General features: G+C 41.2%; 3 protein-coding genes across 8 annotated transcripts; all 3 read left to right on the top strand.

Annotated features, from left to right (window-relative positions):
* Positions 1–74,165: 74,165 nt before the first annotated feature.
* LOC126191098 (sorting nexin-24-like) lies at positions 74,166–170,762 on the top strand. 6 transcript variants are annotated; one of them, XM_049931831.1, is made up of 5 exons: positions 74,166–74,241; positions 92,287–92,329; positions 130,329–130,495; positions 149,488–149,669; positions 170,612–170,762. In XM_049931831.1, the coding sequence occupies exons 3-5, from the start codon at positions 130,349–130,351 to the stop codon at positions 170,760–170,762; spliced, it is 480 nt and encodes a 159-aa protein (XP_049787788.1). In that variant the 5' UTR covers positions 74,166–74,241; positions 92,287–92,329; positions 130,329–130,348. The 6 variants fall into 6 exon arrangements, with proteins under 6 accessions (XP_049787788.1, XP_049787787.1, XP_049787786.1 ...); XM_049931830.1 differs by having other exon boundaries at positions 74,176–74,352; positions 92,290–92,329; XM_049931829.1 differs by having other exon boundaries at positions 74,176–74,352; positions 92,287–92,310.
* On the top strand, positions 96,903–98,909 carry LOC126088315 (uncharacterized). The gene has a single exon (XM_049906445.1). It carries the CDS (start codon positions 96,903–96,905, stop codon positions 98,907–98,909), a length of 2,007 nt encoding a protein of 668 aa, XP_049762402.1.
* Positions 170,763–170,768: 6 nt separating the features above from the next.
* Positions 170,769–223,878, top strand: LOC126191097 (uncharacterized). Its single transcript, XM_049931827.1, has 4 exons — positions 170,769–170,905; positions 193,186–193,463; positions 199,704–200,103; positions 223,254–223,878. The coding sequence occupies exons 1-4, from the start codon at positions 170,807–170,809 to the stop codon at positions 223,746–223,748; spliced, it is 1,272 nt and encodes a 423-aa protein (XP_049787784.1). The 5' UTR covers positions 170,769–170,806; the 3' UTR covers positions 223,749–223,878.
* Positions 223,879–288,358: the final 64,480 nt, after the last annotated feature.

Raw genomic sequence — 288,358 nt, 5'->3', positions numbered from 1 at the left:
ATAGTATAAGACTTGAAGAGAATTTGGTGCGTGAAAATGAATAAGGAAGTAATACTAAACCCAACTCAGGATCCAACAGTCGTCATTCCGCCCATTAATACAGAATGTTAACGTCCCTGGGGAACAGATGTGACACTGCCCGGATCCTGTGGATCTGGTATTAACCTCACTTGATTATTCACAGACCAATATTTCTCATTAACTTTCATGGGGAAGTCTCCCCACAATGAAACAATTACCCTTTTATTACATAACCCAACATTAGGTAAAGTTATTTTGTTTTCCAGTCTGTCATGTGCAAGTCTGAATTCGTCGTCCATAGCCTTGCTAGCATCATTAGTTTTGTAAAAAGAAACAGTCTAAACTTCTCGATCTATAATTAGCTCAAAAGGTTCCACCAGATTACTTACATTTATAGTATTGAAGTCGACTATCTTTTCATTAAAATTTCTCTCTACCTCATCTACATGAGTGTGGACCCCTGCATTTTGCGATTGGACAATAGGGATCAGTTTGTCCTATCTTTCAATGGAATCATTTAAAGTATGTAACCTTTGTTTCACTGCGTCGAATGTAACATTACACACATTTTGAAGTGATCCCAATTTTTCATTTAACTCTGACTCTACACTACTACACTTGTGTTCAATATCAAATTCTAGTTTCTTGGTCAAATTCTGTAATTGCTCCTCCTGTCTTTGGTTAAAGTCCGTAAACATTCGATTCATTTGTACTGTTAAAGAATTATCACACTTATCTCTAAAATAACATGTGTTTGAGACAGTGAAAATATGAGTGTCTCTAGAATTTACTCCAAAATTCTCGAGGCACTACAAAGTCTGTGTTTCAATAAGGTCTTTTGGAGCCTGCAATTTGCTCAACGTGTTCCACCATGAGCATGATTCTACTCTTGATCAAAGTGTGCTTAATGCACTTTATGCAAATCTCACAGAAATTACAATTATCCTGCCAGCAGTGCAAGCTATTGAACTCGACTAGTCTGAATAATGCATGCAAATGAATAACTGTTGCTCCCCTGTAACCTCTGTTAATTGAATAGCATGCAGATATTTCTAGGAATTGTTGTGTGTCTGTGTCATGAGGCAATTGTAAACTGCTACCCCTTTAGATCTATTTTAGAAAAGTTGTGAGCCCTGATCCAGTTTATAATCGGTATGCATTTGACAGCATGCTGACCAATTTGTTCTAAAACACTGTGCATAAAACTCGTATTTTCCAGGGCTCACACCTAAAGTTCTATTGGTGATAAAAGGTTGGGTCAAGTGTCCTGGATAGTCCTTTCAAGGACCCAGCAGATGGGATTGTTTGGTGTCACTATCCTACAGTACAGTCATAGTAGGATGACTATTACACACTTTCTCCTGCTTACACAAATGGAGCAAATCAGTTAGTTCTTTTTGCATCTGATATGGTGTATGGTGGGCTTGATGGGACTTACGGAGCATCATTAGTTTATGGGCAGTTCCTCAGTAAACCACCAAAAAAGAGTTTCAGCCATCACCAGCAAACTGAAACCCAGCCAAAGATTCCAAGATTGCTACTCACAGCAAGATGGCTGACACTTTTAAGGTATATACCTAAGATCCCGATGTCACACTACCTTGAAAATTTTCTTGATATCATTATCTATATCAGAGATTCAAAGTTACACTACTTGATAAGTTAAATATGCACATAAAAATTATCAAATAAATTGATTGATATCTGTAATGTCCCCTGATTTAAATTGATGGGTGTACCCATGATGGTGCGTGTTTGTACATTTTGTGCACACAATTTGTCAAGTCTTAAAAAATTGTTGAAAATGTAACTTTTTGTTATCAAACTCCAGCCAAGGATTCAAAGATGGCTATGCACAGCAAATGGCTGTACTTTTTCACAATATATTCCTAAGATCCCAATCTCGAATAACATTGAAAATTTTCTTCATATCTTGATCCATTTCTGAGATACAGAGATTCAAAGTTACCCTACTTGTACCTGTAAAATATGGTGTAAGGTGAAAACATAGTCCATAAAGTGATGTAGCATAGAGAAATATGATGTATAGTGTCTTCATTATCAGGAGAGTACTGGAAACTCCATGTTGTAGTACTGAAGCACGTGCAAAATTTTTGTGCATATTAATTCCAATCTGAGGTGTAAAACTAGTTTTGCATTATTTCAATTTCACATTTGTAAACTATCAATCTTTTACTGACCCATCAATTTCTTTTCTGCATTTCTAATAAGATACTGTTTGAAAAATTCAAGTCTTGTGGTGCAAAGGGTATCATTTTTGAGACTCTGTTATCTCACCTGCGAGACAGGCAGCATAGCATTTGTATCCAGGGAGCAACGTCCTGTGAAATGGTCCTTGAATGCAGTGCACTGCAGTGCTCTCTTCTCTTTCTACTATTTGTCAATGGTTTAAGGTGTGATGGTCATACCCTGCTCTTCGCAGGTGATATACAGCATTAATGACTAAGAGTAGAAAATCAGCTGAGGCACTAAAGGAAGCTGATTTTTTGTTTGAAGGAACCAAAATGTGGTTCAAAGCAAACAAAATGAAATTAAATGATGATAAAACCAAGAAAATAATATGCAGCCTTGGTGACTGTGGACCCGTAGCAAATGTTAATAATGTCAAACTCCTGGTAATCATAATTGATAATAAGCTGACATGGACCAAACACACTGCACATGTGTGTTCTAAGCTCTCAAGAGTAATTTATCTTCTCAGGAAGCTCAAATGTGTGATAACATACCAGAACTTAATCACTGTATATTATGAACTGTTTTACAGCCACATCATATGTGGATTGCTGGTATGGAGACACTCTGCTGGAAGTAAACATATTGCTCCCACAGAAGTTGCCCCTATCTGAAGTTGAGACATTTGGAGGTCTGTCAGAGACTTACAGCAAGATTTGCAAAAGAAGGTGATGCATTTTTGAGTCGGATCATTACTTGCGATGAAACATGGGTTCATCACTACACTCCAGAATCCAAACAAGCCAGTAAGGAATGGCGGAGGAAAGGGGAGGCAGTACCAGTGAAAGCCAAGACTTGACTGTCAGCTGGCAAGGTTCTTTCAACCATTTTTTTTTATCAGCGAGACATTTTCCCGATTGATTTTTTTGCATGAGCAATGCATGATCAATGCTGCTTACTACTGCAAACTGTTGAAAAAGGCGAGAGTTGCACATCGCCACAAAAGACGAGACCAATCGATTCGACAGGTAATCCTCCTACATGACAATGTGCAACCCCATGCTGCAGTTCTGTCTCCAAGGTACAGGAAATGCACTGGACAACACTTGGTCATGCTCTTACAGTCCAGACTTGTCTCCCTACGATTTCCATTTATTCGGACCGCTTACAGAAGCTCTAGGATGGCGACAATCTGAAGATGACGAGAGTGTGTAAGACTTCATGAGCAACTGGCTGGTGACACAGCCCAGTTCTTTTTATGATAAGGGCATTAAAAAGCTGTCCATATGACCCGCCAAGGTAGTCGAGAGCGCTAACACACTGGTTCCTGGACTCAGGTAGGCGCGCCGGCCCCGGATCGAATCCACCCAGTGGATTAATGATGAGGGCCGGTGTGCCAGCTTGCCTGGATGTGGTATTTAGGCAGTTTTCCACAACTCACTAGGTGAATACTGGGCAGGTCCTCACGTTCCGCCTCAGTTACACGCCTCGCAGACATTTGAAATACGTCAGCACTATTTCACGATTTACACTAGACGCAGACAGTTGGGGTACCCTGATTCCGTCCTGGGGGGGGGGAGGGGGGGGTGGCAGCAGGAAGGGCATCCGGCCATCCCTAAAGCTAACATTGCCAAATCTGTTGTAACCACGCCAACCCTGTGATCGCTGTGGGACTATGGCATAAGTGAAAGAAAGAATCAAAAAGCTGTCCATATGCTGCAGCAAATGCATTTCCAAAGCAGGAGACTATGTGGAAAAATAAATTATAATTGCCTTGAGTTTTTCAATAAATGAATTTAAATAAAAAACAAAATCTATTTGATCCACCCTCGTACTATCACATGTGAAGCCACAAACTGGAAACATTTAAGTGCTGTAAAGTGTTGTTTATAACCATTGTTTATAACATCAGTGTTGTGTAATGCTTCTTGTCTGTTATCATAGTTTTAGCAGTTGTTTTAATATATAACTGCTAAGATGTAACACAATCTGTCCAGCCACGGCTGTTGAACGATTTTGATTCAGTAATAGTAATAGCTTACATATGAGTGACTTGCCCTACTTTGACAATGAAAAGAAAGGAACCAGCAGAAAAATGCACCTGTTGGAGCACAAAAAAGGTGAATATGTTCCTCTTTATTAAAAAAATCATGCTGAAATGTGGGGTACCAGGTGTCCCATTGTACCTTTATCACCACCTTTAAAAATATTTGCAAAAATATTGGCATGCAAACATATTCATGCTTTTTTATGATGAGGGAGCAGAAGAGAGTGACGACAGGAGATATGTAATAAAATTGAAAGATTGTAGGGAATGGTTGTGGTACAGAAAGAGCGAAGGAGATAATGACAGTGTGACAGAAAGAGAGGGACACAGTGGCAGTGGAACATAGTAAACAGTGGGAGAACAGTGCTAGGAAAAGAGTGAAGGAGACGGTGCCAGTGGGAGACAAATAAAGAGAAGGAGAAAGCAGAAGTGGGTGAGAGCTAGTGGTAATGAGACACAGTTTTTGACAATGACAGTGAGGAAGAGAGAGACAGTGGACAGTGAGAAGAGACAGCAGCAGTGGGAAGGGATGAGATAGTAGTAGTAAGAGAGAATAAGGGCGAGAAAATGACAGCAAGAGGAGACAATAGTAATAGGACAGATTGAAGGTGACTGTGGCTGTAAGACAGGAGACAGTGACAGGTAGAGAGGTACAAAGATATAATGACAATGAGTTGAGCCAAATGAGTGAGCGATATGAACAGCTGGGAGTGCATGCGTATGAGAAACTTACAGTGATGGACTGGGTGTGAGCAAGTTACAGTGAGAGCAGCTTGTGGGGGTGAGAGGTGATTTTTGCGATAATTTTTAAAGGTTCTGAGGAAGGTAGAATAAGGCAGCTGGTGCCCCACTTTTCAGTCAGATTATTTTAATGAAGAGGAGCATACTCATCTGTTTTGTGCTCTGATATGAGTATTTTTCCACTGGTTGATCCATTGGTTGAGGAGTGGGGATAAATCTACATTGAATTGGGTGTTCATTGCATCTTTAAAATTACCACAAATAAGAGTTGCCCCATTTTGTTTTTTATAATAATCACACAATTCACCCTTTGACTTGATGACACCGACATGATTACTCAGAAATAATGTAATCTGTCTAACTCAATCCATGCAGATTCCATCAACCACAAAATGCTGCATCTACAGAATGGCAGTAGTGAAATCACTTAAAGTGTAAGTGATATATGGCTCTTAAACATTTTTTCCTTTATTGTTATTTCATCCCCCTTGCTTCATATGAATGAGAGTGTGTTGTCAGCAGTACAACATCCTACTATTCAGGGAAAAGCTCTAAAAATATATTAAGACATTACAAACATGATTAAAGTCTGCAACAAGTTTACAATAATTTTTAAAATCTATAAGACGATGAATGTTTGATACTAGTTACTTAAAATTACACTGTTTATTTTCTTTGCTTTTTTATTTAAAATCAGGAAGACTAAAAGGATAAAAGAAAAATAGATATTTAAAATGCGAGCACTTGTCTATTTGTATTATGTAATTAGGAATCAAACCCGAATTTCCTTAATGTAAGCAGATGCCTTAACTGCCTCAGCCATCCCTACACACTTCTGTCCAAGCTACATTCTTAACTTCCCACAAACTAATAGTGGCCAATATTCATTCACCTACTTGCTCACAGCAAAACCCATATTTCTGCAAGAATATATGTGTCTTTGTGTGTTCTGTCAGGCATGTGACTGCCTTGGTAACTTCAGTGTGGATGCACAACTGGGTGCAAGCCACTTGTAAGAGAACAGGATTTGCTGTGAGTAAGTAGGTGAATGGACAATGGATGCTACAAGTGTGTGACAAGTTGAGAATTTGGGTCAGATGGGAAGTATGTCCAGATGGCCAAGGCAGATAAGACAACTGTTTGTATTATTTGTATTATGCAGGAGGTCTAGGTTCATGTTCCAGTCCGGCACATGTATATAGCTACACAGTTATGTGATTTAACAAACATGACAGCCGTGTCTTGGTTGTGAACAAATTCAAGCAATTATACAACTTGGTCTTGAAGGAAGACATACTTTAATATGCTTACATTGGTGAATATTTTCAGCTACACATTTTGTGGAAAAACACTTTCTTTTAATCCAGAGGACCCTAAACCGGATACCTAATCAGTAGAATCCAGCAAGATATGGAGTTGTGATCAGCCACCAAAAGCACACTCTTGTTCTTAAAAACCTGAAGGACTTACACTGAGGAGAAAATGATTTTGTGGTAAGAAAGTGGGTGTTGTGTGGGGCTGAAGCATGTGGGTATAAATGTAGGAGCCATTGGTTGGTATCTATGGAAATGAAGGTCTGTGGTGGGGTTGGATAATGGGAAGATGGAAAGAGAGGAGTTTGATGTATGGGCAGGGCCTAGTGTAAAGAGGAGATGGGATGGGGAAAGACGGAGAGGAAAATTATAGTTTGTTATTTTGTCCATAGATCATATTTTACAATGGTATTAGATATGTCATTTATCAGTTTCATAAAAAAAATTCTTTGAAGTTTGTCATTGATATCAAATAAATTTTGTTTTGTACAATGTTAACAAAATCAATAGCAATGTAATTTAATGATATATGCTAATTGCCTGAATCAATTTATGTAAGAATATTGGATATGTAAGAAAAGTAAACAAAGTTCATTGTTTGGTTTCACCATATTGCCAAAAAAACTAAAATACATTTACAAAAACTGAAAACTTTTTCAAACAATGAAAAATCCAGAATGGAAAAATAACACTATAATGAAAAACGATAGATTGCTACTCACCATGCAGTGGAGATACTAAATAGCAGACAGGCACAACAAAAAGACTTCTAAACACATAGCTCACACACACACATGGCCACTGTGTCTGGCTGCTGAGGCCAGACTGCAAGCAACTGTGCATGATGGGAGAAGCAATCTGGGTGGTGGGAGTAAGGAGGAGACTGGGGCAGAGAGGCAGAGGTTGGTTGGCTGATTCGGGGGAGGGGACCAAACAGTGAGGTCATTGGTCCCATTGGATTAGGAAAGGATGCGGATGGAAGTTAGCCGTGCTCTTCCAAAGGAACCATCCTGGCATTTGCCTGAATCAATTTAGGGAAATCACAGAAAACCTAAATCAGGATGGCCTGATGGAGGTTTGAATTGCCATCCTCCTTAATGCGATTCCAGTGCGCTAACCACTGTACCACTCGCACGGTCAGAGGGGGAGGGAGAGCAGGGTATGCATGAGAGACGGTAAAGTGCTGTTTGTGGGAGCATACAGGGGCAAGGTAGGAGAGAGGGTAGGGCAGCTAAGTTCAGTTAGGAGGTTAGATGGGGAGTGGAGGGGGCAAGGAGACAGGAGAGTAGAGAAGTAAAAAGAATGTGGACGTGCTTGTGTAATGACGGAGAGGGGGAGGGAGAGCAGGGTATGCATGAGAGACGGTAAAGTGCTGTTTGTGGGAGCATACAGGGGCAAGGTAGGAGAGAGGGTAGGGCAGCTAAGTTCAGTTAGGAGGTTAGATGGGGAGTGGAGGGGGCAAGGAGACAGGAGAGTAGAGAAGTAAAAAGAATGTGGACGTGCTTGTGTAATGACGGCTGTGTAGTGCTGGAGTGGGAACAGGGAAGGGGATAGATGGGTGACGGACTATGACTAATGAAGGTTGAGGTGAGGAGAATTACAAGAATGTAGGATATATGCTAGACTCTTGCTTCTCACTAATCTGGCCCTAAGTAGTCTGGCCTCTCAGTAATCCAGTACGCATCCAAAAACACGTGCACAATGAATTATTGTGCACAACAATGCTCAGTTAAGCCATGCTTTATATACTGTATTTGAAATTGTAGCTTTCTTTATAGTTCAGAATCATATCTTCTGAAAGCAAACACATTATGGTAGACATTAAGCAGAAACTCAAAATTTTAGATAAGTTAAATCGAGGTTCTTCGCAGAAAGCCGTTGCTGCTGGGTTCAATGTTGGATGAGCAGCTATTTATGACATCAAAAAAGGAAGAAGATGTTATTCAACAGAACTCAACACAGATGGATAGTGAGTTGAGAAAACTGAAGGTTATGCAAAAGAGTACAAAAAAAGAACTAGACGTAGTTGTTTATAGATGGTTCATACATCAATGCAGTAAAGGAATTCCAGTCAGTGGCCTGATTATAAAGAAAAAAGCAGCTGCATTTAATAAACAACTTGGTGGTAGTAACGTGTTTGCAGCAAGCGAAGGTTGGCTATCAAGCTGGAAAAACAACATGGCATTCAGCAGCTGACAGTCACTGGGGAAAGTTGCTCAGCTAACAATAAGGATGCTGATGAGTTTATAAGCAAGATATGGAAGATAATAGAGGAAGAAGATTTAACTGCTTGTATAATGCTGATGAAACAGAATTCTTTTACAAGATGATTCCTTCAAAAACATTATCTGCCAAGAACGAGAAGGAATCTTGCAGATACAAGTAACAGAAACAGTGTGTAACATTTATGGCATGTTGTAATGCAAATGGGAGTCATAAACTACCACTTACGGTGACTGGAAAATCCCAACATCCATGTTGTTTTCAACATACTGACATAAAAACTCTACCAGTGCAGTATTGTACTCAGAAGAAAGTGTGGATGGACAGACAAAAATTCTCTTGGTGGTTCCATGAAACGTTTGCACCAGCAGTGAGAAAAGAGCTAAAGAAGAAAAAGCTTCCACTGAAAGCTATCCTTATAATTGACAATGCTCCCAGTCAACCTTCAGATGTTCCTCTAAAGTCTGATGGCATACAAGCACTCTTTCTCCCACCTAATGTGACAGCCCAATTTCAGCCTATGGACCAGGGAATTTTGGAATCAATTAAACATCATTATCGACATTCACTTCTCATCGCCTTGCTGAACAAAAGTCAAAACGACTCTATTGAGACTATGCTGAAGGCATGGAAAGCAATTAACACACATGATGTTTTCAAAGCAGCTGAAGCATGGGATAAAGTGGAGAGTGCTACCATAATGAAGAGCTGGAGAAAATTGTGGCCATCCACTGATGCTGAGTTGGAGGCAGTACTGAGTGACAGTGATGAGTCAGTCAATTCGGATTATCAATTACTTTGTACACTGACATGTTCCACAACCTTCCAGGAGGAGAAGAAATAGATGATGAAGATGTTACTAAGTGGCTGAGTGAGGAAAACTGTGATACGGACCAAACTTTAACAGATGAAGAAATAATCAAAAGCGTGCAAGAAAGTAATGATGAAAGTGATGAAGTAGAGGACACAGGAGGAGAGAGAGCATGCAGATTTCTCACACTGCTGGTGCTGAAGCTGCTGAGGACTTCCTGGAGTACATTATACAACAGCCAGATACATACAATACTGACGTAATGCTTGTAAAGAAGTTACATGATAAAGCATGCCACCGTCGCATATCATCATTGCGACAGTTAAAAATTAGAGACAAGTTTCGTAGTGAATGATATGACTGTATAATTATGTACAGTATATCATACACTCAAGATATAAGTTTTCTTTGAAAATTAATGTATTTTTGGATTTAATAAAGTATATCCACCATGTTTTAAAATTGTATCCTTCGGTTTAATAAAGTACAGTACAAAATATCCCCTGTGTTTTCAAAATAAATAAAAAAACAAAATAAATGAATAAAATAAATTTCAGACACTCAATAATCCGGCACTTCTTCTAATCCGGCACCCATATGTGCCAGGAATGGCCGGATTAGCGAGAGTCTAGTGTATTGCAGGGGGAGGTCCCACTTGCGCAATTCACAAAAAGTCTTGTTGGTAGAAAGGAAGGTGAAACTAGTTTTTTTGGATTATGTATGTTTATACATACTGCAGAAAATGTAGGCATTTATACATAGTGAAAACTAAATCATATTTGCACCAAATACACTTGTTATGTGTCCTCTTCTGTATTTTCACCATTGCACTTTGTTTTTCTTTCTTTCTTTCAGTAAATTTGCTTCCGCAAGAAAAAGAAAGTATTTTATTCCATATTAACTTTATATTTGTCCTATGGATTTGCCTATAAGTACTGCTTCAACATTCAAAGCAATATGTCAGAAAAAAACTGTAAAAACGAATCCCCAGGCTTGCAAAATGAAACTCTGGATTACAAAACGAGTAAAAATTTCATGTAACACAAAAGAGAGTTATATGCATCACAAAGATATTCTGATGAGCCTATTGTAAAAGAACATTGTAGATAATATTGTAAAATACTGAAAAGCATTACAAGGTGCTCTAAAATATTAAATCTGAAATAGACAACTCAAACAATAAAATGAAAACCATGAAGGACACTATAAAAGGGAGCTGGGGAACAAAATGATAGTTTTTCTAACATAGAAATAAGACATTTTGGTAGTTTGATTAAAGAAATTGATGCAGTTGCAAGTGTCCTTAATGAGCACTTTCTAACAGCTTTTGAGAAAACTGGTTGTAAGGGCTCAGTCAAAGAAGCTATGGACCTTCTGAAAGAATCTGTATTGTGCAAAATAAGTCAAATGCATATAGCCCCAGTTACTGTTTGCAAGGCGAAAAGGACCTTCACTAAAATTAAACCAAAAATTCATCTGGCTTTTGATAATATTTCCTCTAAGGTGCTTAAACATTCTCATAATGCTATTTCTGTAGTACTTTGCCATATATTTAATGAATCCCTTTAACAAGGTATTGCCCCACACAGAATAAAGTATGCAGATGTGAAACCACTATTCAAGAAAGGGGATGAAACTGATGCTTCTAACTACTGTCCGATTTCCCTTTCAACAAGTTTTTCCAAAGTTCTTGAGAAACTTATACATAAAAGAATTGTGGAGCACCTGAACATCCACAAGGCTCTTAGCCATTGTCAGTTCAGATCCCAAGCAGGCCTTTCAACTGATGATGCTATATTTTCTTTTACCAATAATGTTTTAGAAGCACTGAACAAGAGATTAGCTTCAGTTGGTATATTCTGTGATTTAACCAAGGCCTTCAACTGTGTGAGCCATGAAATCCTCCTTTCAAAACCTGTCTATTATAGTTTAAGTGGCACAATGGGAATGTCACTTTGATCGTACTTAACTGATTGAAAACAGAGGGTATCGCTTAACCATGGAGATGGCATAATAGCCTCATATGGTTGGGGAACAGTAGGTACAGTAGTTCTGCAAGGTTTCTGTGCTGGGCCCCTTGCTCTTTCTTATCTTTATTACAGACCTTCCACACTGTACAAAAGCTACTACCAACTTCACTCTCTTTGCTATGAACTTAACTCTCTTAGGAGATGATACATCTCTTTTAGCTGAAAAAACACTTGACAGTGCAATTGCAATATCTGCCAACTTTTTGTTCAGTGATCTCTATAAATGTATCACATGCAATGGCCTGACGTTTGAAAAAAAAAAAATAAATAAATAAATATCATTTCCATAGGTCTCAGAAAGTGCGGGAGGACACAAGTCTAAGCAGTAATGATCATGATATATGTCAAGTATACTCTTTACGCCTCCACATCGACAATAAATGAAGTTGGCTGTGTCATATTCTGGACTTGAGAAAAAGACTTTGTTCAGCAACTTACGCTCTACATATTATAGCAGTGACTGCAAATATTGGCACTGTTAAGGCTGCTTATTTTGGCTACTTTCATTCATTGTTGCCAAATGGCATAATGTTTTGGGAAGATCAGCCATTGGCAAATAAAGTATTTGTCACTCAGAAAAGAGCAAACCGAAATCTAAGTGGAATGAGTAGAAATCATTCACGCAGAAATCTTTTTAAAACACATAAAATATTAACAGTGACCTCACAGTATATCCTATCCTTTATGTCCTTTTTTAGTTAAGAACTTACAGTACAGAGCCTTGATCTACATATTTTACCTGTAGAAAATCAGAGTAGACATTTTTCTCTGTATTTCCAGATTTATGTTTTATTTCAGCACACTGTCTGTTTTCAACAAATGTTTTACAACATCCACAGCTTCTTCCCCTTATGCCACAGCAGTCCCATTTTTCTAGAAGAATTTTATGACAGAGACAATCAATAGCTTATGAAAGATCTAGCTATGCACTAAATACTTTCCTTTCATGATCCAGGGCCTCAGAGATGTGTATTATGAAGTTTTCCACTGCAGTCTTAATGGATCTCTCTTTTTTAAACCCAAGTTGTGCTTTGTGTCGGATTTTTGTCTTTCTGTGAAGTTTATAATTATTTCTTTAATCACTGCTCCTACTATTTTAGACAGAACAGTTTTGATTGTTATGGGTCTATAGTTTCCTGGATCTCCTTCTTCCCCTCTTTTAAATACTGGCACTACCTGTTTCTTTATAAACATTTTGAGAACAGTCCTTCATTCATTATTAAATTTTCCAAGAATGTAAGATAACTAGCATAGTGTTTTATCATTTTGCTGATATGCCAACCAGTCCCTCTGTATTTTTATTTCTTAGAGCAGCAGTTATTTTTGAAACTGCAGATTCATCTGTAGGGAGTAAGTATAAAGTATCAGCCACCATTTTGGAACTTTCCAGTTCTTTCGTACTGTTATGTTTTGTTTTAGAAGTTTTTCCACTATAGCTATACAGCACTGATTGAAAAACACTTGATGTGGCTCTGTCGCTTCTTTCCCACCTCTTTCTGGTGTTATGTTTGTATCTTTTAAGACATATGAGACTTTCCTGTTCTCATTTATATGATTTCAGATTGTTTTAGAAATGTCAGAAGAAATTTGTATTACAAGTTTTTGAGGGCTAGCCTTTGTTTCTCTTATCATCCTAGTGTGTGCTTTCTTCTTGCATCTGCAAGCCTCAAGACTGTTCTGTATCTTTCTGATAATTTTCATGGCTCAGTCAGTTTATCTCTTGCTTTTTTAATTTCTATAGTGTACCATTTTTTGTTTTGCTCACCCCTAATAGTTCTGATATTTTAGGACCAGCTGTGTCTATGTGGTGTCTTAATACATGACAGAAAGATTCCCATCTCATTTCTACACTGGCCTCTATGCACACACAATCCCACTTCTCAGCCATAGCAGAATTTCTAGCATACTCAAATTTCCAAGTTCTGTTTGTCTAAATTCAGCCATGATGTTGTCCTCACTTTGTTATCATCTCCCAGTTTAATTGTTTGCCCAAAATGGTCTGCCACAACGGTATTCACAACCTGAACTTTTTGTCTGTCTCTAGGTATGTTTGAGAGCACATGGTCTATTGAAGTGCTTGATGTTTCAGGATATCTTCTTGAATTTTTTACATGATGCTGGTAACGGAATGTCCTCACAATGTCATGAAAACTGCTTGTGTAACCACTGTCTTTCAGCATATCTGGGAAAGAGAAGCAATTATGGATGATGGGATGAGTAAATATCCAGGCGGATATTATCATCTGGGACAGTTATCTGAAGTTGTGTAAGGATACAATATGGAGTGTGGGTAAGTGTAGGGATGATGGATTGTGTTGGCAATGGTGTAACAGTATGCCTGGATATGTAATGGGGAAACTGGTTATTGTAATCTAGTTTCCCAATAGTGTAAGATACACATAATTGTTTAGTGTAGATGAGGAGGAGTGCGAGATTGATGAGATGGTAGAGGATTCATGTAGGGGGAAAGTAAATGGATGCAGAAAGGCAGTTGGAACACATGGCACTCAAGGATTTGGAGGTAGTGATAGAACTTGGGTGGAACAGATATCCAGGCAACACTGACCTAGGTGAGGACAGGGTGAATCAACATTTTTGTAGGTGTGGAGTATGGTGGAGGGTCATAGTCCACATATTCGTCTTACTAGCTTTAGGCTATTGTTGGCTTTCTGTTGGAATGTTAGTAGGTGAGGTTTCCACGTTAGTTGCCAGTCGGGTCAAAACAAACTGAGATAATTTTCTTTCATCTATTCTGCAACTTTCTACAGCAATGTAATTTCTTTTACTGCCAACATGTTTGGAATAGTGTAATTAGAATTGTTGTTGGCATTATTCTTTCACATTAAATTACTATTATAGTCTGACCCAGCACGAGTGGTGGCCTCCTCCTGTTATGTCATTTATTCCTCCACTTAGGTGTAAGGAAGATGAGAAGGGGCTTCTTTTTTGTTGGCGTGAAATGCTTAAAAATTACTTTGCAACAGTGAAGATGAATTTATGCCATGTTTCTCTGAGCTTGGACATGATGTTAAAGAAAGTGAACACGATTTCAATTCAGATATTACTGGTACTCCTGATGTTGAAACAGTCACTGTGAACAATAGCTCGTTTTATCTAACAATACCTCCTTGTATCTGTTCTTAAGTCAAAACCAAATGAAATACACAGCCATTCAGCTAAAGCAGTCCCACTAAGAAAACAACAATATTATAATATTATCACATATATATACCTGTAGCTAGGGTGACCAGGGATCAGAAGTGAAAAGCTGGACCTCGTCATAGAAATGGTATAGCATAAAACCAGAGCTTTATTCGCTATAGCTACCAGTACAAAATATTATATTGTATAGGGTAGCAACAAGATACTGAAAATTACAAGAAAATATAAATAGGTTAATTAGATAATGCAACTGTGACATTGGTGGTATCACTTGCTATCTACTTATTATGTATGTGGTTGTGAGATGAAGAAATCTGTCAGTTTTTTACTCTTCGGGAATTTCTGACCCTACACATTAAAATATATGAAAGGATACATTTATTTATTTTTTATTTATTTATTTACTTAACATCTGTGTATCTCATCATTATAAAAATGATATAGGATTTGACATACATTGCCTTACATAGAAAATAGGATATGAAAAGATTTACAATTAGATGTCCATAAATAAAATACTATTACATATAATATGAAACCATACACATAACAACATTCATAATATGCTAAATTAGAATAATAAATGAATACAATTTAGTTTTCAGTGAGCATTTTGAGTCATTATAATGAAGGAAATAAGCTACTGTATATTGAATGCTGGTGATTTAAGTATTACTTGACACTATAAAAACTCTTGCTAATTAAATTTTTTAAAATTCTTTTTTGAATATGTGGAATTTTGGTATACTTTTTATTTCCTTTGGCTGACAAAGACAACTTTTTTGATACATAGCTTTTGTGTGACTTTCTCTATGAAAGTTGTCTCTATTTCTCGTTTTGTAGCTACCAACTTGACTGTTTAACAAAGAATGTCCCTGGTGTGCCTTTATAAAACATATACTTTCATAAATATAGATAAATGGCAGAGTCATGATTTGTAGTTCCTTGAAAGATTCTCTGTGTGTCATACCACTGATTATCCTTATTGCCCTCTTTTGAAGCACAAATGAGTGTTTAGCCAAACTGGTATTCCCCCAAAATATGATACCATATCTTAGGGTGCTTTGTATGAGTGCAAAGTACGAACATAATACTGCATCAACACTACAGCAATTTTTTAGTATTCTAAGAATAAAACATTACTGACTTAATTTTTTGTTTAACATTTTGTGTGTTTCTATCATATTAAATATTCATCTAGCCGTAGTCCTAAAAATTTAGTATGCGGGGTTTGCTCTATCTTACACAGACGAAGTTCTACAGTTAGGTCAGATTTTATTTCGTTTGTTATATGTATGAAGTTCAAACAAACTGTTTTTTTTTCATTCACAATTAATTTGTTGTTTGTAAACCACATGTTTGCTTCTTCTGTGGCTTCTGGGACTCTCTCCAGTAAGTCAGTTTCAATGATAGCTTTGACAGACAGACTGGTGTCATCAGCAAACAATACTGTATCTGCTGTTGATATATGGCTTGGCATATCGTTTATAAATATTAAGAACAGCAATGGCCCCAGTACAGAGCCCTGTAGCACGTCATACCTCACTCTTTGGTATGCTGATGAGTAGACTTTACCCACATGCTGTATCTCTACCTTCTGATACCTATTAGAAAGATGGGATTTGAACCAATCATGTGCTATTCCACAAACCCTGTACCAATATAGTTTCCTGAGCAATAAATTAAGGTCAATGACATCGAATGCCTTAGACAGATCCAAAAACAGGCCACAGTTTAATTCATTTTGTCTACAGAATTTATGATCAGTTTGAATAAGTTATAAACTGCTGTGTCAGTTGACCTATTTTTCCTAAAACCGTTTTCCCCGTTAACTAGAATATGATTTTTATTAAGAAAATAAGACAGTGTTTCATGCATTACCCTTTCAATTACTTTTAAAAGTCCGGATAACAATGATATAGGCCGGTAATTGATTACATCAGACTGATCACCCTTCTTGTAAATAGACTAGAACATCGATTTCTTTAGTTTTTCTGGGAAGACTCGTGTGCTAAATGACACGTTAATCATGTCAGCAAGTGCGAAATCTATGTATCTTGCACTGTTCTTATTACTTTGTCTGGAATCACATAATAGCCACATGTCATTTTATTTTTAACTGATTTAAGGCATTTTGTACCTGTACTTCGGTAACAGGGTACAAAAACATGGTTCTGTCATTCATTGGTAGTTGCACTCTGAAGCTGGAATCATATCTTCCTTGAATTAGTTTTGTTGCGATATTTGTGTAATGTGTGTTGAATATGTTGGCTATCTGTAGTTGGTCCTCAACTGTTTTCCCTTCACTTTTAATTACAAGAATGCTGTTTTTACTTTTTTGTTTACCTATGCCTCTATTTGATACCTCCCAGGTTGATTTCATTTTGTTAGTACCTTTCCTGATATATGAGCTTCTTACCCGCTATTATAACTTTTTTACAAACTTTTCTGCAAATATCTGATTGGTGAGAAACTCATTCAGTTTCCAGGTTGCTCATTTAAGCAGTATTTGCCGAAATATCCAAAGAAATTTTGAGTAAAGGCTGGATGCTGTAGTACACTCGATATTTCTGTTAGCACACATTTGTGGCCCATGCAGTATGGTGGTTCCTACAGGCAGTCTAATCGTCCTTTTCAAGATTGTTTAAAAAAAAAAAACAAAAAAAACAAAAAAAAACTCTACCGTTGATAACTGGCAACTGGCAAGTCCGTATTAGAAGACGCCAGAGCTCTACCGCCACAAAACACACGTTATTGCGCACACGCAGCTGTGATGACGTAGAAAAACCCATGGAGGTAGAACAACATATTTTTACCTCCGTGAGAAAACCCGTTCTCGTTGTTTTCCTCTGCATAACAACTTTGTTTGTCTGGTGCGGTCGCAATTATACTTCGATTTTACTGCGTAGTGCGTGCTAGAGTATCAGGAGACCACGTGGAACCTGAAAGATACTGCTCATATGTTAAAGCAGCAAACTTACATTTCTTCCATTATACAACATGTGGGAATTTCATGTTAACCTTCCCCTTCTGTGTATTCCATATGCCAATTAATTAACGACAATTCCACAATACTGTGAATTTGTCTCAATGTTGTATGAATCTGTTTATGACTATTTCAAACTGGGTACAAAATTATAAAGTTTACCTGTGAAGCCAATAAACTACAACTGGCAGTTAACATTTGTTCTCAGAGCAGAATAGTCATATGGGAAGTTACAGTGATAAAAGAGGTGGCAATCTATAATTTATCAAAGAAAGACGTTCTGCAAATTTAAGACGTAAACACAAATAAAAAAATAACGTGAAACGTAGGGGGCACCAGACAGGTGTCGAAACATGTCTTGTGACAGAAAATCTGTGTTTTGAGGAAAGTAAATTCATAAGAGAAATATTTTATCCTGCTACAGCTGTCAATACATTTGAAACAAAATGCTTTATTCCGCGTTACTGGCCAAATTCGACTGTTCAGTCATCTTCCAGTGATTATTTACGTATGTTCGTACATTATGTTAAAAAAGAAAAACATCAACGAATAGCATTGGAATTTCGTAAAAAAAAAGCATAATTCGACTTAAAGTGCACATTAGTATGTCCATCTTTTTTGCCTTTATTGCATTTCGAGACCCACCCAGAGCGGGAGGGGGAGGGGGGGGGGTTGGCAGCAGCGTAAAAGGCCGCTCTACAGCCTACAGAAGAGTAAAAAAAAAAAAAAAAACAGAATGAGAATATAACAAACAATAAAAACAAGCGATAAAATGGTGACTTTAAATAACTGTAAAATGGCGGAAAGCTGTGGAAGTTAAAATATAAAAACATGGGGTTGTCGATGCGAATGAAGACGCACAGTAAGTAGACCTTCACAATTAAAAAACACGGCGTCAGTCTGGTCTCTGATCGCAAGAGTTAAAATACACACCTAGTGACAGTATGGCGTCTGTTCGCAAAACTGAAAGGGGACGCAGAACACTGAACACTCACTGAAAACTGCACTGTAGAGGAGACGCGAAAGCAGATGGGGAGGGGGGGGGGGAGAGGAGGACCCGGATCGATGAGGGGAAAAAGGGGAGGAGGAGAGGAAAAGAAAAAAGGGGCGAACCGAGGGAGGGAGATGACACATAAAAGGGGGGGGGCAGGGCAGATGTGTGAAGGAGTGGGGAAGGCAGAGGAGGGGAAAGAAAAAGGACTCGGGGGAGAGAATGGAATCAAAGAGAGGGTAGGTGGCGAAAAAACAGGATAGAAGAGGGGGAGAGGGAGGCCGGGAAAAGGACAGGGGGAGGGAGGGGGAGGTGAGAATAGGAGGGATAAATGGAGGGAGAGAGGGCATCATCTGGGAGGGGGAGTTGATGGAAGCCACCTTCGGAAAGGAGATGGAGGGTGTAGAGGTGGAGGGTAGGGGGGACACCACAGTGAAGGGGCAGCAGTGAAAGGGCATTGGAGAGGAGTGGAGCAACCAGGGAATGGGGGGAGGGGGAATCAAATTGGTGGGAGGTGTAGAGGATGTGGATATGTTCGAGGAAAAGGAGTAGATGGGTGAAAGGAATCAGGTCATAGTGGATCTGCATGGGGGATGGGAGGTGTAGTATACATAAGGCGGGGCAGAGTGCATGACACTCAATATCTGGAGGGACTTATAGAGTCTGGGGGGGGGGGGGCAGATATTCAGGCAGCACTGGCATAACAGAGGATGGGATGGATTAAGAATTTGGAAGTGTGGAGGATGGTAGGGGGGTTCAACCACCAAGTCAAGCCATTGGATCTTAAGGAGATGGAGGTGGTATACGGACTTTGGATTGGATATAGCGGAGATGAGGGATCTAGGTGAGGTGACAGTTGATGGTGAGTCCAAGGTAAGTGGTTCAACCACCATGTCCAGCCATTGGATCTTAAGGAGATGGAGGTGGTATTGGGCTTTGGATTGGATAGAGCAGAGATGAGGGATCTAGGTGAGGTGACAGTCGATGGTGAGTCCAAGGTAAGTGAGGATCAGGAAGAGGCATACAGGATGGGTGCAGATGGTAAGGGAAAAATCAAGGAGCTGGAAGGAGTGAGTGGTATGACCTATGATGATTGTCTGGGTCTTGGAAGGATAAATTTTGAGGAGCCACTGGTTACACCATGTGGCAAAACGTCAAGGTGATTCTGGAGTAGGCACTGGGACCATTGAATGGTAGGAGCAAGGGCAAGGAAGGCTGCATCATCAGCATACTTCAGGAGGTGGCCTGGAGGGGGGGGGGGTGAGGTTGGGGCAGATCTGCTATGTACTGTACAGGGGGTAGAGAAAAGAAGAGGACAAAGCCCTGGGGCACACGTGTGGAAGGGTAGAAGGTGCATGGTAACCTAGGAGGGGCAGCGGGAGAGGAAGGAGGTAATCAGACGGACATAGTTGATAGGAAGGGCGTAGGTCTGGAGTTTAAACAGGAGACCAGGTTGTCACACGTGGTTGTAGGCTTTTTCGAGTTCTAGGGAGACAAAAATAGCGGAGTGACGGGAGTTAAGCTGGAGGGAGAGGAGATGGGTGAGACGTAGGAGTTGATTGTCGGCAGAGAAGGAAGGTCGAAAGCCACATTGGGTGTTGGGGAGGAGTTGGCATCGGTGGAGTTGGTCATTGATGCGCCAGGTAAGGATGGATTCCAAGAGCTTGTCATATGCCTGAATTCACGGTTCATTTTATCTGATTAACAACTGCCTTAGCACACCTATGAAATTCACTACAGTGTTCTGCAACATGATTAACACTTGATCTGCGAACAACATGGAAAGAAAAGACATCAAAAACTGAAACTAATAATATAGTGTTTTAGTCTTCCATGATTATTAAATGTATTTTTATTCACTTCATAGCTCCCAGCCGCAGAAATTTGTTTTATTCTCATTTGAAGTGAGAGTCGTACACGAAGTACATACAGAAAAGAACAAAATCATGAAATGTAAACATGTGTGACGTGCATAAAGTGGAAATATCTCTGGAGTGAAATTTGCGTTCTGTTCATGTTGTCGGCATTAAACTGTGAGAGGACGTGACCTCGGGACAGTGGTGTTTGTTTGAGTTTACGATAGTGCGAACATATAATATTACATGTATTTGCTGTGTTTTCTCTGTTTTTTTTATTCCTAATAGCAATGGGGAATTACTGTAGATGCTACAAGTGCAAAGAGAAATACAAGAAAGGAGAAAAGTTGTTGTATAAAGACTTTGATGAACTGATACTGTACTATGCTGTTTTGGTTGCATTTTGAATAAATGTTTTAAATCTATTACTATGCATGCAAAATGTGTAGGATGTTTTAACGAAGTCATTTCTTGGTATTCATACACATAAAAGGCAAGAAACCTGCAGCTCCGAAAATAGTTTTTCTTTTGACTGTGGTGAATCTCAAAAAATACTGGTAGAAGTTCTTCTTTGCTTTTTACACTTTTCTGATGCTCACATCTGCGTAATTTATGGAGAGTTTGTTTGTTTTAAACTGAAATATGCTTCCCATATGGTACCAGTAAAAGGGGAATTCAATAAATACTAATAGCAATATGGAATGAAGATCTGTGAAGTACATGAAAGCTGGAAAATGTGACATGTTGTACTGATTGAAATTTCAGCATTTATCTAAACACATTTTCTGCAATGGTCTGGTACAGAACACTTCATTTATTTATTTTTATCACAACACTGCAATCCTCACACCTCAGATGTATATTCTGCTTTGCAAGTAAGTCAATAAAAAGTCAACAGACTGAATGTGAACCACGATAATAGGGAACAAATATGACACACACACACACACACACACACACACACACACACACACACCTGCTTATTCCAGGTGTCAAATGCAGATTGTTATGATGTTTATGAAGCCCCTATACCAAATCAAAGTTAAAATTGAGTTACCTTTTAAGAGTTATCCTCAAGTTATTGTCTTTACCATTTGATTAACACACATAAAATATCAGTACATCATCAAACTCCTCCATGTGTGTCACTGTCCACTTCCCTTCATGCTGTTACGTGGTCTATACCTCAACAGATGACACAGAGGACCTAAAATAAATTTCATGGAGGGAACTGTATTGTAAGTTCATGCAATTTTCAGTGTGTTGGAGAGGGGGGTTGTTGGTGAGAGGAGAGTGAAATGTGGCATATAAATTTTTAATATTTGGGTTACAATTGGCTTTTAGTACATTTAATGAGCAATCCGAATTTTTTTCAGTTGTACTTAGTTTGTAATGTAGTGGGAGTATGCACATTAAATGCACTAAATAAATATGTCAAAAATCGTTAAGCAAAACTGTGCTCTAGCCTACAGAAAAACTGGAGAAGTAAGACGAAAAAACAGTTGTTCTAATCGATAATGTGTGGCAAATTCAGTATTTTTTGGGGCACTTTCAAAGGCACTGGCTTGGTATTAAGCCATTTTGCAATGCTTGTGATAGGAAAAATTTACCGTAACAGACATGGCAACACGAAAAAGTCTCGTATAAAACATTAAAAAATCTGGTGAGTAACTAAGATATCAATAAACGAGTGCCTCTGGACTGTGACACTTGTCACAAAGAAACAAAAATGCCACTTCATTTTTCTCTTCAAAGATAAGGAGTCCTGCTTATTCTAGGTGTCAAATGCGATTGTTATGATGTTTATGAAGCCCCTATACTAAATCCACAACACATACGAAGACTATCCGTTTGTGCTAGCAATGTAATGACATTCTAAGTGTACAAGGCACATTATGGACAAATGTACTGTGTCCCAGGATCATGTGACCAGTGTGGCTATGTATGTTGATAACACAAAATCTGTTCAGCATACCCGAATGCTCACTTCAAAGATATTTCTACCCTATGGTCATGTGTTATCATGCTGTTGTCACAGCATGTTACATATGTGTATTAGATTTCTGTGCAGAGACAGAAATATCTCTCAAAAGATTTCAAACAATTTTCGAACGAAACATCGACCTCAGCGGATAACTCTGATGTTAACACATGGATATGGATAAAATCAAAACAAATTGGTGTTCCCAAACGATTCCTACAAATGTCCGTTCCCATACCCAACATTTGTGTCACTGATTTTTGTTCATCAACGTCGCTATATGCTTTTCGGCCAATAGCAGCTAAACACCTGTAAAAGTAATTTCACTTGTCGCCATCTTGAAAGTCGCGTAAGTAGGATTTCCATCGTCGACATGTGGGAATACTAAGGTGCATGTAAGCGTTGTGATGGGGGGTTGCACGTGTAAGAAATTCATGCATGCAGAAAGCCAGCTATATATATATGTTCCACGGTTTGGCAACGTTTATCGATTTCTTTTAGAAACCTGTTATATCTCTTTAACATTGAGCCTCTCAGTTCCTGGTGCAAAATCAGCATTTCGTCTGCAGCTTTCTCTTTAGGCATCATTTTCTTCTTGTTGGTGGTTTTAATTTTTTATGCACAACTATCAGTCTTGTCACATGTTTCCTTCACAAATCGAATTGTTTCATCAATCTCTTCTCATTCAAAAAGAGCATTACACTTCTTATCTTAGTAATACACAGTCTAGAGCTACTCCAAGAATCTGTAAATGCTTTTGAGCTTCGTTGATCTCTTCTAAGAAAGAACTCTAAAAACGAGCAAAACTGGTTGTATACTGTATGCACAAAATGGAACATTGAAATTTTTCATGTAAACGAACGATAATGAATTACTGAGAACTATATGAGATACTATTTTGAAAGATATCTGTTTTGTGTAAATTAATCTTTAAAGACATGTGTGCAAGGCCATGATGCAATTTCAGTTCTGAACTGTAACTGTGCTTAAACTTCAAAGCAGTGAAAAGAAACAGTGAAAATCAATAAGACTTGAAAGGAATATGCAGTGTCATTAAAGTTTAAATTTCGTACACTAAACGTGTGAGATACTCAAGTTAATCGGAATAATTCAAACGTATAGACAGTGGCATGAAGGGCAAGATCCCACAGTCGATACTATTAGAATGGACAGAAGTTGCTGCGAGTTTCTCACATGTGACTGGCGTTAAAATAGAAACAGTACACGATCACTGTGGAGGGTATTTGCAGGACAGAATACATGAGCAGTCAGCCACCTCTAGCTGGGCACTAATGTTGTTCATATGTGTGATGTAACCACCGGTATTGACAAAAAAGAGATGATCTGCAAACCATGTGACGACAAACCATGTGACGAACTGTGCAGATAAAGTAATGAAAGCAACAATGCTGTGTGATGCTATGAATACCCTACAGAACTGGCTGTCTGCACTGTAAGCTCTTTGGCCAAAAGCTGCTAAATCCCATACAAATAATTTCACTTGTCGCCATCTCCAAAGTCGCATAAGTAGCATTTCGAACTTCGACGTGTAGAAATGCTAACGTGCATGTAAGTGTAGCTGTGGGAGGATACAAGTGAAAGAAATTCATGCATGAGGAAAATGGTTTTACATTGAAATATCTAGGATCCGGAGTCACTGCAATGTATGCATTGCATTCCGAAAAGCCATATTTCTTAATTTTTATGTTATCTACAATACACTGAAGGTGCTATTATACCCAAAAGTATCCGAACAACCTGAAATGTGTTTCGCTTACATTGCATGCAACCCACATAACATATCTCTCTTGCAGGTCCTCTAATCTCTTTGCAGTAGAGTCATTAATGCTTGTTTTAAGTCCGCAGCTCGTTTTCGTGCGGTAGCTTTCTCGCTTCCCGCGCCCGGGCTCGATTCCCGGCGGGGTCAGGGATTTTCTCTGCCTCGTGATGACTGGGTGTTGTGTGATGTCCTTAGGTTAGTTAGGTTTAAGTAGTTCTAAGTTCTAGGGGACTCATGACCATAGATGTGAAGTCCCATAGTGCTCAGAGCCATTTGAACCATTTTGCTTGTAAACTCAGTTTCATTACAGTAAGTGACATTTCAAAATCCCTACCATACTCATTAGAATTTGAGTTAACTAACTCTATCACACAAGTCACTCCAGCAATCTTTAGGCAAAATTAAATATTTTTATTAACAAGAGATTTTGGGACAATATCTGGACTCCTGAAGTTCTATGACAATTCGAAGTATTTTTGACCATTAAAAGGTTTTTCCACAGCTGTGAAACGTCGTTCCTGATATGTGTGGTTTGTCATAAACTGGATGTTGTACTAACCAGTTAAAACTAACGCGATTAACAGCGGCAAGCTCTCTATGGGACCCTCAAAATTAACATTGTTATCACCAGTAATTTCTCTGTATTCATGATTGAGCAGTTATCTGGGCAAATGTTTGAACTTTAAACGACATAACAAACTTTTTTGTTTTGTATCTGGATTGCAACCTTTAGGCATTGTAAAAGCTTTCATGTGTGACTCAGACTTGATCACAACAACGTTCATCATTGGTGACTAGACACATAGAGTCGTGAAATACCGAAATTTTCACCAGTATCAGTTCGCAAATCTAAACTTGAGCATTTTTGTACTCTGCCAGGAATCCTTTTAAGACACTTATCTTACTGTCAACTAACCACGAAAAATGTTTAATGTAATTTCAAGTTACAAAGTTTGCACATGTTTAAAATTAAGTGCCATGGTGTAGGGTTTTGTGACAGGGACTTGAACCCAGCACTTAATCAGTCTGTTAACTGAGTAAAATAAGATTTATGCATCGAATGATGTCCGAATCTGAAATGAAGATGCAACGTTTTTACCTGACCATGGGTCGAACCTGGCACCTACCGCTGTTGTTTTCCACCCACCACCAGTAGTGAGATAAGTATTAGAAATAATGGCACCCGTTGTTATTGTTCCCCCATGAACCCCGGACCTTGCCGTCTAAGGGGTGGCTTTTGGGTTTCAGCAAACAGATAGCCATACTGTATGGGCAACCACAACAGAGAGGTATCTGCTGAGAGCCCAGACAAACGTGTCGTTCCTGATGAGGAGCAGCAGCCTTTTTCAGTAGTTGCAGGGGATGATTGACTGAACTGGTCTACTAACACCAACGAAAACAGCCTTGCTGTGCTGCTACCGCGAATCGTCGTATGAACGTCGAAATGGCAGATATTGAGATAACCAATCGCAGAACTGAAAAGCAGCTACACTCGAATTAGTAGTGGAAAGACGTCAGGAGCAGATAAGATACCTATAAGATTCTATAAAGATTATGCAAAAGAACTTGCTCCCCTTCTAGCAATAATTTATTGTAGACGGCTTGAGCAACAAAAGGTGCCTAACAACTGGAAAAAAGCGCTGGTCATTCCTGTTTTTAAGAAAGGCCGTAAGACAAATAGCTCTGAGCACTATGGGACTTAACATCTGAGGTCATCAGTCCCCTAGAACTTAGAACTTCTTAAACCTAACCAACCTAAGGACATCACACACATCCATGCCCGAGGCAGGATTCGAACCTGCGACCGTAGCGGTCGCGCCGTTCCAGACTGAAGCGCCTAGAACCGCTCGGCCATACCGGCCGGCGCCGTAAGACAGATCCACGCAATTATAGTCCTATATCGTTGACGTCAATCTGTTGCAGAATTATGGAACGTGTTTTATGCTCAAGTATGATGACAATTTTGAAAATGAACATGTCTTCTGTAAAATCAATATGGATTTCGCAAACACAGAGCCTGCGAAACTCAGCTCGCTCTGTTCCTCCATGAAATCCACAGCGCAGTGGACAACAGCGCTTAGGTTGAAGCCGTGTTCCTTTATTTCAGTAAGGCATTTGACACCGTCCCTCATTCCCTTTTAATGAAGAAAACACAAGCTTACGGGGTATCGCATCAGATTTGCGATTGGATTCAATACTTTCTTGCAGATAGAACTCAACACGTCGCTTTTAATGGAACAAAAGCGACAGATGTAAAGGTAATATCCACAGGGAAGTGTGATAGGACCGTGTCTGCTAACAATATATCTAAATGATCTAGTAGAAAGCGTTGGATGCTCTTTAAGATTGTTCGCTACCAAAGTAGCACCGCCAGAAGGTAGCAAGAAATTGCAGAACGACCCGCAGAGAATTGATAAATGGTGCAGGCTCTGGCAGTTGACCCCAAATATATTGCGCATACCCCCATGAACCATGGGCTTGCCGTTGGTGGGGAGGCTTGCGTGCCTCAGCGATACAGATGGCCGTACCGTAGGTGCAACCACAACGGAGGGGTATCTGTTGAGAGGCCAGACAAACTTGTGGTTCCTGAAGAGGGGCAGCATCCTTTTCAGTAGTTGCAGGGGCAACAGTCTGGATGATTGACTAATCTGGCCTTGCAACACTAACCAAAACGGCCATGCTATGTTGGTACTGCGAACGGCTGAAAGCAAGGGGAAACTACAGCCGTAATTTTTCCCGAGGACATGCAGCTTTGCTGTATGGTTAAATGATGATGGCGTCCTCTTGGGTAAAATATTCCGGAGGTAAAATAGTCCCCCATTCGGATGTCCGGGCAGGGACTACTCAAGAGGACGACGTTATCAGGAGAAAGAAAACTGGCGTTCTACGGATCGGAGCGTGGAATGTCAGATCCCTTAATCGGGCAGGTAGGTTAGAAAATTTAAAAAGGGAAATGGATAGGCTAAAGTTAGATATAGTGGGAAATTGTGAAGTTCGATGGCAGGAGGAACAAGACTTTTGGTCAGGTGAATACAGTGTTATAAATACAAAATCAAATAGGGGTAATGCAGGAGTAGGATTAACAATGAATAAAAAAAATGGGAGTGCGGGTAAGCTACTACCAACAGCATAGTGAACGCATTATTGTGGCCAAGATAGACACAAAGCCCATGCCTGCTACAGTAGTACAAGTTTATATGCCAACTAGCTCGGCAGATGAAGAAGAAATTGATGAAATGTATGATGAGATAAAAGAAATTATTTACGCAGTGAAGGGGGACGAAAATTTAATAGTCATGGGTGACTGGAATTCGAGAGTAGGAAAAGGGAGAGAAGGAAACATAGTGGGTGAATAAGGATTGGGGGAGAGAAATGAAAGAGGAAGCTGTCTGATAGAATTTTGCACAGAGCTTAACTTAATCGTAGCTAACACTTGGTTCAAGAATCATAAAAGAAGGTTGTATACATGGAAGAATCCTGGAGATACTAAAAGGTTTCAGATAGATTATATAATGGTAAGAAAGAGATTTAGGAACCAGGTTTTAAATTGTAAGACATTTCCAGGGGCAGATGTTCTAGTATGATAAAAAAATTTAATAGGTTAAATATATTTCAGTTCTTTCAATTTAAATCTGTTTCATACTAGAATGTCGTGTTCCCAGTTTGGCACAGCTTTGCCACAGGAGACACGAAAGCGGTCGAAGAAGTCCGTCTTCTGGTCGGCTCCTGATGTTCTAGTATGATAAAAAAAATTTAATAGGTTAAATATATTTCAATTCTTTCAATTTAAATCTGTGTTTCATACTAGAATGTAGTGTTCCCAGTTTGGCACAGCTTTGCCACAGGAGACACGAAAGCGGTCGAAGACGTCCGTCTTCTGGTCGGCTCCTGATCGTTGTCAGAAGGAGGCTAGTTTTTGATTACGCAAAGACTTCTATTATTTGGAAAAGAACAACCCGGATTTCTTTACGTAATCAGTATGAATTTGATAATTACCTAAGGGACCTTTAGCAATGAACAGTAAAAAAAATTGCATTTGCAAATGAAATCATTAATAAATGGGGCAGCTATGAGTTGTATAGAAGACAAGGGGCGGCCTTCTGTACACGACCAGGATGCCGCAGTATTCTCTGCTTTAGTAAAGGCTGTTTGACATTTATAAAAATAATATGGCATGGAGGTTAAAAAAGTATAAAGGAAAAGAATATAATAAGAAATCTGGTAAACACTAAATATATTCAAACAATTCTCACAAGCAATTAGGGCTTATTTATAGACAGTATAACTTACATAAGTACTTTTTTAACTGTATGGTGCGATCAGATTTCAGCCTGCCCTGTGCTGTCTCCTTGGTTTACGTTTTTGTCACAAATTACAGTCATTACTTTTCTCCTTCGTTAAAGACAATTCTTGCACTGTTCAACACCTTCATAACAATAACTTGCCGATTTACAGTTTCGAACATAAATTACTTGAATTTTATTAATTAATAATGTTGCCTGCACGCTGGCAAGACCGCTCACTTTTCTAGCTTAAAGTCGACCTTCTTTACGTTTTCACATTACAAGCAGAAGTACATTAAAATCTGAAGATCTACCAAAGCTTTTTTTTTTGCTGTAATCTTTTATTTAGATCGAAGCGGAACGTCAGTTCAGCTTCTGTTAAAATGTTTCTTTGACTACGCAATCGATGTATTAGCGTCCGCGCTAGATGCGCATCTTTACAGTTACGTAAATTGTATAAAACAAATGTCTTTCAAAGAATGGGTCTCGTCTCATAAGTTGATCATTTAATATACAGATAGGTGAATGCCTTTCCAAGGGTACTCTCACAGCTTTCATATTACGGAAATCCCAATAATATTACATCGCTTCCCGTGTTAGGAGTAATGATTCTGAAAGATCGTTACGACTCACGCGCAGTCGTAATATTATTGGATTCACGTACTTAGTGAATGAAGTATTTAAGGATCTCTCATTGTAGGGAGCAAAACAAAACATAACATAAGGCATATAGAATTATATACGTTTCACACTAAGTCGTCAAAGCTACTCACAGTTGCTTGATCGTTAACAAACTTGATTGTAGCATGATGCCATCATAAGTATTCAAGGATTTAACATAGGTTCCTTTTTTTGCGTGTTCTCAAGAATTACTCTCATTCAATCAATAGAAACATTGAAATACTAACATAGATACAAGTACAAATCAAATACACATACAGATACTTACATACATAAATGTTGACAAGAAGAAAAAAATTCGATTACAGTATTAGTGCATTTTCACCAATTTTGAACAGAACATAAAATTATCAGTCTTTCTCGTAGCGACGTCACTCTTCACTTTATAGTTGAGAGTATTTCCCATGAACTCGGGTGATTTTCACAGGGGAATTCTTTCATCACATTTCACTTTTCACTGCACTAAAACTGTTGATCACCTTTTCACATTCTGGTGGAAAACACTGGGAATTTCACTATGTGAAGGGGGAAGTGAGATTTCTTGACTCGACGATCCATTGGGTCATGCCAGGAAACAGGAAAGTTGATGACTGGTTCAATGACGAATGAGTTAGTTGGGTGGCTGTCTTGATCTCATTCCAATTCATGTTTCAGCACATGAAAATACAGAAAAAATCTGTATTAGGACTTGCTCATTAACTAGCATCTTAATCTAAGGGAATATAGAGTAAGAATTTAAGACAATAAAAATCCGTACATAGACTATGTATACATACATTATATATTATTCATATTTTGTGTCTAGGTTTTATATTCTTTCGTTAGCAAATATTAGCAAAACACGTTTCGTCTTGTACAGGTCTTTCTTAAGCAATGTATTTAGCAATATTGCCGTAGCAATTTTCATAGTTAATGAAAAGTCATCATTAGTGTCCTTTTCATGTAAATATAGTAAAACCGTGCGTAGTTTATCAACGTTTTATTATTTTTATGTCCATTTTCATCTCAAATCTGGAGCACGCTCGCGCCCGTTATGGAGAGGAATGCTTATTGTTGAGTGCCGGCCGGCGAGCAGTCATTGAATGTTGCCACAGTGCGTCACAGTTACGTGGTAACGAACTGGCGGTTTAACAGCGTTGGCAGTCCGTGTCCTGCACGAGGCAGATAGTTCAGTGGCTATTTTTAAAACTTGTGCATTTTGTTGAATCATGGGTACTGGAGCAGCTCGTCAAGGCGACATGGTGAACCTGGACGGTAAATTGACTGCACCAGCGACGAAGAACAGTCATCGATGAAAATGACTACTGTCACCTATTGCAGTGAGTACAATAGCTTGTTTATCCTTTGACTGATAGTCACTGTATCGTCGTTGCAACGTGAGAATACTTGTAATGCTACTTCTCACGCGGAACATCACACGTTTCCATAAGTTTATTACAGTTTTGATTCACGTAAGAGATAACTAGTTTTTCGTGTCCATTCATGTGTCAGATTACGATTTTACACGCGCCAATAATATATATATATATATATATATATATATATATATATATATATATATATATATATATATATATATATATATCTGTCCATATAGGTGTCTTTATACTACAGAGTAGCACAGGTAATGCTAAAATTACTTATCATAAAAGGATCATTCAAAAAACATACATAGTTTTTTTTAAAACTACTGTCCGAGACCTAACGAAAGTCGTGTTTGCTATTCTGAATGGTGCGTCTGAAGCACGTTAGATTTTATATGTATTTTAAATCTGATTCTTTTCCTTTTCTTATTATTCTATAACAGCCTTTTTTTGTTCTTTTTTTTTTATTTCCTCAGTTACATCAATAATCAGTAAAATATACCCACTTTGGCGTGCCGAACAGTTCACGTTCAAAACTTCATCTAACAGAAATCGGGAAAATTATTCATATTTCCTAGGATGCTTTTGCTCACAGCAAATCAGATTTACATCACGTTTCGATAAGTAACTGCAGATACGCATTAACCAACGAGCCACGATCGTCAATACACACAATATACACACGTCAAGTCTTTTGAACCAATTTCCTAATTTCTTCCCCTACCGGGTAGGGTAGAAAGGTAAGAATGCTAAAGAAGAAAACTACAATAGGATAGTGCAAGGAAATGAAAGATACGAAGATAGATAATAGGTGAAATAATCAGCTGAGCAAATTCATTCTTCGGCTGCACCGTTTTTAGTGTCATCCATGTGGCATAACTTGATTTCAGTATTAAAATGTCGCACAAATCCGCTTCCAAAGCATCTTCAAATACATCTCAAAATCACGGCATGCGGACATGGCAGAAGAATATAAGCAGATTATCTCAGTCCTCAACTAGGTATCTTAATATCGAAGGTTTCTGTATAATACTCGTGACATAGGAATAGTCTCTCTTAAGTTTCTCCAATACAGGACCTAATTATTATTATAAATGCAAATTTCTTAACTGGTTGACTCATAGTAATAAATAAATTAAACTCGCTCTCCAGTTGCGGGTACCATTCTTCATTTCTTTGTACATTAACTATATGTTGCTGCTTATACTCGGTGTAATCTACAGATTCCAATGTATCAGTTTTGCATCGTACATGGTTCTATCTAGCGACTTAAAATATCAATCCTTTGAAAGCTTAACTTAGGTTAATACTTCACATATACGGACATTCTGGTCTGAATGAAGGATTTAAAGAAAACCTTTACTACTTGGTAAAAAGGAGATTTGCCATAACTTAAAACTAAAGCAGCAGGTGACACTTTGGCACATCCCTTACTCAATTCAACGACTGCAGTCTTCTATTGCTCAAGAAACTTAAAACTACCTTAAAACTAAAGCAAATCTTATTTTCCAAATACGTAGAGTACCTTCTTCAATCACTTCATATCTTTCAAGCTCCATCATTACTTTGTGTCCACCTCACTCAAATGATTACGTCACCTGCAGAATACATGTACATGCTGTTGACTCACATACTTTCTAAACAGATCACACTCTTGTTTCAAGTTGCAGCTTAACATAATAAATGATATATTTTTTAATGTTTTTCATGGTACTTCTTTAGGTCTACATGGTGGTAAAGTCCTTTTATTCGTCCACTAACTGGATCTGCCAAAACGTAACAACCAATATGTGGCTTCCTGACTATAACAAACGGTCCTTCGTATAGGTGTTGCCACTTACGATTTTTACGTAAGATGAGAGATGGTTTGAAGTGTGTCCTCAGAAGAACACGCTCGTTCAAGCGATACGACAGAACTTTATTGATATGCCTGTCATGCCTTTTTTCTTAAATTGGCATGAGTTGTGAGAGAGACCAGAGCTTGTCTTAACTTATTATCTAGGTTGACTTCTGGACCTTGTATCTTGGGGATAGGATCAGTCCATTCATTGCTTTCCTTTTGCCTGGAGATTAGTTCTGAAGGTGTGAAACCGGTCGAAGTTAGTTTGCCCAGGTTCATTAGATTGAATTTCGCTCACATTTACATTTGAAGTACCGGGCGGTACGCTCGGTATGAAGTTTGCTTCCGTATTTCACTTAAATTGCGAGCTATTTGCCGGAATTTCAGCCGAGATGGTGTGTGTTGGCTGGTTTTCTTGGGCATAATAGATGCGAGAATTTTGAGGTTCATGATTTTGAACTTGATTGTTAGTAAAAGGTGGTTGACTATTCCTAAACTTTGGCGCATACCGTTGTTTGCATTGCTTGGAAAGATCGAGCATTTCTCCATTGAGAACAGTGCTGGAATCTAGCCTGGTTACCATACTGCTGTTGACTGTTGGTGTTAATCTAACGTCCTTTTCCATTGAAATTACAATTGCCTTGGTGACCGTTATTGTAGTGATAGCGATCATTGTAATTTACTGGTGAATTACCGTATTGCTGTTGTGTTATCTGGTATATGGGGTGGTAGCTGTTTTGATCCTGGAATTTATGTTCCTGCTTCCCGTTACGGCGACAGTAGTTGTTATTATCACACGGAACGTCGTGTCCTTTGCTGTTGTTGGGTTGGTATGAGATACCTGAGTCTGCGCCAACGCCGTGCGGCTGTGTAGTGTGCGGGCCAAGATTACAATTACTCCGCGCACTAGAACGCACGTCTTGTTGAATCATGTCAAGGTTGTCAAGTACTGACAGAAAAGCCTCCGTGTCGTCGTCACTGACATTTACTAACTTCTCCCTGATTGATACCAGTAGCTTTGACTTAAGGATCATAATTACGTCCTTCGTGGAAATGGGCGTGTCCCAATATTGTATTTTTCGCAGGTATTTCTCAAAGTACCTACGGAGACCAGCACTTCTCGTATTAAACGATTCAGCATTATATACTTCCTTTCTAAGGCGTTGTTGTGTGCCTGAACTCCAGAATTTGTTCAGAAATTGCTTTTCGAAGTCAGCGTAATTATTACATCTGTCAATTACTTCTATTCCCCAGACAGAAGCCTCTCCTTGAATGTAACCTACTATAAAGCGCATACGTTGCTTGTCATCCCAGCTCTCAGGAAAAACACCATTAAATGACTTCAGAAAAACCATTGGGTGGATGTCGCGTTTCTCTGGCAGAAAAGGCTGGAATACGCGGTGCTTGAGAACGCTTTAGTCTTTCATGAGCTCGACAAGAGTTACCTCATCATTCTGGTTGCGTACTGACGGATTCTTACTGCTGTGACCATGTGCAAGTGGAGAGAATTGTACACGAGACACGGGATTATTATTGTATTCATGTTCTGAAGAAAGCAAGTGTGAATACTCACTTCTATTGTCATTAGGAAAATCATTCACTTGTTGTTTCAACTGCTCGATTTCCTCAGTGAGGTGTCGTTTCCACTCGGGAAGATCTCGGTGAAAAACTCTACGAATCTCTCCTAATTCAGTGAGAAGCATATCTCCTGATGTACCTGGAGCAGCTAAAACTTCAACTGTGGTTGACTTAACGGCTTCTTTTAAGTCGTTTTCTATGTACTGTTCCTTAGTCTCGACCCATTCTACAAATTCTTTTCCTATCGTGGAACGTACGTTTGCTGCAGCATCATTCACCCTCTTTTCAATGTTAATTTCGGATAGCGCCTGTGTCAGGTCATTGACCTGGCCTTGCAGAGTGATGACATTGTCTGCAAGCTTGTTTACTTTAGCTCCGACCTCAACGGACTTCTTTGAAACTTCCGTTGTAACTGCCTGGCAACTTTCGATTTGTACCTTAATGTCTTTGTGCACGTTGCCTACTGTGCTCTGACATGCATCTAGCTTCTGCAGAATACCTTCTATCCTTTAATTAACTTTACTACTTAATTCCGCGATATATTCCACCGTGACTGTCTTTATTCTTGCCTCTAAGTTGGCATCAATATTATCTAACCTATTTTTCATTGTACCAATCATGGTATTTAGGTCAAACCATTTTCGCTCTGTCTCCCGTTCCTTTTCCCTTTCTTTTTGTCCCCTTTCTTGTCTATCTCGTTGTTTTTATAATTTATAAGCTTCCCTTTCCCGTTTCTCCTCTTCTCTTTCTTGAAAAAAAAAATGCTCATCGTTTCAACCCCCGAATTTTCTCCCGCTTGCTGTGACGATACGTCACGCACACCATCATCGTCTGCCGTTCTCTCCATTCGCGAATCGGGTCTGCCTGTTCCCGTTCGCGAATGTAGTGGGTATGACTTGACAACTGTGTCATCACCGTCATCCACACTGTTTGTCGGCTTGCCTCTGTCATCTCCCATGTTTATTTTCAAGTTTGTGACGTAACTGCTCAAAGAAATCTTTCGCAGCACGCCGATCGTCAACTCTCAGATGCGCACGCTACGACGCTTCCTGATAGTCAAACGTCACACCGCGGCAGCTGACAATTGCAGAGCTATACCGGGTAGAAGACAAGATTGCACCTAACTTTGAAAATAAGTAACAAACACCTACTAGACACTTAATCCTGCTATTATGGCATCCATCTTGTGTTCTTAACCGTAGCAACAATGAAGATACTAATAATGCTAACAAATAAACTTTGCATGAAGAGATGATCAGAAATGAATTCTAACTACGTAAATAAGCAACTCTGCAAGGAAATAACAGCGATAGGATAAAATGAAGCAGTAAGGAAAGAAATTCCGGAAATCAGTTTTTTTTATACAAGACGCGAGATTTTATGCGTAATGAAAACCGTACTTACATCAGTCGTTTTGCGCACTGCTGTTATTTTTCGATTTTTTTTTTTTACTTCCACGGTTTTGTTCAGTACGATGTCCACCGGATGATGTCATGAAACAATAAGAGAACAGATAAAATTTTTTTTATCAAGTCCCTGTTCGGGCGCCACATCTAGTTGATATAAAAAAATTAATAGGTTACATATATTTCAATTCTTTCAATTTAAATCTGTGTTTTATACCAGAATGTCGTGTTCCCAGTTTGGCACAGCTTTGCCACAGGAGACACGAAAGCGGTCGAAGACGTCCGTCTTCTGGTCGGCTCCTGATCGTTGTCATAAGGAGGCTAGTTTTTGATTACGCAAAGACTTCTATTATTTGGAAAAGAACAACCCGGATTTCTTTACGTAATCAGTATGAATTTTATAATTACCTAAGGGACCTTTAACAATGAACAGTAAAAAAATTGCATTTGCAAATGAAATCATTAATAAATGGGGCAGCTATGAGTTGTGTAGAAGACAAGGGGCGGCCTTCTGTACACGACCAGGATGCCGCAGTATTCTCTGCTGTAGTAAAGGCTGTCTGACATTTATAAAAAATGGTTCAAATGGCTCTGAGCACTATGGGACTTAACATCTATGGTCATCAGTCCCCTAGAACTTAGAACTACTTAAACCTAACTAACCTAAGGACAGCACACAACACCCAGCCATCACGAGGCAGAGAAACCCCTGACCCCGCCGGGAATCGAACCCTGGAACCCGGGCGTGGGAAGCGAGAACGCTACCGCACGACCACGAGATGCGGGCCCTGACATTTATAAAAATAATATGGCATGGAGGTTAAAAAAGTACAAAGGAAAAGAATATAATAAGAAATCTGGTAAACACTAAATATATTCAAACAATTCTCACAAGCAATTAGGGCTTATTTATAGACAGTATAACTTACACAAGTACTTTTTTAACTGTATGGTGCGATCAGATTTCAGCCTGCCCTGTGCTGTCTCCTTGGTTTACGTTTTTGACACAAATTACAGTCATTACTTTTCTCCTTCGTTGAAGACAATTCTTGGGTTTAGTGCAGCAGGGGATACAACCCGTCGGCTTTGAACAATGACGTCATTCCTTAGTCATAGATCGTAATGTCTTCACTTCGAGGCATAGATAATGAAGCAGTTCTGTGTTCTAATAAGCACTATCATTAAAATAATTGAATGTTAATCTAAAAGCGATCGCTTGATATTCGTTACATCATTAAACGTGTGATTTAATTAACTTAATTGTTTGTTTTTTATTTGGCTGGTACTTAATATTTTTCGTAATGATATTGAGGTAATGTGATCATTAAAATAATTGAATGTCAATCTATAAGCGATCGCTTGATATTCGGTACATCATTAAACGTGTGATTTAATTAACTTAATTGTTTGTTTTTTATTCGGCCGGTACTTAATATTTTTCGTAATGATTTTGAGGTAATGTGGATTATTAATTTTTTATTATAGAACAATTTGTAGTGTCTTATTTTCCTTTGTAGGAATGGATTTGTCTACCGCTATGAATCTGGACGATTTAAGGGAAGTTATGGGCCAAGATATGTTGACCACAATTTGCTTCCAGCAAATGTATGGTCTCATAGCGGAATACGTTCAAAGTACGTAACAGAAATATGGGAACTGGCGATCTTTTTTTGTTTTCCAGCTCTAGTATCAGCATGACCTTTTCGAATGTGTACTTCCGAAACCCCCATCACAACAATATCCTTCACTTCGCCTTTACACTGACGACACAACTATAATTTGTATCCTGTACTTCACTTCGCCTTCACACTGACACTATATATGTCAATTCGCGAGCAAGATAAAAATGTTGCGTATAGCTATATAGCTCAAGTAACGAATGGGATACTATTAGCGGCCAAGGCAGAGTAGCTGATAAGTGTTTTTTGGCTTTTTTTAAAAAAAATCTCACGAGATAGAATAAAGTGATCCTACTTAATTAAGCAATCAATAAAAAACTAAACGAAAACATAACAGCTTTTGCTGTTATGTTTCAGTTTCGGTTTTTTTAGTGTTTTTTGGCTTTAAAAAAAATCTCACGAGATAGAATAAAGTGATCCTACTTTATTAAGCAGTCAATAAAAAAAGTAAACGAAAACATAACAGCTTTTGCTGTTACGTTTCAGTTTCGTTTTTCTACTGATTGCTTAATAAAGTAGGATCACTTTATTCTATCTCGTGAGATTTTTTTTTTAAAGCCAAAAAACACTTATCAGCTACTGAAGGGAGCTACAACACTAAGAAGAATCGCTTCTTGGCTTTTGACAAGATATTGCTTAATAAAGTAGGATCAGTTAACTCTATCTCGTGAGATGTTTTTTTTAAAAAGCCAAAAAACACTATTGCTTAATAAAGTAGGATCAGTTTATTCTATCTCGTGAGATTTAAAAAAAAAAGCCAAAAAAACACTTATCAGCTACTGAAGGGAGCTACAACACTAAGAAGAATCGCTTCTCGGCTTTTGACAAGATCAATGTTTATCTCTCTCGCATTCCTTTGTTTCTCAACATTCTCCTCAGCTCTTTCAGCTTTGTAATACATGGTCTCTGGCGACTTGTGACGTCATTGTTCAAAGCCAACGGGTTGTATCACCACCACCTAAAGAGAAGGCCGCGACGCGCTCTTGTGACGTCACGCAAAGCGGGCCAGGGTTGGCTTGGCGCTGCGCTTAAAGAATCGAGACGCATGGCCTGCAAATCTCTGTCAAGCGGTTTTACAGAACCTATTCCGTAAAAAATAATTAATTTCTTTATATGGCAGCTTCATGATGAAGTGCCAATCATTTCGATAATGGTCATAACTATTGTGGTATTTCACAGATGAGTATCAAATTTGAGAACGTTGCCATCAAAAATAGGGGTCGCTATGAATTTGTGTTTGATGCATATTACACATTCTATTGCTGAGTATGAAATACAGATGAGGTTTTGAAATTTTCGTAAAACTTTGGATCAATATCTGCTTCCAATCTCGAAAAAATTGAGCGTCTGCAGCAACTTCACTTCCGATCGCAACGCGCGGGAATGAAATATTCATAACGCCTATCATATCTCGTAAACCGCTGGAGATAACGATACGAGATCTTGGCAAATGATACCACGCAAAGAGGAGAGTACTTTGCCGAATGGTTAAAATAAGTAACTTTATCAATCGCGATATAGCAGAAACTATAGTTTATAATTTTTTTTATCGGTAATGTAATTGCATAAGACTTATCAACAGCCAGTGAAAATGTACGAGTGCGGGATGTAAATAATATTGCGATATACATGATAAAACAAGGTACATTTGTGAAAAATGCACTGTGATAAAGTACATTCTTTCTGTACCAGACAACTATTATTTACACTTGAAAAATTCTGCACTAATACAGTGTATAATATTAAATTCCTCCACCTTTAGTATCCTAAATAAATATTGTGTAGCTGTTTTTGTAGAGCTTCCTCAGGAAAGCTGAGTACATTCCCCAAGCAAACAATCACTTTTAACTCACCTCACATAAACAATTATGCGTTGTTATTGTAATGTAAATTTTCTTTCCTGTAAAAATATGGCAGATTTTGAGCATAAGTCAACAGTGAAAATCTACAAACCTTCAGCAGACATTTGCAGCAGTTGGAATGAGACAATGTGTCAAGCTAAAAACGTCAATAATAAATTTAATCTATTTCTAGATTAATTTGTTCCATTGTTTGACACATCGAAAAATAAAACAGATATGCTTCATACAGAGAGATCGCTTTTTAAACATGAAAACAGCTGCTTCAACATTCGTTAGCACTCATGCTAACTAATGCAAGAGTGAAAAACAACACCCACTCACAAATAGAGAATAAAACGTAACGGTAATGCGTAACAAAATACGAACTGCAGAGAAATTTAAACACGAATAAAAAGTAACACGAGCCACAAATTTATATTTCCTTTTCAAAATCAAAATAAAGCCACTTGATAACGAATACTAGGCCTATTTACTGCGAACTTTTGCTCACAATTTTAGTCAAATGTATCCAAAATGCAAGATATTCCACCAGAAAAAAATAATAATTGTACTAGGTATATAGTTTTTACATACCTTCGTGTGCTCAGTGGGTTGGAAATTGACCCGATGAATCGCTGAAAGACATTTCCAACGCAGATTCGCATCTTTCGGAAAGGAAAATAACATTACTTTCGGTCGAGTTCCGTAATTCCCACGACACCTTGGCACACAACACTTGTAAACCATGTTCACAGTAGCTTCACTACACGTAAACACTGTAATCGCTAGTTTTAAGCACGAATATAGCATTCGATCCAACAAACGTGTAGATAAACAAACGCTTCGAAACACAACATGGTGGCCCGCTTGGAGTGACGTCACGACCTGCTATGAATTTCGCGCCGCGGCCTTGTCTCTAGGTGGTGGTGGTTGTATCCCCTGCTGTACTAGACCCCAATTCTTGCACTGTTCGACACCTTCATAACAATAACTTGCCGATTTACAGTTTCGAACATAAATTACCTGAATTTTATTAATTAATAATGTTGTCTGCACGCTGGCAAGACCGCTCATTTTTCTAGCTTAAAGTCGACCTTCTTTACGTTTTCACATTACAAGCAGAAGTACATTAAAATCTGAAGGTCTACAAAAGTTTTTTTTTTACTGTCATCTTTTATTTAGATCGAAGCGGAACATCAGTTCGGCTTCTGTTAAAATGTTTCTTTGACTACGCAATCGATGTATTAGCGCCCGCGCAAGATGCGCATCTTTACAGTTACGTAAATTATATAAAACAAATGTCTTTCAAAGAATAGGTCTCATCTCATAAGTTGATCATTTAATATACAGATAGGTGAATGCCTTTCCAAGGGTACTCACAGCTTTCATACTACGGAAATCCCAATAATATTACAATGTGGACTCTGACCACAATCTATTGGTTATGAACTGTAGATTAAAACTGAAGAAACTGCAAAAAGGTGGGAATTTAAGGAGATGGGACCTGGATAAACTGACTAAACCAGAGGTTGTACAGAGTTTCAGGGAGAGCATAAGGGAACAATTGACAGGAATGGGGGAAAGAAATACAGTAGAAGAAGAATGGGTAGCTCTGAGGGATGAAGTAGTGAAGGCAGCAGAGGATCAAGTAGGTAAAAAGACGAGGGCTAGTAGAAATCCTTGGGTAACAGAAGAAATATTGAATTTAATTGATGAAAGGAGAAAATATAAAAACACAGTAAATGAAGCAGGCAAAAGGGAATACAAACGTCTCAAAAATGAGATCGACAGGAAGTGCAAAATGGCTAAGCAGGGATGGCTAGAGGATAAATGTAAGGATGTAGAGGCTTATTTTTCACTAGGGGTAAGATAGTTACTGCCTACAGGAAAATTAAAGGGACCGTTGGAGAAAGAAAACCACTTGTATGAACATCAAGAGCTCAGATGGAAACCCAGTTCTAAGCAAAGAAAGGAAAGCAGAAAGGTGGAAGGAGTATATAGAGGTTCTATACGAGGGCGATGTACTTGAGGACAATATTATGGAAATGGAAGAGGATGTAGATAAAGATGAAATGGGAGATACGATACTGCGTGAAGAGTTTGACAGAGCACTGAAAGACCTGAGTCGAAACAAGGCCCCGGGAGTAGACAACATTCCATTGGAACTACTGACGGCCTTGGGAAAACCAGTCCTGACAAAACTCTACCATCTGGTGAGCAAGATGTATGAGACAGGCGAAATACCCTCAGACTTCAAGAAGAATATAATAATTCCAATCCCAAAGAAAGCAGATGTTGACAGATGTGAAAATTACGGAACTATCAGTTTAATAAGTCACAGCTACGTCCTTACAGACGAATGGAAAAACTGGTAAAAGCCGACCTCGGCGAAGATCTGTTTGGATACAGCAGAAATGTTGGAACACGTGAGGCAATACTGACCCTACGACTTATCTTAGAAAATAGATTAAGGAAAGGCAGACCTACATTTCTAGCATTTGTGGACTTAGAGAAAGCTTCTGACAATGTTGACTGGAATACTCTCTTTCAAATTCTAAACGTGGCAGAGGTAAAATACAGGGAGCGAAAGGCTATTTACACTTTGTACAGAAACCAGATGGCAGTTATAAGAGTCGAGGGACATGAAAGGGAAGCAGTGGTTGGGAAGGGAGTGAGACAGGGTTGTATCCTCTCCTCGATGTTATTCAATCCGCATATTGAGCAAGCAGCAAAGGAAACAAAAGAAAAATTCGGAGTAGGTATTAAAGTCCATGGAGAAGAAATAAAAACGTTGAGGTTCGCCGATGACATTGTAGTTATTTCAGAGACAGCAAAGGACTTGGAAGAGCAGTTGAACGGAATGGACAGTGTCTTGAAAGGAGGATATAAGATGAAAATCAACAAAAGCAAAACGAGGATAATGGAATGTAGTCGAATTAAGTCGGGCGGTGCTGAGGGAATTAGATTAGGAAATGAGACAATTAGAGTAGTAAAGGTGTTTTGCTATTTGGGGAGCAAAATAACTGATGATGGTCGAAGTAGAGAGGATATAAAATGTAGACTGGCAATGGCAAGGAAAGCGTTTCTGAGAAAGAGAAATTTGTTACCATCGAATATAGGTTTAAGTCATTTCTGAAAGTATTTGTATGGAGTGTAGCCATGTATGGAAGTGAAACATTGATGATTAGTAGTTTGGATAAGAAGAGAATAGAAGCTTTCGAAATGTGGTGCTACAGAAGAATGCTGAAGATTAGATGGGTAGATCACTTAACTAATGAGGAGGTATTGAATAGAATTGGGGAGAAGAGCAGTTTGTGGCACAACTTGACCAGAAGAAGGGATCGGTTGGTAGGACATGTTCTGAGGCATCAAGGGATCACCAATTTAGTATTGGAGGGCAGCGTGGAGGGTAAAAATCGTAGAGGGAGACCAAGAGATGAATACACTAAGCAGATTCAGAAGGATGTAGGTTGCAGTAAGTACTGGGAGATGAAGAAGCTTGCACAGGATAGAGTAGCATGGAGAGCTGCATCAAACCAGTCTCAGGACTGAAGACAACAACAACAACAATACAGGAAAAGAAATCCACTACTGTACAGCTACGCTATTGATGACAAACAGTTGGAGACAGCGTCTGCTGTAAAATATCTGGGCGTAACAATCCAGAGCGACCTTAAGCATGTCCGAAAGAACAGATACCATCTTAGTACATATATAGTTAAGGCTCACCGGCCACTTGACCATCTTCTTCTTCTGTGCGAATGCACATACAGTGCCCGAACTGTTACGGAATCAGCGACGCGCCGCGAGTATGAGTATATTGGGCGGGGGCACTACGAATGTAGTGCGGGACAATACGTTGAGAATGTGAGTTTCGCAGGAGGCATGCCAGAGATAAATCCCTGCAGTCGCGCTCTCCTCTGTGTCCTCGGTGGCTCAGATGGACAGCCGGCACGGTAACTCAGCATGTTCGGTCAGCGGGGTTAGCTGCCCTCTGTAATAATTAAACTGAGTTAACCGATCAACAACGAACTTAAACGGATGTCTTACGACGTCCACCCCTAGCAGATGCAACGAACAAAAGAGAACAAAATGAGATTTAACAAAAAAAAAAAAAAAATGGACAGAGCGTCTGCCATGTAAGCAGGCGATCCCGGGTTCGAGTCCCGGTCGGGGCACGCATTTTCATCTGTCCCCTTGACGTATGTCAACGCCTGTAAGCAGCTAAGGGTGTTTATTTCATTGTAAATTCTGATTTACACACATTGTTTACACTTTACTATTGTCAAACACACGCACACACCTTACACATTTTTAAAAATTCTATTGAGCAGAAGGAGTTACCAATCACATATGATGATTATGGTTTGTGCTTCAAGTTGTTTTTGTTGTGTATTAAAATTTTACTTATAATACAGTTCAAATCGCAGTAAAGGGTCTAATTATTGGAAGCAGTTTCAATGACCTTGTTTTTAGACAATTGTCATTTTTAGAAAAATTTTACTTCACGTCTTCACAGCTGTATGTCAGCTGTTATCGCCTTCTGACGTCAGTCAGAGTAAATCTGTGGAGCAGTGGACACAACGTCATCAAGATGCGAATTAATATTTCTCTCATGACGATTGATCGAAATTGGTTATTATTTTTATTATTCCCCTCATAAATTAGAATGTAGAATAAAAAGTATCGTAAGCAAATGAGGCTGACTGCTGTCCGCAGCAACACAGTTCAACAACAGGGACTTGTGTTCCTGCTCTCTGTTGCCACGCATGCGCAGTTCTCACCCTCCCCCCCCCCCCCCCCCGACCCCCACCGCTTCCTTTCCACTCCAGCTCTATGAATCCTGGGTGATGCAGACTATAGTAGTAACGTCATGGTTACTGCATTAAGCGAGCATTTAAATGTGACCTGTCCTGCACCTGTGCTCCTTGCCTATGCTTCACTCCTAACGTTAAGAATTCCCATTTTGACTTTCTCTCTAGTGCTGGCTGTTTAGATGAAATAATACTAGCTGATGTCTTTCAAGCTCGCTGACGAAAGTGCATGAAGGTTTATTGAATAAATAATTGTTGTTATTACTACTACTACTACCATCACTAATACTTCAGAAGAATGAGGAGGCCCAGTCTCCATTACCTCCTCTGATCAGCCTACACTGTCCTCTAGACCTCCACAAAAGGCATATATGTGGTTTTGGAACCTGGCCCAGCACAAAAATATTCATGGTTTCATTTCAAGCGCTAATGACGCTCACCGTACTACTGGCGATAAATAACATTCATTTTAATGTCTATTCAACAATAACGATGTTGTTGTTGTTGTGATCTTCATTCCTAAGACTGGTGGTGATTCAGCTCTCCATGCTACACTATTCTGTGCAAGCCTCTTCATCTCCAAATAACTAGTACAACCTAAATCCTTTTTAATCTGCTTACTGTATTTATCTCTTGATCTCTTCCCACAAGCACACACACACTTCCCTCCAATACTATTTTGGTGATTCCTTGATATCTCAAAATGTGTCCTAATAACCGATCCGTTCTTTTGGTCAAGTTGTGCCACAAATTTCTTGTCTCCCCAATTCTCTTTAGCACCTCCTCATTAGTTGCATGATCTACACATCTAATCTTTAACATTGTTCTGTAGCACCACATTTTAAAGCTTCTGTTCACTTTTTGTCTAAATTATTTATCGTCGACATTTCATTTCCATACAGGGCTACACTCCAGACAAATACTTTCAGAAAGGGCTTCCTAACACTTAAATCCATATTCGATGTTAACAATTTTCTCCTCTTCAGAAATGTTATTCTTGCCATTACCAGTCCACATTTTACAGCCTCTCTACTTTGGCCATCATCTGATACTTTACTGCCCAAATAGTAAAACTTATCTACCACCTTAAGTGTCTCGTTTTGTTATCTAATTCCCTTAGCATCACCTGATTTCATTCCATTATCCTTTTTTTGTTTTTGTTGATGTTCACCATATATGCTCCTTCCTAGACAATGTCCATTCTCTACAAGTGTTCTTCCAGATCTTTTGCTGTCTCTGACAGAATTACAATGTCAATGGCAAACCTCAAGGTTTTTGTATCCTTTTCTGAACTTTTAATTCCTGCTCCAAATTATTCTTTGGTCACCTCTGCTGCTTTTGTTCGATGTACAGACTCCATAACAGTGGGGATAGGCTACAACCCTGTCTCATTCCCTCCTCAACCACTGCTTCCCCTTCATGCCCCTTGAATCTTATAACTGCCATCTGGTTTCTGTACAAGCTGTGAATAGCTTTTCGCTCCATGTATTTCACCCCTGTTACCCTCAGAATTTCAAAGAGAGTATTCCAGTCAACATTGTCAAAAGCTTTCTCTAAGTCTACAAATGCTTTAAATGTAGATTTGCCTTTCCTTAACCTAACTTCTATGATAAATCACAGGATCAGTATTGTCTTGCATGTTCTACATTTCTTCAGAATCCAAACTGAAACTTATCTTCCCTGAGGTAGACTTCTACCATTTTATTCTATTCTTCTGTAAAGAGATTTGTGTTAGTTTTTTGCAGCTATGACTTACTAAACTGATAGTTCGGTAATTTTCACACCTGTCATCACTTGTTTTCTTTAGAATTGGAATTATTACATTTTTCTTAAAGTCTGAGGGTACTTCGCCTGTCTTATACATCTTGCACACCAGATGGAAGAGTTTTGTCTTGGCTGGCTCTCCCAAGATTATCAGTAGTTCTGACAGAATACTGTCTACTCCTGGGGTCTTGTTTCGACATAGACCTTAAAGAGTTCCCTCAAATTCTGGCAGTATCATATCTCCCATCTCTCCTTCATCTACGTCCACTTCTCTTACTATAATCTTGTCTTCTAGTTTATGTCCCTCAATGTACTCCTTCCACATTTCAACTTTCCCTTCTTTTGTTAGTACCAGTGCCTGCTTCACGAAAGAACGCGCTTCCGCGCATAAAGGCGGAGCGATAGGGAGATGTGGAGGGGATGAGCTGTGTGCATGTGTGGCGGGAGGAGCGGCCAAGTCCGTGTCTCCGAACTGTGTTGCTGCGGACAACAATCATGTTCATTTGCCTTCCATAACTAATGAGGAGGTATTGAATAGGATTGGGGAGAAGAGAAGTTTGTGGCACAACTTGACTAGAAGAAGGGATCGGTTGGTAGGACATGTTTTGAGGCATCAAGGGATCACAAATTTAGCATTGGAGGGCAGTGTGGAGGGTAAAAATCGTAGAGGGAGACCAAGAGATGAATACACTAAGCAGATTCAGAAGGATGTAGGTTGCAGTAGATACTGGGAGATGAAGAAGCTTGCACAGGATAGAGTAGCATGGAGAGCTGCATCAAACCAGTCTCAGGACTGAAGACCACAACAACAACAACATCGTATTATATGTTCAAATCTGTGAGGGAATAATACATTTTAAAACCGATTTCGATCATTCGTCTACATGAGAGAAAACTTGCTTGTGAGTCTTGAGGTTGTGTCCACTGCTCCACAGCAATTGTCTGCGTGATGTCAGAAGGCGAGAACAGCTGATACAGCTTTGTGAAGACGTGAAGAACAATTTTTATAAAAAAAGACGATTGTCTAACGAGAAGATCATCGAAATTAGTTGCAATAATTTCCATTTATTCCGACTTGGACTGTTTTATAAGTAAAAATGTAATATGTAACAAAATAAACTTCAAACTCAAACCGAAATCATTATATTTGTTTGACAACTGCTTCTACTCTATATAATTTGTTAAATGTTTATAATGCGCGTATGTGGATGTGTTTCACAGCAATTCATTGTAAATCACTATGCGTAAAAAACAATTACTAGTAACAAAAACTAGTGCAAAAGATTATCGTGAAAATTGTCAGTATGTTACCATATCTTTCGGTGTCAACAGACATTATGAGTTTCAACTAATACGTTCGACATTGCAGTGGGAGAACGCATTTGTGATCCTTTGAACAAGCTAACAATTAGCCATCTTCTGCAAATAACTCGACGGAATGCTGATCGATAACGTCGAAAACCACCGATATCTCGACAGGTAACCCTCCCTTTCATTTTAAGGCATTTTATAATTCGTGCCGTGAAAATGACAGGGGTTTATATGTCGAAATACTGGAGTTAGCAGCATTCTCGCAAGTAATACAACTGACTGGGAAAAGCTTAAATACTCCTTGGACATTGTGTTGAACATTTTAGTCTGAATACTTCATAGGCTACATATTCCTAATGAATAAAAGCTAGAAAGTTCTCATGTACAGTGTGCGCAGTTTACATGTGGACAAAAACGTTTTTAAACCACGAGTCTTTATAACAAAGAAAGATCATTACTTTGTTTCAAAGTCTACGTCGTAATACCATGTACTATCTGAATCACCCCAGTTCCCAGAAGTCCTGAAGATAGACGTCGACTGTGAATATTGTATCGCAGACCCAGTCCCTCTGACTGTTCAGAGATGTCACTAAACCCGCCCACAGATGTAAACAACCATGCATGAGCAGCGCCTATTAGTCAGAGGAGTCCAACAGCCGATCAGTTCCAGTCATTCCACCGGGAAGGAGGTACGCGCCTCGTGTTGTCTGTAGTTCAAACATGCCTAGACGGTCAATACCGCGGTTCGATAGTGTCCGCATTGTTACTTTGTGACAGGGAGGGCTTCCTACAAGGGAAGTGTCCAGGTGTCTCAGAGTGAACCAAAGCGATGTCGTTTGGATATGGCGGAGATACAGAGAGACAGGAATTGTCGATGACATGTCTCGCTCAGGCCGCCCAAGGGTTAATACTGCAGTGGATGACCGCTACCTGCGGATTATGGATCGGAGGATCCCTGACAGCAACGGCACCATGTTGAATAATGCTTTTCGTGTAGCCACATGACGTCGTGTTACGACTCAGGCTGTGCGAAATAGGCTGCATGATGTGCAACTTCACTCCCACTGCCCTTGGTGAGGTCCATCTTTGCAACCACGACACCATGCAGTGCAGTACAGATGGACCCAAAACATGCCAAACGGACCGCTCGGGATTGGCATCACGTTCTGTTCACCGATGTGTGGCGCTTATGCCTTCAACCAGACAGTCCTGGGAGATGTGTTTGGAGGCAACCCGGTCAGGCTGGATGCCTTAGACGCACTGTCCAGCGAGTGCACAAGTGGAGGTTCCCTGCTGTTTTGGGGTGGCATTATGTGGGGCTGACGTACGCTGCTGGTGATCATGGAAGGCGCTGTAACAGCTGTACGATACGTGAATGCCATCCTACAACCGATAGTGCAACCATTTCGGCAGCATATTGGCGAGGCACCCGTCTTCATGGACGACAATTCGCGCCCCCAATTGTGCACATCTTGTGAATGACTTCCTTCAGGATAACGACATCGCTGGACTAGTGTGGCCAGCTTGTTCTCCAGACATAAGCCCTATCGAACATGCCTGGGATAGATTGAAAAGGGCTGCTTATGGACGACGTTACCCACCAACCACTCTGAGGGATCTACGCCGAATCGCAGTTGAGGAGTGGGACGATCTGGACCAACAGTGCCTTGAATAACTTCTGGATAGAATGCCACGACGAATACAGGCATACATCAATGCAAGAAGACGTGCTACTGGGTATTAGGGGTACCGGTGTGTACAGCATTCTGGACCACCACCTCTGAAGGTCTCGCTGTATGTTGATACAACATACAATGTGTGGTTTTCATGAGTAATAAAAAGGGCAGAAATGATGTTTATGTTGATTTCTATTCCAATTTTCTGTACAGGTTCCGGAACTCCCGGAACTGAGGTAATGCAAAACTTTTTTTGATATGTGTGCAAAACGAGCTGCCCTTCTTTGAACTTTTTCGAACGATTCTATCTGCTGAGGATCCCACACCTGAAAGCAATACTCAAGAAGAAGGCGGAAAAGCATAGTGTAAGTAGTCTCTTTAGAGAACATGTTGCATTTTTTAAATGTTTTACCAGTAAACTGCAGTCTTCTGCATGCTTTCTACACAGCGCTATTCAATTGATAGTTGCATTTTAAGTTATTTGTACTTTTAATCCTTAAATGTTTAGTTGAGTTTGCAGCCTTTAGAATCATGTGTTTTACCCTGTAAACAGAATTTAGCAGCTTCCTTTTAGTAATCATACGGATGACTTCAGACTTTTCATTATTTAGAGTCAATTGCCACTTTTATCAACATACAGATATCTTGTCTAAGTCGTTTTCTAATTAGTTTTCATCTCTGATGTCTTTATAAGACGGTAACTCACAGCATCATCTGCAAACAGTCCACGAGAGCTGCTCAGATTGTCTCCCAAAACATTTATTAGATCAGGGACAGGAGCGCATATAACACTTACTTGCAAACTCCAGATATCACTTCCATCACTTCTGTTTTACTCGATGAGATTCGATAGTGATCTTTCTGACAGGTAATCACGAAACCAGTCACACGACTATGGCTATAATCCATAGGTACGTAATTTAATTGAAGTTGCTTGTGAGGAACTTCATATTTATTGGCGTCACATGACATTTTCATTTGGAAATCACACTGAAACGTTTACAACTACACATTCACAGCTATACTGCTACAAGGAAGTAACATCGACATCTGAATGAATACTTCAGTTTGCATTGTCGCAAAATACGGCAACAGTGTTGCACGTGAAAGAGAGATTCTCGCAGTCCAGTTGGTAACTCATGGCTAACCGCTCGGGAAGAGAATGAATCTTATTGGCTACTGGCAGTTAATGGTGGGGGATGTGCAGAAAATAGGGCCGCCTTCCAAGACGACACGAGCTATAGCTGTGAGACAATGTGGTCGCCTGCAATGTGGGCCTGCCTTGGTTCCCAATTTCAGTCATGTTGAAGGATATTTTTTTAGCCATTTAGTGACTGAGCTGTAAGCAGTCAGATTGAAAATCAATAAGGAAATTTTATTTATGAAATACCAATTTCCATACTACTTCATTGTGATACAGGACAGCAAGTTAACACAAGACTGTTTTGAAGTCCAGAATGAGTAACATCTGAATAATCTGTGCTGATACAGGTACGCTCCTGCTACAGGTACTTAACGTTTTATTAAAATACTTACCTCATAAGGAATCTTGGTAATCTGAATTTCATTTGAATTGGTACATTGTATATTTTAATAGCTTAGTCTGTTATTTCGTTGAACGCCAAAGTAAATATCAAGGAGAAATCAATTACCAACAGTATAATATTATCACGCATTATCCTAAGCTGTCTGACAATGCTCAGTTAGTTTACTGGTTCCACACCTGTAAAAACCCACTAGTACTAGGTAAATGATATCATCAAACCAGGTTAGAAATGCATTTTCGTCCAGAGAGGAATATTCTTGACTAGTTTTCGGTAAGGCGCTTGAGGGCATAAGATCAGAAGAATAAATTCATGAGACGTGACTTTTCAGACACCTGGATAGTTTTGTTAGTGAAATCGGCAGTGTGTGTTATCGTGTGGGATCAATGCATGATGAAGTTTTGTAGGTCATTTTTCTTATACTGCAACTGATACATGTCTTAGTTGTTGGCAAAAAGGTATCAGCTGTGGTATATTCTTCCCTGAGGAGGTTTTCGTAATGCACAACACCTTCGCTTGCAACAGTGAGGTGTAAGGAATGGATCTCTAGATCCACATACCTCCTATTTGTTCCACACAAGTACCATATGTTATGACTCTAGTGTTCCATTTGGGAAGTTTTGACTCTTGAATTCCTTTGTTGTATGATAGTTCACAGCTGTTTATATGTTGTTTTCATTTCAGTGAGAGGTCTATGCAACATTTAGCCTGCTCTCCTATTCATCACACTTACGTGGGACAGTAATATATTCTCACCACAACTCATTCTATAAACAACGTATAGTATGACAATTGACAAGAATACAAAAGGAAAACAGACATGTCAATACCGAACGGACAGATAATAATTTTGTGAAAATTTGGATAATTCACGACTCTTTATGCCTAGTCACCAATGACGAGAGCTGCTATGATTGAGTCTCGATCTGAAAAGAATCAAAGAAAGTTCGTCATCTCATTTAAAGTTCAAACACGTGCAGAAATTATTACTCAGTCATGAGACAGAGGAATTACTGGTGATACCATTTTAATTTTGAGATTTCCAAATAGCACTTACTGCTGTTAATCACATTGCTTGTAACTGGTTAGTTCAACATCCAGTTTATGACAAACCACTCGTATCAAGAACGACGTTTCACAACTCTGGGAAATCTTTTAAGGAACAAAAATACTTCGAATTGTCTTAGAACTTCAGAGTCTACATACTGTCTCAAAATTTCTTGCTCACAAAAATATTTCATTTTTCCTAAAGACTGCTGTAATGACACATCTGACAGAGTTAGTTAAATCTAATTCCAAATAACGAGGTAGTAATTTTGAAATGTCACTCGCTGCAATGAAATTAAGTTTACAAGCGTTAAGAAGTGTTTCATCTCTGATGACGTGTTTCATAGTATTTGCAATATCGTGGTGCTGATATATATCTGGACTGATTGTCTTAAAGAAAAGTATTGTGTAGTGATCTCATGTGGCATCCGTTTAGCATAGTCGAACGACTGTACTGCAAAGAGATTAGAGCATGTGCAGGACAGCTATGTTATATGGGCTGCATACAAATCAGACGAAATGCAATTCAGGTCGTTCGGATACTTTCCGGTATGATAATACATCGGAAAGTAAGAGGGATCACAACAGTTCAGTTTTGTTTTTATTCGCAGGATTAGTCATAGTTCTGTTAGGTCATAGGTGATGTAAATAAACGTTTGTTTCACTGGTGCAGTACTTATTTTGTAACCAATCTTTTACTGTGCAGAACAGTCATTACTGGTACTCAATGATAGTGCCAAGAGGAACACTGTTACATTACTATAGGATTTTAATGAGGTTCAACTATAGTTTTAAGTCTCTAAAGCCACCAATAAATTTCCATTTCACTATAATATTTACACTCAATGACTAAAGCAGAAGTTATTACCATTATACTGAAATAAAAAACCTTAACAGTATTGACTGTTTTGCAGTAATATGGACCTCAGCGAGGGCACACTCTCTGTTTCAATACTATTTAATCCATTTTGTCACTTCAAACGACGGTATATTACTCGAAACAAAACATGCTTATATGGAATTGCTGAATACTATAATGATATTCCGACCACACTGCTTAAGAACATTTTGTCACATTAGGAAGTATTTATTTACTTAGTTGAAGACTAAGATTATTATTTTGGCATAACTCTAACTTTTCATGTTACAAACAAACGAATCCAGATCTGTACTGTAGAACGAATCAGAGCAGATCCACCTATTGGCAGTTGCTGAAGCTTGTGTGTCATTGTGGGAGAAGCAACACCTTGCAAGAAAGTAGAACGCCTTTCAATGTTCGTAACTTATACAAAAGTGGGCTTGGCAGTGTATAAGTGGACTGTATCCACATATAAGATGGTGGTTTGAAAAGTTCTTGGAAAGGAATAGGAAAAAAGGACATCACTGAAACTTTTTTTATTTTTCAATGTAGTCGCCTTGTAGATTAATGCACTTGGTCCAACGATGTGCCAGTGCCTTGATCCTATCTCGAAAATGGGTTTCCCCCAGGCCTGCAAAATAGTTGTCAACTCCAACTATCAGTTCTTTGTTTGAAGTGAATCGTCATCCAAAAAGAAAAATTTTCAGTTTTGTGAAAAGATGGAAGTCTGACGGAGCCATATCAGGTGAATAAGGTGCGTATGGCAACACAACGAAGGGATTATTATTATGTTTATAACACGGATTCTGAACTACGGTGCAGCCTGACGTCTTCACTTGGTATTACTAGAGGTGAAGGAGATATTTCGTGTATGTTTAAAATATGTGCCGCAAGTGGAAATCGAACCGAAACTTCGCAGCTAACAAGGGAAACTCTTCATCGCTCCCCTCTCGGATTTAGTTGTAAGATAGCACAATGAATAGCCCAAAAAAGAAGGAAAAGAGAAAACGGCACATGTGTGCTGGAGCACATAGTCTTGATGGAAGATGTCTTTCTTCCTTGCTCAACCTGGCCTTTTTTCGTGTATCTTTTGTTGCAATTTGTCCATGAGGTTACCACAATATTCTCCAGTAATTGTTTGCCCAGTGGGGATATAATCTACAAACAGAATCTCATTCGCATCCCAGAACACTGATGTCATGACCTTTCCTGCCAAAGGAATTGTCTTTGCTTTCTTTGGTGGCGAAGAGTCTCCACTGGTGGCATGTCTCCACTGCTTTGACTGTTGTTTTGTCTCTAGGGTGTAGTGGTGCATCTGTGATCTCAAACCAGCGCAAAAAATTTAGTTCGTTTCTCTTAAAACGGGCCAAACCTTGTTCAGATACGTCCATTCTAATGCGTTTTTCATCCAGCATCAATAGTCGTGGCACACATCTTGCAGATAATTTTTTCATTTATAATTCTTCAGATAAAATGTGATATACCCTTTCAGATGACACTTGGCAAGCGTGAGCAATTTCACACACTTCCAATCGACGATCCTCCACGACCATTTTGTGCACTTTCGCAATGATTTCTGGAGTAGTGACACATCTTGGCCGATCACTGCGCCAGTCATCATCTAAGCTCCCCCGACCAATTTTAAATTCATTTGTCCATTTGGCAACAGTTGAATATGAAGGAGCAGGTCCTTCAGTGTTTTCTGGAAATCGGCATGAATATCCTTTGCTTTCATACCTTTCTTTATGAAATACTTAATCACTGCTCGAATCTCGATTTTTTACATCTTCGCAAATCATTACGCGGGAGCAACAACAGTGCCACGTCAGCGCCACAGCTCTTCCAAGAGCACTGACGTGGCACATGTTTCCAAGCAACAGTCCAATGAATACCACTTGAACAACTTGTTGCGCTAGCACTGACCTCTCATGGTGATTCCGAGAACTTTTCAAACCACCCTTGTCAATAGACTTATGTGAAGGGTGGTAGGGGAATGCACATGTACGAAATTCATACCTGTGGAAAGCTGGTTTAAGATCATTTTGCTGTTATAGAAACCCAGTGATCTGAACTTCACACGATTGTAAAACGTTTGGTTAATTATGTTGGGGTTCCTTGCAGAAATTCCACTTCTAAGAAGACTTCTATACTTCTATAAGTTGCCAAAATCAAAAAGAAGAATCTTTTCGTTGGTCATATTTAAGAGTCTTACAGTTTGTGACTGAATATGAATTTCCTGAATTTCTCTAAACTTTGTGTGTTTTGGTAGCAATGTAAGAGGAATTTTCAAAACGCAAACTAATGTAGATTATCTTTGGTCCACTACAAGTGAAGGGTGTATACGACCTGGGACAACTGGGAGATCTGGGAAAAACCCGGGAATTTTTTCATCCGGGAGAAAAACGGGAAAAACCTGGGAATTCTTTAGAATTCTGGGAATTTTTCATTGTTTTAGTTTTCAGTTAAATTTTTGTGATTTTAATTGGTAAACACAAATTCTCTAACAAAGAATATTACTGTATCCCGCATATGCAGAATAATACTGCAGCAACAAAACATGAACGAGAGAAAAAAAACGAAAATAAAATTTAAGTCTCAAAGGAAGTGCGCCATATACAACAACAAAAAGACAGTGCTCATACAAGCCTCTGCCAACAGCAAAGTGTGTCAAAGGCTGTAGGAAGACTATGCAATGCTTCTTAACAAAAAATTGCCTCCGATGAGCGTGACGTGACAGCTGTATACATTAGATTCGTTTTAATGCAAGATCTTTTAATGTTTTACACGTACGAACACACGGACATCCTGCATCATCGCAAGCGCAGTGACGCCTGTTATCTGGCGCCCTCTGGCAACTGCTGAAAAGAAACTATTTCTAACAGCTGACGTGAAAATATTGCGAATGGTGGCTTGAAAAGCGTTACTTTCAAAGTAAATTTCCTTTTATGCAAGATGAACTATGTGCAAGAATGTACGGGGTATTTCTTAAATCACAGAGCATTTGACTCTCATTTAAAAATTAACTCCTTGGGGACGACCATCTAGAAGAATTTCGAGCCTAGAAGATCACATATTTAGGTCGTTGTTAAAAATTTTACTGGCACATTCGTGTTATGTATCTTAAAGTGTAACTCGCGCAAAAAATCAATATTATATGTGGAAGCTTAGCTTCTCTTGCAGCTTATTAATCTTCGATACCAATATTACAGTGCAAGCTTTGCTTTTCTTGTAGCAACAATATGTATATTAATTTAAACCATTAACTTTTCTTATAGTGTGTTCGCGCTACTTAACGAGTGATCTTGCCATTGGCTGACTACATCACGTGTCCAATCATGTCATCAGCTGGTGAGATCACGTGACATGAGCCATGTGACTGGCTTACAAAAGCGCATCGCAATCTCGATTTCAATGGTTCGGAAAGTAACATGTGGTGTTTGGTGGAATTCGAATTTATACCTTCGTAACACGAAAATATGCGGCATAGCTGTGTGTTGCTGGACATCAAATGTCTTTCCAAAACGTGTTTTTTCCCCTGAGTTTCATTTTCTAAAGTGCCAGTGTATAAAACCATAAACCATCAAAGGACTGGTAAGTTTTACAGTGCCTAGGAAAAGTATACTGTCACTTAACACCGAAAAAGTGTATTTTTAACTGGGAGAAAGTGTATTTTCAACTGGGAAATCCGGGAAAAATCCGGGAATTTTTTTCCTTCTCCACGTATACACCCTGATGACTGTTTTGGCACTTTTGTCAATCAAAAGTAGTGTAGCTAAACGTATCTATTTTGATAATGCAATATTAGAATTTTTCCAGAGAAAGCTACATATTAAAGTTACGTATCACTGACAACATCATTGGTTATTTCTATTTCTTCATTAAAAATCAATTAACTATGCTATTTGTAAAACGCATTTTGCTTATTTGTTTCCCTCCAGAAAAACTATTTACAAAACAGTTAACTTTATATTTTGCTTGCGTAAACACTCGTTTTTAATAAATGCTTTCCTTAAAAAATTATTTGATTCTCTCTTGTGGGGTGGGGGGGGGGTTGCTGGAGAGGAGGGTGACAAGTTAAAACTCCGCCCAAGGTGCCACTACCTAGTTAAGCATTGGTCAGGGAAAGGAATTATCTGTGTAGTGTTAGATATGAGAAGAGATTTGGAGGGTGTAAAAGTGTTGGAGGAGGGTGACAAGTTAAAACTCCGCCCAAGGTGCCACTACCTGGTTAAGCATTGGTCAGGGAAAGGATTATCTGTGGAGTGATAGATACGAGAAGAGATTTGGAGGGTGTAATAGTGTTGGAGGAAAGTTTCATTCAAAATGAGGGCAGAATTTTGTGTTAGGACAAGGTATGCATAAATAGAGGATTATTTATCATCCCATGATAAGGGGTTGGGAATGTTTAGTGAGGGTGAACACTATAAAGGGTTTACACTAGATTTTGATACAGTTGAAAATGAAGTGTGCTTGGTTATGAGAGTTGGTTTGGGTGTTTAGATGGAATTTGGAGTGGGCAGGGAGGGAATTTCTTGGAGGTTGCTGAACTGAGTGGGTCTTATGGAATATGACTGTCATGGATTTTGTAATATCTTCAGTATGGGAGGTGAATGGAGGAATTTGTTGGAATGAATAGGATTATCAATGGGAGGGAAGGCCATGGTTCGTTAATGGTTGGAAGGTTGGGGCGTGCTTTGCATTTTTCAGAATAGGTGGCGTTGGTGTTGTTGCATCTAGGAGCGGAAGTGAGGTCAGGGCATTGTTTAAGAGATGAGAAACTTTACAATGGGGACAGGTGGGTGAGTTCTTGCAATTGGCTGTGAGGGGATCATTATAGCAGAGACACTTTTGGCGGCGATAAAACTGAGAATGGTATTTCGAAGGTTCAATTTTGTTGTGGCAGTTCTCTCATTACGAATATGATATGTTGTGGAGGCAGATTCTGTAAAACCACGACAGTGTAAGTGAGGCCAAGGTCAACATTGGTGTGGAGGACCTTAAAATTGTTATTACACTGTCTTATCAGTTCAAGTAGCTACTAATAATTTCTACACCTACATCCATACTCCGCAAGCCACTCATTCGTTAGTATGAAGCGCAAAGACAGCAAATGTGTTTGGCACGAAAATGTTATAGTGCAGTAACCACAGTTAGCTCTGCTCCTTTCAAATATTTGATTTGGTAATCTCAGAGACACTGACAGATGACTGTTGTCGAAGTATCATTGAAATTTTATTTCAATCTACTACCAGCCCAAGTCAGCTACGAACTAAATTTCAGTGGTAAGCAGCTACTTGACTTGAGCAAAGGCTATTTCAGTTCAGAACAGCAACTTGTGATGGAGGCATTTCTTCTGTGGTCTTCTGCAACTTGAAAAAGATAATAAAAATAAAAAATGTTGCCAATAAACACTCAAAGCTAGAACAACAATCTCAATGGTGCCAGTTTTCACATATTAATATTAATTAACTTCACTAGTTACAGGGCGAACCTAACGACAGGAGAAATTATTTTCAAAACACAGGGAGATGTGCAAATACATATTCTCCCTTATAGCTCCTCATATAAAATGACAAAATATATACATGAGGAAAGTAAATTCACTCCATTACCAGCTGACAGCGTCGTTACATTTCCCAACAACAGTATAAAGGTTTACAATTTTCGACCACATTGTCTAAGCAATCATTGATGGAAGTAATATCTAACACACACAAATCTATTCTGAAGATGGATTTAGTGAAGGCAAGTAAAATAACAGAGTTACATAATATATTAATTGTAACAAGTTGCAGCAAAGTTTTTAGATTTGTTTGGAGATCCAAATATTTTAATAAATTAAAAGAGTGGCCAGTGAAGTGTCTTTTACTTTGTTTCCAATAATATGGAGATTTTCAATTCCCTATCTAAGATCTACCAGCTACCTTTAAAGACCTTATTATTTTCATTAGCTTCCTTCTTATCCTGGTCAGTGTATTCCTTGTTCTTAATTTTCAACAAATACTTGAGACCACTATATATTTTGATAAATTCAGCAACAAGCATCTGTCTAGAGCATTGATATATACCAACTATTTTAGAATTCAGTGTGTACAGAGCGGCGAGAAACACTAGACTGAATAATAGCAGACTCAAACGCATTTCGTGCACCATCTTTGCGGTGATCTCCTATTCACACACTTTGATTCGTCTTCACAAGTGTGATTTGTGCCCACAGATTTGGACAAGTTTGCTCAAACCTCCAACTCCAACTTCCAGATCTGCACACATCTCGTATCTGCACAAATGACAGGATAACACTCTATGATCTGTCTGTGGTCTGCACTTTCTGACCAGCCAGGAAGTAACGACAGTCAGCAAGAACAGGATTGAGAATGAAGTTGGAGAGGTACTGTCAGAGCAAATAGAGTATGAGGAGTTACGAGTGACAGTAGATACATATACCTCTCCGTGTCTATTTGCAAATAATTTCGCCAGTTGTGTTGTTCATCTGATAAATCATTAAGTAAAGCATGTAAAAACTACCTTCACATAAGGAGCATTGTCTTGATTTATTTCTCCACTTCCCTAAAAAGAAGACTGCTTACAAACACAGATCAGAGAAGAATTTCGTACATTACAAGTCCGTGTTGTAACATGAACTGGTTTATTGTTACATGGAATACATAATACTAGAAAAATACATTTATCTTATTGGCCAGAATATAAGTACAGTCATGGCACATGTTATGGGTTACACCTCGCCTCTTTAAAAAAATAGAAAATTTTAACTAACAGCTGTTACATTGGCAAAACTAAAAAAATAGTGATGTAACTCTTAAAGATTCAGTCTATTTTGCTTTTTAATAACTGGGCCATATCTAGATTTTTTTCTTCAGTCCTCACAGGTTTCCTCATTATCATTAGGTGACACACTCTTCTCTCGCATAGCTCTTTGATGACCACCTTTTGGAGACAGTGATCTGATGACAAACCTCACTGCTGCTTCCACGCCATTAGACTTCTTCAGGGATAATGACCAGTTCCAGTTTGATGATCCCTACTGTTGGTTGAACAAGCTGAGTATTACGTCTGTATAGCTTATCATGATATGTTTTAACCACTACTACCTTTGCTCAGCCTAGAACGTCTCCTCCTTTCCAGTTTCTATGATCAAACTGTATTCCAACTTTGTCCCCTGTCTGTGGAGTATTTGCAACTTTTGTATGTCTATGTGAATAGCTTTTTAGCTGGTGTCTTAAATCTTTCAGTTCTTGGATAGTTTGTTGTGGTTTAACAGCATGTAGATGGAGAGCTTCTACTGCAGTGGATACCAGTGTTCTTGTTTCCCTTGAGAATGCTCGCTGATTAGGTGACTCTAACTCTTTTTTTGGCAATTAAAGAGGATTTTGGTAATTAAAGAGGACTAAATATATGTTTGTTTTACCAGATGAACACTTGAAAGTAAACTTTTGCCTGCCAGTACATAACATTCAGCAAAGCTTTTGCTTCTAGAAAATCTAGAGATTAGATTAGATTAGATTAGATTAGTACTTGTTTCATAGATCATGAATCCGACACTTCGTAATGATGTGGAACGTGTTAGGTTAATAAAAGGTGTCTATACAGTATATTACATTACACAAAATATTACATGACACTTAATATTTTTAATTTTTTGTAGGGGTTCGGGAAATTACCCACTTACTATATCCAAAACTTCATCTAATGAGTAGCAGGAGTTGCCATTAAGAAATTCTTTTAATTTCCTTTTAAATGCTATATGGCTATCTGTCAGACTTTTGATGCTATTAGGTAAGTGACCAAACACTTTCGGGCAGCATAATTTACCCCCTTCTGAGCCAAAGTTAGATTTAACCTTGAGTATTGAAGTTCATCCTTTCTCCTAGTGTTGTAGCCATGTACACTGCTATTACTTTTGAATTAGTTTGGATTGTTAATAACAAATTTCATAAGTGAATATATATTTTGTGAGGCTACAGTGGAGATCTCTAGCTCTTTAAATAAGTGTCTGCAGGATGATCTTGGATGAGCTCCAGCAATTATTCTGATTGCACGCTTTTGTCCAATGAACACTCTTTTACTCAATGGTGAGTTACCCCATAATATGATGCTATACGAAAGTAGAGAATGAAAATAGGCGTGGTAAGCTAATTTACTCAGATGTATATCATCAAAATTTGCAATGACCCTAATAGCATAAGTAACTGAACTCAAACGTTTCAGTAGATCCTCAGTGTTTTTTCCAGTTCAACCCTTCATCAACACATACACATAGAAATTTTGAATATTCTACCTTAGCTACCGATTTCTGATCGAAGTCTATATTTATTAATGATGTCATTTTATTTACTGTGTGGAACTGTATAAACTGTGTTTTCTCAAAGTTTGATGAGAGCCAATTTGCAGAGAACCACTTAATGATTTTCTGAAAAAATTCCTTTACAATTTCACCAGTTAATTCTTGTCTGTTGGATGTGATAGCTATACTTGTATCATCAGCAAAAATTACTAGCTTTGCATCTTCGTGAATATAGAATGGCAAGACGTCAATATATATTAAGAACAGCAGAGGACCTACGACCAAACCTTGAGGCACCCTATTCTTCATTGTCCCCCAGTTTGAGAAATCACCAGTTTTTTGCATATTATGTGAACTGCTTATTTCAACTTTCTGCACTCTTCCAGTTATGTATGATTTAAACCATTGGAGCACTGTCCCATTCATACCACAGTACTTGAGCTTATCTATAAGTATTCCTTGATTTACACAATCAAAAGCCTTTGATAGGTCACAAAAAATCCCAATGGATGACTTCCGGTTACTCAGAGCATTTAATATTTCATTAGTGAGAGTGTATATAGCATTTTCCGTTGAAAAACCCTTCTGGAAACCAAACTGACATTTTGTTAAAACTTTATTTTTACAAAGGTGTGAAGCTACTCTACTAGGACATTAAGTCTGGTGATGAATGATACAACCAGTTAGCTGAAACTTAAATTTCCTAGAGTGGAAGGGTGATCCATTGTCTGTATCTAGTACTTCAATTATTCCAAACAAACTGATCTAGTTACCTAATTTTTCTTAAAACTTCTTTAGTTGTATTGTTTGGCATTTCATGAAATTAAAAAGTCCACTGTCAGCAAATATTCTTGTTTTCCAAAATAAAATAAATCTGGGGCAATTATGTGTCCTGGATAGTTTGGTAATGGTTTCACTTTAATGGACTCATGTGTCTCATTTATTGAATGCTGTTGACAGATGTTCATCTCCATATGTCGTTCTTGATGTGCCGTCTCATATATTTGCAGTACACATATTCTCTAGCTCTCTTGCAACAACTTTCTATGCCAAGGTGTCCATCGGTTAACTGTGATTATATAATTACCTTTTGTCCTGTGAGGAAAATTCCTTCAGTATAACTAATACTTTCTTTAGAGGTCAAAAAATATGACAATTCTTGTGACATTTTCTTAATTGTTTCTGGAAATCTTTGTATTATATATGGTAGAGGTAACTGTGGCTCTTTATCCTTAAATGCAACTTCTTTCAATTCAAACAGGAACTCTTCACTGACATGAAAAACCATCAGTACTTTAGTTCTTACATTTATGCTTTATCTTTTTGTTCTGTGCAGTCTACTTAGAATGTTCGGTATTGGTATATTCGACCCTCTAGTACAAATTACTTTAGAAGAGTTTCAGGCATTACACATTTTAGTCTTGCAGGTGCTCCTTCCTATGATTTTTTAAAAAATTGTCTCCAGTGCTTTGTGATCAGTTTCTGTAATCAACTTTTTGCCTTAAATATGCTCATCGAATTTTTTGACAGCAACTTTAATATCCATAGCCTCTTTTCCCATATTTTGGGGTTGTCCTGGTGACAATGACTTTGTGGCATATGTAACTGGTTTTTCTTCTTGTAATAGGATTGCTCCTGTAGCTCTTTGGCTGGTGTCAAATGCCAATTTTGCACTCTCACTTATATGATACGAAACACTGGAGGTGTTGTGAGACATTCTTTTATTTTGGTAAGTGCTTGCTCCTGAGCTACATTCCATTTCCATTCAGCTACTTTCCTTAGCAACTGTTGCAATGGGTCTGTCAGTTCGTAAAGATTTGGCAGATACAAGTAATTCACCATCCCTAATACACATTGGGCCTTTTTTATTTTAAGGAGTCTGAATTCAGTAATGGCACTTACTTTATCAGGATCTGGATGAAGTCTATTCTCTGCTGAAAGTGTCCTAAGAATTATGTTTCCTTCGCACCCAGTTATATTTGTCTTTGTTCAGTTTAATACCGGCATTTTCTGATCTTTGTACAACTTTCTTTATTGTTTCATTAAGTTCTTTTATTGTTTTTGCGAAAATCAGTGTATCATTCATAAAGCATTCTATGTTCTTGATTCCGTTTAGGACTTAAGATATGACTTGTCGAAAAACTTCTGGGGCTGAGACTAAGCCAAATGGTAAACTTGTGCAACTATATCATCCACACAGTGTGCAGAACGTTAAATACATAGAAGTTCTTTCACGAAACATGTGACATATTTTGCTCTTCTCACCTTTGTACTAACTTCTTCCAGAGTCTTCATGTATAGTGACATCAAAGTTTTTAGTAACTTCTCTTGGATCCAAGCAATTCAGCTTTGAGCTATTTATTTCCACTTTATTATGATGAAAAATCCTATATTATTGCGAAAACGTCCATGGATGAATAAATAAATCAAATCATACTTGACATGTTCCCATGGGGGTGAAACTCATGCAGGAACTTCTGGTAGTATGACCTTCGTTTGCAGCCAGGGCACCTTAAGTGTTATAAGTTATCAATCCTTAATCGTCTCGTTTTCTTTCTGGTTGATTTAAATTATTTCCGTATTTGTTTTTGTTTTGTAAAAAACGAAAGTTCGTTGCCTTACATTATGTTTCTGACTTCAACTTCTTGTGTATTTTGCACTCTGCATTGTGTTGTAAATACAAGGGGATTCAATAAATAATGTAACACTTTTTTTCTGTAAGCAGTTCCATTTTATTCAGGATTCCAATACACTATACTATTCCCCCACATTTGGGTGCAAAGCCCTATTTTTCGACATAAACTCCATTCAATGCGATGGCCTAATGCCATCTTACTGAGAGGGTTGTATGCCTGCGTGGTACCATTCTACTAGTCGATGTTCGAATGAACGTCTTGCCATATCAATAACTTTCCCATCATCCACATATTCCTTCCATTGGAGTTCATCCTTCATTGGACCAAACAGATTGGAGTCGGAAGTGCGAGATCTGAGCCATACGGTGGATGAAGAAGAATAGTCCACTGAAAGCCCCTCTTTAGTGCACAGACTTGTCTGAGGCCTTCCGATGTCATAGAGAAGAAGTCTATTTGCATTTTTGTGGCGTTTCTTCAATTTCCTGGGGTAGTACAATACACTTCAGAGTCGATCGTTGCACCGTGAGGGAGGACATCAAACAGAATTATCCCTTCAGAGTCCCAGTAGATCGTCGCCATGTCTTTACCGACAAAGGGTGCGACTTTGAACTTTTTCTGTGCAGGTGAGATGGTTTGGCGCCACTCCATATATGACCGTTTTGTTTCCGGTTCGAAGTGATGAGATCATGTTTCGTCATCTGTTACTATGTTCGACAAAAAATTGTCATGCTCAGAGCAAGCAATTCCGCATGTACGATCCTTTGTTGCTCTTTCTGGTCTTCTGTTAGGCTGTGAGGAATCCAGTGGACACATACATTTGAGTACCCCAACTGGTGGTATGATCACTACCAATAGAGACCTGCAGTTGAGCAGTAAGATGTTTGAGTGTGATCCATTGATTATCTCAAATTAGTGTGTCCACACGCTCCAACACTTCAAGAATCACAGCTGTATTTTGTTGGTCGAGACACAGGAGATCCGACAGGTTTGCGCGGTCCGTTGTGATGATGACTCATGCCTCACCCAACGCCTCACAGTGTTTTTGTTCACTGTCAGGTCTCCAAAGACATTCTGCAAGCGCGTATGAATGTCTGTGATGCTCTGGTTTTCCACCGAAAGAAGCTCAGTGTTAGCTCCCTGCTTGAAACCCACCTCTGTTACAGATGCCATTTCGAATACCTCATTTACGCCGCCATCTAGCGGAACTTCATGATACTATAGGGGCTGAAGCTGGAACATTTCACGATGTCCCACAACAAATTCAGCATTTTTTTCAACCGAAATGGTCGAAAAAATGTGTTGCTTTACTAACTGAATGTCTGTCATATGTTACTCTTATTCTACTTGATTTCTCCTTGCACCCTTGATATTGGGCAGAATAGGTAATTTCATATTTGTTTTGCTTCATATGAAACAGAAGATGGTTTCGTCGAATGGTCTTATGTGGACTATATACATTTGTTACTCCTTACAAATCTGTGTGTGAAGCGCTCAATTTAATTTGTAAGTACACTGCTGGCCACCCAAAGTTCAAAGTCCTGAAGGAAGTATCCAAATCAGGTGAAATTTGCACCATGCGTTTGCGGCGACGAAAGATGCACTTGATTAGCATTTCAGTGCAGGCGCACGTCTTGTACGCCATTAACGCCACCTGAAAGCGCCATATAAAGGGGAAACAGACCACCATGTGGACGTACTGGAATTGTTCTTTCGAGTGGTTGTTTTGCGTAAGCAACTTCAGTATGCCTTCTGGAAGACAGCGAGCGTCTTTCGAGCATGTTTCGACCGAGGAAAAATTGTTTTCTACAGGAATTGTGGATTATTCTTCAGAGAAGTTGTTGATTGTGTTAGACTGAACCAAGCAACTGTGATGCGAATTTGTAATCACTGGGTGCAGAAGGATCAACAGGCCCGATTGCACCCCCCTCGTTATACCACTACAAGTGCTGACAGTCATATTGTGCACATGACACTGATGGATCCCTCTGCCACATCACAAACAATATTACAATAAATTTGGTCTGTTGTGCAACAAGCAGGTCTGCGCATACCATTCGACGTCGTTTGCAGGCGAGTGGGCTGTCCGCAAGGCATCCATTGCTGCGTTTACCACTAAGTCAATGCCACAGGCGTTTGCGCGGGAAACTACGCGATGAACGACGGACATGGAGCAACCAATTTGAACGACGTTGTTTTTACTGACAAATCTTGATTCTGCCTTCACCAACATGATGGTAAAATTAGAGTGTAGTGGCACTGTTGTTAGAGATTATTGAACTGATGCCTTATGCACCGCCACACTGGTCCTACACGTGGTATTGTGGTTTAGGATAGAATTGTATTTCACTGGCGAACCCCATTAGTATGCATTACTGGCACATTAATCAGCCAGCGTTACATCTCTGAAGTGTTGGAGTCTGTTGTCCTTCCATACCTTCAGAGCTTGCTGACAGCCACATTGCGACAGGAAAATGTGCGACCACAAGTGGAACACAATGTTCAAGATTTCTTCATCGTCCTTTGCATTGCACTGATGCCTTGGTATCACAGTTCTCCCGATCTTTCGCCTATCGAAAACGTCTAGTCGATGACTGAAGAATGCCTGGCCTGGGATACACCACCCAATGCTACACCAGATCAACTTTGGCAGCATATGGAAGTAGCATGAACTGCTGTATCCCAACAACACATACAGAGCCTCTTTGATCCAATGTCAAGGTGTGTAGCAGCAGCTATAACCAGTAATGCTAGCAACACTCAGTACTGATTTCATCATCTTCCTCACTTCACATGGATATGTCATCTTTGGACAGCATATTGTCTCCAAAATCAATGTGTCTGTGATATCTCTGATGTTGAATTTTGGGTGGCTAGCATTGTATGTTGCTTTTATGATACTTTATTTTAGTTTTGGCACCAGCCTTGCTGCAGTGGATACACCGGTTCCCGTCAGATCTCCGAAGTTAAGAGCTGTCGGCATGACCGGCACTTGGCTGGGTGACCATCCAGGCTGCCATGCACTGTCGGAGTGCACTCAGCCTCGTGATGCCAATTACTCGACCGTATTGTAGCGACTCTGGTCAAAGAAAACCATCATAACGACTCGGAGAGCGGTGTGCTGACCACATGCCCCTCCTATCTGCATCATAGCTGAGGATGACACGGTGGTCGGATGGTCCCGATGGGCCATTTGTGGCCTGAAAACGGAGTGCTTTTTTATTTTAGTTTGCATCTGTTTTCCGTACTTTCTCGCATTTAATGGAGAACTCCATGTTAGCAGCTTTTGACAGAATTGGTATTCAGCTTTATTACATCTTGTCATGTAATGAGTATGTAATTCTGCTCTGAATGGTGTTGGTTCTTGTCACTGATTGCATGCATTTGATGGTGATTTGCAGAGTATGAATGCAGATGCAGATGAGTATGATTTGCATGACTAAAGGATTTGTTCTTGCAAATGCTAAACATGCTACAGTAGCTATACAAAAGTTTCACATGTCATTTACATGTATTACAAACAATATATTTTAGCAGAAGTTAATGTGCTAGAATCATCCTCTGACTCCAATGAAAATGTTGGAAGCCACCATAATATCTGAGAAAGTACGAAAAAAGGATGCAAACAAAAATAAATTTGAGTAGGAGCGGTATACATACACAGCATTTAAATTGAGGAGGTAACACATGAATTCGTAAGCAGTAATAAATGGACATGAATCCACCAAATGCCATGTGGTGAAAGTTGCTTCTGTATTATATGAAATAAAATCAAATGTGGAGTTATTTATGTTATCCACTATCGCATTATGAATGTGCTGAGCAAGGCAGAATGCAAGCGACGTATTTACAAAGCAATTCTAACAGTGAAATACACACAAGAAGTTCATAATTAGAAACAGAATGCGATGAAACCAGTCACCGTGTCATATCATGTCAGATGATTTTTAGGTTTTGACAAGTGCTAAAGCGCAATTGTTTTCAGTTGATAGTAGCCACATAGTCGAAGTCGCAATACTGGGTTTCACAAATAAATCATTTTACTGTCAAAAGACGACTACTATATCATTTACAAAATTTTACACAACTGTGAAACACAGCTATGAGAAGTTAATTTTAGTTTTTGATAGAGACTGCTGTAATATATTACTTTGAAAGGTCTCAAAAACGTTTTTAAACATACGCTTTATCAACAGACTACAAGGTCCATCCCTGAAAAATATTGTCACCTAATACTCGTATACTTCAGAACCATCATCACTGCATCAAACTGAGCAATACATTGGCTGGCTGAAAAACAACAGAGCACCTGTTGAAGATGGCATATTAAATGTGATGTGGAAACTGGGAGGGAAGCAGACAGCTGAAACCATTTATGAGGTTTTTAATTATTACTGGGAGAAAAAAAGAATACTGGACAACTGGAAAGAAGCTATAATCCGTCTGCTGCATAACAAGGGTGACAGGACAGACACCAACAATCAGTGAGGCATATCTCTATTTCCAGTCACTTACAAAATTATGTCCAAAGCTCTACTGAATAAGACAGAAGATCAAGCAGACCACACAACTGGCAAGTCCCAAGCAGAGTTCAGTAAACACAGACCATGGCCAGAGCAAACTTTTAACCTCGAAAGTATCCTCAAGATCAGAACATTGTAGAACCTTAACACAGTCGTTATATTCATTGATTTAAAAAAAAGCATGTGATTCTATAGACAGACAGACAGTATTCTTTCCTAACACTAGAGACACAACTTCAAACATTAAATTTCTAGGAGAAGTTTCCGAATCCTTCAGAATTAACACAGGTGTTCGGCAGGTCGATGGGCTCTCGCCAATTCTCTTCAATCTGTCTCAGACAAGGTTATAAGACAGTGGGATAAGGAACTACAAGAGAAAAATGTCAAAAGAATCCATCTAGGACAATGACGAGGGAGACCTGAAGTGAAATGTCCCACTTTTGCTGACGACTTGGCAGTAATTTCTAAGAAAAAAAAGCTGCAAATATGATGATAGAAACATTTCACAGCACTGCAACTAAAACCGGATTACTAACATATATGAGAAAATAGAATCCATTTAACATAAACACGACAGAGAAAAGTATATACAAACACAACACAGAAACACCAGAAGGGTTGATAAGCTTAAGTATTTGAGCGAATGGATACAATCAAATGGGTCAGATAACACCATAAGTAAGGAAGGATCGAAGAAAATGGGATTAGCAAACAAACTCACACAAAACCGATAGAATAAAAGATAAGTATCATTCCAGGCTAAAATTAAACACTCTGCAACAGTAATTAAACTGGAAGCACTTTACAGAAGCCTAACACTGGATAAAAGAGGTGAACAAGAAGAACTGGAAAAGAAAGAAAGGAAAATCTTCAGAAAAATTATAGGACCGAAAAAGAACAAAGGTAACAACTGGACAAAGAGGAGAAATGATGATCAATATACAAGTATAGAAACACCCAAAGAAAGACCAGATTAAACTTTACGGTCATATATATAGAATGAATAACAATGAAGAAATTTTTTAACTTCATTTCTAAATTTAAAAAAAAAAAAACCATGGGATGACTGGGACAGTCAAGAAAGGACTTGAGAAAACTTAACATCGGAGAAAAAATCATACACAACAGGGAAAGCTTCGGGGTACTGATCAATACAGCGAAATTTCCTGTGCAACAACGAAATTCAAAACATGGAAGGGTGATATCAAATAAACAGATGCAGGCCATCAGGAGGAAGTTCTGAAAAGATAATAAGAAAAAGATTATACCTTTGTCTTACATTCTAAATGCTCTGTAATTGACCAAATTCTGCAATTAAAAAAATACTCGTACTAGCAGAGCAACAATACAAATTTTCACGCCATATTTTCCCACATTCGAAGTTGACTGCTAGGCCACTATGAGAACTAATGTAGTTCTCCATTTTCATGTTGTAACATAATACTTTAATTTCAACCACAGAGTATTTTTATCTGTGGAATGAGCACAGTCTAGCGAGAATGGAAACAACACAGGGCTTTGCACTATCCCCACCATGCCTTCCCATCTCTAACCAAGCGACCAATGAGAAATCAGAAGCCGGCCATAGTGGCCGAGCGGTTCTAGGCGCTACAGTCTGGAACCGCGCGACCGCTACGGTCGCAGGTTCGAATCCTGCCTCGGGCATGGATGTGTGTGATGTCCTTTGGTTAGTTAGGTTTAATTAGTTCTAAGTTCTAGGGGACTGATGACCTCAACAGTTAAGTTCCATAGTGCTCAGAGCCATTTGAACCATTTGAGAAATCAGAACTGAAAGGCCAATGGGAAAGCGCTATGTTCTACCCATGTGTGTGTAAACTTAATTAACTTCCAAAATGGAAACAGCTGATTCTTTTTGACCATTTAAAGTGTTGTCACTTCTTTAAAAATTATCCTATTTATGTGTGAAAAACATTTCCTCTGATAATTTTATTTATTTGTGGTAATCGTACTTGTTTGTGAAAATTGTGATAAGCGTTTTTTTCGTTTTGCTGTTTTATAAAGTGAAATAACATATGGTTAACTACGCGTGTATGAAGTGAAGTCTGCAGCTTCTGGAATAATTTGTGCCAGAAATGTTTGGTGTATGTCAGAGTTGAATATGCACTAGCACAGTGCCAAAAAAAAGCCCTGTATATTGAATACTGTAGAATGGGCGCGAAATAAATTATCTGAAGTGAAGTTGTTTACACACCATGTAAATGCACAGAACTATATGGAAAATTGGTATTTCTCGTAGTAATGTCTGATACAGTATTCACACACATCATATCTATTGTACTTTGATGCATCTGTTGTATCAAATATTGCCACATTTTGATTTAGCGATTTGGTTAAAAAATTATTCTTTTACAAAATGTAGGGTTTAGTCATGTAAATAAGAACTCCTGAAGTTGCTTCAACAGGGCCCCTTACATTTTATGTTTAAAGAGTTCCTGTGTTAGTACTCACTCTTATTCTCTTGGAATTCTCTTGATGATTCCAAGAGGGCAATAGCGAGGGTTGATCAAAGAAAGTGGAGTCTGCAAAAATGACTAAAGCTATTGATGTAGTTCAAATACAGTTGAGTTAGCAGCAAAAAGAAAAAGAGGTATACCTACCCTTTTGGGTAAACTTCTTGAAGAAAACTGGTTTTGTGTTGTATTCCTATGGAAGCTTCTTTCTTCATGCTTACTCTCAATGACTTTTGAAGAATGGCTATACAGGGTGAACCACTAACTATTCCCACCTAGAATTATTCCGAAATTATGACAGCAGCTGAAAATTTTGTGGGACAAATGTTGCATGGGACAACGGGAACCATAATATGACGTTGGTTTTTTGTGGCTTGGTGTGGTCAGGGTCAGAGATATGAAGGTCAACTTCGTTTTCTTAAATGGGATGCTGTAGTGTGGTACTTATTTTCTGATAGCGGCTATCAAGACGAATCCAATGATGTGTAACAGTAAGGTCTTTGAAGCTCATTGAAGGTCAGAAAGGTGGCATGAACGTCCATTTACAGAAGGAGTTCGAAGTGATGACCATTGGTATTAATGCAGCGCTGCAATCTTCTTATCATGGATTGATTGATATTACTTATCATTTCGGCACTTATCGAAGCACATACTCTGACAATTCTCTCTCATATATCGTGAAAATAGTAAATACGACTATTCGCTGAATAGCTCGCCATTTATATGTAAACAGCCTTCGACCGTTTCGCAATACCACACTAATAGGAACGGTAAGGCTACCATCGTCGAATCAAGCAAATGTGAATGATGTATTCCTTCGAGGAGCCAGTCAATATGCTTCTGATTCATGGAGAACGCTAACGAAATTTAGTGAGAGTCAGAGACTTATACGCTGAACGACATCCTCAACAAACTCACCCTACATGTCGTACATTTAAATATGTGTATGATGGATTGCGAATTTCTGGATCTGTAACGCAATGGAAACATATCTGGCACATGAAAATTACCAACGAGGAAACGGAAATTGGTACTCTTGCCACTGTGGTTCGAGATCCTTGTGTTATTTCGCGTCAAATCCCTAGGGAATCTGGCATGAGCCAGGGTAGTGTTGTTCGTGTTCTGCATCGCCGTAAATATCATCCTTACCATATCAGTCTCTACCAAGAATTAACTGCTATGGATTGTATGTGTAGCACTGAATTCTGCCGGTGGGCTCAACTTCAGATTCAGAGGGATGACACATTTATTAATTTGATTTTATTTACTGATGAGGCTACATTATCGAACCATGGAAATGTTAATTTGCATAACATGCATTATTGGACAACTGAAAATCCATGTTGTCTGTGGCAAGTTGCATGCCAAAACCCTTGGTCAGTGAATGTATGGTGCAGGATTCTGCAGAACAGAATTATAGGACCCTATTTCATCAAAGGAAATCTTAATGGTAGGAAGTACACCGCATTCCTGTAAGAAATCAAGTCCGTTATTGAAAGAAGTACCTTTAGGAACAAGGAACAGAATGTGGTATCAACATGATGGGTGTCTGGCACATTTTTCGCTGATGGCTAGAAATGAGCTGCAGAGGCAATTCCCAAATCGTTGGACTGGATGCGGAGAAAATGTGTCGTGGCCAGCTTGTCCGCCAGACTTAACGCCTCTGGATGCGTAAAAGACATTGTTTATAAAGACATTCCAACTACACCTGAAGATATGCTAGAGAGAATTGTCACAACTTGTGCTTCAATAAGTGTTGATGTGATAAAGAATACCACTCAACCCATGATAAGACGGTTGCAGCACTGCATTGATACCAGTGGTCATTACTTCGAACACCTTCTTTAAATGGATGTTCATGTCACCTTTGTGACCTTCGTTGACCTTCAAAGACGTTACTGTTACAAATCATTGGATTAGTCTCGATAGTCGCTATCAAAAAATAAGTACCAAACTATAGCATCCCATTTAACAAAACAAAGTTAACCTTCATATCGCTGAAGCGACCCCACCTGGCAACAAAAAACTAATGTCAAATTATGGCCCCCATTGTCCCATGCAACTTTTGTCCCAAAAACTTTTCAGCTCCTAATCATACTTTCAGAGTTATTCTTGGTGGCAATAGTTATTGACTCACCCTGTATAAACTAGCAAAGAGAAATAACACTGAACATCCATTCAAAGACGAAATTCTTGGGAAAATGTGTTCTTGGGTTCAGCAAAGAAAACAGAAATTCTATAACTTTATGGAAGATGGTTATATTCTACTTACTTTAAAACCAGCTTTTTTTTCTCCAATTTAATATCGTCTTTTAATTTTGTTTAGCGATATTTTGATTAGTTGTACATGGAGCCCGATTTTGACAGCAATTTTTGGAATGCTAAGTGCAAGTTTTCATTTATTTTCTATGACTAAAATGTAAACCATGCATAAGATTATAAAATAAGTATTACATGCTTTTAAAACATATTTTGTTACTATTTTCCACTTTTTTAAAAATAAAAAACTAAATGATAGTCATTTCCTTTCTAAATGTCATTGCTGCTTCACCTCTCACAGGAACTTAACCAGTAGTGTTAGGTTCCTGCCTAACCACACTCATGGAAATAGCAACATAGTTAAAAAAAAACGGTCAGATATTTCTGACAAGTAAGATTACTAATATCATTGATGATCTCACAATCCGTCACTAACCTGAAGATGATAAAAACATAATTTTTGCATACAACAAGCCGCAAACCTGTGAACTTTGAAACAGTAATATGATACCTCTACCCACACAGACAAAGCAATCGTTGAATTCGAGAAATAAAGTTATCTTTAATTAATTTTCATGTTAAAATCTGCTGATGACTTTTTCGGTCAATGTTTCATTAACTGATATTTAATTATAAGCAATCCTACAAAAAGTGACATGTTTGTGATAAATCTTCTATGCGGTAAAAAGAACTTTAGTAAGAAAACGAAAATAAAGCTATACGTGGGTGGAACGAAGTGCTTTCCGACCTGCTCTTTCCAGTTCTGACTTTTCATTGGTCACTTTGTTGTAGCTGGTGGGTATAGCGCAAATCTCTGTGACGTTTCCGTCCTCGCGCATAGCCTACTGCTCATATTCTCAACGTCAAACAGGGCTAGTCACGTGATTTTGGGACGATGTTCCTTATCTACAGTCTGCAGTAATAGTGAAAGTTGAATATTGGACGTATTCGCCCAGTTTTCTACACGTTTCTGCATGTGAGTTTTAGGAACAGCTGTGGGGCAATATTGTCATTGATACGGATGTCAAGCGAAGTGAGTGAAAGGAGGACCAGTTACCTCTCTTTGATGTGGACTATAAATGTATAATTGTAAATGTCATTTTGATATGAGGCACTTTCTATGTTGAAAAATATTGAGACATGTGTTACAAAATCTTGTATTGTAGAGATAATTTCTGCTATTTTATGGTCATTTGTTTACGAGACAAGTGCTAGATAAATTTCCAAGAATACTGACAGTCAGTGTACACATATTTGTACTATTTTAATATGCATATAAAATTTATAGATGAGAGTCTGATTAATTCCCTCCAATCTGTGCAGGTTCTCACACCCCTGTGTGTGTCTAAGTATTTCTGTATGAGACAGTTTTCTACACCATATGTACAGTAATTACAACATGTAATTAATTAGAACAGGGTCGACAATCTGAATCAGTGCAGTAGAAAACAACAAAAATATTGTTGGCTGTCAGTTCTTTTATTACGCCAAAATTCGAACACTGATCTTGTATTTTTTGTGTGTAGTGTATGGTTTTATTTTTCTGATGTGATCGAGAAAAAATGTTCTGCATATTTTATTTGTCTACAAAAAGAAGAAAATTTGAAAATAATAGTAGACAAGGAGATGGTTTATATCTTATGTTATTTACAACAACAGTTTCATAGTTCCAAATGGTTTTTTTTTCTTGGTACTTCGGCATCGTGTACAGTGTCACCGCGACGTAATTAATAACAGAGATTCGACAATACGAGCAAATACAATAGGAAACTTAAAAAAAAATACTGTTGGCTGTCACTTCTTATCCCGTTACCAAAAAATTGCAAATGAATTGAATCTGAGCTATGATACTGAGGTGAAAAAGCACAATACTATTGATCTTCACATCTTTAAGCCCACTTCAAGTCCTGGTATAAAATTATCAAGACGTCTGTAAAACGTTTCATTGTACTTCTGAAGGTGATCTATGTGTAGCAGTGATGTAATAACAATCAAAATAGGGTAAGCGCATTACGGGCTAAACTGCGCCGCCCCAAAATCAGTTCACTTGAGCTGCAGGAGATATTGGGGACAGTATTCTCGTTCTGCGCATCCGAATGCTCACGCCACAGATATTTATAGTCTACGGTCGAAACGTCAATCACTGTGCGTCAGATTTTGTGTAAAATCTTTGGTATCTTCTTGTGTAATGTGTATAGTTGTCAATGTGTGGGGGGGAGAAAAAGTGGTAGGTTAGTGTTTGTAGCATGTTTTGTTAGTTTTCACATGTGTTGCGGCAACAGTTACGGCAAGACGACGTAGCCAACTGGCATTTTTCTCTACACAGTTCCCGCCAGCCTTCGGTTCGTATGTTTGTCTTTTGAGAGCTAGCGTAATCACTCTGTCAATATTTGGTGTTTCAGACAGTGGAATTGGCCCATGTTACAAAACCGTTACATGTATGTTTACATGGAAAACCTGTCGATGGACACGAAGTGATGGAGGACGTCAGTAAATCAGTTGAAAGGGAGTGAGTGAAAGGAACTAAATTGGAGTAAAGGAATGTGAAAAACTGTCATATGCGGAAACGTCCAGCGTTGCAAGAAGCACACAGCAGAAAATAGCATGGTTTCTGTCCTTATTTTGTTAATCGCCCGTAAAAAATTTGGCGTAGAATTCGCTGTAGTAACAGAGTTGGTTCAAAATTCACGACACTGTCTTCGTATTCTTATTCAGATCCGTATCCTGATAATACATTGAATGTTTTAAAGATGCTAAGCAAGTGACTTAAAGGGAAATGTGTGCTTGATGCCTGTAAAGTGGTCGCATCCGAAAACTCATTCTCTCCAGCTAGGCCTCGGATCTTTATCTTCCTTCCTCCCTCGAAACCCACAAAAATGATCATTAAATCAGATTATTATGGATGGCACAAATGCGGGATTGCGAGACAGTTTTACCTAGGCGTATGCCCATAAAAATGATGATGATTGTTACACTACTTTGAATGACATAGAAGGAAAACAGAGTAGTTGCACACGAGGATGTCAAGAGTAATTTTTTGTTGCGTTATAAAAAAATACCTCCTGCGTCAGAATATACAAGACTGTTTTTTGGTTTTGTGTTGGTGAATCACCTTAAGACCTCAAAGTTTCTCTAGATAGACAGAAAAGGTTATGGAATATGTACGAATTTGGGGTAGTTGATCGTTCTGGTGTGTACTAAAATACCAATAGGTGGTTTTTCCGTTGTGGAACTTAATGTTGTTGAATGTACTATGTGATTTCGTTATTGCTAGAGAAAAGTGTATTTAATAAGAAGTGAATGTTGGCCACTAGCAACCTAGAACTAAGATTACGCTGCAGATCAGTCTGTCAACATCAATATTTTGTATTCAGTTTTGTTGGCTTCAGGAAACTATCACTATCCAGCCTAATCATCACCTTGGTCTGTGCTACAGATAAGATTATTACTTTTCGGAATAATTAATCACTCATATGTCAGTTGAGTCAACTGAACCTGCAGATACCAGATTTCGGCTGTGTTGCCTTAGTATAATGATTGTGGTGTGTTGCTTCATAAGTGTGCAAACACAAAGGGGGTGGAATGTTGACAATATTTCTTTTGCATCAATATTACATTTATAAATGTATGTTGTGGTGACAGATTGAGCTGCACAAGAGCCCAGGATCTAGGTTAGATTGGAAAATGTGAGTTTGATTGAGTTGTCAAAGCCAACGAACATGAATACAAATTCGTATGAGATGCGGACTTACTGATCTGTAGTATAACCTGAGTGCTAGGTTGGGTGGTGACATGTTTTGCTGTAAGTTGGTGAAGTGGTGTAGACTGCTTCTGTTAATCTGTAGATTCTAGCTGCCACTTATGTTTACGTCATAGATGTTTTTACTTTGACAGAGCACAAACTGCTAATAGTGCCTGAAATCAGTAATGCTAAATGTTTAGTATAAAGTACTAGGTAAAAACATCAGCTGGGTGGTTCAAATGGCTCTGAGCACTATGGGACTCAACTTCTGAGGTCATCAGTCCCCTAGAACTTAGAACTACTTAAACCTAACCAACCTAAGGACATCACACACATCCATTCCGAGGCAGGATTCGAACTTGTGACCGTAGTGGTCGCGCAGTTCCAGGCTGTGGCGCCTAGATCCACTCGGCCACCCCGGCTGGCTCAGCTGGGTGGAATAACAGGAAAAGCAGTGGCTTCTGGAAAGTAGCAACTGTGCATCTGATTTATACTTATTTATCTAGGTGTAATTTTCATAAATATCAATGTGAGTAGATTAGTGCTAGTCATAACTGTTGTTCATATGCTTTACGGTTGTAGGCTGCTGTGGCTGCTTCTGCTTATTAATGTTCTTCCTTAACCTGTACCAATCCATATAGACATCTCTTTAGAGATTGGATTCATGGAAAGGTGTAAATGAGTGAAAGCCAAGATTTCCAACAGGAAATGACAGTCAGACAGGTCAATTAGATTGGAGCCTCTGCATTGTTTGTGTAGTCTCCCATTATTTTGTTGAAAGAAACAGGATTGCTACTCCTTCATTGTTGCTTTGCACATTCATAGATGTTGTTTGCAGACTTGCTGGTCACACCACTCACCCTCATCACTGAGAATCTTGGCACATGCTTGAGAGGTGGCATTCAATTTGCATAATGCTGTTCAAATTGTGATGAAGGAATAAATTCACATCTCTAGATTTTAGCAGCAAGATATCGAAGCAATCTGGTATACCAACTAGAAACAGGCCTACATGGTCTTTACATTCTGATAGGCAAATGACAGTGGACGGGTAGCAGCACAACTGTATTGAGAAAAGCATCTGTATCGATAGGAGCTGCACTGTAAAGTGTTTATTATAATGTTTCATCATTTTGTGTGAGGCAGGCTTGTTTACAAAAATTGGTAACCATGAAAGATGGGTCCGCCCCATACATTAACAGGCATTGAACACTGTTGAATATGACCCCAGTATCAGCACCAGGCATGTGGACCACCAGCATGGAGTAAACAAGATTAAATTGTGGAACATTCTCCATGCCAGGTGCCACTATCTATGTATCACTTAAAATATTTGCAGGCTTTATTATGTATGGACTTGGCTCTATGGTGATGTTTTTGCCACTGGATTGTTGTGCAGGTCACCATGGTGCTGGGATTTCTTATCCACCATATTTACGGATGAGGTAACCTTTCTGATGGGTGGTATTGCCAGTCTTCACAACACCCATATCTGGGCTACAGAGAATTCCCATGTTATGGCGGACAGGGATTTTTGGCAACTTCCTCATGGTGGGACAATAGCCTTTCCACAACACCTCACAGGTCTGGCATCTCAGTGCTTATGTGGGAGGCCCTGGTCCTTTGCCTTCAGCAGTATGAAGGGTATTATTGTTGCTACTACATGTTGGTGCTCCAGCTCACTTCCACATATCTGTGCAGTAGCATGTCAACTACAGAACACTGTGTGGGCCCCCCAGGAGGCTTAAAATTCCTGTGTGTGTGTGTGTGTGTGTGTGTGTGTGTGTGTGTGTCAATTGCAGTGCTTACTTCCCTGTGCTGCAATTTTACTTTTTTCTATTATTTATTCTTTGACATATTCCCTGCTGACAACCTAGCTCGCTGGAAATACGGAAGCGTCCGATCCCGCCCGTCTGCTTTGACCCATGATGTCACAAATATGGCGGAAACAAAAACAAACACACACACTTTCCACAAGAAGCCTAATGACACTAACGGGACAAGCGCGGGAAATGGGGTGTTTTGGGTGGGGGGCAAACTAAATATAAACAAATTTAGACGCCTTGTGTAGCTACAACGTGTAAGTGAAGACAGCCATGCATGAATATCCGCCCACCTCCGCAGGGGTCGTAACCCCTGCAACCCATAGAAGATATAAAGATGCTTCAGTAGCTGATTAGTGTTTTTTGTCTTTTTTAAAAAAAATCTCACGGGATAGAACGAACAGATCAGAAAGATAAATATAATAAACTAAAACAGAAATTGGAGGAAACAGATAATTAAAATAAGTAATAAGTGTTTTTAAATTAAAAAAAAAAATCTCAAGAGATAGAACGAACAGATCAGAAAAGTAAATAAAATAAGATAAAACAGAACTGGAGACAGCCACAATCAAACCAAACTCCGCGCCGTCATGACGTCACACACGACAACACCCTTACGTCACGGGTCAAAGCCGACGCGTGGGATCGGACGCTTCTGTCGACCCTAGCTCGCTTATAGGGTGTAGAGTATGGCTTTTCTTACTTTGTTCCCTTTATTTCACTCCACATATTTTAATGAACTTTTGTTTAGTCTGCACATCTGTATTCTGCCCCCACCTTTTCAATTTTTTTTTTGCCAGTTGTGTGGGGGATGTTGGCCTATACCCAAATGGTAACCAGTCCACATGGGGCGAGGGGTTGTCAGGTACCTGTATGGTTTTAGTTCCATGACCACACACGGATTTGTATCCAATCTGTCACCTCCATGTGCATCCCAAGGAGCAGCGGCTGCCTTTGGTGGTACCAGGACGTGGCACTGGCTGTCATGCCAGGTGACCTTTGCTCTTGCTGGGTGGCATGAATTGGGAGAACCCTCACTCAGAATAGGCTCCATTGTGTCAGACGTATTCTGTCCTGAAGGTACCAGAGTTATCAGCAGGTGGCTGTGAGGCCCTAGCAGTCTCTTTGGACAGACTCCAGTTCAATGCCATACATGGCTACATCCTGCCAGGAAAACAAAACAAAGTAGCATGCAGACAGTTATTCCCCCTCAGTTCATTTTTTTAAACCTAAATAGATAGTGTACTTTCTCTCTGCTAGACCTATGTTTTTTTATGGAGAATAATTTAAACTTGTATTGTTAATTCCCTTTCCTTAGCAAGTTATGAGGTGGTTCCATCTTAATTAAGACACCAAATCCTACCCAGTGACAGGTGTTACTATCCTGTAAACAACTTGGTGATATATACCTGTTGCCATCACACACCATGAGGACTTCGTCATATGAGAATTAATGTTTCACTGGGACCTAGTGCTGTAGGCAGACAAAAAATGACACAAACAGAGGTGAGGGAGCTGTTTCATATGCCGTGTACTTTCAGACTTGCAAGATAGAATTGGCATATTCATCCTTGCTTTTGACGAGGATTCATTTGCATAAGAGGTCAAAATCACATTACTGCTGTGATGTGAAGTGTATTTTTCACCCCTAATTTGGTATTTTAAATGCGAGCACTTCAGTCAGATGTCTTCTTGATGTACCTGTGACCCAGATTGTGGGGACTTTGGCTAGCCACTTCACAAACATCCACCATGGGTGCTAGATCACTGCAAGTGTGTACCTAATTTGTGTGGTGTTCTCAGCTACTGTATGTGACAGAGAGGATGAATAAACTGCGCAGAAAAGTTAGTGAAGATGACCAACACCATCTCACTTGATGACAGCGCACAAATCAGATGGGTGTGCAAAGGCCTAGAAATTCCATTGATTGAAGTCTTGATGCTCTTTCACATGTCTAACACTCAGTTATGACATTCCTTACCCAGTTGGGTGGAATTGGCCCATTACTCGTTCTCTCAGTGCTCACTCACTAGTGACTGAGACTGAGCCATGTGGGTAGCGAGTGATGAGGACGACTGCCATTCAGTTGACTCTCCATGCAGATGGAGTGCCCTGGTGTTTGCTGTAACCTGTCTGTGTCAATTGTGGAAGTGACTACCCTCTCCTCCCCAATCCCATAAATGTGCTAACCTATTTGAGAAATGCAAAATTCAGGAACTGAAGGTCACTTGAAGGTTGGAAAAAAATGATTGATTGATTGATTGAGTTCAATCTGTGACAATGACCTTCATCTCTACTGTTTCCAGGTCATCAGCATTATCTGGCATGTTTACTCCCTCAGCACAAAGATCTGATAGTCACGCCTATTAACTTGACCATGGGGGCCACTTGTCACATGGTTCCTGTGGCACTATCCTCCGTAATCATTTCCTTCAACCAGCTGGAGAAACGTCTGCTTGTCATAGCCCTTCCCCCACCCCTCTCTCCATAGGAACTTCTCCCTGGAAATCCACAGATCAGAGACCCTACACCATCCAGTGGCTGCAGGAGCGACGGACAGTGGATCTCAAGGCTGCCTGCTCTTCTTCTGTTCGTACCCCACCACCGCAGATAAGCTCTCACAAGAAACCTGACATCCATCATTGTGAAAGAGGAGGAGGAGGAGGAGAAGAAGAAGAAGAAGAAGAAGAAGAAGAAGAAGAAATCTTGGGAGATGGCTACCCCATTGACACTGGAGGTGAATTCCCCCACATTGTTGGATGCCGAATTGATGATGATCCACCCCTCACTAGTAGCACAGTGATCCTGGCCCCTTCAAATCTAACCGGGACTTCCTCAGTGTGATGATCCAATGGAGCTACAATGAATATTACTGTCACAAGCTGGAACTACACCACCTTATTTTCTTCTCATTTGCAATTTACATTACTGTTCAAGAAACATGCTTCACTGATAACCATTACACAACACACTGTGATTATTTTGCATCCTTTCAGTACCATGCTGGTGCAGAGGGGGCATCTGGAAGGGTTGTACATTGGTTTGTACAAATTTCATCTGTGATTGGATTACTCTTCATTGCATGTTGGAAGCGCTAGTGGTGCAGGTGCAAAACACCTCAATGATCACCATGTGCAATATTTATGTACCTCCAGGCAAGCTACTTACGTATACTGAATTGTCGACATTAATCCAAGTACTTTCTCCTCTATTCTCCTTTTTTTGGGGATTTCAGTTCACACCACTCTATAGGGAAGCACCACCTTCGTCTGGCAAGGGCTTTCTGATTGATCAACTTCTTTCCAATCTTGGTCTGTCTCCCCTCAATGACGGTACTCTATCTACTTCAGAATGCCTGTGGTACCTTTTTGGCTATTGACTTTACAATCTCTTACCTCAATTGCATGGCTTCCCTACTTTGGTCACACCGACAATGGTCTTGCAACAGTGATCACTTTCCAGTGACCCTGTCACTTCCATGTCACTGCCCAATGGACCAATTGTCACATTGGGCATTTCAAAGGCCCAACTGGCCTTTTATACCTCTGCTGTCACCTTTGCCCTCTGTCTGTCACATTGCATTGATGATATTGTGAAATATCTCTCTGAGGTGATTACTTGCACCACTGGAACTGCAATTCATCTTTCTACAGGCCCCTACCGCCACCCTCTGATGCCATGATGAACCAAAGATATTCTGAGAGCTATAGAGGATCATTGAAAGGTCTTGCAACATCTTAAACAACATCCTTCACAACCACCATCCTTGCTTTTAAGCTTCTTTGTAATAAGGCTCGTTACCTAATTAAACACTGTGAGACAGAACATTTCCTTGTCCTTCACTGACTGGGAACTGCTTCAGGCTCTTGAGCTGTCATGAATGTGGCCCCTGGTCCTGGTTCGGTACCTGCATAATCGTGTGAGCTGCCACTGACTGGGAACTGCTTCAGGCTCTTGAGCTGTCATGAATACAGCCATCAGCCTTGATTAGGTACCTGCATAATTAAGTGATCCAACATCCGACTGTTGCAGGTTCCATCTGCTCAGGGTCTTCAACAATATTTGGCTAGTAGGCACTTCCCCTTTGCAGTGGCAGACATTATCATGGTCCCAATCCTTAAACCAGGCAAAAGACCAACATTCATGAAAGCTACCAATCAGTTATCACTGAACTGCTTGAAAGGATTGTAGCCCAACAACTATGCTGGGTCTTTGAATCAAGGGACTTTTTTTCCCCCCACATCAGTGTCGTTTCTGGGAGGGATGGTCCACAACCATCAGCTTAGGTTGTAAACAGCAATGTTTTTAAATGCCAGTACTTCATTGCAATCTCTTTTTAGCTGTGTCAGGCATGCAACACTGCTTGGCCCCATCACTTTTTTGCCCGCATCTCGTGGTCGTGCGGTAGCATTCTTGCTTCCCACGCCCGGGTTCCCGGGTTCGATTCCCGGCGGGGTCGGGGATTTTCTCTGCCTCGTGATGGCTGTGTTTTGTGTGCTGTCCTTAGGTTAGTTAGGTTTAAGTAGTTCTAAGTTCTAGGGGACTGATGACCATAGCAGTTAAGTCCCATAGTGCTCAGAGCCATTTGAACCATTTGAACCCCATCACTTTTACTTACTCTCCATAATAGCGGCTTTTGAGGGTCCTTACTGATTTTTATTCATAAATTTTAATCCCACCGCTTGTTTTGGGTTAAAGTTGGTACATCACTCAGCTCTTATTGAGTCCAAAAGAACGGTGTCCTGCAGGACTCCATGCTGAGTGTTAAACTCATCCTTATCACTATCAATGGGCTAGTGACCTCCATCAGACCACTTCTAACCACCATGTTGTATGTAGACTACTTCTGTGTTTGGTACAGCTCCCAGTCTGTAACCATGGCTGAATGCCAGCTAGAGTGCCACCTGAAAGGCTTCTGCTTGGACACTTTCCTGTAACTTCCATTTGTCTCTTGTGTGTGTGGGGGGGAAACAAGTCTTCCATTTCTACCATCACACTACAGTCCGTCCTCACTCGGAATTCTGGGTACCCGGCAATTGGGCATTGCTGCAGTGTTTGAACTTTTAGGGTTGCTCTTTGATAAAAGGCTGACATGGCTGCCGGTATTCATCAACTGAAGTCTAGCTGCATGCGAAAACATAAGTCTCTCCACAGCCTTGCCCACACCTCTTGGGGTGCAGATATTTACGGGCCCGGGTCTTATCCCAGTCAAACTTTGGTTTCCAGGTTTATGACTCAGTAGCTTCTACAGCTTTGAAATTGCTGGATCCAGTCCACCATTGGTGGCTTCTGGACTAGTCCTGTAGATAGTCATCTTGCCAAAGCACAGATAATCCCTCTTCATTTCTGATGGTACTGACTCTTGCTGACTTATGCAATTACCAACCGGACAATTTCCTAATAATCCAACTTATAATTTTTTATGTGAGGGGCATTGACCCCTGACACCCACCCTCAGGCAGGATTACTGGTTAGAATGCAGTTTGAGGGCCTCTGCCGTGATCTGTCTATCATCCTAAGAATGTGCTCCTTTTGTTTCGTTCATACCCCCCTCAGTTAGCAAACAGACCATGAGTTAGGACCAATCTATTTCAAGTACCTAAAGTTGTTCCCATGACCTTTCGGCATGCCACCCCTATGCCCCATCCCCTAACCTTGTGGGTTCTGGGACTGGAATAGACCTGAGATATTCCTGCCTGTCATAAGAGTCAACTGAGAGGAGTCTTCTGCTTTTTGGCCTGATCAGTAATGGTCCCCTTTTAGGGTTTGACTTCCACCCTTTCCAAATTCTACAGAAGTGCATGTCATTTGGGGAAGGACACCGTACGTGGTGCATCATTTATCCATTGTGTGCTGAGATCATTTGCACCTAATGTTGTCATGACTCTCCATTTCCATCTGTAATCCAGCTGTTTGTGTGAGGACATTTTACAGGGTGCGTAATCTACATCCCTTGATCACTGTCATCTTCTGCGCACATGATGAAAATGGATCTTTTCACACCCAGTATCCAGCGTAGTAGCCAGTCCGCCAGTCCATTGTGGAGGAGTCGTCATGTACCCTGTTGGTTGTAGCCCTCTTAACAACACAGGGATCGCACTGCTGATGCCTGAGCTGCAAACTCCCACGTATGCCAAGGAGTAGATGTCTGTCCTCTTGGAGCATCAGGACTCCTGACAACGGACATTGTGCCAAGTGGCCTTTGCTGTGGCTGGGTGGCATCCTTGGGGAGAGCACCTGATTAGAGTGGATGGCATCAGGGCGAATGACCCGAAATGAAGCCAACCGGGTCATTTTTTGTTGGTGGCTGATTGGCCCCAGCAGTCTCTAAGAAGAGAGGCTAAAGTTCAGTGCTGAGAAGTATGACCCCCAATTGTTTCCCCCCATAGCTACACCATGGGAGCAACATAGGGCTACAGAAACAAGAGGGCCTTATTTGCCTCAATATTTAGTTTTCTCCTTTCTAGCTACAAAGCCTCTATTTTTTATTGAAAATCTGGAGGATAAGTTTGGGATTGTGGCAGCATTACCCAGAATGAGAAATGGGTCAGTCCTGATGAAGGCGGCATCCAAAGCCCAGTCATGGGTGCTGCTTGTGTGTGACAAGCTGGGTGATATTCCCATTTAGGCACTCCCCATAAAAGCCTAAACCTGGTCCAGGGGCTTATGTTTCATGGAGACCTCCTATTGCAGTCGAACGAGGAGTTACACACCAATTTATAATGATGGGGTATTCACTTCATCTGCTGTGTCTGTAGGGGACCGAAAGGTAATAAGAATTGCTACCACTGCCTTCATCTTTGCCTTTGAGGATGATTTGTTGCCAGAAAAGGTGAAGGTGATGGTGTACCGATGTGACATAAAACCATATGTCCTCCCCCTATGCGGTGCTTTAAGTGCTGTAAATTTGGGCACATGTCTTCCCGGTGCAATTCCAGTGCCATATGTGGAGATTGTGGATGTATGGAGTACAGGACCCTGGACCGGCTGACTTACCAAAAGGTCAAAAAGAAATATGACTAGTTGAACCCCATTCGATTGACATCCTCCTATGCTGCAGCTATGACGATGTCGCCCTTGCTGGTGATGGTAGTTCGCTCGTCTCTGCCTTGTTCAGTGAGCCCTCAGGGCAACCTGACTACATCCCCCCCCCCTCCCCATTGGTGGTTGGAGGCACTTCTTCTTTCGTTACTTCAAAGCACTTACTTTGGGAGCTGTGCCGTCCCCCCCCCCCCCTCCCTCCAAATGCCAAGGACATCAGTCCCCTCCCCTCAGTTGGAGAAGTAGCTGCCTCCTGCTCCTCTCGCATGGAAGGGGTTTCTTGGGACTGTACCTTCCAAGGTCGTCATCCCCCCCCTCCCGCCATGCAATAGTGGACATCAGCCACTGGCTGAAGGAGCCACAAGCTACTGGTCAAAGGGCCTCACACTATTCATCAGTTCATGAAGCTACTTCAGAGAAGCCCTCCCAACAAGCCCCTAAAGAGAAGCGAGAGGGCAAAAAAATGGAGTAGTAGCCTGGTAAGAAACAAGAAACTCGGGTGGCCTCTACATCACCACCACCACCACCACCACCACTTGGTACTAGTTCTGTGTCTAAGGACAAGGTGGAGAGCTTCCCCCAAGGACCTAGATCTCGCTGACACCTCAGCAGTGATTGTCATAGATACAAGCACTGAACCAGTGGCCGCAGATGACCCTGAGGCATAAACTGCCCTCTTGGTCCCTTCATGCCTTTCCATACTATAGAAAGCGTCATCCTCCAGTGGAATTGTGCTGGTTTTCTTCCCCCACCTGGCTGAGTTACAACAGCTCTTAAGGAGAGACATTGATAAAAAAACACACACTATTTCAAAAATGCAACAAATGCACAGTTTTGGAGATAGGGCAATGAAATTTTGTACCACGCTTTACTTGACAGTTACACATTTACATATAAAATCCTTTGATTATATATATCCAACTTTTTTTTTAATGAAATTTGAAGTTTGATCAAAAAAAAAATGTATGTTCCATTTTCTCAAAGTATCCAAGAGATTTCTACAAAAATTTCTCTGTTTAATCTCTTTATATGTTGTAAGCTTCTCTCATGAGGTTTTTGGAATAGGTCAAATAGAATTTTCATATTTTTTAAAATTATAATTCCGTAAGTACAATTTTAAATTCATGCAAAATTTCAAGCACTTTGCCCCATATTTCAGCTTGCAATCAGAATTTCAAAATTTGCTCGTGAAGCAATGTTTAATAGATTTACTGAAATATGTGTACAAAATTTCATAATTCTAGCATTTATAGAATCTGAGAAGAAGGTACATAAACTTTAAGTAAACACAATTTAAAGTTCAACCTAACTTTTTTCCTTATTTCACTTCTTCAGAAGGCATCACATTTGTACTCTGGGTCGTCTTTCCCTTCAAGGCTTCTCTTCTGGTTTCTTGTTGTCTGTCTTCTTTCCTTTACTGGGTCTTCAACAGAATTTTCAGCTGCAGAGATGCAGCCTCATTGCTGGTTTGTTGTCGTTTCTCACATCTTCCATTCACTAACTTATTCAAACGCAATTTATCCAGTTTTTTATACACTCTTTGTGATCGTGGCATAACTGAATGAAGAAAGAATCAAACAGTTGTTTGAATATTGTAATCTCTGTCCACTGTTCTATTTTACCCCTCTACTTCTCCTTTCACCACCAAGGTAATTTCTGGATGGAGTAGCATATGTCCGGCTAATACATTTCTTGTTCTGTTAATGGTTTCCAGACAGGTCTTCCGACGTCTACTCTTTTTTTATAGTTTCATTTAGTATTTTATGTGCCCACTTAATTTTTTAATTTCTTCTATACTGTCACAGTTCAAATGCTTTTGGTTTCTTCTTCACAGATTTCTAATAGTGCACATTTCACTTCCCTGGAAGAGCTCTCTTATTGAAGAAATCTTCCTTCACATGTGCCAGTCTAACTCCGCTACTTTCCTTGGTTAACACATTCTAAGTAATCTTGCTTTCTAGATTGGACAATTCATTCACTTCTTCCACTACAGTGTTGGATGGTTGGACATTAACGGACTAAACAGTGGGGTCATCTGTTCCTTAGTCAAGAAGGAGTTTATCTGAAGTAAGTGAGGTCTGCCAAAAATATTAGCGAATTATGGAAGTATGTAGGAATAGCAAAGGCGAGGAACTGAAATCAATGTTGATGCCAGAGCTGAAAAATAATATTAGGAGTTTATATGAGTCTGACCACTGAGGAGGTCAGAGCAGACAAGGGTTCTCTCAGGTCTCATCTGTGGCAAAAGAAATCCTACCTGTATCAGACTTCTTTCACCCCCCCCCCCCCCCCCCCCCCTCCCCCAGCCAACCTAATTAAGAGCAAAGACAGTTACAGAGTAAATGCGTTGTAGCTGGAAGATTCTTAATAGTAAAAATGAGGAAGTTAGAAATATCATGGACATCAGTTGGACTGATAAAGAAGTGAAATAAGGAAAAAAGTTAGGTTGAACAGTTGTATAAATCTCCAAAGCAAAAAAAGAATTGCTTTGTCGTAAACGATGCAGCTAGTTTGTTATTGTTTATAAGATACGGAACAGAGACAAAGATGATCTATAAAACCAAAGAGTATGTATCACAGCCTTCTAGATGTATCCCACACACGTTTGGTTGAAAGGAATACACAGAATCGTTGTTCACTGAGCTGCTATTGAAGTGCTGCTTCAAAACGTAGGCATGGCAGGGAGGCCGCATCACACTTTTAATTAATTTTCAAGCACTTCGGATGCAATTCAAACTTTGGGAACTTATTGTCCATGAGTTGTACTAACAAATAAAAAATAAATTGATAATTGACATTTTTGGTCAATTTCATCAACGTCCGCCCTTAAGCATTACGTTTGCTTTCTGTTTTTCAGCAGTGCAGACCCCTGCTCTTCATGGCTATCAGGGGTATTACAAAAATAATAATGTCTGTAACAGGATGTCAAGTATGTCCCGTTACCTGTGCCCCTTACCAATGGCCCCTCAGTCACACCTAGAAGCTGTGGTTGTCAGGGTGAGGATAACGCAGGAAATCACCACCTCCAACATCTACTTTCCTGCTGATAGTGAGGTACACAAAATGTATTGGCTGCACTAATTTCTCAACCCCACCCCAACTTTCCTACTTTTGTGTGATTTCACGACCCACAACCCTTTATGGGGTGGAACGAAGATTACTGGCCATGGTGAAGAGTTGAGCATCTACTAACTCAATTCGATCTTTGCCTCCTAAAATACAGATGCCCCCACTCATTTTAGTGTGGCACATGGCACATGCTCGACCATTGATCTCTGTTTATAGTCCTGGCCTTCTACCATCTGTACACTGCGCAGAGCTCACGATGATTTATGTGGTAGTGACCACTTTCTGCTCTTGCCTCTACTATCACTATTGGATCTCCATTCCTTGGTAACATCGATGTGGCGATCCACGATGTTACTACAGCCATTGCTTCTGCAGCTGAATCGACAACCCTTAGTTCCTCAGGTGGCCCCTGGCAGAAGACATTGCATTGGTGATCACCAGATATCGCTGTGGCCATTATAGAGCATAGTGGGCTCTCCAACTTCATAAGTGGCACCCATCAATGGAGCACCTCATTGCATTCAAACTGCTTTGTGCCAGGGTCTGTCAAATAATCAGAAGATGGAAGTGGGAGTGTTGTGAACAGTACATCTCCACCATCGGAACACAAAGGTTTGGACTAAGATAAGGTGCCTTTATGGATATCAGACACCTGCTGGTATACTTGGGATTTCCTTAAATAGAGCTATCTATACCGATCCAGATGCAATCACAGAGCATTTTTCTGAGCATTATGATCGAACCTCTGCATCTGAGACCATGCCATCTTTTGTACCCTAAAAGTGGGTGGAATAAAAGTGCTTATCCTTTACTACATGACATCTTTAGTCATTCAGTACTCTGTTTGGTGAATATGCCCTTGCACATTGTCCTGACACAACCTCTGTGCCAGACCATGTCCATCCCCAAATGATTAAACATTTATCAGCGGATTACCAGCATCACATCCTTGCCATCTTCCGTTGCATCTGGAGCGATGGCGAATTCTCACTTCAGTGGCGAGAAAGTATCATTGTTCCAGTGCTAAAACCTGTTAAGAGCCTGCTAGACACAGCAACCTTCTGTGCAAGCTGCTCAAACATATGATGAGCTGACGGTTGTGTTGGCTCTTTCAGTCTCGGGGCCTTCTGGCTCCCCATCAGGCTGGTTTCTGCCAAGGTCAGTTCACCACCGACAACTTAGTATGGAGTCTGCCATACGAATAGCCTTTTCCCACTGTCATCACCGCACTGCCATCTTTTTTGACCTGACAAAAGCCTATGACACCACTTGGCGACACCACGTGCTCATTACATTAAGTGAGTGGAGTCTCCAGTCGAACTCGTGATTTTTATACAGAACTTCTTGAGGCTCCTCACCTTCAGAGTTAGTCTGTGCTTCACTCAGGTCCCACCATACCCAAGAGAATGCGGTCCCACAGGGCTCTCACACACGCACAGCTCGCCTAAACATCCAAATCACCATCTACTTTTCCCTAATATGGCAATCCACCTCCTGCAATGACAGCCCAGTTCGGGGATAAAATTGCAGTCTGTGTCCGGTCCCTTATTTCTCTGCCATCTCTCCTCCGGCTCCACTGACATGCACCTCCGTGGTGTATATCTCGGCCACAGCTTTGTCTGCACCAGTCGCAAGTTCCAAAAGCCTCAGTTCATCCTGCAGCCTCCGCCGCCTATTTCTCTCTATTTTTGACGCGTTCCAGCATTCAGAGGTAGTTTACACTGATGGCTTGATGGTTGATGATTACATTGGCTTTGCTTATGCTCATCCAGGACACGATGACTTGCTCTTCTTGCCAGATGGCTGCAATGTTTTCACTGCAGAGCTGGTAACCATCTCGTGCTGTTGAGTATATCCTTTCCTGTGCCAGGGAGTCCTTCCTCATTTGTAGCGACTCCTAGAGTGCTTTAAAAGCTCCCAACCAATGCTATCCTCACCATCCTATGGTAATGACCATTTACATCCTTGAACAATGTGGACGTTCTATGGACTTCTTATGGACCCCGGGACACGTCGGAACCCTGGGAAATGAACTAGCCGACAGGCTAGCCAAAGAGGCTATTTGTAATCAGAGTCTGGAGATCGGCTTACCAGAATCTGATTTTCGATTGGTTTTCTGCTGCAACATTTTTGGGCTCTGGAGTACAGAATAGCACTCCCTGACTTTGCCGGATAAGTTATGTATGATAAAGGAGACGACGAATATGTGGAGGTCTTCCATACGAGCCTCTCACAAGGACGCCATTATCCTTTGCCGGCTCTGCATTGGCCATACTTGGTTGACTCTCTGTTACTTCCAACATTGCGAGACCCATCTCGGTGTCACTGTGGTTCACACTTGACAGTGGTCTACATCTTGTTGGATTGTCCAGATGTAGCCACCCTGCGGTGGAATTTCAATCTCCCTGATGCGCATCCTTCGATTTTAAGTGAAAATGCATCAGTGGCTAACATAGTTTTAAGTTTTATCCATGAAGGGGGTTTTTATCATTCTGTTTAAGGGTGGGTGCCCTATCCTCATCTTTCAGGCCATCTCTGTTTCTCTTGCCTTGTGCTTTTAGGCTGGCGATTTTAGTGTGTTTCAGAATGGCTCATTCATCCTTTTTTATTCTTGCTATCATCCAGCTAACACAGTCTGCTATATTGTTGTAATACCTTGTGCCACTTTTTTTCTTTTAGTTAATGTTTCCCATTTTGACTTGATACCTTTTTTTTCTGCTTCAATGTGCTTACACACACAGTTTTACGCATTTTGTTCCTTCCCCTGATCTCAGGTGGTAGCATTCTTTTGGGGTATGGTTTTCATCTGAGACTTGTGTGACTAAGAAAAAAGGGACTGATAATCTTGCAGTGTAGTCCCTTTAATCTACAAACAAACCGACCAACTTTTTGGCAGCTCTTCCTTTTTTCGATTCTTCAGGGTTATCAAGGTGAACTGTCATTTTCACTGAGAGCTCTGAAACATTGGATAGGCTGCGATATGCTTGTACCTCTTCCATGTGACAAAAAAAGAAATCTGTTGGAAGGAAATCATTGTGCATTCACAGTGGAGCTGATAACCATTAAGACAGCCCTATGTTTTATTACTCAGACCTCTCTCCACAGCATTTTAGTTTGTAGTGACTCAGTGAGCAGTTTACAGGGTATTGAGCAGTGTTACTCCTGTCTTGCTGTGATAGTTTCCATTCATGCCCTTCCCTCTGACCTTAATCATACTGTGGGCTCAGTTGTCTGTATCTGAGTCCCAAGTTATGTGGATACCTCAGGGAATGAACTGGTTGACTGTTTGGTTGACTGCACAATCCTAGGAGCAGATTTGCTAGTGAAGTAAGTTCTCTCCTCACTCGGAGGTGGAACATTCAGTGGGCTACTGTCCCGTCTAATAAACCCTGCACTATTTAGGATGCTAAGTGTGGTCTTCTAAATTCCTTGCCTCTGACTTTGGCAGGCGATTTGTGGGCAGTTAAGCTGGTTCCCTGTTTTCACTGTGAAAATGGGTTTTGTCTAAGGTATTGTATGGCCCCCAGTCATGTGCAAAGCCCCAGGGATACCTGCTTGGACCCACTGATCTATTGACCTGATTATTTCTCTCACTTGATTTTATTGTAGTCAGTCCAACCGATGTCCATGATATTTCTAGCTTCCTTATTTTTACTATTAAGAATCTTCCAGCTACAACACATTTACTCTGTAACTGTCTTTGCTCTTAATTAGGTTGGCTGGGGGAGGGGGGGGGGGGGGGTGAAAGAAGTCTGATACAGGTAGGATTTCTTTTGCTACAGATGAGACCTGAGAGAACCCTTGTCTGCTCTGACCTCCTCAGTGGTCAGACTCATATAAACTCCTAATATTATTTTTCAGCTCTGGCATCAACATTGATTTCAGTTCCTCGCCTTTGCTATTCCTACATACTTCCATAATTCGCTAATATTTTTGGCAGACCTCACTTACTTCAGATAAACTCCCTCTTGACTAAGGAACAGATGACCCCACTGTTTAGTCCGTTAATGTCCAACCATCCAACACTGTAGTGGAAGAAGTGAATGAATTGTCCAATCTAGAAAGCAAGATTACTTAGAATGTGTTAACCAAGGAAAGTAGCGGAGTTAGACTGGCACATGTGAAGGAAGATATCTTCAATAAGAGAGCTCTTCCAGGGAAGTGAAATGTGCACTATTAGAAATCTGTGAAGAAGAAACCAAAAGCATTTGAACTGTGACAGTATAGAAGAAATTAAAAAATTAAGTGGGCACATAAAATACTAAATGAAACTATAAAAAAAGAGTAGACGGCGGAAGACCTGTCTGGAAACCATTAACAGAACAAGAAATGTATTAGCCGGACATATGCTACTGCATCCAGAAATTACCTTGGTGGTGAAAGGAGAAGTAGAGGGGTAAAATAGAACAGTGGACAGAGATTACAATATTCAAAGTAGATAAAATAAGTGATGTAGTGTGTAGTAATTTTGTAGAACAGCACAATATAGAAGAAAAAAAAAATTGAAAGACTGGTTATTTGAAACAATTAATTGCTTACTGTTTCATTTTATTTTTGTGCTGTTAATTCTGACCATTTTCCCTTTTTCTTCTTTTTTCAGTAGCTGCATCATCATTCTCAATTGGTATGTCTAATACACTCTGGTAAGTCACTTAATTATTATAAGAGTAATATTGCTCCCAATATAATTTTATGCAAGAAATTCATTTTTATTTATTTTGGATCTGCTCAGTTATGTAAAATTTATTGCTCTACTGCCTTCTGCTTGTAGTGTTAGAATTGCTCATTACCTAAAAGACTGAAACTATATGCTGGGCTCAAATCTGGGGACCTTTGCCTCTGCCAAGTTAGCTACCTAAGTGCGACTCACTATCCATCCTCGCAGCTCTTTGCTACCCCCAGTACCTTGTCTCTTACCTTCCAAACTTCCCAGGCTCGAATCCCGGTCTGGCACACAGTTTTAACCTGACAGAAAATTTTATATTGACACACATCCAGCGTGAAAATTCATTCCGGCTCATCACCTACTCCACTAATTTTTAATTCCTTCCCCCCCCCCCCCCCCCCCTCCCCCCAGGGCCCACAACTCCTTTGCGAATACCTGCATTGTGAGCATGGTGTCCCAGGCTATTGCAGCACTTACTTTTTTTCCTGTGCAGCAGTCTCTCATCTCTGACTATCCTGCCTCTTTCTGTTGGTGGAAGCATTTGATGTCGACCTGGCTATGCCCTAAATCTTGATTTCCTTTCTCAGAATAGTCATTTATTTACTTGACATCACCTTCTGGCTGAAGTAATTTTTTGTTTTCTTTTGGGTTTGACCTTTATTTCCCAATTTTTTTCTGTTATGTGGACTGACTGGGGAAGGACAAGCTAAATAGCACCTACTGCTTTCAGTGGTAAATATTATATGCACATTACTTGTGGAGATTCTTATATGTGCTTCTAAGCCAACACAGAAACCAATCCACTGTGGTGGGGTCGTTTTATGCCTATCGTTGAGCCTCTGTACAAATGGGGTTCAAACTGCTGATGCCTGCGCTGCTCACTCGCTTGCATGCCAAGGAGTAAATATCTGTCTTCCTGGGGCATCAGGACTCCAAGCAGTGGCTGTCATGCCAGATGGCTTTTGCTATAACTGGATGGCATCCGTGATGAGCCATTGAACAGAACAGGTAGCATCAGGGTGGATGTTTTGCTCGTGAAATGTGTCAAGTTACAACAAAACAACGACCATTCAGATCACTGTTCTATCACATCCCTGTTCTTCACATTACAATGTGGAACCTACTGCTTTCTCTACACTGACTACCCTGAGTGAAGAGGAATAAGCCAGACATCTGGGAGCAAACCAGTTTATCCAGTAGTTGGTATGTACTCAAATTGATGGGGATACTTGTATTGTGACAAAACTTTTATTTTTTGTGGAATATATTGAAGATAAATTTGGAGAATGAAACTCTGGGAATAATGTGCAATGGATCGCAATTGATTAATGCCACCCCTGCTGCAGAGTCTATGTTCTTCAGAAGTGATTGTGTGGGTGATGTGCTAGTGACCATTTCCCCTCATAAAACTGTGGATCTGGTCCAAGGAAACATCTTTCACAGAGACCTTACACTTCAAATAGGCGAGAAGCTATGGCTAATCTTGAGCGGTGAGGTGTATGTGGTGCCATACATGTCCAAAAGGGTCCCTATGACAATATAACAGACTTTGGTACCTTTATCTTTGCCACTGAAGGGAATGTCCATTTGGAAAAAAAAAAATAGTTGTGGCGTACAGGTGTGATGTGAAACCTTAAATTCAGTCACTCATGATGTGCTTCTGATGCTTACGCTTTGGTCATATATCACCCGGATGCACAGTGGACCCAAAATGCAGCAACTGCAGATGATCATTCCACAAAGGTAGCCATAGTAAAAAAAAAAAAAAAACACACACACATTTGTAGGTCAGTTGCCTAGAATACCACCCTCCATGTTCAATGGTTTACCCAGTCGTAGCATAAAAAAAAAGAAAGAAAATGTGAACACCTACTTAGTATTGATATGATGACGAATTATGCAGAAGTTACAGTCATCATCCACACTAGTTCTCTCACTGCCTTCTCTCTTGTCATTCCTGCAGCACAATCTTCAGAAACAACTTCCCACATGCAGCCAGAGAAGCAGCTTTCTTCCATCAGTATCTACTAGTGACAGGGCTTGGGTCCCCTCTCCCTCAAAATCCATAGGTCAGAGGCCTGAAACCAGCCAGTGGCTGAAGGATACATGGCCTGTTGGTATGAGGGGTCCCCACACGCTCATTGTGGGTAGGACCTAACAAAAATCTCAGCCACCAAAGAGGGAGAAGGACGACAAGGAGAACAAATGCTCATTGATGTGGTTCCATACCCATTGATGACAGGCAGTGATTGTGGAGCGTGGCTGGTCCTCCTGACCTCTTCGTACCTAAATGTGGACACCCATAATGTGATCATTCAGTGGAAATGTATTGGATACAGTAAAACCTCATTAATGGGTTTTTGTAGGGAGATAACATAAATGTACAAGTGGGATTAAAGTTTTCAGTATATTTCTATTAAACTCTAGTGCGTGCAAATGGAAGATACATATATTGTGCAGTAATAGGTACAGTAGTTCAGATAGACTTATGTCCAAGTTATGGGCAATTAAAGTTATTTATGCTTAAGAGTGAAATAATAGTGGCTTGTTTTTTTGGAAGCGTTTCTGCATTCATAATTAAAGTTTTCTTATGCAATCACTGTACACATCCTGTCATCTCTAATGTTTTTTGATTTTATGTAACATTGTGGTACTTCCAATGCAGTAAGTGCTTCTGACAGACTGGGAGGATCCACAGATTCACCACCCGATTCTTCAGCTTACTCAGAATTATTTATTTCAGCTAATACTGGCACTGCTTTATTAATTATGTCATTTTGTCAGGATCATGGTAAACAAAATCATCAAAATCAATTCCATTTGAAATATGAGCCCGGTCATTCTGTTCAGTGTAACAAAAACTACAACAAAATGTTCAACATTTTCAGGGTCAGCTTGAGTTTCATCTCTTGTGATGCCAGCTTTCCAAAAGAACTTGCATATTGTGTTTGACATCAATTGATCCCAAGCAGACCTTATGTACTGGATTCCCTAGATAAGAAATACAAATTAGAAAGCTACATTTACATATCTGTGCTGAATTTAATTTATAGATGTATTCTAAAAGTTTTAGTGAAATTCTGAGGGAACTGACAGGAAATGCTATACATATGTAGTGTATGTGTAAAGTGTGTCCTAACATACAATGCTATTCTTTGGTTTACCTGCAACAGGTGCAGTTTAGGATCTTCCTTCCCACTGTCTAGATGTGCAATGTCACGTTGAACCCAGCATTTTCCTGTACTTTGCTTTTGTGACTGCAGTGATGATGATGATTGGTTTGTGGGGCATGACGATATGAGGACAACGCAGACACCCCAGTCCCTGGGCAGAGGTGTCAGTGATGCCATAGTCAAGAGATTGAATATGGCTCATGCAGTTTGTTGGAAGAAAAGTCAGTTCTATGTTGCTGAATTATAGTGCTGGAGAATGGGCTGTACAGTTGTCTAGAAGCAAAAATATTTTCCTCTTCTCATGACACATGAGGGTGTTAAGCTTATCAAGGTGACTTTCGAAGAGGCTTCCAGTCATCCGTGCCTTCTTGTTTGACTCACACTGAGTGGAATATGACCTAATGCCCTTGAAACATCGAGGCTTTGGTGCATTCCCAATCACTAGAGGGCAGAGTATATCAGAGCCATCTGCGTTTACGGTAAGGAGTACTGTCACTTTTTGCTTGCTTCTCTTTCCTTCAAAGCAAGGATCGCCCTTAAATACTAATGTTTTATCTGGCAAAAAGTTAAAAAAAGTTCTGTTTTGTCTATGTTGTAAATATCTTTCAGACTGTGTTTTGGTATTATACTTTGGCGATCACGGTCTTTCCAATAGTCTACATCACATTATCCACAATGTTAGCCTCCCCACAAATTCTGTGGCCAGTGTTGCCACATCTTACTGTGAAGCAGTGTAACCAATCAGAAGAATCATGGAAGTTTTCAACATTTAAGTTTTTTGATAATTCTAAAGCCTTTCCTTTCAGTATTGCACCTGAAATAGGTAAAGCACACTTACTGAAACCAAGTCTGTAGGCATTTTTCCACATCTGCAAACTTCCCACCCTGGATATGCGTGCATTTCTCACCATTTGGCCCCGCTTTTGAAACACTGGATCTTATGCACGTCATTGGCCAGTATAGTAGTTAAAGTAGAGTATGGGATTTTGAGATGCTTTGTGATGCTCACTTTGGGTTCACTAGGACTACTTTGCACTTCTTCAGTTATGTTTACTTTCTCCTGCATGGAAAGACATCATCTTTTATTTTGTGACAAACTCATCATGCATGAACATTGGAAACTACATTAGAAAAATTGAATTGAGTTCACCCCCCCCCCCCCCCCCCCCCCCCCCCCGGCAAAAACACTCATAGTTTCACTCGGTGTGCTATCCACCTATGTATTGTGATTGTTGAACCGCAGACTGCATTCCCTCTCTTAGGGCCCCATTACACAATGCCATCGAGAAGTGCTACTCTGCAGCTCTTGCATTCACACAGTGCAGCGCATTATGCTGCCACTGAGAATAGGTGCAACTGTTCCTGTGAACTACTTTGATGCCGCTGTTGCTACTGCCGCTGTTGCTACTGCCGCTGTTGCTACTGCCGCTGTTGCTACTGCCGCTGTTGCTACTGCCGCTGTTGCTACTGCCGCTGTTGCTACTGCCGCTGTTGCTACTGCCGCTGTTGCTACTGCCGCTGTTGCTACTGCCGCTGTTGCTACTGCCGCTGTTGCTACTGCCGCTGTTGCTACTGCCGCTGTTGCTACTGCCGCTGTTGCTACTGCCGCTGTTGCTACTGCCGCTGTTGCTACTGCCGCTGTTGCTACTGCCGCTGTTGCTACTGCCGCTGTTGCTACTGCCGCTGTTGCTACTGCCGCTGTTGCTACTGCCGCTGTTGCTACTGCCGCTGTTGCTACTGCCGCTGTTGCTACTGCCGCTGTTGCTACTGCCGCTGTTGCTACTGCCGCTGTTGCTACTGCCGCTGTTGCTACTGCCGCTGTTGCTACTGCCGCTGTTGCTACTGCCGCTGTTGCTACTGCCGCTGTTGCTACTGCCGCTGTTGCTACTGCCGCTGTTGCTACTGCCGCTGTTGCTACTGCCGCTGTTGCTACTGCCGCTGTTGCTACTGCCGCTGTTGCTACTGCCGCTGTTGCTACTGCCGCTGTTGCTACTGCCGCTGTTGCTACTGCCGCTGTTGCTACTGCCGCTGTTGCTACTGCCGCTGTTGCTACTGCCGCTGTTGCTACTGCCGCTGTTGCTACTGCCGCTGTTGCTACTGCCGCTGTTGCTACTGCCGCTGTTGCTACTGCCGCTGTTGCTACTGCCGCTGTTGCTACTGCCGCTGTTGCTACTGCCGCTGTTGCTACTGCCGCTGTTGCTACTGCCGCTGTTGCTACTGCCGCTGTTGCTACTGCCGCTGTTGCTACTGCCGCTGTTGCTACTGCCGCTGTTGCTACTGCCGCTGTTGCTACTGCCGCTGTTGCTACTGCCGCTGTTGCTACTGCCGCTGTTGCTACTGCCGCTGTTGCTACTGCCGCTGTTGCTACTGCCGCTGTTGCTACTGCCGCTGTTGCTACTGCCGCTGTTGCTACTGCCGCTGTTGCTACTGCCGCTGTTGCTACTGCCGCTGTTGCTACTGCCGCTGTTGCTACTGCCGCTGTTGCTACTGCCGCTGTTGCTACTGCCGCTGTTGCTACTGCCGCTGTTGCTACTGCCGCTGTTGCTACTGCCGCTGTTGCTACTGCCGCTGTTGCTACTGCCGCTGTTGCTACTGCCGCTGTTGCTACTGCCGCTGTTGCTACTGCCGCTGTTGCTACTGCCGCTGTTGCTACTGCCGCTGTTGCTACTGCCGCTGTTGCTACTGCCGCTGTTGCTACTGCCGCTGTTGCTACTGCCGCTGTTGCTACTGCCGCTGTTGCTACTGCCGCTGTTGCTACTGCCGCTGTTGCTACTGCCGCTGTTGCTACTGCCGCTGTTGCTACTGCCGCTGTTGCTACTGCCGCTGTTGCTACTGCCGCTGTTGCTACTGCCGCTGTTGCTACTGCCGCTGTTGCTACTGCCGCTGTTGCTACTGCCGCTGTTGCTACTGCCGCTGTTGCTACTGCCGCTGTTGCTACTGCCGCTGTTGCTACTGCCGCTGTTGCTACTGCCGCTGTTGCTACTGCCGCTGTTGCTACTGCCGCTGTTGCTACTGCCGCTGTTGCTACTGCCGCTGTTGCTACTGCCGCTGTTGCTACTGCCGCTGTTGCTACTGCCGCTGTTGCTACTGCCGCTGTTGCTACTGCCGCTGTTGCTACTGCCGCTGTTGCTACTGCCGCTGTTGCTACTGCCGCTGTTGCTACTGCCGCTGTTGCTACTGCCGCTGTTGCTACTGCCGCTGTTGCTACTGCCGCTGTTGCTACTGCCGCTGTTGCTACTGCCGCTGTTGCTACTGCCGCTGTTGCTACTGCCGCTGTTGCTACTGCCGCTGTTGCTACTGCCGCTGTTGCTACTGCCGCTGTTGCTACTGCCGCTGTTGCTACTGCCGCTGTGTTCACTGTTGTTTTGTACCAATTGTTTGTAAGTGTGCCACTCACTGCTTGGATGGTCAGCAGCATCCCTGAGTGGCATCTTGCGAAGGCTGCTGTTGGGAGCAATGTTCAGTCAAGTTACACGATCTGAAACTGACTGCCACAAGGTCAATAACAACAGTGTCACCGTGTATACTGCAACTAAGGCCCACAATAATATTTGCAACTTTGCATGCAAACAGTAAATCAACAGTCGCTGGCCACACTATAAATGAATCATTTAAAGACAATTTCTTTGTCTTTATATTGTTAAGAATGCGACAAAAATGACTGAGGAGTAAAATAATAGTGTAAAAGTGCGAGGATGTATAAATGGAAAACCTGAAAGTGGAGTAACTATGTGTGCAAAATCAAAAAAGTGCACAGTATATAACAAACAAATGTGACAAACATAGAGCTGAGAAATGTATAAATGCGATTTTACTGTATTACTGTCACCTGCCGGAACTACACCATCACACAGATATTGTCAGCAAGTGCATTCCCCTTTGTACCATGTTGGAAGAAATAGTGGTATGGGTGCAAATGAGCCTATCAATTACCATTTGCAACATTTACTTACTTCCAGATGGACATCTCACTTACATTGAGTTGACCCCCTTAGTCCAACAACATGCCCCCCCCCCCCCCCCCCTCCCCCCGTTTTCTCCTAATTGTGGACTTCAGTGTGCACTACCTCCTGTGGTCCTGTGGGGTGTTTCACTTCATGTTGTTCGAGCCTTCTAATTGACCAGCTTTTTCCCATCAGTGATAGTACTCCTACCCACTTCATCGCCCATAGAACCTTTTCAGCTATTGATCAAACTATATCTTTCCCAAGTCTCATGGTTTCGCTACATTGGTCACTATGTGGCAGTCTGTGTGAAAGTGACCACTTTATGGTGACCTTGTCACTTTCTTACCACCGACAGACAGACCACCGTGCAGGGCACTTTGAAGAACCAACTGGCAGTTGTATATCTTCGCTGCTGTTATCTTCACTCATCCTCTGTCAGACTGCACGGACGAGCTTGTGCAAGACATATCCTATGCGATCAACCATGCTTCTGGAACTGCTATTCCCATTTCTACAGGTTCTGTCCATCCCTGGCCGCTGCCTTGGTGGGCCAGAGAGATTGGAATAGCTGTTCAGTGCTCGTGAAGAGCCCTGCAATACTTAAAGCAACATCCTTCACAGGCTAGTGTTATCGTTTTGAAGTGACTATGTGCTAAGTCTTGCTATTTAATTAAGTGCAGGAAGAAGAAATGCTGGAAGCAATACATCTCCTCTCTGGGAACATATGCTTCTTCATTTCAGGTTTGGATCAAGCTCTATAGTCTTCTAAGCCACCAAGAATCCACAACTGTACTTGGTCTCTTCCTTCAGTAAAGTCTCCGTATTGATATGTTGACTTTTGATGAACGCCTTGTGACCCACTTTGTGACACTGTCCTCTTCTTATAAAGCTGGCTTCCAGTCATAGACGGGATGAATTGAAGATAACCCCCTCTACTCATGGCGATTTATACAGGGTGATTCAAAAAGAATACCACAACTTTAAAAATGTGTATTTAATGAAAGAAACATAATATAATCTTCTGTTATACATCATTACAAAGAGTATTTAAAAAGGTTTTTTTTTTTCACTCAAAAACAAGTTCAGAGATGTTCAATATGGCCCCCTCCAGACACTCGAGCAATATCAACCCAATACTCCAACTCGTTCCACACTATCTGTAGCATATCAGGCGTAACAGTTTGGATAGCTGCTGTTATTTCTCGTTTCAAATCATCAATGGTGGCTGGGAGAGGTGGCCGAAACACCATATCCTTAACATACCCCCATAAGAAAAAATCGCAGGGGATAAGATGAGGGCTTCTTGGAGGCCAGTGATGTAGTGCTCTGTCATGGGCTGCCTGGCGGCCGATCCATCGCCTCGGGCAGTTGACGTTCAGGTTTCATAACTAACCTTTTTCGTAGGACTCTCCATACAGTTGATTGTGGAATTTGCAGCTCTCTGCTAGCTCTGCAAGTCGATTTTCCTGGGCTGCGAACAAATGCTTGCTGGATGCGTGCTACATTTTCATCACTCGTTCTCGGCCATCCAGAACTTTTCCCTTTGCACAAACACTCATTCTCTGTAAACTGTTTATACCAACATTTAATACACCACCTATCAGGAGGTTTAACACCATACTTCGTTCGAAATGCACGCTGAACAACTGTCGTCGATTCACTTCTGCCGTACTCAATAACACAAAAAGCTTTCTGTTGAGCGGTCGCCATCTTAGCATCAACTGACGCTGACGCCTAGTCAACAGTGCCTCAAGCGAACAAATGTACAACTAAATGAAACTTTATAGCTCCCTTAATTCGCCGACAGATAGTGCTTAGCTCTGCCTTTTGTCGTTGCAGAGTTTTAAATTCCTAAAGTTGTGGTATTCTTTTTGAATCACCGTGTATAATGAACTGTTTGCTGTCTGGGAATTGCTTGCTCATCTCTCAGTACGGCCCCAGGGCCTTATTCCATTCAGTCAGATGATATAACATCTTGTTACTCATCGGTACCATGTACTCAAGATCTTTAACTGTATTTGGCTTGACAGTCTCTTCCTTTTGCAATGGTGAGATAGTATCATCATTCCAGCCTTTAGCCAAGTGAAAACTCAACGTCCATTAACAACTAATGGCTGATTACCCTCACCAATGTGCTCTGCAAACTGTGTGAAAAAATGAATGCATGCCTGTTATGCTGGTTCTCGAATCCAGGGCCTTTTATCCCCCTAGCACTGTGGTTGCCTGCAAGGGATAGACCATCTGCTTGGTTGAAATGGCAGCCTGACAGGCCTTTTTCAGTCTTTCCAGCATCCTACATAACCTTCAAAAAGGCAATGTTAAAAACGAAATCTGATAGCATATCTTCCCCCCCTGCGGGTTCGGGGGTTAGAATAGGCCCGCGGTATTCCTGCCTGTCGTAAGAGGCGACTAAAAGGAGTCTCACTTGTTTCGGCCTTATGTGATGGTCCCCTCTCGGGTTTGACCTCCATCTTTCTAAATTATTCCGAAGAGCGAGCCAATTGGGGAAGGGCGCCTTACATGGTGCACTGTATCCGTCGTGCAATTAGACCTTTAGCCGGCTTTCACGTCGTTGCAATGGTGTCCCGCTAGTTTTCGATCTTTAGGGCGGGGATACGTCCCTGGGTGCGATTACCACGCTGCCCTCTGCAGTGTTTCTTTTAACTGCGACGACGACCTTGGACAGTTTTGCACCTAAGATCCAGCACGGTAGCCAGTCCGTTGTGGTGGGGCCGCCATGTACCCTCTTGGTTGTAGCCCCCTGACAACACAGGGATCGCTCTACTGATGCCTGCGCCGTTAACTCCCCACGTATGCCAAGGAGTAGATGCCTATCCTCCTGGGGTATCAGGACTCCCGGCAACGGCCATCCTGCCAGGTGGCCTTTGCTGTGGCTGGGTGGCGCCCGTGGGGAGGGCCCTTGGTCGGAGTAGGTGGCATCAGGGCGGATGACCCGCAATGAAGCGTGGTACATCATCTCTCGCTGGCGGCCAGCCGCCAGCAGTCTCTAAGCGTTCTCGGGCTCAATTTAATGCTCAGAAGTACGATCCGAAAACGTTCCCCTCCCTGGCCACGCCGTGGGAAGAGCGTAAGTCCCAGGATGGAGGTAACAGTTATTCGCCCCGATTCTTAGTTTGCACGAGAGCTGATGGGGAGTCTTTTCTCTCCACAAAGCCTCAGTTCTTCGTCGAGCATTTAGAGGACAAGTTTGGGGAGGTGGAGGGCTTGTCTAAAATGCGCTCTGGCTCCGTACTGATACAAACAGCATCCTCCGCCCAGTCACGCAGGTTACTTGCTTGTGACAAGTTGGGGGATGTTAACGTTACTATTACTCCACATAAGAGTTTAAATATGGTCCAGGGTGTTATTTTCCATAGGGACCTCCTTTTGCAGTCTGATGACGAGCTGCGCGCCAACTTAGAACGTAGAGGTGTTCATTTCGTCCGGCGCGTTCATCGGGGTCCGAGGGACAATCAGGTTGCTACCGGTGCCTTCATCTTGGCCTTCGAGGGTGATACGTTACCGGAAAAGGTCAAGGTGATGGTCTACCGATGTGACGTCAAGCCCTATATCCCTCCCCCGATGCGGTGCTTCAAGTGCTGGAAGTTCGGCCATATGTCTTCTCGCTGCACTTCCAGCCTCACATGTCGAGATTGCGGACGCCCGTCTCATCCCGATACTCCATGTGCCCCGCCTCCCATCTGCGTCAACTGCGGGGAGCACCATTCACCTTGCTCGCCAGACTGCAGAATATTCCAGAAAGAGCGCAAAATCATGGAATATAAGACCCTGGACAGACTGACTTATACTGAGGCCAAACGGAAGTACGACCGATTACATCCAGTGCGAATGACAACTTCCTACGCCGCTGCTACAACACCTGTGCTAGCCCCATCAGTTTCGCGCCTTCCGGCCGGATCGACGAGTGGTACAACTCCTCCTGCCCCCTTGCCAGTGGGGGGCTCTACCCACCGGGTTGCTCCTGTGCCACCTACCTCAGGAGCAACACCATCCCCCCCATCGGGGACGTCGGTCCCCGCTTCTAAGCCGGAGAAGTGTCCAACTTCTTCGGCTTCTCACGCTCGCAAGAGGTCCCTTGGGTCCCTCCCTTCCCAGGTTTCCACCGGCGGGAAGGCTGACGATAGCCAGTGGCGTAAGTGCCCACAATCTGCAGGTCGAAGGGCTTCCCGATCCTCCTCAGTCCCGGAGACTGAATCGGTGAAGCCCTCCCAGCCAGTTAAACCCAAGGAGCAGCGTGAGAAATCAAAGAAGAGCAGCTCTAAGCCCAAGGAACGCGCGGTGGTAGCCACCCCATCGCAACCTTCTAGCTCTGCGTCTGGGGACGAGGTGGAGATTCTGGCGTCCGCTGAGGACCTCGATCTCGCCAGTCCCTCAGACGCCGTGAATAGCAATAGCACTAGCACGGGTGCTCAATCGGAGGCAGCAGGTGACTCAGCGGCGTAATCTGCCGTCCCAGTCCCGGCACGCCTTTCTCAGCCATGGACAAAACCATCCTCCAGTGGAACTGCAGCGGTTTCTTCCACCATCTAGCTGAGCTCCGCCAACTTATCAGCCTTCACCCTTTCCTCTGCATTGCTCTGCAGGAAACTTGGTTTCCAGCAATGCGCACCCCCGCCCTCCGTGGCTATCGGGGTTATTATAAGAACCGAGCAGCTTATGAAAGGGTGTCTGGTGGCGTCTGCATCTATGTCCTTAACTCTCTTCACAGCGAGTCTGTCCCTCTACAAACAGCTTTAGAGGCTGTCGCTGTTAGGGTGTGGACGCCGCAGGCTCTTACCGTCTGCAGTCTTTACCTTCCACCGGAGGGTGATGTCGCGCAGCATGTCCTGGCTGCGCTGATAGCCCAATTGCCGCCACCTTTCTTATTACTGGGCGACTTTAACGCCCATAACCCTCTGTGGGGTGGGTCAGTGGCAACAGGTCGAGGCGCCACCGTTGAGCATTTATTGTCGCAGCTCGATCTCTCGATTTTGAATGATGGTGCCTCCACACACTTCAGTGTGGCGCATGGCACCTACTCCGCCATTGACCTTTCAATCTGTAGCCCTAGCCTCTTACCATCTGTCCACTGGAGTGTGCCTGACGACCTGTGTGGTAGTGATCACTTTCCGATTTTTCTGTCACTACCACAGCGTCACTCTTCTGGGCGCCCTAGCAGATGGGCTATGAATAAGGCCGACTGGGACTTGTTCTCCTCCACTGCCGCTATTGAGCCTCTCTCAACTGATGCCATTGATGCGGTGGTTACATCGGTCACCGCCGGCATCGTCACTGCCGCCGAGTCTGCCATTCCCCGTTCTTCTGGGTCCCCTCGGCGGAGGGCTGTGCCTTGGTGGTCGCCTGAGATAGCTGAAGCGATTAAAGATCGCCGGCGGGCGCTCCAGCGTCACAAGCGACATCCCTCCATGGACCACCTAATCGCCTTCAAACGGCTGCGTGCGCGGGCCCGCCTCCTTATCTGCCAAGGCAAGAAGGAGTGCTGGGAGCGGTATGTGTCCACCATTGGACTCCATGTCACTCCATCGCAGGTCTGGGCCAAGATTCGACGGGTCTTCGGCTATCGGACCCCTGCCAGCGTCCCTGCGCTCTCCCTGAATGGAGCAGTTTGTACTGACTCCGACGTCATTGCAAACCGCTTAGCAGAGCATTTTGCTATGAGTTCCGCTTCTGCGAATTACCCCCAGGCCTTCCGCTCCATTAAAGAGCGGATGGAACGTCGGAGCCTTTCTTTTCGCACCAACGCTTCTGAACCCTACAACGCTCCATTCAGTGAGTGGGAATTTCAGAGTGCCCTTGCCGCTTGCCCTGATACCGCTCCCGGGCCAGATCGCATCCACTGTCAGATGCTGAAACACCTTTCAGTGGACTGCAAGCGACGCCTCCTCGACCTTTACAACCGTCTCTGGGTCGAGGGTGAGTTTCCGTCGCAATGGCGGGAAAGTATTGTCATCCCCATTTTGAAACCTGGAAAGAACCCTCTGGAGGTGGACAGCTACCGTCCCATTAGTCTCACCAACGTTCTTTGCAAGTTGCTTGAACGGATGGTGAGCCGGCGCTTAAATTGGGTGCTGGAGTCTCGGGGCCTTCTGGCTCCGTCTCAGGGTGGGTTCCGTAAAGGCCGCTCCGCCACCGACAATCTGGTGAGCCTTGAGTCGGCCATCCGTACAGCCTTTGCCCGCCGTCAGCACCTGGTCGCTGTCTTTTTCGACATGCGGAAGGCGTACGATACGACATGGCGTCATCACATCCTTTCTACGCTTCATGGATGGGGTCTTCGGGGCCCTCTGCCGCTCTTTATCCGCAATTTCCTGTCGTATCGTACCTTCCGCGTGCAAGTCGCGGCCTCGTATAGTTCCTCCCTCGTCCAGGAGAACGGGGTACCCCAGGGCTCTGTCCTCAGTGTCTGCCTGTTTTTAATTGCAATAAACGGTCTCGCTGCGGCAGTAGGAAATTCTGTCTCCGCTTCCCTGTATGCTGACGACTTCTGTCTTTACTATAGTTCTATTAGCATTGCAGCAGCTGAACGTCAGCTACAGGGCGCAATCCGCAAGGCGCAGTCTTGGGCTGTAGCGCGTGGTTTTCAGTTTTCGGCTGCCAAGACCCGCGTTATGCATTTCTGCCGCCGCCGAACGGTCCATCCTGAGCCGCGGCTTTATCTTGCCGACGAACTTCTTGCTGTGGTGGAGACCCACAGGTTTTTGGGTGTCCTTTTTGATGCCCGGTTGACTTGGCTGCCTCATATCCGGCAGCTTAAACAAGCGTGTTGGCGGCATCTCAACGCCCTGCGTTGTTTGAGCCACACCCGCTCTACCAGGCGTTAATCCAGTCTCGCCTGGATTATGGGTGCCTAGCTTATGGCTCAGCATCCCCATCTGCGTTGCGGGTGCTGGACCCAATTCTCCACAGCGGGATACGCCTTGCCACTGGTGCTTTCCGCACCAGCCCTGTGGACAGCGTCCTAGTGGAGGCAGGTGTACCTCCACTGCGGTTCCGACGCCAACGTTTGCTGGCCGCTTATGCTGCCCATGTTTTTAGCTTGCCCGGGCATCCAAATTATCGTGTCCTGTTCCCGCAGTCAGTCGTCCATCTGCCAGACCGTCGGCCCCGGTCGGGTTGTCCGATCGCCGTACGCATCAAGGAGCTTCTCTGCGGGCTTGGGTTTTTCCCAGTTCCACCTCCTTTCCGGGCGCCTCTGCGTACACCCCCGTGGTGTGTTCCTCGCCCTTGCCTTCGGCTCGACTTGGCACAGGGCTCGAAGGACTCGGTCCCTCCAGAGGCCTTCCGCCGCCGCTTTTATTCCATCCTGGCCACGTATCAGGGCTCTGGAATTGTTTACACCGACGGTTCGATGGTTGCTGGTCGTGTCGGGTATGCGCTAACTCTAGGGGACCATTCTGAACAACGGTCCTTGGCGCCTGGCTGCAGTGTTTACACTGCTGAGCTAGTCGCCATCTTTCGTGCCCTAGAGTATATCCGCTCCTGCTCAGGTGAGTCCTTCGTTATCTGTAGCGATTCCCTGAGCGGTTTACGAGCTCTCGACCAGTGTTTTCCTCGTTCTCGTCTGGTGATGGCTATCCATGAGTCCCTGCATACTCTTGCGCGTTGCGGCCGCTCTGTGGTCTTTGTGTGGACCCCCGGTCATGTCGGTATCCCGGGCAATGAACATGTTGACCGCCTGGCGAAAGAGGCCACGAGTAAACAGTCTCTGGACGTTGGCCTCCCAGAGACTGATTTGCGGGCAGTCCTCCGCCGAAAAGTTTTTGCGCTTTGGGACGCTGAATGGTGCAATCGGATCATGCCCAATAAACTCCGTGCCATCAAGGAGACGACGACTGTGTGGCGGTCATCCCTGCGAGCCAACCGCAGGGACTCTGTCGTCCTTTGTCGGCTACGCATTGGCCACTCCCACCTGACACACAGTTATTTACTGCGCCGGGAGGACCCTCCTGTATGTCGCTGCGGGGCGGCTTTGACAGTGGCCCACATTTTGTTGGCCTGCCCCCTTTTAGCTGTGGTCAGGCAGACATTTGCGCTGCCTGATACACTCCCTGCCCTCTTATGTGATGACCCTGGTATGGCTGACTTAGTTTTCCGTTTTATTCGGGCAGGGGGTTTTTATTATTTACTCTGAGTGTTTGTTCTGTTCTTTTGTGTTGATTCTGGCCATTGGCCTACGATTTTACGCTGAGTTTTTAATGTGTTCTCGGTGGTTGGCTTTTCCTTTTTATCTCTATGGTCGGCCAACCACTGTCACACTCTGTGTGATTTTAATTTGTTTCGTCTGATCTCTGTAGGAGTATTTCTTGTCCTGTGTCGTCTGACGTCTTTCCTGTTGTTCATTTTTTATTCTCTTTGGGTGGTTTTACTTTTTTTTTTGGAAAAAGGGACCGATGACCGTCGCAGTCTGGTCCCTTTAATCCCCCCCAAACCAACCAAGCATATCTTCTCGTCTTATACTGTGTTGTGCATCTAGTGGATCAGATGCCATTCCACCTGTTCTTGTACACTCTGTACCTCATCCATATTCATTCTTACAAGCCCTAACAATTTTCTTGGAGTTACTAGTTCAATCAAAGCACAGTACAGTTGCTCATGTCTATGCAAGCATTTGCTGCTTTGTAATTGACAGATCTTTCTCTGAACAGGAGAGAGGAGACATACAGACAGTATGTTAGACAATACTTTATACTTCAAATTTAGCAGTGTAACTCCTCAATAGGTACCACAGTTCAACATCTCTTTACTTGTATGCGAGGTATACAGGGTATAAAGCTATCTTTTCATTGCTGGGGCATTTTCTCCTCATTTCATATTGACATTTCAAGCTGAAGGAGAATCTATATTGATTACTGCCTTCTGTGAATAGTTTCAGTGGAATATAACCAGTTGACGGTGACTTATTGTTATTCACTTTCTTAAGGGCAGTTCTCACTTCTTTGAGTTGGAGAGCCAGGCGTTTATCAAAATGTCAGCGCCATCTTCAACAGGGCTGTTTTCTTGTTTAAGATTTTCCCTGTTTTATCCTTTACCAAGTTAGTTTTTCCACAGAAAAGTTGCTCTCCAATTCTTGATGTTTACTTTCATCCAGTCTCTCCCTTTTTGTTGATGGATCCTCAATTCAGTCCTTTTTTTTCCTTGTGAGTGTACACTACATGTATTGTATTACTCTTTTTTATGCCTTGTTCTTTTCCTCTGTTTCTATATCTTACTCAGTATCAAACTTTGGAGATTTTACGTGCCTTGCTTCAGTTCCCACTGTTTCACTTTCTGACATATCCACTGCAGTCCATTATCATTTCCCATTGATTCTCAAAGTTGCTGCACTCTTTAAGTCCTTTCAAGGATATATGATATCATCTTCTGGTGTACCGACTAGTGCCCATACCAAAAAGTTGTCTGGACCTACATGTAGGCCTTTGTGGCAAGGCACGTCCAAGATGACTAAATTGTATTTTGCATGAATCATGAAATGATCAATCCTGTTCCCATGTGGTGACTTCCACATTCCTTTGTGTATACCTTAGTGTGGGAAAATAGAAACCCACAACCTTGTTTTGAGATACTGCGAATAATATGAACCTTGTTCTATTACCGTTGCTTGTGGTGTGTGTGCTGTGGGGCCCAGTTGTTGGTTTCGCTATCTGTTACTTCCCACCTAAGGACTGAGGTCACCAGCAGATATTTTTGTGATGTGACCCAGTCAGTCATCATATATTCTTTCCAGGAATTTGTAGAACAAGTTTCTTCCTCTGTTTCTTTGATTAGTTCATGGGCATTGATTATAGAATAATTTCACTTTTACCATGAGTGTGGAGAGTCTTGGCCTAGTAGGTGTGAAATCAGTCACAAGGTCCTTAATATCTTGGTATACTACAGATCTTGCACTGTGCTCATGCACATGAAGGTCAACAGACTGAATACATTGATCAAAATTCTTAGGTGATCCTATAGATAGTGCACTTAGTTGGGACCATCGCATTCCCCAACGCTTGAGAAGACTGTGCTCGACATTTGCCATGAGGATAGTTTCTAATAACAGAGATATCAGTGTGTCAAAGTTTGCCTATTTTGGGTATTTTCATTTACTCTTGGTAAGGAATCTTCTTCTGGGACAATTTGCGGGCATAAAAAAAATCAACATATAGGGAAAGGCTGTACAGAATTGTGTGCGCCTCCTAGAACCTTCTATTATAGTCTTTTTAAGCAAGTGTGGATACCATTGGCACTAGCTCCATACAGTACATCTATCCAGTGATCTTTATAATTGACAATCCTCCTTGCTGTGAAATAAACAAAAGACCTTACTCACAAAAAAAGTAGTAAATGCAGTCTACTCTGTGACAGGAAGAATTCCTATTGTTTATAACAGTGTCAAAAAAACTCTTGTACCAAAATTTTTTAATAGCTTGCAAGTGATATTAAGTCCGTACAAGATAAATTATTCAAAAGTAAATTAAGATTTTTGCTTGAAAAATTTCATTTTTCGGTGATTTTTTGATAGAAAGGCTGACCGCTTCCCACTTTTTTGTTCGCTGCTCTTGTCCTATTTGTACACATTAAATCCAACAATTTGTGTACATTATACAACTAATTATATGGAGGATACATAGTATGAATAGGCAAAAAGTGTTAGGTACCCACACGTAAATTCAGTTGCAAAAGACACAACTTTTTTTATCTATGTGATAAAGCATAATTAAAAGATACTCTTCCTTACAAGATAACTCAGACTGAATCTTTGCAAACTCTTATGTTCTACAATTCATAATTGCATCCCTTTTTATGTTTTTGTGTAATACATGTAAGTGTGTGTGTAAATTAATGTAATATTGTTAAAAGGTATATGCATAAATTTGTGTGATGTAAATGACATGCATTTAATAAAATAAGTCTTGATGTATTTCACATCCATGTCTACACAGAGTTACCTCTCTACAGAATATGTATGAAAAATAAAATAAAATAAAATAAAATAAAATGAGTTACTACATGTTGAGGCAAAGTAAATGTATAAATTACTAAATCCCTTCAGTGTTTCTGTTAAATCAGCTGTAAGTATATTTATTAAAAAAGTGAACACATCTGTACTGATATGTTATGGTGAAGCATTTAACACAATGTTTACATGCGTTTACTCCGTTGAAAACTCTTCCCTTAAAACATTGAACTCAAATTATGTGCGATTAGAGGATGTGATGGACTATTTGTGACAGAAGGAGTGAAAAATTCTTCTTATGAAAAGTATTGCCTTCAGTACGATGTGGTGTGTACAGAAATATGTGGAATTTCTTTTTAAAAGCAAACTCTTGTGTTGACACATAAATTTTCGCTAAAAGATGGCACTTAAGTTCAATCATACATTTGTATTACGCTGTAGCATAATTAACAGCTGCCCATGTTCACATATCAATTAAGTAGTAAATATTAAATTTAACTGGCAGTCTACATTGCGTTCCCTTTGCACCAGCCAGTTAACCTACATAAATAACAACTTTTTTACTGTGATTGGCCCTAACTCTGGTACTGTTATATGCCACCTGTTGAAAAATATACCGTCCTGTAAATAATTTCCTCAGTATGAAAAATAAAGCTCTTGCCTACCTTTGCATTTGTGTAAGATTGTTATCTACTGCTGGCAATACGTTTTGAATTTTTATATAATATAAACAAAGATGCTTTAATTTAACAAACGAGAAAGCGCTGGTATGTTGATAGACACAATAAAATAAAAAACACACACACACAAATATTCAAGCTTTCGCAACCCATGGTTGCTTCATCAGGATGTGGGAAGGAGAGGGAAAGACGAAAGGGTGTGGGTTTTAAGGCAGAGGGTAAGGAGTCATTCCAATCCCGGGAGCGGGAAGACTTACCTTAGGTGGATGCTCTGAATGGCCGGTGTGGATGTGGGAGAGGAAAGATTGAGGACTTTGATTAGGGATAGGAGTTGATAGGTATGTTCATTGGCTGAGTTGATGTGTAGGTGAAGGATTCGTCAGTTGAGGGCTATGGATTGTTCGGTTTGGAACTGGTATAGGGACTAATGGAAAGAAGGGTTACAGCCAGAGATGGGAACTTTAAGTGTGAGGTCTTTGGGGGTAATGCCAAATGTCAGACAAGCCTGAGTAAATAAAATATGGGAGCGTAATCTGGCTAGGGCGAAGGCATGTTTGCAGAGGGAATGTGAATAAAACTTGATGGGGTCGATGTGGGGATGTTGTGAGGGTGACATGGTATTTAGAAAGTGGAAAGTGTAACATGAGGCTAAAATGAAAATAAAAATATGTGGGGAGAGATAAAGGTGAACTAGAAAGCAATTGGAGTTCTGGTGTGAAAAAAGTCGAAAAAGTGTTGGTTAAAGCTGAGCTATGTTGATCCTGTGGTGAACTTAGGTTGGTAAACAACGATGTGCACAAAGCTTAGGTAGTTGTATTAACCTTCAAAACATGTTAAAGGGGGCAGAAATTCGGGAAAATTTCGAAAAAACTGCGTGTAAATGTATTAAAAGGACTGGTTATGTGGTGGCAGATTATGAAAATGAGGCTAACAATTGTCTGACGAAGAAATAATAACGTTAAAACCTGTGGGAAGCTGCTAAAACATGATCGGTGTTGTGGAAAAAACGGGAATGGAAATAAAGCGAAAGTTGTTAGAACTTGCCGAAATGGTTGTTTAATAGGTGAAAGGAACTGAAGCTGTGAAATAGTATTCACGAGGCTACACGAGAAATGTTTGTAAACTGGGAACAGTGGATTTTATAGACGGAACTGTTACCAGGCAGGGTTCAGTTTGGATAGTGTCTTGGGGAGTTGGATCATTAGGAGTAGGATCATTAGGAGTAGGAGTAGGATTATTTCTCTTCATGGCAAAGTGATATTTCCAGCAGAGACTAAGAGTGTAGGACAGTAAATCTTTGACGAGGGCTGTTTGGTTGAATCTGGGAGTAGGGCTGAAGGTGAGGCCTTTGGATAGGACAGAGGTTTCAGATTGGGAGAGAGGTTTGGAGGAAAGGTTAACTGCTGAATTAGGGTGTTGTGGTTCCAGATTGTGTTGATTAGAATTTTGAGGTTTTGGGGAGAGTGGAGCTGAAAGTGGGAGATTCAGTAGATGGAAGTGACTGGGTCTGTGTGCAATGAGGATCACCCTGTGGCTAAACATGCCTTGGTACACAGCCACCACATCTTGACACAGTGTTACACTGTCCAGGTTATCTGGATACTTCCCACTGACACCAGCCTATCAGAACTTCAGAGATGGGAACTTTCTCTTTAATATATTCTCTCGTGCCATTACCCACCAGGCCTCAACCTCCACTAATTTAAAGTTGCTGCACCTCGTACCTCACCTGTCATTCAACAACGTCTTTGCCTCTGTACTTCTGCCTCGACTGACAAAAAATAGAGGGAAACATTCCACATGGGAAAAATATATCTAACAACAAAGATGATGTGACTTACCAAACGAAAGCACTGGCAGGTTGATAGACACACAAACATACACACAAAATTCAAGTTTTCGCAACCAACGGTTGCTTCATCAGGAAAGAGGGAAGGAGAGGGAAAGACGAAAGGATGTGGGTTTTAAGGGAGGGGGAAGGAGTCATTCCAATCCCGGGAGCGGAAAAACTTACCTTAGGGGGGAAAAAAAGGACAGGTACGCATGCACGCGCGCGCGCGCGCGCGCGCGCCACACACACACACACACACACACACACACACACACACACACACACACACATCTGCACATACACATACACAAGCAGACATTTGTAAAGGCAAAGAGTTTGGGCAGAGTTGTCAGTTGAGGCGGAAGTACAGAGGCAAAGATGTTGTTGAATGACAGGTGAGGTATGAGCGGCGGCAACTTGAAATTAGTGGAGGTTGAGGCCTGGCGGGTAACTAGAAGAGAGGATATACTGAAGGGCAAGTTCCCATCTCCGGAGTTCTGACAGGTTGGTGTTAGTGGGAAGTATCCAGATAACCCGGACGGTGTAACACTGTGCCAAGATGTGCTGGCTGTGCACCAAGGCATGTTTAGCCACAGGATGATCCTCGTTACCAACAAACACTGTCTGCCTGTGTCCATTCATGTGAATGGACAGTTTGTTGCTGGTCATTCCCACATAGAAAGCTTCACAGTGTAGGCAGGTCAGTTGGTAAATCACGTGGGTGCTTTCACACATGGCTCTGCCTTTGATCGTGTACACCTTCCTGGTTACAGGACTGGAGTAGGTGGTGGTGGGAGGGTGCATGGGACAGGTTTTACACTGGGGGCGGTTACAAGGGTAGGGGCCAGAGGGTAGGGAAGGTGGTTTGGGGATTTCATAGGGATGAACTAAGAGGTTACGAAGGTTAGGTGGACGGCGGAAAGACACACACATATCTGTGTGTGTGTGTGTGTGTGTGTGTGTGTGTGTGTGTGTGTGTGTGTGTGTGTGTGTACCTGTCCTTTTCCCCCCTAAGGTAAGTGTGTGTGTGTGTGTGTGTGTGTGTGTGTGTGTGTGTGTGTGTGTGTGTACGTGTGTGTACCTGTCCTTTTCCCCCCTAAGGTAAGTGTGTGTGTGTGTGTGTGTGTGTGTGTGTGTGTGTGTATACACCTGTCCTTTTCCCCCCTAAGGTAAGTCTTTCCGCTCCCGGGATTGGAATGACTCATTACCCACTCCCTTAAAACCCACATCCTTTTGTCTTTCCCTCTCCTTCCCTCTTTCTTGATGAAGCAACCGTGGGTTGTGAAAGCTTGAATATTTGTGTGTGTGTTTGTGTGTTTATTTTATTGTCTATCAACATACCAGTGCTTTCTTGTTGGGTAAGTTAAAGCATCTTTTTTTTTATGTATATTTTTCCCATGTGGAATGTTTCCCTCTACGTTTCTGTGTTTCATTTGAGTCAGGTGCTACAGCACAGAAGGCAACAATTGTAAGATACAGTGCTCCTACATCTGCAGGTGATGAGGTGCCACAGTCTTGGGGCACTGGACTTAAATTTTGAAAGGCAGCAGTTCAAATCCTCATCCATCCATCCATCCAAAATTAGGTTTTTCATGGATTACCTACATTGTTTAATGTTTGGATGGATCCTTTGAAAATAAGACTGCCTTTTTCGTCCCCTTACCCAAGGTTGTGTTTCATCTCTTACTTCCTTCCTTCCTTCCTTCCTTCCTTCCACTGGGTGCTTTATCTGCCACTCCACTGAAGGTGAAAGACACAACAAAAAAAGTCAAAGCAAACCTAAAAATGGATTCTCACCTGTCAATCAACAAGTAACTAGTTCAGAATTCCGTTTGATAGTAAGGGCTCTGTTGTGGATGCCAGCTAGTTTAGCACAATCTGTGTCTGATGTAGACTTCCCACCTGGAGGTGAGATGAGGAAGATAACTAGGAACCTCACTGTTCAACTGTCTGACACTCTTATGATTGGTGATTAAACCCTACACCTGAAAGATGCACAAAGCAAAATATGGGTACAGGGCAATTGGTTAGTGTTGTTATTGAAATGACCATGATACAACTAACAGTTGTTGCAGTAATACTGGCCAATAGGAAAGATGCCATGCTTTCTGTAAATGTAATACCAAACAAGCCCATTGAAAATTAAGACTGTTTCTGTTAATCAGTTGATCCAGAAGAGGTCAGAAGCGTGTTTTACAACTTTACTGAAGTTTTTTATACCTCTGCTTCACAAATAGTGTGGTACTGCTGTTGCTTTCATAAATATTTCACTTTCATCTGCAGGGTGTAATGGTGTTAGTAATAGAAGCTCAACATTGAGATAATAGAGGTAAAAGGACGGAAGAAAGATATTTTATTCCATTTAAAGAATGGCACCAACATTTAGCTGTAAAACGAAATGCTCCTAGAGCTTGATGGCAGTTGTATGTGGGACATATCACTTCAGAATGTTTCATCAGTGACTCCAGTGGACATTATCAACATCATTTGACATTGAAACCATTTTTCTATGATGCATGCAGGAAACTACAATCATTATGTGTTACTGTGCTGCTTTTCTCCTATGCTGTGCCACCTGTTGTTGTCAATCGCCCGTGTATGGCAACTTGTTACCATTGGCATCCATACCTTGTTTAGATCAGAATTTTTTTTTTTTAAATTTCAGAGATTCTTACATTAATATTCATATTTAATGGAAGTGGTAATCCAATGTATAGCCAAGATGTGGAGTGGGTGTACATACATAAACAAGACTGAAAAATTGCTAAATTTTCAGGCAGTGTCTTTTCTCAGTGCTAACTAGTACAAACTACATTCATTCATCCACATGGCTACAATGTAGCTGTGCTTGCATCTACATACATGCCACACTCCACAAGCCACCACACAATGCTTGGTGGAGTATTTTCTACATTGTTGTGATCTTTGGTCTCTATGATACTCTATCCTGTGCAAGTCTCTTCATCTCTGAATAACTGCTTCAACCTATGTCATTGTGGGTCTTCCATACAGTAGGCCCTATCTAATTTCTTTTGTCTTCATGGCCCTTACATGAGATTTATGTTGGTAGTAGTAGAATTAAATGGAACAACAAGTTTACTGAAACATCCTGGCAGATTAAAACTGTGTGCCAGACCGAGACTCGAATTCTGGACCTTTGCCTTTCGCAGGCAAGTGCTCTACTATCTGAGCTACCCAGGCACAACTCAGACCCTGTCCTCACAACTTACAGAAGCTCTCCTGCAGGTGAAGTTTGGAAGGTAGGAGATGAGATATTGGCAGAAGTAAAGCTGTGAGGACGGGGCGTGAGTCATGCTTGGGTAGCTCAGTTGGTAGCGCACTTGACCGCGAAAGGCAAAGATCCCAAGTTCAAGTCTCGGTCCGGCACACAGTTTTAATCTGCCAGGAAGTTTCATATCAGTGCACACTCCACTGCAGAGTGAAAATCTCATTCTGGAAACAAGTTTACTGTAGCCAGTCATTGTTTATTTATCTCAACAGTGCATTTCAGAGGTTTAAACCTCAATCAGGTGGATTTACATTTGTTAGTATGACATGTGTCTGTGTGTTGCAAAACATTTTTTAGTATGACACGTTTCTGTGTTCTGCACAATGCAGAGACACGTCATACTAACAAATGTAAATCCACCTGATGGAGGTTTAAACCTTTGAAAACGCACCATGGAGATAAATAGTGACTGGTAACAGTAAACTTGTTGTTTCATTTAATGTCAATAACAATCGTGGTAAAGCCTAACCAAAAATATTCGCTTTTAAAGTAGTAGAATTATTCTGAAGTCTGTCGCAAATGCAGGTTTAGATATTTCCCTACTGCGGGTCCAGGGGTTAGAATAGGCCAGAGGTATTCCTGCCTGTTCTAAGAGGCGACCAAAAGGAGTCTCACACGTTTCGGCCTTTGTGATGGTCCCCTGTAGGGTTTGACCTCCTTTTTTCAAAATTTTTTTGAAGAGAAGGTGGCCATTGCTGCGGCAGGGTGTCGCACGTGGGGAGGGCACCTGTTTGGAGTGGGTGCCATCAGGATGGATGACACACGATGAAGTGTAGTACATCGTTTTTTGCTGGGGGTCAACACCAGCAGTCTGTAAGTGTTCATGGGCTCAATTCAATGCATAGAAGTACGACCCCAAATCGTTCCCCTGCCTGGCCACACCGAAGGAGGAACGTCAGGCTAAGGATGGTGGTGGCTCTTATTTGCCCCAGTACCTTGTATGTTCCAAGAGCTGACGGGGAATCTTTCATCATGATGAAGCCTCAGTTTTTTGTTGAGCATTTAGAGGACAAGTTTGGGGAGGTGGAGGGCTTGTCCAAAATGAGATCTGGGTCAGTCTTGGTAGAAACAGCATCCTCTGCCCAGTCCTGGGCATTACTCACTTGTGACAAGCTGGGGGATGTTTCTGTACCATCACACCCCATAAGAGCTTAAATATGGCCCAGGGTATCATATTTCACAGGGACCGTCTTTTGCAGTCCGATGATAGCTGCGTGCCAATTCAGAATGACAAGGTGTACATTTTGTTCGATGTGTCTATCGGGGTCTGAGGATTAATCATATTGCCACCGGTACCTTCATCTTGGCCTTTGAGGATGCTACATTACTCAAGAAGGTCAAGGTGATGGTCTACTGCTGTGGTGTAAAACCCTATATCCCTCCCCCAATGCGGTGCTTAAATGTTGGAAGTTCGATCATATGTCATCCCACTGTACTTCCAGCATCACATGTCGAGATTGGGGATGCCCATCACATCCCAATACTCCATGTGCCTGCCTCCCATCTGTGTCAGCTGTGGAGAGCACCATTCGCCTTGCTCGCCAGACTGCAGCGTTCTCCAGAAAGAAAGGAAACTCATGGAGTACAAGACCTTGGACTGACTGACCTACACTGAGGCTAAGAAAAAATTTGAACGCGTATACCCTGTACCTATAACATTATCTTATGATGCTGCTACAACAGTTCCAGCCCCATCAGATCCGTCAACCCGTCACCCCTCCAACCCATCACCTGTCTGAGCCAGAAGACTACACCTGCCCCCTTGATGGTGGTGGGGGGGGAGGGGGGGCGGCACTTCCCTCCCTGGTGCTCCAGCATGACCTACTTCTGGAGCAACACCTTCCCCCAACCATCGGGGACATCCGTCCCCACTTATAAGCTGGAGAAGCGTACAACTTCTTCGGCTGCTCTCGCTAGGAAGGTGTCCCTTGGATCACTCCCTTCCCACGTTTCTGCCAGTGGGTAAGATGATATCCGCCAGTGGCAGAAGAGCCCAAAAGCAACTGGTTGCAGGGTTCACGCTCATCCTCAGTCCCGGAGACGGAATCAGTGAAGTCCTCAGAGCCAGGGAAACCCAAAGAACAGCAAGAGAAATCCAAAAAGAAGGTCCGCAAGACCAAGGGAATTGCAGTGGCACACACACACACCACCGCTACCTCCGAACTCTGCGTCTGTGGATGAGGTGTAGATTCTGGCGTCCGCTGAGGACCTAGATCTCGCCGGACCCTCAGACAAAATGGACTGCTCAGGCAAAAAGTCGGTGGCAGCAGGTGACCCCGAGGTGTCAACTGCCTCATTGAATGTTTGATGCCTTCCCAGTCTCACAATGTCATCCTCCAGTGGAATTGCGGTTGTTTTTTCCACCACCTGGCTGAGCTATGGCAACTGTAAGCTTTACACCTGCTTTCTGCATTGCCCTCCAGGAAACCTGGTTCCCAGCAATGCGGACCCCTGCCCTCCATGGCTATAAGGGGTATTACAGGAAACGTAGCGACTATAATAGTGGCAGGTGGAGTTTGCGTTTATGTCCTAAACTCAGTCTGTAGTGAAAATGTGCCCCTTCAAACCCCTCTTGAAGCTGTGGCTGTCAGAATAAGAACGACGTAGGAAATAATTGTCTGCAATGTATATCTTCCTTCAAATGGGGAATTACCCGTGAATGTATTAGCTGCACTGATTGATCAACTCCCTAAACCTTTCCTACTTCTGGAAGATTTTAATGCCCATAACCCCTTGTGGGGTGGTACCATGCTTACTGGCTGAGGCAGAGATGTCGAAACTTTACTGTCTCCGTTCGACCTCTGCCTCTTAAATACAGGGGCTGCCACATATTTCAGTGTGGCTCGAGGTAGTTACTCGGCCATTGATTTATCAATTTGCAGCCCAGGACGTCTCCCATGTATCCACTGGAGAGCATGTGACAACCTTTTTGTTAGTGACCACTTCCCCATCTTCCTATCACTGCCCGGTGTCAAGCCCACGGACACCTGCCCAGACGGGCTTTAAACAAGGCTTACTGGGAAATTATCACCTCTGCTGTCACCTTTGAATCTCCCCCACATGGTAACACAGATGTGATGGTTGAGCAGGTGACTACAATAATCGTTTCTGTGGCAGAAAACATGATCCCTTGCTATTCAGGGTGCCCCCAGCGAAAGACAGTCCCTTGGTGGTCGCCGGAAGTCTCTGAAGCAATTGAGGAGTGTTGGCGAGCTCTACAGTGGCATAAGTAGCACCCTTCCCTGGAGCACTACTTAGCCTTTAAACAGCTCCATGCTTGTGTTCACCAACTTATCAAACGACGGAATCAGGAGTGTTGGGAGAGATACTTCTTGACCGTTGGGTGCTATACATTACCTTCCCAAGTCTGGGCAAAGATCAAATATGTTTTCGGGTACCGGACCCCAACAGATGTTCCCAGCGTTAACATAAATGTCATGTTATCTACCGACACAAATGCGATTGCCGAGCACTTTGCTGGAGCCTCTGCGTCGGAGAATTACACCCCCAGCTTTTCACACTCTCAAACGGGGGCTGGAAGGGAAAGTCCTCTCGTTCACTACACGCCACAGTGAAACCTATAATGCCCCATTTACAGAGTGGGAGGTCCTCAGTGTCCGACACAGCTCCTGGACCAGATTGTATCCACAGTCAGATGGTTAAACATCTCTCATCTGACTACAAGCGGCATCTCCTCGTCATCTTCAATCAGATCTGGTGTGATGATGTCTTTCCATCACAGTGATGGGATAGCACCATCATTCTGGTGCTCAAAGCTGGTAAAAACCTACTTGATGTGGAAAGCTATCAGCCCATCAGTGTCACCGTTCTTTGTAAGCTGCTGGGATGTATGGTGCGTCGGCGGTTGGGTTGGGTTCTGGAGTCATGTGGCCTACTGGCTCCATGTCAGGGCAGCTTTCACCAGGGTCACTCTACCACTGATAATCTTGTGTCCCTAGAGTTTGCCATCCGAACAGCTTTTTCCAGACACCAACATCTGGTTGCCATATTTTTTGATTTCCGAAAAGCATGTGATACAACCTGGCAACATCATATCCTTGCGACATTATACGAGCGGGGTCTCAGAGGCCCACTCTCGATTTTTATCCAGAATTTTCTTTGGCTTCATACTTTCCATGTCCAAGATGGTGCCTCCCATAGTTCTCCCCCATATCTAGGAGAATAGGGTCCCGCAGGGCTCTGTATTGAGTGTTTCTCTATTTTTAGTGGCGTTTAATGGTGTAGCAGCAGCTGTAGGGCCGTCTGTCTCACCTTCTCTGTCTGCAGACAACTTTTGCATTTCATACTGCTCCACCAGTACTGGTGCTGCTGAGCTGCGCCTACAGGGAGTCATCCATAAGGGGCAGTCATGGGCTCTAGCCCATGGTTTCCAGTTTTCCGCTGCAAAGTCGTGTGTTGTGCACTTCTGCCAGTGTCGTACCATTCGTCCGGACCCAGAACTTTACCTTAATGACGATCCACTCACTGTAGTGGAGACATATCGATTCATAGGACTGGTTTTCTATGCCCAATTGATGTGGCTTCCTCATCTTTGTCAGCTTAAGCGAAAGTGCTGGCAGCACCTCAGTACCCTCCGCTGCTTGAGCAACACCAACTGGGGTGCAGATCGCTCTACGCTGCTGCAGGTCTACAGAGCCCTTGTTCAATCCTGCCTGGACTATGGGAGCCTGGTTTATGGTTTGGCGGCACCCTCAGCTATCCGTTTACTGAACCCAGTTCACCACTGTGGCATTCGGCTAGCGACGAGTTTTTAGGATGAGTCCGGTAACCAGCATCCTTGTGGAAGCCAGAGCGCCTCCATTGCAGGTTAGGCATGTACAACTGCTTGCCAGTTATGTAGCACACGTTCGTAGTTCTCCTGCGCATCCGAATCACAGTCTCCTTTTCCCACCCGCGGCGGATCATCTCCTGCATCGGCGGCTCAGCTCAGGGCTTCCAATTGCAGATCGTGTACGATCCTTTCTTTCTGAACTAGAGTCCTTGCCTGTACCACCTATACGTGAGGTCCATTCACGTATACCTCCATGGTGTACACCTAGGCTGCAGCTTCACCTGGACCTTTCACATGGCCCTAAGGACTCGGTTAACCCCTTGGGTCTCTGCTGCCACCTCCTCTTGATTCTTGACAAGTACCGAGGCCATGAAGTGGTTTACACTGACAGCTCGATGGCTGATGCTCACGTCAGCTTTGCATATGTCCATGGAAGACATATTGAACAGCATTCTTTGCCCGATGGCTGCAGTGTATTGACTGCAGAGCTGGTGGCCATATCTTCTTGTGCACTTCAGTATATCCGTTATGTCCCCAGGAGTCATTTCTTCTGTGTACTGACTTATTGAGCAGCCTACAAGCTATTGACCAGTGCTACCATCGCCATCCTTTGGTGGTGTATATCCAGTAGTCTGTCTATGCCCTGGACCGATCCTGTTGTTCAGTGGAGTTTCTGTGGACCCCAGGACGCGTCGGCATCCCAGGCAACGAACTTGCCGTCAGGCTGGCCAAACAGTCTAAGTGCTTGTGGAGATGGGCATCTCTGAACCTGATCTGCATTCTGACCTACACCATAGTGTTTTTCGGCTTTCCGAGATGGTTGGTATAGCAGTAAACACAACAAACTGTGTCATTAAGTCGACTACGAATGTGTGGAAGTTTTCCATGCAGGCCTCTCGCAGGGAATCAGTTGTCATCTCCCGGCTCCACATTGGCGACGCTTGGGCGACCCATGGTTACCTCTTGTGCCATGAAGACCCGCCTCAGTGTCAGTGTGGCGCCTGGTTGACAGTGACCCATATTCTGGTGCACTGTCCCACTTTGACTGCCCAGCGACGAAATCTTGAGTTACCGAACTTGTTGCCACTCATTTTGTCTGACAACGCCTTATTGGCTGATGTAGTCCTATGTTTTATTTGTGAGGGTTGGGTTTCATCATTTGATCTATGTTTTAGAGCATGTCCTTTGCCCCCCTGTGTCCTAGTGCTTTTAGGGTGGAGGTTTTAATGTGTTTTAGAGTGGCTGACTTCTCCTTTTTATTCTCATGGTCGGCCAGCCACTGTAATCTGCTTTCTTGTTTTACTCTCTTCTGCTTCTAGGGTGTCTGTTGTTTTCTTGTCCTCCTTTGTTCCTTTTAGTGTTTGTTGCCTTTCCTTTGTTCTTGTTGTTTTTCCTTTCTTTCCGTTTTGTGTTGTGTGTCTCATCTGTTTTATTCTCACACTTGTGGCATTGTTTTATTAGGAACAAGGGACTGATGACCTCGTGGTTTGGTCCCTCCCCTTCTCTTTTAAACCAACCGACCATAGATATTTAATTGGTGTGTGACTTTGTACATTTACCTCTGAGGGAAATCACAAGAAAGCTTAGCCATGTTTTTGGTATTGTTTGTTTGACTGTTCAGTATCTCACCTATACCTTTACTCCTTTTATTACTTATATTCTACCCAGGATATTCTATTATGTTATTAAGACTCATATTTGTTCCTGTAAAGACTTTGCCATAGTTTAAATGAATTATAAACTCTTCAACACTTGATTACAAATGATGCACAGTGGCGCCAAACCTTTAAATATTTCTATATTTTGCTGTTGGCTTATACAGAGGTGATGAAAACAAACTGGTGTTAAACAAAAACTGATTTAATGCCATTTTGTGTGTCATCTCTCATTCATTAGTCACTAAGTAAGTTATTTTCTTAATTTATAAGATCCATCTCTGTATCTAAATTACAGGCTGTTTAAAATAATGCCCATTTATTGTTCAATCTCAATTGCATCTTTTTTTTTTAATTAAATGACATGTTTCAATTACTCTGTATCATTTTGAGATGTAAGTAGTTGTCAGCAACCTGTCATGTCTATTCAGGACCTCATACCTGAGCACTGTGATATGAGGTTCTGAATAGATAAGGTGGGTTACTTAGATCTGATCCCCCATCAGGTCTGGGGGTTAGAATAGGCCCGAGTTAGCCCTGCCTGTCGTAAGAGGTGACTAAAACAAGACTAAAAGGAGTCTCTCACTTTTTGGCCCTATAAGTTCAGGTCCCATTTTATGGCTTAACCTGTCACTTTCCAAATTCTACAGAAGTGTGGGCCATATGGGGAAGGACGCCTAATGTGGTGCATGAGTTATCCATAGCTCCCTTGTATTTGATCTCCTGAACCTCTTGTCATGGCTTTGCATCTGCACCTGCACCTTCAATTCAACTATATGGGTGAGGACACTTCCCGATGTATGTCATCTTCATCTGTTGTCTTCTGTCCTCTTTCGTCCCCATGACAGTATCGGATTTCTCTGCACCCAATATCCAGCATGGTAGCCAGTCCGTTGTTGTGGGGTCCCCCTGGCAACGGCCATCATGCCAGGTGGCTTTTGCTGTGGCACCAGTGGGGAGAGCCACTGATCAGAGTGGGTGGCATCAGGGCGGCTGACCCGCAATCAAGTGGACTAAGTCGTCTCTTGCTGGTGACTGTATGGTGCCAGCAGTCTCTAAGGAGGACAAGATTGAGTACAATGCTGACAGATATGAGCCCAAATCGTTACCCTTCCTTGGAAACGTAGGGCTACAGAAAGAAGAGCCATATTAATCTCGGTATTTAGTCTGTAGCAGAATGGACGGGTCTCCTTTCTACATATGAAGGCTCAGTTTCTTGTTGAACATCTTAAGGATAAGTTAGGGAAGTGACAGTGCTGTCCAAGATGAGAAGCAGTGCACTCTTGATTCAGACAGCATCCCCAGCCCAATCCCGGGTGTTACTCGCTTATGACTGGCTGGGTGATATTCCTGTTTCCTTCACTCCCCATAAAAGCCTCAACATGATCCAGGGGTTTATTTCCATCACGACCTCTTGCAGTCTGACGACGAGCTCTGCACCAATCTAGAACGGCGGGGTGTTCATTTCATCTGGCGTGTTCACAGGGGCCCAAAGACAACAGGGTTGCTACTGGTGCCTTCATCTTGGCCTTTGAAGATGATTCATTGCCTGAAAAGGTCAAGGTGATGGTTCACTGCTGTGACGTTAAACCGTATGTCCATCCCCCTATGCAGTGCTTGAAATGCTGGAAATTTGGGCATATCTTCTGCTGCATTCCAACGCCACATGTCGAGACTGCGGATGTCCACTGCATCCAGATACTCCCTGTGCACCTCCTCGCACTTGTATCAACTGTGGAGAGCAGCACTCCCCCTGCTTTCCAGACTGCACAGTACTCCAAAAGGAGTGGAAAATAATGAAGTACAAGACCCTGGACCGGTTGACTTACCATGAAGCTAAACGTAAATTTGAACGGTTCTAATCTGTTCGGTTGATGTCCACATATAGAAGAGATAGACATGATCCAGCGAAAAGCAGCGCGATTCGTCATGGGGACATTTAGTCAGCGCGAGAGCGTTACGGAGATGCTGAACAAGCTCCAGTGGCGGACACTTCAAGAAAGGCGTTACGCAATACGGAGAGGTTTATTATCGAAATTACGAGAGAGCACATTCCGGGAAGAGATGGGCAACATATTACTACCGCCCACATATATCTCGCGTAATGATCACAACGAAAAGATCCGAGAAATTAGAGCAAATACGGAGACTTACAAGCAGTCGTTCTTCCCACGCACAATTCGTGAATGGAACAGGGAAGGGGGGATCAGATAGTGGTACAATAAGTACCCTCCGCCACACACCGTAAGGTGGCTCGCGGAGTATAGATGTAGATGTAGATGTACTGCAGCCACATTACCATTGCCATCACAATTACCAGTCGTGCCACACTCTGTGCCACGAACAGTGGGACATCCGGGCCTCCTGAATACATCCACCCCCTTGGTGGTAGGGGAAAAATCTCTTTCCATTGCTCCCAAAGCTCCTACTTCAGGAGCAAGCGCCCCCCCCCCCCCCCCACCCTCTTTCCATTGCTCCCAAAGCTCCTACTTCAGGAGCAAGGCCCCCCCCCCCCCCACCACCCTTCCCAAACACAAGAGACATCAGTCCTCTCCCCCAGCTGGAGGAGCAACAGCCTCCTCCAGCTCCTCTCCTGTAGAAGGTGTCACTTGCGACCCTATCTCCCAAGGTCTCTACTAACGCCACAGCAGACACTCGCCAGTGGCTAAAGGAGCCAAAAGCTGCTGGACAAAGAACTTCACGGTCTTCCTCTGTGCCTGAAGCTATTGCAGAGAAGTCCTCCTAGCAAGCCCCTAAAGAGAAGCGAGAGCACAAGCAAACAAAGAAGTGTGCTAAGAAAAAGGACCTTTCGGTGGCCCCAATACCAACACTCCTTACCAACTCTTCACCTGCGGATGAGGTGGAGATCTCAGTGTCCCCTGAGGACCTGGATCTCATTGATGTCTCATCCGCATTAGGAATGGATACAAATACTCAGTCAGTGGCAGCAGGTGACACTGAGGCGTAACCTGCCTCCTTGCATGCTTCATACCTTTCCACCTTCATGATAATGTCATCCTCCAGTGGAATTGCTGTGGTTTTTTGTACCACCTGGCTGAGCTATGGCAACTGTTAAGCTTTACACCTGCTTTCTGTATTGCCATACAGGAAACCTGGTTCCCGGTGGCTGCCCTTTGTGGCTATAGGGGATATTACAAGAACCGTATCGACTATAATAGTGTGTCCGGTGTAGTTTGTGTCTATTTCCTGGACTCAGTATGCAGTGAACCTGTGCCCCTTCAAACCCCGCTTGAAACTGTGACTGTCAGAATAAGGACAACGCAGCAAATAACTGTCTACAAAGTATATCTTCCTCCAGATGGTGCAGTACCCCTGAACTCGTTGCCTGCACTGATTCAACAACTCCCTAAACCTTTCCTACTTTTGGGAGATTTTAATGCCCATAACACCTTGTGGGGTGGTACCATGCTTACTGGCCGAGGCAGAGATGTCAAAACTTTCCTGTCTCAACTTGACCTTGACCTCTGCCTCGTAAATACTGTGGCCCCCACACATTTCAGTGTGGCTCATGGCACTTACTTGGCCATTGATTTATCCCTCTGCAGTCCAGGATGTCTCCCATCTGTCAATTGGAGTGCCCACGATGACTTGTGTGGTAGTGACCACTTTCCCATCTTCCAATCACTCCCCCAGTGCCATTCCCCCGATTGTCTAGCAAGATGGGTGCCTTGTTTAAAACAAGGCAGACTGAGAAGCTTTCACCTCTGCTGACACCACTGAATCTCCCCCACATGGTACCATTGATGTGGTACTTGAGCAGGTCACTAGAACGGTGGTTTCTGCAGCGGAAAACACGATCCCTTGTTCTTCAGTGTGCCCCCGACGAAAGTCAGTACCTTGGTGGTCGCTGGAAATCACTGTGGCCATTAAAGAGCATTAGCGAGCTCTATAGCGATATAAGCAGCACCCTTCCTTAGAGCACCTAATAACTTGTAAATGGCTCTGTGCCCGTGTTCACCGGCTTATAAAAAGATGGAGATGGGCATGTTGGGAGAGGTACATCTCAACCATTGGGTGCCATACGTCACCTTCCCAAGTCTGGACAAAGATCAGACATGTTTGTGGGTACAAGACAACCAACAGGTGTCACTGGCATTCATCAATGGCGTGTTATCTACTGACGCAAATGCAATTGCCAAGCACTTTGCTGAGCACTACAGTCAAGCCTCCGTGTCAGAATTATCCCTCAGCATTTCGCACCCACAAACAGTGGACGGGAAGGAAAGCACTCTCGTTCACTGAATGTCAGTGCACTCTATATTGCTCCATTTACAGAGTGGGAGCTCCTCAGCGTTCTTGCACATTGCCCCGACACAGCTCCTGGGCCAGATCGAATCCACAGTCAGATGATCAAACCTTTCTCGTCTGACTAAAAGTGACATCTCCTTGTCATCTTCATCCGGATCTGGTGCAATGGAGTCTTCCCATCGCAGTGGCAGGAGAGAACCATCATTCCAGTGCTCAAACTTGGTAAAAACCTGCTTGATATGGATAACTACCGGCCCCTCAGCCTTACCAGCATTCTTTGTAAGCTGTTAGAATGTATGGTAAGTCTTCGGTTGTGTTGGGTCCTAGAGTCAAGACTCCATGCCAGGGCGGTTTCTGCCAGGGTTGCTCTACCATTGATAATCTAGTTTCCCTCGAATCTGCCATCCGAACAGCCGTTTCCAATTGCCATCACCTGGTTGCCATTGTTCTTGATTTATGAAAAGCTTAAGACATGACCTAGCGACATCATTTCCATGCAACATTATATGAGTGGGGTCTCCGGGGTCAGCTCCTGATTTTTATCCAAAATTTCCTATCGCTCCCTACTTTCCTTGTCCAAGATGGTGCCTCCCATAGTTCCCCCCACATCCAGGTGAATGGAGTCCCACAGGGCTCTGTATTGAGTGTGTCTCTATTTTTAGTTGCCATTAACGGTCTAGCAGCAGCTGTTGGGCCATTGGTCTCACCTTCTCTGTATGCAGACGACTCCTGCATTTCATACTGCTCCTCCAGTAATGGTGTTGCTGAGCAGCGCCTACAGGGAGCCACCCACAAGGTGCAGTCATAGACTCTGGCCCACGGCTTCCAGTTTTCAGCTGCGAAGTCGTGTGTCGTGCATTTCTGTTGGCGTTGTACCGTTTGTCCAGAACCAGAACTTTATCTTAATGACAATCCACTCACTGTAGTGGAGACACATTGATTCTTAGGACTGGTTTTCGACACCTGATTGACGTGGCTTCCTCATCTTCGTCAGCTTAAAGCCGAAGTGCTGGTAGCACCTCAATGGCCTATGCTGCCTGATCAACACCAACAGGGGTGCAGATCACACTACGCTGCTGCTGCTCTACAGAACCATTGTTCAATCCCACCTTGACTATGGGAGTCTGGTGTATGGTTCGGCAGTGCCCTCAGCTATGTGTTTACTCGACCCACTGCACCACTGTGGCGTTCGACTGGAAACAGGAGTTTTTAGGATTAGTCTGGTGACCAGTGTCCAGGTGGATGCCAGACCCTCCATTGAAGGTTAGGCGTGCACAACTGATTGCCAGTTACGTTCCACACATTCGTAGTTCTCCTGAACATCTGAATTACTGTCTCCTTTTCCCATCCACAGCGGTTCATCTCCCGCATTGGAGGCCCAGTTAGGCCTTAAGATTGCGGTTCACGTCCGATCTCTTCTGTATGAAGTTGAGTCCTTACCTTTACCACCATTCACATACACCTCCATGGTGTACACCTAGGCCGAAGCTTTGCCTGGACCTTTCACGTGGTCCTAAGGACTCAGTTAACCCTGCAGCTCTCCGCTGTCACTTCCTCTCGATTCTTGACATAAACTGGGACCACAAAGTGGTTTACACCGACAGCTCGATGGATGGTGGTCACGTTTTTTTTCATGTATGTTTATGGAGGACATACTGAATAGCACTCCTTGCAGTGAAAACACTGCAGAGCTGGTGGCTATTTCTTGTGCTCTTGAGCGCATCTGCTCGTGCCCTGGCAAGTCGTTTCTTCTTTGTACTGGCTCCTTGAGCAGCCTACAAGCTATCAACCCCCACCATCCTTTGGCAGCGACCATCCAGGAGTCCATCTATGCCCTGGAATGGTCCAGTAATTCCGTTGTGTTTGCGTGGATCCCAGGCTACACTTTACTACGCTGCAGTTTTTCAGCTTTGGGAGATGGAATGTCATAATCTCAGTAAGCACAACAAACTGTGTGCTATTAAGGAGACTACAAATGTGCGGAAGACATCCATGTGGGCCTCTCGCAGAGACTGTGTGGTTCTCTGCCGGCTTCGCATTGGCCATACGAGGCTAACACATGGCTACCTCCTCCGTCGCGAGGACCCACCTTGGTGTCACTGTGGCTCACATATGACTGTCGTCCACATCTTGCTGGACTGCCCACTTTTAGCCGCTCTGCGGCGGACTTTTAATCATCTCAGCACTCTACCTTCAGTGTTGGGCGACAATGCCTCAACAGCAGGTACGGTTTTACGTTTTATTCATGAGTGGGGGGCGAGGGGGGGGGGTGTCTTTGTACCGTCTAAGGGTTGGCATTCAGCATTCTCTCAGAGGCCGCCAGCCTCCCTCCATTTTAACTCTGTTGCACTTTCTTTGCATTTGTATGTGTTGGTGGGCGTCTTTTCCCTAAGTGTGTTCATCTCGCCTTGTCTTTTTGGGGGTGGACATTTTAATGTGTTGCAGAGTGGCTGGCTCTTCCTCTTTTATTATTGCTGGTTTAAATACCTTCTTCTACTTTTCCTGCTGGTGTATGTTTTCCCCGTTTTTTGTTCACTCCATTCATTTTCTTTTTAGTTGTGGTTGCCAATTCCTCTTCCCCCTTTTACTTTCTCAAACGTAATTCGGGTGTTTTTGTACCTTAAGCCTTGCTTGCTTCAGGGAAAAAGGGACTAAAGACGCTGTAGTTTGGTCCCTTTATACCCCAAACCAACTAACTTAGATCTGAAGATGATCCAGAGTGACCGAAAGTGGTCATTTACGTAAAAAACAAGATTTGGTATTGAAATTGAACAATAAATGGGAAGAATTTTAATATCAGTACAGTTTCTGATTCTCTAGAGGCAAATACTTCTGCTATAGTGAACAGGCTGTTTGTCTGCCATATGCATTTTGCTGCTTTGATTTTTGAAGCATTATGAGTCAAGGTTTTGTCTGGGTCCTTTCTTCGATGGCATGATTGAGCTATATTTACTCAACCTACAAAGTCAGATGTTCTGTTATTGAGATTTGCATGAGCAGCAGCTTCACTGTGGTTGTAAAGAAATGAATTGTGTCATAGTATGACCAGGACTGTACAGAATAACTTAATGCAGTCCTATTTTGAGGAAAGGTCTAAGCAGAATCACCACTGAGAATGCTTCAGAAATAACAGTAGTGACACGTTGTATAGGTAAGACACCAGAAGATAAAACAGGTACAGTGGTACCTGTGTAGACAAGTATAATTTCTTTTCTATACTGATTTTCAGTATGTAGTAGAATGCTTTTGAAAAGAAGCATATTTGTGGCTTTTATTATTATTATTATTATTATTATTATTATTGCACTGTAGCCTTAAATATATTATTCACTACCATTTAAATTTGTCGATAACTATATATTATTCTTTGCTGTGTGTTCCAGACTGGTAGAGAAATTATGTCATGATTCAAGTTTCTATTCGTTGTTATCGCCTTGTGGATGAACCACCTGAGAAACCCTACTATGTTTATGTAATAGAGACGCTATTGGCTGGAAAGTACTATTCTGTAGAGAGAAGATACAGTGAATTTTTGAGATTGCACAAAGAGGTATGGTACTTCTATCAGTACGACTGTTGTGTGTTGCTTTATAACGAGCTCAGCATGTACTTGTTTTCTTTGAACTATTTTTCACACAAACAGTTTGTGTTTTTCTTATGACAATAGCTCGTAATTTTTAGAAGTCTCTGATTACAGTTGGGAAGAGAAAAGGAAGTAAGACTCATGGAAATATATTAAACAATAGTTATAGTACCTATAACATATCTCAGACAAAAGTATAAAAATAGAAATAAATATGTACAGAACAGATTAGTTGGACTAGTTGAGCTCAGAAGTGTGCAGTTTCAGTTGCATTAGGACTTAAAAGTTGCTGACATAGGTGCTATCACTTGGTGGAACAGTCAGGACAGGAACGTATGTTTGGATTGTTTGGAAATCTCTACGCATCCAGACATTTGACGGTATTAAGTATACCTATTTTTGCTGATTTGCTTTGGATCTTATTCTTCTTGTCTGTAGTCTGTTAACAGATTCCATAATTTCCAGTTTTCAGTATGGCCAGTGACCAGTTTGGATGGTTTTAACTAGGATTATCTTTTGAAGTAGACAGCATCTCCACTCTAGTATGGTGTTTGTAGCCTTGATTGCTCTGAGGTAACTGTTTCTTGATTTTAGTCTTTGAGTAATTGGTCGAATGCCACTAATGAATGATGCGTGGATGTAAAGTGTTTAATTTCCCCTTGTAGGCAATTGCTTCCCATCAAGTTGTTGATGTAGCAAATCCTGGTACGTGTTAGCTCTTGTGTGTGGGAGTAGGTTTCAGACAATGGGTGGTGAGTCTGATTGTTTTAAACAGTGACACGTCAACTTAATTTAGCAAAAGACTCACATTTCATTGCTTCATTGCTACTCAATCATCTAGATCTTGGTATTTTTGTCTATATTCTGTTTTTTCTCTATCTTGATTTGCTTACAGTTGAATTTTGCCCCCCTTCTGCATAGATGGCTGCAAGTAATTAAGGTTACAAGTGATAACTTTGACCTATTACCTTAAAATGCAGACTGACACAGTATATGATTGGCTAACAAAATATTCCTATCACATTTGTACATTCATGTACCTTCTTCAGAGTCAATCCTCCAAGGTTCATTGTACCATACTGCAAAGTTGCATCATCTGTAGCTTCTTAAGGTGTTTGCTATTCTGCCCAGAGTGCAATTTCAGTGCTTTATTTTCGTTGTTTGTCACTTCATGGAAGTACACCTTAGCCATATGTTATCTGCAGCATTAGGCAAATAACGTATACTACATGAATGGGTAAATTACACGTTGATTATAATGTGCCATCACGGGAGGGCTTATTGCCCCTTTCGTGACTACTGTACAACCGTTTGTTTTGTTAGCAACACAGAATGATACTCTGTAATTTCACAATGTCTCAGTTCATTACACAATAACCATCATAGTATTGTAGAAAATACAGTATATGCTGCTCTGATGTTTATTAAATTTGAGCAAAGTACCAAATAATTTCAAAGAAACACCAGGTAACATATTAAGCACTGTCAATGAAAGCACACATACCATATTGTTCTTCAGTCACTATTACTCTCCAGATACCTCATTTTTTATAGGTTGAGGTAGTTTTTTACTGATGGCCTTCACCTCCTCAATTTTCACAAGTTCTCTTTATTCGAATATCCCCTGTTGTTTGTTTTGAGTGAATGTTGGATTTTTGAAAAACACAAATTCCAACAGAAAGAAGTACTTTGCAGCTTACTAAGGCACTCTTTGTCATGGTATGGTAGTAAATGACAGTTTTTTGAATTTGAGCTATGCCATTTTGCAGTCCTCGAAATTCGTTCTTTGCAGGTACTGAATGAGCAGTCAACAATAAACATAGACTGCAATAAACATAGACTGCAATAAACATAGACTGCATCCTTGCTCGAATGGTTAGCATTACTGCCTTTGGTGCGGAAGGGCCCAGCAATTTTTGTTTACCATCCACTCAGACTTGAGACCAAATGCAGATTTAGTTGAATAAACACGCACCAGCATTATTAGAATTCATCTACTACCAATAAAGGCAGAAAGGATTGGCGACATGCTGATTCTATGTCCCACGATCATAGATCGCACCTTTTACTGCATTGTAGGCAGCAGTGTGAATGGGATTAAGGCCTAATCCCTGAGGCAGTTTGTTCATTATGATCATATTCATATGTTCCACCAGAAAATTACGTGTACAGCAGTTGAATGACTGACACAAGATAAATGGGATTGATGCTGCAAATGTTTAGTTATCAGATATGTTCTGTCAGTTATGGTCGCCTTCGATGTATGATTGAGTCATCACACATCTGCAGTCATTGCCAGTGTTGTCAGAATATTTCCGTGTGTTGTTTTCCATGCCTTTGCACAGAAGCTCAGTTGTTTTTGTCTTCCATTGGAATGCAAGAATACATCTTTAATGTACTGCCACTCTATTGTCACTAACTTATTTGAATTTGATGAAACGTGTAGTGAACCACATTTCAAAGAATCCTTGTTGGTCTTTCAAATTTGATAGATGTCATCTCAATCTGTGTATTTTCTGGTTCAGTCCCTGAAGTATCCTGTGGTCCACTTTAATCGTGTTCAACTGTCTTTTTGGGAAGCAGTCGAATTAAGTGCCTTTCATCTTCAGTTCTGTGTTGCCCATTATTCTTAAAGATGCTTCATTTTCTGAGTTGGTTTTGATGCCTTTTCACAGTTCATAATGCAGTTTGACATACAGCATATTTCCCAGCTGTTTGATTACACCGCCAGTGATCCATTGTTATCCATTTGACAAATTGTTTGAAAAATTTTTGGCGTACACTTGATTACCAATGTGTAGCTTTTAAGCTGTTCTTTGGCTTTGCATCTCCTTTTGAGGGAAGGATCAGTGACAATGTCATCCTTGGCCGATAGCCACGAAGTAGTTTGGCTGGTGAGTTTGTTACTGGATTTAGAGTTGTGCGATAAGTATTCAGCAGTTTTTGTAGAACGTCTTGCTTATTTTCACCTCCCAATTAGCTTTTCTAATGGCTTCTTTGAAAGTTCTGGCACATTTTTCTGCTCCACCATTTGAAGCAGCATAAAATGGAACTGTAGTAAAGTGGTCTTTGCCATACCTGCCACAAAAAAATCTTTGAATTCCTTTGATACAAACTGTGTAAGAGTACCAGGAACTATGGTCTTGGGGAATCCTGTGGCAAAGACTTTCTCGAGTGCTTTTATTGTAGTTTCTGAAGTTGCTGACACCATGTCAAATGCCTATTTAACTGTGTCCATACATGAACCACAATGTTCTGCAGAGTGGTCCAGCATAATCAGTGTGAATTCTTTTCCATGGTTCTGTTGCTTGGTGCCAGGTTTGAAAATCATTTTTGCGATTTTGTTTTGCCATTTGATGAACACATTGTGGAGCCATTTCTTCAATGTCTTTCTCCACTTTTTACTGTCAGTGATACCTTCTTGCCATTTATTTTATTCTGACAATGTCCCAGTTTCTTCAAAAATTTCTTTCGGCATATTTGGGTATGATAACCATTGTGAAGGCTGTGTGAAGATTATCGTGGCTAGTGCTGATGGCAGCCCTTTGTTAAAATATGGATGCAAACATTTTTTGTCTTTTGGCAAATAGTGTGGCCATCTGCTTTTCACTTAATGCAGAATCAATTTTAGTGCTGCCTCTTTGCTCCTAGCTTCAAAACTTTTCCTACAATCAACTGGAAATTAATTGATCTAAATTAATTTCTTCATAAGTTGCAAGCAGAATTATCCAGATGTATAGATTTTTCATCTGGAGCAGTAGTAGTCTTGATAAGGCATCTGCATTGTAATGTTGTTGTTGTTGTTGTTGGTTTTTTTTTTTTTTTTTTTTTTTTTTTTTTTTTTTTTTTTTTTTTTTTTTTTTTGTTGCCTGCATCTGATTGATTTCCTAGTTACATTCCATCAGCGTGATTTCTTATCTTTGTAGTTTCTGAGCTACCATTACTGGCAGCAGCTTTGCTTGAATAGAATATTGAAAGCAGAGGCTTCTTTCATAAACTATTGTTGAAATTCCTTCATCCCATAAATTATAGACAGCACTTTGTTTTCAATCTGGCTGTCTCTGGCCTGATGTTCCTTTAGTCTTAGAAGCAAAGGCAATGGGTTTTAATAATCCATTTGAGTACTTGAGACAATACTGCTCTGATTACATACAAAGAAGCATTGATGGCTAATAAAACAGTTTGATTGGTACAAAGTGCACCAATTTAGTTTTCTTGATGTTTTTCTTCTTGAGGTTCAAAAATGCTGCTTCTTTTTGCTTGGTGCATTTGAACTGTGCAGTTTTCTTTCAAAGTTGATCCAGTGGTCCAGTGATTTCAGCAAATTCCTTGGTAAATTTGTTATTGTAACGTTGTGTTGTTGTGGTCTTCAGTCCTGAGACTGGTTTGATGCAGCTCTCCATGCTACTCTATCCTGTGCAAGCTTCTTCATCTCCCAGTACCTACTGCAACCTACATCCTTCTGAATCTGCTTAGTGTATTCATCTATTGGTCTCCCCCTACGATTTTTACCCTCCACGCTGCCCTCCAATACTAAATTGGTGATCCCTTGATGCCTCAGAACATGTCCTACCAACTGATCCCTTCTTCTGGTCACGTTGTGCCACAAACTTCTCTTCTCCCCAATCCTATTCAGTACTTCCTCATTAGTTATGTGATCTACCCATCTAATCTTCAGCATTCTTCTGTAGCACCACATTTTGAAAGCTTCTATTCTCTTCTTCTCCAAACTATTTACCGTCCATGTTTCACTTCCATACATGGCTACACTCCATACAAGTACTTTCAGAAATGACTTCCTGACACTTAAATCTACACTCGATGTTAACAAATTTCTCTTCTTCAGAAACGCTTTCCTTGCCATTGCCAACCTACATTTTATATCTTCTCTACTTCGACCATCATCAGTTATTTTGCTCCCCAAATAGCAAAACTCCTTTACTACTTTAAGTGCCTCATTTCCTAATCTAATACCCTCAACATCACCCGAAATAATTCGACTACATTCCATTATCCTCGTTTTGCTTTTGTTGATGTTCATCTTATATCCTCCCTTCAAGACACCATCCATTCCGTTCAACTGCTGTTCCAAGTCCTTTGCTGTCTCTGACAGAATTACAATGTCATCGGCGAACCTCAAAGTTTTTATTTCTTCTCCATGGATTTTAATACCTACTCCGAATTTTTCTTATGTTTCCTTTACTGCTTGCTCAATATACAGATTGAATAACATCGGGGAGAGGCTACAACCCTGTCTTACTCCTTTCCCAACCACTGCTTCCCTTTCATGTCCCTCGACTCTTACATCTGCCATCTGGTTTCTGTACAAATTGTAAATAGCCTTTCGCTCCCTGTATTTTACCCCTGCCACCTTTAGAATTTGAAAGAGAGTATCCCAGTCAATATTGACAAAAGCTTTCTCTAAGTCTACAAATGCTAGAAACGTAGGTTTGCCTTTCCTTAGTCTTTGTTCTAAGATAAGTCGTAAGGTCAGTATTGCCTCACGTGTTCCAGTATTTCTACGGAATCCAAACTGATCTTCCCCGATGTCGGCTTCTACTAGTTTTTCCATTCGTCTGTAAAGAATTCATGTTTGTATTTTGCAGCTGTGGCTTATTAAACTGATTGTTCAGTAATTTTCACATCTGTCAACGCCTGCTTTCTTTGGGATTGGAATTATTATATTTTTCTTCAAGTCTGAGGGTATTTCGCCTGCTCACCAGATGGTAGAGTTTTGTCAGGACTGGCTCTCCCAAGGCCGTCAGTAGTTCCAATGGAATGTTGTCTATTCCCGGGGCCTTGTTTCGACTCAGATCTTTCAGTGCTCTGTCAAACTCTTCACGCAGTATCGTATCTCCCATTTCATCTTCATCTACATCCTCTTCCATTTCCATAATATTGTCCTCAAGTACATCGCCCTTGTATAGATCCTCTATATACTCCTGCCACCTTTCTGCTTTCCCTTCTTTGCTTAGAACTGGGTTTCTATCTGAGCTCTTGGTGTTCATACAAGTGGTTCTCTTTTCTCCAAAGGTCTCTTTAATTTTCCTGTAGGCAGTATCTATCTTACCCCTAGTGAGATAAGCCTCTACATCCTTACATTTGTCCTCTAGCCATCCCTGCTTAGCCATTTTGCACTTCCTGTCGATCTCATTTTTGAGACGTTTGTATTCCTTTTTGCCTGCTTCATTTACTGCATTTTTATATTTTCTCCTTTCATCAATTAAATTCAATATTTCTTCTGTTACCCAAGGATTTCTACTAGCCCTTGTCTTTTTACCTACTTGGTCCTCTGCTGCCTTCACTACTTCATCCCTCAAAGCTACCCATTCTTCTTCTACTGTATGTCTTTCCCCCATTCCTGTCAATTGTTCCCTTATGCTCTCCCTGAAACTGCGTACGACCTCTGGTTCTTTCAGTTTATCCAGGTCCCATCTCCTTAAATTCCCACCTTTTTGCAGTTTCTTCAGTTTTAATCTACAGTTCATAACCAGTAGATTGTGGTCAGAGTCCACATCTGCCCCTGGAAATGCCTTACATTGTAAAACCTGGTTCCTAAATCTCTGTCTTACCATTATATAATCTATCTGATACCTTTTAGTATCTCCAGGGTTCTTCCATGTATACAACCTTCTATCATGATTCTTAAACCAAGTGTTAGCTATGATTAAGTTGTGCTCTGTGCAACGTACTTTTCCAATAAAAAGTCTAGTTTGAGTCTATTCTTTGGATGAGGCAGCTTTTTTATTGCATCTGCACTAGCTTCAGGCCATTGGATTTGACTTGCATCAGTGATGTAGCCTACGTATTCCACTTTGTTTTTCGAGAATTCACATTTAATTCTATTGCACCTGCAGCTATTTTCTTCCCATCATGTGAAAAGCATGCTCAGATTCTTCGTGTTCATATATATTTGTGCCTGTGGTAACTATACCATCGACATAATTGGCACATACAGTTATGGTATTTGTGACTTGCTTCACAAATCAGTGCTATATTACAGGAGCACTTGCTGCGCCAAATGGTAGCATCTGGTATTCAAAATGCCCAAGTGATATATTGACATCCAACCTCTTCTTGCTTGAAAGTCTCACAGGTATGCAGCCAAATTGATTGATCATTGTAGAATGAATTTTCAATGGCTTAATGTTCCATCATCATTTTACTCCTGCTGACTGACATTCTGAACCAGTGAGTGTGATTTATATATATATATATAACAAACAAAAGCGCTGGCAGATCGATAGACACACAAACATACACACAAAATTCAAGCTTTCGCAACCAACGGTTGCCTCATCAGGAAAGAGGGAAGAAGAGGGAAAGACGAAAGGATTTGGGTTTTAAGGGAGAGGGTAAGGAGTCATTCCAATCCCGGGAGCGGAAAGACTTACCTTAGGGGAAAAAAGGACAGGTATACACTCGCGCGCACACACACACACACACACACACACACACACACACACACACACATCCATCCGCATATACCATGTGGAAGTTTCCCTCTATTATATATATATATCTAAAAACAAAGATGATGTGACTTACCAAACGAAAGCGCTGGCAGGTCGATAGACACACAAACAAACACAAACATACGCACAAGCTTTAGCAACCAACGGTTGCTTCATCAGGAAAGAGGGAAGGAGATGGAAAGACGAAAAGATGTGGGATTTAAGGGAGAGGGTAAGGAGTCATTCCAATCCCAGGAGCGGAAAGACTTACCGTAGGGGGAAAAAAAGGACAGGTATACACTCGCACACACACCCATATCCATCCGCACATACAGACACAAGCAGACATTTGTAAAGGCAAAGAATTTGGGCCCAAATGTCTGCCTGTGTCTGTGTATGTGCGGATGGATAGGTGTGTGTGTGTGTGTGTGTGTGTGTGTGTGTGTGTGTGTGTGTGCGTGTGTGTGCGCGCGCAATCTGCCCAAACTCTTTGTCTTTAAATATGTCTGCTTGTGTCTGTATATGTGTGGATGGATACGTGTGTGTGTGCGAGTGTATACCTGTCCTTTTTTCCCCCCTAAGGTAAGTCTTTCCGCTCCCGGGATTGGAATGACTCCCTTACCCTCTCCCTTAAATCCCACATCTTTTCGTCTCCTTCCCTCTTTCCTGATGAAGCAACCGTTGGTTGCGAAAGCTTGAATTTTGTGTGTATGTTTGTGTTTGTGTGTGTCTATCAACCCGCCAGCGCTTTCGTGTATATACACCTTCACTGACCCCCATGTATGGACTATGTGTTGTCAGCCGCAAATTTGGAGGTAACTCGTTCTCGAGAGTTGAGTGGCGATTCTCAGTGTGTGCTCCACCTTCACTGTGCTCAGTGTTCAGTTTCTACGGTGTTAGGAGAATTTTCAGTTTTGGAACCCATACGTAAAAAAATGGAAACTCGGTGTACTAGTTGATACGGTTCTCATGTTGCTGAGTTTAGACAGCCTCCTTGTACACACAGCTCCAAGAGTGGGATGTGTTTTTAAGAATTTCTTATATATTCATATTTCATTTTGTGGTTGGTTTCAAGGCGATGTTCAGCAATTGCTGATTTTGTGGGCTGCTGGAAGTTGGTATGTGCTCCTTTCTTCAATTGTGCAAGTTGTTTGTCCATCATATGCATTCCCACACTAACATGGTATGTAATATATTCCAATTTACCAGGGTCCCAGTTCATCTTTTATGTCCTTAAAAAGATTTGATCTTAGCTGGTGGGTGGTACACATATTTGTTATTTTGTTGATGTGAATTTCTACCGATCTTTCCAGATATGCTTCCCGGTATGGAACATAGGCTATCTTTTTTTATTTATCTTCATTGGGTATTGGCTATGGTGTGGTCTTTTGCTTGCCTTGAAATGAACCACAAAATAAAATACGAAGAGGCAAAGATTCTGCAGAACACATCCCACTATTGGGACTGTGTAGATTTCAACTTAGTCAGGTGTTGACTGTGGCACTGAAAGTTCTCCAGATGCAGCGGAAAGGAAACATTGAGCATGGCGAAGATGGAGTACTGACTGAGGACCACCACTCAAACCTGAGCACAAGCTTCCTGCATCACCACGTCCAGCACATTGCACAGTCCATACACAGGGTCAGGGGGGAGACGACCTGTGTATGTACCGCATCCACTGGTCAGGATGTCAGTCAGTAGTAGTAATCTGATGATGATGATGATGATGATGATGATGATATTTTACGCTGTCAAAAATTGGTTCTACAATGATCAGTCCAATGACTTATTTGCTGAGAAAACCTAAGAATTAGTTTCCTCTAATCCGAGGGAATACTACAGCAAAATAAGAAGCTTGACGAGTGCCAAAACAAGAACCAACATTTTGTGAGTGCAGTTGCCTTTTTGAAAATGAGCCTTACATCCACATTGTGCCAACCTTTGTCCAGATTGTACATCATAACCAAACACCAGCAGTGAGTCGACTTACTGGGACAGTCAGTCTGGCTTTAGTGCGTGAACGTATCGGACACACACGCCACCAGCTTGACTACATAGGATGCAAACTCTTTGCTCTACATCTACAATTGGCAACCTTGCTCTCACCCCCATTACCTGGGAGTGTGTTGAATGTTCATCCTAGTCACAGGCAGATTGGGCACAACAATGTGCACCTTTGAATCTATCATCAAAATTCAACCAATTAGTGTCAAAACAGCCAAACTGATAGACTGGATGAATGATCATGAATATTACAGGGAAAACCATCTGTGACTGTGTTGTCTGTCCTTGAGAAAGGCTTAAACTTTGCCCCAATGCCAGCAGCACTACTTGTCACAGAAATCATCTGTGGAGAGGTTCAAGGTGCCTCCACTCTGCAATCCGATAAGGTGGGAAACATTGAACAAGTTGATGCCAAAGAGTTTGGCTGTTTTTTGTGAGTTGACAGCCATTAATGGAAGCATTTTGATTCTTACTTTGTATTTGATGACTGCTATCCTTTTCCCCTCTAAGTTAACCTGGACTCTATTTAATGTTTTCGATGTTGAGTTTGAATTGAATTAATCTGGTAATCCCAGCAATTTGTAAGCATCAGAATGTAATAGTGAGCAAGTTGCACGAGCATCCAGCAGGAATATCATTGTGTAGCCATAGATTTCCAGTGGTTTTCCTGCATCTCCACTGCTAATAATTTCATAGGTCCTTGAGTTTGAATGTTGATTCTTCTTGACAGTGAAAAGATTTTCATTTCTCCATAAGCAGATGGTGGATATGGGGCCAGCCTTCTTGCAGATATTGCACATTGTGTTTCTAAATTAGTATTGATTCCAGCTATGGTTCACATTTTGAGCAAGACATAATTTTCCCAATTAGGGTTCCTTTCTTTTGATGAGTTTCTTGAACATGACCTTTTCAATTTTTAATGAGTGGTCATTTGAGAAATGTCATATAAATCTTCTGTATTTTCTCTCTTTACTGGTTTCACAGTTCACTGAGTCTCTTCAAATTTGTCCGAAATGTTTAAAATAGCAACCATTGAAAGATTGCTGTATTGCAGAGCTGAAATAAGCAAAGTGTCATGAGGGGGTTGTCAGTATGATGACACCTCCAATCAGTCTTAGTATAAGCAGTCTCTTGGCCATCACGTTTGCAAATGAAATTGCAGTCCTTATTGTGATGAAGTATCTGTAAGTGGGTGACAGCACATGTGATTTTGCTTTAAACTATGCCGATAGTTGTTTAACAAGCTCAGAATATTTTATCTTACTTATGCCCTTTTCTCCAAAGAGCAGTGTTGGCAGGTTGAACATGTCAGTGTCAACCCATGACAGGAAATAAGCCTGTTTCTGGATGCCATCTGTTATCAGATGTACTTCGAAATGGTGATGTAGATGGCACAGGCATGTATCCCATCATTCCTTTGTTATTTTGAATGTGGGGAATGCTGGTACATTTGATTTTTGGTACATTTTTGTCAGCAGTTTTAACAATAGACATTGTTCCATAAACTGCCGCTGTTGGAGTGTAAATATCTCACTAAGCTCTGCGAGTTCTGCCATCGTCATTGTGGATCGTTTTCACAATTCTTTGAATCTTCATAACTAGATAATGTTCTTTTGTAAATGGCCATATAATTGTAATTCATGAAACAGTATATTAATGCATAATGTTGATTAAGAAAGTATTAATTCTATAGAAACATATTGTAATGTACGCAAGTGTAGCAAAATAACAACTGAATACAAAACTGAAAGTCATGGCACTTGTACATATGCATAAAAATTCTATTAAAATGTAGAAAATATCAATTATAACATACATAATATCTGATGATTTTCCACGATTGACAGCTAAGCATTATGGACATGCATCATAAATACCGGTGTGATGAAAAAAACATGTATCTTAGTAGAAACTGTTGCGAATACACTGCTAGCTGCTATGTTTGTATCATGCAGAGACCAGTGTGACAAAATTAGTAGTTTATCAGTGATATCTGTAAATGGAACAAAAGGTGAGCAAGCTGTACTTGCACAAGCCACTCCCCATCTTATGTCTTGTGATGACTTGAGAAGAGTTAATGCAGTTGTAGATTTATTTTCCATACCCTGTTTACATGTTATTTCTGCTTGTATTGGCCAGGATTTGACGACTGTGCGAATGTGAATTAATGGGTCCAGAAGGGACGTAACTCAGTGTCATGCTTTACCTCAATAGGCCTGCCCAATCAGTGCCCAAGAGGGTAGACATATGGTCACGCAAAATCACAACACATACCTTAGGTCAGGAAATGGACTTGCATTGTAGCAAGACAAATATACATATGGACAGTGCAACGATGTCTGGAGCACCACGGACTGTCAATATAGTGAGTGTTGGTGCCACTTCCCTTAGCACTAAAGCATAGAGAAGTCTGGTGACAGTGGTGTGCCCAACAGTGCTGCTGGACACAGGAATGACACCACCAATCTTTATCTCCCCCCAGACTGGCCTCCTACATCTCCTGCTCTCCTTGACCTCCTTAGACAGTTCTGTCTTCCCTTCCTTCCTCCTCGGGGATTTTAATGACCATTACTCTCTGTGGGGTGGTACTGTGACCATTGACGGGGGCAAGATTATTAAAGACCTGCTGGCAAAGCTTGATCTTTGCCCCCTCTACACTGGAGCTCCCACACACTGTAGTGTGGCACACAGCACTTTCTCGGCCATTGATCTTTCTATCTGTAGTCCTGGATTCATACCCTCTGTTCAAAGGAAAGTTCACGACGATTTGAATGACAGCAATCTTTTTCCGATTGCCTTGTCTTTTCTTCGGCATCCTTCGCCTGGATGTCCTGCCAGTTAGGCCTTTACTAATGTGGATTGGGATGCCTTTTACCTGTCTGCCATCCTACACACAACATGACAGTATTGATGAGTCCGTACAGAGTTCGACCAACACCATCCTTTCAGCTGCTGCTTCAGTGATCCCCTCCCCCTTGGGTTCTACCTGACAAAAGACTATCTCTTGGTGGACCACGAAATTGCTTCGGTTACTAAAGACCACTGTCATCCACTCTAGTGCTGTAAAGAGCATCCATCTCTCGATCACCACCTGGCCTTTAAACAGCTTCATGCCTGGGCCCATTATCTACCCAAATGCCAGAAACAGATTTGTTCGGAACAATATGTCACTGCTGTAGGGCCATATACTATCTCTTCTCAGGTATAGGCAAAGATAGGCACATTTCTGGCCACCGTCGTCCTACAGGTGTCCCGAGAATCTCCCTGAATGGTGTTACACTCTCCAGCCCAGGCTGTAGCATTGAGCATTTTGCTCAGCATTTCACATAGGCCTCAGCATTGCTCCACTATCCACCCACATTCCATCTCCTCAAATAGCATCTGGAACGACTCCCTTTATCTTTCGTTGTCCGAGCATTTTAATGTCCCATTTGGTGGGTGGACCAGACCAGGTGCACAGCCAAATGCTTCAACATTTATTAATGGCTAGCCGATGTCATATACTTGCTCTTGTTAATGGTCTCTGGAGTGAGGGGGATTGCCTTCCCAGTGGTGAGAAAGTGTCATCATTCCAGTTTCCAAATCGGGTAAACTGCCTGTTCAGGTAGACAGGTATTGTCCAATCAGTTTAATCAGTGCCCTCTCCAAGTTACTCTAGCAGATGGTGAGTTAAAGACTGTATTGGCACCTTGGATCCCAGGATCATTTGTCTTTGGTCCAGGGTGGTTTTTACCAAGGCCATTCTATTGCAGATAATTTAGTCTACCTGGAGTCTGTGATCCGAACTGCTTTTGCCTGGCATCAACACCTTGTTGCAATCTTCTTTGGTCCTCAAAAAGCATGTGATACCACATGGTGCCACCACATCCTTAACACCTTATGTGAGTGGGGCTTCTATGACCTACTCTCAGGTTTTATCTGGAACTTTCTTTCATCTAACATTTATCAGGTACAGGTTTGTGCCTCCCATAGCCCCTCCCATCTGCAAGAGAATGGGGTATCTCAGTATTCCATTTTGAGTGTCCTCTTGTTAGTGGCAACCAATGGTCTGTGGTGGCTGTGGGACCTAAGGTGTCCCCCTCTTCGTATGCTGATGACGTACGCATTTTTTTTTTTTTTTTTTCATCCATGATGGGTATTGTAGAATGCAGACTGCAGGGAGCAATGCACAGAGTGCAATCTAGGGCTGTCACTCAAGGCTTCCAGTTTTCGGCTGCCAAGACTGGAATTTATGCATTTCTGTTGTCGTCGTACGGTGCAACTCTATCCATGTAGGGACTCTCATTGGTTTTTGGGACTGGGCTTTGATGCCCAGTTGACTTGGCTTCCCTATCTTCAACTAAAGCAGACATGTGGGTCGCATCTCAACACTGTTCATTGGTTTAGCAATACCTACTGGGGTGTGGGCCACTCTACTCTGCTCTGGCTCTAAAAAGCATTAGTCCAGTCCTGTCTAGATTATCGGAATCTTGCATATGGCTCTGTGTCACCTCGATGTTACAGATGCTGGACTTGGTACACCATTGTGGGGTACAACTGGCAACTGGTGCCTTTCGGACTAGCCCTGTGATCAACCTGATGACAGAGGCCATGGTTCCATCACTGCGGGGTCTGCTTCTGCGTTATGCATCCACTGCTTCCCAGAGCACCCAAACTACTGTCTCCTCTTTCTAGACGTGGAGGTACATCTCCTGCAATGATGACCCAGTTCTGATGTTACAATTCCATTTGCATCTGGTCCCTTTTTTCAGAACTCTGGCTTTCCCTGTACCACCACTTCTCCCGGCCTGCTCATATACACTCCCATAGTTCATCCCTGTCCACAGCTTTGTCTTGACCTATCACAAGGTCTGAAAGACATGGTTCTGCCTAAGGGCCTCCACCACCAATTCTTGTCCATTCTAGCCTCATTTCAGGGTGGGGTAGTAGTTTGTACTGTTGACTGGATCGTTTGCGATCACACTGGCTTTGCTTACATTCATGCGGGATGTAATGAACTGTACGCCTTGCTGGATGTGTTTTCACTGCAGAGTTAGTAGCCATCTCTCATGCTCTTAATCATATACGTTCCTGTGCTGGGAGTCCTTCCTCATCTGTAGCAACCTCTTGAGCAGTTTACAAACTTTTGACTGGCGTTCACCTCATCATCTCTTTGCCCTCAATGTGGCCACTCAGTGGTCTTCGTCTGGACCCAGGGTTACGCTGGGATCCCAGAGAATAAACTCGCTTACAGGCTGGCTAAATTGGCTACAGGCAAGCTGCCGCTTAAGATTGATGTTTCAGAACTGGACTTGTGATTAATATTATGCTGCCACATTCTGATGATTTGGAATACGGAATGGCATATTCCTTCACCGAACAAACTATGAGCGATAAAGCAGACCATGTGAACCTCACACAATGTCTCCATCTTCATTTGCCGGCTCGGCGTTGGCCATATTTGGCTGACTCACGGTGATTTCCTCTGTTGCGAGGATCCACCCCACTGTCGTTCTGGTGCCATTTGCCATTTTGCTGGGCTGTTCTAATCTACCTGCCCTGTGGCATACTCTTAATCTTCCTAACTCACTATGCCTGGTGTTGGTGGACGATGCCTCAGTGGCTGACCTGGTTTTACAGTTTATTTGTGAAGGGGATTTTCATCGCTCTACCTATCGGAGGGCACTTCAGCCTCTTTGGCCCATTGAGGGCTTGGCAGGATGGCCTATTACCTCCTCTGCCCTGACCAGTCAATGGCCCAGCATTCACCTTATCTCATCCCATGTAGGCTTTCACCTTATCTGTTCTTTTGTTCTTCTTCCCCCTTCTCACACACTCTGTTTTACTTGGTGTTCTTCCTATGTTTACTTGGTGTTCTTCCTGTGTTTTCCTGTGCTTCTCTCACCCTGTCCATATTTCACTAGTCTTTTCTGTGTATTGTTGAGTGGTGTGTGTGTGTGTGTGGGGGGGGGGGGGGGGGAGAGAGAGAGAGAGAGAGAGAGAGAGAGAGAGAGAGAGAGAGAGAGAGAGAGAATGTCCCCAATCATGCTCTCTGCCTTTGAGGGCCTCTGGGAGACCTTGGGAGTTTTCTTTCTGTAGGTTTTGCGTGCTATGCCTTTCTTTGGTGTGCAGTTTTGGTAACTTGCTTGTTCCAGGTAAGAGGAACTGATGACATCATAGTTTGGTCCATTTAATCATTAAACCAACCAACCAACAACCCAGTCACTGGTTTGCATAGCTTTCTGTCTGTTATAGTTTGTGGCTGTCTCCTATGTTGAAAAATTGTATGATGTTATCTTTCAGCAAGATAAACAAGACTGTGTTTTGCCCATTATGTTGTGACTCATCTCCTTACAGAGGAGTATTTAACTGTTGCCTTGGTGGCCAGCACATTCTCCAGTTCCTTCAGACTATTGAAAACATGGGCATGGGTTGATGAGAGAGTGGCTCACTGTCAGTCGCCAGCAGCACAGACTGACATACCCATATCTGTCATGCTAGCTCAGTCTGGTTCAGTACTCAGCTGGTTAGCACTATTGTTACTACCATAGATGGCAGCTCTGCTTACTAAATTTTGCACTCTGTATACCCTCAAACCACATACGGATGCAATTTTGTGTCTTTTCTGGTACACTGTAAATGCACAAGAAGTAAAACTTCATTGTTTGTGCCCTTCCTAGAGTTGCAGTTTGAATGGCCAGCATTGTAGGAACACAGTCTGGTAAGTGTGTGGTCAGCATTACACACAACTGGAAAAAGATATGGCCTTAGTTCTTTCTCAGCCAAATGAGAGGTAATCTTTGTTCATTATGCAATGTCCATAAAGCATTAGTTTACTTTGAATTCTTGACTGAGATACATAAGAAGAGACATGACTGCAGCTTCCACATTGTGTTTTGAGGCTGTCGGCAGCCATCCCAAAGGTTCGAAAGTGAGTCATTCCATGGCATCTAAATATATGGGGAAATCAGTCATTTTCACAAAAAGTGGGTAACATGCTATAAATTGGCTAAAAACATAGATGACTTTGAAGAATGTTGTTAGATTGGTAAAGTTACTCCAAAAGTGGGAAAAATGATTGAAACCTTTTTTGGGAAACCCATTAACGCTTCATGAAATACAAAGCAAAATTCACTTTTAAACAACTGACAACTCAGATTCGACACATTTGGAGGTATCTTCTATGTGGAAAACATGCCTCACGGGTGCCAAGCAATTATTGATGCTAAGGGTGTCTGGATGTATCATTAATTGTAATTGCATATTTCTTTTTTCATATATGATGTATGTTTATGTTTTAGTTTATTAAAAAATATATTTCCTACTGATTAACCCGACCACAATCTTACTTACCAGATTATAGACCTGGCAGACCAATGGAAGTCACAAAACACGAGTATTTTATTTGGTTGTACTCTTCACTCTTAAATCAGTTGGGCTTATTTGAAATGTGCATCACAGGAGGCAAATTGTTCAAGTAATCCCTAATGCTTTACTAAAACTGCAATGTGGCTCCAGTTTGCAAATTGTACACACTGGAATAAACAATGATAAACAACATTAGGACTGATGGTCCCCCTTTCATCCATGTCTCTTAAATTTCTTTATTCAGTGTGATTGGTCTCAGTGCTACACTGCACCATCAGACACTCAGTTGCAATAACTGGTTCTAATCCAGTTAAGATTACAAGGGGTAAAATTAAAACACTGTCTGCAGATCTGTTTGTGTATGGAGAGTTTGGTACGCACATCAAAGCAACAGCTGATACAGATATCCGAATTCGGACCACTTTTTGTTTGGTGTGTTCAGTGAGACCTGTGGATGTTGGTTTAGTTTTATCCCATGCAATGGGAGGATGGGAAGCTGGTTTGGATCCAGTTATTGTCAGTTCGTCAATTCCTGAAGACAGTGTAGCAGTGGCGAGACCAGTCACATTGAATAAAGAAATTTAAGAGCCACTGTAGCAGTGAAAACACTTGCACTGAATGAAGAAATTTAGAACACACACTGAAGGCGATACCATCAATCCTCACATACTGACCAGATGTCTTCTTGCTTCCCATAGATGAATGTAAGTTAAAATAATTGTCTTGTAGTACTGGACTGTGTCAAAGATTTTTCATAACACTGTATTAGTATTGTCTAGTTGTTAATGTAATAGTCCTGCAGTGTGTTAACTATATTAAATATTTAAATTTTCCTTGGAAATGATTCGTCTTGAATGATGTACAATTTACTTTCTACAGTATAACCAGCAGTGCTATGTTACTCAAACTATCATGTAACCTTTACTACATTGGTTTTGGTTTGGTTAAGGCATTAATGTCAGTATCTCAATTTTTCTGTTTCATAGATGTAGACTCAGAAATCTGTTGCTGCTGACCTGAGTGTTGTTGTTTGTTATGTATTGATTTTAATTTACAGCAGTAGTTCACCTGTTGCTTTAGCATGGTGTGTGACTGTAATTGTTATGATGTGTAAGAAATGGTCTCAGTATTGTCTACAAGCAGAAGGCTACTTAAAAATGAAAATTAACACATTACTGCTTCTGTAATAGGCAGTAAAGGATAAAAACAAGGAGAGTTTTCAAAAGGACCAAAATAATGGGATTCATGTGTGAGCAGGAGGGGGAGGGGAAATAAGGTGGTAATAATGGAAAAGTGCATTGAAGATATACACCAATAGAAATATGTGGTGGTATTTGACCTGAAGGTAGCAAAAGCAGACAGATGTTTACTACAATCTGTCAATATACTGTCATTTAAAATGATAAAATATATAAAGGTGTCAAGAGGACACAGGATTCAGTGGCATATGTAAACAGAACCATTGACTAAATGATATTTTCAAAAATGATGATGAAATAAGGAAAAAAAAAACAAAAGCTGAACAACAATGTGTCACCTCAGTGCACACAATAAACACTAGTACCCACTTAACGTTCAAATGTATGAAGGTTTGAGATGAATTGTGCAAATTTTTTTGGATAATAAGCGTACAGTCAGTACACAGCATTTCATATTTAATGATAACTGATAACATAGCTTTCATATTATGTGCAGTTGGAGTGGACAAAAGTTGCTAATTAGTAATGTAGTTTTTATGGCAGTTAAATTATTATCAAGAATTCCAGGTTCTTTAAGTGTCTGCACCTGATACGAACTTATGATCTGTGAAAAAAGCCAAGGTTGTCATGAGTGGAGTACTGTATAAACACAATGAAAGTAATCCACAGTCAGTGTCCAAAGCAGGTTGAAACATGAATAGCAATTAGGCTAGACTTAAACAAGTTTGTGCAGCATACAGCACTAGACTGGGGCTGCAGCCTCTTGGCTAGAGCCAAACCACAATCGGTGGTGACCATGCGATCTAGTAATTCTGCCTGCGCAAGTCTAACTGTAGTGCCTCCGTTTAACTGTCAGTCACTTTCACTGGCAGGGATATTGAAATTATTTTTACAGTATTTGTATGGTGGAAGAGTTTGTGAATGCTATTACTTGAATTTTCTTTGATGGTTACAGTTACGGAAACACTACAGTACACCAGAGTTTCCACCAAAACGTGTGCGCAGCTCACATGCAAAGGTACTGCAACGACGGCAGCAGTCTCTGGAGCGGTACCTCCGTGCCATGCTGGCAGCAGATCAATCGAGTCGCTCTCAGGTTCTTACATTTTTAGGTGTACCACAGGAAGAGCAGTTTGGGTGAGTTTCTCATGGCAAATTTATCTAAGCATTAAATTTTGTTTTTTTCTTTTAACTCTGTTCATTTTGTGCATAGCAAACAGGAAAATTTTCAGTCACCAAAAAATTGGGGGGGGGGGGGGGGGGGGAGAGAGAGAGAGAGAGAGAGAGAGAGAGAGAGAGAGAGAGAGAGAGAGAGAGAGAGAGATTGTGTAACACTCCACACTCTACTTATGTTCTCATATTTAGTTTATGCTATCAATTTCATAGCTGTAAAACTCCATCACATGTTTAGACGGCTATCTAAATCAAAATAATCTAAGAAAAGTTACACAGATGCCTCGTGTAACATGTTCCATTACTGTTACATAGGTACGTGTCTCTCGACATCAGAATAACTGTTGCTAATACCTTCTTCAATCATACGCTTGTGAAATAAGCTTGCACATTGGATCCACAGTGTTTATTGTATTTGAATTGCTTGATGCACTCCATGAACATTGGATTTGGACACTCATATGGACAGATGAGTATGAAGTTATGACTTTAAACAATGGAAAATCCAGGATGGAATGTAACAATATTATGAAAAGGGTAGTTGCTACTAACTCACAGGCGATGCAGCATCTCTGCTATATGGTAAGTAGCAACTATCCTTTTCGTAAAATTATGACTTTAGAATCAATTATATACTATACATACAATGTTCATTTTTAAAGTCAACTGAATGAAAAATTATGAACATACTGTTGTGCCATGCTTCCACCTGACAAAGGGCACAGCTTCCAAGTCTATTCAGCAAAATGACATAATGACGTGGACACTGCTGACACATTACAGTGAGTGTTCAGACTACTGCAGTGCAGGCTACATACATCGCAGGACACTGAAACATGTTATTGTATGTTATCCTTTAGATCAGGAAGAGTCCAGATATATCCCTCATCGACATGATCTTTCAGATAACCCCACAACCAGAAGTCACATGGATTTAGGTTGGGGGATCTGGAAGGCCACACATCTTAAAATTCCCTAGTGATGATTACCAAAGGTTTCTCGAAGCAAATCTTTCATGTTGCAAGTGGTTGTATGGACACAGCTTGTCTTCCAGAAAAGCTGGAATAGTATTGCACAAGGAGGTCCTTATAATGTGCAAAAGACAGTGTACACCTAACAGGCCCACGAGATGTCACCTCCTTGCAGAGAAACTAAGAATGGAGCCTCTTGTGAAACCACACCATATCACAGTCACTTAAGCTGAGTGCACAACATGTGGTGGAGTAGAACCCCATATGTGACAGTTCTGTGCATTCACAGCGCTGTGCAGAGTAAAACCTGTGTAGTGCATCCAAAGAATATTCCTTGGTCACACCACCCATTTCCATGTGTGCCATAAAACAAAGGGCAATGTAATTGCATTGTAGAGTATCCTGGAGCTTCATTTGGTGCACATACTGAATCTTGTAGGCATACCTGTGTAAAATGTGCTGCAGTATCTTTTGAACTGTTGACCAAGTGAGAGAGTGAATTCCAGTGACTCGGCTCGACCACTGGCTGCAGAATTTGAGACATTGGCTGCATGGATGGCTATAGCTGCACCAGCTTCAACTGCCATGGCAATGGGGCACTTTCCTCTCCCTGCTGCAACACTTAATTCACCTGTTTCTTCAAATTTATTGATCGTATTATTTAGCCCATTGAGTGACATGGGGCCTCTTCACAGCTGTTTGTCAGTGATATTCCTGCAATACAGCAGTGTTATTGCAGCCATTCTGATAAAACAACTTAACCAGCAGTCTTCTCAATAGCCATTGTGTTTATTATGGGAATCTTCAACCTTCTGAACCTTTTATGCCAACAGTTACTTCACAAGAGAAATCAACATGCGCCAAATCAAAGACAACATACTGACATCAAAGCAGGAAAAATTTCAAATGCTGAGTGCTTATAGCATCATATTTTCACCTGGTGATGAGAAGTGGAACTGTTATTTCTTTCAGTATACTCCATGAGTACACAGATTAATGAATGTACGTACAATGTTTCAGCACCCTGTGATGTATACAGCCCACATTGCAGCACTTGGAACACTGTCAGCTGAATTCTAACCACCAGTTGTGCGCATGCGTGTGCCCCGTGTGTGTGTCAGCACTTGGAACACTGTCAGCTGAATTCTAACCACCAGTTGTGCGCATGCGTGTGCCCCGTGTGTGTGTGTGTGTGTGTGTGTGTGTGTGTGTGTGTGTGTGTTGTCAGCTGTGCTCAGTATGCTCAGTGCTCAGTTGTGCAGTCAACACCACCCAGTAATTGCAAATAGGGCTCAGATATTAATGACCTAAAAACATGAAACGTGCAAGAATTAATGACCTAAAATTTATATACGACCCTAAAAATAAAATGTCTTCATGTAAGTTTCTGTATTCTGACATAAATGTCATAAAGGAATGTGACTATAATGTTAGTTAAATGTCTGTCTGACACTGCAGTAGTGAAGCCATAGTCACAGTACATAAAATTTACCTTTAAAAATGGGTTACATTACCAGTTTTAACGAACTAAGTCATCATTTTCAAATGTAAAACATCAGTTGGAGAAAATATAATGGAAATTATGACCATACATCTCACAACAAAATAATGAGACCAGACAACCAAGGCAATGGTAGCACAACCAAGTCACTAAAAGTTATGCCCATGTTTGCCCAACCGTTCATTCCATGTTCTAATGTAGAACAGATAAAAACTACAACAGGGTAAAAATTGCCAAAAATTCTTGCAATATGTACTGCTGTGACACAATGATTGTATGGCTGATATAAATTCACAAATCTAAAAATTAAACATATACGAGGTGTGTTCAAAACATAGGGTGACTTCATATTTTTATGAAAAACTATTTATTTATTCATTAGTATTCATGCTGTCCCCTTCAAAATAATCCCTCAGATACAATACGCTGGTGCCCAATGCTGCTTCCAATCCTTGAAGCACTTCTCATAAGCACTTTCTGGTACAGCCTTGAGTACTTCCAGCGATGCAGGTTTTATTTCCTCAGTCATTGAAAATCTTTGTCGTCTCATGTCTCTTCAGTTCTGGGAACAGGAAAAAGTTGCAGGGGGCAAATCCAATGAATATGGTGCCTGAGGAATGATTATCGTGTTGTTTTTGACCAAAAAATCTCTCACAAGCAACGATGAATGAGCAGGTGCATTGTGATGCAAAAGCCATGAATTGTTTTTCCAGAATTCTGGACTTCTTTTGCATATTGGTTCTTGCAAACGGTGCATAATGTCAAGGTAATACTCCTTATTCACTGTACTACTTTGAGGCAAAAATTCATGCTGTGCAACACCACAGTAATTGAAAAAAAAAACAGTGAACAAAACTGTACATTTGATCAAACTTTGTGTGCTTTTTTCGGTCTTGGCTCTGCGGTATGCTTCCATTGGGATGATTGGGCTTTCGTTTCGACGTCATAACCATAAACCCATGTTTTGTCACCAGTTATGACCTTTTTGAGCAAATCAGGATCATCATTGACATCATTCAAGAGCTCCTGAGCAATGCTTATGTGACGGTTCTTTTGATCAAAATTGAGAAGTTTTGGAACAAACATTGCTGGCACGCGTCTTGCACCCAAAAAATAAAAAAAAAAAATAAAAAGTGCACGACATGAGCCAACTGATATACCAAAAAAACATCCTCGGCAACTTCTCGTACTGTAATTCGACAATTTTCCCCACCAATTTTCTTCACAGCTTCAACATTATCATCTGTTGTTGATGTGGTGGTCCAGAGCAAGGTTTATCATTGGCATCTTCTCGGCCATCTTGGAAGAGCTTCTACCACGTGTAAACATTTTCTTTACTTAGTGCAGACTCACCATATGCCACTATCAACATTTCAAGTGTTTTAGAGCATTTGATTCCATTTTAACACAAAATTTGATGCAAATTCATTGCACCATTTTTTATAATAATAAAAAAAAATCACCGAGCACACTAAAACGTGTCTAACCTTTCTATCTGTCAAAAACAAACACAGTATGCTCTACACTTGAAACTGTGTGCCAGCTGTGTACCAACATAACAAAAAAAAAGATCAATAACAGAATGTATGTTGCCCATGTAATTTGAAAAGTTACCTTACTTTTTGAACAGCCCTCGTGTATGTATATTTAATCATTATCATGGTGCAGACTCCCAAGAAATAAACACACATAATGTCACTGTAAGTATATCAAGCACAGCAAGCTTCCATATGGAAACAGCACACAATTTTGTTATGTTCCATAAAAAGAATCTCAAAACACGCTGTACTCTCATGTAGGACTACTAAAAAAACATTCATTCTTTTGCAGATCATAGTAAAATTTAGTGCTGCATTCCATATGTAAGCTTGCTGTGCGTGATGCACTTACGGTGAGGGTATTATATGTGTTTATCTCATGGGAGGCTGCACCATGATGATGATTAAATATACATACATGTATTAATTTTCAGGCTTGTGAATTTATATCAGCCATACGATCGTTGTCACAGCAGGACATACTGCAAGAATCTTTGGCAATTTTTTCCTTGGTGTAGTTTTTATGTAGTCTACATTAGGACATGGAGCGAACGGTTGGGCAAGCATGGACACAACTTGTAGTGACGTTGTAGTATCACCATTGCCTCAGTTGCCTGGTCTCATTATTTTTCATAATTGTTGAGAGATGTTTGGTAACAATTCCCATTATATAGTCCCTAACTGATGTTTTACGTTTGAAAATGGTGGCGTAGTTTGTTGAAGCTGGTAATATAACCCCCTCCCCCTCTTTTTTTCTTTTTGAAGAAAAAAATTTATGTATTGCAACAGTGGCTTCGCTATTGTAGTGTCAAATAAACTGTTTGCGGTGTTGAAACTGAATACCACTCATTTTTGAAATGACTGCATTTGTCAGAAAAAAATTGAGTAGTACAGTGAAAACAATATCACCTATCCAAACAATAAAACCACATTTTTAGTACTGCACATCATTTGTTTAAAGTATTCCAAATTAGTTAACACATCCTATCAATCTTCAGTTTCTGCAGAGTTGCTTTAAATCACAAAGTGAGTTCTCAGATTTTCCATTCTCCAAGTTCTACGGTTGTTGCCAAGGATAGTTTTGTACCTGGAAAAGCTCCTATCCATGCCGCAGCATGTCACTGGAGTGTATTAGAGGGCGGTGAGATCACTGCGGGCCAGCTTTTGTTCGTTGTCTTTAAATGTTGTGGCATTCCCAGAGAGACTGTCACTAATTTTGCATGTTGTAGAATATCCAGGATTCCACTGAAGAACACATCGCTGTATGTTCACTTAATCGGCCACATGACCATAAACTCGGTCCAACTCACCGTGCATGTCACACAATATCCAGGGTGTCACTCAGATGAGTGCCAACAGCTTCCAGTTCTGTGATCGCTTTTGATACCATTGAAAACTTTGCATTGCTCTATGTCGAGTTTCCAGATAAGGTATCTCTAAAGACCTCTTTCACAGTTTTGATAGCACTTAATTCATCGCTATAAAGCTTACAAAAGATTGCCTTCCTTTTGGTGCAGTTGGTGCTGTAATACTCAGCAGTGTTAATCCAAGAATCCCATCATGTAAGAACCAGCTGAAGGGGATTGGGGATGGGGGAGGGAGTAATGAAAGTGCTCGTTCCTTGAATTTGTGTGCCATAGTGGAGCCTTCACATAGATTTTTTTGCTACAGGAAATGAATTTGTCCATATCAGGGTAATATGATTGCACCTATTCTGCGACTCTGTGTAACGCAGGTGGAAGATAAGTGATGTACACCTGCCCTGTCTTCCCAGAAGAGAAGAATATACAAGAGATTAAAGAGAGCCAATGCATCTCCTTTTCTGATGTGAATAAGGTGTATAAGGCCACACTGCCACCCAGTTTTATGGAATTATTTGCCTCAGCTTGTAAGCAACCTATACAGAAAATGTGTTGGCATCCAGACTTTGACAGCTGAGCAGAGCTCATCAGCCTGCACCCATAAATGAGCCTGCACCACTAGTGCAGCAACAAAGTCTTCCTATCACTGAAATAATGGTGATTGCTGAAACTGATGTCAAAAAGGGTAACACACCCTTGTGACAGTCATTAGAAGAGAAACAGCAACTGGTTTCTGTTAAAACCAGACTTGCCATTATCTGCAGGATCCAAGCTGAGGACAAAAACCAACAGGCATAAACAATTAGAGCTGAAGCCATCAGCCCGTACAATCTAGGTTCTATGTGATGCACGAGATGACTGTATTATTGATGGTATGGACATCATCGTCCGCCTGAGGGAACCGACAGGTCTCTTCAAGTAACCTCCCTCCGATGCAGCCTCCCTACCATTAAGGAATAAGGGGGAAAGAATATGAAACCCTTACCATGAAGATGGCTTCGATACTTCTGTAATTTGAAAGGGTTTAGGACACATGTGACGGAAAAATGTCTACTAGCTAAGGGTAGATACTCTCTCTCTCTCTCTCTCTCTCTCTCTCTCTCTCTCTCTCTCTCTCTTTCTTCAGGAGACACACTTTAAATTCTCTGACATCCTTGAACTACATGGCTACATTGTTCTAAAAAATGATGACCATAGTGGAGAGAGTGAGCTAGAGGAGGAATTGCAATTTTTGTAAACACCACCTACCACTCCTCACTACTCTCATGTTCATCTAGCTTGCAAACAGTCGTTATCAGTGCATGTGTGTCATTGGTTGTAATATGTTCACTCTACATGCCCCGACATGATGCTAGATGAAGGTGCTCTAAGTGACCTTACTCATCTCTCTCACCTCTTCATCCTATGTCGTAATTTTTAGTGTGCTTTTGAGCAACTGCAACAACATGCCCCAGGAGTAGAGAAATAGAGAGAAGTAGAATGTCTTGTCACGTCCTCATGTGGGTGTTTATTGAACATGGGGCAGAGCACACCCTTCAGCACTGCAACAAGGTTGTTCACTGCTATAGATCTCTAGGGATGCTTCACAGCACTTGAACACACTGCTCAGTAGGAAGTGGTCAATGATTTGCATTCAAGTGATCACTTCCTCATATGGAGTGACCTGCCAGACAGTGGTGCCTGTAGGAAAGCTGCTTCAGTGGGTGCTCAGTAGTGCAGACTGGACACTTTACATCTGACTTGCTTTTTTTTTTAACTCTGTGGCAGTGTCCAGGAGTTGGTGAATCATATTACCCATGATCCACTGCACCACTGAAGCCTCCATTCTCCATTTGAAAATTCAGCCTGTCCCTTGTGTGGAATAATAAGTCCTGCTCTGCGATCGGACCAGGGGTTCAGTGTTGACCGAATGAGACGCCATTGGGGTTGATTCCTTGAGGAGGGAGGTGCCTAGTGGCTGCTGTAATGGGGAATGGGTGTCTCCAGACCAACCCACAAGACATTATCTAAACTATGGTGGCCTATTTTGCCAAAGTTATTGCCACTGCCAGTCAGGATACAGATTTCTGATACTGCACAGTGACTGCTGAGATGGACAATTGGGACATAAATTCCACCACTGATGAAGAATATAACTGCTCTTTCTGTAGATGAGAGCTATATTCTACATTATCTTCAGCATGTAACACATCACCTGCTCTCAGTAGGATGCTTTATAGTGTTAATGGCATCTCAGCTGTTAAATATTACTTTGACTACAAACAGCTTTAACTGAAGAAAGTAAAAAAAATGGTGACAAGCTCTATACCAGTGTTTGAATTAGTGTTGTTAATTCCACCAATAATTTGATGAAATGTGATGCGTCAGACCTAGTTGTTTCAGATTTACACTTTCTGTGAAAACATACTTTTAGACACAGATTAACTCTTTTCAAAATGATAAAAGGAAAAAACAAATGATTGTGAATGTTCCATAGTTATGTTAAAACATAACTATGGAAATTAAATAACTGTATTGTTCAAATTTGGAAATTTATAACACATGCAGTGAGATGTCTGTTTCTTCTTTATAAACAACTAAATATTAAATTAGGTAAAGATTCTTGCTTCGTAGCAGCTGAGCATACATTGTTGTGGTGGCAAATATGATAGTTTCTTCAAGTCTCAAATATGGTGGTTTGTTAGGGGCTTGCCATATCGCCGACAAGAGCCATAATTCTTGAAGTGGCTGTGGTGTAATTGTTTGACCACCACAAATATCCAAAATGTATTGTCTCTAAAAGCACGCCAAGATCATCCGAACAAAATCACCTGGGGGAAAGACTGCGTAGTTCTCAGATTTACTCAATTTAGTATTTACAAACACCAGTTCAACATAATAAAGGTTCATTGGCAGATGCACAGTCATTTACAATTACTAAATCAGTTTTACAAGTATTAACTATTAATTTATGCTACATATATTCATAAAGCATTCAGATATTTAAAAACAATGATACTAGGGTAATCCCAACAGTAAGGTCTCCAATTTTTTTGTAAGTGCATAGACCTGTTTATTTCTACAATGCTTTACATCAATTTACAGCTTGAACATTTAGCTATTTTTCGACATAAACACCATTTCTGTCGATGCATTTTTGTGGACGCTGTGGCAGTTTTTGTATGCCTATGTCATACCAGCTCATCGCCATGCTGTTCAGAAAGTTATGAACCTCTTCTTTCACCTCGTTGTCGAAGCTGAATCGCTTACCGGCCAAATGTTCTTTTAACCTAGGGAACAAGATATAGTCAGTGGGCACCAAGTCAGGACTATAGGGAGGGTGGGTGGGTGATTATGTTCCACTGAAACTGTCGCAGGAGAGAACGGTTTGCCGGTGTGTGGGCCAGCGTTGTCATGGAGAATGTGCACACCCTTGCTCAACATTCCTCTTCTCTGGTTCTGAATTGCCCGTTTGAGTTTTTTCAGTCTTACAGTACCTGTCAGCGGTAATTGTGGTCCCGGCGATTCAGCTCCAATGATGAGGTGAAAGAAGAGGTTCAAAACTTTCTAAACAGTTGGCGGCGAGCTGGTATGACATGGACGTACAAAAACTGCAACAGCATCTACAAAAATGCATCGACAGAAATGGTGATTATGTTGAAAAATAGCTAAATCTTCAAGCTGTAAACTGATGTAAACCATTGTAGAAATAAACAGGTCTATGTACTTATAAAAAAAATAGGAGACCTTTCTTTTACCCCCATAGTAACACAGTTTCACTGGCTGCATTTACCAACCAGTATTGATTGTCATATTATTAATATTTAAAAACACAGTATATTTAAGGTAATTTGATGTTACAGAACATCAATAGTTAAATGTTTTGTCCAGTATTCTTTGTTTGTTGAGGTCTCCTCAGTGTTTTGTTCCTCCTCGAGCCGTGCAACAAGTCATCAATTGCAACTGACTTTTTGACGGTTGGAGGAATAGGCAGAGAAGAGAGAGACTTTATTTCTTCCACCAAGAAGTCTGTGCACATTATCTTCAGCAGTTCACATTCTGTATTAAACTGTCCTGAATTTCAGATAGGGGACACGGTTCTTACTTTTAAAGATACCACGAGGTTTCTGGGCCTCAAATCTGACTCTCAACTTTCATGGTTGCCACAGCTTAAGGATCTTAAAAGATGGCCCTTAAAATCCCTCAGCATTTTAAAATGTCTTAGCCGTAATTCATGGAGAACAGACCGAACTTGTCTGCTCCAGTTTTACAAGGCCTTTGTGCGATCTTGGCTTGATTGTGGGTGCACAGTGTACGGGTCTGCATGACCTTATTTAAAAATGTTGGACATGGTGCACCATGAAAAGAATTGACTGGCCACTGGGGCTTTTTGGACCAGTCTCATACTGAGTCTTTGTGCTGAGGCTAGCGAGCTGCCTCTTTGCATCAGGCAAGGACTCCTCGTTGTGCAGCTGGCTTATAAAACACTGTCCATGCCGTACACACCTACACAACATTTAATTGCTCAGTCACAAATGGAAAGGGTTTTCCATAATTGACAGTGAGCAATTAGGCCCTACAGGGTTCAGGCAAAGAGTTGCCTTTTAGAAATGGGTGTGACCTGTTGGAATTTTTATGCCAAGATTGGAGCAGAGGCTCAGTATTATTTTGAACTTGATGAATTATAAGGCAGATTACACTCCAGTTTTTGTGTTTAAATCTCTCTCTCTCTCTCTCTCTCTCTCTCTCTCTCTCTCTCTCTCTCTCTTTAAAAAGGTTTTAGAGAGACATCACAGTTTTAAAATTGTGTGCACTGATGACTCCAAACACAGGACTCCCTAGACTGTTCAGTAACACTCCGTGACTGTGTCTGCAGGGTTCATCTTCCCCTTCAACATGCTGTACTTCCTACAGAGCCCCAAGCAGTCCTGAAGGCACTGTAATAAGTGAATGGTCTCATAGCAAACAATTTTTCATCTACTCCAATTCCTTTAGTGCCCTGCAATCTTTGCAGCACATATGCCCTGTAGAGAAAATGGTCTAGCTCGTACATGACTGACTGGCTGTATATTCCTCAACAGTGACAGAAGCAGCTGTCATTCTGCTGGGTACCAGGACATGTGGGAATTTCAGGAAACATGATGTGCTATTCCCCTGCAGGCTGTCATTTTGCTAGTGAGTCAGAAATCCATACCCCCCTCCCCCGGGGGGTACACAACTCTTTTGTGGATACGTGCGTAGCGAGCACGGGACCCTGAGCTAATGTGGCCTTCCTTCCTTTCCGGGCTGCATACCTTCCCTTTCCGCATCCTTCCCCAACCCGCATCTTCGCCCCTCCTCCCCTCCCCTCTGGCTCTTTGCTTCCCTTTCTCCCCATCTGGGAGTATGGTTTGTGCCTACGTCCGGAGACGGACGCTCGAAACTGTTCACTTCCTTGCTTTCTACACTTGCAAGTCTTCGTCCTTCCTCTGTCCTTTTCTTTTCCTTTCCTCTTCTCTTTGCCCTTTTCTCCGCTGCGGCGTTTGAGACCCCCTCTTCTTTCCTTTCCCTTTCTCTTTTTTCCTCCCTGTGCGTGTCTGAAGGCCGACCCACGCACTTCCATGCATAGCCGGTGACGGGGTAACGTGTAATTCCCCGCCCCGGGTAGACAGGTAGGATACGTACGTACCCCCTGGTAACGGCCAGGCCCAGGGAGGGGTGATTACCTGAGCTGATACCTTCCGAAAGTACCGATTGGTCCCTCCGTCCGTTTGTCGGGAGGTGTGACCTGAGGTGTGAACAATCACCTAAGGCGGGAGTGCCCTCAGTGAGGGCCCCCACAAGGGAGGAGCGCGCCATCGGAGACGCTGGTAATCATGGGGGATTCTTCCGCAATGGTTTCCTCACCTTCCACTAGGTCTGCTCACAAACGTAAGTTCACTGAGTCTCAGCCACAGACAGTTCTTCCATCGTTGCCACAGTTCCTTGTTGTTTCTCGGTCTGACGAAGGTCATGACTTCTCCACGGTCAACCCTTTCATTATTCAGAAAGGTGTCGACGCAATTGCAGGCCCTGTAAAGTCTTGTTCCAGATTACGGAATGGCACCCTGTTGTTAGAAACAGTCAGTGCCCTCCAGGCACAAAAATTGCTGCATACTTCTCTGCTCCACACCTTCCCTGTCCGGGTGGAACCGCACCGTACCTTAAATTCCTCGCGTGGAGTCGTTTATACACGCTCCCTCGATGGATTGTCTGACGAAGAAATTCAGCACTACCTGTCTGACCAGGGCGTAACGGCTGTTCATAGAGTTATGAAAAGGGTTGACACGAACATGATTCCAACCCGCACTGTCTTCTTGACATTTGACAAAGTTCAACTCCCATCGAAAATCAAAGCAGGTTATGAGATAATTTCCGTTCGCCCTTATGTCCCAAACCCTACGCGTTGCTATCGGTGTCAGCGGTTCAATCACACCAGCCAGTCCTGTTCCAATCCGGCCAAATGTGTTACGTGTGGCAAGGATGCCCATGAGGGTGCTTGTCCGCCTCCATCCCCTCGCTGCATCAACTGTATGGGTGACTACGCTGCTTCCTCTCGAGATTGCCCCGTTTTTAAGAACGAAAAGCTCATCCAGGAAATAAGAGTGAAGGAAAAGGTGTCGACCTTTGCTGCTCGAAAATTATTTGCCAGTCGCCAGCCCACCGTGCCTCAGACAGGAAAATACAGCACTGTCCTTGCTTCTCCTCGGCCAACAAAGGAGGCGGCCACGCAGACTTGCGACCTCACCTTTAGTGCCACGGTCATCAGATCGGCCAGCGCAAAGATCGCCTGTTCAACCTCACCACTTTCGCCTGCCCACTCTATGGCTCACCCTTCATCGGGTTCTGCTAAATCTCGAGCCCAAAAGTCAGACACCAAGCCTTCCAAAAAGGAGCATACTCGTGAAGAGTTTTTACGTACCGCAACTTCCCAACCATCGGTTCCTCCTTCATCTAAACATCATACTTCTAAGAAGGCTACAAAGAAACCCAGTTCCTCTCCTTCTCCGCCAAGGCGTGTCCCATCTACAGCACCACCTGGCGGAAATCGCCCTCGGCCGTCTTCTGTGTCGCCGAGGCGCTCTGCTGGTGACCGGTCAACCGGCCGTTCGCTGGTGGCAGGAGCTGCTCCTGACCAACCTATGGATCAGGATCTTCTGCCTTCGGCAGAATGCCATTCCATGCTGTCGGTCGCTAGCTCCGAGCAGTCTTTGAGTTGACAGCAACTTTGGTCACATTCCTCCATTTTCTGTTCACCCCATGTCCATTATCCACTGGAATATCCGCGGTATTCGAGCCAATCGGGATGAATTGTCGATCCTCTTACGATCCTACTCACCGGTCATCTTCTGTCTTCAGGAAACAAAGCTGCATCCCCATGACTGCTTTGTTCTCCCTCATTTTCAGTCCGTCCGATATGATCTCCCCTCTGTTGAAGGCACTCCAGCCCATGGAGGACTCATGATTCTTCTCCATGATACTCTCCATTATCACCCAATCCCCTTAAACACTTCCTTCCAAGCTGTCGCCGTCCGTCTTTCCCTTTCCGGATACACGTTCTCTCTTTGTACTGTATACATTCCATCGTCCACACCAATGGCACAAGCTGATCTCCTTCATCTTCTTGGTCAGCTTCCACCCCCCTATTTGCTGGTTGGGGACTTCAATGCCCACCACCCGCTTTGGGGATCTCCACATCCTTGTCCACGTGGCTCACTATTGCTCGACGTCTTCCACCAAGTGGATCTAGTTTGCCTCAACACTGGGATCCCTACATTTTTATCTGCCTCCACGACAAATTTATCTCATTTGGACCTTGTGGTCGGTACTGTTCCGCTAGCTCGGCACTTTGAATGGTTCGCCCTTGATGATACACAGTCGAGTGACCACTTTCCATGTGTTTTTAGACGGCAGCCTCAACTGCCATACATGCGCCCGCGACGATGGAAGTTTGCCCAAGCTGATTGGACACTTTTTTCATCTCTAGCGACATTCGATGACCATCACTTTCCCAGTGTCGACGATGAGGTCACACATATTACCGACGTTATTCTTACGGCTGCGGAACATTCAATACCACGCACCTCCGAATTGCCCCGGCGCCCCCCAGTTCCTTGGTGGAACGAGGCATGCCGTGATGCAATACGTGAGCGGCGACGTGCTCTCAGCGTTTTCCGCCACCATCCTACTTTGGCCAACTGTATCCGCTATAAGCAGTTCCGTGCGCGATGCAGTCGCGTCATCCGCGATAGCAAGAAGGCAAGCTGGAAATTCTTTATTAGCTCATTTAACACCTTTACTCCCTCCTCGGAAGTTTGGAGTCGGCTTCGACTGTTCTCAGGCGCGCCTAGTTTCTCCCCGGTCTCTGGGCTCACTGTCGCGCATGATACATTCGTGGACCCCGTCGCAATTTCTAACTCGTTGGGTCGGCACTTTGCTGAGATTTCGAGCTCTTCCAATTACCCGCCAGCGTTTCTCCCGAAGAAACGTGCAGCGGAAGTGCGACCTCTTGCTTTCTCCTCTCAAAATCGCGAAAGCTATAATACTGTTTTCTCCTTGCGGGAACTCCAACATGCACTCTCTTCTTCTCGCTCCTCCGCTCCAGGACCGGATGGTATCCACGTCCAAATGTTGCTGCATTTATCAACCCATAGTCTGCATTACCTCCTTCGCCTTTATAATCGAATTTGGACCGACAGTACTTTTCCCCGACGATGGTGGGAAGCTATCGTCGTTCCCGTTCCGAAACCTGGAAAGGACAAACATCTCCCCTCTAGCTATCGCCCCATTTCTCTCACGAGTAGTGTCTGTAAGGTTTTGGAGCGTATGGTGAATTACCGTTTAGCTTGGTGGCTGGAATCCTGCAGTCTTTTAACACCTGCCCAATGCGGATTCCGAAAGCATCGTTCTGCCGTTGACCATCTTGTTGCTCTCTCCACTTATATCATGAATAATTTTCTCCAGAAACGCCAAACAGTAGCAATATTTTTTGATCTGGAGAGAGCATACGATACCTGTTGGAGGACAGGTATCCTCCGCACACTGTTCTCTTGGGGCTTTCGAGGTCGGCTGCCCCTTTTTCTTCGTGAATTTATGGCAGAGCGCACATTTAGGGTGCGGGTGAACACTACTCTCTCCCGTACTTTCTCCCAAGAAAACGGGGTACCCCAGGGCTCCGTGCTGAGTGTTGTACTGTTTGCCATTGCCATCAATCCAATTATGGATTGTCTCCTTCCTGATGTCTCGGGCTCCCTCTTTGTGGACGATTTTGCGATCTACTACAGCTCTCAACGGACCAGCCTTCTTGAACGACGTCTTCAAGGATGTCTCGATCGCCTCCACTCTTGGAGCATCGAAACCGGCTTCCGTTTTTCTCCCAGTAAAACCGTTTGTGTTAATTTTTGGCGACGTAAGGAGTTTCTTCCACCCTCCTTACATCTAGGACCTGTCAACCTTCCGTTTTCAGACGTCGCTAAATTCTTGGGTCTTATGTTTGACAGAAAACTATGCTGGTCCTCCCACATTTCGTATCTTTCGGCTCGCTGTCTGCGATCCCTCAACACCCTCCGTGTCCTGAATGGTACCTCCTGGGGAGCGGACCGAGTGGTCCTTCTCTGCCTCTATCGCGCCTTAGTGCGCTCGAAATTGGACTATGGAAGCATAGTCTACTCCTCTGCTCGGCCGTCTATTCTTCGGCGTCTCGACTCTATCCACCACCGTGGATTACGTTTAGTGTCTGGAGCTTTTTACACCAGCCCTGTGGAAAGCCTTTATGCTGAGACTGCTGAACCTCCGCTGTCCAATCGGCGAGCAGTCCTTCTGAGCCGTTATGCCAGCCATCTGTCTTCCATGCCTGCTAATCCAGCCCATGACATATTTTTCGACGCCTCCTTTGATGTAGGGTATGCAGGCCACCCCTCCTCCCTACTACCACCGGGAGTCCGCTTCCGTCAACTGCTCCATTCTCTTTCCTTCCGCTTTCCTAAAACCTTCTTGACAACTTGGGGTACAGCACCGCCATGGCTCCGTCCCCGGATCTGCCTGCTCCGGGACCTTTGTCGATTTCCCAAGGATGGTACCCCTTCACTTGTTTATCATCGGGCATTTGCTGCTCTATGTGCACAAATGACGGACGCCACATTTATTTACACCGATGGCTCGAAAACATCGTTAGGTGTAGGGAGTGCCTATGTTGTTGGCGACACCCCAAATCACTTTCGGCTTCCCGACCAGTGTTCGGTCTACACTGCGGAGCTTTACGCTGTTCTCCGGGCTGTCCACTACATCCGCCGCCATCAGCGGATACAGTAAGTTATCTGCTCCGATTCTCTCAGCTCTCTCCTCAGTCTCCAAGCTCTTTACCCTGTGCACCCTCTGGTCCACCGGATTCAGGACTATCTGCGCTTGCTCCACCTGGGGGGCGTCTCAGTGGCGTTCCTCTGGCTCCTGGGACACGTTGGTATCTGCGGAAATGAGGCAGCCGATATTGCAGCCAAGGCTGCAGTCTCTCTTCTTCGGCCAGCTATTCCATCGATTCCCGTCGCCGATCTACGGAGCGTTTTATGTCGTCGTGTTGTTCATTTATGGCACGCGCACTGGTCGACACTTCCCCAAAATAAATTGTGGGACGTGAAAACTCTGCTTGGACCTCTTCCTCCCGAACGCGTCGTCGGGAGGAGGTAATTTTAACTAGACTCCGGATAGGGCACTGTCTTTTTAGCCATAGACATCTTTTAAGCGGCGATCCTCCCCCACTCTGTCCCCACTGCTCTCAGTTGTGGACGGTAAGACACCTTTTAATTGAGTGCCCCTATTTTACTCCGTTACGCGCCCGTCTACAGCTGTCGCCTGATATATCGTCAATTTTAGCAGATGACACGCGATCGGCCGATCGCGTTCTAGAGTTCATTCGTGCCAGTGAAATGTCGTCAGTCATTTGAAGTTTTTTTTGGGACAACCAACCCCCTTCTGTAGTGAATTTTTAAGCCTTTCTTCTGCTTTTAGTTTCTCCAATTTTATGACTTTCGTTCCCATTGCTGCTAGTTTCCGTTTTTGTTTTTTTACTGTTTCCTAAGTCACAGACCGGGCACTGATGACCTTAGCAATTTTGCGCCCTAAGCCCTAAAACCATAAAAAAAAAAAAAAAAAAAAAGAAATCCATACATTTGTGGGGGAAGGGGGGGGGGGGCAGCTGGCAGCGACTGACAATAAGCTATGGTTGGTGAAACCAACTGTCTTGCTGTGGCATTCCACATGCCAGTTACTTGGGCAGGATGAATGGTCTCTGATCCTTCTCCGAATTGGGCCCTGCTCTCTTACATATGGCTTCCTACTCTTACTCAGGTAAGAGGAAACCACCCCCACTCCCAACCTGCCCTGTGTGCGGTACCTGTGGCATGCAAATCACTGTCTTGTAACAGTTTCATAAGGGCACTAAAGACCTAGCTCTATGCACCCAGACCAGTATACAGGTTGAGATATGTAAGATGCAACACCCCTTTTATTTTGTGAATGATTTTAGATATCAAAATGAGGTTTTTGGCAAATGATATTACACTAAGGGGGCATGTACTAGGTGTATGATAGTCTTAACTATTGTCTCAATCAAGATACTGAACCAAGTATGACTTTTAAAAAATAGAATGATATAAATTTTTAAGGCATCTGAAAGCACTCGAAAAAATGACTACAGTGATGTAATGCTTGTTAATGTTGAGGTTGTTACTCTCTGCAAAAGAATCTGAGAAATACTGTAAAATTCAAAGGCAAGTCTACCAGAATTGGCGAGTGTGCTGTATAGACTCTCATACCAGGCTAGATCATTGTATCAAGCCTTTTGACTCTTTACTTGTTTGCACTTCAGAATTAGCAGGAACTGTCTCATCTGTCAGCAGGTCATTTCCGCTTCCACATTCCTTTGCTGCAGACGTGTACACCTATAAGGAGAAGTTAGACGTGCTACTTTTATACGGCAAATAGTGGCAGAGACATATTGTCAAGGAGTGTGGGATCAGCCAGAGGAGTGTCATTTACATCAGTCATTGACATAAATTCCACCCATATCGTCTGCCGCTACTTTAGTCACTCGGAGGACGTGATTTTGAAAGTGTTATAGAATTTTATTGGTTTGCCATGCACCACTTTGGAGGTAACACTACATTTTTCCAATATTTGCTCTTTACCACAAAGCAACATCCACGAACTGTGGTAACACAAATTTACGTAACATGCAGTCCTGGGCAGCAGAAAATCCACACTGCTTAGTCAGGCACAAAAACAATTACCATGAAGCCTAAACCTTTGATGTGGCATTGTAATAAATTCCATGTGACATCATAATAAATTTTTATTGTGGGACCTTACTGTGTCCATGGGATGTTAAATGGAAATAGCTATGCACACTTCCTTGTGTACTTTCTGTCTGTTCTTCTAAAAGAGGTACCCTGGATAAGCAACAGTGTATTTGATTCACACCTGATGGCTGCCCAGCTCACTCGTCTCATCTTGCACTGCAAATACTGGGTAAAAAGTTCACTGGCCATTGGGTAGTATGGTGTGTTGCAGTACAATGGCTAGCCAGGTATCTTGATTTGACTTCCCTTGATTTCTTTCTGTAGGAATCTCTGAAAGATACATTCATGACGCGCCAACTAAGCATGCAATGAAGTATCATCTAATGTACTTTCATCTGTTCATCTGTCTCATGGATGGTAATTGAAAGTGTGCCTTGCAGTCAGTGGCAAACAATTTGAGTACATATTTAAGTAAGTTGTAATAGTATATTTTGTCACGAAAAGTATTTATTTTGTGTGTGACATGTTGCCAGTAATCCCAAATAAATTGTTTAGTTTATTTAAATTGTATTCCATCTAATCACTGTTTTGACAAATATTTATGGACACATTTGTCTGTCAGCATGTGGCTCACTTTAAGAAGCATTCAGGCATGTCCAGACAAAGATATTTTTTTTTAAATCAAAGAAAGCAGTACAGCTGTTTATCATTATGAAGTATGAATTCCAACATTTCTACTTTGGCTTTGACAAGTAAGCGCAACTGGGAGGATTTGAAGAGAAAAGTGCCTGACAAAACTATAGTTGTTTCCACAAAAACATGAAAACCTTACACACATTTAATTAGTGTACCAGAAGCATATGCCATAGTTCCATATATAAAAATTATAGCTGACCCTGTATCTGTGTCGTACAGGAAATGAGTTTTATCTTACAAGCATAGGCCCATCGTGCTGTGTATGATGGAGCCTCGCATTAGAATTCTGCTTGGCAGTGTTGACACCTACTATAGCTGTCTCTTTGCTTTCCAAATTTAGTACATTTCTCGGATTCTATGCTGAAGAGTTTCAAGAGCAGTATTAACAAGTATTCATACGCCTCTTTGCAAGCTCTTCTGGATGCCCTTAAAAATGGTATATCAGCCTATAAAAAAAAAATCATACTTGCTTCAATATCTCAACCTACATAAGTGTGAATACACTGTATCACATACCAAAAACCTCATTTTGATATGTGGAACTGTTCCAAAAATAAGTAGATAAATAAATAAAGTAAAAACTAAGGGCATTACATCTTGTGTGACTCGCCCTGTATCACCACCACCATCATTATTGTGTGTTCGTTTTAAGTCTCAGAACAAAAGCTTTATATTTCTGACTGTGCTTTGACATTTCCTTGTAATTAAGCATTTAAAACATTTCAGTAAACAGCATTCAATGTTTTCTGCCTACGGTCCTGCCCAGCATAACCAGGGGATGAGAATGAAGTGGTGCAAATGGAAAGACAGTTGTAGCAGGACTCGTCTAGAGCAGTACATTTGCAGTTTCAGCTTGACAAATAGCCCTCAAAGCCTTATCATGTGTCAAACAGTTTCCATCCAATGTGAGGTGTTTCACAAGATTTATGTTCTGCGTTAAATATACCATGCACCTGTCCAAAAAGCAGAGGAGAGGAGCTTTACCATTCTGTGTGGACTTGGAATTGCCTTATTTTTACATATCATTTGAATGCTATGCACATTACATCATATTATTGTGTGATGGAAAAAAGATGCATTGGATCACCATTGCTACTTGAAAACAAAAGCAACATTCTCTTGGCTTTTGGAGAGATTTTATCTCTCTTATAAATAAATAGAACAGAGGGCAAGTATATCCATGATTTTCAGTGGGTTGGTAACATTGCTTTTAAAGTAGACAACACCAATTATTTCCATCCTTTAAACCTCTTTACGCAAGAGGAGAAATATGTGACGGGTGTGCCAAACAGAATGGATGCTTTTAAACAAAAATTAAACCTATGGAGAAATAAATTTCAATTTCAAGGCAAAGGCCGTTTCCTGGGAGTAAGTTATGGAGCAGACATGGATGACTACAATTCAGCAATTGGAACATTCCAGGAAGAGTTTTCTAGAGGTTCCGAAACACATTAATGAGCAGTTTCAAGATTGCTCATATGGTATGTGTGTTTGGCTGCTGATGTATCAGTGTACCTCTATTTTAAGTTAATAAGACCTGTAGTGTAACACCCAATTCAAGAATCTGTTTCTTCAATCCTAGAATTTACAAGAGTTTTATAATAAAAGTTCTCTCAAGCAGTATCATCAATTACACACAAATATGTTAGTTACGTCAATGTTTATTGCAGGTTATCTATGTGAATTTGTGTCCTCTGTCATGATTTTATCAAGTACAGCCAGCTTTTGGATCAACATATCTTGATCTGCATATTGGCACATTCTGAAGCATTGTTCTGTATACATTACATATTATTTTATGTAACATGGTTAATTAGAAATTTAGAGCATTGATGTAATGATCTAAAGTTGAAAACAAATGTTACCGATTATTTGAAGACTGAGTTGCAGTATTAAAGTTCTAGTAGTCTCATTGTACTAGACATGCACCATTTGCCATTTCCCACTTGACATGACCTTCATCATATGGTTGTTCCATTTGCACGGCTTTGAATAGCGCACTGGTGGAGGAAAGTCAAAGTACTGGTCAAATGTGGCTGTGCTCCTGGGGCACAAGGATGCATGAAGCATCCAAATCTTGCCCAGGTGTAGTCTAATACATGTTTAATGTTCTTATATGTGCATAACCTTATGTCATCTATGTTGACTGTGTGTTGGAAACTGCGAGTGTTCACACAAACATGGCACAGGATGTGTCACAAGCATAGAGTTACATGCACACGTATGATTGTTGGCTTAACACATCCTTTGGAATGTGACTATAATTGTCACAGCCAAATGTGTGAAGATAGAGAATCAATCTTTCTAAAGTGGTTTGCTTTTGATAAAACATTGTGGTAAAAATGAATTTTATTAATGTAATAACTAAGTCATGATAAGCTTATCACTCTTTTGATTTTTGCCTATTTTTATCAGTCAATTCCTCAAAAGGGAGGCTTTTTGAAGATCAGCTGTTTGTAGATCTGTTTTCTTTTTGTGACTGTCCTCTGTGATCTCAGCAATTGCAGAGATTATATCTAACATAGTGAAAATTAATATTTTTTCCCCAGGTCTTCAGAGAACATTGAAGATAAGAGCATTGATCACCAACCAGTCTTCTATTTCAAGGCAGACCCTTTCTTGGAGCATGTTGGAGATGATGCATCATCTGATATTATAATTCAAGGTGTTTTCCAAGCACTATATGGGAAAAACGATTAGGTGGAATAACTATTTGAGATAATTGTCAAGCCACCTGCAGAAAAATGTCACTTATTAGACGCATGCAGTGGTTGGTATTTGGAGGTGTATGGCTCGTGTATGCTTCAACATATTTGTTGCGCAAACCTTTGGGTGTGATAAAGGTAAGAAACACATTTTTTTGTCTTTAACAATTTTGTGTTAGCATTGGTAACACAGGCATCTTTCCTGTAGTATGGATGTTCATGCCATTATCATAATCATATCCATGAAAGTATTTTTGTCAATTTATTGTAAGGAAGATACTTTATATTCTTCTGCAGCAAGTGACCTTTACCTGTAAGAATTGCACCATGGTGACATTTGAGTTTGTGACATTTCACACAAAAATATTTATCATAACTTCTGTATAATACTTAGCTGACATCATATTACATTCAGCTTGTCTGGAGCAGTACCTCACCTACAAAGCTAATACAGAAAGAAAATATAACTATATGGTATATCAGTCTATCTGTATCCAGCCCGTCAGCTCCACAGTCCCTGATACTGCAGTATGGATTTAGTCACTTTGGCATGTTCCCTAGACTTCAGAGAGCCCTGCACCAATTTTCAGTATACACTTTCTAAAAAATTTGGGCACTTACAAATTTCCTCAGGTATTATACCAGTGTATCCATAGCTTTTAGATTTTTTCCTTGTAATTTTCTTTTAGTTGTGCCATTATTGTATCAGATCTTGAGCATTTTGTAACACAAGCAAATTGAGGGCTTAGTGCTACATCGAGAACAGGCCACAGCGAGGAAATAGTGTCATGAAGTAGGTTGTATGAGTGACGAAAACCTGCAAGCTGGTTTCTTGCATTCATATCAGATGGGTTGTGCTGAAAACACTATCAAAGCATGAGTGGTAGCATGGCCATTTTGAATGGGACCTGAACAGAATCATCAAGTAACTGTTTGTGAAGAGTTAGAGGATTAATGAATAGTGAGTATTACACCAGGTGCAGATTTTCTTTGTCTCATTTAGTTGCTGAAGACATCTTATTTCATCTTACTCACATCATATCTTGTATGGAGAAAGTCATTTACCTAAATGCACAAACTGCAGCAATACTCATCTTAGTATACACTTAGTATACTTCTGTTTATACAAACAGAATTGTGGCTTTGTTATCCTTAATTTGTTGTACCGTATTTTACACTAAAAGACACTACAGACTATAAGGCGCACCTTAGTTTTTAGCACTTTTTAAAATAACATTATTACCAATTTTATTATTAGATTGCAAAGCCAGGCTAAAAAAAATCTTAGTTTATAAAACTGAACTGATCTTTGAAATCCCTGAAAATTGTCATCGTTGTCCTCTTCGTATATGAGATGGTCTTCACTGTCGTCAAGAGTGTTATTTATGCCACACTTCTTGAAAGATTTAACAATAATGTCTTCCCCCCTCACTCTAGATCATAACTTTTTTATCCACTGACACACTTGTTTGATTGTAGGTCATTTTAAAGCTCCCTCTGGAGTGAATTCATATTGGGTTTCATCCATTATCCATTTGTTCCATTCCTCTCTCATACATATTTTAAATGGTTTATTTATTGAGACACTAGGAGGTTGCAATTTGAAGTTCCACACGGGTTTGCGTTTGATATTGAATAATAAAGTGATGGAAAGATAATATTTTCTCTTCATATTCTTTTGGCATTTTCTGAGAGATTTTGGTTTTGGCTCACATGCTGAGTCCATGATGCTTTACAAACCTGTTGCACTGACCAACCTCACCCTGAAAGTCTGTTAAGTTCCACTGTAGTGCTAGCTCACAAGTGTGTATTTGAATCATTTTTGTTTTAATTCCAAGGTTCTCTATATGCACATTTAGTCTTCCTAATTTTTTTCCCATTCTTCTTCACTAGCCCGCCAATAGCAATTTTTTTTCTTTTTTTTTTTCTTTTCCTCCTCTGTTGGTGGAGGGCCAAAAAGCCGATCAGCTGCACTGTTTCCATGTTCTTTTGCGTATGCTATTACTTTCAATTTATAGTCGCATCTTTTGAATACTCCTTATTTTTTCCATTATGAAACTAGCTACTAACAAAAATATTGTACTGTTGCTGATATATAAATCACTTTCAGTTAAAGTTCACGGACACTATAGACTGCAACGACGCATCGTAGGTGAGGCAGTGTTCTGGGTTTGTGATGGCAGAACAGGAGGGAGACAGTGTTAGCAAGCTTATGAATCCCCAAAACTCAAGTTTATCACATTGGCACACTGCTGCGGCCAGTTGAATCCATTGTTGCCAGATAAATATGGGTTTCTCGCAGCATTGAATATATATCCATTTTTAAGTCTGGTGGGAGTTTAAAATCAAACATCAGACATTTTTACATTAATTTCAAGTCTGAATTTTGGAGGCAATTTTTCGAAGGAAAAAAGTGTCCCTTATAGTCCGTAAAATACGGTTATCACAAATACCTTCCTATGCGGCTACGTCTGAATCTGAGCTCAAATTGAGTTCATAAGTTTTTTATGTAAATTCAGATCTCTTCCAGTCACATGTATCAGTAAAACTACTACTTTTGAAAGAAGTAGCTAGCTTTTGTTTAATATTAGGGCCATTGAATAGCTCAAATATCAATAGCTAATCAGTTTTCCCACATTTGTTATGAAGAAGGTAATCAGACACTGAGTAATGAACAAAACAAGAAAATACATATATAGGTTGAAAAAGAAAAAAAAAAGGTCAATGTCTGATAATTCTCAGTAAAGATTGAGATGACTTTAATTTGTGAATAAGTGACTTACACAGAGCCTAGGAATTGTTTCCAGAATGAATCTCTGTTTGCAGCAGAATGTGCATTATTTTGAAATATGCTGATTGCGACCAAGCCATTGCCTACAAAATTCAAGTTTCCATGTTACAGTCCTGTCTGGCATATAGGTTTAGTACAACAGGAAGTTTCAAAATGGCATACACTCTGCTGGAGAACGAAAGATCATTCTGGAAACAATCCCCTAAGATATTGCTAAGCCATTTCTTTGCAATATCTTTTCCTCCTGGAGTGCTAGTCTTGCAAGTTTTGAAGGGGAGCTTTTGTGAAGTTTGGAAAGTAGAAGGAAAGTACTAGCAGAATTGCTCTGAGAGTACATGGATAGCTCAGGTGGTGAAAGCATTTCTCTTCAAAGAGAAAGGTTCCTTTCTAGGGTGCTAGTGCAGGATGCAGGAAACAGTATTAACCTAAGAGAAAGTTTCAAATCAGCACACACTCCCCTGCGGACTGAAAGATTAATTATGAAAGTCAGTAGAAATATCTGTATCACAGTTGTGACACCTGCTCTGTGAAGCTCGGTCTGGAACCATGCGACCGCTACGGTCGCACATTCGAATCCTGCCTCGGGCAAGGATGTGTGTGATGTCCTTAGGTTAGTTAGGTTTAAGTAGTTCTAAGTTATAGGGGACTGATGACCTCAGATGTTAAATCCCATAGTGCTCAGAGCCATTTGAACTTTTCTTGTAAAACTCGTCTGTGCAGAAGGGTGCACCTATCCCCACTCCGATAGTCACTAAGATAATTGGTGCAATGAATTAGTGAATGCACTTCAGATTAATATTCATGACAAACATTTATCAACCTCTGAATAATTGGAGGTAGTTTTCGGATTCTTCTTGTATAATTAACGGATGTGTATACCTGTAAGAAGCAATGAAGAGTACCTTAATGAAATTCAGTGCACTTATTTGTGTCCCCTGTCCCCTACTTTTTGCTACCTTTTTAGTAGTAAAGCTTTGAGGAAATTAATGTGGTAAACTTGTAAAATTTGCTTTCATATTTTTTGTATTAATTGCCATTCAGTTTTGATTTTTACTTCTCTGAGACAATTGCTCATTTTGAATGTTGGCAAAACTCTTTTGTAAACTTGCATTTCATTGGACTCTAACAATATTATGAAAAGGGTAGTTGCGACTCACCATGTAGCAGTGATGCTGAGTTGCAGATAGACACAACAAAGACTATAGGAGAGTGAGCACTTGGCAACAAGGCCTTTTGTCAAAAACAGAACACACACACACACACACACACACACACACACACACACACACACACACATACACACAAATGCAGCTCATACACGCATGACCGCAGTCTCTGGCAGCTGAAGCCAGACTGCGAGCAGCAGCGCATGATGAGAAAAACACATTTGCTTTAGTTCGACATTTCAAACACTCTGTTAATGTTCCCGCTAGAAAACACATCCTTCGTGCTATGAACTTTTTTCAACATAATGAATCAACTAACATGTTATAAATTCTCTGCAACTTTACCACATCCAATTAGAAACTTTAGAACTAATATTACCCTGCACAGAAATTACCCATTTAGCTCTCCTTTTCCCAGCAGCTAAACAGCTCTGTAAATTCATCAATACCCTATTTGCATAATAAAATATTTATCCATAAAATTATTTTCTTAAACATATTATGAAGTTATCCCGAAAATTTCACATAGAAATCTATACAAAACCCTTTCAAAATAACATACATCACAGAATTAACCCATGGAATATACCCAAAAACTTTACATTTACATTGCACCTAAACACATTTACTACTCCCACAAGCAGTTAAATTTTAATGCATGCGCCAAATTTTGTGCGAACAATAATTACGAATAAATTACATAGATCACACGAAAGACCCATCCAAAATGCTATGGGTAACATATTTAAAGAACTCTTTGAAATTTCTCCTACAGATATTACATACAATACAGTTTACATTACTCTTACCTGAATAATGAAATTAATTTTGTCCTGCTGAACACTGTGCACAAAGATTTGTGCGGCCAACATCAACACTCTCCTTGCACTAAATTGTGCTTCTGTACAACATACATATTAAATCCACCAAATTCACTCTTTATGCAAGCTGTATAAACCCCGAAATTCTTACATGCTACACACAAAATTACTTTTGTATACACGCACTTATATCAATACAAGCCATGTTTTTTGTTCAACAGGTCAATTCGGCAACCATTGCCTCTGACATTTGTCTTGTCAGTGTATGTATGTTCTGAATCTCACTTTTTTACGTTTTTTGACTTGCTCAAATTTGAGGCCTCTTTCCCAATGAACCAACAACATTTGTGACTACCTCTGCAGCACCATTTTTAATTTTGAGTCACACACTTCCTTTCTTCTTCAAAATTGATCACTTCACTTACAGATTGCACATTTTTAATTTCACGCCTCTCTAAACACTGCTCCCTCAAAAGATCATTTTCAGTGACCCTTACTTTTTCTTCCATTATTATAGTACACATTATAATTTCAGAGCAGCTATCAGCACCATTATCCATTCCTGGATTTTTCTGATCTATCTCCAGCTCATCTATAGGATTTAAATCACCCTCAAAACCTGTCATTTTACCATCCTCGTAAGCATAAAATATACTGTTCCCTTTCTCTGAAGTAATGATATCAGTAGTTGCAACATTCTCACAATCAACCACACAACATAAAACTTCATCTCTCTTAAACAAATCCTCACCCATTTCCATCGAATCGCTGCAAACTTCATCACAGTCAACTCCCTTAACATCCAATGACAACTCATAAGCTTCTTTACTTTAATAAAAAATCCATTGCATCCGCCAATATAGTATGTAAGCCACCATAAATAACTCTCTCAACCTCTACCTGTTCATCATATAAACTGCCACTATTGCATAGCTCCACATTATAATTCACAGTACACATGAACTGTGCCAAACTTGGATCTCTGTCTCCTCCTCATTTTTTCCGCGTCAGACGCCTCTGTCACCTCATGATTTAACACACTATCTGACACACTTACATGTTCATCTTTCAACATCCACTTAAAATTCATGTTTTCATCAAGAGCCACAGGTTCACTTCCATCAATAGAAATTAATGCATAAACTCCTCCTTTCGAGGTACCTAATGCAGTAGTTTGAACCTTCGCAACTTCAGCACTTAAAATGTCACCTTCACCTCCCGTTAACAATAAATCACCCACATTTGCTGATCCATAATTAAATTCATCACTAGCTGATGAGACTATTGCTACACCACCCTCACCAATACTTTCGCTTACCACCGTTGATACACCACAAAATTAATCTCCAGCTGACGAGACTTCAGCTTCGCCCCTTTCGCACATAGCTTCATCTACTTCCTCCAATACAATATTATCTATATTACTTTCACCTACATTACTATGATTGTTGCTACTGACTAGTGCCTCATTAGAATTTGTCATACTTTCCACCTCCACCAAATTCATCTACATCTACATGATTACGTCAACATCTTCATGATTACTCTGCTATTCACAATTAAGTGCCTGGCAGAGGGTTCAGTGAACCACCTTCAAGCTGTCTCTCTTATTTTATCATAATGATCATTTCTCCCTTTGTAGGTGAGGGCCAACAGAATGTTTTCTCAATTGGCAGAGAAAACAGGTGATTGAAATTTCATGAGAAGATCCCATCACAACAAAAAAACGCCTTTGTTTTAATGATTGCCACTCCAATTCACGTTTCATGTCTGTGGCACTATCTCTCCTACTTCAAGATAATACAAAACGAGCACTCTCCTTCAAACTTTTACAATATCATCCGTCAGTCCCACCTGATACGCATCCCACACCGCACAGCAATACTCCAGAATAGAGCAGACAAGTGTAGTGTAAGCAGTCTCTTTAGTAGATCTGTTGCACCTTTTAAGTGTTCTGCCAATGAATCCTAGTCTTTGGTTTGCTCTACCCACAACATTATCTATGTGATCTTTCAACTTAGGTTGTTTGTAATAGTAACCGCTAAGTATTTAGTTTAATTTACAGCCTTCAGATTTGCATGACTTATCGTGTAATCGAAATTTAGTGGATTTCTTTTAGCAATCATGTGAATAACTTCACACTTTTTTTTATTCAGGTTCTATTGCCACTTTTTGCACCATACAGATGTCTTATGTAAATCATTTTGCAATTCATTTTGGTCATCTGATGATGACTTTACAAGTCAGTAAATGACAGCATCATCTGCAAATAATCTAAGAGGGCTATTCAGATCGTCTACTATGTCGTTAATATAGATCAGGAACAATAGAGGGCCTATAAAACTTATTGGGGAACGCTGGATATTACTTCTGTTTTACTCGATGACTTTCCATCTATTTACTACGAACTGTGACCTTTCTGACAGGAAATCATGAATTCAGTCACACAACTGAAGTGATATTCTGTAGGAACACACTTTGGAACGCTTGTGAGGGACAGTGTCGAAAACCTTCTGAAAATTTAAAAATATGGAGTCAATTTGACATCCCCCGTCAATGGCACTCATTACTTCATGAATGTAAAGAGCTAGTTGTGTTCCGAAAGAACGATATTTTCTGAATCCGTTCTGACTGTGTGTCAATAAGTCGTTTCCTTCGAGGTACTTAATAATGTTAGAGTACAGTATATGTTTCAAAACACTACTGCAAATCGACGTTAGTGATATGGACCTGTAATTCAGCGGATTACTCCTGTTTCCCTTTTTGGGTATTGGTGTGACTAGAGCAACTTTCCAGTTTTTAGGTACAGAACTTTCTGTGAGCAAGCGGTTGTATATAATTGCTAAATATGGAGCTATTGCATCTGCATACTCTGAAAGGAATCTGACTGGTATACCATCTGGACTGCAAGCCTTACCTTTATTAAGTGATTTAAGCTGCTTTGCTACACTGAGGATATCCACTGCTATGTTTCTCATCTTCACAGTTGTTCTTGATAGGAATTTGGGAATATTTACTTTTCATCTTTGGTGAAGGACTTTCGGAAAACCGTGTTTAATAACTCTGCTTTGGTGGCACTGTCATCAGTGACTTCACCATTGTTACCGCGCAGTGAAGGTATTGATTGCATCTTGCCACTGGTGTGCTTTATATATGCCCCAAATCTCTTTGGGTTTTCTTCCAGATTCGGAGTCAGAGATTCGTTGTGGAAATTATTAAAAGCATCTCGCATTGAAGCACACGCTATATTTCGAACTTCTGCAAAAATTTGCCAATCTTTGGGATTTTGTGTTGTTTTAAATTTGGCGTGCTTTTTTCATTGCTTCTGCAATTGTGATCTGGCACATTTTGTGTACCATGGGGGATCAGTACCATCACTTATTAATTTATGTTTTATATATCTAACTGCCGTCAATACTACTAGTTTGAAATCATTCCACATCTTTACCACGCTTATGTGATCAGATCAGGAGTAGTGGACACTGTCTCTTTAAAATGTGTTTAGAGCATTTTTATCAGCTTTTCTTTAAATAGATGTACTTTGCATTTCACTTTGATGGTTGCGGGTGTTACGGTATTCAGCCTAGCAGCAACTGACTTGTGGTCGCTAATCCCTGTATTCGTCATGATACTCCCTATTTGTCCAGGATTATTTGTTGCTAAGAGGTCAAGTACGCTTTTGCAACCATTTATGCTTAGAGTAGGCTCATGAACTAATTGTTGAAAATAATTTTCTGAGATAGCATTCAGTACAATTTTGGATGATGATTTATGCCTGCCGCCGGCTTTAAACATACAATTTTTCCAGAATATCGAGGGTAGATTGAAGTCGCCACCTACTATAACTGTATGAGTGGGGTACCTATTTGAAATGACTCAAGTTTTCTTTGAACTGTTCAGCAAGTATATCTTCTGAGTCGGGGCTCGGTAAAACGATCCAATTAATAGTTGAGTCAGATTGTCAAGTATAACCTCTACCCGTACTATTTCTCAGGAACCATCCACTTCAATTTCAATAAAAGGCAAACTGCTTCTGACAGCAATAAATACTCCACCACCAACTGTATTTAATCTATCCTTTCTGAACACTGATCGTCTGAAAAATTTCGGCTGAACTTATTTCCAGCTTTAGCCAGCTCTCTGTACCTACAACTATTTGAGCTTCAGTGCTTTCTGTTATGGCTTGGAGCTCAGGTTCTTTCCCAACACAGCTATGACAGTTTACAAGTACAATATCAATAGTTTCTACAACTACGTTACTGTGTTTTACCTACCCCCTTTTAGACAGACGCTCTTTCTGTGGCTTCCAGAGACACTCTCACCTAAAAAACTGCCCAGTCCCTTCCACACAGCACCTGCTACCCATGTAGCTACTTCCTGTGTGTAGTGGACTCCTGACCAATTAAGCAGAACCCAGAAACCCACCACCCAATGACGCAAATCAAGGAATCTGAATCCTACACAGTCACAGAACCACCTGAGCCTCTGATTCAGACCCTCCACTCGGCTCTGCACCAAAGGACCACAGTCGGTTATGTCGCCGATGCTGCAGATTGTGAGCTCCGCCTTAATCTCGCAAGCAAGACTGGCAGTCTTTACAATTTCTGCTAGCCGCCCAAAGCCAGAAAGAATCTCCTCCGATCCAAAGAGAGACACATCATTGGTACCGACATGGGCTACCATCTGATGTTGGCTGCACCCTGTACACCTCATGGCATCCGGAAGCTCCCTTTCCACATCTGGAATGACCCCCCCCTCCCGGTGTGCACACGGAGTGCACACTGGCTTCCTTCCCCTCCTTGGCAGCCATATTCCTAAGGAGCTCCCAACTACCAGTAAACCTATCCTCTATGAATGCCCAGACCTTGCAGGCCGAGAAGCTTCCTCTGGAACAGGCTGGACGATTATATCTTCGTCAAACGAACCGGGCAGGCCCTATGATCAGCCCCACGGAAAGTGTTTCACTGCCTGCCAGACTTTGAAATGATCTCCCACTCGACCACAGGTGAGGGGTCAACCTCAGTGTAGGCAGTACCCGGGGCGGCCACAGCAGTGGATCGATTGGGGGACACGTGTCGTGCTAGACTTCCCTCGCATCCCCGCGTCCGAACCCCCACGGTGATGCCCCTTGGCAGCAGTCTCAAGCTGTGTGATGGAAGCCAGCACTGCCTGCAGCTGTGAGCAAAGGATCATCAACTCAGCTCGCATCTGTACACAGCAATCACAGTGCCTATCCATTTCTGAACTCGCTCCTGTTTGAAACTCGTACGTAAAGATATGTAGTAAACGAATGGTGTACCCGCCTTATTAGCAGCAGGAACACACGGTGCTCTCTCACTGACGGACTAACCGACACCAGATTGACCTCAGCCTCTCTTCTGAGTATAGAATTTTCCACCAAATACACATTCCTTCCAACATTCACTTTCCTTTCACAAAATAAATTTTTCAGCCCCATATCCTCATTATCAAATTTCTGTACGTATTTACAACCTTTCTTTTGCGCCCTCTTTACAGTTGTGCTGCGTAAAATTATTTCCCATTTTATTCTTACTTGTTCTAACCTTCATTTCCAACATTTGTGACATCCTTGCCGAATTTTCAACACTGACAGAATTTTGAAATAACATATCCCTTTCAATGCTGGTTTATTTTGCTAGCTCTGGGCGTGAGATGCGGCGACCTCTAGTTTTCCGACCTCTTATTCTAATGTTGCATTTCATGAGGCTCCTGCCCCTCAACTCTTAATTCCAGGTTTTGGTTTCATTTACAAAAGTTCCAGTTTCCATTTTCCCCTTGAAAATTATTATTACGCTGATAATAATTTCTGTTATGATTATTATAATTATTGTGGATATTAATTTTGTTCCTATACTGGAACCCATTTCGTTGTCTACTGTTCCCACTGTGTGTTTTGAGCTTCAGCGCCTTGTTAAGTTTCTAAACTAAACCTAAAAATTCATCGATGGAATTTGTCAGACTGAGCATCATAATCTCTGTCAACACTTCCAATGGATGATGTATATTCATCAACTTAGGTAGTTCCTATGCGCAAAAATCCCCGCAGCGACCCACTTTCCTGTTTGAAACTGGAGCCATTTAGGAACTCATTCTGAAGTCACGTTTCTTTCGCTTCACTCCACAATTTGATCAGGAAACAATTCTCAAACTCTTCATAGCTAGTATATAAAGCACTCATTAAATTTGCCCATGATTGTGCACTGCCCTCAAGATGTCTTTTAGCAAACTTAATCTTTGCCACTTCCAACACTATCACAAAACCACACAGCAAGCACCTGGATGGTATTTTAATGAACCCATGTAACACCTATCACAGTAGTAGCCTGATTCACTGCTTAAGAATTCAATTTTTCCCTCTTATCATTAAAATGTTGTTCATGCTGCACAGCTTCCTTATAAATCTCTGCTTCCAACTGCTGTCTGTCTTTCATTACCTCTTTCCTACACTCTACCAGACAAATTGTTAATTGACTTACTGGTCACTTCAAGTGGATTTTGCTTCTTAACATTGCCACCCAGCTCGTAATGTGTCTTTTCCAATGTGTCTTTTCCAACTTGTCCCCAAAATCTTTTTCTATAGTGTCAACTCTGGTTTAACCAGGCCAACCTTCTCAGAAATTTTGTCTGCATCATCCCTTATAGCTTCTAATTTTGAATCAATCATGCCTTCTATATCTGATTTAATTTTCTTCACATCAGCTTTTGCTGTTTCTGCAACACTTGTCTCTACTGCACCTATTTCTGTTTTTGCTGTACCTATGTTCCTACCCAAGACCCCCATTTTAGAGTTCAAATTTGTTAGAATTTTCCTTAACCATGCCATGGAATCATCTTCAGTTACATCTCCTTTATCTGATTTCATACTATCTGCTCCACTGATATCGCCCTTATCGAGGTACCTATCACCATGCTCAGATTTTGGACTATCTGGCCCATTAACATCATTTTAACCACACATCCTGGGTGATCGCTTAATCACTGGAAGCTCCATCACTGGTGATGACCCTGCGGTTTTACACATATTAATACTGTTGGTACAAGTCCTTAACTTGTGAGTATGCTGGCTGCTTCTGTTGTACTTGTGCTGCTGAAAATGCAGGTGCTGTCGATGAACTCGACTTTGCTGCCAGTGGCCCACATTGTCGTGGCCGCTACTGCTGCTCACATGCCGTTGAAGTCTTCGCTGCTGCTGCTGCTGCTGCTGCTGCTGCTGCTAGTCGCTGTAGACTCGAACTCAGCTTGCGTCTGCATAGCCTCCTTCTTTCTTGAAGTTTCACAGCTAACTTTCCCATGCCTAACTTTTGCTACAGATCATCACACACATAACTGCTGCAAAATCTTATGCTTGGAGCCTTCACACAAACTGCCTATCATGCAGTAGATTTTGGACCTGGCTCACAGAATACTGTTAAGTGTTAGCACTACAATTACAATTCATCTTGGATTAGATTCATATCCTGGACGAGCTCCCAATTGCGACAGTACTTAGCATTAACTGCTGAGTGTAGCTGCTCTTCAGACAGCATCCCATACGAGCAAACCAGTTGTGACTTTGCCTAATATTACTTGTACCTTAGATACTTGGGCTGTGCATGCCATAGGGTAGAGCACATTTGCTTTCATGCTCCTCAACTAATTTGCTGCAGATGATAAACTGTACCTATGATCCTGCAGGCAAATAGTTTATACTATTGTTGTTGTTGTTGTTGTTGTTGTTGTTGTTGTTGTTGTTGTTGTTGTTGTTGTCTTCAGTCCTGAGACTGGTTTGATGCAGCTCTCCATGCTACTCTATCCTTTGCAAGCTTCTTCACCTCCCAGTACTTACTGCAACCTACATCCTTTTGAATCTGCTTAGTGTATTCATCTCTTGGTCTCCCTCTACGATTTTTACCCTCCACGCTGCCCTCCAATACTAAATTGGTGATCCCTTGATGCCTCAGAACATGTCCTACCAACTGATCCCTTCTTCTAGTCAAGTTGTGCCACAAACTTCTCTTCTCCCCAATCCTATTCAAAACCTCCTCATTAGTTATGTGATCTACCCATCTAATCTTCAGCATTCTTCTGTAGCACCACATTTTGAAAGCTTCTATTCTCTTCTTGTCCAAACTATTTATCATCCATGTTTCACTTCCGTACATGGTTACATTTCATACAAATACTTTCAGAAACGACATCCTGACACTTCAATCTATATTCGATGTTAACAAATTTCTCTTCTTCAGAAATGCTTTCCTTGCCATTGCCAGTCTACATTTTATATCCTCTCTACTTCGACCATCATCAGTTATTTTGCTGCCCAAATAGCAAAACTCCTTTACTACTTTAAGTGTCTCATTTCGTAATATAATTCTCTCAGCATTGCCCGACTTAATTCAGTTACATTCCATTATCCTTGTTTTGCTTTTGTTGATGTTCATTGTATATCCTCCTTTCAAGACACTGTCCATTCTGTTCAACTGTTCGTTCAGGTCCTCTGCTGTCTCTGACAGAATTAAGTCACCGGCGAACCTCAAAGTTATTATTTCTTCTCCATGGATTTTAATACCTACTCCGAATTTTTCTTTTGTTTCCTTCATTGCTTGCTCAATATAAAGATTGAATAACATTGGGGGAAGGGCTACAACCCTGTCTCACTCCCTTCCCAACCACTGCTTCCCTTTCATGCCCCTCGACTCTTACATCTGCCATCTGGTTTCTGTACAAATCGTAAATAGCCTTTCGCTCCCTGTATTTTACCCCTGCCACCTTCAGAATTTGAAAGAGAGTATTCCAGTCAACATTGTCAAAATCTTTCTCTAAGTCTACAAATGCTAGAAACATAGGTTTGCCTTTCCTTAATCTAGCTTCTAAGATAAGTCGTAGGGTCAGTATTGCCTCATGTGTTCCAATATTTCTACGGAATCCAAACTGATCTTCCCTGAGGTCAGCTTCTTCTAGTTTTTCCATTTGTCTGTAAAGAATTTGCATTAGTATTGTGCAGCTGTGGATTATTAAACTGATTGTTCGGTAATTTTCACATCTGTCAACACCTGCTTTCTTTGGGATTGGAATTATTATATTCTTCTTTAAGTCTGAGGGTATTTCGCCTGTCTCATACATCTTGCTCACCAGATGGTAGAATTTTGTCAGGACTGGCTCTCCGAAGGCCGTCAGTAGTTCTAATGGAATGTTGTCTACTCCCGGGGCCTTGTTTCGACTCAGATCTTTCAGTGCTCTGTCAAACTCTTGATGCAGTATCATATCTCCCATTTCATCTTCATCTACATCCTCTTCCATTTCCATAATATTGTTCTCAAGTACATCACCCTTGTATAGACCCTCTATATACTCCTTCCACCTTTCTGCTTTCCCTTCTTTGCTTAGAACTGGGTTTCCATCTGAGCTCTTGATATTCATACAAATGGCTGTCTTTTCTCCAAAGGTCTCTTTAATTTTCCCGTAGGCAGTATCTATCTTACCCCTATTGAGATAAGCCTCTACATCCTTACATTTGTCCTCTAGCCATCCCTGCTTAGCCACTTTGCACTCCCTGTCAATCTCATTTTTGAGACATTTGCATTCCTTTTTGCCTGCTTCATTTACTGCATTTTAATATTTTCTCCTTTCATCAATTAAATTCAATATTTCTTCTGTTACCCAAGGAGTTCTACTAGCCCTTGTCTTTTTACCTACTTGATCCTCTGCTGCCTTCACTACTTCATCCCTCAAAGCTACCCATTCTTCTTCTTCTACTGTATGTCTTTCCCCCATTCCTGTCAATTGTTCTGTTATGCTCTCCCCGAAACTCTGTATAACCTCTGGTTTAGTCAGCTTATCCAGGTCTCATCTCCTTAAATTCCCACTTTTTTGCAGTTTCTTCAGTTTTAATCTACAGTTCATAACCAATAGATTGTGGTCAGAGTCCACATCTGCCCTTGGAAATGTCTTACAATTTAAAACCTGGTTCCTAAATATCTGTCTTACCATTATATAATCTATCTGAAACCTTCTAGCATCTCCAGGGTTCTTCCATGTATACAACCTTCTTTCATGAAGACAGAAAATACCCTTATCAAATGCAGTCAAGTTACGTTGAGTGTGTTACAAGGATGGTAGCAAAATACTCAAACTAAATAGTCATCAAAGACTTGCGAAAACTAAGTCCATTTCATGATCACAGTATACGAAATATTCATCAGCTCAGAACAGTTCAAAGTTCAACATGATGATACACGTAAATGGTAGAAAGAATAGTAACCTGTACTCAATCTGTTCTCAGTTCCTGGTGCACATTCAGATCTCTCATGAGTTAGTCCCTTCAAAAGTTAGAGAGTATTGTAGCAGCCATTCCTACTCAGAATCCATCACCTAGATCGGTGAATCTCTCACATTACCATAGGCAGTCTGCTTTCTTCAGGCACTCAATACAGTGTGTCCAGGCTCGCTCCCTAGAGCTCTTCACTCGAGAAGTCAGTCTTCACGTGACTAGCACTGTTCTGCCACTGTCAAACTCTTCGGCAGAAGGTCATTCCCATCAAAAATACGTCATTCTCAATCTCTACAGACATGGTGTGATTCAAGTTGACCACATAATGGACTAAACTTACGTGTTATAATAATATTTAAATAAAGAAATGTTATAAACATTGTCGTATCCAGGTAAAGTACAATAATTATAAATCATAGTAATACAATAACTATATTAAAAATTTGTCCATAAATGAATATGGCAGTATTCTTGTGCAAGTATACTCATGGTAAATGATTACAGATTATTGCTAAATAGTATTTAAACAATTATTTACATCTTCTTAACAGAAGCATCTTTCGGTTCTCTTTTCAGTTGTGATGTCTGCTAACACATGCGATTGACCAGTTTTAAATTAGCACAGTTTTTTATTAGCACTTGCAATCAATATTTAAGTAAAGTGACTTTCTAAATACTGAAGGTTCAGTAAATAAATACAAGAGTATGACAAAATATGAGGCACTGATGCTATATTCATTTGCTTTGTAAATGTGGAGAATGGATGTTTTGAGTAACATTTGCATAATGAAAGCATTTAAAAGATGTTATAAGTCAATAAATAGAATAGATACACACACACATAGCTTTCAGGGACAATAGCTGTAGCACAATGCTGCCATCTGAGATATCATTATGTTGAAATTGCTTGAAGCGATTAGAAGTTATTAATTCAGAGGTTCATTGTGAAAGTTTATATTCGCCGTGAGATATAAACTTCTTTAGTTTTAAAGATATTGAAATACTGTTCTGTCATTGGACGTGCCTCACTTTTCTGAGATTGTAAATGTATTCAGATTTACATTAATATTTGATGTGAGCTATCATCAGATCTGAGAGAGCAGTAACCTAACCATTTTTAAGATTGTCTGAGACACTGCCATTTCTCGGAGCATCTCCTGCACAAAGTCCATGCGAGTAACAGCTGTCCACATTCCCAGCTTAGGGATTTTCCCCACATCCGGTCCTTTGTTAGTGCATGCACTCACCTGGAGCAGCCATGGCAGCCAGCCCAGCCGCATTGTTCATTGGCCCTGGGGCCGCACAGCTTAAAAAAAAAATTCACCTCACCTTGTACTAACCCTAGGCAGCTGATTAGCTTGCCTAAATACGCGTAAAGTTACAAAGAGAAGTAAAAGCAGTACCATAATACTCTGAACAGAAATGTTTTGACACTTTGTATATAGTGAAGAAAGAATTGTAGTTTAGTAATACAAGATACTATCATCTTGTCATGAATAACAAACAAAAAATTTTAAAATCCCAAATAAAATATGTAAGAGAAAATTGAAGTGCTTTTAACAACTGAGTAAATCAATCACAAAAAGGCTAATGTAACAACAAAAGTTGTTCCTGTTTTACTTGAATTGTCTGTGAAAATTCATGGGAGGAGAAACTACTCAAGTAATTGCTAACAAGGGTCACCGTGCTGTTCAAAGGGTGACCACACCATATGCAGAAGCATTTTGGGTTTCAGTATGTCGCATACAGTGAAGAGTGTTGCCAATGCAACTTATGATGATGTTCTGCTTGTTTAATTTTGCACTTTTGTCTTCATTAAAGCTGGCAGGATCCAAAGTGGGTGATGAAAGAATGTGTGACATTGTTCAGTAGTAGTGATTATTCTCAGGGTGTAAGGTATTATTTGTAATGCCTCTGTCACAATTTCTGAAAACCATATATGAAATTGCATTCTGCAGCTTCTGGAAAACACAAAACATGGCAAGAATAAGGAACTAAAAAGTGCAAATAATGTGGTGAAGGAACTACAAAGTGGAAACAATGTGGTAACACGCTACTTATTGATGAGCCACTGGTATCTTCAACTCCAAAAAGTAAGAAAAATGTTTGACACAGTGGTGGCATTTCTGCTACGTGGTACTTTCTTGCCCCAACAGTCCCATTATGAAATCGTATTTGGAAGCGTACTGAAAAGTCCATTACCAAAGAGATTACCTTAAGAAAGTAATACCTCCAGCTTCTACATGAAAAAAAAAATATCTCAAGTAGGGCAAGTAGTTTCTGATGATTCAGTATATTTTATTCTATATGAAACACTGATGTACAGAACAAACATGTTGAGTATTTTAGTGATACACTTTAGTAAAGAAAAAGGGAAACAGATTCTTTGTGAACTTCTCCTGGAAAAAATAAACAGTTTCACCACAATGTGAAGTTTTAACAATGCATGGTTTGTATAGTGGCTTGATGGAATGAAATATGGTAAGGTATGCTTACACATAAATTTCCTTACATGTTACTTGTCTTCCCAAATCTCAAGTCTGTGTTCTGTACCTTACCACACATTATCTGCATAATGCACTATATTATAGAGATAGTGAAGTATTAAGATGCATACACTTACATAAATTTGTAACTCGTGTTTGGTAAATCTTGATAAATGATTTTCCATAATACAAAAGTAAATGTATAAAAAGACTTCCTTTATCAGATTTCCCCTTTATCACTAGATGTGGTACTCGATTAAAAGCTGCTGTGTCTACCTGTAATAACCTTTAGGTTGTATGCAGAGTTGTAGATGCCATGCCAGAATGCAAAAATGTGCATTACCATTTAAAAATAAAATATGCTCCTGTTTCTGTTGAAGAAGAATGTTCCTTTTCTATTTACAAATATTTGCAGAGTAATTGTAGATGCAACCTCAGTCAGTGGCTTTTTCCATAGGTTTTTCAGTTCTAGAGTAAATTCTTTTTTGAGGTTTATGATTTAATGACATATAGGCTTTCCATTATAAATTTTTTGCGTCTGGAACAGGTAACTTTTTCAACTAAAACTTCATACTTTCTTCATCACTCTATTGCACCCAAACATCCTATGTCTAGTTTGATGTATTGCTGATATTTTGTGACTTAGAGTAAGAGCTTCACATATGAAAATAGGCTAGAAAAATTGTAACCTCATTCCAGTTAAAGAAACAAAAATGCTTGGTGCCTTGTACCCAATGTTTGCCTAAAGGGTTGGCAAGCCCTCACACAGAAGCACGAAGGGTTTGTATATGAACAAGGCATTACATCCTCAGACTGTATCAATCACAACAAGCATGACAGACGGCAGGACAAGCTCCACCTGATGTCCTCTGTGACAGGAACCTATTTCTTTCGCTGTGTAATGCTTGCAAACTGGATCGGCATGAATTCCTCACAGCCCTGGCTAGATGGGGCGGCTTGAGCCAACACGTCAGCAGTACATTCCACCAAAGATCTGGGCCAATTCATGTGCTGGCTCTTAGCAGCCCATCAGTCAGTGCCCAGTCAGAAGTCACCATAGTGGGACCTAAGACTTTCCAGCGATATCCCGTGGTGTACCTGTTGGTCAACTACGCCCAATGCTCAACCTCAGTCGTTAGGGATTATCAGTGGCATAGTCCTTATGTCCCACTACATTTATTCATTGTGCATTTGAGGCATATGCCTGTTAGTGTCGGAGAAGTTATTTTATTTTTTTATTGAGAAGAGTTTTCCTTTGTTAGTAAATATCTGTATTGTGGTCATAATAAACTCTTGTTCTTGTTTAGCTGTGTCTTATTTCTTATCGAGCATCTCCAGAGATAAATCACTTGGTTAATGGAGAATGGAAAAATATTTTTATGCAACAGAAATAAGTAAAATTATTAATTAAATAAAAATACTAATACTAAAGGTTGTTATGAGAACCCAGATTCATTGTCAAAAGAAGTGCGACTAATCAGTCATTTAATTTTACTGACTTATTTCAACTGATATTAGCTGTGAAAAACAGTTGGGTAGTTCACACTAATAAATAAACCATGTTCAGGTGTTCTGCAAATATTATTTATTTGATTACAAACTGGCTTTCAGCTTCTTAGGCCACCATCGGATGATGCAATCACAGATAAAATGAGTCGAGACTTTACCGATACAGAAAACTTGTAAAATGATGATACAGGATATTTACAAAGAAAAGTATTACTTCTCTACTTGTAGAATTAAGAGATGCCTGACCGTGTCACATTTTTATTTCTCGACAATATTTTGGCAGGCAGATTCATTACCATATTTTGGTGGTTCCTGATGACTGTTGCTCCGCACTTATCCTACATACATTGGCTGCTATGCCTCCTCCTCCTCCTCCTCCTGCTGCTGCTTATGTTGCTATCTGTGCAGCTGCCACAGCGGGTGGGGCTATGATACGAGTAGCGGTGCCAGGCTGTGAACTGTAATCTCCTGTGTCTGCACTGCTGTCAAGGGTTGGTGTCACTATGTGGGAATGCTTTTCTTTTTCTATGCTTACTGCAAGGTTACTTACTGGGATCAGCTGTAGGCCACTGCCCTTGTTAATTAGACTCTTTAAATTACCTCTTTTATCGCACAATCCCAGGAGGAGGAAGATTGCGTAAGTGTCTTACTATTGTTGTAGTCTGTAGTATGGTCAGTTTTTGTACTATTGTTGGCCACTGCTGATTTGGTGGTCTGGCGTACTTCTGTGTGGTGCTCATGGCACATCTCTTATACAATTCACACAGTTTCCCAAATGTATGCTTTGCCGTACTAATGGGATTTGGTAGACTGCTGGTTTGCAAAGGCCTAGGTTGTTCTTTACCAAATATAGTAGCACAACAAAGAGGATGTGTGCTAGTGATTTGTGCTCCTCTGTTTCTTCCTGCTGTTCTCTAAGTACAACCTGCCAAAACACAAGCCCTTTCTGCTTGCTGCTGGGATTGCACCCTATGAACAAGTGTGCATAAAATTCCTTTGTGCTGGGAGTTGTGGTGATTACTGGGAACATGTAGATACTGGTCAGTGTGTAGGTTTTCTATACACAGTGAATTCCAGGTTGCTATATGGTTTCCATTTCACCAAGACATCAAGAAGGGGGAGGGTGCCATCCTGTCCCACCCAACTGTAGCTGTAATTTCCATTGAACAGGAAGTAAATTGAGGTAAGCACAAACTCAAAGATCTTCATCAGGTTGGTCTCAAATTTCCTGTTTATCAATTCCATGAATTCCTTTAGTGGTACCCTGGTGAAGAGGGTCATGACAACTCACCAACAGGTCACTATCAGTGAGGTGAAGTTTTTGTAGATATACAAAATGAATGGAATTGCAGATGTGATGTTTTCCTTTCCCCACAGATGGACTCAGGAGAACAGTTAGGTGTATGGCCAAGCCATATGTTGGTGCTCCTACATTTCCAACTGTGGGATACTGTGGAATGCCCCCTTTGTGAACTTTTGGCAGCTCATACAGCTGTGGTGGTGCAGCAGCTCATGGTCAGAGTTTATTAACAGTGTTCACATTGAAGGTACTGCACAGATGTTCAGTGTTTTTCCTCCAGAGGCAACTTGACAGATCTTATTCTGTCTTCCTGTGCACTGCATCATCAAGAAGTTCGTACATTTTTTGTTTATATTTTGAGCACAGGAGTAACATCTGCCGCTGTCCAGACCTGACAATGAAAATGTGGACACTGAATGTCACAGTTTGCAACCTGGCACCACTACCTTCACCGCCACTGCTGCTACCTATTGCTGTGACTGCACACATAGCAACATGAGCAGAGGGGGTGGTGGGGGTAACAGCCAATGTGTATAGAACATCGACAAGAGCGGAGCAGCAGCCATAAGGAACCACTTGAAGATCACTACAAGCTTTTTTGCCGAAATATCGAGCAGAACTTATGACATGATCCAGACAAATATCCAAGAATTCTCAGAGTTAGAAATATGCCAGGAAGACACCAGATATTATATTTTTAACAATAAATTAAAAGTAAAGTTGAATTAACTATTGTTAACTGATACTTTCATTGACTGAAGCATTTTTAACTGAGTGAAAAATGGAATTGTACTTGGTTATTTAAAACTAAGATAGCATTCTGTGTAATATATTTATTGATTTCCGGTAGTGTAATCTTTCTGCTTTTCATATCACTGTGTAAAAGTCACAAATTAAAGCGTGTGAGTAATTTTTTGTTGAAAGATATTCTGAAAAGATTGATTTATGTCTGTTCTAATCTCCAGGTTCTTTTGTATTCAGATAACCTAATTTGCACAGCTCTGCCTGACTGGCAAGTGGTTACTTTTTCTCTGTGCTTGGCCAGTGATTTTATACGTAGCTCTCTATGCCAATGGTTTAATTGTATCTTTTTTATTTATTATTAAATAATTATTATTAATAAATTAGGTGGTTGTTGTTGTTGTAAAATGCTTGTCAATAGTAGTGAAACTTCTGTGTAAAATTACCACTTATGTAATTCTGACCAAAACTAGCCAATCAGTAGTTACAAAAACAGGTGCACTGTCCCATATTTTAGCAGAATTTCAAAGAGTGTTGCAAAAAAAAAAAAAAAAGTTAGTCTTCCAGCTACAGATCTGTTTTACGGTGAATTCAGCAGTAAAGACACAGTGAAACCTGTAGCAAATAGTGTATGAAAGTGTGTGCATCAGTCAGAGAGGCCTATGTCAATTAGGTTATCAGAACATGAGAGAACTTGGAGCCTAGGAAATATAGAAATAAATCTTTTTGTAACTTCTTTTAACAGAAAACTACCCACATTAAGGGCATTTTGATATTTTACGTACTGTCAGAAATAGAAAGATAGAAATGTTTGAAATCAGTTAATAAGACACACAATGTCTTAAAAGTGCAAATATTACCTCCTTCCTAAATTCTGTGAAGTTAACTTTAAGTTGTGCAAATGTCAGATTACAATAGTAAACTCAACTTTATTGCTCCTTTTTATTAACTTAGTAATTTCTTCATAATTAAAAAATTAACACACTGTATCTCACCATTTAATCAATCATCTGTATCCATAATATCTGTGTAAGTTGCAAGTCACTTTACCTGTTGTTGTACCATTCAGTCGTCACTTGAGAATGGCCAGAGATGCTTATAATTATCATCGTATGCAGTTAAACAGTAAATTGTTTTACAAATTTAACTAAAAAACACATGTGCATAAGTAGCTGAAAGTTAGTTTATGATCAAACAAATACTTGAAGAACCTCAGGAAGTGTTTCCTTTTTAATGTCATTGTCATCTTTTATTGTGCACTGACAGTGTTGAGTGAAATTATGTGGTTTATTAATGCAACTGAGATAATATTGGTGCTGTCTACCCATTTGCAGGTTGGAATGGCCAAGGAACTGGGGCTATCTAGATCTCGTCTGGGCTTGCTAGACACTGCACTACTACTGCCTTATGCCTTGGCACAGGCACTCGGTGGTGCCACTGCTGATCGTATGGGACCACGTCTTACAGCGGCAGCATCTCTGGCTGTAGCAGGCACTGTAGCGACAGCTATTGGTGCTTGGAGTGGATTTGCAGGCCCAATGTTGTTGTTGGCACTTTGTGGAGCAGCTCAGGGTCCTGCTTGGCCAGCCTGCTGCAAGTGCCTAGCTGCATGGTACAATGAACAATTGAAATTTTTATTGTCAGTATGTGCATGATGCCACAAAAGCTTCTTTCAGGTTTACCAAATGTAATGAAATACAGTGTCTTTCACTGTTGTTTTGAACTGCCTTTGATATTCAGCTTGTATTTTATCACACGACAGAAATAACGAAGGAATATTTCACAAACCATGCAGGTTCATATTTAATTGTATGTTCTGTGCTTGTTAATATCATTGTAATAGTTTGCATTATCTGTGTATCTGACATAATCAAAATAAATAATTAGATGTTTAGGAATTGTAATAACTCAAGAATAGGAGTAAGTTGATATTAAGAATTTTAATGTGGTGGTTTTTTTTGTGCCTATCGTGTTTGACCCAAGTGACTTAATTCCAATGTCAGTCAGCTAGCCCAGACCAAACTTCAATCAGTGGAACTCACTGCCACATGCGTGGATTGACAAACATTTTGTGCAGAACAGATGTTTTTTGGTCACTGGTTCTCGTCCAGTAAAGAGAAGCATGGCTATGGGAATATACTGTAACATGGCACCCTTATTTATTTTGAGAAGTCGTAGTATCTAGTTCATCATTCTTAGTTGTCTCAGAATCAGACTAAGGGTCTTGGTAGTGGCTTGCTGTACACGTGTATGAAATCTTCGCCAGGAAGTATAAAGATTATCTTATCCTCAATTACTTACAGCAACTGTACCAAAGAAATATGTTAGGGAAGTATATTAAGAAAAAGTGATCTTAAAAGCTTTGAAAGTATGTGGTAAATAGGGAAATTTCAACAACATAAGATTTTAGTGAAGTGGAACAAAACCTGCTGAGAATTGACACATGTTGCTGGTTGTAAAATTGGCTCTTGACATAAACAAATGTAACATGTGTATAAATAAACTGAAAGACATGTTATAGTTTAAATCAAATGATATATAATTGGATATTGATCAAAAAACAAATTGAATTAAAATTGGGAAAGGTGTGCTATTATGGTGAAACAGAGCAAGTAGGAATTTCAGAACTAGGCTTTATTGTAATCAAGAAATAATTTAAAAACATATATGTAGCAATCTTGGACAGAATGGGAAAATTTGTTTTAAAAATAAAGAATCTCTTCCACAGAAATAATTACTCTGTGCACCTATGGGCTCACATTACGGGGAGGAGATAGAAAGACTTCAATAAACTGGCAGAAGATCCCACCAGAAATTATAATCTGGGAGATGGAGTGCTAACTCAAAAGTAGGACAAAAACTAAAACTTGATTTTTCATTATGGCTGTAGAAGTGACACGGACAAGGCAATAGTTTTTTTGCCAGTAAGATTGGGTTTTCTCTGCAGTCATCCTGAAGAAAATAAATAGAAAATGTACTTGACACATTCAAAGTGGAACAAAAAATGAAATTCACTATTTTATCAAACAACAAGGGAATTGCACAGGATCTGATGATTCTAAACCACACGAGACTTTGAAGTGGCCATAGCATCTCACTGTGTGGAGGAATAATGAAGACAAAGTTGGAAAAAAGAGAGAGACTACCAGACATGATTAAATGAAGAAATACCAGATCCAAATTACAACCTTAGCATACTAACAAATAGATTATACCCAATCATCAGCTATTTATCAAAGGTACTTATGCAAGCAATAAAAGATGTTGCAGGTGCAGAGGGGGTTAGAGAGAAAATTTGAAATATTTCTAGGCAACTATTAAAGAGGAAGTGAGAGTGTTTTGTAGCAACATTATAGAATGTGGATAACTCCATAAAACTATTCGGAAATATCTTTGAGAGAATGTGAGAAGGTGCAGTTATATTTATTGTTGGGTAGAATCACGTTACATCAGTAACTGAAAACAGAGTATTTTAAAAGTATTTAGAACTTCCTTTAAACATTTGATTCGTTTGAGAGATGAAACAGAAGTATTGAAGGCATACAACAAATTGTTAAGTTCCTTGTTTTTAGGGCAGTGAAAGAAACAAACCCAGGAGTAACTGTTCTGCAAAGTTTCGAAGACCAAGCTACAATAGGTTTGAAACAAAGTTTGCAATTGGTGTGTAGTGTCAGGTTTGACAAATGGCAGTATGGTGTGGATTTTCAATATGAAAACCATTTGGGGAAACTGAGTGTTGCTGAGTGAGTAATGGATGGATGGATAACAAACAGGCTGAAGTGTAAGATATTAATTTGGATTATGAAAATTAACAGAAGGGGGCAGGACATGGATTGGCAAATGGATTATAGATGGGGATATGAAGTCCTTTTCTGGCTTTCGAGTGGTAAAAGAAGACAATTACTAAAAGGAAAGTGGGCAGACAACATTAGAAAACATGCAGGAGCAACATGAATCCACTTAACTGAAAACAGTAATGCAAAGTGTAGAGAGGAGGTCTCTCCACAACCCGTGATCTTGCCAAGATGAGATAGTCTGCATGCCTCAACAGTACAAATAGCCACAACAGAAGGGTATATGCAGAGGGGCCAGACTAACCCATGGTTCCAGAAAAGGGGCAGCATTCTTATCCGTAGTTGCAGGTGGGCAATAGTCTGGTTGATCGACTGATCTGGCCCTGCAACATTAGCCAACATGCCCTTGCTGTGCTGTGCTGTGCTGTTACTGTGAACAGCTGTCAGCAAGGGGGAAACTATAGCCATTTTCCCCCATTTTTTTCTGCAATGATATGCAGCTGTACTGTGTGATTAAGTGATGGCATCCTCTCAGGTAAAACATTTTGAAGGTAAAATAGTGATCCATTCAGATCTCTGGATAAGAATTACCCAGAATATAACCATCAGGGAAAACAAAACTATCAAACCTCAGGTTGGAGCATGAAATATTAGATCCCTTAATCAATTAGATAGGTTAGAGGTTTCAAAAGGAAAATAGATAGTTGAAGTTAAATATACTGCAAATTTGCAAAATGTGCTGATAAGCATAACAGAACTTCTGGTGAGATCAGTACAGGGCTATCGACACACAATGAAATAGGACTATGCAGGATAGGTGTAGTAATGAATTAAAAAAAAGGGTATAACGATGAATAGCTTAGTGAACAAATTATTTTAGCCAAAATACACGTAGGCAGCATGCACCACAGTAGTAAAAGTTTATATGCTAATTACCTCCACAAATGAAGAAGAGATTGAAGGAATGTATAATGATATAAAGGAAATTATTCAGATAGTTATGGCACACAAAAAGTTAATGATGGGCAACTGGAAATTGCTAACAATTGTCTTAAGAATCACGAAAGAAGATTGTATATGTGGAAGAGACCTGGGTCACTAGAAAGTTCTCTATTGATTGTATAAAAGGAGTATTTAAATCCAGATTTTAACTGGAAGACATTTCCAGGAGTAGTTATGGACTCTGAACATAATTTATTGATTATAAACAGCAGATTAAAATTGAAAATACTGCACAAAGTTGTGAAATTAAGGAGATGGGACCTCGATAAGTTGAAATAAACAGAAGTAGTTGTGAGTTTCAATGGGAGCATTAGATAATGACTGACTGAACATGGCAGATGATGAATGTGTATGCTTAACAGATGAAGTAGTGAAGAAAGCAGCAGATGATCGATAGGTGAAAAGAACAGGCCTAGTACTAATACTTGGATAACATAGGAGATGTTGAATTTGACCAGAGGGAAAAGTATAAAAATACATCAAATGAAGACAGAAGGAAAATATATGTAAAAAATGAGGTTGACAAAAAAATACCAAAGACATAAGCAGGAATGGAAGTCATTGAAGCATGCATGACATGGGAAAGAGAGATGCCATCAGTAGCAAAATTAACAAAATCCTTGGAGAAAAGAGAAGCAGCTGTATGAATATTAAAAGCTAAGGTGGATAGCCCATACTAAGCAACGAAGGAATGGTTGATAGGTGGAAAAAGTAGGTAGGAGGGCTGTACATGAGAAACAGTGTTGAAGATAGTATTATAGAATGAGTAGGGAAGGTAAAGGAAGTTGAAATGGGAGATAACATAGTACGAGATGAACGTGACAGGACTTTGAAGCTTCAAAGTCGAAACAAGTCCCTTGGAGTAAATGACACTCCCTCAGAATTACTGAGATCCTTTGAAGAGTGGCAAAACTATTCCACCTGGGTGCAAGATATGTAAGACTGGCAAAATACCCTCAGGCTTCAAGAAGAATGTAATAATTCCCATTCCAAAATAATGCATGTGTTGACAGGCAAGAACAGTCAGTTTAATAAGTCATGGTTCCAAACTGCTGACATGAATTATTTACAGAAGAAAGGTAAAACTGGTGGGAGCCAATGTTGGGGAAGACCAGTTTGAGTTCCCGAGAAATATAGGAACCCTGGAAGCAATGCTTGACTGTACATCTCATCTTAGAAGACAGGTTGAAGAAAGGCAAATCGACATTTATAGCATTTGTACATTTTGAGAAACTGTTTGACAATGTTGACTAAACTACACCCTTTGAAATTTTGATGGTTGCAGTGATAAAATACAGAAAGAAAAAGTTTTTCTAACTTGTATAGAAACCAGACAGCTATTAGGAGTCATGACATGAAAGGGAAGCAGCAGTTGAGAAGGGAGTGCGACAGGGTTGTAGCCTAATCCCAGCATTGCTCAATCTGTTGTGTACATGAGCCTCAATAAGCAAAATAAATTGTGTAACTTCATCTTGGTACACAATACTTTTCACTGTAGTCTCAAAGAAAATAGGCTTCACTTTTTGACGACATGATACAGCACACCACGCTCTAATTTTCTGACAGTGCAAGGTGTTTTAATGGAACACGTGGAGATTTTCAGTTGACCAAATTCTTAAGTTTTGAGTTTTCACCCATATAATCCACTAAAGTGAAACCATGCCTAATCAGTGAAGGAAAAAAAAGAACCATGGTCCATTTCTGAGATTCAGTGGACGTCAACAACTGACCAAAACGATGTACAGTATGCTAGAGACTTTTCCTTGTACTTTGACTTCAATTTCTGCACACTACAAACATGGTACACATGAAATTTTAAATTTTGCATCACTTTCTAAGCACTGCAATACTAAATCTGAGATTGGACAGTTTCATCAAACTCTTTTCAGGCGAATTCAGCATCGCATCTTTGCCTCACCCACTTGAGCGCTCATCAAAAAGGCTGGTCTCGTAGTCCTCTTCATATATGGAACTGATCCTCAGTGTGTGTATAAGAACAACAGACCAAATACTTTTGAACAATGAAAATTTATTACTCTTGGGAAAATTACATGTTTACTAAGTAATCAGCAGCGCAATACTACAGATATCACACAACCTCTACCCTTTGCATTGGCATCTTCGTTGGTTATCAACACCACCTTTAGTGCTATTTTGCAGTGGCTGATCAAATGAATGTTATGCATCTCTTATTTAGGTACACATTTATCTTCGTGTGCATGACTTTGATCGCACTGTATTACCATTGTTCTACTTTTGTTGATGACCTTTTCTAGACACTGTCCATTCCATTCAACCACTCTTTAAAGTCCTGTGCCATCTCTGACATGATTAGACTGTCATCAGCAAACCGAAGGTATTATTTCTTCCAACTGATTTGTAATTCTCTCAAAATGTCTCCTTGGTTGTCTTTATTGTTTGCTTAATTTACATAATGAATCACATTGGGGATATGCTACTACCCCCCCCCCCCCCCGCCATCCTCTCCCTCCCCCCCCCTCTCTCTTTCTCTCTCTCTCTCAATTTCTATGTCCTCCAACTCTTAATAACTGCAGTCTTGTTTCTGTGCAAGTTGTAGATAACAGATGTTTTCTCTCTGTATTTTATTCACATTACCTTTAGAATGTCAAAGACTGAAATAATGTTTGTTGGTAAAAGACTAAATAGTCATTTTTGATGATTAATGCTTGTTCTTGAAGTACTCAATCACAGATCGTATACTATCTGTACCGTTTTGACTCTGTGTTGGAGACACCCTGTAAATTTAGATCTAGTTTTGTTAAATAGGGACATGCATTTATTATGAGGATGTATAATGCATACAAAAACACTTTCTGTATTGAAGGATTCTAATTGTATTTGTGATGCAATTCTGAAAACATGGTATCTATCCTTTTTCCAAGTGATACTTGTCCTTGGGTGACCAGCTGATATTTGATCTCTGTTTAAAATTTGTTCCAGGGGCTACCACATTTTCACTTTGAGATGCTGTATTTTTCTCTTCTCCCATGATACTTTTAGTACTTTAAATAATTTTCTTGTATTTGTGATTTCAGGTTTCCAGATAGGACACTAAACACTATATTTGGACTAATGTCAACATCAGCATATGCTGGTGGTGCTGCAGCTACAGGTCTGGCAGTGTGGCTGCAAGCGGCATATGGTTGGCGTCTTGTCTACTTACCAATGGGTGCAGTGGTTCTTGCTCTATCACTTCTTGCATGGATGTCAATGCGATTACCAACTGACTTTGGGATAGTTGTACCTGGCAAAGAGCACCCATCTGTTCAGACTGGTTCTTCATCACGGCCACGATCATCATTGCTTGAACTTTGGAGACTTCCACTTGTTGCGGAGATGGCTGTTGCAGTGCTTTGTCTGAAGCTGGTGCGCTATACTGTGTACCTGTGGCTGCCTACTTACTTGATCCAAGCTTTAGGATTAAACGCTGCAACGGTATGAAAAAGCATTGCTACTGCAGTTTCAACTATAATTATAAATGCACTAAAATTTGGGTTGTGATAGCTGGAGTGCAGTTTAGACACAGTATTAAACACACACAAAAATAACTATACAGAATTGACAGCAAAAATTCAGATTCAAATTGACTTCAGGAATGGGATGAAGACAGCCGAACACTGGATACAGCCACATGCATAGTATGAATTTATAAAACTATTGCTTAATAAATTTATGAAAGTAGAGCATAATAGAGTACATATGAAAGATGACATGTATTATGATTTTTTGACTCTGTTTTCACAGATAATAACTTAAAAAACTGCACGTACCTAGAGAGAAAAAAACATTTGTTACACCATGTGAAGTTTTTGATTTCATTAGTCTGCTGTCTTTCAGAATAAATATTTTTTATGATGTAGCAGGTGACACCCCTTCCCCCCACCCCCTCTCCCACCCTCCCACCAGTTATCTAGAACTATTTTGTATGCCATGAACTATTGCAGCATTTCTCCTCTTCCTGTAATGCAGTACGGGTTTTGAACTCTCTCTTTTCCTTCAACTTAATCTCCAACAGATGCCTTTTTCGATGTTGATTTGACCCTGTTCTGCTTTCAGTTACTCAGCTTTGCCTTTTTATTAAGTCCAACTACCTATTTGAATCATTTACAAATGGATCCCATTACTGGGTTCGGTCTCTGTTTTGTCTTCAGAATTTCTCAGTAGTGTGGCGATCTACACAACACCTGCGTGGTGGTAGGCCCCTGACTAAGCAGGGAATGCACAGTTTGTGCCTGAGCTGCCCCCTTCCTCTCCTACCACATTGAGTGTCCAAGAGTACATATTTATCTTATTTAAAAAAGGTATCCACCAAATGGTGGCAGAAGAAAAGTGCAATCTTCGGGAGCCAGTGGCTCCTCCTCCTAGAGGGGCTGAAGGGAAAGGAAGGGAGATGAAGTAAAAGGACTGGTAAGGTTTAGGAAATTGGGATACTTTGGAAAAGTCGTCCAGAACCCCGGGTGTTCTCCTGCCACTGCTTGGTGAGATTTTTTAATTTATCCAGTTACATTAAGTTTCAAAAATGGGAAATAAATTATTTTCATTGATATGTTTTTCTTATTTGGAACACAAGGACTTAAGGCAGTGACATCCATGGTAGGTAGTTTTGCTTTAATGGCATGCTGGCCTCGGGGAGAGCCCTTTGTCAGAGTGGGTGGCACCACTGAAGGGAATTAAGTGAACCATACGGCTGCCAGCAGTCACACCAGAGCCACCAACTCACTTTAACACTGAAGGTTAAAACTGCTATTTGTTTCCTCAATAGTTACAAATCAAGGTTAAAATCGAACTATCAGGCAAGTAGAGAGATGTGTGTCAATACCTGGCCCATAACAGGACTAAGGATGAATCCTTCTCTAATAATAATTTATTATTATTATTATTATTATTGTTATTATTATTATCAATAATAATTCATGTGGCTCAGTGATTTTTAGAGTCAATATTTTTTGCGGAGGAAATTGATGACAATTAAAGTGAGATGTCTTCAATAAACAAAACGCAGAATGTATCCGTTCTGATTTGAAACAGCCACCTCCTTTCAGTAACAGGCATTGTTATGGCGCAGCAAAATCGGCGAAATCCTGTCACAATTACCCCTCAAAGAACTTATATATTGTTGTGGGTATGGTATTCCACATTAATCTTTTACTTCAGATGAGGATTAGTGTGCACATGTGGAAAGACAGTGTATCCATTTTATCCATCCAACAAAGTAAAGATAACCAAATATCAGCACATTTACCCTGGTTTTTGAGGGTTAATTATTAATGGAAAAAGTTAAGATTATGGTCTCCCTGTGTGATGTAAAACCCTATTTTCTAGGCTGGGGGTTAGGATTGGCAATGGTTTGTCGGGAATGGCACGGGATATCTGTTTGCGTACTAGGGCTTGATGAGACCCTCACTATGGTGGGCAAGGGAAATCTTGTCACTGCAGGTATGCCGTCCTCATGTGGCCAAGCTGTATGGAAGTGAACACTGTTGAACAAAACCTTTCTCAGTGTCCTTCACAATCCAAACCCACTACCTCATTCTTTACATCATACCAACTTTATCCTAACTCACAACTACTGGTCCTCTGAAGCAAAGGTATACAAACAAATCCATGACACAGCCATGCCAACCTGTTTATGGGCCATGTAAAGAAGACCTTCCTAACCTCCCAAAGCGCCAAACCCCTAGTCTGGTTCAAGTTCATTGATGAGATCTTCACGATCTGGACTCAGGCCCAAGACCTCCTATTCTCATTCCTTAACAATATCAACACCTTCTGTCCCATCCACTTCACCTGGTCCTCCTCAACACAATGTGTCACCTTCCTGGACGTAGACTACCTCCTCTCTGAAGGCTCCATCCATATCTCTGTCCACATTAAAACCACCAATTGCATCTGTATTTTGACAGATGCCGCCATCCCATCAACACCTTGGTCAGTATGCTGAGGGTCTCAGCAAGGCCTTCACAGACAAGCACTGTCCCCCAGTCCACAAACAAATCTCTCGTGCCATTTCCCCATACATACCCCAATTTTACCACCACCCCCAAGAACCAGATACAAACAAGTGCTACCCCTTCATCACTCCAGACTGGAACAACTGAACCACATTCTTTGTCAGGGCTTACTTTACTTATCAACATGCCTTGAAATGATTGATGTCCTATCCAAGATTCTTCCCAACCTTCTAAAGTGGTTTTCTGTCACCCACCCAACCTCCACAACATCCAAGTCCATCCCTATGTCACTCCCAAGTCTAATCCCTTGCCATAGGGATTATATCCTTCTGGAAGACCCGGGTAGGAGACCTGTCCAGTCCACCACCCACACTTCCTATTCCAGTCCTGTTACAGGGCTTATCCTACCTCCCCCAGAGGCTGGGCTATGTGTGAAAGCAACCATGTCATGTAACAGCTCTGTTGGAATCATTGCACAGCTTTTTGTATAGGTATTACTTCCAGCCAGTGTCCACCAGGATAAACAGCCACTGCCCAACTGTGGCCAAGAACAGGGTAGAATCTGAACATAACATGCTTGATTTCAGTGGCTGCTTCACAACCGGACCATCTGGATCCTCCCATCCAACGCTAACTTTTTTGAACTGCGCAGATGGGAATTATCTTTAGAACACATTCTCCATTTCCTAAATTATCCTGGCCTGAATCTACAGTAACCTACTCTCCGCCCACCCTTCACCCAACAGTTTCCACCGCTTTTGTCCTACCTCCTCCTCCCTATTCTCATCCACTCACTTTATTCATGTGCTGCCATCTGTCAGTGCACCTGCTTGTTTTTTCCCCTTCCTCATTCCTCTCCCCCCCCCCCCCCCCCCCCCCGACACACACACACACACACACACACACACACACACACACACACACACACACACACACACCAGCACACTGTGGCAGATAGCACTCTTCTCTCCACTCACCTGTATCCTGTTGTCCTTTTCCCATCCTCAGCTCTTCCAGATTGCTGTTTCTGTTCTACATGACAGTTGCATTCTCGTCCAAACTGCTGGACATGGCGGTCATGTGTGCGTGAAATGTGCTTTCTTCTGGTGAATGAATGTGTGTGTGTGTGTGTGTGTGTGTGTGTGTGTGTGTGTGTGTGTGTGTGTGTGTGTGTGTTTTCCCCTTCTGAAAAAGGCATTGGCTGAAAGCTAATGTGTAAGTGTCTATTTGTTGTGTCTGTGTGCAACTCAACATGTCATCTTCACAGTGAGTAGCAGTCTATCTTTTGCTTATATTGTCAGCATGATATCTGCACTGTAAATGCATCACAAGGGTGTCGGATTAGCTAATGGAGCTTACATCTAGTTTATGTGATTTTGGAGCCCCTACTATTCATCTGATAGAACTTCTCATAGTAGAGTGCAGACCACTTAAGACTTGAAACACACTGCCACATGTCTTTGGTGCTCTCTCTCTCTCTCTCTCTCTCTCTCTCTCTCTCTCTCTCACCCCCAGTTTAATCATTTTTGTTGAATATATTCCCATCTGTAGTGATGTAACAACAGAATGTCTTTCACAACTGATATTCAGGCAGTTGTCTTTCCCTTCAGTCAGTTTTTTTCCCCAATTAAATGAAGCAAGTCTCTGTGGCCATGTCTGCTGTATGAATGTTTTCACCAAGTCTTTTAGTTTAACAGTCTTCCCCCCCCCCCCCCCCCCCCCCCCATGGCATATGGCACGACTGCTGGCAGGCTCCTGATGCCGCCAAGAGTGCGGCCAGTATCAGGAGGTGGCCCAGCTGCCAGCAGTCTCCTACTGCAGGTCAGTATTGCGCCAGCTCGAGGAGGCCCAGTTGATGTACAGTACAAACATGCCACCAGCAACTGAACCATTTTCTTGCAATGGGAGCACACAAGATGCACACATAATCTATGGGGCCAGATTAGTTTTTAGTTAATGGACATCATAACTTTTCAGGAAAATGGAATGCAAAAACTCAAACAAATTTGGCAGGGTTCCTTTCTTCTTCACTTACCCCTAAGGGAACGTTTTTATGCTGAACTTTGTTTTGCGAACAATACAGCTTAATTAGTTACGCGAATTGCATCTGGAACCACTTTCTCCATGGCAATACATCCAATCAGTTTTAAGCAATGAAAAGAAAAATTAGTGTGTTCAGTACATAATTAAATGAATGTATAATGTTTATTTTAATGCTAACTTACTCCCTGAGATGTCTTCAAATGCCCTCAGTGGTAGAGCTACCCTCCGGGGTTGTGCGTACCATGATTGTATACCATTATGTTAGTTCAACTAATGGAAGTACCACAGACTGATTTCACTTGAAAAGAAAGAATAGGTAATTCAGTCAATATGCAGAACTAAAATGGGCTTTATTGACTGTTTCCATTTGGTTACGCATACAGACCAGATATACCTGAAAGAAATGAATGGATAATTATGTAACTGATACAAAAATTACAACTGAATGAATTGATAGTTTTGATTCTATCACTAATTCTGTCTTCCCCTGCAGTTTTTACCCTCTACAGCTCCATCAGGTACCATGGAAGCTACTCCTTAATGTCACAATACATGTCCCTTCTTCTTGTCAGCGTTTTCCATGTTCCCTTCCTTGCAGATTCTGCGAAGAACCTCCTCATTGCTTATATGATAAGTTCACCAGATTTTCAGTATCCTTCTATGGCACCCCATCTCAATGCTTTGATTCTCCTCTTCTGGTTTTCCCACAGTCCATTATTCGCTTCCATAAAATACTGTGCTCCAGTCATATTCTCAGGAAATTTCTTCCTCAAATTAATGCCAATATTTGATACTAGTAGACATTGTTTTGCCAGGAATGCCCTCTTTGCTTGTTTTAATCTACTTTCTATGTCATCCTCCTTTCCTGGTAATGTATTCAAAGGTAGCAGAATTCCTTCAATTTGCCTAGTTTACTGCTAACGATTTTGACTTTTAGTGACCTTTAATCTCAGCAACCAAACACGTTCCATGTAGAGCAGCTGTGACCAAATTTTTCTCCAGTGAACAAATACAAACATGTACAGAAAACAGTTAATTGTTATAAATATGGAGTCATTATTCTTCTTTCTGACATTAACCCAGTGTGGAAATTGTCTGACCCAGCACAGAAATTCTGTGCTTGAAGCTCAGCCTTTTCTTGCACTCATTTGGCCAACTCAGTGATGTTCATTGATGCACGGATGCCATCCTTGTACTTGCCTTTTCAGCGTATAAAAAGTAAGACAGTTGTAATATATAAACACTTCAATAGTTTGAGCTATTAAATTCACTCACTTCAAAGAGGCTCACAATTCTTCTGCAATGAATACATGCATGGTAAACATGGGCACCACACCATTGCAATATTGCTTCCTTTCCTTTACTGCAGTGTTACTCTCTGACTGCGTCTTTTCTCAGACTTGATCTCCAGATCAGATTTCCTCCTGACTACCCAGCTTGCTCATAGCACATCAATTATGGTTTTTCCAACCCCCCCCCTTTTTTTTTATACGAAAGAGCAGGCTGTCCAAGGAAGATTCCCAGCGCACAGCATGGTACCCAGTCCATGAGGGAGCAGGGAGGTGGGGGCGGGGGTCTTCAGGTAATAGTAATATGGTGGTAGCCCCCTGACTTTGCAGGGAATCATTGATGTCTGAGCTGTTATCTCCCGAAATATGCCAGTGAGTAGGTGACTGGAAGCACCAGAATTCTGGGCAGTGGCAGTCAGGGTAGGTGGCCATTGCTCAGGCTGGGTGGCACCTGTGTGGAGAGCCTTCAATATCTTCATGGGGGATATCTGGTGCAGTGGAAAGACAAAGTTATTAGTTGGTGACCTTGTTGCTCCAGCAGTCAGTTCAGGTAAACCTTAATGCTTCAGTATAGATTACTTAAGCCATGCAAGGAAATCAAAATTAAGCAAACTGCAGAAACTTATTCCCTCAATGCCTGGTTCCATCTGGACGCATAGGATTCTTTCTGGTTATTAAGCAGAGGTTCTTTACAGCTAATAAGCCAATGTTCTTTGTGGAGAATACTGAAAATGTATTTGTGGAAACCTCTTCACTTAGTAAATTACAGAACGGTTCTGTCTTAATTGTAGTTGTTGTGGTCTGGTTTGATGCAGCTGTCCACACTACTCTGCCCTGTGCAAGCCTCATCATCTCCGAATAACTACTACAACCTACATCCTTCTGAATCTGCTTACTGTAGTCATCTGTTGGTCCCCCTCCACAATTTTTATGCCCCCACACTTCCCTCCAGTATTTAATTGGTGATCCCCTGGTGTCTCAGAATGTATCCTACCAATTGATCCCTTGTAGTGAGGTTGCACCAGAAATAGGGGTAAGATAGATACTGCCTACAGGAAAATTAAAGAGACCTTTGGAGAAAAGAGAGCCACTTGTATGAATATCAAGAGCTCAGATGGAAACCCAGTTCTAAGCAAAGAAGGGAAAGTAGAAAGGTGGAAGGAGTATATAGAGGTTCTATACAAGGTCGATGTCCTTGAGGACAATATTTTGGAAATTGAAGAGGATGTAGATGAAGATGAAATGGGAGATATGATAGTGCGTGAAGAGTCTGACAGAGCACTGAAAGACCTGAGTCGAAACAAGGCCCCGGGAGTAGACAACATTCCACTAGAACTACTGACGGCCTTGGGAGAGCCAGTCCTGACAAAACTCTACCATCTGGTTAGCAAGATGTATGAGACAGGTGAAATACCGTCAGACTTCAAGAAAAATATAGTAATTCCAATCCCAAAGAAAGCAAGTGTTGACAGATGTGAAACTTACCGAACTATCAGTTTAATAAGTCACGGCTGCAAAATACTAATGCGAATTCTTTACAGACGAGTGGAAAAACTGGTACCTACATTTCTAGCATTTGTAGACTTAGAGAAAGCTTTCAACAACGTCGACTGGAATACTCTTTCAAATTCTAAAGATGGCAGGGGGTAAGATACAGGGAGCAAAAGGCTATTTACAATTTGTACAGAAACCAGATGGCAGTTACAAGAGTCGAGGTGCATGAAAGGGAAGCAGTGGTTGGGAAGGGAGTGAGGCAGGGTTGTAGCCTCTCCCTGATGTTGCTCAATCTGTATATTGAGCAAGCAGTAAAAGAAACAAAAGAAAAATTCGGAGAAGGTATTAAAATCCATGGAGACGAAATAAAAACTTTGAGGTTCGCCGGTGACGTAATTCTGTCAGAGACAGCAGAGGACCTGGAAGAGCAGTTGAACGGAATGGACAGTGTCTTGAAAGGAGGGTATAAGATGAACATCAACAAAAGCAAAACGAGGATAATGGAATGTAGTTGAATTAAGTCGGGCAATGCTGAGAGAATTATATTAGGAAATGAGACACTTAAAGTAGTAAAGAAGTTTTGCTATTTGGGGAGCAAAATAACTGATGATGGTTGAAGTAGAGAGGATATAAAATGTAGACTGGCAATGGCAAGGAAAGCGTTTCTGAAGAAGAGAAATTTGTTAACATCGAGTATAGATTTAAATGTCAGGAAGTCATTCCTGAAAGTTTTTGTATGGAGTGTAACCATGTATGGAAGTGAAACATGGACAATAAATAGTTTGGACAAGAAGAGAATAGAAGCTTTCGAAATGTGGTGCTGCAGAAGAATGCTGAAGATTAGATGGGTAGATCACATACTGGGGAGAAGAGAAGTTTGTGGCACAACTTGACTAGAAGAATGGATCGGTTGATACGACGTGTTCTGAGGCATCAAGGGATCACCAATTTAGTATTGGAGGGCAGTGTGGAGGGTAAAAATCGTAGAGGGAGACCAAGAGATGAATACACTAAGCAGATTCAGAAGGATGTAGGTTGCAGTAGGTACTGGGAGATGAAGAAGCTTGCACAGGATAGAGTGGCATGGAGAGCTGCATCGTACTAGTCTCTGGACTTAAGACACTTAAGTTGTGCCACAAATTTCTCTTCTCCCCAATTCTAGTCAACCACATAACACTGCCCTCCCCTCCGCAGATGCTCACCACTTCTTGTTGCATACATGCTTGGCTACAACGGGCCCCAGCCTTTGCAGCAGCTTTTCCCTTTCTGTGCTGCATGTCTATCGTCTTGCTAGATTTTTTTCCCTCTCCCTTGGAGAACATGTTTGAGATATTTTTGGGAATGTGTTCTAAAGTTCCACTAGCCTGACATCAGGGCAGTGCTTCCACTATTTTTTTCTTTCTTTCTTCGTTCTCTGTCTACTATCCTTATTCTGCTTAGGTGTTGGAGGTGTCTCTTTGTTTCTTATTCCTCCCTGTGCAATCCAGAAGGCCAGTCGAAGCGTGACAGGTGACAGGGTAACACGCAATTCCCAGCCCCGGGTCAACAGATGCGGTTCACACGTACCACGGTGTACAGGCCAAGCCCTGGAGGGGTGATTGCCTGAGCTGTGACATTTCCAAACTGCCAATTGCACCCTCTGTCAAGAGCTCCGGAGGTGTGACCTGAGATGTGAACAATCACCTAAGGCAGATTAGCCCCCTCTGATGGGGGCCCACAGTAGGAAGGAGCGCACTGTTGGAGACGCTGGCAATCATGGGAAATTTTCTCGCAATGAGTCAATCACCATCTGAGACTATATCTAATAAACATAAACAGAACGAGGTTAAAGATTCCTAGAACCTCAGTTCCTCGTGGTATTGTGTACTGAAGATGGTCAGTCCTTTCCTGTGGTTGATTGGTTTATTATTCAGTGAGATGTTGATGCAATTGCAGGATCTGTAAAATCGTGATTTCATTTATGTAATTGCACTTTGCTTTTGGAGGCCATTTGTGATTTTCAAGCCCAACAACTACTTGCAGCTTAACTCCTCCATGACTGTACCGTTCGTGTTGAGGCCCATCTAGTGCTGAATTCTTTACATTATGTTATTTACACTAGGCTACTTGATGATCTGACCAAGGGAGAAATCATAACTTGTCTCTGATCAGGGCGTCACTGCAGTCCGCCGGGTAATGAAAAAAGTTGATGCAACCTTAGTGCCTACAGGTACTCTGTCACATTTGATAGACTAGCACTTCCATCAAAGATCAAAGCCAGCTATGAAGACATCACTGTCTGACTAGATTCCAAACCCGATGCACTGTTACCAGTGTCAGTGTTAAAACCACACTCAGATGTCCTATTAAAACATGGCCAAATGTGTTACTTGGGGTACGGATGCGAATGAGGGTGATTGCCCACGTCCTTCTCCCCCGCTGTATCAATTGCAATGGCTACCCTGCAGCATCATCCCAAGAATGTCCCATGTATCTCGATGAGCGGGCCATCCAGGGGATCCGGGTGAAGAAAAAGTGGCTTACCCTGTCACTCGTAAGCTATTGATTAGTCTAAAGCCCTGTGTTTTATCATCTGGCACCTACAGTACCATTTTTGCTATGCCTCGCTCCACATAGGACACGGCCACAGACTTGCAACCTCAAGTTCAGCACTGCAGCTGAAAAATCACCCAGTGTCACGGAAGCGTCCGTTTCTTTCTTCTCCTCCTCCTCCTCCTCCTCCTCCTCCTCCAACTATGCAACAAGCCACTAGATCTTCACTTCCAGTAGCGAAATGACCTGCTACACAACAGGCAGGCCAGAAAGGACAGAAGGCAAAGACTTTTTACATACCTCCAGCCAACAAACATCTGAGTAATCTGCCAACCACAAAGACTCTAAAGGCTGAAAGAAGTGAAACAAAGACTAAAGGTCGCTGACTGGAGGCTTTACTTCTCCGTGGTGGCCTTTGACAAATGAAGTTTCCCCAGTTGTGATGACCAGGTGGAGTATCTTACAAACGTTGTCTTTGCCACCACACAGCATACCATACGTCGCTATTCATCTTTACCGTACCATGTCCTAGTCCCTTTGTGGACTGGGCATGCCGCAACACAATTTGCAGCTTCTCCACATTTTCAACTAACATTCTATGATGACAAACTGCGGTAGTTATAAACTGTTGTGTATGCAGTGTTGTCACATTCTTTGGGATAGCAAAAAAGCTAGCTGGATTTCATTTACTTGTTCTTTTAATCCTTTCGCATGCACATATTTTGTAGCAGCTCAGCGAAGATAATTTTTTTTTTTTGCTATCCTATTAAAATTGTGATCAACTGACTATATTTATCTTTTGATAAATTTGTTTTTGTGATTTAGGTCCAAAACGTATCGTACATATATCACCACAGCTACCTTTGTGAGATAGTAAAACTATGCAGGTAAACTAATTTCTCATTGCCCGCATCTCGTGGTCGTGCGGTAGCGTTCTCGCTTCCCACACCCAGGTTCCCGGGTTTGATTCCCGGCGGGGTCAGGGATTTTCTCTGCCTCATGATGGCTGGGTGTTGTGTGCTGTCCTTAGGTTAGTTAGGTTTAAGTAGTTCTAAGTTCTAGGGAACTGATGACCATAGATGTTAAGTCCCATAGTGCTCAGAGCCATTTTTTTAATTTCTCATTTCCGTTTTGTGTGCTGTTGTGTGTTGCTATTACACACAAAAAAATAATGAACAGTGTTTTCCGTTTTTATTTCATATTTCCTTTTATTTAAAAAAAATGTTGGTTATTGATATTAAAGTTTACTTACCACAATGTGAAAACAATCGTAGAAATTTTATCACGCAATAAAAGTATGAGCTGATAAAGGTCACAATAATGTATATTGCAGAAGCGAAGCAATGTGTCCCAACAACAGTAGTACCTCATGACATTGTCAAAGCAGTTTTCATACACCTGGTTCAGTGTACTGCCAAAAGATGTCGGGCATAGACAGAGGTGGTAAGACATGTTCCCAAAAGCTTTGGGATACCCCTAAGTTGGTGGTAAGTACACTTCCCAAGGACCACAGATAACAGATTAATTTTGTGATAAGTATAATTCCCAAACTCCTTCCAGAAGCTACTTTGGTTGTGGTCATACTTCCCAAGAACCATTAAAACACCATTGTTTGGTGGAACATGTACTTCTGACAGTCCTGAAAGCTATATTCCACAACAAACAGAAACTACAACTGTTGCAGCAGACTGCCACTAGATGCCAGGAGTATACAGAAGTTGTAACACATATTTCCTTAAAAGATGTAAAGAAATACATTTAGTGGGAAATACGTCCCCCACAACCCAGGAAACCGTTAACAGTTCCACTCCCTCTTCAGTCGTGTAGGCTCTCTCGGATCGAGGTCCATTCCCCAATTTCCTCCGTAACTGGGGCAGATGATGTCATTGTGGACACTATCGCTATCTCCAACACTTTAGGCTGCTATTTGGGAGGTTTAAAGTTCCACCCACTCTCACTCTGCCTTCCTCCTTCGGAAACGAGTGGAATGGGCTCGGATGATAACTTTCTCCTCCCAGAATTGTGAATACTCTCACATCATCCCAATGATCCCCCCAGGGTCAGATGATGAACACATTCAGATGTTGCAGCACCTATCTCCTGCGGGCAAGCACTTTCTCCTTCATACATACAATTGCATCTGGGCAGATGGCACGTTTCCCATTCGTAATTCTGCTAAGGACAAATACCTTCCTTCTAGCTAGTGCCCCATTTCTCTCAACAACTGTGTTTGCAGGGTGATGGAATGTATGATTCATGCCCAGCTGGTATGTTGGCTCAAGTCTCACTATTTACTAACCATTGCACAATGTGGATTTCATGCACGCCGTTCTGCAGTTGACCATCATGTCACTTTGCCAACACATGTCATTAACAGTTTTCTGTGGAAATACCAGACTGTGGCTGTGCTATTTGATTAGGAGAAAGCCTGTGACACCTGCTGGCAGACTGGTATCCTCAGTACTCTCTGCATATGGGCTTCCGAGGCAGCCTGCCTCGTTTCCTTCAGGAATTTTTAAAAGACCAAGTTTTCAAGGTAAGTTTGGGTTCTGCCTTGGCAGACACTTCTATCCAGGAAAACAGGGTGCCTTGGGCTCCATCCTGAGTGTCATCCTCTTTGCTACAACCATTAACTGTATTATGGCCTGTCTTCTTCTGAGCATCTCCAGCTCTTTTCGTTGATGACTTTTTGGTCTATTGTAGGTCTCCACAGATGTCTCTCCAGGAGTGGTGTCTTCAGCAGTGTCTCAATAGTCTTTACTTGCGGAGCATAGACAGTAGCTTTTGCTTTGCCACTGACAAAACTGTTTGTATGAATTTCTGGCAACATACTGTGTTTCTTCCACCATCTGTACATCATGGGTGCTGTTGCTCTTCCATTCCCTGAAACTACCAGATTCAAGGGGCTCATGCTGGATAGAAAACTTTTTTGATCATTCCATGTGTCTTACTGTCTATCTGCTGTACCCGGTCCCTCAGTGTCCTACATGTTTCTGCAGAACGGATTGGACCTCCCTCCTCTGTATGTACCAATCCCTTGTCCGTTTGAAACTAGACTATGGGTGTTTCATTTATGCATTGGTCCATCTTACACAGTCTAAATACAATCCACCATTGTGGAATTCGTTTGGCCACTGGTGCCTTTTACACTAGCTCAGTTGAGTGTGTCTACGCAGAAGCTGCTGAGCTACCGTGATCATATTGGCGTGATGTTCTCCTCAGCAGAAATGCGTGCTGTTTGTCTGCCATGCCCAGTCACCCATCCTATGGCTCCTTTGATGACTCATTTGACTGCCAGTATGGGGTGTGTTCCTCTTCTCTGCTACCTCCTGGGGTGTGCTTCCGGCTATTGCCCTGGCAGCGTAATTGCATGCTACCTGCCACTTTCTCCATTGGTGGAACCCTTCACCATTGGATTTGTGTGGCAGTCCGTGTGTTCACCTTGGACGTCATTTGCTACTCCAAATTTGATCTACTTCTGTAAGTTGCTCAACCATCGCACCGAACTTACCAATAGTACCTTTGTGTCACTGATGGCTCTCGGATCGACTGTGGTGTCAAGTGTGCCTTCGACACAGACGGAATCCGCTTCCGGAATGCAGAACACTGCTCAGTGTTTAGAGCAGAGCACTTTGCCCTGTATCAGGCCATGCAGTACATCTGGTAACACAGGCTTTTCAATTCTGTCATTGATCCGATTCGATCTGTGTCCGTCAGAGCATCAATGTGCTGTAGACAATCCATCCCTTAGTGCAATGAGTCCAAGAAAGATTCCACTTGCTCACTCTTGAGGTAGCCACTGTGATGTTAATGTGGGTCTCTGGTCAGGCTCACAGGAAACTAGGCTGCTGCTGCCAGGACTGCAGTCCTCCTACCTCAACCCGCTAATTCTTCCATTTCTCCCGATGTTGCCATCTGTCAGTAGGTGGGGTCACTTTGGCATCACCGCTTGTCTTCTTTCATGGGAACAAGCTTCAAGGTATTAAACCTCTCCCAGCGGGTTGGCCAACCTCCTCTAGGCAGTCTTGTCGCAAGATCTTTTTAGCTAGGTTGCATATTGGGTGCTGCCATTTTAGCCATTGCTGTTTGTTAGGTGGTTGTCTCTCACTACTGTGTGCTCAATGTCATCAACCTCTGACGGTTCGCCATTTCCTGACCGAATGCAATTTTTTTAACCACTTACAGTCTAATGTATGTTTGCTGTCTGAGTTATTGGCCGTTTTACCGAACGACACATGGGCTGTTGACCACGTTTTACTCTTTATCCATTGTGACAATGTGGCAAAGGACATTTAATTTTTAGTTCGGTGCCTCCATTGCCTCTACAGCATGTTTCGTGGACTTTTCTCTAACTAGTAGTCCTTTTTCTTAGCCCTCTTCCTTCCATCAATTGGGATTAACATGTAGGCACTTTTTTAACTCCTTTTTCATATTAGTGTTCTAAGCTTATTACATTGGTGCATTTGACCTAAAATAAAACAAAACAGCACAAAACAAAACACTGCATATGGATTGAGACTTTTGCAAACTCTTAGATAGGCGATGGGCCCACTTTGTATGTTTAGGTGTGCCAGACAATAAGGAGACAGTGGAGTATTCATCCGTGCTTATGTTCAGATTTTACTTTGTGAGAAAGTCAAAATCATAGTCTGTTATTGTGATGCTCCTAGTGCAGTGTTGTCCTTCCCTTCTGTAATCTTTGTTGCTCTCCAACAAATACATTTCATTGATAACCATTCTAAGACTTCAAGGTTACCCTGCATTCTGTTGGAGCCATACTCGCCATGAGAGAGCATCTGAAGGGATCTGTACATTGGTTCACACAGGTATTGTCAGTGCGTAGATTCCTCTTCATACCATATTTGAAACAGCAAACACTGCTAATGCATATGACTCCAGTGATCACTGCTTGTGCCATTTACTTACACCGAGGCCTGACACTTACTTAACTTGATTTGTTCATTTTAATCTGACAACTCTCTCCTGTTTTTCCCGTTAGCGGAATTCAGTGCACTCCATCCTTTGTGGGAGAGTACCAGAAGGGACTCTCTTATTGACCAGCTTCTTTCAGATTTTGATCTGTGTGTCTTCAATTATTGTAATCCCATCCATTTTAGTGCTGCCCATGGTACCATTTTGGCTTTTGACCTTATGATCTCTTCACCCAATCTCGTGACTTCACTACAATGGTCACTAATTGATGATCTTTGTGATGACAACATCTTTCCAGTAATACTGTCACCTCTTTGTTGCCACCCAATAGAGCAATAGTCACTTGGAATCTCTGGCAATTGTATACCTCTGCCATCACCTTCATCCCTTGTTGAAGGTGTCTCTGTTGCTGGAACTTCTATCCTCCTTTCTACAAGACCCTCAACATCTTGAGCTACATCCTTCACAACTGACCCCATCAGTTTTAGGTGGCTTGGTCTAAATGCTCACTACCTAATTAAAGACAGTTTTGTCTCTTCATTGCAAAGGTTTACATCTTGATCCCAGGTGTGAACCAAACTCTGTAGTCTAGTGGGCTGCCGAAGATCAGCAACTATTCAGTCTCCTCCTCCTTGGTGGTATTTCTACATATGCATAAGTTCTTCTGAAGTTGTTGTGGCCCACTTTGCAGGTTATCAACCCCTGGCACAGTAACCTTGAATTATGTAATGAAACATTTACTGACTGTTAAGTGCATCAGTCTCATGACTTGTGTCATAATACGGACGCAGACCCTGATGCAATTCATAATCAAATGACCCAACAACTGAATGCGTCCCAGTCTCTGTTTACTCAGGGCCCTCAACTGTATTTGGCGCAGAAGGTGTTTCCCTTTCACAGTGGAGAGATATTGTCAACATTGCAGTCCTTAAATGAGCAAAAGTGTGTCATACATCAGTAGCTGCTGACTGATTAGCCTCTCAAACCTGCTGTGCAAAATGCTTGAATTGAAGGTAGGCTAACAATTGTGCTCAGTTCTGGAATTTAGCACCTTTTGTCCCTCTATCAGTGCTGATTATCTACAACTGACTATCTGGTTAAGATGGCTTTCGCAATCTGACTGGCTTTTCCAAAATGCCAACATTTCATTGCTGTCTTCATACAACACTGCCTGGCAGCATCATATTTTACTTACCCTCCTACTGATTTTTGTCAGTTTTTATCCCACCAATCATTTCAAGTTATATTTGGTAATCAGCTCCCTTGAGTCCAATAGAATGGCATCCCTCAGGGCTCAGTGCTGAGTGTTACACCCTTCATTGTCGCCATTAATGAGCTAGTGACCTCTGTCAAACCGTTGGTTACCGCCACTCTGTATGCCGACAACTTCTGCATTTTGTAAAGCTCCAAATTTGTAGCCTTTGCTGCCCACCAGCTCCAAGGAGCCTTCTGAAGGACATTTACTTGGACACTTTCCCATGGCCTCAAATATTCTCCTGTGAAAATGAATGCATTTCTTTCATCATTCTGTGGTTCATCCTGACCCAGAACTCGTCTGCTATCTGGACTGGCCAGACTGATGTACTTTTGTCACTCATGCAATTGCTCATTTCTGGCATCAATATTGCTTTCAAAACCTGCTTTTTACCGCTCCTGCGTACTGTAGCAATTTGATCAAATTTCTGATGGCTGATATTCCTAACTGCAGATGGGCAATCCCTTGAATGAGAGCATGATGAGCTTCCATTAAGACCCTTAACCCCCTCTCCTCTCGTCCAACCATCCAACCAAACACCTAAATATACATGGTCATTTCCAGTTCTACTCCTACATTCTCTGCCTAGTTTTACTTACTTGCTTACATACTGCATTGGCCACACAAGCCGCATTCGGTCTTTGGCCTCACCGATCAGCCTCCCCCAGCATCCTCGGTCCATGTATGCTTCTTCAGACAGCCCCGGCGTACTCATATCCTCTTCGACCTGATCAATCCATCGGAGTCGTCGTCTTCCCCATGGTCTTTTGCCTCTAACATCTTCCTCCACTACCTGCCTGATGATCTGGCCTTCTCGACATATTACATGTCTATACCACTTCAGTCTTCTTTCTTTGACCACTGCCACAATGTCGATCGACTTGTATAGTTTCTGCAATTCAGTTCTTTCTTTTCCTCCATTCATCTGCATCCTTCACAGGCTCAAAAATCTGTCTGAGAATGGCATTCTCAAATGTCAGGAGTTTTCTTTCCATATTTTGGGTGATGTTCCAGGTCTCTGCTCCATATAGGAGTACAGGTTGTATTATTGTCTTGTAGATCTTGGTCTTTGAGGATCTCAATAGAAGCCAGGACTTTAACATATTTCCCGGAGCAAATCTTGACCTGTTTCCTGCTTGTATTTGTGCTGTAATTTCCTGGTCTATCTTGTTCCTTTCACTGAGTATAGCCCCAAGATATTTAAAGTCTTTTGCCCTTTCAAAGACTTTGACCTCCACCTTCAGGGGTCTGCCGTCATTTTCTTTGCTAACTAAGTGGTATTTTGTGTTATCCATATTCAACTTCAGGCCTGCTCTCATTGCCTCTTCCATTAATGTTCTTGTCATCAGAACCAGGTCTTGCTCTTTCTCTGCTATTAAAACTACATGATCTGCATAGGCCAGGGTGTTGATTCTTCCCAGCTGCATTCCTGTCTCTAGGCTTCCTACTTCTCTCGGGGCTCTCTCCAGTACCAGGTTAAACAGAAGAGGGGAGAGGCAGTCTCCTGGTCACACTCCAGTCCTCACCTTGAACTTCTTTGATATGTTTCCATTTACTTTCACCATACATGTTGTTTCCAGGGTGCATATCTGTGTGTTTTACGAGTTTTCTGGGAACTTGAGCCCTTTCAAGTTCTTGCCCTATTGCTTGTCTATTCACATTATCATATGCGTTTCGGAAGTCCACAAAAAGTCAGTGAACATTTTTGCAGAATTCCCAGCTCTTTGCTAGCGCTTGCCGAACTGTATGTAAATGGTGTACAGTTGACTTTCCCTTTCTGAAACCTGCTTGTTGGAATCCCAGCACTTTCTCTACATGTGGTGTTAGTCGCTTTAGTAACAACATGCTCAAGATTTTATAAGCTGTACATACCGTATTTACTCAAATCTAAGCCGCACTTTTTTTCCGGTTTTCGTAATCCAAAAAACCGCCTGCGGCTTAGAATCGAGTGCAAAGCAAGCGGAAGTTATGAAAAATGTTGGTACGTGCCGCCGCAACTAACTTCTGCTGTCGAATATATGTATTATGTAGCGCTACGCAGGCATGCTTTGTAGGCACAAAGATAAATACTGGCGCCAAAACCTCTGAGTCAGTAAATAAATTTAAAAAAAAAAAGTGGAAGACGAGCTTTTTTTCTCCGCCGCGAGTTTCGACCACTGCATTTTCATACATTATCCAACGAAGTAAATACAAATTCCGTATTGTTCATCTTCGAATGTAGCACAATTTCAGTGTACTATGAAAATCTGACTGGCAAGACTGTTTGGGATGTTTGTCAATATGGCCAACTCTACGTTCTGAATTTTTTCCTATCTGTGAGAAGAGATGGTTGCTAATAGGAACCTGATGAAATTTGAATCACATACAGTATTCTCTTCACCGTAAGAATAATACGAATATAAACATTTTGCCATGTATTCTTTCGTGTTTGCTGCTATCTCATTTATATCCTGTCTGCCTAATAAACTACGAAACTAGAGTGAGACAACAGCAAACGCGGAAGAATATACGTATCGTGTCATGTTTATATTCGTATTATTTTATGCCTAATAGTGATACAGTCAGAAATGAAGAACGGCAAGTGACTAGATTTTTAAATCTAAGATGACTCTAATTTCTGTGCAGAATTTGGTGTAATAAAGAAGCGGCCGCAAAGATTTTCAAACGGAGAAAAATTTTCGCCTAACTCTCGTTCAGAACTTGTTCTATCATACACAGTCTATTATTTGATTCTTGTTGATCATTATCAAAGAAAGCAGCAGTGTAAGTAACAACAAATAGCAGTCTCTTGCCATTGTTTCGCTAATGAGACGATTCCTCTCTTTTTTTTTTAATTGTACGCGGCGGTAGCGCGCACAAAAGCAAGCCATGCCGCGAGCCGCGACAGGCCGTAAACAAACACGCACTATCAGAATGCGACAAACAATGCATGACACAGTGCAGTAACGCATTTTCAGCTTAAGAGTGACGCAAACACCTATAACAAAGAAAACGGCACTTATCAGATCAAACCAAAATAAGCGATCGATTCAAACCAAACGAAGCACGTGAAAAAGGAAGGGTACCCGTATAAATACGGATGGAGCGCCTGACGCATAGCAATGGCTACGTGGTAAAGCTTAACTGCTAAGCTTACGACTCGAACCAAACTACTGTAGCTGTATCGTCATTCATTCGACCTAAATTGTGTCTCATATTACAATGGACCAACTTTGTTTCGATTTAGAGGTGCGCCCTAAAACTTTTCTCTCCCCTTGAATTTCGAGTCTCAAATTTCAGGTGCGGCTTAGATTCGGGAATTTTTTTTTCCTTATTTCGAGTCTCATTTTCCAGGTGCGGCTTAGATTCGAGTGCGGCTTAGATTCGAGTAAATACGGTAGCTGTGTGATTCCTCTATAGTTGCTACATCTCATTGGCTCTCCTTTCTTTAGTATAGGGCAGATGACAGACTCCTTCCAGCAGTTTTATGGTTGCTCTTACTTCTTCCATGCTTGGTAGTTCATACTCCTCCGGTGGTACAGTATCTCTGTTTTCTCTATATGGTTCCTCTTCTTCATTTTCTGTTGTAGCACTCATGTTGTTTACATCCACATTCAGGTTGTGTTTGAAGTAGTTTTTGCGTTCCTCCATAACTTTCATTTCATCTGTGATTATCAGTCCTCCTTGACCTCTGATCACTTCAATCCTTGGATTGTATCTTTTCTTGAAGAACCTGACTGTCCTGTAAAAGTTTCTTGTATTTCCTACTATCTGGTCTTCTTCTGCCAGTTTTATTTTACTGTCTGTGAACTCTTCTGTTTGAAGGACTTGTGTTGTTGCTTCTCTAGTTACTTCCATGTATCCCAACCTTGTTCTTTCATCCTGTTTGTTTGTAAGCTGTAACAGTTTTGCTGCTTTTCTCTTGGTGACTGCATCTCTACACCTATCATTAAACCATCCCCTGCTCTTACTCCTTTTCTCTATTGGTTTCCTTTCTAGGTGAGAATAGTGTTTTTACATTCCAAGTGCCACATTTCACTCTGTTTGTGATCTCCTGGCATTAAGCTTTGCCCAGGGTCGTTTCTATGGTTCCATATGAATTCGAGGCTATTTCTTGGTGTTTTGTAATGATCGTCTTTTTTACGGTGTGGGGGTGTTGGCCCCACGCCCAACCCCCAACCTGGAGGACCAGGGTGTCCCATTTAGTCTGGATCACCACCTTTGACCTATATGCTATGGGAGACCCTTCTGGAAGTGAAGCTACCCCCAGCCTAGCTCTCAGGATCGCTTGACCACACAAGCTCCACCACCATGACAAGGTAAGGACACCATGGGGGGTGCCTATTTTGACTTGGAAACTATAATTAATTTTGATGGCAAATGCCATTTTGCTTACTCTTAATAATTTACCTGCAGAAATCCCATGTTCAGATATGTAGCCACATCCTACTTAGTACCATGACTGGAATTAAACATATGTTCTCCAGCACAAACTACAAATTCCAAAGTCTCCAACAAATGACTAGGGATCCTACATAAATCACAAGGGCATTGTATGTTACAGAATACTGATTTGTCAATTATTCCTGGCAGATGCACTGGGAATCAACAAATGAAACAATACCTTTCATGATCCTTGACTTAAGTTACGCAGAAATGTAGGGAGAGAGAAGTAGAATGTAGATCACTATTTCAGGCACAGTAGTAATAAAGAATTTTCACACCAGTGGCAGAGAATGTGAGAATAAGTCTGTTCCTGTTGTGTATAGATCAAAGAAACTTCCACTAGTGGTTACATTGGTCTATGCCACCTACATTAAACTCTTGATCACCACCTAGACCGTAGAAAGCAAGAATTCTGTGCACATTCAGTTCCGTCGTACGTGTGCGAATCTCTGTCCCTTGGCTGCACAATTCCCCCACTACCACACCATGCTGTCTTGAGTGGTAGGAGGGGCAGAGGAAGAAATTACAAATACCCCACATTGACAATGTGGGTGCACAATGAAGGTTGAATGGCTTGCAATTGGTCTGGTTTCACATTTCTCAAGAAGATAAATCACAAAAACAAAATTTCTGTATTCAGTCATCATTTTTGGCACCCGGAAGACATAATAAATATTTTATCTGGTACAAACTGTCAGCATCGAGACAATTTTGCGGAGTTTTGTCACATGTGTTACCACATAATCATGGCTTCCAGTTCCATCTGCACATGCACAGGGGTATTTTCACCTAAAACAGGAATCAGTCTCAAAAACAGACATGTGATTGGCATTGTCCTCAAAATGCTTAGAAAATAGTCCTTGTAATTCTTTCAACCTCATGGTGATTTTGTGAAAATTTGCGTTGTCTTTTAAAAAATAGTAAAGTCTCCATACTGTGTTCAGTTCCATCAAAAACTGTAGTGAGTGACAGTTTAATTTACTATTCATACCCCCAGTTTCATCATTTGCTCGATGCCTGCAAATTTAGCACAAAGTGCTTCTTGATGTATAGAACAAGGAATTCCGCAGAAATCTGTCGATTGTTACAATTTTTTCCTCATCCATCATCAACTATATCTTTAAACTCTTTCTACATGATGTTGTAACGTTATTCCATAGTAAATTTGTTGGACCTTTTATGTGACTACATAAAAGAGAATACTCATGTTTCTCTTCTGTCATTCCAATTCATTTTTAAAGCTTGTGACGTTAGATTGCTTGACTTCCTCTTTTTGTGCAGTCAGTCACTGGACCTCTCAACTTTATCTGTACCACAAACAAATAGCAAAGGTAAACAGTGCTGACACCATGACTCTGCCGAAGTGAAGAATGTCATACTGATAAGAAATGCAACAGTGCGCTGGTATGTCGAATGTTGCCGTTCAGAGTGCTTCTGTGAAGGACCAAGCAAAATTGAGACTTACCAAGTAGTGCTGAGACAGGCCAATCCTTGGACCGCACGCATGCAGCACATTGTGCACAGATCAGTTTTGCACGCCATGGCTGACTGTGATCCAGGCCATTACTTGTGATTTAACCCCTTAACTTAAAACCCCAGTTATCTCATTTTTATTATTTTGATGGAAGCTTAAAATTGCTAGTATACTTGGGTAGCTTAGAAAACAATCTTTGAAAAAATAGAACCCCACTTTGTTTCGGCATTGATAGTTAAGTTTTTGGCCACAAGATAGCATCTGGTACTACATTTGTAGACTGGCTATTGTGTTATGGTTGAGGTGGTTGCCACTAGGTATCATATTTACTATGTGCAGCTTTGGATACTCGAGAACAAAATGCGTGCTTTGACTCTTTCCTCTGTTGTTTAGGCAGTGCTTTAAAAAAAGAATGGCTATAGTGATTCTGGGTTGGACATTGAATTTAGTGGCTCAGGAAGTGAAGAAGAATGTAAAATTATTACATTCTAGACTGAAAGTGATGATATTTCATCAGTTGTGTTAAAAGTGCTGTCCAGTGCTAAGAGATAAATACATTCACTGTGCTCCAGCCAACCCCTTCAAGATTTAAATACACGGTTAGATTTCCTAGCTACACAGAAATTACAAAATTACTTCAAGTTTCAGGATATGTTAGATGAAGTCCAGTGAGCGAATATACTTGATATTTTATTATTGGTGATCTTCAAAATTTTATAGCTCATTATTTTGAGATTTAAAAATTGTCTTTATGTGTCTATATGTAATGTCATTAATTATAGGATGTTTTTCATTAATAAAAAATATTATTTTTTGGAACATAATTTGAAAAACAAAAAATCGTTAAGGGGGTTGATATGTATTTTTTAAGAGACTGGAGCATTTACGTGTGTTAACTTTCATGTCAGCACTTGCTGAGTTTTTTGGTCATGCAAAAGAAACACTGTTTTCATATGTTTTCAGAATATGTTTCTATGTCATGAACACACACTTCTCTATTATTTCATTCATTATCTTGTATACCAGAGATGATTTAAGAGGGTGTAAACTGTTACTTTGTGACTCAATGTCTCTGCCATCCTTACTGCTGGACCCGTGAATTTCTTGAGACCTTTCCATTACATTTTTCAGTGAGTTTTAATGTCTTACAAATAAAATGACCAGTTACATTTTTTCTGTTTCTTCTGCAGGTAGGCATCTTGTCAGCAGTATTCGATGCTGGCGGTGTTGTTGGAAGTGCTTTGCTGGGACTAGCTGCAGATCGTCACAGCTCTCTCTTTCACACATGGCTAGCAGTGGTGGTTAGTGCACTGGCCTTCATCCTGTTCCTTGTAACTGCAGCATGGGGTCCCCTGTACAATGCTATGCTGTTGTTGCTGGCAGGGGCATGCATCTGTGGACCTGATGCCCTTTTGGGAGGCTCACTTGCAGTTGCTGCAGGTGAACGTGATGGCAGAGGAGCTGGTGCCGCTGTGGCTGGTCTTGTAAATGGCTTTGGGAGCCTGGGAGCAGTACTGGAAGGTCCCCTGGTCGGCTGTGTCACTGATGCCTATGGATGGGAAGCTATGCTGCTGCTGGTTGTAGCACTGCTTTCTGTTGGTTCCTTCTGTGTACTGAAGGCTCTATTGTTCCAAAGAAGGCAGGCTGTTTTGGTCACTGGATCTCTGTTAGCCAACATGGACTAATTGTTTTGTCTTGAAATATGTGAATGTAACTATTGATACATCCAGAGTACATGTACAGTATGTTGTTTACTGTCGATTTAATGTAACATTTTTTGAGAGGAACAGTAAATTATAATTTTATGAATTGTCATTTCTTTAGCCCATGTCACTGTTTGCAGAGGTTGATGGCTTATATAATTATTGGTACAGAATATGTTTCCATGTCATGAACACACACTTCTCTATTATTTCATTCATTTTTTTGTATACCAGAGATGATTTAAGAGGGTGTAAACTGTTACTTTGTGACTCAATGTCTCTGCCATCCTTATTGCTGGACCCGTGAACTGCTATTCGTGCATAACTTTTTATTGATTGTAAAGTAGTTGCTCTAGAAAAATTGTTATTAGTGTTGTGGAAAAATGAAAACTCTGGTGCCACAGAATTAGATTGATTTTTGTTAAATCCATACCGTTATAGTGATATTGACTCATTCTTGTTCCCATGGTGTATTAATGCAAGTATACCATGTGGACCACAAATCTGCATGCTTTAATTGCTGTGTTCAGTATTTATTAATTCACTAATTATGTACTCTTACCATTACAGAGAAATTTTATGGGCAGAGCTGAGTCCCAATTGAGTCTGTGAAGAGATCTAACACTGTCGTAAATTATTTTATGAATGCTGTTATTAGATATTTAGAACGTGTGTGTAGTTGTTTCTTACTATTTTGTGGTAAGGGTTTTTCATATATATTGAACTTAAGCAGTTTCTTAAAGCTTAATTTCAAGATTTGATTAAGGAGGAAAAGATATGAAAAACGTAATTTTTAATAAGTTGATTGCCACCAGACCATAGCAGAACCTTATGCCAAACACTTTGTGTCCACTGGCTGCCACAGCGGAGTCTCTCACCTGACGCTGTGGCTTGGCCTTACCTGGTGGTGAAACATCCATCACTATGCATGCAGCTGTTAGTATTGTTAATGACAGGAACTTCGACTAAAGAGATAAATTGTGCACAATATGCATGTGAAGAAGACAAAAGATCCAGGTTAAGGTCCAACCTGGCAGGCCTGTCTTGAAGGTACATTCACAAGATCATATTTAGATGAGAAATAAGGCATATGTAGGTGTTTATGAAGGCTCTGAGCACTACGGGACTTAACTTCTGAGGTCATCAGTCCCCTAGAAGTTAGAACTGCTTAAACCTAACTAACCTAAGGACATCACACACATCCATGCCCAAGGCAGGATTCGAACCTGCAACCGTAGCGGTCGCGCGGTTCCAGACTGAAGCACCTAGAACCGCTCGGCCACTCCGGCTGGCATGTTTATGATGACCATGACTGTTGGAGACTGTTTTTTTCGTACTTGCATGAAGTGGACATCTCACTGCATCTGTACAACGTCACTTTTGCAAGAAAGATACACATGGGAATGGAAATTTATATCCTGGAGATTGCCTATTAACATTATTTGCAATGACTGGTAGCTTCCTTGAGTAACCAGGTAAATTTTGCATTCGCTTTAACATATATGGCTTGCAATAGTTTCCAATCCTCCAGTGTCAGCTCCATTCTTAACGGTCCTGGTTATATTGCCTATGGCTGTAAGCTATACTAGGTCATAGTGATATATGTTGAATATGTGAAATGAACATTGAGTTTAAAGGTTTTCATGTAGTGTGTCACACAAGACCGTGTGTCTCACCAGATCAGATGATCTCACTGCCACCTTACTGTGGCAAATTACTTTAAATCTTTCAAAGATTTTTGTCCATGTTTGCAGCTGTAGCTCAGTGCCCATGGATTCATACTGCACATGAAAGCAAATTCTTCTCTCTCTCTCTCTCTCTCTCTCTCTCTCTCTCTCTCTCTCTCGTGATTATACATTACATGAATGAAATATTTTCCCCATCCTCCATAATAACAACAACAAATAAATTACTGTATTAAAAACTGGGTATGCTGAATGGAATAAAACATGTGAATATGAGCTAAAACTCATAATTCTGATCTGGAAATATTATTCTAGTATTTTTCAATTAAAACATTTAATATTGGAGCTGTAAAGTGACACACTGAGATGATGTGGCACTGTACCTGATGAATATCACCCCTCCACAAGCACAAATAGCTGAAGTGGTGAAGGCAACCACTCAAGGTAATTGGGAAATCGGGGCTCCAGTCACAGTCTGACACAAATTTTCACATGTCGCTATTGAATAGTAGATTTATAAATATACAGCTGATATAAAGAAATTCAGTCGGCGAATAAATTTTGAAGTATTTCGTACAGCAGTATATCGTTAAGTGTCTGTTCTTCCAGACTCGCATGTAAGTATAAAGCTTAATTTTTTATATAGAAACAACCAGGGTTGCAAAATTGTTCATAAAAATTAATTTTCTCTTTGGGTATCAGGTTTCTCAGTACCCACCTGTCACACACTATAACGGCAGTTTCATGCAACATAATCATCACAATGCCTGCTGTGATCCCCATCATGGAGGTGTGGACCAGCTCCGAAAATTGATGAGGGACGGTCATAGCAGAACCCCTTTGGTGTCACCTGTGGCACCGATACGGCACAGCAGTACATCAACGATATTCCATGCTTCATTTTGTTGCCCTTGATGGCGAGCCTCCTGTGCTTCCATTTCAACAACATAGTGCCCGTCGACACACATAGAGAGTTTCTACAGCTTGTCTTCATGCTTGCGTAACCCTACCTTGGCTAACAAGGTCATCAGACCTCTCCCCAGTTGATAATGTTTGGAGCATTATCGGCAGGGCCCATCAACCAGCCTGGGATTTTGGTGATCTAACATACCAATTGGACAAATTCTGGTAGGATATGCCTCAGAACATCCAACAACTCTATCAACCAGTACAAACCAAATAACTGCTAGCATAAGGGCCAAAATAATAATAACTTGTGCAATTTGTGAGTTCCTTCTTTTGAATAAATCGTCCAATTTTTTGGAAATTGTAATCATCGGTTTGTCTGTACGACACATATACATCACCCCTTCCATTTTCCATACCCTTTGGATAATTTCTTCATGGTGTGTCATTTGTCGTTTCTTGAGTGTACTTGCTGACCTTCAGGGAGTTGCATGCACCAGTGAACCATCATCTGACAATGAAATTCAATCAGCGCTATTGTCTTTGTTTCACTAAACTTTATTGCAGACAGAACCATACACAGTCGTTAGGAAAACAAAGAGAGAAGAATAACAATACTTCCAGCCACAACTAATAACAGAATCCCTATCTTCTAGAGAAGTAGCAAACAGTTCATTCCTAGTTAACCTATAGGATAAGCAGTTTTTTCCTGTATTGGTGTCGCAAACACACAATTCAAGTAACCAGAAAAATGCTTTCCCAATTTCTTAAGTAAACTGTAGGCAGCAATGTAATGTTTGGCTCTGTCACCAGCACTCATTCTTTTCATGTATGTTGTCACTACTTTTGGTTTCTCAGTTGTTTCATAGCCCATGTGTGTTCTCTGGTGCACCAGTTTGTCAGCATTTTGGCTTGTCAGTATTTCCTCTTGTATTCAGGAGACCTTGCCATGCTAATATACTTTCACCTTTCTTAAAAGTGTATTACATCATGTTTCTTCATTTTAATTTTGTATTGTATTTTGTTACTGATTTGGGTTGTTCCTGCCATGCCTGCTTTTCTCCCCCTTCTACTGTTCAGTTTCCCAAACATTAGTTCGTAGGACCTGTATTTCAGGAGATCGAAATGTGTGTCATCAGAACTGTAAAACAGCCTATCGTACATACATGATATTCATATTTTGAATAACAAATCTGGTCTCATCAGGGCCTTAGCAATTGGACAGTCATATTATGGTGTTAGAAACAGTCTGATGTTTGGATTACTTATCTTCTACTTGACTTATCATTTACATTGAGGTGTTTCCTGATTTCACTGCCTCTAAGAGATGTGCACTTCGATGGAAATCCCGTATCTGGTAGCATTTGCTCTCAAGTCACTGCAAATTAGTAATAAAGTAGTTTTTGTGATAATAATTCAGCAAAAACTACACACACACACACACAAAAAAAAAAAAAAAATTGCGTCACCCCAGCTTCCAGAACTCTTGAAGGTAGACGTTGACTGTGGATATTGTGGCACAGACACAATCCCTCTGACTGTTCAGAGACATCATTAAACCCCCCCCCCCCCAAAGATGTAAACAATCATGCATGAGCAACGCCTATTAGATGGAGGGGGTCCGACAGTTGATCAGTTCCAGTCATTCCACCAGGAAGGAGGTACACGGCTCATGTTGTCTGTAGTTCAACCATGCCTAGATGGTCAATATTGTGTTTTGATAGTGTCCTCATTGTTACTTTTTGCCAGGAAGGGCTCTCAAAAGGAAAGTGTCCAGGTGTCTCGGAGTGAACCAAAGTAGTGATGTTCGGGAGGAGATACAGAGAGACAAGAACTGTCGATGACATGCCTCGCTCAGGCCACCCAAGGGCTACTACTGCAGTGGATGGTCGCTACCTGCAGATTATGTCTCGGTGGAACCATGTCAACATCACCACCATGTTGAATAATGCTTTTCGTTCAGCCGCAGGATGTTGTGTTAAGAGTCATACTGTGTGCAGTAGGCTGCATGATGCACAACTTCACGCCCATCGTCCTTGGCGAGGTCCCTTTGCAACCACAACACCATGCAGCATGGTACAGATGGGCCCAACAACATGCCGAAAGGACCGCTCAGGATTGGCATCGCGTTCTCTTCAGTGATGAGTGTCGCATACGCCTTCAAGCAGACAATCATCGGAGATGTGTTTAGAGGCAACCCGGTCAGGCTGAATGAATTAGACACGCTGTCCAGTGAGTGTAGCAAGATGGAGGTTCCATGCTGGTTTCGGGTGGCATTATGTGGGGCTGACATACGCTGCTGGTGTTCATGGAAAGTGCCGTAATAGCTGTACGATATGTGAATGCCACCCTCCGACCGATAGTACAACCATATCAGCAGCGTATTGGCGAGGCATTCATCTTTGTGGACAACAATTTGCACCCCCATCATGCACATCTTGTGTATGACTTCCTTCAGGATAACAACATCGCTCGAATAGAGTGGATAGCATGTTCTCCAGACATGACCCTGTCGAACATGCCTGGGATAGGTAGAAAAGGGCTGTTTATGGATGACGCGACCCACCAACTGCTTTGAGGGATCCACACCGAATCGCCGTTGAGGAGTGGGACAATCTGAACCAACAGTGCCTTGATGAACTTGTGGATAGTATGCTACGATGAATACAGGCATGCACCAATGCAAGAGGACATGCTGCTGAGTATTACAGTTACTGTTGTGCACAGCAATCTGGACCACCACCTCCAAAGATCTCGCTGCATGGTGGTATAACATGCAAAGTGTGGTTTTCATGAGCAATAAAATGGGTGGAAATGATGTTTATGTTGATCTCTCTCCCAACTTTCTATACAGGTTCCGGAACTAAGGGGATGCAAAACTTTTTAGTGTGTGGAGAATAATTCTTGAGACAGTAAAGTGACTGAAGTAACTACTCAGTATATGAATCACAATAACAAGATGCTCATGCTATGTACTGTGGTAGTTTCAGGGTTACTGTCTGAACTGTATAACGTGAGTGCAGCAAAGTCCCACCTGCTGATATGGTGAACTGCAGAGGTTCAGTGAAGTTTTGGTAGGACAAAAGGAAAGGAATTATTATAGCTTATTATTATTTTAAAAAATATACAATTTGTACATAGTAAAGTCCCAATGTGGAAACAAAAGGGGACACTGTCTTAGCAGGACTAAATTTTCTCCATTATAGTACATAGATAAATGGTTACCTTAATGTTGGTACACACTTATGAACTTGATTTCAGTATTTTTTTTTTATTTTTTTTTTATTTTTTTTTTTTTTTTTTTTTTTTCCAACTGAGTGCTAATTACGGCAAGTGCTAACAAGCTGCAGCCAGTGCTGCTTCCATGTGTGATGTCCATTTATTAAAATTTTTCAGGAAGAGAGCTGGTAATACACACACATTGTTTACACAACGACACTTTTGACCACAATCCAAAAAAGAAAAAATCTCTATTTTTACACAACACACAAACTAGCATGTGACGAACCTGGCAAAGTTTCCGAGCACATATGAGTAAGGGACAAGCGACCAGTATGTCAAAATTTATCTGTTCTTACTTTGTTTACAATCTATTTTTCAGGCACCAGAAACATCAAAGGAGTGCATTTTTGTAGCAATATGTTCTCCTTTAAATGGAACTTTAAATGCTTCATAGACAGTATAAAAGAAAAGCATACATAATTTGAAGTCCCCAAACACAGTGGAATTTGTTGTTGTAGGTCTCAGTTCAAAGACTATTTTAATGCAGCTGCCTACACTACTATTTTCTGTGCAGGACTCTTCATCTGTAACTCCTGCAACCTGACCTGCTTACTGTATTCATCACTAGGTCCCTCCCATGGGGATCACCACTCTTTGGTGAGTTCGTGCTTGGCTACCATGGAACTCCATCCTATGCAGCACCTTTTCCCCTTCTGTGCTGTATGTCTACCATGGAACTCCATCCTATGCAGCACCTTTTCCCCTTCAGTGCTGCATGTCTACCATGGAACTCCATCCTATGCAGCACCTTTTCCCCTTCTGTGCTGCATGTCTATCCTTCTGCTATTCTTTTTCCCCTCCCTTGGGGAACATATCTGAGATATTTTTGGGAATATGTTCTTAATTTATAGTAGCCTGACTTCAAAACAATCCCTCCACTGTCTTTTTTTTTTCTTTTTTCAGTCTCTATCTCCTATCCTTCCTCCACTGCTCTGCGTTGAGGTTCCTCTTTGTTTTTTCTTCCTCCCTGTGCACACATGAACACCGCAGCCCATGTGTCTGATGCGTAAAAGGTGAATGGGTAGTGTGTAATTCCTGGCCACAGGTCGACAGGTAGGGTTCACACATACACCTTAATACAGGCCAGGACCAAAGAGGAGTGATTGCTTCAGCTGTTACCTTCCCAAATTGCCAATTGGTCCCTCTGTCAGGAGTTGGGGAGGTGTTACGTGAGGTTTCAACAATCACTTAAGGCGGATGAGTCCCTCTCTGAATGGGGCCGCAGTTGGAAGGAGTGCATCATTGGAGACTTTGGCAATCATGGGGGATTTTCTTCCAAGGAGCCAATCACCAACTCAGTCTACATCTACTAAACACAAATAGAATTAAGCTAAAGACTTTCCCACCCACACCTCGGTTCCTTGTGGTACCACATGCTGGAGGAGGCCAGTCCTTTGCTATGGTTAATTAGTTTATTTTTCATAAGTGTTGATGCAGTTGCCGGCCCTGTGAAATCCTGCTCTCTTTTATGCAATGGCACTTTGCTTTTGGAGGCTAATTGTGATTCTCAGGCACAACTGCTTGCAGGTTCATTCCTCCATCCTGTTCATGTCGCCCATTGAACGCTGTATTCTTCACATGGTGTTATTTACACTAGGCTGCGTGATGATTGGACTGGGTGAAATACAATGTAGCCTCTCTGATAAGGGAGTCACTGCAGTCGATTCGATAATGACAAAGGTTGTTGAATCCTGCGTGCCTACATGCACTCTTTTTTTTTTTTTTTTCCATATTCGATAGAGTAGTGCTCCCATCAAAGATCAAAGCCGGCTATGAAGTCATCACGGTCTGACCATCATTCCGAACTCGATACGCTACTACCATTCCACACATACAAACCACAGTTGAATGTTCCTTTGATCCTGGCCAAATGCATTACTTGTGGTAGGGATGCTCACGAGGGTGATTGCCCATCTCCTCCTTCCTGCTGCATCAATTGCAATGGCGACCGTGCAGCCTCATCCCTAGAATGTCGCATGTATCTTGAGTGGGCTGTCCAGGAGATCTGGGTGAGTGAAAGTGCCTTACCCTGTCACAAGTTGTTGATTATAGTAAAACGTAGGGTTTCCAACTATGGTACTTACAGTACTGTTTTTACCACAATTCGCTCCATGATGGACATGGCCATGCAGACTTGCAACCGCAAATGCAGCACCATAGTTGTAAAATCGCTTAATGTCATGATAGCATTTCCATCTCCTTGTCATCCAGCTGTGCAACAAGCCACCCAATTTTCACCTCTGGTGGCGAAATCACCTGCTACACAACCAGCAGGTCATAAAGGACAGAAGGAATACTCCCACGAAGACTTTATATGTCCCTCCAGCCAACAAACACCTGAGTCTTCATCTGCCAACTGCAAAGGCTCAAAGAAACCAATCAAAGTCAAACATTCTTCTCATTCACTGACTCGGAGATCCTCTTCTACAGTGTCACCGTGTGATAGCCTCACTTGGCCAACCGCCGTTTTGCTGGTGCGCACTGCCAACTGTTCCTCTGTGCTGGAATCCGCTGGCCGACACAGTGAGAATGCCTATGCCTCTGTAGATCTCATGGATCAGGATCCTCTGGCCTCTGTGCCTTGTAGCAGTGTCTCTTTGAAGGCAGGCATTCAGCAGCCACTGAGGTGACAATCCATCATTTTTTCTCTCCCCTATCCCCGTCATGACTCAACTCCAATGGAATCTTCGCGCCGTTCGATCCAATGAGGAGGAATTACAGCTGCTCTTAAAGCCACAGTGTCCACTTGTTTTCTGCCTCCAGGAGACAAAATCACATTATCATGATCAATTTGATGTCTTGCATTTATTTCTGGTCCGCTTTGACCTTCCCCTCTCCCCCCAAGGATGGCATTCCATCTTATGGGGTAGTCATGCTGCTCATTTGGGATGAAATTTGTAGTCAAACAATCTCACTGACACCCGGCTGCAAGCTATTGCTGTCCATATTTTCGTTCCCCATTTCACCTTTTCTCTTTGTACCATCTACATTCCTTCGTCATTTGGTGTCACTAGGGCAGACTTCCTCCAGCTTATTGGGCATCTCCCTCAGCCCTTTTTGCTGCTTGGTGACTTTAATGTGCATCACTCTCTTTGGGTTCTTTGTGAACCTGACAAGAGGTGCCCTCTTGGCTGACCATCTCAATCAGCTCAATGTCTTCTGCCTTAACACAGGAGCAACCATATCAGACTCCACATACACATATTCCCATTTGGACCTCTTGTGTAGCATTGCTCAGCTTGCCTGTAGTCTGAAGTGGTCCGTTCCCTCTGACACATACTTCAACGACCATTTCCTGTGTGCTACCTGTGTTTTATGAAGTTTTTGTTGTTGTTGTTTTTGTTGTTGTTGTGGTCTTCAGTCCTGAGACTGGTATGATGCAGCTCTCCATGCTACCCTATCCTGTGCAAGCTTCATCATCTCACAGTACTTACTGCAACCTACATCCTTCTGAATCTGCTTAGTGTATTCATCTCTTGGTCTCCCTCTATGATTTTTACTCTCCATGCTGGCCTCCAATGCTAAATTTGTGATCCCTTGATGCCTCAGAACATGTCCTACCAACCGGTCCCTCCTTCTTGTCAAGTTGTGCCACAAACTCCTCCCCAATTCTATTCAGTACCTCCTTATTAGTTATGTGATCTACCCATCTAATCTTCAGCATTCTTCTGTAGCACTAAGTTTCGAAAGATTCTATTCTCTTCTTGTCGAAACTATTTATCATCCATGTTACACTTCCATACATGGCTACATTCCATACAAATACTTTCAGAAACGACTTCCTGACACTTAAATCAGTACTCGATGTTAACAAATTTCTTTTCTTCAGAAACACTTTCCTTGCCATTGCCTGTCTGCATTTTATATCTTCTCTACTTCGACCATCATCAGTTATTTTTCTCCCCTAATAGCAAAACTCCTTTACTGTCTCATTTCCTAATCTAATTCCCTCAGCATCACCCGAAGTACACGATGCATTTCGGACCCTGTGGGTCGATCATCAGGTGTAATTCATCTTAATAAATGATACAGTTATAATAGAAGGAAACATTCCATGAGGGAAAAATATACCTAAAAACAAAGATGATGTGACTTACCAAATGAAAGTGCTGGCAGGTCGACAGACACACATACGAACACAAACATACACACAAAATTCAAGCTTTCGCAACACACTGTTGCCTCATCAGGAAAGAGGGAAGGAGAGGGAAAGACGAAAGGATGTGGGTTTTAAGGGAGAGGGTAAGGAGTCATTCCAGTCCCGGGAGCGGAAAGACTTACCTTAGGGGGAAAAAAGGACGGGTATACACTCGCGCACACACACACATATCCATCCACACATATACAGACACAAGCAGACATATTTAAAGACAAAGAGTTAGGCCCAAACTCTTTGTCTTTAAATATGTCTGCTTGTGTCTGTATATGTGTGGATGGATATGTGTGTGTGTGCGAGTGTATACCCGTCCTTTTTTCCCCCTAAGGTAAGTCTTTCCGCTCCCGGGACTGGAATGACTCCTTACCCTCTCCCTTAAAACCCACATCCTTTCGTCTTTCCCTCTCCTTCCCTCTTTCCTGATGAGGCAACAGTGTGTTGCGAAAGCTTGAATTTCGTGTGTATGTTTGTGTTCGTATGTGTGTCTGTCGACCTGCCAGCACTTTCATTTGGTAAGTCACATCATCTTTGTTTTTAGGTATATTTTTCATCTTAATAAATGCTTTATTGAGGTGAAATGCATATTCCTGTCATGAAAAAGTTTGATGTTAAGTTATGAATTCCGTAAGTCAAACATGCAAAATATGTGCGAAATAGTGGAAAAGATGAACAGTGTAAACTTATCAAATAATCCAAGAAAAGCGTTTTTAACATTTTAGCACCATCATACATTCTTTTCTCCATCGTTTGAAGCTGCAAAATATGGATAAAATTAAATTATCTGTACTGTCAAAGTATGTTCCATTCCTCACACTTGACCTTTACTTCGCCGTGTACTGATCCCTTGGTTGACTAAGTCATGCTGTGACACAATTCGCGCAGGGAGACATGCTTTCTGCATTTTTCACTGTCATCCAACAATGGAGAACTGCATTCAAAACAAGTTATGTGCACAGTGTTGTTGAATTCTTCGGTATAACAAAAAAGCTAGCTAGATTATTTTTAGTAGTTCTTCTAAAAGTTCCACTCCCTCTTCCATCATGTGGGCTGACCTCAGACAACACTCTGGGAACAATGTACATTGCCCTGTTTCTGGCCTGACCATAACAGATGATGTCATTGTGGACCCCATTGCTATCTCGAACACCTTAGGGAGATTTTGAGCTCATCCCACTCTCACCATGCATTCCTCCATTGGAAATGAGTGGAGTGGGCTTGGGTGATCACTTTCTCCTCTGAGAATCATGAACTCTGCAGATCTGCCTTTACAATAAGGGAGCTAGATTGTACTGTTACTTCATCCCGATCTTCTGCCCCCCAGGGCTTGGACAATGATCGCATTCAGATGCTGCAGCGTCTTTCTCTTGCAAGCAAGCACTTTATCCTTCTTACATACAATCACATCTGGGCAGGTGCCACATTTCTCAGACGTTGTCGTGAAGCTACTGCTGTACCCGTAGTTAAGCTGGTGAGGACAAACACCTTCCTTCTAGCTACCATCTCATTTCTCTCATCAGCAGTATTTGCAAGATGATGGAATGTGTGATTCACACCCAGCTGGTATTGTGGCAATTAACTAACCACTGCACAGTGTTGGTTTTGGGCACACCGTTCTGCAGCTGACCATCTTGTGACTCTGTCATCCCATGTCATTAATGGTTTTCTGTGGAAATAAAAGATTGTGGCTGTGGTTTTTGATCTGTAGAAAGTGTATACCACCTGCTGGATTACTGGTATTCTCTGTATCCTTTACATGTTGGACTGCAGAGGCTGCCTGCCCCATTTCCTTCAGAAATTTTTAAGACAAAGTTATCAAGGTACATGTGGTTTCTGCCTTGTCAGACACCTTTATCGAGGAAAACGGAATGCCTCAGGGCTCGGTTCTGAGTGTCGTCCTCTTTGCTATTGCCATTACATTATTATGCTTATCTCCCACTGGGCATCTTCGGTTCCATTTCGTTGACAAATTTGCAGCGTATTGTATTTCTCCACTGTCTTGTCGCCTGGAGTGTCATCTTCAGCGATGTATCGGTCGTCATTACTTGTGGAGCTTTGAGAATGGCTTTGGCTTTTACACTGACTAAACTGTTTGTATAAATTTCTGGCGTATCAATGGGTTTCTTCCTCTGTCTTAACTTCATGGGCACTGTTGCTCTTCCGTTCACTGTAACTTCGAAATTCAAGGGGCTCATGTTGGATAGAAAACTTTTTTGGTCCTCCTATGTGTCTTACCTGCCCACCCGTGTCCCCAGTGTCCTACGTGTTTTCAGTGGTACTTCCTGGGGAGTGGCCTCCATTTGTGATGATCCTTGTCCGTTCAAAACTAGACTATGGGTGTTTCGTTTATGTGTCTGGACATCCGTCCATCTCATGTCATGTTAATAGAATCCACCACTGTGGCATCCATTTGGCCACTGGCGCCTTTTACACTAGTTTGGGTGAGAGTCTTTTTGCAGTTGCTGCTGAACTACACGTGTCATAACAATGTGATGTCCTCCTCAGCAGATAAGCATGCCTCTTTCTGCAATGACTCTTTTGGGTGCCAGTATGGGTTGCGTCCCTCTTCTCTGCTACCTCCTGGAGTTCACCTTCGGCTATTGCTCCATCAGTTTAACTCCACATTACATGCCACTTACCTGATGGGTGGAACCCTTCAGCACCTTGGCTTTGTGCAGCAGCTCATGTTCATCTTGGACATCATGCGCTTCCTAAGGAAACTACTATAGTTGCTGTAAGTTCCTCTACCATCGCACAGAACTTACCAGTAGTACCTTTGCGTATACTGATGGCTCTCGGACTAACCACGGTGTCAGGTGTGCCTTCATCATTGACACTGATGAGTTTTAGTATTGGCTTTCGGAACACTGCTCAATATTTATAGCAAAGCTCTTTGCCCTATGTCAGGCCACACAGCATATCCAGTGACACAGGCTTTTCAATTTTGTCATCTGCTCTGACTCTCTGTGCCCTTCAGGACCTCTGCGTGCTGTACACTGTCCATCCCTTAGTGCAACGAATCCAAGAAAGCTTCCACTCGCTCACTCTTGATGGAGCCACTGTGATGTTTACGTGGGTCCCTGGTCAGATAGGTTGGAGGGGAAATGAGGCTGCTGACTTTGCCGCCAAGGGTGCAATTTTCGTAGCCTGCTAGTTGTTCCATTCCTTCCAGTGATCTCCATGTTGCTTTCTGCCAGCAGGTGGTGTTACTTTGTCATCACCACTGGTCTTTCCTTCATGGGAACAAGCTCCAGGGAACTGAGCCTCTCACAGCTACTTGGCTGACCACCTCTCACCACGAGGAGATGATTTTAGTTAGGTTGTGTATTGGGCACTGCCTTTCCTCCACCACTTTGTGCTCTTCAACCTTTGATGGTTCGCAATTTCCTGACCCAGTGCCCTTTTTTAACCGCTTAAATTCTGCTTTATGTATGCCATCTGACTTATTGACCGTATGGGCTGTTGACTGCATTTTACTTTTTATCCATTATAGCAATATGACAAAGGACATTGAATCTTTGCTTCAGGATCTCCATTGTTCCTATGGCGTGTTCTGTGGACCTTTCTTCGAGAGGAAATTCTACTTTTTAGCTGTGTTGCCTTCCATCGATTAGGCTTAATGTGTAGTTGGTTCAAATGGTTCAAATGGCTCTGAGCACTATGGGACTTAACATCTATGGTCATCAGTCCCCTAGAACTTAGAACTACTTAAACCTAACTAACCTAAGGACATCACACAACACCCAGCCATCACGAGGCAGAGAAAATCCCTGACCCCGCCGGGAATCGAACCCGGGAACCCGGGCGTGGGAAGCGAGAACGCTACCGCACGACCACGAGATGCGGGCTTAATGTGTAGTTGCTTTTTCGTCTTAGTGTTCTACAGTTCTGACATGGACATGTATGACCTTAGTTGTTCTAGCACCCTAAAACAAAACAAAACAATGACTAGGTCTCCTGCTACGATTTTTCCCACCCACTTGCCTCTACATTAACAAAGTAATAATTTCTTGATGTCCACAATATGTTCTATCAGCCAGGCTCTTCTTTTAGTCAGGTTGTTTAGAAAATTTCTTTTTCCCCCAATTCTGTCCAGTAACAAATCATTAGTTATTCAGTCTGCATATCTAATCTTCAGCATTCTTCTGTAGCGTCATATTTCAAAGGCTTCTATTCTCTTCGTGCCTGAGCCGCTTATTGTCTCTGGTAGATTTGTTACTCACAAGGGAACATCCCCATCGCACCCCCCTCAGATTTAGTTATAAGTTGGCACAGTGGATAGGCCTTGAAAAACTGAACACAGATCGATCGAGAAAACAGGAAGAAGTTGTGTGGAACTATGAAAAAAATAAGCAAAATATACAAACTGGGTCGTCCATACGTAAGATAGGCAATATTTAGGGCAGTGTGAGGCGAGGAGCTACGTGGTCCCGTGGTTAGCGTGAACAGCTGCGGAACAAGAGGTCCTTGGTTCAGATCTTCCCTAGACCGAGAATTTTAACTTTTTATTTTCAGTTTATGTGAAAAACTCTTATGTTTTCATCACTTTTTTGGAGTGATTATTACATCCATGAGAAAACCTAAATCGGACAAGGTAGAAGAAACTTTTCACCCATTCGCCAAGTGTACTAGTTAGGTGGGTCGACAACATATTCCTGTCATGTGACGCACATGCTGTCACCAGTGTCGTATACAAACAGACGTGTTTTCCTGTGGAGGAATCGGTTGACCTATGACCTTGCGATCAAATGTTTTCGGTTCCCATTGGAGAGGCACGTCCTTTCGTCAACTAATCACACGGTTTTGCGGTGCGGTCGCAAAACGCAGACACTAAACTTATTACACTGAACAGAGACATCAATGAACGAACGGACAGATCATAACTTTGCGAAAATAAAGAAAGCAAAATTTTCAGTGGAGGACAGATTTGAACCAAGGACCTCTCGTTCCGCAGCTGTTCACGCTAATCACGGGACCACGGCGCTCTTCGGCTCATATTGCCCTAAATATTGTATATCTTACGCATGGACGACCCAGTTTGTATATTTTGCTTAATTTTTCATAGTTCCACACAACTTCTTCCTGTTTTCTCAATTGATCTGTGTTCGGTTTTTCAAGGTCTATCCATTGTGCCAACTTATAACTAAATCTGAGGGGGGTGCGATGGGGATGTTCCCTTGTCAGGTGATATCCAATGACTAGTCCACATTTGAAGTTGCTGAGCTCTTCTGACCAATTGTGTTAGTACTGCTTCTCTACTGACAACATAATACTTCCTGCCTTCTTTCATAGTGGTGCATCTGCCTCTAATGACATCTTGCAGAAAAAAAATAACTGACACCATCCCTTGCAATCAAAATACATGCTGCCACTGTCCATTCCGACAAACCTTGAGGCTTGACTAGTTGGGATGGCTTGCATACATTTGTGTCAGATAGCCACACTGAATGTGCAACCACATTGGAAGGGGTACCTGTGGGGCTAGTCTGGATGATCGGTTGGTCTGACCTCGTAACATGATCCACTGTGGTTTCACTCCGTTGCTTCTGTGAATGGCTGAAAACAAGTTTAGGATTAAGAATTATGAAAGGAGGTTGTGTATGTCAAAGATACCCTGAGACACTAAAAGGTTTCAAATTGATTATGTAATTATGAGTTTCAAAACCACATTTTAAACTGTAAGACATTTCCGGAGTGGATGAAGACTCTGGCCATAATTTGTTATGAATTGCAGTTTAAAAGTGAAGAAATTGCAAAAAAGGGAGGTGTTAGGTAAACAAGGGTAAGTAACACAACAAATAATAAATGAGCATCCTTGAGAGATGCAATAGTGAAAGCAGCAGACAATCAAACAGGTAAAACAAGGCCTAGTGCAAATCCTTGGATAACACAAGAGATATTGAAAATAATTGATGAAAGGAGAAAAAATGCACAAATGAAGCAGGTGAAAGGGAGTAAAAAAAAGTGCAGAATGTTAGAGGACACATGCAGGGCTGTAAAAGCATATATGACTGCAGGAAAGGCAGAAGCAGCATATAGGAAAATAAGAGACACCTTTGGACGAAAGGGAAGAATCTACAAGTATATTAAAAGTTCAGATGAAAAATCCATACTAAGCAAAGAAAGAATGGCAGAAAGGTAGAAGAAATACATTGAAGGGCTGTGTGTGAGGGAAACGCTGGAGGCAGTATTATAGAATGAGAGGAGGAAGAAAATGCATGGGAGATACTGATATTGTAAAACTAATTTGATAGTGCTCTGAAAGGTCTAAGTCAAAACTGATCCTCTGCAGTAAATGACACTCCCTGGGAATTGCTGATCCTTGGGAGAGCCTGTATGGTCATTAACCTGATGGTTTACCTCCACTCATTGCCACTTCAGTCTATAGATAAAACTGCAAATTCTGACTAACTATTGGTAGGTTTCCATTCAAAAATTTACACACCTCAACAATTTTAGTTTCTCTGAGTCACACATTTATTAATTTATAGATGTTTTCATTGAGACAATGACCAGTTTGTAAGATATATTAGTGTCCACATCAGTCCACTCCTTAAAGATAGCTAAGTCACTGTGGTGAAGTTCAGTAAATCTACTGTCATGTAACTGCAGTGTAGTTTTGCACTACACATTCCATAATTCGAACACAGCTCTAAACGTCACTCCAACTAAAATAATTAAGTGTGGCACAGTCTTTAGTTCCCAATTCAGCATACAAACAGTTTTTTTATAATATTCCTTACACAAGTTAACACAAGATGTAGACTTTTTCACATGTTTTGGCACAGACATGCGTCTAGATTCTGACCACAGACTGCCAATTTGTCACCAAGATGTCCGTATAAAGAAAGGCATACATATTACTGTTACTTGATAAACTGCACATGCCATATTAAAAATCCTAAATCAGATGAAATTAGTAAATTAATTACTAAATGTTATCTGTCATACTGTCTAGAGAAATTAAACTAACATAGATATGTAGTCGAAATTTGGAATCTAACTGTGGCTATGACAAAATCTGCAATGAAAAATGATGCTATCTTACACAACTTCAAATCTGATTACTTTGGAATGTAATCAGTTTCATACAAAATAAAGTATGTTACTCAAAAATTGGAATGCTTTCCGTCGCAAAGCTGTGTGTCACATGGAATTATGCTGACTAGCTCACAAAGTTTTACATGTAAGAAACTACAGAGCTAATTTTGGTTACCATGCTCTGTAGCCGATCTGATGTTACTCCTAGAATCGGATTAGCCAAAAGGGATCCGAGCAATAAATTTAAATGGAAAAAAGCTTAATTACACTTTTGGAATAGCGGTATGTACATCATATATTACTTATATAAAAGCACACGGTGTCTCATTAAAGAAGCCCAGGAGGGGTCCATGGGTGCCGCAGTGCGTTTGCTAACTGTTGCTGTTGCGTCTACCAGTTGTCGTTATGCATAGTTCTCGGACATCAGTACTTCGCACATGTTCCCTACACTGTGCGACTGAGTGTATTGGTGTTGTCTTGAGTTTTTTTGTCAAGTTTAATCACTTAAAATATTGTCGCTAGATGTCATTAATGCAACTGTGTTAAGTCCAGGGCTTTCCTTCCCCGTATGTAGCTGGGCCCAGTCCTCGCACAGACTGTGTGTTGGAGTGTTTTGTTCAGAGTTTCCTGTCAAGTTTCCATTCAGTATGGTATACATGATCAAAAAGTGTTTCCTGTGTGAACTGTTGAATTGGCTTGAATTCTTATGAAAATTTCCTGGTGTACATGCTCCCAATGATTCAACAATACGCAAATTAGTGAAGAAATTTCAAGAAACTATCTTTGTTGCACAAACGAAGGCCTAGAGAATCTGTGCTTTAACTGAAAATAAATTAGATGAGATGGAGGAGGCCTTGAAAAGAATTCCGAGAAAATCTGCGCTGTTTGCACTTCAAACTGGTGTGTCAAGAGCATCTGCTCACAGAGCTGTTTGCAAACTGAAATTGAAACCATACTAAATAATGTTAGTGCATCAACTGAGGAACTCGTATACTGTTGTTAGACATCATTACGAGGTGCATTCAAATCCTCCGATTTTTTTTCTCTGGACTGGAAAGAGATAGAAACATGGGCATTGTTTTAAAATGAGGCTGCGTTCATTGTCATTACTCCCAGAGATGGCAGCACCGTACGGCAGATGGAATTTTACCGCCAGTGGCGAGAATGAGAACTGTTTTAAATACTTAAAATGGCGACGTTTTCCTTACTTGAACAGCGTGCAATCATTCGTTTTCTGAATTTGCGTGGTGTGAAACCAATTGAAATTCATCGACAGTTGAAGGAGACGTGGTGATGGAGTTATGGATGTGTCGAAAGTGTGTTTGTGGGTGCGACAGTTTAATGAAGGCAGAACATCGTGTGACAGCAAACCGATACAACCTCGGGCTCGCACAAGCCGGTCTGACGACATGATCGAGAAAGTGGAGATAATTGTTTTGGGGGGATCACCGACTGACTGTTGAACAGATCGCCTCCAGAGTTGGCATTTCTGTGGGTTCTGTGCACACAATCCTGCATGACAACCTGAAAATGCGAAAAGTGTCATCCAGGTGGGTGCCACGAATGCTGACGGATGACCGCATGGCTGCCCGTGTGGCATGTTGCCAAGCAATGTTGACGCGCAACGACAGCATGAATGGGACTTTCTTTTCGTCGGTTGTGACAATGGATGAGACGTGGATGCCATTTTTCAATCCAGAAACAAAGCGCCAGTCAGCTCAATGGAAGCACACAGATTCACCACCACCAAAAAAATTTCTGGTAACCGCCAGTGCTGAAAAAATGATGGTGTCCATGTTCTGGGACAGCAAGGGCGTAATCCTTACCCACTGCATTCCAAAGGGCACTACGGTAACAGGTGCACCCTACGAAAATGTTTTGAAGAACAAATTCCTTCCTGCACTGCAACAAAAACGCCCGGGAAGGGCTGCGCGTGTGCTGTTTCACCAAGACAACGCACCCGCACATCGAGCTAACGTTACACAACAGTTTCTTCATTATAACAACTTTGAAGTGACTCCTCATGCTCCCTACTCACCTGACCTGGCTCCTAGTGACTTTTGGCTTTTTCCAACAATGAAAGACACTCTCCATGGCCGCACATTCACCAGCCGCTCTGCTATTGCCCCAGCGATTTTCCAGTGGTCAAAACAGACTCCTAAAGAAGCCTTCGCCGCTGCCATGGAATCGTGGCGTCAGCGTTGTGAAAAATGTGTACGTCTGCAGGGCGATTACGTCGAGAGGTAACGCCAGTTTCATCGATTTCGGGTGAGTAGTTAATTAGAAAAAAAATCGGAGGCCTTAGAACTTGAATGCACCTCGTATTGCAACTGTCTGATGGGGAAGTTGAGCCTGAGACGCTTTTTTTTTTGTGATGAAGCATGGATGGCTGCATTAGTTAATGTTGGAGCACGAAAATTATTTTGTATTACATCAGCAACCTTCACATGATGTGAAAACAGGAGTGTGGTGTGCAATTAGTGCAAGACTAATTATAGAACCAATCTTGTCCCCCAAAACGACACGTTCTGACAGGTATGTGAACAACATATTGCATCATTTTTAAAAAAATTTTTCCTTCTTCGAGAACTAACACCTAAGGGAAAGACGAGCAGTTATTTTATGCAGGACAATGGAAGACCATACATTGCCAATGCTTCTACGACACCAGTACAAAGAGTTTTTGATGACAGGATGGTTGTCAGGCCTACTTGTTCTCCAGATTTAAATCCATGTGATATTTATCTTGCAGTAATGTTGAAAAACAAGATGTATCCAACCAATCCTCCACATGCCTGAAAACATGGTTTAGCCTTCTACCGTATCTTCATTCGCCGTCGGCGTTGTCGTTGTTACCGTGACACCGTTATGTTGTTGTTGTTGTGGTCTTCAGTCCTGAGACTGGTTTGATGCAGCTCTCCATGCTACTCTATCCTGTGCAAGCTTCTTCATCTCCCAGTATCTACTGCAACCTACATCCTTCTGAATCTGCTTAGTGTATTCATCTCTTGGTCTCCCTCTACGATTTTTACCCTCCACACTGCCCTCCAATGCTAAATTTGTGATCCCTTGATGCCTCAAAACATGTCCTACCAACCGATCCCTTCTTCTAGTCAAGTTGTGCCACAAACTTCTCTTCTCCCCAATCCTATTCAATACCTCCTCATTAGTTACGTGATCTACCCACCTTATCTTCAGCATTCTTCTGTAGCACCACATTTCGAAAGCTTCTATTCTCTTCTTGTCCAAACTAGTTATCGTCCATGTTTCACTTCCATACAGGGCTACACTCCATACAAATACTTTCAGAAACAACTTCCTGACACTTAAATCTATACTCGATATTAACAAATTCCTCTTCTTGAGAAACGCTTTCCTTGCCATTGCCAGTCTACATTTTATATCCTCTCTACTTCGACCATCATCAGTTATTTTACTCCCTAAATAGCAAAACTCCTTTACTACTTTAAGTGTCTCATTTCCTAATCTAATTCCCTCAGCATCACCCGACTTAATTTGACTACATTCCATTATCCTCGTTTTGCTTTTGTTGATGTTCATCTTATATCCTCCTTTCAAGACACTGTCCATTCCGTTCAACTGCTCTTCCAAGTCCTTTGCTGTCTCTGACAGAATTACAATGTCATCAGCGAACCTCAAAGTTTTTACTTCTTCTCCATGAATTTTAATACCTACTCCGAATTTTTCTTTTGTTTCCTTTACTGCTTGCTCAATATACAGATTGAATAACATTGGGGAGAGGCTACAACCCTGTCTTACTCCTTTCCCAACCACTGCTTCCCTTTCATGCCCCTCGACTCTTATAACTGCCATCTGGTTTCTGTACAAACTGTAAATAGCCTTTCGCTCCCTGTATTTTACCCCTGCCACCTTTAGAATTTGAAAGAGAGTATTCCAGTTAACATTGTCAAAAGCTTTCTCTAAGTCTACAAATGCTAGAAACGTAGGTTTACCTTTTCTTAATCTTTCTTCTAAGATAAGTCGTAAGGTCAGTATTGCCTCACGTGTTCCAACATTTCTACGGAATCCAAACTGGTCTTCCCCGAGGTCGGCTTCTACCAGTTTTTCCATTCGTCTGTAAAGAATTCGCGTTAGTATTTTGCAGCTGTGACTTATTAAACTGATAGTTCGGTAATTTTCACATCTGTCACACCTGCTTTCTTTGGGATTGGAATTATTATATTCTTCTTGAAGTCTGAGGGTATTTCGCCTGTCTCATACATCGTGGTCACCAGATGGTAGAGTTTTGTCATGACTGGCTCTCCCGAGGCCATCAGTAGTTCAAATGGAATGTTGTCTACTCCCGGGGCCTTGTTTCGACTCAGGTCTTTCAGTGCTCTGTCAAACTCTTCACGCAGTATCTTATCTCCCATTTCGTCTTCATCTACATCCTCTTCCATTTCCATAATATTGTCCTCAAGTACATCGCCCTTGTATAAACCCTCTATATACTCCTTCCACCTTTCTGCCTTCCCTTCTTTGCTTAGAACTGGGTTGCCATCTGAGCTCTTGATATTCATACAAGTGGTTCTCTTCTCTCCAAAGGTCTCTTTAATTTTCCTGTAGGCAGTATCTATCTTACCCCTAGTGAGACAAGCCTCTACATCCTTACATTTGTCCTCTAGCCATCCCTGCTTAGCCATTTTGCACTTCCTGTCGATCTCATTTTTGAGACGTTTGTATTCCTTTTTGCCTGCTTCATTTACAGCATTTTTATATTTTCTCCTTTCATCAATTAAATTCAATATTTCTTCAGTTACCCAAGGATTTCTATTAGCCCTCGTCTTTTTACCTACTTGATCCTCTGCTGCCTTCACTACTTCATCCCTCAGAGCTACCCATTCTTCTTCTACTGTATTTCTTTCCCCCATTCCTGTCAATTGTTCCCTTATGCTCTTCCTGAAACTCTCTATAACCTCTGGTTCTTTCAGTTTATCCAGGTCCCATCTCCTTAAATTCCCACCTTTTTGCAGTTTCTTCAGTTTCAATCTGCAGTTCATAACCAACAGATTGTGGTCAGAATCCACATCTGCCCCAGGAAATGTCTTACAATTTAAAACCTGGTTCCTAAATCTCTGTCTTACCATTATATAATCTATCTGATACCTACTAGTATCTCCAGGATTCTTCCAGGTATACAACCTTCTTTTATGATTCTTCAACCAAGTGTTGGCTATGATTAAGTTATGCTCTGTGCAAAATTCTACAAGGCGGCTTCCTCTTTCATTCCTTCCCCCCAATCCATATTCACCTACTATGTTTCCTTCTCTCCCTTTTCCTACTGACGAATTCCAGTCACCCATGACTATTAAATTTTCATCTCCTTTCACTACCTGAATAATTTCTTTTATCTCGTCATACATTTCATCTATTTCTTCATCATCTGCAGAGGTAGTTGGCATATAAACTTGTACTACTGTAGTAGGCATGGGCTTCGTGTCTATCTTGGCCACAATAATGCGTTCACTATGCTGTTTGTAGTAGCTAACCCGCACTCCTATTTTTTTATTCATTATTAAACCTACTCCTGCATTACCCCTATTTGATTTTGTATTTATAACCCTGTAATCACCTGACCAAAAGTCTTTTTCCTCCTGCCACCGAACTTCACTAATTTCCACTATATCTAACTTTAACCTATCCATTTCCCTTTTTAAATTTTCTAACCTACCTGCCCGATTAAGGGATCTGACATTCCACGCTCCGATCCGTAGAACGCCAGTTTTCTTTCTCCTGATAACGACGTCCTCCTGAGTAGTCCCCGCCCGGAGATCCGAATGGGGGACTATTTTACCTCCGGAATATTTTACCCAAGAGGACGCCATCATCATTTAATCATACAGTAGAGCTGCATTTCCTCGGGAAAAATTACGGCTGTAGTTTCCCCTTGCTTTCAGCCGTTCGCAGTACCAGCACAGCAAGGCCGTTTTGGTTAATGTTACAAGGCCAGATCAGTCAATCATCCAGACTGTTGCCCCTGCAACTACTGAAAAGGCTGCTGCCCCTCTTCAGGAACCACATGTTTGTCTGGCCTCTCAACAGATACCCCTCCGTTGTGGTTGCACCTACGGTACGGCCATCTGTATCGCTGAGGCACGCAAGCCTCCCCACCAGCGGCAAGGTCCATGATTCATGGGGGGGGACACCGTTATACCAAGAGGAAAGGCGCGTCGATCTTAGAGCATGAGATATGATGACCTTAAGCCATTGACAACACACAACGGTCACGGTAGCACCTGATTCCAGAATAGCTGCAGTAGCTAAGATCTACGAACTATCCCCTGTTGACCAGGTCCCCAAAACTTAACTCGTAAGATCCCTTCAAAGCAAATTGTCATAACGATCGTCTATAAAGGCTTTGTACAACGAGAAGAAATGTTACGGTTGAAGGAATAATAACAGATACAACCAAACTGTCTTGTCTCTTCTGCTTTATTTAACATAACTTCGTTCACAGTTTCATTTCGCATTCACCACTCATTCACCGAAACCCTTTGATGAACAGTTTTGGTTGCTTAACACCAACAGTCAATGATAATGATACAGCTTTTCTCCTTTTTATAAATTGAAGCCCGCTCTCCGTGATATAATAAAAAAAAACCGGTCTCAATACCGCGTCCCTCGTGAGATGCGAATAAACTGTAGGTGTACTCAATTTAATGACCACACTTCGCTGTCCCCTATTTCGCGTAACTGAATGTCCATTTGTTAGTCTGACTATACACTGTAGCTATTTAAAATTCGCCCCTATATTTTTCACAACGCACAATTAGCACTTCGTTACTTATTTGTTTTTTTTCTAAGAGTAAACGAAAAAAAAGACGCCGTATAATCGGCTTAGTCGACATAAAGCAAAACACCTTAATATGCCCAATTTCACCTCTTCTTATAGGATCGGCTACCTTACTCATTAATTTACTACATATTGTTTCCAATAACACTAAACAGGTATAGCCGTTATATTTTAATTGTATTCAAAAGCATGTTACTACTATTATGACCAACGAAATCGTCACAAATCGCGCGGCGTGCGTTTTTAATGATAACTTTACGCTATTCAATTAAATCGCGCGGCGTGCGTTTTTAGTGATAACTTTACGCTATTAAATTTCCGTTACATCTATCTTGACTCGTAATGTTACACGGCCCTCCAGACTGTGGTGTCTTGAAGAGGGTTCCAGACAGAACAGGCTTATTTTTTTGTGTACTAGGGCAGGAGAGGGTATTTGTTTCGGCGAATACACTCACTCTCAGATTCACTCAACAAGTCAGTACATACATTCTACAATATTTAAGTTGAGTTAATGGGCCTAGACAAAATGCCCTTAACTAAATTCCACATTTGTTTATAGGTTGTCTTAGAAACACTTCGCACTAATCACTTCATATTCACACCACATTTTTTTTTCTTGGATGAAGCCCTCAGTTCTTCAACCGACTGTGCAAGGCAGGGATCACAGCCGGGTTCGACGATTGGCATCCTAGGCCAAAACCCTTATTAGGCCACTTGTTTAACCAGAGAGGATTTGGTCCTTTTCTGTTCCTCTTAATTCCACTTTTAACTCATCCATCATCGCTGTTCGGTGAGAGGATAAATCGTATTTCAGCGTCGACATTGTTGCTGATACCAAGAAGGTATCTCATGGAAATCGTCGGTACATTCTTTAATTTTCTTTGTAAGTTAGTATAAGTACGTATTTATCCACTGGTGCTTTTATTTAGTCCACTGAGTGTAGTCTTGGTATCATTCAGTGTTTCTTGAATCTATATTTTGCTCCTTATTGATAATACTTCTTCAGGTCTATGTGAGGGAACAAGCCTTTAATTACATCAGTATCACAATCTGCCAGGAGGTAGCTCCCTTCATGAGGTATTTTCATTATTTTGTATGGACCTGTATATAAATATTGCCATTTCTTATTCAGTCTTTTCCTGGTTGATGCTTTTGGGTGATTTCTCAATAAAATTTCTTCCCCTACATCATATGTGACTACTTTCTTCACATTTTTATCAAAACGGGTTTTCCTCAATTGTGCTTGATGCTTCAGGTTTTCGTAGACCTTCTTCACCATATCTTCTTTCTTGGTAATCTTTTGTTCTATCGCAGGTAATTTCTTCATCCATTCTGGCACAATACTTTCACCAAATACTATTTGGTTAGGTGAATAACCAGTCGATAAGTGTGGTAAGTCATTATACACTTTCTCAAATCCATAAATCCAATCGATTCATTTATAATGTTGTTTGGGTATGTACGTCCGTAAAAATCGGTTCAACTCTCGGAAGATTCTCTCAACCGGATTTCTACAAGGGTAAAATCTTGAGATGTAAATGTGCTGGATTCCTTGTTCTTTCATAGTGTCTCTCCATACTTTGCTTGTATAATAAGCAGCGTTGTCTGTCAAGACCATTATAGGTTTGCCAAGCTCAGTTATATAGTTGTTGATAAATTTGCGTAACATGGGTCGAACGTGGAGATTTTTCAAAGGATATAATTTCACATATTTTGAAAAGAGATCATAGAAAGCCAATACATATTTGAACCGTCCACGTGTCATGGGACATGGCCCACAGACATCACATGACACCAACATTAAAGGTTGTTGTGGGATGATAGGATGTAATTCTATCTTCCGACAATAGTTTATGGGTTTCACCTTCTGACATATTTTGCACTTCTTAAGAATATTTGTAGCTATACGTCCCAAATTTGGATGACAGCAGTATTGTGCTATTTTGGCTGTACATTTAGCGGCACCAAAATGACCCCAATTCAAGTGAGTGTACCATACTAGTGATTCTAAATATTTATTTGGAACACAAACTTTCCAAACATCTTCTTCATCCTTCTTTCGATACAGTATTCCGGATTTTAATTCATACTGTTCTTGAGAGTGACTTAGCGTTTTACTTTCAACAGCATGCCTAATGGCTTTCCACAACTTATCATCTTCTTGCAGTTGTGGAAGACTTCGACATAGCTGTGAAATCTGCCTCTCACAATATTGCCTTGATAAATTCATGACTTTAAAGTCAATAGTCCGTTCTTCACACTCGTCGCCATTCTTTCTTTTCGGTAGTCTTGAAAGAGCATCGGCTATGATGTTGTCTTTCCCTCTGATGTATTTGAGCGTAATATCATATTCTTGCAGTAGCAAGGCCCACCGGGTTAAACGTGAATGGAACATCCTTCCTGTTAAAATAAAAGATAAAGCTTTGTGGTCACAGAATACAATGATCTTCTTTCCATATACAAAATAGCGAAACTTTCTAAGGGACCAGACCACGGCCAGCACTTCCAATTCAGTAGCACAATATGCACGTTCACAGCTAGAGAGTGTTCTGCTGGCAAACCCAATTATTTTTATGGTACTGATATCTTCTGGATTGTCCATCCGGAAAAGAGTGGCACCCAATCCTGTTTCAGAAGCATCCGCAGCAATATAAAAATCTTGATCAAATCTCGGATGATGTAACAGTGGAGCATTAGTCAAAGCATTGCGGATGTTATCAAAAGCTTGCGTGCATTCAGAGTTCCACTCCCACATGACATTTTTTCATAACAGCCGTAACAAACAGTCTTGGCTTCCTAACTGATTGGGTAAAAATCGTCGAAAAAATGAAACTAAGCCGATAAATGACTTTAATTCTGTCCTATTTTTTGGATAAGCACATCTGTTAATCGCATCCATCTTTTTAGGATTTGGTTTTATCCCTTCAGGAGTGATTATATGTCCAAGAAATTTCAATGGGTTATGAGCAAACTTGGATTTGCTCAAATTTACAGTAACTCCGTATTTCAAAAATTTCGCAAAAACTCTTCTTAATAAGTCCAAATGTTCCTCCCAAGTTTCAGAAGCAATTAGCAAATCATCCACATATAATGTAACTTCATTCAAAAGGTCTCTGCCCAGTACGGTATCTAATGCCGATATGAAAACACCACCGCTTATTTTCAACCCAAATGGCATGACGGTAAACTGGTAACTTCGGCCCAGAAAAATGAATGCAGTATATTTTCTAGATTCTTTAGATATTCTAGTTTGCCAATATGAACTACGCATATCCAAAGAAGTTAAGAAGCGGGCACCATAAATCTTTTGTACTAACTCTTCTAGGTTCTCTGGTCGCGTTTGTACAGGTATAATGATCTTATTGATCTCTCTGGCATCTCTCTGATGTCATCATTGGGTTTAACTACCGCCACAAGAGGGTTACAATATTCGGAATCTGAGGGCTCAATAATACCCCATTCTAACATTTCATTGATTTCCTTTCTGACTACTTCTTTCTTTGTCCATGGGATAGAATAAGAAGTATGACAAAAGGGTTTATGTGCATACATCTTTATATGGAATTCAAAGTCTTTTATTATACCCAGACATTTACTAAAAATCGACTGATATGCTTCCAACAAGTAGTACAGTTCGTCCCTTTGGATAACAGATAAATATTCTGATTCTAACACCTTTTCCTGCAATGACATTTTATCAATCATTTCTTCAGAACATTCAATAAGGCATATATCATACACATTTTCATCATCAATACTGACATATTTTACCTTTACATTCATACACAACTGATTTGGAATTACTCGGCCCTTTCTCAGGGTGGCTGTCAAAACATTACCATTGGAATTAATCATACATTCACCTTTCTCTGAATTAATGATTGCACTGGTCTCACATAAAAAATCCAAACCCCAGATACATGGTACTGTCATTTTAGAAACAACCAGGAATGTACTTTCTATTTGAGCCCCCTGTATTGTAGCGTCGACACATACCTGTTTCACAACTTTTTACATTTTTGCGCTGAATGCGCCAGACACGGTACATCCTGTGATAGGAAAAGTGGGTATTTTTAACCCTCGGCTTATCTGTTTTAAACAGTCCAGTGTCATGACACTAATAGTTGCTCCAGTATCAATTAATATTTCAACATCAACATTATTTATACTTGTTGGAATTATTGCCTGTAAAATTTGTCCACATTTATTAGAAACTTCAGGTTTTTCTTCAATTAATTCATTCCTTATATCCTGATCATTATTGTACCTTAATACTCTCAGTTCAAATTGATGCCTGCCTTCCTTCTCCTTTCCAGTCATCCTAGGAAGGCATTTGGTGACTGGTATTAGTTTAATCTATCTCGTTGAGTCATCGGTGGGGGTTCATGAACTTCCACAATCCGTACAGTATGATCCGAGTTATGGTATTCACCCCATTGCACATTGGAGGCTCCTTCGCCCATTGGTATAACTCCTTGTGCTGGATGAGGACTTGAGGCTTTTGTTCCATCCTGCCGATGAACATTATGCTTCCAATTACCTTCCCAAGGTCGAATACAATTGCGATCATCACTTGGGTACCTGTTACTCTTATTACTATCACTACTATGCACATTCGCGTCACCATATCGAGGTTTACCTCTAGCACAGTAAGTATCTCTTCTATATTTATTATAATCATTGTTTTTATTGCAACCATAGGATGAAGATTGTCCACGCTCCTGTGATGCGGGTTTGACCTGGTTTTCGGTATTATTATTATCATACGTTAAATTATTATTATTATTATTATTATAATTATTCGTATTACTATGAGTGTGAGTCGACATTTGATTACCACTCATTTGTCTTGCATCTTCCATAATCATATCTATAGAGTCAATCACCGACAAGAACTGTTCTACATCGTGGTCAGGAACATTCATTAACTTTTCACGTATATTTATGGGCAACCTTCCCTTCAAAATTCTGATCACTTCCTTGTGAGAAATTGGATCACTCCAAAAACGTGACTTATTTATGTACTTTTCAAAATATTGCCTTAAAGTACTCCTTTTACTGTTAAAATATTCAGGTTGGTAAACCTCTTTTCTTAATTTCTCTTGTTTACTCGACGACCAGTATTTAGGCAAAAAAAGTTGTTCAAACTCTGCGCAAGTATGGCAACTTTCACTTACTTCGGCGGCCCATAATGCGGCTTCTCCGGTAATTTTGGATACTATAAATTGAAGTCGGTCGTGTTCTGACCAGCTACGTGGAAATATTCTTTTGAAATTATTGATAAAGATTTTCGGATGCAGGTTGTTCTTTTCAGTGGAGAATGTTGGGAATTGTCTACTTTTAAAAATGCTGTTCTCCACCTTTAAAGAAGACAAATATCCTCGCTGACCAAAACAATCATCATCTTTACCAACCGAATCATCAACTTCCCAATGCAAATTTTCACCACAATTGTACTTCGTATTTTCACATGTTCGGTTGTTTTTCGACCTATTCTCCGAACGTTCGTCCTCAGTCAACAAATTTTGTGATGACTTTCGTTCTAACTCCGCCAATTTATGATTGGTTTCCTTTTGCCATTTAGGTAACTCATCAACTATTTTCTCTTTTATTTTCTGAATTTCACTAGTGAAGAGCTTAATTAATTCATCATTTCTACTTAGGTGCTCATTGATATTTTCATTTGGCTGGGATCCAATAGTAGTCTTAACCTTGTCTACAATTTCATTTTCTTTTATTTCTATCCATTCAGATAGATCTTCGTCAAGTCTTTTAGTTTGATCTACTAAATACTTGTCAATCCCCTTATGAGCATCGGACTCAAACTCGACTATTTGTTTCGAAAGCTCTTCTATCTGTGCGCTAGCATTGAAACAGCTGCTTTCACACTTAACCATCCTATTGGACAGGCCATCATAACTCTTCGAAACTACCTCATATTTCTTTTCTACGTCATGAAGTTTTCCCATTAAAATATTATATTGCCTTTCTAAGGTGTTAGAAAACTCTACATCTAGTTCTACAAATTTCGCATTTAATTGAGTCTCCCAGTCCGCCTTTAATTCTTTCTTAGTATTTTCCAGTTTATAATCAAAGGTGTTCAGTTTGCTTTCCAAAGAATCCATTTTAACTTCTAATGAACCAAATTTGGCCTCAAATTTTTCGTTTAACTTTTGATTGTCCTCTTTTAATTGCTTATTATCTTTTTCTAGTGAACCAAGTCTTCCATTCATTACACCCATTTGAGTATTTATTGATACCAGCAAATCAAACATTTTTTGATTAATATTTCCATTTTGAGGATCAACTTGCTGATCTACTTCCGAAACCTCAAGATCTTTATGTTCTCCCACGCTGCTTACCTTACTTATCATTGTATTTGAATCTCCTAACGGCTCTAAATCAATAACTGTATTATTATCTGTACATGTCTCCTGTCCCAGATTGAGCTCATGGGATGCATCATCCATATCCTCTTCACTTTCCTCTCTCTCTCTACTCATTACTCTACTCAACTGTACATTATCATGTATTCTTTTCGTTCGTTTTGATATGATTATTCACTACCAAGACATACACTTATTTTCACTATGTATTTATATATATATTTATCTACCGAAATCACAAGTCTCAACTTCTTTTTTTTATAATTATACAGTTATTTTAATCATACCTGGTAGTATAGCTCACTTTTAGCGATTATTGAAGAATACCTCTTTCATTGGACAGACTCACTGGCTGCTACAATATTTTCCAACTCTAGGGTTCGTGAATCCGGATGACACTCGACTCGATGCAGCAATCCTCGATCGAGCCCCACGTTGGGCGCCACTTCTACCGTATCTTCATTCGCCGTCGGCGTTGTCGTTGTTACCGTGAGACACCGTTATACCAAGAGGAAAGGCGCGTCGATCTTAGAGCATGAGATATGATGACCTTAAGCCATTGACAACACACAACGGTCACGGTAGCACCTGATTCCAGAATAGCTGCAGTAGCTAAGATCTACGAACTATCCCCTGTTGACCAGGTCCCCAAAACTTAACTCGTAAGATCCCTTCAAAGCAAATTGTCATAACGATCGTCTATAAAGGCTTTGTACAACGAGAATAAATGTTACGGTTGAAGGAATAATAACAGATACAACCAAACTGTCTTGTCTCTTCTGCTTTATTTAACATAACTTCGTTCACAGTTTCATTTCGCATTCACCACTCATTCACCGAAACCCTTTGATGAACAGTTTTGGTTGCTTAACACCAACAGTCAATGATAATGATACAGCTTTTCTCCTTTTTATAAATTGAAGCCCGCTCTCCGTGATATAATAAAAAAAAAACCGGTCTCAATACCGCGTCCCTCGTGAGATGCGAATAGACTTATCCCGGAATTGACCGCCCTGTAGGTGTACTCAATTTAATGACCACACTTCGCTGTCCGCTATTTCGCGTAACTGAATGTCCATTTGTTAGTCTGACTATACACTGTAGCTATTTAAAATTCGCCCCTATATTTTTCACAACGCACAATTAGCACTTCGTTACTTATTTGTTTTTTTTCTAAGAGTAAACGAAAAAAAGACGCTGTATAATCGGCTTAGTCGACATAAAGCAAAACACCTTAATATGCCCAATTTCACCTCTTCTTATAGGATCGGCTACCTTACTCATTAATTTACTACATATTGTTTCCAATAACACTAAACAGGTATAGCCGTTATATTTTAATTGTATTCAAAAGCATGTTACTACAATTATGACCAACCAAATCGTCACAAATCGCGCGGCGTGCGTTTTTAATGATAACTTTACGCTATTCAATTAAATCGCGCGGCGTGCGTTTTTAATGATAACTTTACGCTATTCAATTTCCGTTACAGCTATCTTGACTCGTAATGTTACAGCCAGTAATTTCCTAGATTTTGGCAACGGAAATTCGTTGAATTTGCTAATATGTTCAGGTGACGTCAGGCTGCTCTTACCACAGAGGGGCATCATTTTGAGCACCTACTGTAAAAAAGGTAAGTTTAAGTTAATCAGATGGCAGCCTTGTTTATGCATAACTCTCGTGAAGTGCCCGCAAAGCCGACTAACGGCGGATTAGTGTCAGAGTTGTGTGCAGCGGCGGCCGGTAGCCATACCGCGTAATCCATGGACCCCTCCCATGCATCTTTCGTGAGACACCCTGTACTTAAAATGCAGCAGAAAATTAGAGAAAGGAACTAAGGAGCAAAATGCTGATATGACTTATTTACAGAAGTAAAACTGGTAGAAGTCAACTTTGGAGAATATCAGTTTGGGTTCTAAATAAACGCAAGAGGATGTGAGTCTATACAGACCCTACACCTTACCTTATAAGACAATGTTGACTGGAACAACACTGAGTTCTGAAGACAGCAGAATAAAGTACAAGAAGCACAAAGTTTCCAACAAGTTGTATAGAAACCAGACTGCAGTTATAAGCATCTAAAGTTGTGAAAAGAAGTCGTAGTTGAGAAGGGGAGTGAGTGAGGGTTGTTGCCTATCTCTGATATTAAGTCTGTACATTGAGCAAGCCGTAAAGGAAACCACGGAGAAAATTGGAAACGGAATTAAATTTCATGGAGAAGAAAAAAAAGTGAAGTTTGCCATCAACATTATAATTCTATCAGAGATGCAATGAGCTTGGAAAAGCAATTGAGGAGAATGCCTAAAGTCTTGAAACGAGATTACAACATGAACATCAACAAAACTAAAACAAAGGTAATGGAATATAGTCATATTAAACAGTAGTGAAGAGTTCAACTATTTGGGATGCAAGATAACTGACAAATGCTGAAGCCACAGCAAGAAAAGCCTTTCTAAAAAACAGGAACTTGTCAATATCTAATACAAATTTAGCAATGGAAAGTGTAGAATGAGTTAACACCTCTACATGGTTAGTAGTAGCATACTGCCAAAACCAAAAAGAATGCTAGAAATATGTTTCAAGAATTCATTGTCATTGTGCCTGTCTGGAACTAAATCCCTCTATGTGATCAGTAGCTTTCCATATATTAGGGTGGTTTGAAAAGTTTTCGGAATCACTACGAGAGGTCAGTGCTAGCGCAACAAGTTGTTCACATGATATCCAATGGACTGTTGCCTGTAAACATATGCCATGTCAGTGCTCCTGGAAGAGAGCTATGGTGGTGACGTGGCTCTGTTGTTGGTCCCACATAGTGATTTGCGAAGATGGAAAAATCGAGAGAGTTTAAGTACTTCATAAAGAAAGGTATGAAAGCAAAGGACATTAATACCGATTTCTCGAATACACTGGAGGACTCTGCTCCTTCATATACAAGAAACCGTTGCAAAAGTGCACAATATGGCCACGGAGGATCGCCGATTGAAAGTGCATGGAATTGCTTATGCTTGCCAGATGTCATCTGAAAGGGAATATCACATTTTAACTGTAGAATTCGAAATGAAAAAAATTTATGCAAGATGGGTGCCGCAACTCATGATGCTGGGTCAAAAACGCATGAGAATGGACATATCGGAATAATGTTTGGCTCGTTTTAGGAGAAATGGAAAAGATTTTTTGAGTCGGTTTGTGACTTCAGGTGAAACTTGGGTGCACTACTATACCCCAGAGACAAAACAACAGTTACAGCAGTGGAAACATGCTAATTCTCTGCTACCAAAGAAAAAAAAAAAGACAGTTCCTTTGGCGGGAAAGGTCATAGCATCAGTGTTCTGGGATGAAAAGGGGATTATCTCCAAGCTGAGCAAACAACTACTGAAGAATACTATGCTAACCTCCTGGACAAATTACAACAAAATATGCGCGAAAAAAGGTCAGATTTAGCAAGGAAGAAAGTAATTTTCCACACCCGTCTCATTCACCTGATATGGCTCCATCAGACTTCCCTCTCTTCGCAAAACTGAAAATTTTTCTTGGTGGACGAAGATTCACTTCAGACAAAGAATTTATAGTCGGAGTTGACAAATATTTTGCACGCCTGGAGGAAACTAATTTTTGACATGGGGTCAAGGCACTGGAACATCGTTTGACCAAATCCATTAATCTACAAGGACACTACATTGAAAAACACAAAAAATTAAGTGATGTATGTACTTTTCTCATATTGTGTTCCAAGAACTATTCCAACCACCCTTGTAGATAAATACGAAGACCTGTCTAAAGGTGTGGCCTTGTATACGTAATTTGCAGTGTCTTCTTGTGAATGTGGCACAGGTTTTCTGTTGTCCAACATTATTATTAACACTTGACCCATACAGTTACAAAGTCACAGGCAATAGACAAAGTAACTCGGGAATTAGCATTCAGTTTTCCAAATGGCTTAAAACCTGGTATGACACCATAAAATTTTCTCCAGATAAGCTTTAGCCCCACAACAGTAATAAAGTTGCATGTCAATTTCAAAATTTTTCCGGTGAATTGATATCCAAAAAAACTTCAGACTTGCAGACAGTTGTCATTTAATTCATCCCACAGTATTTTGACTCTGCATCTACCAGCTTTATTCACGTGAGCAAGTCTTCGACAGCTCACCTGAATATGGCTGTCAAGAGCCTAGTCAAAATATTGTAGGATGAATTAAACGACGACCAGCTGCAAGCCCAAAATTTGTTTGTTCAAAGTTGCATGATTTAGATGGACAGATTATCCCATCTTCAAACAATTCCCCCACTAGTCCTTTTAATTGCTTCATCTGGGGCGATGACAAATGAAAAGATGGTTGTCTCACTGGCGCTGTATATGTCACCTGAATACGATAGTTAGAGACTCATAAGCCACAACCTATTCCCCTCAACACGGTGGACCAAGTCACCCACACCTAACTTACATTGGACTACTGTTACAGGACTTTAATAATACTGAAAGAATAATGTCGTGTTCCTACAGAACTGAAATGACAAATAGTCCTATCCCCAATTAACAATCAAATCTATGATTTTTAATGACCTCAGAGCACAAAATAAAATACGTGGAAAGTCCTCCACCCATCCTCAACGTAATTTTCCACATAAAATCATAAATTCTGAAAGTACGTTTAGGTAGGCTGTATTTTATGGAAATATTGCCGTTATTGCAATAGACCACAATTTTGTGATGTGGAAGGACAATACTGCTGATGTTGCAAGTAGTTGCCAAGGTATTGCCGCATTGTCCACCTACTGCGGAGAATATTTTGTACTGTTCCTGCCTGAAATGTTTCCATCTCGCTCTCAAACTTGTTTCTACGTCTCTCGCCGATAACGCTGCAGCCACTTGTTTTTAATACCTTCAACTTTGTCATGAATGTGATTCATTAGTGTAACTACATATTGTTTCTGCATTATTATGTAAGCAAAGGCAAACTTAATTTCTAAACACTAGGGTTTCACCTAACCTAGGGTTCTGGGGTCAGATTTGAAAATTGCTCACTAAAACAAATCCTGACAGACATCGAAGCACTGCTCTATCATTCCTTATTAAAAAACTGATAATACTTGAACGAAATGGAACCCTAAGACTGTTAAGACCTAAAGAAATTGTTCCATATGGTGATCGTGCTTCGAGCAGGCATGTTGTGAACCACGAAAATCTGGATATGGGATAGATGTAGAGCTGTTCCTAAAAATATCGATATTTCATCAAAAAATATGGATACATGTCGGCAATACGTTTCTGCTCGATATATCCACATTGAAGACCAATATTTTTATTTTATATTATGTTTTTCCAATGTTTGGTAAATAGGTGGAGTTGTAGAAGAACATTATTTTATTTTCATTCTGTGCAGGATTATAACTACTTTTGAGCTTTCATCACGTCTTCTCTTTCTATTTGATTGTGTGAAGCAAGTTAGGTGGCACAAAGTAGGATTACACTAAGGGGGCGGGAGAGGGAGGGGGATAGTGTGAATGGAATAACAAGATTTGTAATGTGAAGAAATAGCCCTTCAGTTGCGTTAAAAAACAATTTTGAATGTGAATAGTACACTATCTCTTCCTGTCAACAATCTTCAAAAAACAGTTCCTGAAAATTTTGAATGAAAGTCTAAATGACAAGATTGATCCTTGCGGTGGGCGGAGACGCATGAGGCGAAATGTTGACGTAATCGGCGCCAGCAACTGAAACTGCAACATTTAACATCACCATGCAATTTTGACGCTACAACAGGTAGGTCGCTGGCGTTGGCAGAAATGAAAAAAACAGGGAAGTGTTGCGGACAAATATAACATGTGATGAAAACGACGGACCCATCGGACACCTTTTATTGTGCCACTTACGTGCTACATGCTATTGTTTGCAAAGTGCTTATCGTCAAATGTGAATGTGCATAGTTTTCCTTTTAATACTTGCTCCAAGGGAGATAGGCAGACTGCTAGAATGCTGATGTATGGAATATCCAACAATAACTCGATACCCAGCTGCCAGCTCTAAAACCGGCGGTATATTTACAATGTGCAGACGATATGTCTATAGGGCGATAAGTCGATGTATCGATGACCGATAATATTGTTTTAAATATCGGATACTCGCTGGGATCTGACATCCATTTTAATTTGATGTAATAAATTAGTGCAAGATAGCTTGTTATCTAAGAGATTCAGACACGGCAGCATCCTTGTCCAATAAGTCTACTGTTTTGTTAAACAAAATGCTTGTTTAAATAAATATATATTTTATCCATGTCTGTAAATTTCAGCAGTTATATTATTATTTTTCAGGATAAATTTCAGTCATCAGTTGCAAATAAATTTTATTATGTTTTATTTGTTTCGACAAATTAATTTGTCATCTTCAGAAGCCTACGAAATTAGGGGTACTATCAATGTTGCGACCTTGGCTATGCAGTTTATGTGAAGGACAAAAAGTGTATTGCTAAACTAAGTAAGTTTCTGTAATATACAGACATCAAAAAAAAAGTTTTGCACCACCTTGGTTCCGACAGTTTCGGAGCCTGTACAGAAAATTGGAATAGACATCAACATAAACATCGTTTCTACCCATTTTTTTCATGTTGTACCATAACACAGCGAGACCTTCAGAGGTGTATACTGATGCATGCCTCTGTTTGTTGTAGCATACTATCCACAAGTTCATCAAGGCACTGTGGTCCAGATTGTCCCACTCCTCAACAGCGATTCGGCGTAGATCCCTCAGAGTGGTTGGTCGGTCGGTCATGTCGTCCAGAAACAGACGTTTTCAATACATCCCAGGCATGTTCGATAGAGTTCATGTCTGGAGAACATGCTGGCCACTCTAGTCGAGCGATGTCGTCATCCTGAAGGAACTCATTCGCAAGATGTGCACGATGGGGGTGCGAATGTCGTCCATGAAAATGAATGCCTCGCCAATATGCTGTCGATATGGTTGCATTAACGGTCGGAGGATGTCATTCACATATTGTACAGCCATTACATGGCCTTCCATGACCACCAGCGGCGTACGTCAGCCCCAAATAATGCCACCCAAAACAGCAGGGAACATCCACCTTGCTACACTCGCTGGACAGTGTGTCTAAGGTGTTCAGCCTGACCGGGTGGCCTCCATTCACATCTCCGACTATTGTCTGGTTGAAGGCATATTCGACACTCATCGATGAAGAGAACACGATGCCAATCTTGAAATGTCCATTCAGCATGTTGCTGGGCCCATCTGTACCGCCCAGAATGGTGTCGTAGTTGCAAAGACGGGTCTCGCCAAGGACGTTGGGAGTGAAGTTGCGCATCATGCAGCATATTGCGCACAGTTTGAGTCGTACGACTACGTCCTGTGGCTGCAGGAAAAGCGTTATTCAACATGGTGGCGTGCTGTCAGATTTACTCCGAGCCACAATTTGTAGGTAGCGGCCATCCTCTGCAGTAATAGCCCTTGGGCGAAAGAGCGAGGCATGTCATTGACAGTTCCTGTCTCTCTGTATCTCCTCCATGTCCTAACAACATTGCTTTGGTCCACTGAGACACCGCGACACTTCCCTTGTCGAGAGCCCTTGCTGGCACAAAGTAACAATGAGGACGCTATCGAACAGCAGTATTGGCCATCTAGACATGGTTGAACTACAGACAACATGAGCCGTGTACCTCCTTCTTGGTGGAATGACTGGAACTAATCAGCTGTGAGACCCCCTCTGTCTAATAGGCGCCGCTCATGTATGGTTGTTTACATCTTTCGGCGGGTTTAGTGTCATCTCTGAACAGTCAAAGGGACTGTGTCTGTGATACAATATCCACAGTCAATGTCTAATTTCAGGAGTTCTGGAAACTGGCGTAATGCAAAACATTTTTTGTGTATGTGCTTTTCATCCTTCACATAAATGTGTAGCCAAGGTCTAGAGATTCGTGTTGTCCCTAATTCTATAGTCTTCTGATTATGACAAATTAATTTGTTGAAAGTGGTAAAGTGTAATAAAGTTTGGCCTGAAAAATACTTTTTTTAGTGAAAATTGCGTTATTTCGTTAGCTATGTCAATAACAAGTTCATTCTTGTGTTTACCAAATTTCTTTCCCCTATGGCACTAAGGATGCTTTTAGATTAATATAAAATTACAATACTTTCATCATTATGGATTAAAGAGTACTTAATGACCTTCATGATTGCTACTGTTTCTATATAAATATATATAAAGAGAATGATGAAAGTAGCATATAGATTCAAAGAGACTCATTCTTTGACGTAAGTTAGCACATCCTGCATTATCTTCTGAGGCAATTCTTAAACCATCATGTAGATATGTAGAACTTCACTCCATTTTTCTGGTCATATGTGCTGGACATTACATTAAGGTTGCTGCCAGTATATGGACTAAAGTCCAAATAAAGCACTGGAGCAGAGAATGTGCAGAGGCCCCTTATAAAGAGGAAGTCGTCTTATTGTTATAATACTTTTCAAACATCTGAAAACTTCTAAAAAAGTCTGGAGTTCGATGTAATATTCCATTGTCCAAGATGCTACGTAGTGTTTTAAATTTCATAATTACTGGATGAGTTATAAATACTACCCTTTCCATTATTATACTAAGAGGCCATTGATAGGAGTTGATCTGTTCGCCCCCCAGACAAGTTTGGATACAGCTATATTGTAAAGTACCTAAGTTACAGATATGTTTGATGCTGGCACATCCATACACCATGCAACCATAATCGATCCTACTCCTAATTAATGCCCTGTATATGTCTAACACAACATTGGGATTCATACACCATCAAAATGTGGTTAAAGATCTGATGATGATAATGATTGGGAGACAGAAATGTATTTGTAATGGAGTTAATATAAGGACTCCAACTATGTCTGGAACTGAACCACATTCCCAAGATTGGGCTCACAGTTTAATTTGGAATGAATACCTACTCATGTGAACATCATGATGCACGTGTCATCTTGAAAATATATTAACTTGAGACCCCCAAAGAAATATCAAGGCCATTTGCACATAAGGAATCCTTTACATTTATACTAATGGCTTTATCAGCTTGTCGATTGCACATTATGCTGTAGAACCAGATGAATATAGGCATATATCATCAGCAAATGACAGTAAGTGAGCATTTGGAGGAATGATTTCTTCGAGTTCACTAGAATAAATTATGTATAAGAAGGGGCAAAGGTTGGCTCCTTAGGGTAAGCCTCCGGATAGAAACAGAGGAGGGCCTATAAGTTGTTTCTTATACTTGATATAAATTGTTCTCTTTGTATGAAAAAGTACTGATCCCGTAAAGCCAACTGATAGGATGACTCATTCCCTATAGTTTTTATAACAGGGTGGAGAGCTGGACGTTATCATAGGCTGATGCCATATCTAAAAATAAAGATGTTAACAACCTCTGCTCTTGGAGAGCTGAGAGAACGTAATTGCACAAAATTATTCTGTCATCCAGTATTCCTCTATCTTTAATAAACGCAAATTGTGATTGATGTGTTAGTTCATTAGTTCCCAGTCATATCTCAAAACAAGTTTTTATAAGTCTTTCGAGAGTTTTCCTAACACAAGAGGATAGTGCGGTTGTTCTACATGGGGTATGAATTTTGGGGTCTTTCCCAGATTTCAGTATAGGTGTGATAATTTGCGTAGTTCATTCCTCCATAAGTTCTTTTTGTCCTCACGTTTCATTGAATACCCTAAGAAGTAGCTCCAAAGAATCTGGTGTAAGACTGGGTATTTTGTCATAGTGAGCATAATCAATCGCTGGAAACGTATTTGTTGAATTATTCATGACAATTTCCAACTCTGGTGAACAGAGCTAGCAGAGGATGATTAAAATCTGTTTCCTATGGAATAGCCATGGGGACTTCAGAGGAAAATTGAGGAAAATTTGACAGTAATCTCTCTAACCACATGGCATTCACTAGTGGAGAAGCAACTACGTTAGAATGTTTTAGAGATCCTATTGTCCTCCAGAACTTTGGAATATTAGAGACCTTATTCAATCTACTACGGTAACTGACCCAAGCCTCCTTTTCTCTGGTCTTCAGGAATCTCCTAATATTCGTTTATGTTCTCTTGGAATTCCTGCAATGTCTACTCCCTATAGTATTTAGATAAGGCCAGTCTCTGTTTAGCCACAGTTTTGAAACATTTAGAGTCTTACCAGAAACACATTGGTTTACAGAGTAAGTCTGTTTTCAGCTGAGGTATAGAGATTGCACCTGCTAAATCTATGGCTGACGTAAGTGCAGCATAAGTTCTCTTGTTGTCCATACTGGATTTAGTTTCCTGAGAACTTGGGCTATTTGAATAATACATCCTCCTCACATCTATCTCTAGGCCCAATACTATTTTGAGGGGCAAGTGGTCTGTTCCAATGGAATACCTTAAGATCTTCCACTTAGAAATTTTGTAGAAATCAGATGACACAAGACTTACATCCACTGCAGATGATTCTTTTTAAGGAGGAGGTATCACTGTTAAAGAGCTAACACTCAGAATGAACAGATCGAGATTTTCTATTGCACTAAAGAGATGACAACACTCTGGGTCACTTACATCATTGCCCCAAGTACTGTTATGAGAATTAAGATCCTCACGGATAAGGAAGGTAGGATTAGGTTGGGTAAACAGTTGATACCAGGAATTGCTACTAGTTATAGTCTGTAGTTATTTATAAACGGACATAATACAGAAGGTGCCATTCGTTATTTTTATTTCTGCAGCTTCCACTTTAAATACCAGATTGCTAAGGTTTAAGTGTATTTCATTGTATCTGATGATGCCCTTAATTAATAGTGCCACTCCTCCTTGTCCATCTGGTCTATCTGACCTTATTAAATTGAACTCTTTGAAATGAACTTGTGTTTGTGGCTTAAACCACATTTCACCAGAGAGCTGCAATGGTTATATTGTTATTCAGTTCCTTTTCCAGGATTTCCCTCTTCAAGACAGTTGACCTTGCTTTCCATTGTAATACGAAGGTCGTCTGAAAATGAGATGATATTGCTGTCTGGTTCTGATCCATATTTAATTTCCTGTATAAATCTGAGGAAACCATACTGTAGATGTCTATATGCTCTACACTGTTGTTGGAAGTGGATAACTGCGTTATCAAAATTTAATATTCCAGACACAAGCCTTTCAGCCAGTGCTGTTCTTGGCCTTCCTTCAGGAAGCTGACCACATGTATCTGATTATCAGGAAACAGTAGTCTGAGGGAGCAGTAGGTAAGGATTCTCAGTGACAGGGGAGCAGGGAGGGTTGGAGTCTAGACAGACTTTGAAGGTTGTCTATTAGGATGAACAATTGGCGTGAATCGGTGCTGAGAGGTTTGTAGATGAGGAAATTTCTTCTCCCAACCCAGTTTGGTCTTACTGAGACTTCCTGCAACTGTAGTATATGGTCCTTTATTTACATATTCCTCAACTTCCATTAATGACATGTTGAGAATATCTGAAGTCTTTTTAAGCTCCTGCTGTTTCAGGTACATTGAACAAGATTTGTCTCTCAATGTGTGATCTTCTTTGCAATGCACACAAGCAGTTTGGCTTGTACACAGAGTTGCCTAATGGTTACTCCAACATGTACTACAATGGACTTCTCATCGGTACTGAAACCTTAGGTGACCAAATTGTAGACAACAGAAGCACTGAAACGTCCAGGCAGATTAAAACTGTGTGCTGGACCGAGACTCGAACTCGGGACCTTTGCCTTTCGCGGGCAAGTGCTCTACCATCTGAGCTACCCAAGCATGACTCACAGCCTGTCCTTTCTTTCAGGAGTGCTAGTTCTGCAAGGTTCACAGGAAAGCTTCTGTAAAGTTTGGGAGGTGGGAGACGAGGTACTGGCAGAAGTGAAGCTGTGAGGACGAGGCGTGAGTTGTGCTTGGGTAGCTCAGATGGTAGAGCACTTTTCATCGAAAGGCAAAGGTCCCGAGTTCGAGTATCGGTCCGGCACACAGTTTTAATCTGCCAGGAAGTTTCATATCAGTGCACACTCCAGTGCAGAGTGAAAATGTCATTCTGGGAACGGAAGTGCTGTTTGACAAGGCTTAACTGTGCATCGCATACCACATATTGAAACATGATCTGGTAAGAACTGTGATGCAAATGTGAGAACCCATGTTTGTTGAGGCACTTTGTGTAGTGTGTCTACGTTATTTATACAGTTGAACATCTTTTGAATGTGCGTAAGAGGTATTGTACATGGATTCACGTCCTTTAGCTCTTGCCCTGATAGTCATTTCTTATAACTTCTCACCAGTAAGTACTGAGACTATATATATATATACTCCTGGAAATTGAAATAAGAACACCGTGAATTCATTGTCCCAGCAAGGGGAAACTTTATTGACACATTCCTGGGGTCAGATACATCACATGATCACACTGACAGAACCACAGGCACATAGACACAGGCAACAGAGCATGCACAATGTCGGCACTAGTACAGTGTATATCCACCTTTCGCAGCAATGCAGGCTGCTATTCTCCCATGGAGACGATCGTAGAGATGCAGGATGTAGTCCTGTGGAACGGCTTGCCATGCCATTTCCACCTGGCGCCTCAGTTGGACCAGCGTTCGTGCTGGACGTGCAGACCACGTGAGACGATGCTTCATCCAGTCCCAAACATACTCAATGGGGGACAGATCCGGAGATCTTGCTGGCCAGGGTAGTTGACTTACACCTTCTAGAGCACGTTGGGTGGCACAGGATACATGCGGACGTGCATTGTCCTGTTGGAACAGCAAGCTCCCTTGCCGGTCTAGGAATGGTAGAACGATGGGTTCGATGACGGTTTGGATGTACCGTACACTATTCAGTGTCCCCTCGACGATCACCAGTGGTGTACGGCCAGTGTAGGAGATCGCTCCCCACACCATGATGCCGGGTGTTGGCCCTGTGTGCCTCGGTCGTATGCAGTCCTGATTGTGGCGCTCACCTGCACGGCGCCAAACACGCATACGACCATCATTGGCACCAAGGCAGAAGCGACTCTCATCGCTGAAGACGACACGTCTCCATTCGTCCCTCCATTCACGCCTGTCGCGACACCACTGGAGGCGGGCTGCACGATGTTGGGGCGTGAGCGGAAGACGGCCTAACGGTGTGCGGGACCGTAGCCCAGCTTCATGGAGACGGTTGCGAATGGTCCTCGCCGATACCCCAGGAGCAACAGGGTCCCTAATTTGCTGGGAAGTGGCGGTGCGGTCCCCTACGGCACTGCGTAGGATCCTACGGTCTTGGCGTGCATCCGTGCGTCGCTGCGGTCCGGTCCCAGGTCGACGGGCACGTGCACCTTCCGCCGACCACTGGCGACAACATCGATGTACTGTGGAGACCTCACGCCCCACGTGTTGAGCAATTCGGCGGTACGTCCACCCGGCCTCCCGCATGCCCACTATACGCCCTCGCTCAAAGTCCGTCAACTGCACATACGGTTCACGTCCACGCTGTCGCGGCATGCTACCAGTGTTAAAGACTGCGAAGACTGCGATGGAGCTCCGTATGCCACGGCAAACTGGCTGACACTGACGGCGGCGGTGCACAAATGCTGCGCAGCTAGCGCCATTCGACGGCCAACACCGCGGTTCCTGGTGTGTCCGCTGTGCCGTGCGTGTGATCATTGCTTGTACAGCCCTCTCGCAGTGTCCGGAGCAAGTATGGTGGGTCTGACACACCGGTGTCAATGTGTTCTTTTTTCCATTTCCAGGAGTGTATATATATATGGAACCACATCTTTGTGTCTCAGTGGTATGTGTTCTACAAATTTATTGGCGACTGTCCTTGTAGCAAATCAGTTTAAATTCTATTCTTCCCAATGACCTTGAGATGTGCAATTTTATTATTATAATCAGAGTATGAGGTGTACAGTTTCTCCAAAGCCATGGGATGGTACTTACCAAGGTTTCTATTAATTCCCTTGACAAACAAACAAAAAAGACCAACTACATTAGTCTGATATCTGTTGGATTTATTTTGATCATATATCGTACTTACATTTGGATGAGATGTAACTTCTGTCTGTGGGGTCTGTGCTTCTTCCAATTGCTGTTCACTAGCATATTTAATACCTGATGACTGCACTAATGTCTCCGTGTGAGAAAGGGGACATGAATCCTTATTTAAAGGATAAATACCAGGTATTCCACTATTGAATGAGGTCTTGTTCGTTACCTCCTTAGTTTCTTGTTGTTTGTCATGTTGAGCCATGGTTGCTAGTGTCTTCTCTTCAGATCTTCGTTCCGTTCTAACACACGCTTTGCTCCAGATCTTGTTGACTGATTGACCTTCATACACAAGCACACAAGAGCTTCTGCATTTAAGCATCCTGTAATCGCGATCGTCCAATTCAAGATGGACTAAAAAGGTAGGCCAATCTGACGAGTACGCTCTGATTCGTCAGCGATGTGTTACAGAAAGTATTAAGAACTCCTCCCAAACACTTAAATACCTCAGTTCCATGAAAAAGTCACAATGAACCAGAATTCTTAAATTTCTGTCATAGATACAAAAAGATCTATAGGAAGGTGCTGACTGTTGCAAAAAGTCATTTAATGACGAACTAATATATAATGCAGAGAATAAAAGCAAAGCAGTCTGGGGTGTTATAAAAAAGGATATGGGGAGAGGCAAACAAACGCAGAATAACATACTGATAAGGGAGGAGGATAATGTAATAAATGATCCACAACACTTTGGAAACTATATAAACGATCATTTTTCAAGTATTGCAGAGAAGTTACAGCAAAAATTCCCCAAAAGAAATATAACACCTGTAAATAATGTTGCACCAAATGCAATGATGTTGCTTCCAACCACAGAGAATGAAGTCAATAAAACTGTTCAAAAACTAAAAAATAAGAAGTCAGTAGGCTTAGATAAAGTACCAATGTGTGTACTGAAACAATGCATAGAGATAATACAAGGCCCCTTAACAAATATAATAAATCAATCCTTCACATCAGGGACATTTCCAGAGCAGTTAAAACAGGCAAGAGTTGTATCGTTGCTTAAGAAAGATAAATCAGAAGACATTGAAAATTACCGGCCCATTTCTCTGCTGTAACAATTCTCAAACATAATAGAAGCAATTACGAAAGACAGATTAATGGATTACCTGAATAAATACAAGCTTTTAAATGAATCACAGTATGGTTTCCGAAAAGGCAAAAATACGGAGTCACCCACAGTAGAATTCACAAAAGTTGTCCTTGATGCTCTTAACAAAGATGAGTGCGTCACAGGCATATTTTTGGATCTTTCTAAGGCCTTTTATACAGTCGACCACAAGATTCTATTATATAAATTAGAAGCATTAGGAATTAGAGGGGTAGCTAATGACTGGTTTCGATCACACCTACCAGATAGGGTACAAAGAGTAGAGATAACACATTCTTCAAATAGCTCTAAACATGTAACAAAACACTTACCAGAACCAAAATACATTGATGTAGGGGCTCTGCAAGGTAGCATATTAGGACTAATACTATTCCTGATATACATCAATGACTTCCCCAGTAGTGTTACTCATGCTGAAAAAATTCTCTTCATTGATGACATCAATATTATAATCACTGAGAAAACAAGAGAACTCCTTGCAGAAAAGCAAATGAAACTCTCAAGGAAGTTTACTATAGGTCAATAAGCAATAAAGTGACATTGAACATAAAGAAAAGTAATGCCATGAGTTTCAGTTTGAAAAGGGAAAATCACAGTGTTAAATTAAATGTAGATGGCACCTACATAGACTGTGTAACAAATGCAAAATTTCTAGGAATGAATATTGATTCTCAGTTGAAGTGGTGTGCACACACAAAAGTACTTGCAAACAGAATGTCATCAGTATGTTATACCCTTAGAATCCTATCATCAGTCTGTAATATGCAGTATCTATTCATACATACACTCAATTCTTAGCTGTGGCATTCTTTTTTGGGGAACAAATGCACAAAATATAAACACAATTGCCGGCCGCGGTGGTCTAGCGGTTCTGGCGCTGCAGTCCGGAACCGCGGGACTGCTACGGTCGCAGGTTCGAATCCTGCCTCGGGCATGGGTGTGTGTGATGTCCTTAGGTTAGTTAGGTTTAAGTAGTTCTAAGTTCTAGGGGACTTATGACCTAAGATGTTGAGTCCCATAGTGCTCAGAGCCATTTTATAAACACAATTTTCAAACTCCAGAAAAGAACCTTAAGAATAATAACCAAAAATAGTAGTCAAGATCATTGTAAAGATCTGTTCGCAACACAGGGGATTTTAACTGCTCCATGTGAATACATTTACCAGTCAGTTGTACACATCAAAAATAACATTGGTAATTACTGCACAAACAGCTCTGTCCATGACCATGGAACAAGAGCTAGACTCAACTTACATTTACCAAGAAAAAAAACCCAGAAAACTCAAATAGCTTTTTCTGCCAAGGAATAAAACTGTGCAATAATTTACCAAAAGAGATTAAAGAACTTGCAAAAATACACTTATTTAAAAAGGCAGCTAAAAAGTACCTGTTATACAATACATTTTATACACTGAAGAATTACTTAGACAAAACAGAGTAGGGATTTGGTTAAAAAAGTTATACAAATAAATAACAATGATTACAAAACATCTAACATTCCACATAACACCTTCACAGTATGTTTTTTTCCTTTCTTTTTCCTTTCTCTTCCTCTTTCTCAGCTCAACATCTCACTCATTATAGATGGATGACTCAGTATTTCAGGATAGCAAATGGGAAGTTGTGGTTCAGACAATGGCCCGGAGATCATGAGAGAGAGAGAGAGAGAGAGAGAGAGAGAGAGAGAGAGAGAGAGAGTGTGTGTGTGTGTGTGTGTGTGTGTGTGTGTGGTGTGTAGTTTGTGCAGTGAGTACTACCATAGTCTAACATAACATTCGCGACACTTCGCCTCGCTTTTGTTGCCTACCGCGCCAGGAGCGCTCCAAGCGGCCAGTAACTTGAACTGTGAGTTTGGCGCGATGGCGAAAGCGTATAGTGGTTTCTATTTTGATTTCTACAATGGTTTTTGCAAGCGGGAGCGTTTGTAGCGCAATAAATTGCAGCAACAACAGGAAGAAGACACCACAGCTGTCTTTTTTTAGGTTTCCTAAGGATTTTGAGAGGTATATACCATAATGTTACTAAATTGTATCGTCAGGATTCACTTGCAAGCTACATGTGTATTAATGATTAATTTTTCGTTTTAGGAGCAGAAAATAGCTAGTTAACAGCAGGCGAGAAGACCTAATGAAAAAAACCATTTTACCTGTATAATAATATTAGGTTTTGTTCGCTACATTTCGAACAAAACCAGGTCATGAAGGCAGACAATAATAAACTCGTGTGACATGCAGTACCCACACTGTTTGACGTCCTAAATAAGCCACCTCAACTGACGATGAAGAGGAAACTGCCCCAATGATTCGACAATCCATCTGAAGCTGTAAAACAGTCCTATGTCACAGAAGCAGCCAGTTCAGCTCTCCATGTATGAGTGCCAGATTCGTGTGAATCGTCAACACAGACCTGCTTTGACGATGAAATGGTTAGATTAAGTGGTTTGGTATGTATTTCATTCACTTCTGTTGTTAGTCACTTAATTTTCCTTGCTTCCTTCGTGTGATGACATTATTTTGTTGGCACCTTGTTCGCTGACAGATTATTTGAAAATTATTCAAATATTTGGATTTCGTGAAATGTAATGTAATCAGCTCATTATAATGTTTTCAACATATTTCACCCACTGTTTGGCAGTTGCTTGTCCCAATTAGAATAATATAAAGATGAAGGTCGTACTTGTGGCAGCAGGCTACAATGATTAGATTTTAGATTAGATTTACTTTCATTCCAATTTATCCGTAGTGAGGAGGTCCTCCAGGATGTGGAACATGTCAGAAAAACAATACATGACAAATATTTACAACTGAAACAAATAAGCTAATGTACCATTCCACAGGTCCCAAGTGGAATGATCGTCATTTTTTAATGAACACTAAGAGTCATTTTACAAATACTAATGCACTGAATTTAAAATAAAAAAGGTTTTTATTTATTTATAAGGTAATAAACATGTAATACAACTACTGTAATACTTATTTACAATGAACACATTACTGCACTGAAATGGTGCAGAAGTTAGATTATACTTACACACAACCACACAGACACACAAATTTTCAGTGAACACATTACTGCACTCAAATTGTGCAGAAGTTATGTTGTACTTATATACAAATCAGATGGTTTTACTAAGAAATTCATCAATGGAGTGGAAGGAGTTGGCCACCAATAAATTCTTTAGGCTTCTCTTAAACTGAATTTCATTGGTTGTTAAGCTTTTTATGGCTGCTGGCAAGTTATTGAAAATGTGTGTTCCTGAATAATGCACACCTTTTTGTACAAGACTAAGTGACTTTAAATCCTTGTGAAGATTATTCTTATTTCTAGTATTGATTCCATGAATTGAGCTGTTGGTTTGAAAAAGTGATATATTTTTAATGACAAATTTCATTAAGGAATAAATATATTGGGAAGCTGTAGTTAGTATTCCTAGTTCCCTAAACAGGCTTCTGCAGGATGTTCTTGAGTTCACACCACATATAATTCTTACTGCACGTTTTTGTGCCCAGAAAACTTTAGCTTGGCTTGATGAATTACCCCAAAAAATAATCCCATATGACATTATGGAATGAAAGTAAGCATAGTATGCCAGCTTTTTCATTTTTATATCCCCTATGTCTGACAAAATTCGCATTGCAAACAGAGATTTGTTAAGACACTTCAGCAGTTCTGTGGTGTGCTCCTCCCAGTTGAATTTATTATCAAGCTGTAATCCCAAGAATTTAACACTGTCCACTTCTTCTATCTTCTTGTCATCGTATGTTAGACATATACTCTTGGGACACCCCTTACAAGTTCTGAACTGCATGTAGTGTGTTTTTTCAAAGTTTAGTGACAAAGAATTGGCTAGGAACCAGTGATTAATGTCCACAAATATTTTATTGGCTGGTCTTTCTAAGACTACACTTGATTTGCTATTTATTGCAATGTTTGTATCATCGGCAAACAAAACAAACTTGGCATCTGGTAATGTTACTGATGAAAGGTCATTGATATACACAAGGAAAAGTAAGGGCCCCAATATGGAACCTTGTGGGACCCCACATGTAATTAGTTCCCAGTTGGATGATGCCTGATAGCTTGATACATGTCTCTTTCCTAATAACACCCTTTGTTTCCTGCCAGAGATATAAGATTTGAACCATTTTGCAGCATTTCCTGTTACACTATAATATTCTAGTTTACTTAAATGGATATTGTGATTTACACAATAAAATGCCTTTGACAGATCACAAAATGACAAAATGACAAATACAGTAGTCCTACACAACGATAAATGAGCTGTCGATCGCTTTTGCATGTAGAGGTACATGTCTGTGCTTCTTACATGTGAATATGTGTGTTTATATTCTTTTGATATCAACGAGGTAAGGTGGAATTCTAATTAACGTCACAAGTGTTTCTTTTTGAATGTGTTGTAGCTTGCCACTCGATTCATGGCTTTTGTCCGTACTTGCACTTGTTTTGGAATCATTTTTAGAAACATATATGCCTTCTGATACTACACAAGCCCTTGGAAGCAAGAAAATAACTCAAATATTTTTTGTAAATTACTTAGGAAATGGAGGCAAGACAAACATGCTTACGATGCGTCTGATGTTCACCTTACTCGCCGCTTGGAGCGCTAGTGTCGCTCCATCTGTCAAACGGTAACAACTTTTACAGCTGTGAGTGTACGACTGTTATGTTAGATTGTGCTACTAGTACCACTACATTACTTACAATGAGCAGCCAGGCGAGGCTCCGAGAAGATGCACCCTGCAGCCAGGGCTGTGTGTGAGTAACACTCGCTTCACACCACTTCCTGATAACGTGACGTGGTTTTGCTGTCACGCATAGTATTGATGATCACATGATCGGCTATCGACTTTTTGTTCAGGGACTGTTGTATAATCTCAGGATAAATCCAGGCGTAGCTAACTGACGAATAGACTAACCAAGGGTTACTTTGGAGTGCACATTGTACGAGGCCATTTTATTCCCCTGTTAGTTATTCCCGGAATAGCGTTCATCTCCAGTTAAGTTGGCAACAACTGACGAGTACACTGGATATATTCGCGTATGTCATTTCACATTTACTTAGTCGTCGTCTGCAGAAATAGTGGTAAACGTGAGAGATAAGCGTTCCAGATCGCAAAACTATTCACTTGAGTGTACTAAAAGGCTGGCAGATACTGCAGATGCGTTCAAGAATGTAGCAGAAAAGACGAAAACTGCAGTAGTCTCATTCAATGAAAATATTGGTGTAAAATACTTAACTAAATTGGTAGTGTGCTTATATATACAACGATGTGTCTTGAATTTAGTTAAAGGATCAGGTATTTGTTGTTTGATCAGTAAGAGATTCTTTCAGGTTTCCGAATAAAGTATGGGAAAAATCTGCAACAGTTTCCATTCACAAACAACTTCACACAGATCGACTGAGAAGCTACAACAGACATAAGACTCTTTTTAAAAAAAAGAAAGAAACACGTAAATACTACTAACAGAAAAGATAGGGGCTAGAGACTGGTGGCGCGCCCATAAGTCAAATGCATGTTCCATAATGTGTGCAGAGGAGTACACAATTTGATAAAGTTCTCGACAGAAGGACACTGCAGTCAGTACGATTCATATGCAACATTTCTACATACGATAGTATTCCATCAAATGTACCTGAATGATAGATGGTTGATTGTAAGTAGACTCATAATATAAAAGAAACTGTGAAATGCAGTCTGCTTTGTAAAATAGTTGGTCTTTTCAGTCTCTCCAACAAATTCTGACAACACAGATATCATGGAGATTGATTTGATTGAAAATTTTGATATCGATTACTGGCTAGTTTGCTTCTGTATTTATGTTTTAGAATGATTTATTCATTACAGCAGCAAATGTCGTGCTACATAAAATACCATTGCTCAATTATTGAACACTATTTCTGCATCCACATTTGCAGTTCCTATTTCTATGTTGTGGTGGTTATTAATCACATTGAAGGGATGTATGCAGAATAAGATGGCAACATGTAAAATAAGGAACCATTATCTTTCTTATAATTCTGGAGTAGAAATATACCTATGGCATATATCAAACTGGGGACATGTTTTTTCTCACCACAAATGTTTGTGGAACAGTAACTATTTCATACATAATTTTGGCTTGTGCAATAATCTCTAGCAGCTATATGTAATCTGGGAAGGAAGGGGAAGTAACTGGATATGTGACACATTCACTGTGTTCTTCCTTCTTTTCTGCAGTCATGACATCTTAGAACTGTCAGTTCTGTTTTTAGATAAAAATAACTTTTCTCCAATTTGAAATTAGTAGAATTGTAGATGGTGCTGCATCAAAAGTATCTTGGTGGGAACCAGAGAAGGGAATAACTACAGGATTAGTTAAAAAAAGAGCATAAAGCTCAAAATACAACCAGAAAACAAAAACAAATGATTTCATAATAAAAATATATTAATCCATTTACATTTGTTTACTTTATTTTCATTTAATTACAGCAGAGAACTGAAATAATTTAAAAAAAACTATCTCTTGTACATATTGCCCAGTGTCATAGACATCCTTTTAATAATCGTGCTGTTGATCCCCTTGCCATACCAATAACATCTCCAGTGGCAGAAGGAAATCACCACAGGCAAAATATATGAGTTGCCATAATAGCTGGTTCATTGGTGGAACAGAATCATTTCTGAAAGAAAAGAATGACTTGAGACAGTTCAAGATAAATTCGAAAACATAACTTTCCAGCCAGTCCTTCCACAGGTATGATTATGTGGATTCAATATCTAAGGAATCTTGTTAGCTGAACTACCAGTACCTATGTTTTTATAAGACAAAGATAACAGTTTCTTTATGATAAATGCAGATGTCATTATGTGGATAATACTAACAACTGATAAATACAACAGCTATTTACTATAGCTTTATTAAAAGAAAGCTATCCTGTTAATTTTACTATGTTAAACTCAGCTTGAGTATGCAGTTATAATTTACATGTTTGTGGGAATAATGCTAGGTTTGTTGCTCTGAAGCATTCACTAAAAGATGGAAAGTTGTTGTCCCAATGGGAGATGAGAGTGAACAATATTTTCTGCTATAGATGTGGCTGTGTGAACTCGGACATAAGTGCACTATCAAATTTTTGTTACACTTAACAATCGTAATAAGCCATCAAGGTCAGAAGAACAGCACTTCACAAAGTACAATATAAGATATTTCAATATAAGTTATGTTCATCTAACTACAATTTGATATGAAGGAGGGCACTGAAAATAAATTGTTATTCAATGTAAGTCAAAAAACATAGCCCTCCAGGCACTCCTTCCACAAGCTACAACTATGCACATTCAATAACTAGACACCTTTCTGCTATTATAACATACATATATAGTTATTATTTTATGATAAATATGGGTGGGATTATGTGGATACTACTACTAATTGTGAAACACTAGTGCTATGTTCTATAGCGGGGGAGGCACCATCCTTCTTTTAAAAAAAAGGAAAAAAGAAAATATACTACCTTTCCTCTTAATCTCACTTCGTTAAACTTACAATGAGAGGTCCCCAGTGATGGGGCCGACTGTTTGAAACCATCTATAGGGTTATGTAGGTTAAGATCCCAGGTACCAAATCAAAAACAAATACAAATGTTTTATTCCACCAATGAGCATATTTACATTGGTGTCGTCAGTGTTTACATAATAACAATAATAACCATAATAATAATATAAACTTCGACATGACAAATATTAGTAAGTACAACATAATAATCCAGGATGGATGCAATACATATTTGTGCTACTGTAAATAACAACAAGAGGTTTCCTAATAGATCAATTACAAGGTAAACGAACTACATAGTTCAGTGAACGACAAATAAATAATCAAACAGATAATTAACAATAAGTACATGAAGCAGTAATATATTAGTTGCACAGTGTGGCATATGTATAGTCTGCAGTTAATTTATAGTTCATTCTCATAAGGAAAGTGGATCATTTGTCACATACTCAAAGAACTCTTGAGCAGAGTAAATTACTTTACTTTTAATCCACCTCAAAAGACTAATTTTAAATTTATTTACTGACACTGTGTAGGCATTTGCAGGTAATTTTTTGAAGTAGACAAGACCAAGATATTTGTAGCTCTTGTGTGTCTTTGCAAGCCTAGCATATTGCATATTAATTGTATGTCCACTTCTTATGTTATGGTCATGAACTGTTCTCCTTAAGTCAAATTTACTAAGATTCTCTTTAACGAAGACAAGGCAGTTGTAAATATACAGGCCAGGCACTGTCATTATATTTAGTTTCTTAAAATAATCTCGACATGATTCATGTATGCTAAGTTCTGCTATGCACCTTATGACTTTCTTTTGCCATTTAAACACTGATTTTGAGCCTACGGAATTGCCCCATAATAGTATTCCATAAACAGGTGCGAATGGAAGAATGCAAAATACGCATACAACATAAGTTCTGTACTGACACTGCTCCTCAGCTTATACAGCAGATACATGGCACGTGCCAATTTGCCACATATCTTCCCTGTGTGAGTATCCCACCTGAGCTTTTGATCTATATGAAATCCTAATAATTTTACTGTTTTGTTTCCATAAGTGGGAGCATTCAGATTGAATACAACACTGCAGCCATTCACCTTGGGTGGCCCTTGTTTGCGAGTACTTGTGGAAAGCAAATTTGGAATTTTGTGTGCACTGAAGTGCATTAAAAAATATGTGTTATAAAGTTTAGTTGTGTAGTGTAGTTGGTAGGTTTGTAGGTTATGGGTTCGAATCTTGCCAGATGCAGAACTTTTTATTTTTAAATCTTTCTCGAAATGACTTTGATCATCATTTTCATTCAGTTGTCTTAAATGCAATTTTCTATTTTCGTTCCTTTGTCATGTCATTATAGTCTTAATATCAACTTTACTTAGTTTCGTTTTTCTTCCTATAATTCTTTTTCTACTTGAAATCTTTGTTCACATATTTTCAATAAATTTTATGTATTAATTTGGATTTAATTTCTTTTGTTTTATCATCCTGTTTTTTTGTCCATATTATTGCATTGATATTTGTTAGAATTTTGTTATACTTATAAACCGTTCTTTCATTTATATCTTCATCTGTGTTATTTTGTCCATAGTGCAGTAGGTATTTAGGTTAGGTATTAATTATTTTTAAGACGAGTACTATGTTAAAAATATTGCACATCTGGTAACGAAAAATACACTTTTCACAGTCAATATAAATAGTTTATTTGGGCTTTTGTTTTCTAACTGATAGATCGAAATTTTCAAATAATAGAATATTATGATAGATAAAGATAATTAAACTCATATTCACAAAAATTCCGATTGGAAAAAGAACGATATAAAGAAAAAATTCTGTCAGAGACAGCAAAGGACTTGGAAGAGCAGTTGAACGGAATGGACATTGTCTTGAAAGGAGGGTATAAGATGAACATCAACAAAAGCAAAACGAGGATAATGGAATGTAGTCGAATTAAGTCGGGTGATGCTGAGGGAATTAGATTAGGAAATGAGACACTTAAAGTAGTAAAGGAGTTTTGCTATTTGGGGAGCAAAATAACTGGTGATGGTCGAAGTAGAGAGGATATAAAATGTAGACTGTCAATGGCAAGGAAAGCGTTTCTGAAGAAGAGAAGTTTGTTAACATCGAGTATAGGTTTAAATGTCAGGAAGTCGTTTCTGAAAGTATTTGTATGGAGTGTAGCCACGCATGGAAGTGAAACGTGGATGATAAATAGTTTAGATAAGAAGAGAATAGAAGCTTTCGAAATGTGGCGCTACAGAAGAATGCTGACGATTAGATGGGTAGATCACATAACTAATGAGGAGGTATTGAATAGGATTTGGGAGAAGAGGAGTTTGTGGCACAACTTGACTATAAGAAGGGATCGGTTGGTAGGACATGTTCTGTGGCATCAAGGGATCACCAATTTAGTATTGGAGGGCAGCGTGGAGGGTAAAAATCGTAGAGGGAGACCAAGAGATGAATACACCAAGCAGATTGAGAAGGATGTAGGCTGCAGTAGGTACTGGGAAATGAAGAAGCTTGCACAGGATAGAGTAGCATGAAGAGCTGCATCAAACCAGTCTCAGGACTGAAGACCACAACAACAACAACAACAAAGAAGAAATGAAACAAGTCCATTCTAACACTGAAATTTTTATACTTACAACCCAAAGCATTTACTGCCTAATGCTACTTATAGTTATTAATAAAGAACGAATTTAGCAGACACTGATTTGATTTAAGAATTTTCTTAATTTTAACCAAGACATTCATATAAACTTTTACCTTATACTTCAGCATCTTGTTTTGAAAATGCGAATAGTATATACAGTTTTGCTACATGTCTCCTTTTGCTTTTAGCAAGTTTCATCGTTAAGCACTTCATTGGCTAAAAGTAAAGTTCAAGAACGCCATTAGTTAACAACTCAAATTGTTTAAATGGGAGTTAACTTTGAAGGGGGTCTTCCAACAGTCATTACAACAGTACTAAGTTGCATACAGCACAGTTGCATACCCTTTCACCCGCACCCAACTATGAAGCTAAATCTGCAGTTTATAAAGTTCATCAGTCACACACTGCACTTGCAGCCTGAATACATACGTCACAATATTAAATAAATCACATACATTTATATTCGGTAATTTCCAAGAATGATTGCCTATCGAAGTCGCGGGGTCTAAACGATACATATCGAACATCCTATTGTAAATCGACCATGCGACTCTGGTGACGGACGTTATGAGTATGTTTACGGTGGCCACTGCAGCAACAACAAAAGAAGAGCGTTAGATAAATACTTGTAATTACAAAGGAGACGACTTTCCTTATTCGTTGTCAGTATTGACGTCACGTGAAAGTCTATGTGATGTGTACGTTATGGGGACAATTCCCTTTTTGCCATAGCCTGACAATGTCACGCAAGAATATGGGTAGTATGTCACATGCATTAACTTTTCCCTGCAAACGCAAGTGGAAAGAGAGGTACTGAAACAAGTACAGTTTGTCTCTTTGTTCTGGACGCCCTTCTTGTTTAATGGAAGACTTCACAGATTTCTATAGCCGCTCGATATCCTGCGTGTGCAGTCTGGGGTTAAATGGTTCAAATGGCTCTAAGGAATATGGGACTTAACATCCGAGGTCATCAGTCCCCTAGACTTATAACTACTTAAATCTAACTAACCTAAGGACATCACACACCTCTATCCCCAAGGCAGGATTCGAACCTGCGACCTTAGCAGCAGTGCGGTTCCGGACTGAAGTGCCTAGAACCGCTCGGCCACAGCGGCCGGCACACTGGGGTCATCCGAAGACACGAACTCTACAGAGTGGTTGACGAATTCGTGGTCGAATCCTTCTACTTTGAGTGTCTAGTAGGACTGAAACCCGCCTGTAATGACTTTAGTACCAGGCAGTATGAAGTGCTTTGTCAGATCCACTAAAGTGACCTTGTCTCTGGACAATACTCATACAACGAAACACTTCCTGGACTCTCTTTGTATTCCACCCAATACCCAAATTTGATCGAATTCACTCTTAGAAGGTCGTCCTCTCTGGTTCTTCATTCTACCTATATGAGATTCTTCCACTTCAACAACTTTACTCGGACCACCAATCGGTACACTATCATTCGTCACTACCACATAACACACTTCTCTAAAAATCCGAAGTAATCTCACACGGTATTTACCAGACAAGTCAGTTTCCGATGCTGTTACTTGGAAGGTGTAGTCTCGAAACCAGCAAGATAGAAGTATTACACTGGTCTGGATGGATAATTTGGAAGAGTCAAACCACGTATTCTTCCTGGTGCTCGTTCGTTTTCCGCACTGCCCGCAATGAAATTGTAAAGGTATTTCAGCATCGAAACCACGTATTCTTCCTGATGCTCGTTCGTTTTCTGCACTGCCCGCAATGAAATTGTAACGGTATTTCAGCATCGAAACTCTTCTTAAGACGTTTTACACATTTCGCATAACCACAGTCTACACAGTCCCTCCTTTCCTCGTCCAGTAGTGCTACATATTTGCTACAAAAAGTCAAACAATTTTATACGCTGGATAAGCATAGAATTAGATTTTTCCATGTGAGAGTATCCGCCGAAGAAACGTCAAGAACACCAGACATCATACTCACCACTGACGTAAATCGTACAGGTTCCCGTAGAAACTCACAATTAATTCGCAGAGGTATGTAATTTAGAGAAAAAAGGGAACGACAGAAAACAGATAAAAATGACGATCACAAATAAATGATCATAACGCCCACCACCAGAGTCGCATGACCGATTTGCAATGGCATGTTCGATATCTATCGTTTGCACCACGTAACTTTGATAGACAATCATTCTTTGGAAATTACATTATATTCTATGAGAAAATTTGACAGTCTAGCTGCAATCATTTTAACTGATCAACTTACTGCGTCAACTGAAGATGGGATACAACCTGTCTGCTTTGACCAATGACTTTATAATTACTCTTAGATATTAATGTCCTTATTTACGAGCCATAGATTATAAATCCGTAATCTTCTGTGGCGAGGTGTCACCATTGTAAATTGAAATAAATAAATGTGTTTTTAAAACACAGGGCTAGACAATTCTTGTAGCTTGCGTTAATTTAAATAATTTGTTCATTCCAATTCAGTCAACACTTATTTTCACTCTTAGTGAGTTTTAAATGTTTTGAAAGAGTAGTTTTTCATTTTGAACTGTCTTTGCTTCTTGATTTTCGTTTGCAGGTATGGATTTAGTTATTCTCATGAGTATGGGAGACTTGAAGCAGGGTTCGTCAAATCGCAGTACGGAATATAAATTTTACAGTTGTCGCTTTTTTCGTCTTCGCTAGCAATAGTATTAACTACGATATATTTCAGTCGATACTACTACTATCGAAGGGGAAAAGACTGACATTCAAAAAATTTGTATCCCGCAATTCAGTCGACCTATGTACGTCAACTGTAGAATAGCACCCTAGGTCTAGAAAAGCCGAAAAAAGCGACATACATAAGAATGGCATCCTGTGCCTCAGTGATAGAGAAAAAATCTCTGGAGTGAGCATTCACATGCGCAGAACAGATTTTGTGTTGTCAACATACATTGCTGGCCTGGTCACGTGATCTCGGGATGTTTTGTGTGTGTGTGTCCGTATAGCGCCCTGTATATTTAGAATGTCACTACATACCTAGTACAGACAGATTCTTTTCGTACGTGTCGTGGATTATTTATATATGTTGTGCAGACATTTTAACAGTATCCATTTGATACCGGGAATAAACCAGCTATGTAACTTTTAAGGGCAAGTGATATTGCATTCTGCTTCTTTGCGATAGGTGTCACAGTTCAGATGCACTCGATTTTTTGTAGTTTTCGGTATGATACGTCAATTTATAGTATTACAGAGCCTGACGTACATTTTTGAAGTGATAGTCTTGCAAAAGGACTTGACAGTACGCTAGTACTTTTGCAAGTGTCCGAAAAACACCGAATTTGCCATACATTAGCGATTATATCCCTGCTAATTGGTCTTTTTTTTTCTTCTATTTCTGCGTATTTATTTTCTCGACCTAAAGCATAGTTTTTCTTACTGGTGACATTTTTAAGTATTTATTTAACGCATTTTACGTACTTGCTCCCAGTTTATTAAATAAATAGTAGACTGAGTAAGAAGGGGGGGGGGGGGGGAAAGGCGATCGGAGAATAAATGTACTGTAAAGCACATACAGTTGGTCATGTAACAGTCAACTCATATAACACTATTAAGGGAAGTGGAAAGTGACACAAATGAAATAATCAAAATATCCACGGGTGTGATGCCGGTCTACAGTGTCCAACGGGCACAATATTTCGGCGATCATACATGTCGCCATCATCAGGTGAACTGACGGACTGAGCTCCTGTGAGCGTGCCGGCACGGAGATCCGTACGCTATGGCTGCTCAGAGGGAACTGGGTTCGGTCAATAAAGGATGGGGCGCCTCCACGCCCACACCAACGAGGTGACCAAACCAAAAGTTCTACTGCCACCTCCGTATAACATGTTAGTTTTTGAATCAGGAGTCACAGGATGAGGGCTGTGATGTTATCCATGCGTCTGACTAAGATTACTCATTAACATGGTCCGTCAGGAGATAGAAAGAGGACGAAAGCGATCGAAGGGTAGCGGTTGTAAGGGCAGAGGAAAAAAAGTGCCAAGGCAAGCGCCAAGGGAAAAAAAACCTCTGCGACAGTAGGACGGGTAGTAAGGGCAGTAGCGGCTTGCTATCTGCGACAGTGCATGCAAGGTGTGGTTATGTTAGTGCGAGGTGTCGTGCATCGTTACCTTTGTCGTTGTTGGAGCTTGTTGCAGGGCTTGCTGCAGTTGCTGCGTCCCTGCAACAGTTCAAGGTCGTTGTACATTAGTGGGCGATCGGTCACAGATCGGCTCACAGACAGTGAAGGGGGTGTGTGTGGTTGGTTTGCGTGCTGTGTACAGTACGGTTTCCCTGCGGTTGCCTGTTTTTCGGCTGGTCGAACATCTGGGGTTGCCAGTAGTAGATGTGTTGCAGGAGCTCGCCAGTACTGTCGTGTTAGCGTGCTATGGACCATAGATGTTTAGTTCCTAGCCAGTAGTGTCTTTGGTCTGTTATGCTTCCATCTATGGTTGTTGTCGTAGTTATCCAGAGAAAGGATAAACGGGTTGCGCGAGTGTCTCGCGTTATTGTACAGTCGTGTGGAGAGTTTTTGGAATACCTGCAAGATAGTATCTAGCCGGTATTCCCGGTGAAGGTCCACGATGCGTGTATAGCGTGGAGCGTTACTTATGATTTTGAGTACTTTGTTCTGTATGAGCTGCAGACGGCGTAGGCGAGTTGGTGCAGCGTATCCCCAGACAGGGGCTGCGTACGTCATCAGGGGTCGAATAAGTGTCATGTACATGGACCTAGACACCCTCCTGTTCAGTGTGCTACGCCTGTTAATCATAGGGTAGAGTTGTTTGAGTCTCGCGTTTGCTTTGTTGGTCACATGTTGAATGTGGTCCCCCCAGAGTAGTGTCCTGTCCAGCCAGACACCGTGGTATTTGACCTTCTCGCGGAAACGTATTGGGCGTGTGTGTAATGTTATTGGGTTGCAGTGCTGTTGTTTGCGCTGTTGCTTCGGTCTTCTAGTGAACAGAATGGCCTCGCACTTGTCGACGTTTACTCTAACACGACATTTCACCAGCCAAGGCTTCGCCGTTCTGAGTGCAGTCTGTAGTCGTGAATTAATGTTAGACGGCTTCCAATCTTGCGCAAGGATGGCGGTATCATCGTAGATTGCCACCGTCGTGTTGTGTGTAACTGGGAGGTCGTTAATGTAGAGGTTAAACAGTAAGAGGCCATAGACTCAGAGGGCCATAGACACGGGTTGACAGGTAGATGCCGTGTTTCTTGACTTCCGCAAGGCGTTCGATACAGTTCCTCACAGTCGTTTAATGAACAAAGTAAGAGCATATGGACTATCAGACCAATTGTGTGATTGGATTGAGGAGTTCCTAGATAACAGGACGCAGCATGTCATTCTCAATGGAGAGAAGTCTTCTGAAGTAAGAGTGATTTCAGGTGTGCCGCAGGGGAGTGTCATAGGACCGTTGCTATTCACAATATACATAAATGACCTGGTGGATGACATCGGAAGTTCACTGAGGCTTTTTGCAGTTGATGCTGTGGTGTATCGAGAGGTTGTAACAATGGAAAATTGTACTGAAATGCAGGAGGATCTGCAGCGAATTGACGCATGGTGCAGGGAATGGCAATTGAATCTCAATGTAGACAAGTGTAATGTGCTGAGAATACACAGAAAGATAGATCCTTTATCATTTAGCTACAAAATAGCAGGTCAGCAACTGGAAGCAGTTAATACCATAAATTATCTGGGAGTACGCATTAGGAGTGATTTAAAATGGAATGATCATATAATGTTGATCGTCGGTAAAGCAGATGCCAGACTGAGATTCATTGGAAGAATCCTAAGGAAATGCAATCCGAAAACAAAGGAAGTAGGTTACAGTACGCTTGTTCGCCCACTGCTTGAATACTGCTCAGCAGTGTGGGATCCGTACCAGATAGGGTTGATAGAAGATATAGAGAAGATCCAACGGAGAGCAGCGCGCTTCGTTACAGGATCATTTAGTAATCGCGAAAGCGTTACGGAGATGATAGATAAACTCCAGTGGAAGACTCTGCAGGAGAGACGCTCAGTAGCTCGGTACAGGCTTTTGTCAAAGTTTCGAGAACATACCTTCACCGAAGAGTCAAGCAGTATATTGCTCCCTCCTACGTATATCTCGCGAAGAGACCATGAGGATAAAATCAGAGAGATTAGAGCCCACACAGAGGCATACCGACAATCCTTCTTTCCACGAACAATACGAGACTGGAATAGAAGGGAGAACCGATAGAGGTACTCAAGGTACCCTCTGCCACACACCGTCAGGTGGCTTGCGGAGTATGGATGTAGATGTAGATGTAGATGTAGATGTAAGGGCACTAGAATGCTTCCTTGGGGAACTCCTGCCTGGATACCATGTCGGGTCGATTGTTTGCCCTGCACGTCGGTGATGTAACTCCTGTCGTGAGATATGAGTGTATGAGACGTACTAGCCCGCCGGGGAACCCTGCGTCGCTAAGTTTGCGTATTAGGCCGTTGTGCCATAGACGATCGCAAGCTTTTTCGATGTACAGGAACACCGCCCCAGTCGCTTTGTTTGTGTTGTATCCATGTGTTATGTATTCAACGACGCGGAGGAGTTGTTGTGTTGTTGAGTGGTGATTCCTGAAACCGAATTGCTCCGGTCTCAGGGTGTCGTTTGTGATACAGTTCCTGATGAGTCGTTTTAATATTACCTTCTCAACGATCTTGCTGAGCGCGCTCAGCTGACTGATGGGTCGATAATTTTGTGGCAGGGAGTGGTCTTTCCCCGGCTTCCTAAGCATCAGGACCTTGGCCATCTTCCAAAAGGCGGGGAAGTGTTGGTGCTTGAGTACGGCATTCGTGATGTGTGTTAGGTAGTTTACAGATTTGTCCGTGAACTCCTGGAGGACACGGTTTTGAATGCCATCGTGACCAGGGGCCTTCCTAGCGGTGGTATGCATGATGGCCCGTTTGACTTCAGCTGTACTAGCTTGTCGGATGATGTTGCGCCCTGGTTGGGCCAAGGTGCGTGTGATCTCCTGGTTCGTAGCAAGTGTGAACGCTGGGTCTGAGGGATCCAGGGTCAGTGCGAATGACGCTGCGAGTGTGAGGGCCATCAGTTCCGCTTTTTCTTCCGCAGAATATGCTGGTCCGTCGGGCCGTTGTAACGTGGGGGTGTACAGTTTCTCCCTGGTGAAGTGTCGGGCCAGCTGCCACACGCCAGGTCGCGTGGTGTCCAGCCCTTCGAGTTTCTGGTCCCACTGTTGTGTCTTAAATGTTTTTATTTTTTCCCAGATTATACCCTGGAGCCTGTTCATGTGCTGTTTGAAGTGCTGGCGCCTGGTACGCTGCCAATGTCTCCTGAGGCGGTTCCTCATTGAGATTAGGCCCAGGATCTCCTGGGGCAGGGCAGCACTGTGTTATTGTGGTGTGCGGATCGGTCTGGTGTCGGCTATTGCGTCTTGGACGGCGCTGGTGAGCGTTTCAACTGCCTCATCAATTTGGGCTGTCTCGTTAATCGCGTGGGTGGGTGGGGTGCGACTGTCAAGCGTTTCCTTGAACTGGGTCCAATTCGCGCGCCTGTAGTCTAACATCCTGCGTTATTCCATATGCTGCAGTGTTTCTTCAATGTACAGTATAGCTGGTTGGTGATTTGAGGGCAGATCGTTTTCAGCGGCAACGTTGAGTGTCGTTGTTATGCCCTTGATGAGGGCCATGTCTAACACCTCTGGCCTGTGTCCCCTCCGGTAGGGAATGTGCGTCGGTTCGGTCGGCGCTAGTGTGATGTAGTTTAGTCCTAGTGCGTGTTCGTATAGTTTCTTGCCGTTGGAGTTTCGTATTCGTGAGTTCCAGTCCGGGTGCCTTGCGTTAAGATCTCCAGCGGCGATTACGCGCGGTGATATGTTGAGTATTGTGCTGATGTCGCGTGTTTTGGTGTTTTTAGGGCTGTTGTATACTGACACCAGTGTAGTGTAGGCTCCGTTGAACATGACCCTGACGGCGGTTGCCTCTAGTTTTTCAAGTTCAGGGAGCACTATGTTTGTGTGTTCTATGTCTTTGTGTATGATGATGGCTGTTCCGCCATGACCGGAGCCGTCCGGTCTGTCGGTACGATACACGCAGTAGCCGGTGAAGTTTAGTTGGTTGCGTGGTTTGAGCTTAGTTTCGCTCAGTAGTGCGATAAGGTTACCCTTACGCTCCATGAGCGCGGTAAATTCCGCCCTTTTGTTGTTGATCCCGTCTGCATTCCAGAACAGGATCTGTGTCAGTGTCTGGTTGTTTGCGATGGGGGCCGGGTGTGGCGTGTTATCCATGTATGGGGGTGTAAACAGTGTGGTGAGCGCTGTTTGTATGGCGGCCCAGTACTGCCCAGGTTGAGCAGTTACGAGCCGTGTGACGAGTGTGGTGACGGCCGCCGCGAACTTGTTAAAGACCTGAGCCGTCGTGTGATGTGGGAATATTGTTGCCAATAAACCCTCAAGAGTTGTGTTGGTGTTGTGTGTGTCGGTCTGTGGCTCGGTTGTAATATTGGCGGCCGCTGGTGCGGGTGTTGGCGTTATGTGTCGGCTGGCGCTTGCGTTGTTGTTGTGTGGAACATTTTGAGGTGCCTGTGTTTCAGATGTGGTGAAGGGTGGAGTAGTGTGTGTGCTGGTACCACTGGCTTCCTGACTGTGTGCCTGTGTGTCAGTGTTTTGTTGTTGTTGGGTACTTTGTTGTGGTGCACATGTGTTCCCACTCCTGTTACCTCGTGGTCGCCTACGCCTTATCTGGGTTTTTGGTTCTGGGGGTCCTGTTAAAAGAAAAGAAAAATATTCCTTGAGGTCTACGTTTATGTGCTGCTCCATGACTCTGCTGTCAATATCTTTATTCTTTGCTATTGTGTAACTTCTGTGTTTTTTTAGTAAATGTGTTTTTTTCGTACCCAGGGTGCAATTATAAAGTTAATAAAATGTTTTCTTGCGTTTAAAATAATATTTTTCATCAGGTTATGAGCCCAGT

The sequence above is a fragment of the Schistocerca cancellata genome, chromosome 6 (assembly GCF_023864275.1).
Source record: "Schistocerca cancellata isolate TAMUIC-IGC-003103 chromosome 6, iqSchCanc2.1, whole genome shotgun sequence".
Classification (NCBI taxonomy): domain Eukaryota; kingdom Metazoa; phylum Arthropoda; class Insecta; order Orthoptera; family Acrididae; genus Schistocerca; species Schistocerca cancellata.
The sequence above is the reverse complement of the archived record's forward strand: the minus strand, read 5'-3'. Positions and strand labels throughout refer to the sequence as shown.

Bases quoted from the DNA above. Each gene is read 5' to 3' on its own strand.
- LOC126088315 (XM_049906445.1), top strand. From the start codon at position 96,903: ATGCCGCTGTTGCTACTGCCGCTGTTGCTACTGCCGCTGTTGCTACTG.
- LOC126191098 (XM_049931831.1), top strand. From the start codon at position 130,349: ATGATTCAAGTTTCTATTCGTTGTTATCGCCTTGTGGATGAACCACCT. The intron at 130,496-149,487 runs GTATGGTACTTC...TGATGGTTACAG, and splicing joins TTTTGAGATTGCACAAAGAG to TTACGGAAACACTACAGTAC. The intron at 149,670-170,611 runs GTGAGTTTCTCA...TTTTTTCCCCAG, and splicing joins CCACAGGAAGAGCAGTTTGG to GTCTTCAGAGAACATTGAAG.
- LOC126191097 (XM_049931827.1), top strand. From the start codon at position 170,807: ATGTCACTTATTAGACGCATGCAGTGGTTGGTATTTGGAGGTGTATGG. The intron at 193,464-199,703 runs GTACAATGAACA...TTGTGATTTCAG, and splicing joins TGCAAGTGCCTAGCTGCATG to GTTTCCAGATAGGACACTAA. The intron at 200,104-223,253 runs GTATGAAAAAGC...TTTCTTCTGCAG, and splicing joins TAGGATTAAACGCTGCAACG to GTAGGCATCTTGTCAGCAGT.